The 288358-nt window shown below is 37.8% G+C and overlaps 1 protein-coding gene across 1 annotated transcript; it reads right to left on the reverse strand.

Moving 5' to 3' along the window:
* Positions 1-107722: 107722 nt before the first annotated feature.
* LOC149168013 (zinc finger CCCH domain-containing protein 19-like) lies at positions 107723-229623 on the reverse strand. The gene is made up of 11 exons (XM_089433294.1): positions 228778-229623; positions 228547-228626; positions 227243-227430; positions 222299-223238; positions 222037-222164; positions 160189-160248; positions 160049-160099; positions 159767-159837; positions 110362-110510; positions 108067-110253; positions 107723-108013 (listed from the first exon to the last, which is right to left on the reverse strand). The coding sequence occupies exons 1-10, from the start codon at positions 229185-229187 to the stop codon at positions 108080-108082; spliced, it is 4251 nt and encodes a 1416-aa protein (XP_089289420.1). The 5' UTR covers positions 229188-229623; the 3' UTR covers positions 107723-108013; positions 108067-108079.
* Between the last annotated feature and the right edge of the window lie 58735 nt (positions 229624-288358).

Consider the following 288358-nt stretch of genomic DNA (forward strand, 5'->3'; position numbering starts at 1 on the left):
AGATTTTTTATCAGAGGTAGAAGGCTGCACGGGAATGGTGGGAATGAAGGGAGTTTTGGTAGGAATTCCAGAGCTAGATGCAATCATGGAGGACCCAAGGGTTGCAGATGCAGACTCTAAGAAATCAGCGATGTTTGAAGCCACAATTGAAGTTTGGATTTGTTTCAAGATATAATCGTCAATTGATTTATTGGCCTTTTCAATTTCAAGATCTTTAACAAACTCTGGATTTAAGGCAGTAGAACCAACAACACTTTCAGATTTGGTTTCAAACAAAGACAACTCAAACTGTTCGTCAAACTCAAGATCTTCAAGATACTCAAAAACCACAAGACATGAACGAGATTTGAACAAGGGAATCATAGAACTTTCTCGTCCAAGGATTCTTGGAATAGGATTAGGATTTTCGTACACAGGAGGTGGATCAGGATCCGAATTTGCTCTGGTATATCTTCTAGACGCCAGTATGCTATTATTTCCAAGAAGTCAAATGGACATTATCAACTTGTTCAGCCTATCAAATTCTAAACTTATCATCCAAAAGCTTAGAATTCTCAGATGTACTGGGGCAATTTGCAAGTTAGATATTCCATTTATAAGACTAGACCAGAGATTTACTGAAGTAGCTTTTATCTACTTGCGCTAATGCAAAGCAAAAGCGTTTCGAAGGCTACCGGGCTAATCTTCAAACTCCGTCTGTAGTTTATAAAATGAAGAACATAAACAAATAAACAATTTCTTCCCCAGTATGGTTGCCACTATGTTAGGGCCTAAATCTACCTCAGGCTGAGAAAGGTAGGATCTAGGGTAACATCAAACCATGCTTAACCTGGTAGCTAGCCTTATCAAGTCGGGAGAGGGCTCTCTCCTTGTCACTCTCAACAAAATACAATCAATGAGGGCTTAAGATGACTGATATGAATACTAATATTAGGCTAGGTATTTATGCAAAAAATCTTGATTGAATATAATGATGTTTTGTTGGCTCAAATGGAAAGTCAAATTTTGGGTCTTGGGAATGAGGCTCAGTTTTGCAGAGGTCTCAATGGGGCAAGGTAGGAAAGTGATTTGATACTTCAAATTGAATGAAATGGAGAGATTTAGTTAGGTGAGGAGTTGAATAGGGCAAGAAAACCTCAGGGGTCCTCTTCAAACAACTGAAAACATCAATAACTAAGCAAACCCTAGGTAGAGCACTGCAATTTTAATGGATTCTACCTTTATCCTTGTTTGTTTTAGTTAAGAAGAAGCAAGAGAGATAATGGCATACATAAAACACATATAAACCTACAATTACAAAAGGAAGCACAATATCAAATCAATATGCCACATGAATCCCATAGAGTGCTACAAACTGTGGTTTATTCCTTAGCCAAAACTACTGAGAAATGTATACAATGAAGCTCCAAGCTTTCTCAAAATTCCAACCATGCTAATGACTGAAAAATCACAAGATATAGGCAAACAACAACTCATCCTAGCCTCTAGGGGTCGAGCTCATGAGTTTAGGAGTTGTTCCAACTAATTCTAAACTGAGAACTACAAATTAGGCAGTGGAACAGCTTGCCTCTAGAAACTAGGGAACTGATTCATTCAATTGCAAACTACTTTTGATAGATGAATCTACCTCCATGAGTGAAAATTTGAAATAATTACATCAAGATCCATCAATTTACAGTAAATTACATCATAAGTTTGACATTAAGAAGGAGAAAAGTCAAACTGTCAAGAAACTAGGCAAAAAACAGAGTATACTTGGTCAAACTGGGCAAAATTCCCCAATGCGTCGTGCTGATTTCTCTATGCATAACGCCTGTTTGCAGCCACTTTTGGACACCTTCCCGTGTCCAAATTTTATCCAAGTGTGCTTGTTGGAGTTCCACCTGTCCACTTTCCAGAACAAGTGGAACTTTTGAATTTGGCCTCCATATGCTCCTCCAAAACTGAGTTCTCCCAACACTGCTTCCTGTGTGTCAAAATAGGGTCAGTAAGGTCATTTTTTGGGTGTTTTTGACCTTTTTGGGGGCTCAAAACCTGTCAAAATTTCTTGGCCATTGGTAGGCATGCATATTTTTCCAATAAAAATCTAAAGATGCTTAGTTTTCGTCATTTAGAGGCCTCCATCAAAAGCGAGCGCCAAGTGGCATGGCGCATTGGACAGAAAATTCTGTGTTTTAGCCCAAAAATTTCAAAAATGAAAAAAGTGCCCCAAATTTTTTGAAATTTGGGTTGAGTGTTCTCCATCAAGTGCTGTTTTGGGCCAAGGAAGCCTCAGCCAAGATCTGAAGTTTATCTTGCGCTTTTTGCCTCCTCGATCTCTTCTTCAACTTGGCCTTCAAGTTCCTGATTCTAGCTTGGCACACCATATTCCTTGAAAAATAGTGATATGCCATGTTTCTCAACATATTTTTCTCATTGATGGCCTTCTCCAGCATCCTCTCCAAGTGGATATTAGTCCTCTCCAACCAGGACTCACGATCAGCATTGATTTCTTGCTCAAGTGTTGTGAACTTGAATTTCCTCCATTTAGCAGCTTGTCGATTTTCTTGTATGTTTCTTAGCTCCATTATGGTTTGCTAATCCTCTAGTTACTTGTTTCTTTGATCCAGGTACTTTATTATCCACTTGTCTCTTTCCAAGTTGAGGGAAAAAGCATTGATGTGTGCCTGTTGCTCTTGGATGACCTCCTTGAGCTTTGAGCTTTGTGGGCCCAAATCAGTGTCATCATCTTGAATGAGAATGAAATCAGTCTCCTACTCACCTGAAGGCCCCTCATCATGTAATGGCCTCTTTCCCTTATCCAGAACCTGCTGTGTTGAAGAAAGAAGCGAGACCCCTTCCACCCCGGGTGGAGATAATACTCGCTTTGTTGCTGCAAACAACCGTCTAGTGCCCTTTTGATAGGTGAAAAACACCGTCACACTAGCGATCTGTGTCTCATGACCCTCCTGCTGATGTGAAGGTTCACCTGTCTCATGAAAAGTATCTGTAGGTACCTGAGGAGCTATGAAGAACTCATGAGAAATGAAATCCTCCCATGTGATACCCTGCAAACCAAGCTAATGCATGACCACAATTTTGATGAGTGAAAAATGATATATATTGTTAAAATGTTGTTTAGGAGTCTTCTATTGTACTAAGGTTGTCATCTTCTCAATATTTTGGCACATGAAGTAGGGGAGATTCATCATTCTCACCCTGGTAAAGTGAATCAACAATCTGATATGATAAGCATATAGGTGAGAAAACCAACCCTCACAGCTGAAATATTTCATTATGAGTTTCATCAAGGGAGCATATGAGTCTTTCAAGTACCGAAAGGGAAAAACTCTGCTGAGTTGTCTCAAATAATAGGGCTTGATGTATGGTTCATAATGTTCCCTGTCAATCTGCTGCCTTTTATTCCACTGCTCTCCAACATTAGGAATGCCAGAAACTGACTCTGGTGTCAAGGTGAATGCCACACCAGCTAGAGTGGCTTGGCCATTATGTAGATGAAGCACAAACAACCGGGCTAACTCATGATGATACTGGACTCTAGCAACCATCTCACAGAACTGATAACAGGATTGGTGTTGGAAGCATGTGATAGCAAGAGGGTAGGCCTGCAGCTCAGTAAGTGAAGTAGGCTCCTCTCGTATATGTTTGCCACCCTTGTTTGGTCTCCTTGGTGCATGCATTCTGAGGAGGTCATCGTTATGAAGGAGAGTCCTGTTCAAGATGATGTGAGAATGATGAAGATCTGGAGATGATGATGAGAGACTTAGTGATTTTCTCAGGAGAAGAGAATGAGTGTAGGAGAGGGAGAGGATATGAGGGGATTTTAGAATAATGATGGGTTGGGATTAGGGAATTATGGGATATGATTTGGGAATATTGGGAATAATATGTAAGCTTAGGGACAACAATTAGGGTTTGGGGATTTTGTAGTTAGGATTTGGGAAAATGGGAATTGGGGATAGGGGTGAATGATTTGTTTTTTAGGAATATGAGAGTTAGGGAATGAATGGATGAACTAGGAAAATAAATGGAGTCAAAGAGTAAGGGAAAGGTAGGGTGGACTTGGCAGCAAAAGGACAAATGCAAACCCTAGGCAATCATTTTTTGAGAAATTGCAAGGAAGTAGGGTTTGATTTTTTTCACACAACCACCATAAATGTTTAAGAAAAACTCTTTCGCTAGCAAGGAAAATGGCTTGACTTACTTGCACACTAGAAGATTTGAGCAATTTTGGCAATTCGAGGGAGTTTATGATGAAATCGGGCTTGGCAGCTCTATGTCCCGCACCACAAACCCAATGCGCCACACCTCCTGCATGCGTCGCGCCACTATAAGTTTAACATTGTGGAGGGCGGCCCAATGCGCCGCGCCACTTGTATGCGCCGTGCCTCCCACCCAATGTGCCGCGCCTCCAAAAATGGAACTCTTTGCTACGATTTTGCTTCCCTTCTCCAACACGACCTTCACTTTGCTCAATATTTCTTCTTTAAGTGCCAATGAGCTTTTTGAATGGTAAAGATGACTTATATACAAGAGATTTTGATTTTTCCTTCATAAAACCCACTTTTATAATGTTTGCAATGTGACTTACTTTTTCAACTCTGTTTTTGGGCAGTTTATTTTATTTGTGCCTTTGATGAACTGAATGACTTGATTTTTTGTTTGCCTTACAGGGGATGGAGCTATTGAAGCTTGGAAAGGTGACCAGGGTTTCCACTAAAGTGATTTACATATAAGAGAACTGAAATTACATGAATTTATACAACAAAAACCTAAAATACTCTGTTTTTCCTCAAAACAGGGTTTTGAGGAAAAATACATTTCTGAGCATGAGATTATGAAATTTATTGGTACTGGAACTTTATTCAACCTCCTCATGCACCTGCTGACCGTTATTGGAAATTTTGAAGACCATTTTGATGAAACCCTAGACCTAATGAAACTGAAACCCTAGAAATGACTCTTGCAAATTTAAAGACAAAAGGTGACTGCAGATAATTTTGATGAATAGAAATGGGCCAGCAGGTAAAGGACATGAGGGAAAATGTACAACAAGCCACTACCGTCAGATGATCCATGCTCCTAATGGAATGCAGCTGACTAAGTGAGACACCTAATATGCAATGCAACAAGAGAATTTGATCTCTTACGGAGGGATGAAGATACCGACACTAACAGGAGGAGTGGTGGTTCTTGAAGGAGACCTAAATTTATTTCTTCGTGTCTCAAATATCAGATCTAGCAACACAATTGGATAACATTTCGAAATTATCCATTAGGAATTTGAAATAAGATAAATTATGAGATATTGAGCCAACCAAGCCTACCCCATCCTGGAAAAAACATAAGATAGGGGAGACAAAAATAACTAAATGTTTAGATCATTTTTAAGTATAAGAGGTTTTCTCAAAGGAGGTCCTTAGGATTCTTCAATGGGTTTCAATAGATGGAGAATCTAACCAATATCTAGTGCTTTAGGAGTGATCCATGCTACGAGAAAACCACCAATCTCCTTAAAATTGGATCCTAAATGCCTCCAAGAATAGGATTTATTTCAATTATTAAATGAATCTAAGACCCCCCTAATAGTTTTCTCAATGAATCAATGGTCATTCACTTCCCACAAAAACCTAAAATATTTCACACACTTTATGACCCAATGATATAAAGAGAAAAGGGAAAAGGATGGAAATCTTCTTTAAGGAGTGGAAAAGGCCCTAGACTCTAGGTTCTCATAGAAATGCATTGGTTTTTTATTATAATCCCAAAAGGATTAGATCATTCCTCTAGAAACCAAAAGAAGAAACATCCTCCTATACAAGGAAAAATAATGCCATATGAAGAGCAAGGTAATGTGGCTTAAGGTTGGAGATGAATGCCAAATTATTCAACTATTTCACCACCTATAGGAAAAATATCAATTCTGTTTAGAAAAATTCCAAAGAAGATTATACCTGGGCCAAGAAATTTATTAATATAGCCATATAGGGAATTCTTCTTTAGTGAGATTCCACAATAGTTCCAGGTAATACTTTTTCACGCCCACCTCTCCTATCATTTCCTATAGTCAAATGTTTTTTTGGACCTAAAAGGTAGGTGTAGGGCATGATTTTTGGAAAAATCAAAGATATTTTATATGGGTTATTAAAATGAAAAATTATCCTCCTACATCCTTGTGGGAGGCCTATAAGAGGTCCTCTCCATGGATTTCAAGCCTTGAAACCCTCCTCTCTCTTGACTAGAGAAGGTGTTGACGCATATTTCTCTTGGAGATTACATCTCATCCTATACTTCTAAAAATAATCTCAAGCCTCATGATGGAGAGAAGGAATTTTTTGAAGGAGGCAATGAAAGAGGACTTTATCAATTGAATGGAAAAAAACCCCAAGGAAGGCTAGCAAGATAGAAATGCCTACCTTTCCATAACTGAGGAACAATCTAATTCATAATTTAGAAATATTTGGTACAATCATTGATTGGGACCCTTAGAGCATCTGATCCAGGTGGCTCCAGACATGCTCAGAATTCAGCAGTGGCTTGAAAATAGCTAAACAAATCAAAGTCCTTGGATTTAGATGAAACTAGGACCAAATCATAGTCCTCATCACCCTTATTCCAATGTTGTTAATGGCACTCAAATTCGAGTTCATATGCTCCAAATATTCGTGGTCAAATTTCAATTCTAACTTGGCCCAATGGCAGGATTAAGGAGGCAACAAATTGGCAGAGACTCGGCATGGAATCTGGCCATCGGAACATGCAAATTTGTCGAATGGTTAAAATTCTCAATGACCCTTATTTTCGGCAAAATGGAAAAAATACCAATATGGTTTAAAAAAACAAAAATATAATTAAAATAGGTGGGTGGGTTAGGCCCGTCGGACCCAGCCGCCCCACTGGTCACATTGTATTAAAAACAAATATTAAATGTGGTTGGTTGCTGAGCGGTCAAAACCCGCCAACCCCAAACCATAACTATCATATTATATATGGCATTGTTGTATTATAAAGAAGTAATGTGGCAGGACATCGGTCAAACAATATATAATATGACCCCAAGCCGTGTGCCAATACCACCAGGGCAAGTGGGGGATGAACCCGCCTGGCCCACGTGGGTCGCCCCCCAATGGGCAACCCCACATACGATGTGCCAACCGTTAAATATGAAACTGCCCACAAGGTATGTATTAACATTACCGAGTATTATTGTTAAACAAAACCGTTTCCATATTAACTGTCGGTAGATCACAAACTGTCATTGTTAAACGAATATTCCAACGCATAAAAAATAAATCATCACACCATTTTGGGTTGGGCGAGGATTCGAACCCTTGACCCAAAATTTCACCAACACGCCAACAACCTACATTGTTTAACCTGCCAAGAAAATTACTTAAGTGCCTCTCACACTATTCGACGGGACGACGGAGAGCAGACCAGGGCGGAACCATGAGCGAATCTGGGGTGTGGAACTATGAGCCAAGGAATATTAAGATGTTGAAAATATTCCCTTAGAGGGCCAGAGAAGCCAGTGACAGAATTTGTCAAGCTTATACTCATTTTTACATGCTTTCTCGCTAAGAGACCAACCGTGCAGTCAGAATATTCATCTGAGCAGTAGTAATTCAGGTGTCCAGCAACAAGGAATCTTTAGAGAATCTTGTGGAATCTAAAAGATTCCCTTGGAGGGAGATTTTGACTGAGACAGAATGATTCTGACTTTATAGTAATTTTTCACATACTTTCGTAGGTAGTGCAATGGTGTGCTCAAAATCTTCATCCGAGTAGCAAATTTTTCAGCCATCTTTAGGAAGAAATCTTTGGGGGAATCTTCAAGATGCCCAAGGGTCCAGAATTTGACTGTGTCAGAAAGGGGAAAAAATTATTTTTGTTTGACACAATTTTGCGCCACGAATTCAGCAGTGATGTCCATTTCAGCAGCTGAGCTTTGCATTTTTCGACCATCCATCAAAGTGGAGGTATATGATGCAGTTATGTCATGTTTTCTATTGATTTGTTGAGATGATGTTTTTATTGGTTAGATCCATGATTACCATTATGTTGAGGGATACTTGTATGCCACATCATCTAAGATTTTATTAGCTTGTCATGCTAAAGGAATGCCCATTTGAAGGAGAGTTCCTATAGGGAGAATGTTTCGTAAAGATACATGCCACTCTTGTTGAGGGAATTTTCCCATATGAGTGAGATTTCCTAAGAACATCTTGTGGAGAGACATGCCACTCTGGTTGAGGGTATTCATCCTTGTAATGACAAATAAATTACCATGTACACCATCATAATTTGCAAAATTTAATCAAGCGGCCTCCACTCTTGACACCAGGGCCCAGAGACGTAACCCACACTTGGTGAACTCCGTTATTAATGTGTTTGTTTCCATTGATTTGATGGCTATTGTTATGTTTTATCTTCCTTAAAAAAATGCACATGTGGTTGTTCAATATTCTTTCATATGTAATTCTGCTAACATCACATAAGTAAAATATCTTGGATAATTCTGTTAGTTGAAGAGATCCAAATTAGCATCTACCCCTAAGTGGGGTGCAAAGTAATTTTTCAAACCTTAAATTGTAAAGTTATGGCCAATCCCTCGAAGAAAAAGACCTTGAAGCAGTTGATTGAAACATACAATCTCTCTGTCATTTTCCTCCAAAAACTAATAATGAATGGAAAAAAAATAATCCATGGTATCTCCAAGATTTTAAAACATTGGTCATTTAGTTTCATTAATTCCATAGGATGGCTTGAATGGTTAAGTACAGATTGGAAAACTATCCGCTCTACACTTTCTAACTCGAGCTACTTTTCTTTAGGTTTGGGGAACTCCCTATTATTTCTTGAACTTGGGAAAACCCGCACCTACTTTAACCTCCACAAGCCCTATTCCAACAGACTAATTTTCTAGGAATAATATTTAATAGTTCTTGGCTAAAGGGAGAAATGGTTTTCCTTGGAGAAGACTTAAAGTTCTTTTTTGGTGCCTCTCAAATATTGGAGCTAGTGGAACAATTGGATAAACTTTTGAAATTCTTCATTAGGAATTTGAAATAAGCTAAAGCATGAGATATTAATCCAACCAAGCTTGGCCCATATTGGAAAAAATAATATTATAGGGGAGACCAAAATAACTAAATGTTTAAATAATTTTTCATTCTAATAGGTTTTCTCAAAGGAGGTGCTTAGGATTCATCAATAGGTTTTAGTAGATGGATAATATAATCATTATATAGTGCTTTAAGAGTAATCCATGTTATGGGAAATCCACCAAACCCCTTCATATTGAATCATAAATGCCTCCAAGAAGAGGATTTTTTTCAATTATAAAACAAATACTAGACCCCCTTCAATAGATTTCTCAATGAATCAATGGTGATTCACTTCCTACAAAACCGAAAAAATGTCAAACATTGTACGACCCAAACGGTCTAAAGAGAAAAGGGGAAAGGATGACAAACTTCTTCAAGGAGTGGAAAAGGTCCTAGACTCTAGGTTCTCATCGAAATGCATTGGTGTTTTATTAGAATCAAAAAAGGATGATACAAGTCATTTAAAAGCCAAATTAGAGAAGATCCTTCTATATAAGGAAAAATAATGCCATATGATGGGCAAGGGAATGTGGCTTAAGGTTGGAGATGAACACCAAATTCTTCCAAAATTTCATCAACTATAGGAAAAACAATAATTATATTTGGAAATTTTCCAGAGAATATGATACTTGGGCCAAGAACTTTATTAATATATCCATTTCCTATAGTCGAATGATTATTAAGACCTAGGAGGTAGGTCTGGGGCATGTTTTGGGGAACAATCAAATGGATTTTATATATATTTTATCTAGGTTCTTGAAACCTAAAAACTCCTCCCTCATCCCTATGGGAGGGTATGAGAGGCCCTCTTTGTGGATTCAAAGCATTCAAACCCTCCTCTCCCTTAACTAGAGAAGGTGCCTATGCCTATTTCTCTTCAAGACTATCCCTCATCCTAGACTTCTAAACACAATCTCAAACCTCATAATAGAGAACAAATTTTTTTTGAAGGAGGCAATGAAGGAGGACTTGATCAATTGAATGGAAAAAACTCCAAGTTTGGTCAGCAAGATAGAAATACCTACCTTCCCATAACTGAAGAAAAGAAAAAATCTAACTTAGAATTTAGAAGTAGTTGAAAACAATCATTGATTAGGGACCTTAGAGCATCTACCCCTAAGTGGGGTGAAAATTTATTTTTATAACCTTGAATTGTGGATTTATGGCCAATCCCTCGAAGAAAAATGCCTTGAAGCAGTTGATTGAAACACACAAGCCATTTGTCATCTACCTCCAAAAAATCATGACGAAAGGAAAAAGAGTAAATCATGGTATCTCCAACCTTTTAAAATGATGGGCCTTTAGTTTCATTAGTGCCATAGGATGGCTTGAAGAGTGAGTTATAGATTGGAAGACTAGCCTCTTTACACTTTCTAGCTCATGGTATTTTTCTTAGGACTTGCGGAACTCCCTCTTCTTTATTGAATTGAGGAAAATCCTTACCTACTTTAACCTCCACAAGCCCTATTCCAACAAAACAATTTTCTAGGAACAATACTTAATTGTTCTTGGATAAAGGGAGGAATGGTGGTTCTTATAGGAGACCTAAATCTATTTCTTAGTGTCTCTCAAATACCGGAGCTAGTGAAACAATTGGATGACCTTTCAGACTTCTTCATTAGGAATTTGAAATAAGATAAATAAAAATATATTGTGCCAAAAAAGCTCGCCTTATCCTCGAAAAATCATATGATAACAAAGGCCAAAATAACTAAATCTTTAGATCATTTTTTAGTCTAAGAGATATTCTAAAAGGTGGCCCTTGAATTTCCAAAGATGATGATATTGTGTCCAAAAACTTAGATTTTTCTTTAAAATGGGCCTCATAAGGAATATTATTAAATAATAGTGGAAATAATAAAATAAGATTACATTACATCATCAAATTTTAGAGGGAAAGAAGAAAAAACTACATTTTCATCTCATATTTTTAACTTATCTCCCTATAGTTTTACTCAAATTGCTAGCGGGAGCACTTGTTGGATGTAGAATTTAATTCCTCATCTAAGGAGTACCCATGTTACATAATTTTAATGGAACCTTCTACGCAAAAAATGAGAAATGTACATCAAAAAACATTATTGCAATCACATTTTTCATGTATTTCTCAGTTTTTGTGTAGCAAGGTCCATCGACAGTATGCAACATGGGTACTCCTTGGATGAGGAATTAACTTTTTCATCCAATGAGTGCTCCCACTCGAAATTTGAGTAAAATTGTATGGAGATAAGTTGAAAATATGAGTTGAAAAAGAATTTTTTTTTATCTTTTTACTTTTTTACTTCAAAAATGTTGAATCACCCCTCATGGTTGACACCATCATCTTGAATCATATTGTTTCTTATCACTTTGATTTTGGCTATACATTTTTTGTTTTGAGGTCCATTTTATACCTTAAAATTTCTCTAATGGGGAATTATTCATTAGTAAGATTCAACAATAGCTCTCAGTAATACTTTTTCACCCCCACCTCTACTATCATTTGCTATAGTCAAATGTTTATTGGGACCTAGGAGGGAGGTCCAGGGCATGCTTTCAGGGAACAATAAAATGGATTTTATATCTACTTATCTGGGTTCTTAAAACCACAAAACTCCTCCCTCTTTCCATTAGGAGGCCTATGAGAGGCCCTCTCCATGTATTCCAAGCCTTCAAACCCTCCTCTCGCTTGACTAGATAAGGTGCCTACGCTTATTTCTCTTGGAGACTACCCCTCATCCTAGACTTCTAAATACAATATCAAACCTCATAACGGAGAAAGAGGCAACGAAGGAGGACTTGATCAATTGATTGGAAAAAACCCCAAGGTAGGTCAGAAAGATAAAAATACCTACCTTTCCATAGATAAGAAACAATCTAATTCAGAATTTAGAAGTTATTAGAAAGAATCATTAGTTGGGTCCCTTAGAGAATCTACCCCTAAGTAGGGTGAAAAGTTAATTTTCTAACCTTTAATTCCAGAGTTATGGCCAATCCCTGAAAGAAAAATACCTTGAAATAGTTGATTGAAACGCACATTCCATCTATCATCTACCTCCAAAAACTCATGACGAATGGTAGAAGAGTAATGCATAGTTTCTCCAAGATTTTACAAGGTTTGGCCTTTAGTTTCATTGGTGCCATAGGATGGCTTGAAACTTTAGCTATATATTAGAAGACTAGCCTCTTTACACTTTCTAACTAGTGGTATTTTGCTTTAAGTTTGGTGAACTCTCTATTCTTTATTGAACTGGGGAAAACCCTCACCTACTTTAACCTCCGTGAGCCCTATTCCAATAAGCTGATTTTCTAGGAACAATATTTAATAGTTCTTAGCTAAAGGGAGGAATGGTGGTTCTTGGAGGAGACTTAAATTTCTTTCTTAGTGCCTCTTAAACATCGATTCTAGTGGCACATTTGGATAACGTTTAGAACTTCTTCATTAGGAATTTAAAATAAGCTAAATCATGAGATATTGAGCCAACCAAGCCTACCTCTTCCTATAAAAATCATATGTTATGGGAGACCAAAATAACTAAACGTTTAGATCATTTTTTAGTCTAAGAAGGTTTCTCAAAGAAGGCCCTTAGGATTCATTAATGGATTTTTTTATATGGAGAATATAACCTTTATCTAGTGCATTAGAAGTGATCCATGCTAGTGCAAAACCACCAAGCCCCTTCAAATTGAAGCCTAAATTCCTCCAAGAAGAGGATTTATTTCAATTATTAAACAACTCCTAGACCCCATCAATAGTTTTCTCAATAAATTAATGGCCATTCACTTCCTACAAAACCTTAAAAAGGTCAAAAACTATATGGCCCAATGGTCTAAAGAGAAAATGGAAAAGGATGAAAAAATTCTCCAAGGAGTGGAAAAGACCCTACACTCTAGGTTCTTGTCGAAATGCTTTGGTGTTTTATTATAGTCCAAAAAGGTTGATATATGTTATCTCGAAACCAAAAGAAAGAATATCATCCTAGACAAGGGAAAAAATGCCATATAATGAGCAAGGAAATGTGGCTTAAGGCTAGAGATGAACACTAAATTATTCCACCATTTTACCAACTATAGGAAAATATTATTAAGGAAGGGGTTGGAAAATAAAATTTACTCAAAGAACTTCAAATATTACAAAGGGATAAGAGCACTACATTTATGCACTCCCCATCACGTTCTCTCTCATTTGTTATGACTTCACTAGAAACAATTTCAAAATAGTGGTGGAGAAATCTAGAACAACTGGCAAGACTATGAAAGCCTTCAACTCCACCTTCATAGCCCTTATTCTAGAAACCAACAACCCAATTTCATATGATTTTTTTCAACCTATTTCACTTTACAATACTATCTATAAAATCATATAAAAATTCATCTCCTGAATACTAGAGTATATCTTGTGTCACCAAAATTTTCATTAAAATTTATGCTTCTTGGAATGCAAGGAAATGCATTCAACCTTTGTTTTGTGGTTGGGTAATGAGTTGCTTAAATTTAATATTGTTTGTAGTTTTAGTAAACAAAGTATCCTCACAGTTATCCAAGCCTAAAAGAGGAATTAGGAAGAATTCACATTATCCCAACTCCTCTTCCTACAAGTTTTTGAAGGGTTAATTAGAGCATTGAGAACAACTTTATCTAATGGCTCCTCCAAAGGTATTTTGATCAGCAACTCACCCTTTATTTCACATTTATTTTTTGTTGATAATATTATCATTTTCTATGATCGCTCTAATAGGATGGTGGGATACCTAAAAGATATCTTATATGCAACGACAAGCATGATGATAAACTCCTCCAAATATATGATTACCTGCTAGGATCTCTCATAGGGGAAAAAACAACACATAAATGACACCTTCCACTTCCTTGTAATAAATTTTGGCACAAGTTTCAAATACCTTTGGTTTCATCTACTGGTCGATCCATACCTTAAAGCTGATTAGCAATGACTCATTGGAAAAATAGATTAAAAAGTAAACACGTGTAATATGTGGCACTATCTATCCATATTATGCCATTAGCTTGTCTGATATTCACCTCAAAGATTGTTGGAAAGCTTTGATTGGAGTTCAAGGTCTAGAAATGGTTGAAGACAATGAATATTTGTCTGTGATAGTCCAAGCCTCATTCCAATTGACAAATACTATGCATCCTAAGTTAAGACAGCCAGTGTTAAAAGATTGTGTTGTTGTAGGAGTAAGCAATGCACAAATAGAAGGAGTTCATTATGACAAAGAAGCTTTGCCTAGTGACTGGTACATCCAATATAAGTCCTTGGCCGCTACAGATAGCTCAAATAGTATGCTCAAAATAATGTCTATATCAGATGGTTGTGTTAGAATTATTCCAAACAGACCAAGAATACCACGACCAATAGTTATGCCAGAAAAACATGTGTTACCAGCAGTCTCAGAAAATGAACCAACTTCTGTTAGTGGAAGAAGATACTTTTATCATCATGTTCCTATACCAGAGGAGCCTAGTTCTCGCACCAGTACACCACTGTCCACAAACCAGTTGTATATACCAGAGGAAAAATCGTTCTTTGCTAAAAATAAAATGTTTAGAACATATGTCAATACCACTCCACCTATAGAGGAATTTCAGTTTGCAAATCATAGATTTGTAAGAGGAGGAAAGTGGCCACCTAAAACAAAGTTTTGTACTTCTTCGTCCAATACCAGACAGCCAGCAACAAGAGCTGATTGCGCCCCATTATTAGAACAAAATTCACAGAATCCAAATGACATGGACCAAGTATACCAGATAGGCAACTACCTAACCACTTGGTGTGCCCATGCCGAAGATGTTCTAGATGATCTGGGCAAACAAGCTGATCTGATAAATGCAAATCTCAAATTTCTCTATGATGAGCAATAATCAGAGAAGCTGGAGAAATAAGAAAGGAGACAGAAGGAGACAGAAGAAGAAGGCCAAAGAAATTCCAAAGTTTCATATAGATATGAGTGCACCCAATTATTGGGATCTAGAGGAAGAAGAAGCAGTAACTGTAACTAGTGCAGAAGAGGGTACTTCTAAAGACACTGGAAAGCTAACCAGTGAAAGGGAGACATAAAAAACTGATAAACCTTTTGAGTCAAAGAAAGACGTCATAACCCTTGAACAAGCTGCCTCTAAATTCCCTTATTTCATTTTGCCATCTATAAATAATCAGAATAAGGCACACATCTTGAAAGAAGTCAGTAAATACCCTCGTGTTGAAGAAGACCTGTATGCAACCAATACTAGTGGCTATATCTTAGATATAAATAATTCTTCAAACCCTGGAGAATCAATCCAGATTTGGATAGCAGCTTTGTATCAAATGCAGGTTACTACAAAATTGGATAATGTATCCATCATGGTCCTAGCAGAAAAACGCATGACTGGTATAGTCTATGATTGGTGGATGGGACCATCCGAAGCAGAAAGAAGAGCCATTATGGAAGCCGGACTGACCACATTGGAATTGTTGCTAAAGACACAGTTCGTGTTAGAACGAGTTGATGAGAAGAAGCAACTAATAACAGATCTTAGTCAAATGGAATTGAAAGATCTGAAATACCTTGATCAATTCAGTAAAGATTTCATGGCTAAGGTATTTAAAGCTAATCTCTCAAATGATGTGGCTCAAAAAATTTCATTTTGTCAAAATTACCAGGCAATCTAGGAGACCTCGTGATGAAAGATCTAGATGTACAGGACAAAAGACTAGATCAAATTTATTGGGTTGACCTTCTTTTTAGAGTTACAGAGAAAGTTAAATACTTATGCTGGCAGAAGAAGGTGCATGACATCACACCGAGTTCTGATGTCTGCAAAATCATGCTACCATGGACACCTTTCAGAAAGAAGAAGAAAGCAAAAAGGTATGGCAGATTTAAACCCAAGAGAATCTCAAATCCAAGAAAGAATTTTCGTAGATATAAATTTTTGAAGAAAAGATCAAGACCCAGAAACAACAATTGTTGTTTCATTTGTAAAAAAGAAGGACATTTTGCACGAAAGTGCCCGCAGAATTCATCTAGTAAATTCAAAGCCTGTATAGATATAGAAGAATTTCAAGATGATTGGTCAGTAGTAGAGTCAGAAGATGATATTTCATATGTATATATTCTAACTGAAATATCAGATGCAGAGGAAGAAGAAAATGTTCAAAAAATGAATATTTGTCCATCATGTTCTGACAATGAGTTTTCAGAAGAAAACCATTACAGTGAAGAAGAAAGTGACACTGAAATCACTAGTGAAACACTAGATGATTCAGATGATGAATCTGTAACTTCACAATCAAATCAGTCAGAGAAGTTGATACAAAAAGGTAAGCAGCCTATGTTACCTTTTCCTGAAGTAAATGCTTTTTTCCCATTTGAGAAAAGAACAACAGCATCAACCAATCTTCCACAACCAGAGATTAAGAGAACAGAAGAAAATACATTGTTAAAAAAGATCGTCAAGACTAATAGCCTTATTTATATCCCGGTTCAAGTTCAAGTAAAAAATGAGTGGATATCTGTAGATGCATTCATTGATACCGGTGGATCTAATAATTTGGCTAGACCATCTTTATTTAAATCTCTGTGGAAACCACTGCAAAATATACTAGTTTAAGAAACCATTGGCGGATCTGTCAGTTTAACTCATTATGTAGACAATATTTCTTTAAAAGTTGGGGGGAGTATTGTTAAGATCTCTGCAATATGGCATTTTGATCCCTCGGCTAGTTTAATGTTGGGAATGCCATTTTTAAATTTTTTGCTTCCAGTGACAATCAACCAAGACAAGCTGATTATCAATTTGAAAAAGAAAGCTATTTTTTTCCCTAGGTTGTTTATTGCAAACTCAGAAGCAAGACATGAAAATAGCCAGAAAAGAGTAGGAGCCAGAAAGCCATTAAAAGATTCTGATGATTGGCAGGAAGTACTACAGTTCTATGAAGCAAGAGCAAAATCTAAAATAGAACAATTGGCATGCATAGATCCCAATTGGTCTATAGAACAAGATGATATCCAAAAAAGACTTCTAAAAAGTTGCTTGAAAAACCCACAACAGTTTTGGGAAACAGAAAGTCCTATGCAAGAAATCATAGCCTTGCATGACAATGGAGTCAAGGGAAAGTTGATTCCCTGCACTCCCTCAAATGAGCATGAAATAAAGAAACGGATAAAAGAATTGCTACAGATGCAGCTCATTGAGCCAAGCGAGTCCCATTACGCTTGCTCAGCATTTCTGGTAAGGAATCATTGTGAGATAGTTAGGGGAAAGCCTAGAATGGTGATAAATTATAAACCCCTCAATTCCATCACTCAGAGCTTTAACTATCCATTGCCAACGCCAAAAACCATAATGCAAAAAAAAATCAGCACAGCAAGGTATTCAGTAAATTTGACATGAAGTCTGGGTATTATCAAATTTAGATCAGCCAAAAGACTGGCATAAAACTGCTTTTATTTGTCCAGCCGGATTTTACCAATGGAAGGTTGTCCTGTTCGGTTTGAAAAATGCCCCTGCATTCTTCCAGAGAAGAATGGATTTTATTTTGCTAAATATGATTTCATTGTTACATATATAGACGACATCCTCATTCATAGTCCAGATGTAAAAACCCATTTAGAGAATTTAGAAATTTTTCTAAAAGAAGTCCAGCAGCATGGAATAGTTTTCTCAGAAAGAAAGATGTCTTTATTTCAAGACAGTATAGATTTTCTGGGAATTTATCTTGACAATGGTGCGATTCAAATGCAACCCCATGTATTAACAAAATCGTCACAGTTTCCAGATGAACTGAAGGATACCAAGACAATTCAAAGATTCTTAGGAGTTCTGAATTATCTTCACAAGTATATCCCAAACCTGACAAAAAAAACAGCGTCGATCAAGAAACATCTCAAACAGGGATGGTCACAAGAAGCAACAGTAGCAGTTAAACAATTGAAGGAAGAATGCCAACAACTGCCAAAGCTCCAGCCACCAAGTGATGGCTTGCTTATACTCCAAACTGATGCTTCTCTAGATTTTTGGGCAGCCATTCTTTTAGAACGAAGGGAGAAAGGTGAAGAAAAACTTTGTGCTTATGCTTCGGGTGAATTTACACCCAGTCAAAAGAACTACTTCATAGCCGAAAAATAAACATTGGCTATATTCAACGGGATACAACGATTTGAGTTATATCTTACTCCCGTAAAATTCTTGATCATAACAGACTCCAAGAATTTCAAATATTTTCTATCTACCAAAATATCAAGACAGATTGCAAAGGGAAGAATTCTTGCTTCGCACATTTGGTTCCAACAGTTTGATTTTGAAGTTGAGTGGATCCCAGGTAATTCAAATTTTCTAACAAATTCATTAACCAGGGATATGAATAAAGCATTCATGACATGTACAGGTTCGTGTTTTACCATTCCAGGTAAAAGTCCACAGGACGACGGCTTTGCTACATTTGTTGATAGATTCAGAATTTTTGAAGGACATGCAAACCAGCTTGCAGAAGAAATAAAAAAGGTTGTAGGAATGAGACTGAGAAGAAATACTTGGATACGAAAATGCCAAGCATGGCAGTGCAAGAATATAGGTGTTTCTCTGGGCCTAGACGATACACTGGTAAATGTATATCCCTTGCCAAATATGAAGGTGAAATTCTTTTTCAGAAGTTTATCTGATCTATGGTCTAGTGAATACACTGACAAAATGATCTAGACCCTCAAAGTTTTAAATTTTTATCAGCTCATTGGAGGAATTTATTTTGCTCTCAGCATTTTTACAGGAGAAAAACTACTAGATATTGAAGAAATTCCTATCAAGCCTGATTTAGAAAAATTTATTTTGTCTTTAAAAATCCACGACATTTTTGAGGAATTAGAAGCCTCTTTCTTGCAGAGATTTGATGAAAATTATGCAGCAAGCGACACTTTCCCTCAGTATGAGATATTTGAAGGATTTTTTGATTGGGAAATCAAGGACGGCTTATGCAGAAAAAAGCCAACTACCAGGATATCTCAGTGCATTCAACGGACAATGCAATATCTCAGAACTTTCTCATCCCCTTGGGATTTTCACAGTCTCAGACTAAGAGAAAGTATAGATCCTAATCCGTTTGCACAGGTCTTCAGTCATCAGAGGAATGGAGAGATAGAGACCAGTAACAATGAAGAAATGATTAAAAAGCATGCTGGTTGGTTCCATGAATTTGGAAATTTAAAGCTGGGAGAAAAACTACAGATTCTGCAAAAAATGGATGATTTACAGGGAGAACCCAAAGTCTTAAAATTTGTGGTTAATCAAAAAGCTTTGGTAACTATCAGCATTATCTCCCCTAATTGGAATAACAATGTCATTTATATAATAAGTTTGATGATTTCAAAAAGAATCTGTACATCTATGATTTTCAAGTTAGGATGGCAGCATAAAGATTTTATGAGTGATAATTACAGATCACGGGTTCAACATGCTATAGAAAGTTCCACAAATATGTTTCAAATTTTTAAATGGGAACTCTTAAACGGCATCGAGTTGGCAGTCCAGAGGTCACCCACAGTAAGAAATGTCTTTAAAGATTCCTTTCTAGACATCGAGATCAGTGCTTTACCTTTTCTTAACAAGTGGGAAAAACAGGAAGCCATGCACACACCTCAGCAACCGGGCCTCCATAGGATAAAGACAAATACGGAAAAGGAAGAATCTTCAAAAGCAGCATCCAGGAGGACAATAATTTTAGATGAAGATTCCAAAGTAAAAGCAACCGCATCTACTTTACTAGAAGAATTGACAGATGCTCAAGACCCAACAACAGATATCGATGAAGAATACAACTAGCTGATGGAATGCCACTACAAGAAGATACTCAATGAATACGAGCCAACACATGATTCTTCTAATTATGATTATGACTATGATTCGGATAGGAGTCCAATGGGACCCTGGTAGGATAGGATAGAATATTTGTACCAAAAAAGTTGAGTAGACACCATCGGCGGAAAATATGCCGATAGGACCCTCAATTATTTTTGTTTTGTCATTTTATTTTTACAGTAGAAGTTAGGAAGTCTACATAAGGAAGGGTCTGTAGAAGTTCAAGATCATCGCTTGACGGAGAACTCTGAGATCTCATATTTAATAAGATTTTGTATTCCGCTTTTTTTTATTAATATTGAAGCCTACTGGGCCGCCTGTCTGAGGACAGTTTCTGCAATCCAAAAGAACTTTGAACTGTAAGGTGAATGCGTTGAAGAAGGCGCCAGGAGAGGTCGTAGTTCCGCGGGCATGTTCGGTTGAGGAAAAGTCACCCCGTTCCATGGACACAATACACTCTATAGACAGAGCCTGAAGTTAGCCAGGTAGCCTTTGAAAAGCATCTTGTTTTACGAGTGCTAAGTAAATAAAAGCTGCTTCAGTCTTTCTCTGGAATAGATTGTAAGAGTTCAACATGGCCAATTTCTTGAGATCCTTTTCAACCATTGAAAGACTATCTGTATATGAAGTAGATAGTAGATCCCTTGAATCTGATTTAGCAGAACATGGAAAGGTAGAAGACCCAGAAAGTTGGAATCCACCCGTGTTGAGTTCTAAAGAAATTTATCCAGTACCAATGTTGTTCAAATTGTCCAGAAAAGTATATCTTAAAGAAGTTGAAGTAAAAATCAGGATAAAAGGTCCATCTGTACAAATTGTAGGTCTGAATTTGTTTTCTGAAGATGAAATCAGAAAGTTTAGAAAATATGTTGCTGAAAAATGGTTTAATTATTTTCACTTTGGGGGTATTAGAATTGGATTAGCTCCATTGTTCCGTCATGGCCTTAATACTCCCTGTATAGCCGAGCTTTTCGATACCAGGCACAATGTATATGGACATGCCCGAATTGGAACCATACTTGGAAACCTATCCTCGGGATGTCAACATGGCACTATCTATCCAGATTATGACATTAGCTTGTCTGATATTCACCTCAAATATTGTTGGAAAGCTTTGATTGGAGTTCAAGGTCTAGAAATGGTTGAAGACAGTGAATATTTTTCTGTGATAGTCCAAGCCTCATTCCAATTGAAAAATACTGTGCATCCTAAGTTAAGACAGCCAGTGTTAAAAGATTGTGTTGCTGTAGGAGTAAGCAATGCACAAATAGAAGGAGTTCATTATGACAAAGAAGCTTCGCCTAGTGACTGGTACATCCAATATAAGTCCCTGGCCGCTACAGATAGCTCAAATAGTATGCTCAAAATAATGTCTGTATCAGATGGTTGTGTTAGAATTATTCCAAACAGACCAAGAATACCACGACCAATAGTTATGCCAGAAAAACATGTGTTACCAGCAGTCTCAGAAAATGAACCAACTTCTGTTAGTGGAAGAAGATCCTTTTATCATCATGTTCCTATACCAGAGGAGCCTAGTTCTCCCACCAGTACACCACTGTCCACAAACCAGTTGTATATACCAGAGGAAAAATCGTTCTTTGCTAAAAATAAAATGTTTAGAACATATGTCAATACCACTCCACCTGTAGAGGAATTTCAGTTTGCAAATCATAGATTTGTAAGAGGAGGAAAGGGGCCACCTAAAACAAAGTTTTGTACTTCTTCGTCTAATACCAGACAACCAGCAACAAGAGCTGACTGAGCCCCATTATTAGAACAAAATTCGCAGAATCCAAATGACATGGACCAAGTATACCAGATAGGCAACTACCTAACCACTTGGTGTGCCCATGCCGAAGATGTTCTAGATGATCTGGGCAAACAAGCTGATCTGATAAATGCAAATCTCAAATTTCTCTATGATGAGCAATAATCAGAGAAGCTGGAGAAATAAGAAAGGAGAAGAAGGAGACAGAAGAAGAAGGCCAAAGAAATTCCAAAGTTTCATATAGATATGAGTGCACCCAATTATTGGGATCTAGAGGAAGAAGAAGCAGTAACTGTAACTAGTGCAGAAGAGGGTACTTCTAAAGACACTGGAAAGCTAACCAGTGAAAGGGAGACATACAAAACTGATAAACCTTTTGAGTCAAAGAAAGAAGTCATAACCCTTGAACAAGCTGCCTCTAAATTCCCTTCTTTCATTTTGCCATCTATAAATAATCAGAATAAGGCACACATTTTGAAAGAAGTCAATAAATACCCTCGTGTTGAAGAAGACCTGTATGCAACCAATACTAGTGGCTATATCTTAGATATAGATAATTCTTCAAACCCTGGAGAATCAATCCAGATTTGGATAGCAGCTTTGTATCAAATGCAGGTTACTACAAAATTGGATAATTTATCCATCATGGTCCTAGCAGAAAAACGCATGACTGGTATAGTCTATGATTGGTGGATGGGACCATCCGAAACAGAAAGAAGAGTCGTTATGGAAGCCGGACTGACCACATTGGAATTGTTGCTAAAGACACAGTTCGTGCCAGAACCAGTTGATGAGAAGAAGCAACTAATAACAGATCTTAGTCGAATGGAATTGAAAGATCTGAAATACCTTGATCAATTCAGTAAATATTTCATGGCTAAGGTATTTAAAGCTAATATCTCAAATGATGTGGCTCAAAAAATTTCATTTTTGTCAAGATTACCAGGCAATATAGGAGACCTCGTGATGAAAGATCTAGAGGTACAGAACAAAAGACTAAATCAGATTTATTGGGTTGACCTTCTTTTTAGAGTTACAGAGAAAGTTAAATACTTATGTTGGCAGAAGAAGGCGCATGACATCACACCGAGTTCTGATGTCTGCAAAATCATGCTACCATGGACACCTTTCAGAAAGAAGAAGAAAGCAAAAAGGTATGGTAGATTTAAACCCAAGAGAATCTCAAATCCAAGAAATCCTTTTCGTAGATATAAATTTTTAAAGACAAGATCAAGACCCAGAAACAACAACTGTTGTTTCATTTGTAAAAAAGGACATTTTGCACGAAAGTGCTTGTGGAATTCATCTAGTAAACTCAAATCCTGTATAGATATAGAAGAATTTCAAGATGATTGGTCAGTGGTAGAGTCAAAAGATGATATTTCAGATGTATATATTCTAACTGAAATATCAGATGCAGAGGAAGAAGAAAATGTTCAAAAAATGAATATTTGTCCATCATGTTCTGACAATGAGTTTTCAGAAGAAAACCATTACAGTGAAGAAGAAAGTGACACTCAAATCACTAGTGAAACATTAGATGATTCAGATGATGAATCTATAACTTCACAGTCAGAGCAGTCAGAGAAGTTGATACAAAAAGGTAAGCAGCCTCTGTTACCTTTTCCTGAAGTAAATGCTTTTTGCCCATTTGAGAAAAGAAAAATAGCGTCAACCAGTCTTCCACAACGAGAGATTAAGAGAACAGAAGAAAATACATTGTTAAAAAAGATCGTCAAGACTAATAGCCTTATTTATATCCAGGTTCAAGTTCAAGTAAAAATTGAGTGGATATCTGTAGATGCATTCACTGATACCGGTGGATCTAATAATTTGGCTAGACCATGTTTATTTAAATCTCTATGGAAACCACTACAAAATATACTGGTTTCAGAAACCATTGGCGGATCTATCAGTTTAACTCATTATGTAGACAATATTTCTTAAAAAGTTGGGGGGAGTATTGTTAAGATCTCTACAATACAGCATTTTGATCCCTCAGCTAGTTTAATGTTGGGAATGCCATTTTTAAATTCTGTGCTTCCAGTGACGATCAGCCAAGACAAGCTGATTATCAATTTGAAAAAGAAAGCTAATTTTGTCCCTAGGTTGTTTATTGCAAACTCAGAATCAAGACATGAAAATAGCCAGAAAAGAGTAGGAGCCAGAAAGCCATTAAAATATTCTGATGATTGGCAGGAAGTCTTGCAGTTCTATGAAGCAAGAGCAGAATCTAAAACAAAACGATTGGCATGCATAGATCCCAATTGGTCTACAGAACAAGATGATATCCAAAAAAGACTTCTAAAAAGTTGCTCGGAAAACCCACAACAGTTTTGGGAAACAAAAAGTCCGATGCAAGAAATCATAACCTTGCATGACAATGGAGTCAAGGGAAAGCTAATTCTCTGCACTCACTCAGATGAACAGGAAATAAAGAAATAGATAAAAGAATTGCTACAGAAGCAGCTCATTGAGCCAAGCGATTCCCATTACGCTTGCTCAGCGTTTCTGGTAAGGAATCATTCTGAGATAGTTATGGGAAAGCGTAGAATGGTGATAAATTATAAACCCCTAAATGCCATCACTCAGAGCTTTAACTATCCATTGCCAAGCCCAGAAACCATAATGCAAAAAATTCAGCATAGCAAGGTATTCAGTAAATTTGACATGAAGTTTGGGTATTATCAGATTCAAATCCAGCCAAAAGACCGGCATAAAACTGCTTTTATTTGTCCAGCCGGATTTTACCAATGGAAGGTTGTCCCCTTCGGTTTGAAAAACGCCCCTGCATTCTTCCAAAGAAGAATGGATTTTATTTTAGCTAAATATGATTTCATTGTTACATATATAGATGACATCCTCATTCATAGTCTAGAAGTAAAACCCCATTTAGAGCATTTAGAATTTTTCTAAAAGAAGTCCAGCAGCATGGAATAGTTTTGTCAGAAAGAAAGATGTCTTTATTTCAAGACAGTAAAGATTTTTGAGGAATTAATGTTGTCAATGGTGCGATTAAAATGCAACCCCATGTATTAACAAAATCGACACAGTTTCCAAATGAACTGAAGGATACCAAGACAATTCAAAGATTCTTAGGAGTTTTGAATTATCTTCACAAGTATATCCCAAACCTGACAGAAAAAACAACGCCGATTAGGAAACATCTCAAACAAGGATGGTCACAAGAAGCAACAGTAGCAATTAAACAATTGAAGGAAGAATGCCAACAATTGCCAAAGCTCTAGCCACTAGGTGATGGTTTGATTATACTCCAAACTGATGCTTCTCTAGATTTTTGGGCAGCCGTTCTTTTAGAACGAAGCGAGAAAGGTGATGAAAACTTTGTGCTTATGCTTCGGCTGAATTTACACCCAGTCAAAAGAACTACTTCATAGCCGAAAAAGAAACATTGGCTATATTCAACAAGATACAACGATTTGAGTTATATCTTACTCCCGTAAAATTCTTGATCAGAACAGACTCCAAGAATTTCAAATATTTTCTATCTACCAAAATATCAAGACAGATTGCAAAGGGAAGAATTCTTTCTTGGCAGATTTGGTTCCAACAGTTTGATTTTGAAGTTGAGTGGATCCCAGGTAATTCAAATTTTCTAAGAGATTCATTAACCAGGGATATGAATAAAGCATTCATGACATGTACAGGTTCGTGTTTTACCATTCCAAGTAAAAGTCTACAGGACGACAGCTTTGCTACAATTGTTGATATATTCAGAATTTTTGAAGGACATGCAAACCATCTTGCAGAAGAAATAAAAAAGGTTGTAGGAATGAGACTGAGAAGAAATACTCGGATACGAAAATGCCAAGCATGGCAGTCCAAGAATATAGGTGTTTCTCTGGGCCTAGACGATACACTCGTAAATGTATATCCCTTGCCAAATATGAAGGTGAAATTCTTTTTCAGAATTTTATCTGATCTATGGTCCAGTGAATACACTGACAAAATGATCTGGACCCTCAAAGTTTTAAATTTTTATCAGCTCATTGGAGGAATTGATTTTTCTCTCAGCATTTTTACAGGAGAAAAACTACTAGATCTTGAAGAAATTCCTATCAAGCCTGATTTAGAAAAATTTATTTTGTCTTTAAAAGTCCCTGACATTTTTGAGGAATTAGAAGCCTCTTTCTTGCAGAGGTTTGATGAAAATTATGCAGCAAGCGACACTTTCCCTCAGTATGAGATATTTGAAGGATTTGCTGATTGGGAAATCATGGATAGCTTATGCAGAAAAAAACCAACTACCAGGATATCTCAGTGCATTCAACGGACGATGCAATATCTCATAACTTTCTCATCCCCTTGGGATTTTCACAGTCTCAGATTAAGAGAAAGTATAGATCCTAATTTGTTTGCACAGGTCTTCAGTCATCAGAGGATTGGAGAGATAGAGACCAGCATCAATGAAGAAATGATTAAACAGCATGCTGGTTGGTTCCATGAATTTGGAAATTTAAAGCTGGGAGAAAAACTACAGATTCTGCAAAAGATGGATGATTTATAGGGAGAACCCAAAGTCCTAAAATTTTTGGTTAATCAAAAAGCTTTGGTAACTATCAGCGTTATCTCCCCTAATTGAAATAACAATGTCATCTATATAATAATTTTGATGATTTCAAAAAGAATCTGTACATCTATGATTTTCGAGTTAGGCTGGAAGCATAAAGATTTTATGAGTGATAATTGCAGATCATGTGTTCAACATGTTATAGAAAGTTCCACAAATATGTTTCAAATTTTTAAATGGGAACTCTTAAACGGCATCGATTTGGCAGTCCAGAGGTCACCCACAGTAAGAAATGTCTTTAAAGATTCCTTTCTAGACATTGAGATCAGTGCTTTACCTTTTCTTAACAAGTGGGAAAAATAGGAAGCCATGTACACACCTCAGCAACCGAGCCTCCACAGGATAAAAACAAATACGGAAAAGGGAGAATCTTCAAAAGCAGCATCCAGGAGGACAATAATTTTAGATGAAGATGCCAAAGGAAAATCAACTGCATCTACTTTACCAGAAGAATTGACAGATGCTCAGGACCCAGCAGCAGATATCAATGAAGAATACAACTGGCTGATGGAACGCCACTACAAGAAGATACTCGATGAATACGAGCCAGCACATGATTCTTCTGATTATGATTATGACTATGATTCAGATAGGATTCCAATGGGACCCTGGTAGGATAGGATAGAATATTTGTACCAGAAAAGTTGAGTAGACACCATCGGCGGAAAATATGCCGATAGGACCCTCAATTATTTCTGTTTTGTCATTTTATTTTAACAGTAGAAGTTAGGAAGTCTACATAATGAAGGGTCTGCAGAAGTTCAAGATCATCGCTTGACGGACAACTTTGAGATCTCATATTGTAATAAGCTTTTGTATTCCGCTTGTTTTTATTAATATCGAAGCCTACTGGGCTGCCTGTCTGAGGACAGTTTCTGCAATCCAAAAGAACTTTGAACTGTAAGACGAATGCGTTGAAGAAGGCGCCAGGAGAGGTCATAGTTCCATGGGCATGTTCGGTTGAGGAAAAGTCACCCTGTTCCTTGGACACAATACACTCTATAGACAGAGCCTGAAGTTAGCCAGGTAGCCTTTGAAAAGCATCTTGTTTTACGAGTGCTGAGTAAATAAAAGCTACTTCCGTCAATCTCTGGAATAGATTGTAAGAGTTCAACATGGCCAATTTCTTGAGATCCTTTTCAACCATTGAAAGAAGATCTGTATCTGAAGTAGATAGTAGATCCCTTGAATCTGATTTAGCAGAACATGAAAAGGTAGAAGACCCAGAAAGTTGGAATCCACCTGTGTTGAGTTCTAAAGAAATTTATCCAGTACCAATGTTGTTCAAATTGTCCAGAAAAGTCTATCTTAAAGAAGTCGAACTAAAAATCAGGATAAAAGGTCCATCTGTACAAATTGTAGGTTTGAATTTGTTTTCTGAAGATGAAATCAGAAAGTTTAGAAAATATGTTGCTAAAAAAAGGTTTTATTATTTGCACTTTGCGGGAATTAGAATTGGATTAGCTCCATTGTTCCGTCATGGCCTTAATGCTCCCTGTATAGCTGAGCTTTTCGATACCAGGCACAATGTATATGAACTTGCCCAAATTGGAACCATACTTGGAAACCTATCCTCAGGATGTCAACATGGCACTATCTATCCAGATTATGCCATTAGCTTGTCTGATATTCACCTAAAATATTGTTGGAAAGCTTTGATTGGAGTTCAAGGTCTAGAAATGGTTGAAGACAGTGAATATTTGTCTGTGATAGTCCAGGCCTCATTCCAATTGACAAATACTGTGCATCCTAATTTAAGACATCCAGTGTTAAAAGATTGTGTTGCTGTAGGAGTAAGCAATGCACAAATAGAAAGAGTTCATTATGACAAAGAAGCTTTGCCTAGTGACTGGTACATCCAATATAAGTCCCTGGCCGCTACAGATAGCTTGAATAGTATGCTCAAAAGAATGTCTGTATTAGATGGTTGTGTTAGAATTATTCCAAACAGACCAAGAATACCATGACCAATAGTTATGCCAGAGAAATATGTGTTACCAGCAATCTCAGAAAATGAAACTTCTATCAGTGGAAGAAGATCCTTTTATCGTCATGTTCCTATACCAGAGGAGCCTATTTCTTCCACCAGTACACCATTTCCAACAAACCAGATGTATATACCATAGGAAAAACTGTTCTTTGCTGTAAATAAAATGTTTAGAACATATGTCAATACTACTCCACCTATAAAGGAATTTCAGTTTGCAAATCATAGATTTGTAAGAGGAGGAAAGTATCCACCTAAAACAAAGTTTTGTACTTCTTCGTCCAATACCAGACAACTAGCAACAAGAGCTGACTGCGCCCCATTATTAGAACACAATTCATAGAATCCAAATGACATGGACCAAGTATACCAGATAGGCAACTACCTAACCACTTGGTGTGCCCATGTCGAAGATTTTCTAGATGATCTGGGCAAACAAGCTGATATGATCAATGCAAATCTCAAATTGCTCTATGATGAGCAACAATCAGAGAAGCTGGAGAAAGAAGAAAGGAGAAGAAGGAGACAGAAGAAGAAGGCCAAAGAAATTCCAAAGTTTCATATAGATATGAGTGCACCCAATTATTGGGATCTAGAGGAAGAAGAAGCAGTAACTGTAACTAGTGCAGAAGAGGGTACTTCCAAAGACACTGGAAAGCTAACTAGTGAAAGAGAGACATACAAAATTGATAAACCTTTTGAGTCAAAGAAAGAGGTCATAACCCTTGAACGAGCTGCCTCTAAATTCCCTTCCTTCACTTCGCCATCTATAAATTATCAAAATAAGGCACACAGCTTGAAAGAAGTCAGTAAATACCCTCATGTTGAAGAATACCTGTATGCAGCCAATACTAGTGGCTATATCTTAGATCTAGATAATTCTTCAAACCCTGGAGAATAAATCCGGATTTGGATAGCAACTTTGTATCAAATGTAGGTTACTACAAAATTGGATAATGTATCCATCATGGTCCTGGCAAAAAAACGCATGACTGGTATAGTCTATGATTGGTGGATGGGACCATCCGAAGCAGAAAGAAGAGTCGTTATGGAAGCCGGACTGACCACATTGGAATTGTTGCTAAAAACACAGTTCGTGCTAGAACCAGTTGATGAGAAGAAGCAACTAATAATATATCTTAGTCGAATGGAATTGAAAGATCTGAAATAACTTGATCAATTCAGTAAAGATTTCATGGCTAAGGTATTTAAAGCTAATCTCTCAAATGATGTGGCTCCAAAAATTTCATTTTTGTCAAAATTACTAGGCAATCTAGGAGACCTCGTGACGAAAGATCTAGATGTACAGAACAAAAGACTAGATAAAATTTATTGGGTTGACCTTCTTTTTAGAGTTACGGAGAAATTTAAATACTTATGCTGGCAGAAGAAGGCACATGACATCACACCGAGTTCTGATGTCTACAAAATCATGCTACCATGGACACCTTTCAGAAAGAAGAAGAAAGCAAAAAGGTATGGTAGATTTAAACCCAAGAGAATCTCAAATCCAAGAAAGCCTTTTCGTAGATATAAATTTTTGAAGAAAATATCAAGACCCAGAAACAACAACTGTTGTTTCATTTGTAAAAAAGAAGGACATTTTTCACAAAAGTGCCTGCAGAATTCATCTAGTAAACTCAAATCTTGTATAGATATAGAAGAATTTCAAGATGATTGGTCAGTAGTAGAGTCAGAAGATGATATTTCAGATGTATCATATCAGATGCAGAGGAAGAAGAAAATGTTCAAAAAATGAATATTTTTCCATCATGTTCTGACGATGAGTTTTCAGAAGGAAACCATTACAGTGAAGAAGAAAGTGACACTGAAATCACTAGTGAAACATTAGATGATTCAGATGATGAATCTGTAACTTCACAATCAGAGCAGCCAGAGAAGTTGATACAAAAAGGTAAGCAGCCTCGGTTACCTTTTCCTGAAGTAAATGCTTTTTGCCCATTTGAGAAAAGAACAACAGTGTCAACCAATCTTCCACAACCAGAGATTAAGAGAACAGAAGAAAATACATTGTTAAAAAAGATCGTCAAGACTAATAGCCTTATTTATATCCCGGTTCAAGTTCAAGTAAAAAATGAGTGGATATCTGTAGATGCATTCATTGATACCGGTGGATCTAATAATTTGGCTAGACCATCTTTATTTAAATCTCTGTGGAAACCACTGCAAAATATACTAGTTTAAGAAACCATTGGCGGATCTGTCAGTTTAACTCATTATGTAGACAATATTTCTTTAAAAGTTGGGGGGAGTATTGTTAAGATCTCTGCAATATGGCATTTTGATCCCTTGGCTAGTTTAATGTTGGGAATGCCATTTTTAAATTTTTTGCTTCCAGTGACAATCAACCAAGACAAGCTGATTATCAATTTGAAAAAGAAAGCTATTTTTTTCCCTAGGTTGTTTATTGCAAACTCAGTATCAAGACATGAAAATAGCCAGAAAAGAGTAGGGGCCAAAAAGCCATTAAAAGATTCTGATGATTGGCAGGAAGTCCTACAGTTATATGAAGCAAGAGCAGAATCTAAAACAAAACAATTGGCATGCATAGATCCCAATTGGTCTACAAAACAAGATGATATCCAAAAAATATTTCTAAAAGGTTGCTCGGAAAACCCACAACAGTTTTGGGAAACAGAAAGTCCGATGCAAGAAATCATAACCTTGCATGACAATGGTGTCAAGGGAAAGCTGATTCCCTACAGTCACTCAGATGAGCATAAATAAAGAAACAGATAAAAGAATTGCTACAGATGCAGCTCATTGAGCCAAGCCAGTCCCATTACACTTGCTCAGCGTTTCTGGTAAGGAATCATTCTGAGATAGTTAGGGGAAAGCCTAGAATGGTGATAAATTATAAACCCCTCAATTCCATCACTCAGAGCTTTAACTATCCATTGCCAAGCCCAAAAACCATAATGCAAAAAATTCAGCACAGCAAGGTATTCAGTAAATTTGACATGAAGTCTGGGTATTATCAGATTCAGATCCAGCCAGAAGACCGGCATAAAACTGCTTTTATTTGTCCAGCCGGATTTTACCAATGGAAGGTTGTCCCCTTCGGTTTGAAAAACGCCCCTGCATTCTTCCAAAGAAGAATGGATTTTATTTTTGCTAAATATGATTTCATTGTTACATATATAGACGACATCCTCATTCATAGTCCAGATGTAAAAACCCATTTAGAGCATTTAGAAATTTTTCTAAAAGAAGTCCAGCAGCATGGTATAGTTTTGTCAGAAAGAAAGATGTCTTTATTTCAAGACAGTATATATTTTCTGGGAATTAATGTTGTCAATGGTGCAATTCAAATGCAACCCCATGTATTAACAAAATTGACACAGTTTCCAGATGAACTAAAGGATACCAAGACAATTCAAAGATTCTTAGGAGTTCTAAATCATCTTCACAAGTATATCCCAAACCTGACAAAAAAAACAGCGCCAATCAGGAAACATCTCAAACAGGGATGGTCACAAGAAGCAACAGTAGCAGTTAAATAATTGAAGGAAGAATGCCAACAACTGCCAAAGCTCCAACCACCAGGTGATGGTTTTCTTATACTCCAAACTGATGCTTCTCTAGATTTTTGGGCAGCCGTTCTTTTAGAACGAAGGGAGAAAGGTGAAGAAAAACTTTGTGCTTATGCTTTGGGTGAATTTACACCTAGTCAAAAGAACTACTTCATAGCCGAAAAAGAAACAATGGTTATATTCAACGAGATACAAAGATTTGAGTTATATCTTACTCCCGTAAAATTCTTGATCAAAATAGACTCCAAGAATTTCAAATATTTTCTATCTGCCAAAATATCAAGACCGATTGCAAAGGGAAGAATTCTTGCTTGGCAGATTTGGTTCCAACAGTTTGATTTTGAAGTTGAGTGGATCCCAGGTAATTCAAATTTTCTAACAGATTCATTAACCAGGGATATGAATAAAGCATTCATGACTTGTACAGGTTCGTGTTTTACCATTCCAGGTAAAAGTCCATAGAATGACAGCTTTGCTACATTTGTTGATAGATTCAGAATTTTTGAAGGACATGCAAACCAACTTGCAGAAGAAATAAAAAAGGTTGTAGGAATGAGACTAAGAAGAAATACTCGGATACAAAAATGCCAAGCATGGCAGTCCAAGAATATAGGTGTTTCTCTGGGCCTAGACGATACACTGGTAAAGGTATATCCTTTGCCAAATATGAAGGTGAAATTCTTTTTCAGAAGTTTATCTGATCTATGGTCTAGTGAATACATTGACAAAATGATCTAGACCCTCAAAGTTTTAAATTTTTATCAGCTCATTGGAGGAATTGATTTTGCTCTCAGCATTTTTACAGGAGCAAAACTACTGGATCTTGAAGAAATTCCTATCAAGCCTGATTTAGAAAAATTTATTTTGTCTTTAAAAATCCCCGACATTTTTGAGGAATTAGAAGCCTCTTTCTTGCAGAGGTTTGATGAAAATTATGCAGCAAGTGACACTTTCCCTCAGTATGAGATATTTGAAGGATTTGCTAATTGGGAAATCATGGACGACTTATGCAGAAAAAAGCCAACTACAAGGATATCTCAGTGCATTCAACGGACGATGCAATATGGGATTTTCACAGTCTCAGATTAAGAGAAAGTATAGATCCTAATCTGTTTGCACAGGTCTTCAGTCATCAGAGGATTGGAGAGATAGAGACCAACAACAATGAAGAAATGATTAAACAGCATGATGGTTGGTTCCATGAATTTAGAAATTGAAAGTTGGGAGAAAAACTACAGATTCTACAAAAAATGGATGATTTACAGGGAGAACCCAAAGTCTTAAAATTTGTGGTTAATCAAACAGGTTTGGTAACTATCAGCGTTATCTCCCATAATTGGAATAACAATGTCATCTATATAATAAGTTTAATGATTTCAAAAAGATTATGTACATCTATGATTTTCGAGTTAGGCTGGCAGCATAAAGATTTTATGAGTGATAATTGCAGATCATGGGTTCAACATGCTATAGAAAGTTCCACAAATATGTTTCAAATTTTTAAATGGGAACTCTTAAACAGCATCGAGTTGGCAGTCCAGAGGTCACCCACAGTAAGAAATGTCTTTAAAGATTCCTTTCTAGACATCGAGATCAGTGCTATACCTTTTCTTAACAAGTGGGAAAAACAGGAAGCCATGTACACACCTCAGCAACCGAGCCTCCACAAGATAAAGACAAATACGGAAAAGGGAGAATCTTCAAAATCAGCATCCAGGAGGACAATAATTTTAGATGAAGATGCCAAAGGAAAAGCAACCACATCTACTTTACCAGAAGCATTGACAGATGCTCAGGACCCAGCAGCAGATATCGATGAAGAATACAATCGGCTGATGGAACACCCCTACAAGAAGATACTCGATGAATACGAGCCAGCACATGATTCTTATGATTATGATTATGACTATGATTTGGATAGGAGTCCAATGGGACCCTAGTAGGATAGGATAGAATATTTGTACCAGAAAAGTTGAGTAGACACCATCGGCGAAAAATATGCCGATAGGACCCTCAATTATTTCTGTTTTGTCATTTTATTTTAACAGTAGAAGTTAGGAAGTCTACATAAGGAAGGGTCTGCAGAAGTTCAAGATCATCGCTTGACAGAGAACTTTGAGATCTCATATTGTAATAAGCTTTTGTATTCCTCTTGTTTTTATTAATATCGAAGCCTACTGGGCCGCCTGTCTGAGGAAAGTTTCTGCAATCCAAAAGAACTTTGAACTGTAAGGCGAATGCGTTGAAGAAGGCGGCAAGAGAGGTCATAGTTCCGCGCACATGTTCGGTTGAGGAAAAGTCACCTACCTCAAATCTGTTGTTTAGAAATCTTCGAGCTTAATCAGAAGTAAGTTCGAATGCACCAAAGCTTTATTCTATTGTCTGCTCATTTTAATTATTAGTCTCTGTTGATCGATAGGGGTGACCGATATAGGAGTGATCGATCAACAGAGACTAATAATTAAAATGAGCAGACAATAGAATAAAGCTTTAGTGCATTCGAACTTACTTCTGATTAAGCTCGAAGATTTCTAAACAGCAGATCTGAGGTAGGTGACTTTTCCTCAACCGAACATGCGCGCGAAACTACGACCTGTCCTGGCGCCTTCTTCAACGCATTCGCCTTATAGTTCAAAGTTCTTTTGGATTGCAGAAACTGTCCTCAAACAGGTGGCCCAGTAGGCTTCGATATTAATGAAAACAAGCGAATACAAAATCTTATTACAATATGAGATCTCAGAGTTCTCCTTCAAGTGATGATCTTGAACTTCTGCAGACCCTTCCTTATGTAGACTTCCTAACTTCTACTGTTAAAATAAAATGACAAAACAGAAATAATTGAGGGTCCTATCGGCATATTTTCCGTCGATGGTGTCTACTCAACTTTTCTGGTACAAATATTCTATCCTATCCTACCAGGGTCCCATTGGACTCATATCCGAATCATAGTCATAATCATAATCATAAGAATCATGTGTTGGCTCGTATTCATCGAGTATCTTCTTGTAGTGGCGTTCTATCAGCTGGTTGTATTCTTCATCGATATCTGCTACTGGGTCCTGAGCATCTGTCAATTCTTCTGGTAAAGTAGATGCGGTTGCTTTTCCTTTGGCATCTTCATCTAAAATTATTGTCCTCCTGGATGCTGCTTTTGAAGATTCTCCCTTTTCCGTATTTGTCTTTATCCTGTGGAGGCCCCATGATGGATATGTTGAAGAATGTAACTAGGCTTGGTCTTCATAATTGTACTTGAAAATGTAATATATTTGTCAAAAGAAAGAAAAAATATTTTTATTATTAATTGAATTATTAAAGCATGGGTTTCATGCTTGAGTCAATTGTCATAGGTCAAGCCTCCATTGTAGGATTTAAGATTGTTTCTTTGAGTCAAAGTATATCTTGTCATGTTAAATATCCTCCTCCATCAAAGTCTCCTTGATGTCAGCCTCAAAAGAAGTCATCATTAAGTCATCTTCCCTCAACAAACACAAGTCGGCCTATAGACACTTCTCTTCATTTAAATCATGTCAGCTCATTTCAAAGGGACACAACTATATATAGCACTATCACCCTCACTAAAATTACAGTGCAGCAATTCGATGATCTCAAAGATAGAGTTTGGTCCTATTATAGTGCACAAGTTCAAATAAATCACAGTATATTTTCGACATATAGTTTTGAGATACAAATGTTGGATTACAGTGGAGAATAAAGACATAATTTCAATGATATGTCATAGTGAATGGTTTGATGTTATTTCAGTGGAAATATTTCGATGCTAGTGCAAACACAGTGATGAAGTCTTAGTGCAAACACAGTGATAAGGATTCAGTGCAAGCACGGTGATGAGGTTTTGGTGCTATCACAATGGGCAAGTTTTGGTGATATCACAATGGACAAATTTTGGTGTTATCACAGTAAAGATGGTTCGGTGATAAGTGCTATCTCAAGATACAAGTTCAATTCCATTGCAAAGACTGAAGTGTGAATAAGGATGACTGCTACAGGAGCGAAGAATGATATAACTGAAGAATGACATGACAAGGTTGACTTGATGGATGGAGGTAGTTTTGATTCTATGTTATGAGGGTCTTGGTCGTCTCATATTGAATCTACTAAAGGAATAATGTTGACCGAATTTTCCCCTAGAGAGGGGTTTTACCCTGGTTGCGTGCTTACATTTTGTGTTATCTTCTATTTGTTTCTTGGAATTAGTCTTGATGATAAGAAAAGATAATTTGAAAGAACAAATATTAGTAATGAAAAACATCATAAGATAATGTCATAATAAGAGAAATCATTTAATTTCCTCGCTTTGGATTTCTCAACATGGTGTTAGAGCTATGGTCATGCTCAAAGGCAGTTTGAAGACCACTTATACATCTTTGAAGTATTCTCAGTGAAAGGTTATGTTATCATTTGTCTTAAAGAACACATCATCTAAATCAAGATCCCAGCTTAAGAATTACATTTATGGGCTAATAGAACTAAGATTACAGTGAGCTATTTCAGTCTTTATTCACCATATCAAGACACCTTAAAGAAGAAGGAGGATTTCGATATACCACAGTAAAGGAATTCGGATCAATCTTTAGAGAATAAGGATCGGTGAATTCACAGTCTAGAAGAGATATAACTTGCTCAAATTACATAGAAAGTTTTCGGTGGAATCAAGTGACACAGTTTCAGTATACCACAGTGAACTAGTTCAGATTAAATTTAGAGTGATGAACTCGTGAGCTCTCAGAAGACAAGTGCGGAAATCACAGTGAATGAGATTGTAGAAATCAGTAAAGTCACAATAACCTCGCTATATATTACAGTGAAGACTATAACGAAGACAGGATGACACTATATGGATATTATTACAAATACATAACTTTGTCATAAGTTATCGAATAGAACCAAAGTATGAAGCATATGATTGAACTGTGTCATCACATAAAGAATCCAAAGTTTGTCCTATGGAAAATGAAATTCAAACCTTGAGGATCTAAATTGATAGTCTTAGTACAAGGTACAAGCTCAAGGAAATCAAGTAAGTATTGGCACTTAATAAGATGCACATGCAACAAGTCTAATAAGCTATCAAATTAGAGGTATGTAAACACAAGGTACGTATATTCATAAGTTTCTTCAATGTATCTAATCGTTCATATCATCCTTAATAATAGCTAGTCTAGGATAACAATTGTAATCCTTAGATAACATATGAAAATCTCATATTCTATGGTTTACAAGTAATCTAGGATATCAAGTAAAAGTCCTAATTTTGATTAAAATAACAAATAACTTAATCTTTGATATCATAGGATTCCATCCTCCATGATCACATAGAAGATATAACTTAAGAAATTAAATAATGTTCTTGGTATCACATGTTTTTGCTTGAAAATATGCATTACAGGTATAAAAGATTATGGCTTAATACAAAGAGAACGCTTCAAGTAATTCTTACAAGGTTTGTCAAGAAACATCTCTAGGTATGTCTTAGACTATACACCTTATAAAATTCTCTTAATATAAAAAGTGTGTTCATCTTATTTTTAAATTTGTATTACTAACATATTTGTGTCTATCCTTGAATCTTAAAGATTCTTGATTGGGTGATTCATCATTAGATAAATATGCCCTCCTCATATCTCTGATTTCTCTTATAGAACCCTAGAAAGGTTCATTGTAAAAAACCCCAACTTAAGGGTATGTCGATGATTATGTGTGAAACCCTAATCTGCTTAGGGTTATTGTTGAAATAAATTATCTTATGTTTTGATGAAGTAACTGAAGGATGCTTGTATGATGTCTTGTTTGGGGTTTTGGTATTATTATGGAAACCCTAACGTGTTAGCGTTGAATGATAATGTCTAACATCCTGAACCTTGAAGTATTGGTAATTTAGGGTTTTCTATGTTTTGTATTGAAACCCTAGATAATTAGGGTTTGGTAGAGTGTATAAGAAAGACCCTTATAATGTCTTAGAAATGGAATCCTTGGCATGTGTGTGTTTGTACAATCAAACCCTACTCTGATCAAGCTTGTTATATGTCTAAATCTTATTGATATTTGTAAAATGGGTTTGACTAACACATGATATGAAATGCCTATACATGATGATGAATTCCTAGATGTATGTTGACTTGTTTATAGTCATGAGTCCTAGGGTATGGAACTAAACCCTAGTCGAAGTTTGTTTCTCTAGAATGATAATATTTGTGAATTCTAGGGTTTTTAGAGTTAAACCTTAGTAGAAGTGAAAAAAAATTGATGTATGATGATAATGTGATAATTTGAGATTTGTGTAAATCTAAGTTTTAGTTATGATTGATGAGAAAATATAGGGTTTGAAACAAACCCTAGTGGAAGCTAGTCATGTTGTTGATTGAGCTGTGATTGGTTTTGATTGTTAAATATCATGTATGAAATTTAGGGTTTGTATGGAACCCTAGTTAGAAGTCTAACATATGAATTTTGATAGTTGTTATATACTTTGTAGATCTATATTTGTTTGAATTGTTTCTAGGGTTTGTTATATGTTGTAGTAGGGTATGTCATACCTTTGGAAGAAACATTGAAACCCTAGATGTAATGAAAGTTGTTATGAAATAAGCCTTGATGAAGTAGTCTAGGGTTTATGACAAAGTCCCTAGCAAGATGTTGAAGAGTATGTGTCTAATATATAAATTTGAATGCTTGCATGATTTTTATATGGTTAACTTCATGCTTCTATATATTTGGTTGTACTTGTTATCTAAGTTGTGCAGGTACGTGATCTTCAAGATAGTGAAGATGTTTGTAAATAAAAGTTGATGTGATAAGCATGATGTGAATGGTGATGGTAATGATAACTCTAATGAGAAGGATGGAAGCCACAAAATATTCTTCGATGTCATAAAGAAGAAGTAGAACTCCCTAAGTTATGAGGGAGCTTGATTGAAATAAATCTCCCTAGATTGAGAGGGAGCACAGATTAAAGGAATCTCCCTAGTTGAGAGGGGGCTCATATCATAGTCATGATGGACACCTTGATAGAAGAAATTGGAGAATGAATTTTTGAAGGGCTGCTGAGTTAAGCAAAGTTGGGTCGATCTATGAAATATGTTGTTGCATGAGAAGTAGGAAAGAAAGTTGCATGGTTGAGGAATCTTCTACCAAGATGTAGATTTTTACTGTAGATTCAGCAACTTATGTGATATCCTAAAACAAAAGACAAGAATCTACTCTACTCTTCAGTGGAAACCAAAATTGATCGATAAAAACAATAAGTAGAAAAGGAAGAATACCAATCGCACATAACACAATAGTTCTATGGGGAAATCAATTGCTAAAAAACCTGACTATCTATATTTCATTAACCAGAAGATTTGAGAAGAAAATACAATGCGTGTTCGTCCAGAACAATTCATGCACTAGTACAATCTAACTCTCTTCTTCACAAGCCAACACTTAGCCAATTCTATTGTCTTCCAAGCCCCTAATTCCTTGCGCAATCCTCAAGGGAATTATCCCATATTTAATTGGGAAAACCTCTCCATAACTGTACAATCCATCCATAGGTATTTTATTGATTGCATGCACCATTTGTACAACTTGGAAAATTATACAATTGATAGTACAATGTCCCTAAACTCTAATATCGATCGGGTCTTCCTCAGAACTGACATGCATGAGTTATTTAGGAAGAAATATTCAGTTAACTAGTGTTTTAATAGTCTTGCATTGGTGCACTACTCCACTACTAGGCCTCTACTAGTTCCTCCAATAGTTAGAACTAGTTTAACTGACTATAACTCAGTTTGACTGAGTTATCTAATTACAACTCAAAAGAACTCAACTACTCCACTACTAGACCTCTACTAGTTCCTCCAACAGTTAGAACTAGTTTAACTGACTATAACTCAGTTTGACTGAGTTATCTAATTACAACTCAAAAGAACTCAACCTGGGCCCCTAAAATTTAGGGATCACTCTACATGACTCTAGATAGAATTCCAACTCAAATTTCCTAAGTCAATTAAGTCAATTTAGTTTAATTAATTATTACAAATTGCTATGAGAATAGAATTTTGATTTAATTCAAGGACAAATTAAAATGGAATTTATTGTTGCTATTTTTAACATAAGATTTATTGAGAAACCTTTGTCCTACTATGGAAAGTTGAGAAGCAACATCAAGTTGCCTGGAATACCCTGGAGGTTTGTATATGTTTGAAATTTTGTCACTTATTAGGGTTGTGTTTGTATAGGTAAATATCTCGAAGTTTTGATAGCATGCTAGTTACCGATCAGTTTGGTTGGGAGAGATATGTTGAGGCTTTGTGAGTGGAGGATTGCATAAGAGTACATCTGGTCGACACCTTGTGTTGATGTCTAGGCCCCGAAGTAGGGATAGCGATGTTGGTCATAGAGCTCTAACCTCAGATATGCACCTGGATCCCTAAGTTGATGGTTAGCAAGTAAACCTGATGGTACCTAGAGAGGCTAAAAGATTTAGTCCATCTTAGTCCCACTCAGATAGATTTTCCTGGTCAAGAATTTAGTCTGTGGCATTGTGATGCCTAAATTGTTGAGAGACCTTGGATAGATTTCCTTGGTCAAGAATCTAGTCCATGGCATTGTGGTGCCTAAACTTCTTCATAGATTATGATTTTTAGATCTTCCATGTACTTCTATAGTTATATGTAAATATGAATACCTCCCTAGTTAAGAGGGTGTTACACAACATTTTGTCATTGTCCCATTACTCCTTGTCCCTTGATCTTGAAGGGCCTCTACAATGAACCCCATATGCTTTCCCATCATGAAGACCATTCCTTTACGTCCCTCTTCATCTGCACAATACTTCCCTCTAACATCATTTCCCAAGAATCTTCCTTCAAACCCAGTTTTCAAGACCAACACTAGTTCTCAGTTCCTTCCCCGTGCCGATTTGCAGAGTTTGAAACCAGGCCTAGCACCGAATAGTGCAAGTGAGCCATTCATCACTTGTGCCGACCCTCTTCTGGCAAGTTTTTAAACATGGAGTCGAAACTTCCAGGTCTAGAAGCATTGTGAACGAAAGTCTGGTAAATAGTTGGGTTGGATAGAGTCGAGAGAGTCTATTTGGGCTCTTTTCCCCTATTAAAACGGAACAAACCCAAGAGATAAGGCCTCTCCCATCATAAGAGGATCCATCTCACCTCTATAAAAGCTATATAAACTCCTCCTTTTCCAAGTTGAACTAGTCTTTTTGGAGCTTGAATAACCAGAAAGATGTCAATTGATAGTACAATGTCCCTGAACTCTAATATCAACCGGGTCTTCCTTGGAACTGACATGCATGACTTATTTAGGAAGAATCATTCAGTTAACTGGTGTTGTAATAGTGTTGCATTGGTGCACTACTCCACTACTAGACCTCTACTAGTTCCTCCAACAGTTACAACTAGTTTAACTGACTATAATTCAGTTTGACTAAGTTATCTAATTACAACTCAAAAGAACTCAACCTGGGCCCCTAAAATTTAGGGATCACTCTACATGACTCTAGATAGAATTCCAACTCAAATTTTGTAAGCCAATGAAGTCAATTTAGCTTAATTAATTATTACAAATTGCTATGAGAATATAATTTCGATTTAATTCACAATTTTATTCAAGGACAAATTAAATTGGAATTTATTGTTGCTATTTTTAACATAAGATTTATTGAGAAACCTTTGTCCTACTATGGAAAGTTGAGAAGAAACATCAAGTTTCCTGGAATACCCTGGAGGTTTGTATATGTTTGAAAGTTTGTTACTTATTAGGGTTGTGTTTGTATAGGTAAATATCTCAAACTTTTGATAGCATTCTAGTTACCGATCAGTTTGGTTGGGAGAGATATGTTGAGGCTTTGTGAGTGAAGAATTGCATAGGAGTACATCTAGTCGGCACCTTGTGTTGATGTCTAGGCCCCGAAGTAGGGATAGTGGTGTTGGTCATAGAGCTCTAACCTCAGATATGCACTTGGATCCCTAGGTTAATGGTTAGCAAGTAAGCCTGATGGTACCTAGAGAGGCTGAAAGAGTTAGTCCATCTTAGTCCCACTCAGATAGATTTTCTTGGTCAAGAATCTAGTCTGTGGCATTGTGGTGCCTAAATTGTTGAGAGACCTTGGATAGATTTCCTTGGTCAGGAATCTAGTCCATGGCATTGTGGTGCCTAGAATTCTTCATATATTATGTTTTTGTGATCTTCCATGTACCTCTACGGTTATATGTAAATATGAATACCTCCCTAGTTAAGAGGGTGTTACACAACATTTTGTCATTGTCCCAGTACTCCCCGTTCCTCGATCCTGGAGGACCTCTACAATGAACCCCATATGCTTTCCCATCATGAATATCATTCCTTTACATCCCTCTTCATCTGCACAACACTTCCCTCTAACATCATTTCCCAAGAATCTTCCTTCAAACCCAGTTTTCAAGACCAACACTAGTTCTCGGTTCCTTCCCCGCGCCGATTTGCAGAGTTTGAAACCAGGCCTAGCACCGAATGGCGCAAGTGAGCCATTCATCACTTGCACTGACCCTCTTTTGGCAAGTTTTTAAAAATCGAGTTGAAGCTTCCAGGTCTAGAAGCATTGTGAACAAAACTCTGGTAAATGGTTGGGTTGGATAGAGTCGAGAGAGTCTATTTGGGCTCCTTTCCCCTATTAAAATGGAACAAACCCAAGAGATAAGGCCTCTCCCATCATAAGAGGATCCATCTCACCTCTATCAAAGCTATATAAACTCCTCCTTTTCCAAGTTGAACTAGTCTTTTTGGAGCTTGAATAACCAGAAAGATTTCAATATCTTTAGCCTTCTAGCTTATGCTTGTAGAGGGAGAATAGGTGTGTATTGTGCTTGGTTTGGAACTAAAGGGGGGAAGCTTTAAACTTCCATTGTTGAGGCTAACCATGAAATGTTAACAGTGGTTTTGGAACCCGGATACGTCGGAGGAGACATAAAACATCAAGGCTTTGATTATATTTCCTTCTGAAGTTTATATTAATACAACTAATGGTTTATTTTTTACATTGAGTGTCATATTGCATTTGATGGCTTAAGCCTCCTTGACTTTTTAAGTAGATTGAATGCGATTGTATGCTATCACGTTTGTTGTTTTCTCTTGTGTATTTGTTTCAGGTATTTGAATGGAAAGCACGAAAGGAAGTTGGAGCAAAGAAGCGAGATCACCATCAAGAGGATTAGTATTCTAAGAGGTAGGCCCTCTTATTCGATTCTAATCTAAGGAAGTTTGCATTAGATTCTAATCTAAGGAATTTCACTGTAGAGGTCCTCTAGGATCGAGGAACAAGGAGTATAGGGATAGTGACAAAATGTTTTGTAACAGATACCCCCTAAAGCGTGAAGGCCGAAGTAGAGTGAGGGGTGAAATGATTTACAAGTAGATGCGTGGAACCGAAGACTGCCGTCAGAAATCTTGCAAGCAAGCATTGATACATATACATCAGTGAAATATCTGATAAATGATGCATGAATCATGGTATGGACGCGACCATCCAAAAAAATATCTGTAAATGCATTCAATGTATGGGCGTAGCCATCCAATAGGGAGGATCATATCGAACCCAAGGTATAGTAACATCCATCCAATAATGAGAAGGATCACATATAACAACTCATGGTATGGTCGCAGCCATCCATCCGAAAGAGACATGTATATCAGAATGATCATGTCACATTGCCTTGCAACATGGACTTTAGTAATCTTAGCCCAAGGTCTTGTGCTCCAACACGACCCGATCAAAGTATAAATTCTAACATGTGAATAGATGTGTCAAAGACGAACATGCTAGAAAGTCACTTGATAATCGTTCAATGATGTGAATCGTTAACAAGTGTGAGAGAAGCCACCAATAATGACAATGGCTCTCAAGGTACCAACAGCACAATCCACAGAATATAAATAAGGGACTGAAGTCGAATACCTGTTAAATCACATGATGGAAAGCCAATGATGTTAACTTGTCATCGAGTGCGAAGAACTTACCATTAGGGCATGCAAGCTCTAAGGTACTAGAAAGGAGTCTCTTGGCCAAATTCATGAATAATGAGCTGAATTCGACAGGAAGTGACCTTGTCGAAGGAGGGCCATGATGTATCCCACGTCATCGATGTGATAAAAAGGGATGAAATGATTATGGATGATACAGAAAATCAGGAATGAGTGTAATTACAGAAGGATAACTCTTGAACTAGAAGGCTAAACTATTCTCCCTCTACAAGCATAAACTAGAAGGCTAAAGATATTGATATCTCCATAGGCAAAAAATTCTTTTAAAACCCTAAAACATTTTTTACCATTTACCTCTTTTTACCTCATTCGGAACAATTTTAACCCACTTTTTCCCTAGATCTTCAGGAGCGGATTGCAGCAGATCTAGGAGGTCGATCGATGAACCGTCAATTGCGGGTAAGAGTTGAGGCCCTAATATTTGTTTTCATACCTGTTTTGCTTGCTTTTAACCAGTTTTTCATATTTTTGAGGGGATTCTTGCAAAAAAAATTCACCCTCGGTCAGCGCGAGATCCAAGCATGGGATCGCACCAATCGAGGGTTAATACAATAGGCACTTGGGCCGTCAACGCTGTTGTTTTTAAAACAGTCACGCCGATGCATAGGATTGAAAAATTTTCAATTTCACCCAATTTAACTTCTTTAAATATGCATTTCTTCTGTGAAGGACTGATGTTAACTTGAATGTATGGTATTTGCAGGCAAATTATAGTGAAAAATGGTTGATTGGAAAGAACGTGAGCACGAAGCAATTGATTCATTGGCATTGGCAGATCAAAACTGTCTAGATGCTCTGAGGAACTGCGGGCTCCTCAAATTATTCCTTACATCGAGAATTTGAGCTCAACCCAAGCTGCTACAATACTTGATCAGTCCGTGGGACGTTGGATGAGAATTTTTTGTGATCTATGACCAAGAGCTGGAGCTACAGACTTCAGACATCTACTTCATCACCGAACTATCCCAAATAGGGGAACCAATCCAATTGTATGGGGCCAGGCCCATTGGGGCAAGTGTGAACATGTTTCTTGCATAACATTGTCCAGAAGTGTTGAAATCAAAAAGTGGCAAGATTGATATCATGACTATTAATGACCTTGTACTGAAAGTGCTTCTCTTTACCATTAACATAGTTTTCAGGGCTCAAGCATTGCACAAGTCCAACATTTCCAAATTCCAGTATGCCATACACTGCACGACGCCCATTGTTCCACTATCAGCTGGCAGAGGTAAGTCCCCCAATGCCACGAGATCCATGGATGGTCCGATGGAGTGAAATAATGCCTAGAATTAGAGGAGGCCAGCACATGTCATACAAGCCTTCTTTATTTGCATGGCTGAGGTGTCAGCTGATTGTGGTAGAGGATTGGCCATATAGCGGTATTGACTTCCGCGACGATCCTGACATGCCGCTCCCAGAAGGGGAGGATTTTGATGATGGAGGTAAGCAAACAATTTTGATTTTTGATTTTTTATTGTTTTTGAAATATATGTATTCATGACACTTTGATTTTGTAATTGCAGATGTAGGACCAGAGCGACCAGCCAGGATGTCCCCGATCACTAGACACGTTGCTCGACAGTTTGAGATCACTCCTTATCAGGAAGGAGTCGATAATGAGGAAGAAATTGCGCAGAATCTCAATAACCTAACTAGAGGCATCCCAGAGTGTGCTCGGATGGCAAACATCCCACGCCAATATCAGCGGCACAAAGTGGGGGTGTCAAATTAGATTTGTCGATCACTGACTCGCGTAGTACGAGCAATGACGTGCTATCATGAAAACAATGTTGAGTAGTCCATAGTTTTAGCATTTATAGTTTTGAGGTCTGTGAGCCATAGATGCACTAAACACATATATTATTTTTGGGTTTTGATGTATGAAACTCAAACATTATCGACATATATATATGTTATATTTCTTGTTTACTATGATACAATGTTTTGTTTTTTCACATATTTCGTAAATGTTTGTCTAACACATAATTAGCGTTTATAGTTTTGAGTTCTGCGAGCCACGGATGTACTGAACACATATATTATTTTTGGGTTTTGATGTATGAAACTCAAACATTATAAACATATATATATGTTATATTTCTTGTTTACTATGATACAATGTTTTGTTTTTTCACATATTTCGTAGATGTTTGTCTAACACATAATTAGCTAATGCATCTGTTAATGTATTCATATGTCTAGGAATGTGATGATATGTGATATAATCAAAATTTATCTCCAAAACACAAATACGCAAATACATTCTCAATATGTGAGGGTTTTTGACAGAATATTGCCCATTGAGCTAAAGAAGAACAAGTTGTGAATCAAGGTTAACAACCATATCCCGAATGTCAAGAGCAATAGCTTCTGACAAGAGTTTGATAATGCTGCTATATTCAGCAATAATATTAGTTGTTTGACCCAAAAAAATACCTTGAATATCAATAAACTCACCATTAGGGGCATAAATAGCCCATGCCACAGAGGATAGATTTCGGGTACTATGGCAAGCACCATTAGCGAAACTGACGTAAGGAGTCACAGACATCTACAAAGCGGGTGAAGACATAATAAGTAGGAAAGATGCTTGAAAAACACACCAAACCAAACTGAACAAAAATAAATAACACACTTATGTAAAAAAGTAACCATGCGAGATAACTTAGGCATAGTACTTTTTGACGGAGTCCATTGCCGAACTCGGGTAATCAATCAACAGCGAGGAAAATCGGATTTTTACCATTGGCATGACGTGTAAGCATCAACTCAGCCAAATAATAGAGTAAAACTCATAAAAGTTTGCGCCCTCATGCCCCCCAGGCGAGTGAGGGTTACAAGTCGTAAGATGAAAACCCCATTTCAATAATGGGTCAACGGTAGAAACTCAAGGAGATGAGGCAAACCTGAACTCATGATGAGAAAAAGGTGCCCCCAGTTGAAATATCTTGACAATATCATGATTAAAATGAAATGTCAATAGCCAGCATTGCGGTAATATTACCCATGTTCCCTTCTAATCATACTTCATAGGTCATCATAGGCATCTGAAGTGGTTGGGTCGGGAAATGAGAAGAGAACTTGTCAAGACATGTAGACATGACCGTCAGGCCAGGCAAGAACGAGGAACAATGATGAGCATCATTCCATGGTGCTTCCTCCAGAGACATAATTTCCATGATACTTTCATCAGTAGGAAATGTCTCAGTTAAGGGATCGGGAGAATCTGAAGAACCAAGCCACGGGGATTGAGAATACCCATCAAGAGACACACTTGAAACAGTATGATCAGTGGACACCGAAGCTAAAGCCGAAACAATCTTCACATAATTAATCTTGGCAGGACTTAACGGCATGACATCACCCCATGTATCAACAAGATCAGGAGAGGGAATGACCAAGGGATCAGACTTGACCAAGATCATGTTGACTGAGGCAACATGTCGATGTGGGAGAGGAAAAATACCCATCAATGTGGGATATTTAAAAAGTACTGCCCCCACACTCTCATAAGGAGCACCGGTATGCTTCACGTAAGGAACGTTACCATCCAAGGAAGAAGAGGAAAAGAAAGAAAATTGGTTGACCATGACGATCTTCCCTTGATGGGGAAAACAGAGCACGCAGAATAGAGAGGAGGCTACAACTTGCATAGTCCGAGTAGAAGATTATAGTTAAGATTTGCATCCACAATTTCTACTTCGATATGTATTATCTTTCCTTTCAAGGTAATGGCAAGATTATGAAGGACACCGAATGGTCAAGAATCGCATCCATCGAAGGCTTCTAAAGTGTTAGGTGATTGGTTCAGGGTAGGAGAACCAACTTCCTTCCAACAAGAGACAGAAATGATGCAGGTAGAAGAACCTTCATCGATGATGGTCCTATGAATGGTTTTCTCATTGATGATCACCTGAATGAGAAAGGAAATCTGATTAGGTAAGCACGGAACATGGTTTTCCAGATCAAAACAAATGAGATTGGAATCAATACCTCCAATAGCTAACAATAATGCTTTATCTGATTAGGTAAGCACGGAACATGGCTTTCCAGATCAAAACAAATGAGATTGGAATCAATACCTCCAATAGCTAACAGTAATGCTTTCCACTGAGAAGGACAGCTTTGAAGGAACTCGAGATCATACATAGTTGATGGCGCTTGAGCCAAATCCTCAAAAATGTTATAATGTTGAGCAGCTCGAGTGTTTGGATTATACGATGACTTTCACAGCACAACCCAAAAGGGTTGTCGAATAGCGGAAATGATTAGGACGCTCTATATCGAGAGGACTAGAGGTGGATGGGATAGAGGAGGAAGGGGTACCTTCTTTCTCTTTCCCTACCATCGGATTAGGTGTTTGATAATCTTTTAATATGGTAGCCACATTTATAGGTGTATTCATGATAAACACTAGGGAACCTGTGGAAGCGGAAGACTGAGGTTGGTCTACCATTTGGGACTGTTGGGACAGAAAAGTTTCTTTCAGGACTAATGGAGTCCCTTTGAGCAAGATACTAACTTCATATCCTCAGAGACAATCTTTAGTGTAGTGATCCTCCTCACATGAGGCACAGATACTTGGGCTTCCTTTGAGAAGTGTCGCCAGCAAACGACTTAGGAGGGTGCTATTTTGGGGCATCATCTTTGGCCTTGCCTTTGTCCTTCTTTTTACCTTTAGAGGATTTTTACGTTGTGGTAGACTGGACAGCATGAACCTCAGAGGTTTTACCAGGACCAGGTGAATTTCGAGAGGGATCATTGGAACCAGTGTTTGAGACTGCCTTCTGCTTGGAAGAAGATTTCGCGGGGGTCTGAGACATGGAACCAATCACTCCATCAACATGTGGGGTAGCCAGAGACTTAGATGTTGATAGATCTAATGATGGTCTTGGCACATCATGTAAAATATCATATAACATGTCAGATTGTGAGTGGACAAGGTCTAAATACTGGGCACAAGTAATGGCTTGCTCCTCAATGACACACCCACCCATAGTTATGTCCTCAACAATTTTTCTAATGAATGATTTGGTGAACCACTCTATCAATAATTGATCAACAATTTCAAACTTGATCAGGTGACGTTGATGCCTCCATTCATGGATGTGATCGAAGATATGGGTCGCAGTGTCTTTCTTAAGTGATGTAAGCATATGGTTGCCAATTTCATAGCGAACTGGTAGCTAGAAATGTGTGAGAAAATCCATAGCGAGAGTGTTAAAGTCATTGTAGGTACTTCGAGGCAATTCGATGTACCATTTCACTGCAACACCTATGAGGGTTCATTGAAAAATTCGAAGATGAATGGAATCATCAATGTACAAGTTAAAGGAGCACTATAGGTGATATGTCATCACCTGGGCTTGTGGATCCTCTTTCGCTTTTCCCTCAAACTTCAGAAAATCGCTCAGAATCTTGGACAGAACTGGAGGCCAGTATGGCGAATGCAGAATGGGATCATTCGTGAGTCTTGAAACATCTGCCAGCTCCAATGTGGCCAAGAATGAAAATTGTGTATTAAAAGGCATTTGGGGCCTTTGAGAGGGCCCGGACTGCAGAACCCATCCCTGTTGGTAAGGATTTTCCCTCCATAGTGGAGGATTTTGTCCATAGGGCATCTAATTTTGCCCCCACTATAGATTACCTTCCCCGTAGGGAGGATTATGGCCTAGGTAGCCTTGATACTCTCCAGCCATAGGCTGTTGATAAGAAACATATGGGTTAAAAGGTTGTTGAGCCTGTTGATCTTAGACATACGGATTTTGTACATGTTGCCCCTGTACATAAGGGTTTTGAACCTGCTACCCTTGGACATAAGGATTTTGCACCTGTTGCCCCTGGACATAAGGATTCTGAGCCTGTTGCCCTTAGACATAAGGATTTTGAACCTACTACTACAGGACTTGACCTTGACCTTGAAAAGGTGGACCTTGTTGATATCAGTACAAGGGTTGTTGTTGCCCGGTCTGACCTTGTTGCTGCAAGGGTTGACCTTGCTACTGTAAAGGTTGTCCTTGCAGCTGCAGAGGTTGATCTTGCGAGGAAATAGGTTGGGAAGATTGGTGAAAAAACTGCGTTTGAAACTACAAATTTTGTTGCGACTGTTGCAAGGGTTTCCCCTACGGTTGTTGTAGTTGTCCTTGTTGTTGCACTATCTTCCCTTGCTGCTGCAAGGACAGCCCTTGCTACTGTGAAGGTTTCCCTTGTTGTTGCAAGGATTTACCTTGCTACTACAAAATATTTCATTGTTGTTGCAAGGGTACTTGGACAGTTCTCGGGGTGACACATTGAGGGTACTGAAAGTTCCCGAATTGAATATGGCCATACCCACCAAGCATGGTAGATGAGCCAAGCGGAACATATGGTCCAACTTGAGGGATGTAAGGCGGATTTAGCATCGCTTGTGAACCATATGGAACATAAGGAGGTTGGTATTGAACCTGAGCCACACATGATTGCTGGTATTGGATGTTACTTGACCCAGATGGACCAACAGGGTTCAGCTACTAGTATTGGACATTACTTGATCCAGCTAGACCAGCAAGGTTCAGAATGGCACTATAAGAGGGCTGGTTTGTTCCAACCATGTGAGTTTGTGAGCCACTCACATTGGTTGCACCATACATCATGGAAATATTCGAGCTTCCCCCCCAGGCTATGGCACAGTCTATCCACTTACTGGAGGGGTCGAAGAACTTACCGAGACTTGACTTGAGACCGTCGTTTTAACTGGAAGAGTCGGTTGAAACAATGAAACAAGTGGATTTGGAATGGTAGGTTGCATCAGAACTGAAGTGACTGTAGTATACACAATTAGTTGAGAGGTCGAGTTCAGGGAAAATTTTAAGAACCCCCCTTAAATTTACATGTATAATAAATGGGTGAATCTCCATGGTATATAGGAAAAATGGAAGGCGATTTTATCGATAATATGATATGTATATATAATTTTTTGGTGAATCTCTCACCAGGAATGGCAAATATTTTACTCAATTATAAAATCTTGTGTTTATTGAATACACAAATGAAATCATTGCATTTCTTTAAAATATCTTTTGAAATCAAAATTACCGAAATTACATATCGATAACCTAGTGGGTGTAGGATAAAATTCACCCATGCCATTCACATAAAGCATGAGAAAAAACCTAATACTATATATAAAACCAAGAAAATTCAAATTCATCACTTCTAGGGACCTCGTAACCACCCTGCCAATACACAAGTATGTTCCTGTTTGCAATTAGAAAAATTACCCAAATTACAATCTGTTTACTCCAGCATATGTTAGAAAGTTATAGAAGGATGACTAGTGCAATCAATCCATTCCTTTTAGACCTGGATTTGTTTCAGTTTAAAGCAGAAGTATACAAATATACTTGTCCAATGTCTATGCTTTAACCATTCACCTTAAGATGTTTTTACAATATAATTTCCTAAGTCTATTTAATATCTTCATTATCATAAAAGCCAACCTATATCCATCTTAACTCCACATCTACCACTCTTAGGGGGATGAAATCTCTTTATCCCTCTGAGCACTTGGTAGACCCAGAATTAAGATGGATCTAAGATGATAGAATTTCCCCTTTAAATAGTTTATGCTCACATGAATACCATGGTATTACCATGGGTTATCATAAACCTGGAGTTAAAAATTACTATTAGTAATTTATAAAAATTAATAAAATTAATAGTTGATTTTTATTTTATTTTTTATTTTAACCAAGCTAAAATGTTTAACATACATTAAATTACAACATCCATTTTTACTCTTGATCGGATCAAGTATTTTTTCACTCTATGCTAGTTTTCATATCACGATATTTGATACCTCTCGGGGGGTTAGTAGATCCAAAGTAAATATGGATCTATGCTGGTTTAATTCCCCAATTTAAATAGGCTACATTCCAGGTGAATACCATGGGTCAATACCATGTGCCATTTTGGTGAATACCATGGTCAATACCATGTGCCATTTTTATTTTTATTAATACTAATATTAGGGTTAATAATGTTTTCTTGCATGGTATTAATAATAATCTAGTCCATGGTATTTGTCCCATAGTATTTTTCCCATAGGTTTCACCTAAATATAATGCATTTTTTGAGTGTTCTTAAATATAAGGTGACTTATGGAGTAAATATAAAAAAATGGTTTATTTGTTTACCATACCTCTCATTTATTTGTATTTTTATTAATTTGCCATACCTCTTTTACAAATATGGTATTTGGCCCATAGGATTCACTTAAATAAAACCTCTTTCTTGAGCCTTCATAAATAGAACGAGGGTTATGGACTAAATATAAAAAACGGTTTTATTTATTTACCATGCATCTAGTTTATTTATATTTTTATTTATTTACCATACCTTTTGAGCAAGTATAAAAAGACATTTTATTTATTTACCATACCTCCACTTTACTTATATTTTTATTTGTTTACACCCTTGCATGTATATAAGGTGACTTATGGAGTAAATATAAAAAATGTTTTATTTATTTACCATACCTCTCATTTATTTATATTTTTATTAATTTACCATACCTCTTTTATAAATATGGTATTTGGGCCTTTGGCCCACAGGATTCACTTAAATAAAACCTATTCTTGAAAATGGGGAAATGGATTCACTTAAATAAAACCTATTCTTGAAAATGGGCGAATGGAAGGTTGTAACTCCTAATTTCGAGGGCTAAATTTATCTTTTTTACCCTCTCCCTTAAAACAAGGTGGGCTATTTGAGGTGATTTGTAAAAATGTACTATGATACAAAATATTCGCCCATTAAAAATTTAAAACCGCTTAATTTCGCCAAAGGGCGAACATTCGCCCCTAAAAGTTTCTATGGTTGAGTTCTAAATGAGGGGACTTGAGGTAGGCATAGCGTCAAACGACCAGATAGGGTTGTGATATAATGACAAGGCACTAGGATTGCCTAAAACCAACTAAGCTAGAGAGGTATAACCATGTGGCAATGAAGGCTCGCTATACTCAGGGTAAACGCTAGTCGGAATGCTTCCTGTATAAGGGAAACCTTCATGAGGGAATGGATATCCATGTTCGTCAACTATGTGAGGAGTTTGTGTAGCAGAAACCTCCAAGTGACCTGGAGAGGAGAGTGGGATCTCGCCTTCTGATTCCATGGGTGGAAACAAACAATGACGGACAACCAAAGATATTCGAGGGGATAATTCCAGAGTAATACCTGGTCGATCGTATAGACTATACAGATGTTGCAGTGATATCACAATAGGATCGAAGAAAGGAATCGGAGGGTAAACAACTAATCCCTGCTGGCCTTCAGGATTCGGCGGACTCTCGAGAGTCTGGATAGGATTATCCAGAGATTCTGGGCTAGATTCGTAAGGTGACCCAGTATCTGATGGAGGAGGATAATATGACAAAGTTTGAATACTCATAACAATTCCAAATTCAAGGCCTTGATCCTCGAGTGACTGCGAGAGTTCAGGGAGAGGCTCCTTAAATGATCTTTCAGATGGAGGAGTGGAAGAGAAACTAGGCGAACCTGATGGTTCAGCCAGGATGAATTTGTCTCATACAACAAGAGAAGAGATTAATTTCAGGGATTCTTTAAAACATATTAAAGGTATACTCATGATGTGGTCCAGAACAAGACTATCAGGAATGTAATGTGATCGTGGGTAATAGTTTTTTAACATTTTGAAACAGATTGATGCCTTTTCATGTTTTAAGAGTCAAGAAAAGGGCAAACGTGACTCTAGTCACTTTCGGTTTGAACGAGCTTGAAAGGAAAAGTGCTCGATGATATTTTAAATTTAAAGAGTCAAAAAGACCAAAATGATTGCTCAGGGTAATCTAGGCAAAAGGATTACCAGGTAACCATGAACTGCAGAATACCTCCTAGAAAACCAAGAAGTACGGGTAGGAAATCTCCCCGAATGTTGTGTTCAGTGTATCACGTTTACAAGGCAACAAACTTGGCTTCCTACGGATAAAGGATTTCAAACTAGTGGGGTCTCCCTTTATATATGTGGCGGTACGGGGAGCACAAGTCCATACTAGCGTTGTCTAGTGCCAAGGCGAACGACAACTGCTAGGTTTAAAGACGTCGGAACACGTATCTATCCTAGACCTTTAGATATGAATGTTAAGTTTCAAATGTGCCTTAGGTTAATTGAATACATTTTAAAGTTTATCTTGAAATTATGTCTCAGTTTTCAGGCCCTATCGATGTGACTCGAAAAACTCCTCTATGCAACTATATGAGATAAAACCCTTTCAATTCAATGAATGTTTACACTAATTGAGAGTAGAGAAAACAATTAATGCAACAATCAAGATGACTCTTCACCACTTCACTTTTAAAAACAAAATAATGAAAATTCTTTTCACTTACTATTCTTCCTATCAAATGCACTTCAACTAGAACTTTTAACAGTAAAAGAAGTTCATTTATTTCAAATGCTTATAATGATGCAATTCTAGCTTTCAATCATGCTACTTAATGCAACATATCGATTCAGCGAACTAGAATGATGTACTTTTCAATGGAATGATAAAATGGATTTCTCACATAAACATTTCCCAAAAAATTACAAAACAATCAACATCAATCAAATGAAAAGCATGATAAAGAGAACTCCTTTCAAACCAAGCATGCAAAGACTCAATCGAAACAAAACAAGCAATGTGATCTATGCTTGAAAAGAGACATGCAATCAAGAGAAGAGTAGACGAAACTTTTACTTGTTCAATTGAAACAAAGTAATACAAGGACTAAAACACAAAATGCATAAGGTAGCTAACCAACAACTTGACTTAATGAGTATAAAATTAGCTAAATGGAAAATGACCTAGATGCCCTAGGGACACAAACCATCCAAAAACTCAAAAAATCAAGTACGGAAAACTCAAACCAGTCAAGCAAACAAATCAAGCTAATGAAGTTTTCTAGCCATGGAGAACAAAGGAAAACAAGCTAAGAGACAAAACCTATGAGGAGAAGACACACTGGTGATGATTTAGGAGAAACCCTGATTTTCACCCACAGGAATTGACGCGATTTCCTAACTGACAACAAGTGCCAGAAGGGGGTATGACGCAACTATTTAAGAGAAAATCGCGATGCTCAGCGTGATTGTCAGAAAATAAAATGCACTGATCGAGGGAATAACAGAAAAAATAAAAAAATTCATAGACCAAAACCAGGCCTGTCACCCTAAATTTTAGAATCCAAGCAGTAAACTAGGCAAAGCACATAAAACCAAAAGGAAAGATTGATACGACAGAAGTCCATTCAAACCATGAAATGAAAAACAATCAAAAGATAGGGATGGCTCTACAGCGGAGTCGCCAATTTGTGGTGTAGGTAAATTCTCAATGCGGACAAAGACAATCCCTCTAGCCCAAGAGAGAGGGTCTAGCCACAAACAAACAATCTAATGTAAACTTCCTTAGATTAGAATTGAATAAGAGGGCCTACCTCTTAGAACACTAATCTCCTTGATGGTGATCTCACTTCTTTGCTCCATCTTCCTTTCATTCTTTCCATTCAAATACCTGAAACAAACACACAAGAGACAACAAAAAATGTGATAGCATACAATCGCATTCAATCTACTTAAAAATTCAAGGAGTCTTAAGCCATCAAATGTAATATGACACTCAATGTAGGAAATAAACCATTAGTTGTATTAATATAAACTTCAGAAGGAAATACAACCGAAGCCTTGACGTTGTAGGTCTCCTCCGACGTATCTGGTTCCAAAACCACTGCTAACATCTCATGGTTAGCCTCAACAATGAAATTTTAAGGCTTCCTCCCTTTATTTCGAAACCAAACGCACTACACACCTATTCTCCCTTTACAAACATAAACTAGAAGGCCAAATCTATTGATATCTTCTTGGTTATTCAAGCTCCAAAAAGACTAGTTCAACTTGGAAAAGGAGGAGTTTATATGGCTTTGATAGAGGTGAGATGGATCCTCTTATGATGGGAGAGGCATTTTCTCTTGGGTTTGTTCCATTTTAATAGGGCGAAAGGAGCCCAAACAGACTCTCTCGGCTCTATCCAGCGCAACCATTTACCAGACTTCCGTTCATGAAGCTTCTAGACCTGGAAGCTTCGACTCCATTTTTTAAAAACTTTCCAAAAGTGGTTCGACGCGAGTGATGAATGTCTCACTTTCACCGTTCAGTGCTAGGCCTGGTTTCAAACTCTGCAAAGCGGTGCGGGGAAGGAACTGAGCACTAGCGTCGGTCTTGAAAACTAGGTTTGAAGGAAAATTATTTTGGAAATTATGCAAGAGGGAAATGTTGTGCAGATTAAGAGGGATGTAAAGGCATGCTCTTCATGATGGGAAAGCATATGGTGTTCACTGTATAGGTCGTTTAGGATCAAGGAACGGGGAGTACAGGAACATTGACAAAATGTTGTGTAACGTAACATCTAGTACTAGCAACCATATGTGGCTCAAGTTCAATACCAACCTCCTTATGTTCCATATGGTTTACAAGCGATGGTAAATATTCATTACATCCCTCAAACTAGACCCTATGTTCTGCCTAGCCCATCTGGCGTGCCTGGTGGATATGGCCAGATTCAATTCGGGAACTTTCAGCACCCTCAAGGTGTCACCCTGGGAATTGTCCAAGTACCCTTGTAGCAACAAGGATAGCTTTTGCAGCAGCAAGGGAAATCCTTGTAACAGTAAGGGAAAGCTTCGTAGCAGCAAGGAAAAACAGTGCAGTAGCAAGGACAACTGCAAAAACCGCATGGGAAACCCTTGCAACAGTCGCAACAAACTTTGCAGCCAAAAACACAGTTTGTTCGCCAATCCTCCCAATATATGTCCTCGCAAGGTCAGCCTCTACAGCCGTAGGGACAACCTTTACAGCAACATGGTCAGTCGGGGCAGTAGCAACCCTTGTAATCATATCAATAGGGTCCACCTTTGCAAAGGTCAAGGTCAAGTCCTGCAACAGTAGGTTTAAAATCCTTATGTCCAAGGGCAACAGGTTTAGAATCCTTATGTCCAAGGGAAGCAGGTGAAAAATCCTTATGTCCAAGGGCAGTAGGTTCAAAACCCTTATGTCCAAGGGCAACAGGTACAAAATCTGTATATCTGAGGTCAACAGGCTTAACAGCCTTTTAACTCGTATGTTTTTTATCAACACCCTATGGCTAGACAGTATCAAGGCTACCCAAGCCAGAATCCTCCCTATGGGTAAGGTAACCTATAGTGGGGGAAAAATCAGATGCCATATGGACAAAATCCTCTACTCTGGGGGAAAAATCCTTACCAATAAGGATGGGTTCTACAGTCCAAGCCCGCTCAAAGGCCCCAAACTCCTTTTAATACGCAATTGCCATTCTTGGCCAAATTGGAGCTGTCGAATGTTTCAAGACTCACGAATGATCCCATTCTTCATTCACCATACTGGCCTCCAATTTCGTCCAAGATTCTGAGAGATTGTACGAAGTTTGAGGGAAAAGCGAAAGAGGATCCACAAGCCCAAGTGATGAAATATCACCTCTGGTGCTCCTCTAACTCATACGTTGATTATTACATTCGTCTTTGACGTTTTTTCAATGAACCCTCACAGGTGTTGTAGTGAAGTGGTACATCGAATTGCCTCGAATTACCTACAATTACTTTAACGCTCTCGCTATGGCTTTTCTCACACATTTTTAGCTGCCAGTTCACTATGAAACTGGAACCCATCTTCTTACATCACTCAAGCAAGACACTGCGACCCATATCGTCGATCACATCCATGAATGGAGGCGTTGGCGTCACCTGATCAAGTTTGAAATTGTTGATCAGTTGTTGATGGAGTGGTTCACCAAATCCTTCGTCGGCAAAATTTTTGAGGACATAGATATGGGTGGGTGTGTGACTAAGGAGCATGCCATCGCTCATGCCTAGTATTTAGACCTCGTTTACTCGCAATCCACACCTTATATGATATGTTACCCGATGCACCAAGACTATCATCAAATCTAGCAGCATCAAATTCTCTGGCTACCCCGCCTATTGATGGAGTGATTGGTTTCGTGTCTCAGATCCTCGTGAAATCTTCTTCCAAGTAGAAGGCGATCTCAAACACTGGTTCCAATTATCGCTCTCAAAATTCACCTGGTCCTGGTAAAACCTCTGAGGTTCACATTGTTCAGTCTACCACAGCGGAAAAATCCTCTAAAGGTAAAAATAAGGGCAAAGGCAAGGCCAAAGATGATGCCCCAAAATAGGGCCCTCCTAAGTCATTTGCTAGCGACACTTTTCAAAGGAAGCCCAAGTATCTGTGCCTCATCTGTGAGGAGGATCACTATACTAAATATTGTCCACGATGATCTAAAGTTAGTCGCTTCCTCAAAGGGACCCCAGTTGTCCTGAAAGATCCCTTTCCATCCCAGCAGGCCCAAATGGTAGACCAGGCTCAGTCTTCCGCTTCCACAGGTTCCCAAGTGTTTATTATGAATACACCTATAAATGTGGCTACCAGACCAAAATATTATCAAACACCTAATCTGATGGCAGGGAAAGACAAAGAAGGTACCCCTTCCTCCTCTATCCCATCCACCTCTAGTCCTTTCCATATAGAGTGACCTAATCTTGATTCCGCTATTCGACCACCCTCTAAGGGTGTGTTGTGAAAGTCCTCGTATAATCCAAACACTCGAGTCGTTCAACATGATAACATTTTTTAGGGTTTGGCTCAAGTGCCATCGGTTATGTCTACTCTCGAGGTCCTTCAAAGTTGTCCTTCTTAGAGAAAAGTATTTCTATCGACTATTAGAGGTATTGATCCGACTTATTCCAATTTCATTTGTCTTGATCTGGAAAACCATGTTTTGTGCTTACCTCATCAGATTACCTTTCTCATTCAAGTGATCATCAATGAGAAAACCATTCACAGGACCCTCATCGATGAAGGTGCTTCTACCTACATCATTTATGTCCCTTGTTGGAAGTTAATTGGTTCTCCTACCCTAAACCAATCACCTAACACTTTAGAAGCCTTCAATGGACGCGATTCTCAACCATTCGGTGTCCTTCCTAATCTTTCCAATACCTTGGAAGGCAAGACAATACATGTTTAAGTAGAAATTGTGGATTCAAATCTTAACTATAATCTTCTACTCGGATGGAGTTGGACCCATGCTATGCATATTGTAGCCTCCTCTCTATTCTGTGTGCTTTGTTTTCCCCATCAAGGGAAGATCGTCAAGGTCGACTAGTTGTCTTTCTTTGCCTCTTCTTCCTCGAATGGCAACATTCCTTACATGAAGCATATCGGTGCTCCTTATGAGAGTGTGGGGGCAATACCTTCTAAAGATCCCACCTTGATGGTTATTTTTCCTCTCCCACCTCCACATGTTGCCTCAGTCAACATGATCTCGGTCAAGATTGATCCTTGGTTCATTCCCTCTCTTGATCTTGTTGATACATGGGGTGATTTCATGCCATTAAGTCTTGTCGAGATAAATTATGTGGAAATTGTTTCGGCTTTAGCTTCAGTGTCCACTAATCATATTGTTTCGAGTATGTCTCTTGACGCATATTCTCAACCCATGTGGCTTGGTATTTCATATTCTCTTGATCCCTTAACTGAGACATTTCCTACTGATGAAAGTATCATGGAAATTATGTCTCTGGAGGAAGCACCATGGAATGATACTAATCATCGCTCCTCGTTCTTGCCTGGCACGACGGTCATTTCTACCTATCTTGAGAGGTTCTCTTCTCATTTCCCGACCCAACCAATTTAGACGCCTATCATGACCTATGAAGTCTGGTTGGAAGGGAAAATGGGTAATATTACCCCAACGATGCCTATTGACATTTCAATTTATCCTGACATTGTCAAGATCTTTCAACTGGGGGCACCTTTTTCTCATCATGAGTTCAAGTTTGCCTCGTCTCCTTGAGTTTCTACCATTGACCCATTATCAAAATGGGGTTTTCATATTACGACTCGTAACCCTCACTCGCCCAGGGGGAATGGTGGCACAACATTTTATGATTTTTACTCTATTATTTAGGTGATTCGATGCTTACACGTCATGTCAATGGTAAAACTTTGGTTTTCCTCGCTGTTGATTGATTACCCAAGTCCGGAAATGGACTCCATCAAAAAGTATTATGCCTAAGTCATCTCTTATGGTTACTTTTGTACATAAGTGTGTTATTCATTTTTGTGCAATTTGGTTTGGTGTGTTTTTCAAGCAGCATTCCTGCTTATTATGTCTTCACCTACTTTGCAGATGTCTGTGACTCCGTACGTCGGGTTTGCTGATGGTCCTTTCCATAGTACCCAGAATCTATCCTCTGTGGAATGGGCTATTTACGCCCCTAATGGTGAGTTCATTGATCTTCAAGGTATTTGTTTGGGTCAAACATCTAATAACATTATTGAATATAGCATCGTTATCGAACTCTTGTCAGAATCCATTTCTCTTGACATTCGGGAAATGGTTGTTAACCTTGATTCGCAGCTTGTTGTTGTTATGAAACCAGCTCAAGAAGAGATAGAAAAGATAGATCAACGCCTTAGAATTCAGCCTCTTTGAGGGGGCAACCTCCTTTACATTACATAAATGAAAAATTATTGGATGATTCAAATGACAAAACCTCCTTTCTATATATAGGAGTCTAAGGAGTCACAATATAATCCAGCCGACCTAACAATAATAATATAAAGCCACAAAAATAACAATAGAGGGATTCTATGGGGCACAGAAATAACAATATGGGGGTAATAGGGGCACAACAATATAAATAAGGGGTATAACTACAATAGTAATGGGATAATCACTAGTATTATAGGGACCCAACATGCCCCTCTCCTTCAAAAAAGTGTTGTCCTCAACGCTTGAGTAGTTCTGGATACTTCTGCATAAAATTCTCATCCTCCCATGTGGAATCTTCAGCGGATAAGTTCTTCCACTTGATAAGATACTCTGAAATTGATTGATTTCATAGCTGTCGAGTTCTTGTTTCTGTGACTGCGTCCGGTTCCAATATAATTTTTCTTTCCTCGTCAAGTTCTGGCAATATTGTTTGAATTGGGAGCTTCTCGCCTATAACCTTCTTTAAACATGAAACATGGAAAACTGGGTGCAATCGAGAAGCTGCAGGAAGCTCCAATTTGTATCCCATAGTACCAATCTTTTGCAACACCTTGTACGAACCATAATACTTTGGTGATAATTTATTATCCTTCTTAGATTGCTTTAGGGACATTTGCTTATATGGTTGTAGCCGTAGGAATACCCAATCACCTACATCAAAACTTCTTTCACTGCGATGTTGATCTGCCTATTGTTTCATTCTATTTTGTGCCAACACGAGGTTATCCTTTAAGAGTTGGAGGACTTGTTGTTGATGTTCGATGTGATGTTTCACTGCCTGAACCTTAGAATTTTCTCTTAAATATGATGTGATGGATGGTGGTTGATACCCATAAAGTGCCATAAATGGGGTCATTTTTGTTGTTGTATGGAAGGAAGTGTTATACCACCATTCAGCCAGAGGCAACCATTTGACCCATTGTGTCTGTTTATCAGATACAAAGCAACAAAGATATCCTTCCAAACATTTGTTTACTATCTCAGTTTGCCCATTAGATTGAGCATGATAAGATGAGCTATGAGCTAACTGAGTACCAAGACAAGAAAATAATTCCGTCCAAAAATTTCCAGTGAAAATGGGACCTCTGTCACTTACAATATTCTTTGGGTTTCCATGTAGCTTTTGAACTGTTTCCATAAATGCAGTAGAAATTGTACTGGCTTTAAATGGATGTGATAATGCACAAAAGTGTGCATACTTGGTAAGTCTGTCAACTACCACCATGATGACACTCTTTCCCTCAGACTTGGGTAAACCTGTGATAAAATCCATTGAAACCTCCTCCCAACGTTGGCTTGGAATGGATAAAGGTTGTAATAGACCCGGTGTCTTAATTGTTTCAAATTTATTTTGTTGGCAAACCAAACATTCCGCCACAAACTTTTGAATATTTGATTTAAGGTCATCTCAAAAAAATTCCTTCTTAACCCTGTGGTAAGTTTTTAAAAATCCTGAGTGCCCTCCTAAGGGAGAAGTGTGCAATTCCATAAGAATATTTTGTTTTAGCTGGGAATTCTTACAGAGGTATAAGAGATCTTTGTACCATAATGAATCATTTTGCCAGCTAAATGTATTAGAAGTACTGGAATCTTGTTGTAGCTTTTGAATAAGTGCCCACACTTCTTCGTCATTCTTCCATTCCTCCCTTGCTTCGTTTATCCATTCTGGTTGGATAATAGAAATGGCACACAACAATGCTTCCACATCCTCATCCTTTCTTGAGAGTGCATATGCCACCACATTTTGCTTCCCTTTTTTGTAGATGATTTCAAAGTCATAACCCAACATCTTTGTGACCCACTTTTGTTGCTCTCCAGAGGATAATCTTTGTTCTAAAAAGTATTTAAGGCTATCATGATCCGTTTTTACCTTGAAGTGTCTTCCCATTAGGTAGGGTCGCCATTTCTTAAGTGCATGGAGTATTGCCAACATTTCCTTCTCATAAATAGCTTTGCTTAAAAACTTTCCCTTGATTGGACGACTTTCAAAAGCAATGGGTCTTTCATCTTGCATTAGAACAGCACCAATTCCATTTCCTGAAGCATCACATTCCACAATAAAGGTTTTTTTGAAGTCCGGTGTAGCTAAGACCGGTGCTTGGCACATTGCCTCTATAAGATGTTCAAAGGCCTTTGTTGCTTCCGGAGTCCATGAAAATGAATCTTTCTTCAATAATGTTGTTAGAGGTGCTGCTATTCTCTCATAATTCTTAAAAAACTTGCGATAATACCCTGTCAACCCAAGAAATCCTCGCAGATGCTTTATGGATGTGGGGATTTTCCATTCCTTAATGGCTTTAATTTTGCTAGGGTCTACCTTAACTCCTTCATGAGATACAATATGACCCAAATATTCCACCTCCTGGACTCCAAAGAAACATTTGGATCTTTTTGCATATAATTGTTTCTCCTCCAATAGTTGTAGCACCCTGTCAACATGTTCAACATGATCCTTCCAAGACTTGCTGTAGATTAGTATATCATCAAAAAATACTAACACAAATTTTCTAAGGAATGGTTTGAAAATTGAATTCATCAAACCTTGAAATGTTGAAGGTGCATTGGTAAGGCCAAAAGGCATGACCAAAAATTCATAATGACCCTCATGAGTTCTAAATGTCGTTTTCGGAATGTCTTCAATCTTCATTCTGATTTGATGATATCCCGAACGAATATCCAACTTGGTGAAGTAAATTGATCCATGCAATTCATCCAGTAATTCATCAATGACAGGAATGGGGAACTTATCTTTAATAGTGATCTTGTTGAGCTCCCTATAATCCAGACACATGTGCCATGATCCATCCTTCTTGTGCACCAATACTACTGGAGCTGAGAAAGAACTTTGACTCGGTTGAATTATACTGGCCTCTAGCATTTCTGCAACCATACGTTCAATTTCACTTTTTTGGACATAGGGATATCTGTATGGCCTGATGTTTGGAGGAACACTTCCTGGAATCAGATGAATAGCATGATCATGATCATGCATAGGTGGGAGACCTTTGGGAGTCTCAAATACCTTGGAATGATTATCCAGGACTTTTTGGAGATCTGGAGAAATAGATGATTCCAATGTGGAAACATCTAGCGAACATAATTGCGCAATTACACCTCTTTTCTCCTTTTTTAGAAGCTTTGTCATGCCATTAGAGCTGATTATCTTTCCTGGTTTCCCTGCAATACCCCTTAATTCAACTTCCTTTCCTTCCATAGAAAATTTGATGAAAATTTCTTGAAAATTAAAAGCTGTTGTACCCAAGGATTGTAGCCATTGGACTCCTAGTACAACATCAGCACCTCCCATTGGAATGGAAAGCATTGGGATAGTCAATACATATTCTCCCATGGATAGATTGATATTATGGCACTTTCCAGAGCAATTTATTGTTCCTCCATTTGCAATCATCACTTGACACTCTGGTGCTGGATATAGGAAGCAATTCAATTCTGTTGCAACCCTACAATGAATAAAATTGTGGGTGTTTCCTGAATCAATCAACACTATTACCTTTTTCTTCTTGATTTGTCCTTTTATATTGATGGTTTGAGGAGTGGTAATTCCCTCCAATGCATTACAAGATATGGTCGGATTTATTTGTCTTCATCTAGGCTTTGTTCCTGGAGTATATCCTCTTCTTTTGACCTTTCTTGCTCCTTTTCTTCTTCCTCTTCACAATCTATGTAGAATAATTTCTTCTCAGCACACTTATGACCTTTTGTGTATTTGCTATCACAACTGTAACAAAGCCCTTTTGCTCTTTTTTCTTCCAATTTTTGTGGTGTCAACCTTGTAGGTTGTGGAAGACTAGGGGCAACAACACTTCCTTCTTTATAGTTGTGAGTGGTATGCTTCCTAGTTGCCAAAATTTTGCTTTCCATTTTTCTTGCTAACATGAATGCCTTCTCTAATGAATCAGGTTCCCAAAGGCGAACATCATGTTGGATATTATCTTTTAAAGACCCTATGAGCACATCAATCCTATGCTCCTCTGGAATATCTTTTACCCTTATGTTCAATTTTTGGAACTCCTCAATGTGCTCCATTATTGAACCCTTTTGTTTGAGACTTATCAATTGGCTAAAAAAAGTGTTGCTTTTTGTATCCTCATAATGTGCTATTAATTCTTCCCTAAAAATTGCCCAAGTGATAAATTGTTTACGAGAACAAAGCCATTGATACCATACAAACTGATTTGGTTCCAAATATACAGTTGCCATACGTACCTTTTGTGCGTTTTGCACATTATTGAGATCGAAGAATTGCTCCATCTGTAATATCCATGTGGCGGGATCCTTGCCATCAAACTTCCTCATATCGATTTTTGGAATATGGTAATTCTTCGATCCAACTTTAGCGTCTATGGAATCATGATCAACATTTATTTTGTTCTCATCATGAGTTTCCTTTACTACCTTTTCACCATTAGTAAGTATTTCTTGTAGAAAATTTGTCAAATCTGTCTTCAAATCTGCCATGCCTGTCTTCAAATTTGTGTTCAAATCTATCTTCAAATTATCCATCTTAGCTTCCATGCCATTCATCTTAGCTTCCACACCATTTATCTTAGCTTCTGTTAACTTTTGTGAGTGTGACATTTGTTGCACTTGTTCTTGTAATTTTGATATATCATGTAGCATTTCTTCCTCTTCTTCATGAGTCATGCTAGAGCTTTCAAGTTCCTTACTAGGTGTTTGAATTTTCTTTCCTCGGGGCATCAGTTACTGATAATAATGCTCTACTATGCCCTTTGAATTCCTTCAAAATAAATTTTCAAACCAAGCTTAAGCAAAAATTTAAAAAAATCTACACACCTTTTTTCACTTTGTAGGAGCTCGATATTGCCTCTGATGTATCTTTGTACTTTCCAATCATCTAGTTCTGAATTTGTGATCTGTAGTAGCTCTCTGTGTCCTCTTTCCAATGCCACCAGTCTGATCCAAATTGGATTCTCCAAGAATGAGTTATGCACAATCTCCCAAGATGACCTGATTAAAGACCTTTCCAGAAGAGCGAACTTGTATGAAGTGCCACGTGTACAATTTTTGATCTTTGGTTCTGAAAAACATATACAAGAAACTACCGTCTGTCCTCTTTTTGTACCTTCTTACGAAATTTCAATCTGATTCACAGAGAAAACGTTATGACAATTTTCCCCAGGTCACCTGTTTTGAATGTAATTCAGGAGTCTGCAAAAAGACCAACTTCTTGAGATCATATATCCGCAAATATCGCGCGAAAAGCTCTGAAATTCGGACCCAAGGTTCAGCACCATTTCTTCTCAAATGGGTTTTTTTGTGACTTCTGAAACGTCACAGAAATAATTTATAGCAAAAATGCCACGATGACCTGTTTGGAGCAGCGAAACCCAAGAATCCAAAGCTCTGATACCAAATGTTATGAAACCAGCTCAAGAAAAGATAGAAAAGATAGATCAACGCCTTAGAATTCAGCCTCTTCGAGGGGGAACCTCCTTTACATTACATAAATGAACAATTATTGGATGATTCAAATGACAAAACCTCCTTTCTATATATAGGAGTCTAAGGAGTCACAATATAATCCAGCCGACCTAACAATAATAATATAAAGCCACAAAAATAACAATAGAGGGATTATATGGGGCACAGAAATAACAATATTGGGGTAATAGGGGCACAACAATATAAATAAGGGGTATAACTACAATAGTAATGGGGTAATCACTAGTATTATAGGGACCCAACAGTTGTTCTTCAGCTCAATGGGCAATATTCCATCAGAAACCCTCACATATTGAGAATGTATTTGCGTAATCATCTTTTGGAGAGAATTTTTTATTATATCACATATCATCACATTCCTAGACATATGAATACATCAACAGATGCATTAGCAAATTATCTGTTAGACAGAAATTTACGCAATATGTGAAAAAACAAAACATTGTATCACAGTAAGTAGGAAATATAGAATATATATATGTCTATAATGTTTGAGTGTCATACATCAAAACCCAAAAAAATAATATATGTGTTCAAGTACATCCGTGGCTCGCAGGCCTCAAAGCTGTAAATGCTAAGACTATGGACTACTTGGCATTCTGCTCATGATAGCACGATATTGCTCGTACTATGTGAGTCAGTAAACGGCGAATCTGGTCTGACACTCCCATTGTGTTCCACTGATATTGGCATGGAATGTCCACCATCTGGGCATACTCTGGGATGTCTCTGGTTAGGTTATCGATATTTTGTGCAATTTCTTCCTCATTATCGACTCCTTCCTGATAAGGAGCGATCTCAAACTGTTGAGAAACGTGTCTAGCGATCGGGGACATCCCAGCTGGTCGCTCTGGTCCTACATTTTCAATTACAAAATCAAAGTGTCATGAATACATATATTTCAAAAAAAAATAAAAAATCAAAAATCAAAATTGTTTGCTTACCTCTATCATCAAAATCTTCCCCTTCTGGGAGCAGCATGTCAGGATCGTAGTGGAATTTAGTACCGTTATATGGCCAATCCTCTACCACAATCATCTGATGCCTCATCCACGCAAAGAAAGTAGGCTTTTATGACATGTGTTGGCCTCCTCCAGTTCTTGGCATCAGTTCACTCCATCAGACCATCTGTGGATCTCGTGACATTGGGGGACTTATCTCTACCAGCTGATAGTGGAACAGTGGGATCTGTTCCAAGAAGAAAGTCAGTAGAACGGAACCATATCCAAACTTCCTCAGTTTTCCTACCTTGAATTTGGATAATTTGCATTTCATATTCACTTTCATGGCTTTCGCCTAGTTGAAGACAGTGGGCGTCGTGCAGTCTATGGCATACTGGAATTTGGACTTGTTCGACTCGTGCAATGCTTGAGCCCCGACAACTCTATTAGTGGTCAAGAGAAGCACTTTGAGTACAAGGTCATTAACATTGATGATATCAACCTTGCCGCTTTTTTATTTCAGCGCTTCTAGCAACAGGTGATGTGATTGTTGATGATGGTGTTGGAGTCGTGTTTAAGCTCTTTTCTCAACTCGTAAAAAACTTAAATGAAAAGATTGTCTAGTGTTTTTCCCTTTTTGACTCGTTAAAGAGAATAAAAATGGGGGATTATTTTAGCTCTTTTCTGACTCTTAAAACATGAAAATATTATATATCTCTTGTCATTTTGAACTCGTTAAAGGTTGTGAAACGTCATTTACCCAGTATACGTTTACCCCTTTTTCGAGCTGGGATAAACTATTTACGAAAAAGGTACTCCTTGGCTGACATGGTCAAGCGGTTCTCTCAAGTATTATTTTCTACCTTTTTGGGCTCAAGAGACACAAATGTACGAAAAGGGACCTTTTGGAGTTTTCTTTTTCGTGTCTTTCTCAAACTCTTTAAACATGAAAACCATGTCGAGTTACACCTTTTTTGGACTCGTTAAAAGATTAAACGACATCGGATTCGTCGCCATGACAGACATGAGCTTATTCTTCCTAGGGCTCATTAATCTTACTAGGTTGGATTCATCTGAAGGATGGACTTACAATGAAAGCACATGCTATCCCCTTCAAGCTTGCGATAAAAAATAATTGGGGTACCTGCCAGAAATGGTGGGGGGAAATGGGAAATTCTATCAGTTGTGTCAGCAACTCACTCTTGAACATGACACTTTTTGCTTCATGTCGAGTTGGGATATCCTCACCTTTATTGTTGACCTTCCTGGGTTTGGGTCATTCATTTTTGCCTTTCCATTTGATATCTGCCACATCATCATGACCTCCGATCCTATGGATCCAAAAGTTGCCAAACTCAGAGTCATGTCACCGATATGTTCAAGATTTATCCTTCTGCAGTTACACTCATTCCTAATTCTTTGTATCATCCATAATCATTGCATCCCTTTGTCTCGTGTCGATGATGTGGGATACATCATGGCCCTCCTTCGACAAGGTCACTTCTTGTCAACTTCAGTTCATTATCCAGGAAATTGACCAAGAGATTCCCTTCTAGTACCTTAGAAATTACATGCCCTAATGGCAAGTTCTTCGCACTTGACAACAATTTAACATCATTGGCTTTTGATCAGGTGATTTCACGGGTGTTCGACTTCAATCCATTATTCACATTTTGTGGATTTTGTTGTTGGTACCTTGAGAGCCAATGTTATTATTAGTGGTTTCTCTCGCACTTGTTAACGGTTCACATTATTGACCAATAATCAAGCGACTTTCTAGCAAGTTCAACTTCAACACATCTATTCACATGTTAGAATTTGTACTTTGATTGGGTCGTGTTGGAGCACATGACCCTGGGCTCAGATTACTAAAGTCCAGGTTGCAAGGCGATTTGACATGATCATGTTGATATACATGTCTCTTTCAGATGGAGGGTTGCGACCATACCATGAGTTGTTATAAGTGATCCTTCTCATTATTGGATGGCTGCGACCATACCTTGGGTTCGATATGATCCTCCCTATTGGATGGTTGCGCCCATACCTTCGATCCATTTACATGATATTTTTCTAGATGTTTGCATCCATACCACGATTCATGTATCATTTATAAGATATTTCAGTGATGTATATGTATCTATGCTTGCTTTCAGGATTTCCGACAGCAGTCTCTGGTTCCACGCATCTACTTGTAAAGAATTTCACCCCTCACTCTAGTTCAGCCTTCACGCTTTAGGGGGCATCTGTTACACAACATTTTGTCATTGTCCTTGTACTCCCCGTTCCTCGATCCTGGAGGACCTATACATTGAACCCCATATGTGTTCCCATCACTAAGAGCATGCCTTTACATCCCTCTTCATCTGCACAACATTTCCCTCTTGCATCATTTCCCAAGAATCTTCCTTTAAACCCAGTTTTCAAGACCAGCGCTAGTGCTTAGTTCCTTCCCCGTGTCAATTTGCAGATTTTGAAACCAGGCCTAGCGCCGAACGACGCAAGTGAGCCATTCATCACTTGCATATACCCTCTTTTGGCAAGTTTTAAAAAATGGAATCAAAGCTTCCAGGTCTAGAAGCTTCGTGAACAGACTTCTGGCAAATGGTTGGGTTGGATAGAGCCGAAAGAGTCTATTTGGGCTCCTTTCCACTATTAAAATGGAACAAGCCCAAGAGATAAGGCCTCTCCCATCATAAGAGGATCCATCTCACCTCTATAAAAGCTATATAAACTCTTCCTTTTACAAGTTGAACTAGTCTTTTTGGAGCTTGAATAACCAGCAAGATATCAATAGCTTTAGCCTTCTAGTTTATGCTTGTAAAGGGAGAATAGGTGTGTAGTGTGTTTGGTTTGGAACTAAAGGGAGGAAGCCTTAAACTTCCATTGTTGAGGCTAACCATGAAATTCTAGCAGTGGTGTTGGAACCCGGATACGTCGGAGGAGAACTACAACATCAAGGCTTTGGTTTTATTTCCTTCTGAAGTTTATATTAATACAACTAATGGTTTATTTACTAGATTGAGTGTCATATTACATTTGATGGCTTAAGACTCCTTGAATTTTTAAGTAGATTGAATGTGATTGTATTCTATCATGTTTGTTGTTGTCTCTTGTGTGTTTGTTTCAGGTGTTTGAACGGAAAGAACGAAAGGAATTTGGAGCAAAGAAGCGAGATCACCATCAAGTGGATTAGTGTTCTAAGAGGTAGGCCCTCTTATTTGATTCTAATATAAGGAAGTTTACATTAGATTGTTTGTTTGTGGCTAGACCCACTCTCTTGAGCTAGAGGGATTGTCTTTGTCCGCATTGAGAATTTACCTACACAACCGAGGGAGTGTTCAAGAATGTAACTAGGCTCGGTCTTTATAACTGTACTTGAGTCAAAATGCAATATATTTGTCAAAAGAAAGAAAGAAAGAAAGAAAATGGTATTATTAATTGACTTATTAAAGCATGGGTTTCATTCTTGGGTAAATTTTCATAGGTAAAGCCTCCATTGTAGGCTTTAGGATTGTTTGTTTGAGTCAAAGTCTATCTTGTCATGCTAGTCTCCTCCTCCATCAATGTCTCCTTGATGTCGGTCTCAAAAGAAATCATCATCAAGTTGGATTCCCTCACAAACTCAAGTTGGCCTATAGAAACTTCTCTTCATTGAACTCATGTCAAATCATTTGAAAGGGAAACAATTGTATATAGGATTATCACCTTTGCTCAAATTACAGTGTAGCAATTTGATGATCTCAGAGATAAAGTTCGGTCCTATTACAGTGCACAAGTTCGGAATAGTGATATTTTCAGCATACCTTTCTGAGATACAAATGTGGATTACAGTGGCGAATAAAGACAGAATTTCAGTGATATTTCACGGTGAATGGTTTGATGTTATTTTAGTGGAGATATTTCAGCGCTAGTGCAAACACAGTGATGAAATCTCGGTTGCAAACACAGTGATAAGGATTCGGTGCAAGCACAATGATGAGGTTTCGGTGCTATCAAAATGGACAAGTTTCAATGCTATCATAGTGGAAAATTTTTGGTTTTATCTCAGTGAGTAAATTTAGTGTTATCACAGTAAAGATGGTTCAATGTTAGGTGTTATCCCAAGATACAAGTTTAGTGCCATTGCAAAGACTGAAGTGTGAAGAATGATGACTGCTACAGGAGCGAAGAATGATAGAACTGAAGAATGGCATGATAAGGTTGACTTGATGGATGGAGGTAGTTTTGATTCTATGTTGTGAGGATCATGGTAGAACAATGTAAACTTTGAAACGGGAACTATAAACTCAAAACGGGAACTCTGGCCCAAAAACCCCAAAAAAACCACAAAAACAGTGCTCAAAACGAAAAGTGTGTATACTGGAACGATGTTTTTTTTTTTTAGTTGTCAATTTTGCGGCTGTTTTAAAAATGCCGGTGAAAACCAATTTTTTGCGCAAAAATTATCCAAAAAACACTCTCAAAATGAAAAAGGTTGATTCTGGAAGACTTTTTTTTCAAAACCTAAATTTCAACATCTCGAAATAATGGCATGAATTAAAAAAAAAAAAAAAAAAATTATCATGACCCCGAAAAAATATTAAATTTAAAAAAAAAAAAAAAAAAACAATGAAAAAACAGAAAAAAAAAAAAAAATAAAAATAAATAAATAAATAAATAAATAAAAACAAAACATAGATTAAAATATCTATTAAAAGAAAAATATAAAACAAAAATAAAAAATCAATCATAAAATGTAAAAAGAACGAAATTAATGATAAGAACTATAAAAAAAAAAATTATAAACAATTAAATAGTAAAAAAAATATTTTAAAAAAATGGGGAAAAAATGAGTAATCTTGTAAACCAAAAAAATTGGCAAAATAAAATATATATGAGATAATAAAAAAAAAAAAAAAAAAAAAAAAAAACATTTAAAAGAAACAAAAAATTTAGTGGTTGAAAATAGAAAATAAAAAATAAAAACAAAAAAATTAAAATTAAAAACAAACTAAATTTCAAAAAAAAATAGAAAATTAAAAAAAAAAAAATATAAGCTACTAAAATTAAGATTAAAATGTTAATTACTTAAAAAACAAATATAAAAATATATATAAAAGACAAAAAAAAAAAAAAAAAAAAAAAAAAAAAAAATGTTAAAAAAATTATCTCACAACCCATAAAAGGATTTGGAAAACAAAAAAAAAAACACGAAATTAAAATATATATATTAAGTAAGTAAAAATAGAGAAATAAAAAAAAAACATTAGAAAAAACCCGGAAAAAAAATAATAATAATAATAATTAAAAACAAACTAGTTAAAAAAAAAAAAAAAAAAAAATTAATGAAAATAATTTAAAAACTAATAAAATTAATATTAAAAAAGAACAAAAAAAATTTCAAATTTAAAAAAAAAAAAAAAAAAAAAATGTATTTTTTATTTAAAAAAAATGTAATTAATTTTTACTAAAAATAGATATTTTGTTTAAAAAAAAACGTTTTTTATTATTAAAAACAAATTTTAGTTTTATTTCTACTTTTTATTTAAAAATAAAACTATTCAGCAGATATTTTATATTTAAAATATATATATATATATATATAATATATATAAAATAAATATCGTATTTTTTTTTATATTATAAATTTTAAAATTTAAAATCTTTAAAATTAAATTTTTTTTTTTTTATTAATTAAATAAAAAAAAAAAAAAATTGGGTCGCCGCCCTGCGCCGCGCCGCCCGGCGGCCGGTCGTCGATTCCCACAGGCCCTCCGCCCCGGGTCGCGCCGCCGCCGTGCAGGCCCTCCGCCCCGGGCCACGCCGCCGCGAGCCGCCCTGCGGCCGGTCGTCGATTCCCGGAATCGACGCCCGGCCGCAGGGCGGCCCGCGGCGGCGCGGCCCGGGAATCGACACCCGGCCGCCGGGCGGCCCGCGGCGGCGCGGCCCGAGGCGGGGACCCAAATTTTTTTTTTTTAATTAATAAAAAAAAAATTAATTTAAAAAAAAAAAAAAAAACGATATTTTTTTTTTAAATTTTAATTTTTTAAATTTTATTTAATTTTTTAAATTTTGAATTTTTAAAATGTTTAATTTAAAAAATAAAAAATAAAAAAACACGATTTCATTTTTAAATTTTTAATTTTTTTTAATACTTTTTAAAATTAAAAAAATAAATAAATAAAAATAAAATGGGTTAAAAAAAAAAAAAACCATTCTTAATTATAACCAAAAAAAAAATGTTTAAAAATTTTAAAAACATTGTTTAAAAAAAATATTTAAAGTAATTTTTTTTTTAAATATAAAATATAGGTTTATTTTTTTTTTTTAAATATAAAAGATCTGTTGAATAGTTTTATTTTTAAATACAAAGTAGAAATAAAAGTAAAATTTGTTTTTAAATAATAAAAAAAAACCTTTTTTTTTTTTTTTAATTAAATTTTGATTTTTTTTAAAACAAAATATCTATTTTTAATAAAAATTAATTACATTTTTTTTTATATATAAAAAATACACTTTTTTGGGGTTTTTTTTTTTATAATTTGAAATTTTTTTTGTTCTTTTTTAATATTAATTTTATTAATTTTTAAATTTTTTTCATTAATTTCTATTTTTTTTTTTAAACTAGTTTGTTTTTAATTTATTTTTTTCCCGGTTTTTTCTAATGTTTTTTTTTTTTTTTTTTTTTCTCTATTTTTACTTACTTAATATATATATATATATATATATATATATATTTTAATTTTGTATTTTTTTTGTTTTTCAAATCCTTTTATGGTTTGTGAGATAATTTTTTTAACATTTTTTTTTAAATATTAATTTTACTATTTTTTAAATTTTTTTCATTAATTTTTTTTTTTTTAATTAGTTTGTTTTTTTAATTTTTTTCCCTTGTTTTTGTTCATGTTTCTTTTTCTCTCAATTTTTACTGACTTATATATATCTATATTAATTTTGTTTTTTATTTCCAAATTGTTTTATGGTTTATAAAAATTTTTTTTTAACATTTTTTATTTTTTATTTTTGTCTTTTTTTATATATAATTTTTTATTTGTTTTTTAGAGAGAATTATTTCATTTGGATTGAAAATTTAATTAACGATGTATAAATATGTAAAATATCAAAAATGAAAAATATCAACCTTCTTCTTTAAATATGCAAATCAATAAAAACCTCACTACAAAAAAAAAAAAAAACTATGAAGAGGAAGACCACTTCCAAAATTATTAAATTTACAAAATAATTGTTTACATTTCATACATTAGAAAAGTTAAAGTCAAGAAAACAGGCTTTTTAAAAAAAGGGTCTGATGCAGAATAACCACTTTTTTAAATCGGCATGAAAATCACTACCATTCTAAAACGCAATGTACATAACAAGAATTTAAAAAAATTAAAGTTCCAAAAACCATGTTCTAAAAAAAACATGTGTATTCTGCATCACCACTTTTGAAAATCGGGTCATTTTTTTGCCACCTCTACGAAACGGGTAACAGTATCAGTGCCCGTTTCAAAGTTTACATTGTTGTAGTCTCATCTTCAATCTACTGAAGGAATAATTTTGACCGGGTTTTCCACTAGAGAGGGGCTTTTCCCTAGAAGTGTGCCTACATTTTGTGTTACCTTCTATTTGTTTCTTGCCATTGGTTTTGATGATAATAAAATATAATTCAAAATAACAAATAATAATAATAAAAAACATCACAAGATAATTTCATAATAAGAGAAATCATTTAACTGCCACGCTTTGAATTTATCAACGGGATACTTATTCCTAGTAATATCCATCCATGAGACCATCCTAATCTATTGGATGTCCCTTTCCTAGATCTCAAAAGGAATCCTTGAATGTATAAGGAAACTTTTCTTTTGTTTCATTTGGTCATGGATGTGGAAAATAAAGGTATGGCACTAATATTGTTGATGCCTAATCCTTATGGATTGGGGAAATATTGTAAATATTCTAAATATGCAAATAAGAAGATGAACAGACAATGGAATATGAATTCCAAGGGTATCTCTCTCTAATGTATATATTAATGACTCTTATTAAGATAAATTCAATTATTTGTGGATTTACCAAACCTAACCTAACATGATATAAGATCACAAGTCTTAATTTAACATTTTTCTACTTAGTAACTCCTCTGCTCTCTGCTCTCCCTTGAAAAAAACTTTCCATAATTTTCTTGATTCCTTGAAGTTATGCTCCTAATAATCCAAAGACTTTGTGTTCCTGCAGACATTGAACACTTTCCAGACCCATTGGAAGATATAGAATGCAATCTAGACTCGTCAAAAGTAGTACAGAACCGAGGAGAGACCTCCTTTTATGACTAGTATGCTTGCTCTATTTGTGACCTCTCTGTGACTATTATTTTATATTAGAGTTGGTGATACACACAGTGAAAGTGTGGAGTCTACCCATGCTTAAGCTCAAGTTGAAGCTCAATATGTGTGTGTGTTTTTGTTCATTCTATGCAGTTAATTCATCATGTTTCGTGCATTGGTGAATCCCATCGTTTACAACAACAATCTACGTGCATTTAATAATCTCTCATTATTTGTGTTGATATTTAAAGTACATGCATTGAAGTTGAAGTATATGACTAGTTCATGTTGGTTCAAATATGCCTCTGCATTTTCCTTGAATAGAGTTGTTTCTTATATATTATATGTGTTGGTATTTGATGTGAATTATATGGTTTCACTTGCATGTGTTGAATGGTGAAGTTCATTTATATGTTAGTTCATATATTATGGTATAAATTATATGCATTGGTATTTGATGTGAATTATATGTTTGCACCTACATGTGTTTAACGGTGAAGTTCATTTGTACATTTGTTCATATATGATGGTAAATATTATATGTGTTGGTATTTGATGTGAATCATATGGTTGCACCTACATGTGTTGAACAGTGAAGTTCATTTATACATTGGTTCACATATGATGGTATATATTATATGTGTTGGTTCATATTTAAGGCATGTGTTGGTTCATATTTGAGGTATATGTTGGTTCATATTTGAGGCATGCATTGGTTCATATGTGATGGTATATATTATATGTGTTGGTTCATATGTGATTGTATATGCAAGTTGGTCTATATTAATATAATGTATCATTGTTTGGGTTAGTTTGGAGACAAATTTGTATGGTGAATCTCTATTGTCTGCGGAGATATATATTATATTTTTTACCAGGGATTAAAATTTGAATATTTAGGGCCTAATTCAAAATTATATTTAATAATGCATTAACTCATCTCAATTGTTGGGGTAATTCTCACTGGCAAAGACAACTACCATGAATGGTCTAGAAAGATCAAGCATACCTTCATTTTCAATGAACTATGGAAAGGTATTTGTGAAGGAGAAAATGGGAATCCACTGGAAAATCCCTTATCTAACAAAGAGCTTGCCATATGGGAGAATAATAACAAGGAGGCATATGCCTTGATTGTTGCATCAATACATGAAGAGGTGAATTGTCACATTGCACCATTTACCAATGCCTTTAGTGCTTTAAATACACTGAAAGATTTATATGACTCACACTTAGATCTTGAAGTATTCCAGCTAATGATTAAACTCTTCAATATTCAATTGAAAGATGATGATCCCCTTGCCCTAGCCTCTTAAATCAAAGCTATTATGCATGATGTAGAATCCGCTGGTGTTAAAATGGATGTTCCTCCCACATATTTCGTTAAGGCACTATATCCTACATATTCCCAATATATTGAATCATTAAAATCCAGTGAAAAACATAAAGAGATTACTCTTGACTCTCTTGTGAAGTTTACATAAAAAGAGAAAGCTTTTGGAAAGAGGAAGACAATTGCTCAGCCTTCTGAATAAGTTGTGTGTCTTGAAAATAAAGAGAAGAATCGGGAAAATATTCTTCTAAATGAAGAGGTGGAAAAAAAGGACGTTGAAAGAGGAATAACAGAGGTAGGGGGGAACATTACCAAGGAGGAATATCCCATCTTCATTAAAAAAATACACTGCAACATAAATGGACATGATGCTTCCACATGCAATCTCTCTTGGTAGAATAAAATAAGAAAAAATCAAGAGAAAGGTAAATCACCTAATCTAGGGAAAGGTAAAGCACCTGAATCTACTCATTATATTGTGCAAATTGCAATATTGGAATAATTGAAGACATGTTTAATACTTCACTTGATTCATGGAAAGATGCATGGTTGCTTGATACAGGAGAAACCTACCACATGACCTTTCGGAAATACTTCTTTAAAGATTCCAATGACAATGTATATGGAACAATCTACTTTGTAGAAAAATAAAAACTCAAGCCATTTTTACTTGGCACCATCAGGCTCAAACTTCCTGGTCTCCTTGACTTTATTTTGTGTGGTGTTCTCTACCTCCCAAAGTTGCAGAGAAACTTGTTGTCCTTGGTTCACAACTACCAGCAAGGACAATCCATTCACATGTTTGATGGAAAAGTTGAGGTGAGAAAAGCATCAAAAAACTCACTTGTCATGATGAGAATAGAAGAAGAAATATTCTTGAAGCTTCAAGGAACCTATACTCATCCATAGAATTATGCACACAATTCTCAATATGACGAAGGTACACTTCCATCCAGTCTCTTATAGCATGCTAGATTTGGACATCTGGACTATGAAAATATTATTTTATTGAAGATAAATGGTGTTACATTTTTACTAACCATTCCTAGGAAACTTAAGAAATGTGATTCTTGTATCATAGGAAAACATAGCAAACAATAATTTCATGATTCTCTTTCCATAGCACATAGAAATCTTGAACTGGTTCATTTTGACTTCTGTGGCCCTATGCATGTACTTTCTGCAAATGGAAATAAATACATGATGACTTTTTTTATGACTACACCAGAATGTGTTGGGTGTATCTATTGAAAAACAAATTTGAATCTTTTGAAACTTTCACAAACTTTCATGCATGGATTGAAAACAACACAAAGTCTCATATTGGCTTTATTCGTACTGATAATGGAAAATAATATAATTCAAATGAATTTAAAAAATATCTTTGCCAACATGGGATGCAACGTCAAACAACAATGCCTTATAATCCTCAACATAATGGTGTAGTTGAAACAATGAACAAGACAATATTAAATATCTTATGTTCAATGATGTTTTTCAAAAATGTAAGGTTGATGTTATGGGATGATGCAATTCTGTGTGCAATTTATAATAAAAAATATGTCCATCTTATGCTCACAAAAACAAGACTCCTTATGAAATGTGGTATGGCCATATTCCTTCGATGAGGCATCTTAGGGTTTTTGTTTCCACCTGCTATGCCTTGATTCCTAAGGAATAAAGAAAAAATTGAGTTCAAGGAGTCCAAAGTGTATCTTCTTGGGGCACTCGGATATCTTCAAAGCATATTGTCTCTACTATGAGGTAAATAAGAATTTTATACTATTTTTGATGGTGTTGGACCTTCCAACATTCAGGGGATCTCCCGGATATGAAGTCCCAATCAGACCTCACACCATTTGGTGTAATAGTCCAATCTGGTATAAAGGATCAGTTGCCAAATCCTTAATTATTTTCCTTGGCTCTAGCTGTCAGCACAAGAGAGTGATGAAATGGTGTCTTTGAAAAGAAAGGGAGATGTGTCTGGTGAGTGTGCAGTTGTAACTATGTCAAGGTTCTTCTATTGCAAAGGGGGGAGAGAAGTGAGCCTCTAAGTGAGAGGTAATAGTACCACCCAGGAAGAGACACACATGAACCAGAAGGATATGTCTAACATCCAACGGAATAGTCCATAACGGAAGTGACAGTCATTACAACCAACAAATGGGGAAGATATCTCTAATATCCTGTGGAATAGTCCACATCAATGGGATAGCAATAACAACCTTTACAGCACATTCTCAATAAAATAAGCACTAAACTAACCGAAATAGTTCAACTATATTAGTACATGTGAAAGCAAACATGAACTAAAAACATGCACAAAATAGTCTTTTAAATATTCATAGTCCATGCATGAAGAATGTGTTGGCCTTAAAGGCTTTTGTTATTAAGAAAAAGTTCCAAGACACATGTTTACAATGTACATCACTAGCCCCAATAGTGGGACATTTGAGCCACTCCTTTCTCCTCAAAGAACTAGTTGATCTCTCTAATGCCTTGCGGGAGGAGCCAAGGTGAAAATTCATTTGCTCATACAATGAGGGGGTACATATAACTAATGAGTGATACTTCCCATTTGTGTCTCTTTGACTACCCTCATGACTGTTCAACTTCCTATGACTTTTCAACTTATGTGACTCTCCATATTCATGTGTATCCATTGGATTTCCACTTTACAATACATTTGAATAAAATATACATGGTCCACAATAGTGATGTGGCATATGACCACTCATAACATGACACTGTTGACATGGACTGCTTGGTGATGTGGCAATGTCAAGTTACTATTGTTGCTGAGTGTTGGATGCATTCTTGGATATGCTTTCTCTTCACCTGTTCATGGCTTGATGATGCGAAATCTTCAATGATCTTTAGTCTTGGATAGTTGTTGTAAACTTGTGTCCCTTTGCTTCCTCTTGATTGATCCACTTGTAAGTTTAGCTACAAAAGAGCCCTTAGGAATGCGTCCATCCTTCTTCTCCTTCTTCATCATCTCGCCATGACTTGATAGTGTACATGTTCCTGCAATTCACTCATGACAAGATGACATCAATCTGCAAACGCCCTAGTCTAAGATGATGCATCCTTATCCATGAACTGAGCCCTGGACAAGTCACGGATTGGGGAGAGGGGCATAGTGACTGCACATTGCGTAATTCCAGCACTCAAGGGGAGAGCTTGGGCTATGAGACTGCACAATGCGCAGATCAGGGAGTCTTAAAGGACAGAACTACACAGTTTCTGGAGGCAGTGAGATCCGGTTGAGGAAAGGACACTAGGAGAAGCATCTGCACAGTTTTGGGTGCCAAGGGAGGTTGGGCTCTGCGCATTGCACATTTCCAGTAAACAAGGGAAAATCTTGAGGGTTGCATATGTGAAGTGCATGGTTCAAGGCAAACTGGGAGGCACAACTGCGCAATTCTAGAGGTCAAGATCGGGAGCTGGGCTTAGGAATTGTGCAGAGCAGCAACCTTGGAGGACGGGGACTCCACACTACACAGTTCCAAGAAGAAATGTCACAGCTTAGACGGTTGAGACTGCGCAATGCACATTTCAGTCGGGTCCTGGTGAAGTTAGGTTGCTCGATCGGAAAGATTTTCCGAAAATGGTTGTGTGGGATGAGTGATGAACTGTGGTGAACCTTGACTGTGATCACACACCTAGCATACTTTGAAAACACAAAAACATAGATCATCAGAACATGTAAACAAATAATTTCCCTCTATTTGACTTCCTCGCAGCAAGATAAAACAAGTGCGACATTTAAGATAGACTTTAGGACGACCGTGACAACACTTGTGCGAGAATGCTCAAGACTTTGTGTATGGATGCAACAAATGTTTACATGGTTGGGACAACTCATATATACAAAATTTTGGAGGGTGTTGTAGCAGCTACAACACTCGGTGACACACTAGTTGAACTCCAACTTCTCTTTTTTAGTTAAATTTTTCTGTGTAGGGCCTTGGTTCTTCATGGAGTATTGATTCATTGTTCAGATTACTTTGGCCTTCCACTTACCCCACAAATAGACACAGTCCCCTCTATACCTTCTCAGTTGAACACAACATAAGATTAAGCATAATCACAATGTTTCGAGTTGGGAAGGGTAGTGTAGCTAGTGAGCTTAATATTTTTAGAGTATAACTTTTATCATTGGTGTTGCTCCGCTGCTAGCAGACCTGGACAGTACCCCGGCAGAGTCACGCAGGAACACAAACATTGCTCCACTACCAGCGAGCCTCAAAAGTACCCCGGTGGAGTTTCTTGCTTCACCTCTCTACGTAGGAAGCCTTTCTCTTCTTACGCCTTTATTTATTTATTTAAAGAGAAATGTACATTTGCACTTATTTATTTTGAGTCAAAAGAGGGACCCTAAGTTATTAAGAGCAGAATAGGTTGTTTCTTTAATTGTAGCAAATTTTACTATTTTTGGCAATTTTTCAGGTCCTGAACTTCCAGAGCCGTTTTTAGGCCCTAAACGACGATTGTTTCGGAAAATGGGAACACATGAGTTTTTAATTTATGTTTGCATTTGAAATTTGTAGTCCTCACATATATGTTTCTAATGAGGTATTGTGTGCGTCAAACGGAGATCGTATGCCAAAGTTACGACCCCAGGAAGTTGATGTACCAATTTACCCAAATGGGGCTCATAGTTTTGTTGCCTCATCTCCTAGGGTTAGGTTTTTGGATGTTTAGGGTTTTATATTGTTTCTCAATAATAAATAGGCCTTCGAGCTTCATTGTAACAGAGTTCAGAGGCTTGTAGCCTCCATATCTCTTCTTAGAGATAAGCTACGATCACCCGAGCTCGTTTATTTCCATTTTGTATGTAAGCATATTTCAGTTCTTTGATATTATTGAAATGAAGTTTTATTACTGTTGCATCTTTGTATTTATGTTTATATCTATATTTTTTTGTCTTCCTGCATAAGTCTAGATCAGTGGTATCAGAGCGGTATGCTCTTTCTCTGTTTTTCTTTGCATGTACCCAACGAGGTCAGGGTATAAGGAGTTAGGGCTTGAACTAGTTGAACCTTTGCAAGACCAACCTCGTAAACCCCGATGGCCTCCCATGGTGGACGAAAAGAAATACAAGGGAGCAGGAGATCCCTTCAAAATATTGCTTTAAGAATCCCTCGAGTGACAGAGGAACTCGATGATGGACAACGTTGCCCAAATCCTTCGGCAGATGCCCACAGGCAATGCATCTTCATCCGAGAGCCACTCTAGAGGCACCACTCCCTTCAAGGTACAATTCAACTTTGGTATTCCCATATTTCAAGGCCAGATAGATGCAGCGTCATAACCTATTGGAAGGGCATTTTTCGGTTCATTGTTTTTCCAATAGGGAAAATATTACCTTTGCACTCCTCAAAGTTGCCCTCCACGTCAAGGACTAGTGAGAAACATATTGTGAGCAGAAGGAAGAGAGGGAAGCCTCATTGTTTTCAGACGCACCCACTTGGAACACTTTTTTTAACGTACCTCAAGTGTTTGCAGATGTAGGTAAAAGTTGTCCAAATGGTCTTCAGCCTTCACTATCTTATCAGGGTCATACTTTGTTAACAACTTCTCTGAATGCCTTGGCATCTTATGGAGGACACCCGAAAGTGTGAGTGGGCCCTGAGTCATCCAGTCCATATTTTGGTTTGCCATGTCTTCTTCTTCGTTGTCCTCCTCTTATTTACCGGAATTCGATGGCTCTTCTTCCTCTTCTTCTTCTCCACTTGTCCCGCCCAAAAATGTGTCCGAGAGTAGAATGTTGTCTCTGTCACCATCATAGAAGAGTGGAGGCTCTTCTTGTTTTTCCCCAACATCCACTAATACTTCAAGAGTGGCGAGAACTACTTCTTTGAGAGTCGAAACTAATATCCCTGTGGAGGTGGTCTTGTTCTTCTTTGGAGAATATGGAAGACTAATTACTCCCGGAATCAATCTAAAAACTTTTGCAAATTGACGGGTTATAGGGAAGATAGCCTCAAGTTGATCACACAAAATTTCACGTTCAAGCCTGGGTTCAGAAGAGTCGCCAACTTCGGAAACACGAGTAATGGAGGTGAAATTACCATTGCTTCCTTGACCAGAAGATGCAATGACGGAGTCAGAGGGTTTATCAACCATAAAATACTAACGACACTCCTTCTAGCACCATAAATGTTGACAATGTTGGACCCACCAACATTCAGGGGATCTCTCAGGTATGAATTCCCAATCATACCTCACACTATTTGGTGTAGGAGTCCCATCTAGTATAAAGGCATGTTTCCAAATCCTTAAAGATTTTCCTTGGCTCTAGCTGTCAGCACAAGAGGTTGATGCAAAGGTGTCTTCGAAAATCAAGGGAGGTGTTCCTGGTGAGCGTGCAGTTGCAACTGTGTCAAGGTTCTTCTACTGCAAAGGGGGGAGAGAAGTGAGCCTCTAAGTGAGAGGTAATAGTACCACCCATGAAGAGACACACATGAACTAGAAGGATCCGTCTAACATCCAGCGGAATAGTCCACAGTGGATGCGAAAGTCATTACAATTAACAAGTTTAATATCCTTTGGAATATTCCACATGGATGGGACAGCAATAATAACCATCACATCAAATTCCCAGTAATATAAGCACTAAAATAACTGAAATATTTCAACGATCTTAGTACATGTGAAAACAAACATGAAATACAAACGTCCACAGAATAATCTTACAAACAATCATAGTCCATGCATGAAGAATGTGTTGGCCTTAAAGGCTTTTGTTATTAAGAAAAAGTTTCAAGACACGTGTTTACAATGTACATCACTAGTCCAAATATTGGGACATTGGAGCCACTCCTTGCTCCTTAAAGAACTATTTGATCTCTCTAATGCCTTGCGGGAGGAGGCAAGGTGAAAAGTCCTTTGATCATACAATGAGGGGGTATATATAACCAAGGGGTGATGCTTCCCCTTTGTGACTATTTGACTACCCTCATGATTTTTCAACTTACATGATTATCCATATTCATGTGTGTCCTTTGGACATCCACTTTACAATACATTTGAATACAATAGACATATGTGGCATATGACCACTCACGACATGACACTACTGACATGGATTACTTGGTGATGTGGCAATGTTAAGTCATTGTTGTTGTTAAGTGTTGGATGACTTCTTGGATATGCTTTCTCTTCACTTCCAAATGGCTTGATGATGTGGAGTCTTCAATGATCTTTAGTCTTGGATGGTTGCTGCAAAATTGTGTCCCTTTGATTCCTCTTCATTGATCCATTTGTGATTTCAACTACAAAACATTATTTAGGTATGCTTCCCTCCTTCTTATCCTTCTTCATCATCTCGCCATGACTTGATAGTGTACATGTTCCTACAATTCACTCATGAAGGGATGACATCAATCCATAAACCCCTTAGTCTAAGATGATGCATTCTTATCCATGAACTGAGCCCGGGACAAGTCACAGACTGGGGAGAGGGGCTCAGTGACTATGCATTCCACAGTTGCATCAGTCAAGGGGGAGAGCTTAGTCTTTGAGACTGTGCAACACACAGATTATGGAGTCTTCAAGGACATAACTGCGCAATTTTTGGAGGCAATTAGGTCCAGCTAAGGAAAAGGACATCGGGAGAAGCATCTTGCCAGTTTTTGGTACCAAAGGAGGCTGGGCTTCTACGCATTGCACAATTCTAGCAGAAAATGGAAAATATTGAGGGTTGAATATGCGAAGTGCACAGTTCAAGGTAGACTAGGAGGCACAACTGCACAATTTTGGAGGTCAATATCGCTAGTTGGGCTCAGGAATTGCACAGAGCAGCAACCTTGCAGGACAGGGACTACGCACTGCGTAGTTCCAAGCAACAAGGTCACAGCTTAGAGGGTTGATACTGTGTGGTGTGCAATTCAGTCGAGGCCCAGTGAAGCTAGGTTGCTCGGTCAAGAATATTTTCCGAAAATGGCTAAGTGTGGGATGAGTGAGGAACTATGATGAACCTATTGACGTGGCAAATGTTCGCTATGCCAACAAGGGGAACTAACCCGATTACAGACCCCAATCATATCTGCTTGCATTTGGAATGGCTAGCTCCGACGAGTTTTAGAGGATCCCGTAAATTGTTATATGTGTTGAAAGATTGCTTCTTGGAGTAAGACTTCAATTAAATCAACAAACGAAACATCTAATCTATATGTATCAAATCCTATCTACACTAATTCTAACTACTTATGCTAGTCCTGACTATTCTAATCTATCCTACAAGAGCATAACAAAAGGAAGTTAAACATCATATATCAATTCCAAGTCCTAATGAATCAATTACTGGTTCACAGATGAACAAGGTTGCATCAAATCTTAATTGCAATCTAATTACTTATGCAGGAATACACATTCCTTTCCATACAAATAAAACTTGCAATTGATGTTTAACAAGGTCTCGAATCAGCAATCGCTCATGAATTAACCATGGTAACGAATCATATTTGAATAACCAAGGATAGTCACGAACTCTCTGTTATCAATATGCACAAAACAAATCACATTTATATTTATGCCAGCAATGACATCCTGATTCTAAACACATGAAAGGAGAGGCAAATGAATCTGAAAAAAGGCTCTTTCTCAACCCAACAGTCTTCTTTATTCATAATAAATCAAAAGTTGTTACCTCAAAAAAAATGTCCTCCCCTCATCTTTAGAGGTTATACTTATGCAGAAGGAATTAACCCTCGGTCATCCCCTGACTTTTCACCTCCCTCCTCTTTTCAATATACAAATTAAAATATGCAGGCGTCGAATCGATCGGTGAAACGGCTAACACATAAAGGCCACATCTGCTGGAGCATTTCATTTCCTGGGGAAAAGAATAGATGTTGATTGAAAGGAGGAGGTATGTGTGTCATTTCTTCATGATAAGGCCCGAGACCGCATAACCTTCGAAACAAATAGGTAACACATGGAAACATGACCGCCAACGCCTAAAGCCAGATCTTAAATTAAAACACATCCGCATATATAAACTCTTCGGATCGCTGATGCGTCTTTTATCCGGAGCCATACTTGATGCTTATGCATCCGTTCTTTGAGCTCACTTGCCTTCTCTCGGTCCTCGCCTGCAGAGATAACCAACATCATCTATGCTTATGAAAATATGATAGAAATGCTTAAAACACAAATCTTGCCTTCATTAAAACGTTTATAACATCAAAAGGAACAAGTGTGAAAGAATCAACCCCTGGTTTTTAATTCATGCATTGATTAAGTCCCGCAAGCGTAAACCCGGTTTACATTGAAAATCGTCGCATAACACAGAACTGGATCCAAAATCCGAACTTGAAATATTATAGACGGGAACCCATACTCTATCGGGTCTGTGAAACACTATCGCATCGCATCGTTTCAGTGGAGAGGAATCGGGCTTATTGAACTACTAAACTCCGATATTGCGATGGCGGAAGCAAACCCAAAATCATATTATGTTGCGCTTAATAATCTCGATGGGTCTGTCAGATTACAGAGCGCCTTGTGTATGGGCCTTGGGTTCCACCGATTGCGATATGCGATAGGCTGTCCCCGAAAATATATATGTTGCAGTTAATAGTCCCGGCGGGTCTGCCATATCGCATATCGCCTTTTATATAAGCCTTGAACTCTTCTGATTGCGATTTTTGATTGGGAAGTAGACCCAATAAATGTATGTGTTGTGTTTAATAATCGCGGTGGGGCCACCATATCGCATCGTGCTTTATGTATATGCCATGGACTCCGCCGATTGCGATAAGTGATGTAGGGGCGGACCCGATAGATATATGGATGCGAATAATTGTATTTGGAGTCTGGAAAGTCATCGCATATCGGATGCAAGAGGGGAATGCGTAGTGTGACTGTGGAAATTGCGATATTGCGATAGCGATAAAGGCATGCATAGGGAAATGTGTAAAGACTGAAAAGGCGCGGAAAGGGTAAGTTAAGAATGTTTGCAGAGTCTTTCTATTGCAAAAGCGTTGAGATAGAAATAAGGATGCAATAGAAGGTTTTGTGGGTTAGATCCCAAAACAACCATAGTAGAGAGTGGGGGTTTGGTGAAGGTTTATGAGGATTGAAAAGGTCCCGATGAAGGATATGAATGAAGGGCTAGAAAGGGTTATAGATGAATCATGCATCAGAGATTTGTTAAGGGGGGCCTAACTATTAAGAATTGAAGATTTGACTCAGCAAAAAGCTAGAAACCCTGAGATAAAAACAGATCATTCAGAGAAGTGAAAGATCAAACTTCTAGGGGGGCCATTCAAATTTGCTACCAGATCATGTTTTAATAGGGTGGTGGTTGTGGCCACAACAAATGGTGAACCACTAGGCGAACCAGTTATCTCTGTTTCCAAATAAACCTTGGATCAATAGAACATCAGGGTGTTAAGATAAACTTGAAATGCAAACTGTATAGATGGACAGGCAAGGGTTCCACTTCAACATTAAATGCTTCAGGTGGGATAAAGACAAATAGCTTCAACTTACTGATAAGGTTTTGACAGGCATTCTCCAATGGTAGTATTATGGGGTTTATTGATCCTCCTTTACCTGTTTTCTACTTTCAAAAATCATTTCGAGGCCATCACCGGTCTGCCAATACCTGTTTAGGTGTGTACCTCAGCTCTTTATTGCTCATCAATCTTGAAGTAGATATATTTATCTACACTTTATGTAAGAATTTTAGTGTTATACTTTCGTGTGATTGAATGGGGCACAGTCATGGATTGTGCCATATTTTTAAACAACTTAAACAAGGTTGGGCTTGTTGTGTCAGCTAGTACTCTAAGTCCAGCAAAAGTCCCTACTCTAACCAGCATCCCAAACAACCTGTCCTTCCAAATTGGCACAAGGACTCAACGTTTCATTTTCTTTTAAATAAGTCCTTCCAGTTTCAGGCACAAGGACTAGAGCACGATTGGATTCGCCACAGGATATATGACATTAATCTTAGCCCATGAAAGGAGGTTTACTTGTAGATGACAAGTATTGGAAAACTTAGTGTGGTGGATGGGACCAATGGAGAATAATTGCACACCTTACATGCAAGTATAGGCTAGGTCTGAGTGGGATTTTTTTTTAAATGTAGCGTTCTGCCATTCCAATCTAGTTGTGGTTACACATTTCTTGTTTTATAAAGATGCCTCTACATGCTCCAGGTATCCAAGTTATCAACAGATCCTACCTAGTTCCCATCAGATGCTAATGAGTGGCTTCAATTTAAATTCCACCGTTGATTTTCCAGTTCTCATAGGCTCATTGAAGTTTGCTTGATTTGCAAGGTAAAAGCTGAAGGTGGAGAATGAGGGCAATCTGAAGAGAGTCATAAAAGGTGAAAATGAGACCAGAGGACCAAAATCAATTAGCTAAAAGGACTAAAATTCAAAACAAAAAGAAACTAAACTTTGTGGAAAAACAAGAACGGAAGGGACGAAAATATAACTAAGCTAACAAAAAAATAAAATAAATTCTAACCTACTCATGAGGTAACCACCATGTGGTGGCTACTGGAAGTATCTCTTAAGATGTTGGCCATTAACAGGGAGTTTTTCAGTTTCTCCCTATAAATTTTTCAATTTGTAAGTTCCTTGACCAATTTTTTCCACAACTTGGAATGGGCCCAGCCATAAGTGTTGGAATTTAGTGTGTTTACCTTTTGGCTCATTCAACTTGTCCCATTTCAGGACTAGCTCTCCTACTTGGTAGTCTTTATCTCCTTCCAAATGGAGATCAAACCATCTCTTCACAATCATTTGGTGATTTCTGAATTTATTTCTGGCTTTATCTCTCAATTCCTCCAACCTCACCAGTTGGTTGATCCTTTTTTGAAGTAAGGTTGAATGGGTCCCTCTTGAGGCTTGGGAGAGCTGTAAAGAGGGAAGGGTAATGTTGGTAGGCAGGATGGCTTCTTGTCCATAGATGAGGAAGTATGGGGAGTTTCCTAATGCTACTTTTGGGGTGACCCTATCGGCCCAAAGGGCGTTTGTTAGAGCGTTGTGCCAATTCCTCTGGTTGTCGGCGACAGATTTACGAATTATGCGGATGAGGTTTTTATTTGAGGACTCTGCAACTCCATTTCCCTGGGGGTAATAGTTTGATGCATACCTTATGTGAATTGATTTATCAATAGCAAATCCAGTCAATTTCAGTGATGAAAAGTAAGAAGTGTTTTCAAATATGAGAGTGTCAGGGATGCCAAACCTGTTGATAATAAATTTCTCAATAAATGATATTACCTCGTCTTCATTTACCTTCCGAAGCGGGATGGCTTCGGTCCATTTGATGAAGTAGTCGGTCACCGTGAGTATATGCTTATGCTGCTTTGAAGAGTTCAGAGTGATCTCCCCTATGACATCTAGGCCCCATTGCTGGAATGGGCGATAAATCATAACGAGACTGAGGGGAACGGCTGGCTTTCTTTCTCGTCCTGCGACAGTTTGACATACCTTGCATTTCCGAGAATAGGCATGAGAGTCTCTGAACATTGTGGGCCAATAATATCCAGCTCTTAATATTTTGTGAGCAGTGGTCTCTCCGCCATAGTGACCACCTACTGGGCCATCATGCATTTCTTTCAAGACATGATTAGCATCATATTTTTCCAAACACCTCAACCAAATTCCATCATAATTTTTTCTGTATAATGTGTCATTGGCTAAGTGATACTGATTATATTTCAATCTGAGTGCTCTCCTTCGTGATGCATCCATGTGTTCAGGACATGCTCCCCATGTTAGATAAAAGCATATGTCATAATACCACGACTCAGGATCCACAAGGGCTTCTGACGTTTCGCACTCATACATCAGCGTCTCATTAATCCATAGGGGCTCCTCCCTGAATTCTACTTGTGAATTTTGCATGCTCTGCGCTTCTGGTTCTTCGGACGCCCCTTCTTTATCTGCCAAGGCTTCTACTGCTAGCCTACACAATCCCTGCCCTCGAACTATCTTCGCCGCTTAATCTCAAGGTCGAATTCTTGAAGTGCGGTTATCCAATTCCCTCTCCATTCACCCATTTCTTTCTGCATGAAGAGGGCTCTTATAGCAGGATGGGGAACGATTACTTTAGTCCTGGCCTTTAATAAATAAGGGCGGAAGTGTTTTATGGCTTTAAAAACCATAAAGCCTTGTTTCTCCACGTCTAGGTAGTTCAGTTCTGCTCCCTGAAGATTAAAGCTTATATAAGAGATAGAGACTTCATTGCCATCATCATTTTTTTGGGTGAGGATTGCGGCATACGAAACATCAGAGCTGAAAGTGTACAATAAGAATTCTGTGTCAAAATTGGGGCTGACCAATGCAGGAGCTTCTGCGATGGCCTCCTTAATTCGCTGAAATGATTTCTTAGCTTCATCGCTCCACCTATGCACAACGTTCTTATTCATCATTAGCTGCATGGGATGCACTATTTCTGCGAAACCTGAGACGAATTTCCTAACGAAATTAATCTTCCTGAAGAAAGATTGCATTTCCTTTTTATTTGCAGGGGGTTGTATTCTCATGATGGTCTCTATTCTTTCAGGATCAATAACAATCCCTTCTTTAGAGAGGATATGACCCAGTAGTTTCCCTTCTGTAACTACGAAAACGCTCTTCTTGGGATTCAACGATATTCCATACCTTCGGCATCTTTCGAAAATTTGTTTCAGGTGATAGATATGATCCCTTTTGTGATACAAATACACAATAATGTCATCCATGTACACTACTACTGATCTGTTAATCAATCCTCGGAAAGTTATGTCCATAGCTCTCTGGAATGTGGCACCCACATTAATAAGTCCAAAAGGAATTTTACGATATGCGTAAGTGCCCCATTTAGTATTGAAGGTTTTCTTGAGCTGATCTCCATTTGCCACCAACACTTGATTATATCCAAAAACCATCCAATAGGGACAACATTTCATACCCAGAAACGCACTAAAGAATGTGTTCCATAGAAGGGACAGGATAGTTATCTTTCTGCGATGCGTTGTTCAGGTTTCTGAAATCGATACACAACCTGATGTCTCCATTTTTTTTTCTTACTGGCACGAGATTGGCTACCCAGCGGGTGTGCCTGACAGGAAAAATGATTTTGGCATCCATCATTTTGTTTAATTCTTTCTTCACCAACGGTTCCAGGCTTGGATGTATCTTGCGAAGCTTTCGTTGGTATGGCCTAACATCCTTCTCCAACGGAATCACGTGCTACATAACGCTGGTATCAAAGGTTTTGAAGTCGCCATATGTCCATGCAAATACATCCTTGTACCCTTTAAACAGCTTAACAAACGCAGCCCTTTCTTATGAAGAGCATCCTAAAGCCCAAATTAACAATTTTTGGGTCTTCTTTGGTTCCAAGGTTGACCGATTCATACTTCATGGATGAACTATACGTTTTGTAGTTAGTCGGCTTCTTGAATTTATCATGCAAGTCATACAAGTGCTCCATCTTGACAACTGACTTGGGAATTATATTGCACTGATCCTTTTCCTCATCTTCCCTCTCATTCATAAGCCTGACATGCTCTTTTTCATCAATGATTGCATTTTTGAATGTCTTCTCGCAGTGCAGGAACTCAAGGATTTTCTCGTCATCTTCGAACACCTGCTAATTTGAGATGTTATCAGGCATGGATGGTATGAAAATCAATTCAACATAATATTTATTCTTGTTTAATCTAAGATCAGGAAAAAGTTTTGAAGCCATACTAGCCATCAGATCGGCATCTCGGTTTTTCCCTCGAGGTATGTATGTGATATTAAAAGAATCAAAATTGTCAATTAAACTCCATACCTCATGTTGGTATCTTACCAAGTGTGGTGAATTGCAATGTATCCTTTTCCTTACCTGGTCGACAATTATCTGTGAGTCACCAAAAGCTTTAAGATTTTTCACCTTCATATCAATGGCTTTCTTCAGGCCCTGCAGCAAGCCTTCATATCCTGTCGTGCTGTTGGTGCACGCGAACTCCAACTAGCTGGCCATCAGATGTTGATTCCCTTGCGGGTCAATGAGAATGCTTCTAGGACCTGCACCTTCAAGGCAGTTAGAGCCATCAAAATAGAGTGTCAAAAATATAGAATCTAATGTTACATCAATTGAACTGATTTCTACGAAATTCGTCCTATCATCTACTATAATACAAGATAATCCATCAGTTGGATTGCAGGGGAGAGCTTCCAACTGTGTGTTTGTCACAATTTCTTCAACTATCTCTGCATGGAATTCTCCAAAACAAGTTTCCGTGGCACAAACGTCAAAGCTATAATTCCCAAGGATAGAGTTGTAAACATTGCAGGTTCATTGGGGCCATTTAGTTCCGTCACCACATACTTCATGTATCTTTCTCAATCAACCCTCAGCATATCACATTTTCCCTTCTGAGGCACCAAGAGATGGGACCAATCAGTTGAGAAATATCCATTCATTTTTGCTGACTAGTCCCTACTAAGCAGCATTCCATAAGCCTCGGTTATGTCGACTACTACTATGTCAATGACTTGCGTGTACTGTGGTTTGGTAGCCATCCGAACCAACACATCTTTCAATTCCCCAATTACTTTCACATTCGTTCTATCCAATTGCGTAATTCGAGTTCCAATTTTCTCGGGTATCGCGCGAATTCTTTTAGCAATAGCATAAGGCATAACAGTGGACGAGGCACTAGAATCTACCAAGCAATTGTGTAAGTTCATGTTGAAGGTTTCAAATGTGATAAGGAAAGGTGCAGTTATGGATTTTGATTTCCTTCCTATCATGGTTGCACTGACATCTTGGGGCGCTCGATTTATTTTTAACAGGGTGGCTTCCATGGTTGGTGGCTTTTGGGATGTACTGGAGGTACTAACGGGTCTGGACACCGATGTTTTGGTTTGACTACTTGGATTGGTGGGAGATTTTCAATTCTGTTCATTCATAGCTTTCAAAAATGGATCTCTTTGTTGCGTTAATTTTATCAAATCGAAGTATGTGATATTAGCTTGAGGATTTCTTAAGATCATCCACAATATTGTAATCAATGTTATAAACAGGGTAGGGCAAAGTGAACATACTTGTTTTTCCATTCTTAGGTGGGAGTTTACCATTTTGAGTCGCCTTCGTTGCAGTCAGAGATGTATTATCTTCCTATGGACAATTCACAACTGGAGTACTCTTGGAATCACCACTAGGTCTACCCTTCTCAACAGGAACTTTGGGAGCGCATGCCTTCAAAGGGCGAACATCTTTCTTTGTCTGGTCTACAGGCTTCATCACGCCCGCAAGTGGCCCCTTCATGTGTGGATTTCATTAGTGTGGATTTCTACCATACTATCTCCTTCATCATCATCATCATTCTCATTTGTATAGAAATCCCACAGTACATTGATTTGAGATTCTTCATCGAAGGGCTCTTCTACTTGGTACTCTTCCTCATTTTCTTGTTCTAGCTCCAGCTCCACTATAGGTTCTTCATTGTAAGGAGTGATCCGATAAGAGCCAGCTCTTCCATATTTAAATTCCCTTGATTGGGTGGAGCAGGTAGTGCAATTTGATCATGACCACCTTCTGTCTTCTTATGATAGAAAGGTTTGAAAGGTTTTCTGTTGTTATAATATTCTCCATTCCCGCTTGTACTCTCTCCGGAATTCCTTTTCATATCGATGACTGTGTTTGTCAATTTCTTAATGATCCGATGCAAACCTTCCACATCTGTGGTATCCTTTTCTTTGATTGCAGCCCCTTTGTTATCAGTCCCATTATTCTTCTTGTAGGATTGAGGGGCTTTCTTTCCTTCGGTTGTATGATGACATGTTGTGAGACTGATCATTTCATTCTCGACTTTTACTACTTCATCGATAGCACCCTGTAAAGTTTGTGGATTACTCCTTTTGACCCACATCGCAGTAGGGATAGGGAGAGCAGTGATGTAGAATTCCATGAGCACCTCCTCACTAGGTCTAGCATTAGTCGGGATTTTGTTAAACAAAGTGTTGAACTGGATGTTAAAATCCTTGACCTTTTCTTTGGTTTCCATTTTCAAACAGATAGTTCTAAAACTAAGGCCATAGGTGTTTTGTCATCGCCATACTTGTCTAAAAGTGCCTGTTGAAAGGCATCCCACAAGGTGATCAATCCTGTTCTCAAGCTAAAGTACCAAGTGGAGGCCACACCAATCAGAGTAAAATGGAATAGGCGACATACTATATCTTCATCGGCTACCCACAACATGCGCACGGCTAGGAAGAAAGAGTGAATATTGTTATCAATGGTGTCTCCCCACTTAGGGTCGAATTTAGGCAGTTCTCTTTTTGCATTCTTAGGTAAGGGATGATGCTGCCCAGGTACCGCTATGGCGTCCTAAACGAGCCAGGGAGGGAGCGCTCCCGGAGGAGGTGGGAGTTGGTTCCCACCCAATTGAAGATAATTCCCACCTGGAAGAGGAACGTTAGCCATATTATGGATAGGGAGGTTCTGGTTGAAGGTTTCTTCGAGGTGTTCTTTATTATGATTTCCTAAATCGGGCCAGGGATTACCTCCAGAGAGTGGATCTTCAGGAATTTCTTCCTAGGGAGTGTCAATACTTTGCAAGGACTCTAGCACAATATCTTCAAGAGACAGGGTTGCAGATGTCTCTTTGTTTATGGAACAGATCCTTGGCTTTCTTTTAGTTGTAGGAGGTAAAGAGTGAAAGATGGGGAGCTGAGAGAGGGAATGAGCGTAAGCCCAAGTAAGTACTCTAACTAGTTGTTCCTGAGTAACAGGATACTTCCACAGTGTCTCTTCTTCAGGTGACCCAAGCACGGGACTTAGAGGGATCTAGGGATCTATGTTTCTTCGAAATGAGGCTTTTCCAAATGGGAAGAAGGACCTTTTCAACCTTTACGATCCATGCATTAATCTTTTCGAGTCCATGCGTAACATTTATAGATGAAATCATAAAAATTTGAGGATGGCGGTTCAGCCCCTCCTTCTAGCGCCAATTCGTTGACACAGCAAATGTTCTCTATGCCAACAAGGGGAACTAACCCGATTGCAGACCCCAATCAAATCTACTTTCTTTTGGAATGGATAGTTCCGACGGGTTTTAGAAGATCCCGTAAACTGTTATATGTGTTGACAGATTGCTTCCTGGAGGAAGACTTCAATAAATCAACAAACGAAATAGCTAACCTATATGTATCAAATCCTATCTACACTAATTCTAACTACTTATGCTAGTCCTAACTATTCTAATCTATCGTGCAAGAGAATAACAAAAGGAAGTTAAACATCATATATAAATTCCAAGTCCTAATGAACCAATTACTGGTTCACACATGAACAAGGTTGTATTAAATCTTAATTGCAATATAATTACTTATACATGAATACACATTCCTTTCCATACAAAACTTGCAACTGATGTTTAACAAGGTCTTGAATCAGCAATCACTCATGAACTAACCATGGTAACAAATAATATTTGAATAACCAAGGCTAGTCACAAACTGTCTGTTATCAATATGCACAAAACAAGTCACATTTATATTTAAGCCAGCAATGACATCCTGATTCTAAACACATGAAAGAAGAGGCAAATGAATTTGAAAAAAGGCTCTTTCTCAACCCAACAATCTTCTTTATTCACAATAAATCAAAAGTTGTTCCCTCAAAAAAAATTCCTCCCCTCATCTTCGGAGGTAATACTCATGCATAAGGAACTAACCCTCGGTCTTCCCCTGACCTTTCACCTCCCTCCTCTTTTCAATATACAAATTAAAATATACAGGCATCAAATCGATCGATGAAATTGCTGACATGCAAAGGCCACATCTGCTGGAGCGTTTCATTTCCTAGGGAAAACAGTGTGTCATTTCTTCATGATAAGGCCCGAGACCGCATAACCTTCAAAACGCCCAGGTAACACATGGAAACATGACCGCCAACACCTAAAGCCGGATCTTTAAATTAAACACATCCGCATATATAAACTCTTCGAATTGCTCATGCATCTTTTATCCAAGCCATACTTGATGCTTATCCATCTGTTATTCGACCTCGCTTGCCTTCTCTCGGTCCTCGCCTACAGAGATAACCAACATCAGCTTTGATTATGAAAATATGATAGAAATGCTTAAAACACAAATCTTGCCTTCATTAAAACATTTATAACATCAAAAGGAACAAGTGTGAAAGAATCGGCCCCTGGTTTTTAATTCATGCATTGATTAAGTCCCGCAAGCGTAAACCCGGTTTACATTGAAAATCGTCACATAACACAGAACCGGATCTGAAATCTGGACTTGAAATATTATAGACGGGAACCCATACCCTATTGGGTCTGCAAAACAATATCGCATCACATCGTTTTAGTGAAGAGGAATCGGGCTTCTTGAACTGTCGAACTCCGATATTGCGATGGCGGAAGCGGACCCAAAATCATATTATGTTGCACTTAATAATCTCACCGGGTCCGTCAGATTACAGAATGCCTTGTGTATGGGCCTTGGGTTCCGCCGATTGTGATATGCGATATGTTGTGGTTAATAGTCCTGGTGGGTCCGCCATATCGCATATCGCCTTATGTATAAGCCCTGAACTCTTCCTATTGCGATTTGCGATTGGGGAAGCGGACCTGATAAATATATTTGTTTTGTTTAATAATCATGGCAGGTCCGCCATATCGCATCATGCTTTATGTATATGCCATGGACTCCGCCGATTGCAATAAGCGATGTAGCGGCGGACCCGATATATATATATGGATGCGATTAATTGTATTTGGAGTCTGAAAAGTCGTCGCATATCGGATGCAAGAGGGGAATGCGTAGTGTGACTGTGGAAATTGCAATACTGCGATAGCGATAAAGGCACGCATAGGGAAATGTGTAAAGACTGAAAAGGCGCAGAAAGGGTAAGTTAAGGATGTTTGCAGAGTATTTTCATTGCAGAAGCGTTGAGATAGAAATAAGGATGCGATAGAAGGTTTTGCAGGTTGGATCCCAAAACAACCATAGTAGAGAGTGGGGGTTTGGTGAAGGTTTATGAGGATTGAAAATGTCCCAATGAAGGATATGAATGAAGGGCTAGAAAGGTTATAGATTAATCATGTGTCAGAGATTTGTTAATGGGGCCTAACCATTAAGAATTGAAGATTTGACTTGGCAAAGAGTTAGAATCCCTGAGATAAAAACAGATCATTCGGAGAAGTGAAAGATCAAACTTCTAGGGGGCCCATTCAAATTTGCTACCAGAGCATGTTTTAATAGGGTGGTGGTTGTGGCCACAGCAGAACCTTAATTGTGATCACATACTTAGCATACCTTGACAACACAACAACATAGATTATCAGAACATGTAAAAAAAGCATTTCCCTCTGTGTGATTGCCTCACGGCAAGATACGACAAGTGCCACATTTAAGACAGGCTTTAGGACGACCATGACAACACTTGTGTGATAGTGCTCAAGACTTTGTGTATGGATGCGACAGATGTTTACATGGTTGGGACAACTCATATACATAAATACCAACCTTCGAAACCATCAAAAAAGGCTCGCAAACATTGTATGACAGTCAAACATGCCAAAAGACTACAGTTAACCCAACATGCAAAAGGGACCAAAAAACCGCGAGAAATCTCATGAAATGAGCTCTAGTGTTTGCAATAACATTGTAAAAGACCAAGGAAGGCTCTGAAACTTGAGTGTAAGCCAAAATTTTGGAGGGTGTTGTAGCAGCTACAACAATTGTCTAGAGATGTTATTTTTCTTGAATCTTCCAAATTGACAATATTGTTGAGCGGCATCTTGATCGCTTGGACAGATTCGAGAAGGAAAAATATTTTCAGGAACTTTTTAATTCTATTTCACATATTGAATGGGGGGTCCCTATCCTGGATCAATTTGTGGAATCTCATTCTGAAACACTCTCTCCCCCTCATGAAGCTCTAGCCACTAATCATGAAGACACTTTGAGTGATGTGATTGAGAGAATTTGAAGGATAAATCTTGATCCAACCCCATCTTAGTCAACTAAACAGCCTGGGTCATCTCAAAAAGGTCCTCCAAAATGGCTCACTAAGACACTTGAAAGTGTTCATCATGATAAGGTTGGAAAAACAGGAACAAGAAGTTCTACTAGACATAATGTAGGTGATATAGATGATTCTTATTTAGCTATTGATATGGATGTTTCTAATGATTGTGAATTAAATTTTTGTATTGATTTTGGACCAAATCCTTTAAATATGTTGTTGCTCATGATGAATGGAAAGAATCAATGCATAAAGAGTATGACGCTATGATAAAGAATGGAACGTGAAAGTTGGCAGACCAAACTGATTGGTTGCAAGTGGGTCTTCAAGAACAAGTATAACCAGATAGTTCACTTGATAAGCATAAAGAACGGAGCACGGAAAAAGGTTTTGTACAGAAATAAGGGGTCAATTATGAGGAGAATTTTCCCCCACAGCAAAATGGGCTACCATCTGGACTCTGTTTTCCTTGGCAGCACAAAATGGATGAATGGATGTAAGAACTTCTTTCTTGAATGGAGATCTGAAAGAAAATGTTTTTATGTCTCAACCAAAAGCATTTTATGTGAAGGGATGGGAGCAAAAACAATGCAAGCTTATCAAATCCTTGTATGGCCTCAAACAAGCATCGCGATCCTGGTATGAGAAATTGACTGAGCATTTCTGAAACTAAATTCCAAACACTATGATCTTGATGATGTGACTTTATTTGTTAAGAAAGTTGGAAAAATTGTTGTTTATCTTGTGGTGTATGTAGATGATCTACCGATGACAGGGAAAAATGAAAATTACAATGCATCCATAAAAGAAAGAATTGAGGAAAGGATTTGAGATGACAAATTTGGGATACGTTCATTACTATCTAGGTATTGAAGTAATCCAACATTATAAGTTTATATTCCTCTCTCAAAATAAGTACATTGAATATTTGTTGAACAAATTTGGCACATCCGAATGCAATCCTTTGACCACTCCAATGGAACAAATTTTAAAGCTTACATCCAAAGAAGGAAATGAATTTGAGGATGTAAATAACTACAAACAGCTCGTAGGAAGTCTCAACTACCTAACTAATACTAGACCATATATTTCATTTGATTTTGGAATTCTCTCCATATTTATGCAAAACCCTTGTGAGGGTCATTGGTCTTATGTAAAAAGAGTTCTAAGGTACTTGAAGGGAACTCAACACTTTAGACTCAAGTATACACAGGTGGATGACTTATCTTGATTGGATACTAAGATTCAAACTTTGATGGAGATAAGGAAAACAGAGTATCTACTTCAAGTTATGTTATGAGTCTTGGATCAAGAGTTATCTCCTAGAGGTCACATAAACAATCAGTTCCGGTAGATTCCACAGTAGAGGCAAAATATGTGGCAACTATAGAAGCAACCAAGGAGATTGTGTGGCTCAGGAAAATTCTTAAAGATTTTCAAGAGAAACAAGTGCATTTTACTCCTTTTTTATTGACAATACTTATGCAATAAAATTGGCCAATAATCCAAAGTTCTATGATCAAACCAAGCATATCAATACAAAGTATCATTTGATTCAACATCATGTTGAGGCCAAGACTATTCACCTACGCCATTGTTCCACAAATGAGCAGGTAACAAACATCTTCACCAAAGCACTTGGAAGAGAAAAGTTTGAAATATTCAAACTGATGCTTGGGCTTACAAACATCCCTTCAGATTAAGGGAGTGAATGTTGGCACCTAATCCTTAGGGATTGGGAAAATATTGTAAATATAAAAATAAGAATATGAAGAAACATAGGAATATTAATTCCAAGGGTCTCCCTCTCCAATGTATATATTAGTGACTCTTCTTAATAGAAATTCAAATATTCGTGGAGTTACCAAACCTGACATGACAAGTAAATTGGAAAAAACTTGTTACCTTGAAACGCCAAGGTGGTTAGGAGATATAAAAATGGTATGTCTTCTTAAAATCCCTCACAACTAAGAATGTAAGGAGACTCTTACAAGAAAAAGGTATCTAGGTTAAAACCATAAAAGATAAATGCTTTTCCTCCATCTCCTTGAAGAATTGAATTTAAACCCTTCTAAAAAATTCCAAACTCCTCGATAATTTAGAAAGCCATTGTCTCATCATTTTCATTGATTGAAGTATTTGATATAGGTAGTTGGAAAACAAGATAAGTTCTATATCATTTTAAATCCATGGGTTGGGAAGGAGTCACATAAGCTACTAGCACCACTCGTCCAAGACATAATATCCAAAGGGGTATACCTAAGCCATATTGATATGGGCCTAGCGGTGAACAATCATCATCAACATTGGTTCTCATGGAGAGACCTAGAACTCAACAAGGATTTTAAGAAAAGATAGTGTTTTTGCTTAAAATGTATGTTTTAATAAAGGAAAAAGAAATGCTCTCTTTTTTGTATGAAGACCACTAGAGACATTGAAATACCTATCAATGTTAGTACAGATGATCTTTAATAAAATTATTAGATTTTTTCCTAAGGAAAAGGAAAAAAAAGAGCAACGATTCTTAGTTATTGATTTTAATTTTTCAAATATGTAGATAACATTTATTTGTTGATTTTATTTACTTTTGATGGTGTAAAAAAATGTAGTTCATTAATTTTTATATTAGGTATTGAAATGCCATGATGAAATAAGATGGATTTTTTTTTCTCGTGTGATAGTATAATGAACTCTTCAATTAAATTTATGAGTTTTCTTTAATGAAAAATAATTCATAATCTAGGGGAGGCAAGTGTGAGAATGATTTTCTATAATATTTATGGAAATTAGGAATTTAATTATGCTTGAGGACATGTCAATGCAACAAATAATGTCGCTGAGGCAATGGAAATTTATCAAGGACTAGTGTTGCTCAAGGACCACAAGATAAGCTATGTAATAGTGGTAAGGTATTCCATTATCATCATTTGACACTTGCGTTGTCAATATTCTCCACGGTTCTTTCACCTTGCTCAAATTATTCACAAAGTTGATCCATTAGTAAAGGAATTTCAAAAAAATATGCTCTTTCAAGTTCTAAGAACCTATAACTCTAGCTCTCCCATTTACTTTTAGAATTGCATCACTTAACTCAAGAGCCAATATGGGGATTGAGTTAAGTGATGGAATTCTAAAAGTAAATGGGATAGCTTAATGTACATGATCCTCGATTTATTTTACATCATTTATACTATGCCACTTTTATCCATGTGTTGTTTCATGCATGCAATATATGGGGAGTTAAAGCTCCCACAAAGCTCATTAATCTGATACTCCTCATCAACATTGGGTGTTATCTATAGTACAATGATGAGGTAGTGTGTATTTTAATTGGTTTGTTCTTCTATAACACTATAGTTTAGCACTCTACTTCTAGATCCTTTAGCATTGTAATGGCAAGTCTAGAGCCTTGTAGTAACAATTTAAGGGTTGTGGATTGGTTGTTTGGTGGTTTTGGTGGTGGTTCAACTAATTGTCTATGCAATCTCTTGGACTGTGTTTATGAGGGATTGATTTGACATTGCAACACTCTTGTGGTAGACATGGCTCATTGTCACCATTAAAATGGACATTGTGTGTTGTGTGATTTAGAAGAGGTTAAGTGTGGTATCAATAGATGTGAGTGAGCATATTCGTAAGTATAATATTCTCTAACAAAATCCTCTCACAAATGGACTTTATGGAAAGAGATTTGAGGACACAAGGCCACTATGGAAAACAAAGTTAGGCATCAATGTGCAATTGTATATTGTCACACAATGATTGACTCTTGCACAAATGGAGTAAGAATTCACAACACTTGCGTATATGCACAATGGAAAATACTTGGATTTGAGAACAAAATTGAGCTCTTTACATTCATTGGTCTCATGCATTGTAGTGCATCTCTAGCCCCTAAAAACAGTAATGTTTCCCCCTTCCACACACCACCCCCTTCGTTAATTTCTCTCTCTATGGGATTCTTCCCAAAATCGTTCCTCACAAGTTGAGGATGAGACCTCAGAGACAAAACATACTTCCCAATGGAAAATGGAGGATGTTGTATGTGAGGTTAGCATAGTGGAACTAAGGTTAGCATATTGGAACTAGCAAGACGAGGATATGCACCTAATGTTACACACTTTAGAGACCCATGTTGGCATGAATGTTGTAGCCCTTAGTGAGCCAATTTTTGGTCAATTATTGTGTTAGTTATGCTTTATCAAGTTGCATTTTTTGTATGTTAGTGTTTATCACAATATGCTTGTGAAGTTTATAAGCATAGGTTATGGTTAAGGCCAATTACAGGAGTTTTAAATGAAGAACTCGTTTTCTTCAATCTTTATGGTTAGCAAGTTGCAATTATTTTCACAATGTCTTGTATTTAATTATAATTTATTTATTTTTATTTTTTCTAGTTAAAGGTTCAACCGTTATAATTGGTTTGGTCTACATGGAAGTGATCAATAACCCCTCGGTTGCTACTTAGGGGTTGATGCCTTTCAGTGAATGCAAGGTCCTCCTTCTACATTTGGGCTTGGTCACCTCGTTGACGTAACCTAGTGAGAGCATCTAAACATGTCTACTAGAACTTGGACTTGAACTTAAGACCTCCTACAGCTCCTAAGAGCCAAAATAGAGTAGCTTTGTTAATCCACCTAGAAACCTAAGCCCAGCATCTTGTACTATTTAACTATCTAGTTCATTTACAACCCACTTTTTTAATACAAAAGTTACACATAATTATTAAAAAATAATATAATAATAATTCATGCCCAAATATCCTTAATATTTTAGTCAAATTGATTAATTTGACTAAATATTAATTGAGTCTCCAAGTTTTTGATATGATTAATATAACTTGTATAAGTTTCTAAATATTTTAATTAAAAACATTGTTTCCATTTTATTTAAGATTATCAAATTTAACCCTTCAATATCTCCTTATATCCTATCAAATAAACAAGTATTTATTATTCTTTACTCCAAAATTGTTTATGTTTAGATTTTCCTTTCTAAACAAAAATGTTTTAAACCTAACCAAATAAATACACAACATTTTGAACTTGCATATCTTCTTGCAAATAACAAAGAATGCTACTATTACTATGGCAACAATGTCTTCATAGAACACATTATTATAAAAACATTAATCACCTAAAAACAAAAGTTTTCATTCAATGTGTTTAAAAGAGAAAAAATAAGAATATTTAAAGGTTTTTCTCCACAAGTTGATAATATATTTTCATGTTTTTCTTTCCAATCTCTTAGCATTTTGGCAAATGCATAATTAATTTTGATATTTTCCTTTTTGATCATTGATTACATTTCACAGATGCATAATATATTTCGATGTTTTTTTCCAATTTCTTATTACATTTGATACATGGTTGGAAGTTAAGCATTATATTGTATCAAAGTCTATCATACCATCTCTACATGTCATTGGAACAAGTAAGTTTCTTCATATTAATGTATTAATATCTTTCTTAAATACCTATGTCTTTACAATCCAAAAATCATATCGACATATACTAAAAATAAGTTGGTTATTGTCACGCATGCATTAACATAATTTTTCAATCCTTTTTTATCTTATATATGTCACAATGCACAAATCATATTGTGATATACTTGAGATAAGTTGGCTATTGAGGCATCGAACCGTGTTTATAGTGTATCGTAATTTGTTTATTTATAGTCAATTTTAAATCCACTTTCTACGTTACTCATGTCATAGTGCTATAGTAATCGCTACTTTTATTAGCATGTTTATAAAAAACATGCAATCAATATATACACCTATACCTAGCAAATGCTTCACCTTCAAATGGAAAATCCCTAGCATTGATATCTAAAATGAAGCTTTATAAGCTAAATATACCATATTCATAATCGAATGGTCTAGCTCAAGTAGTAGAGTGCTTTGAGCTTCACACAGAAAATCTGAGAGTTAAATCCACAGACACACCACCTCTATTATGTGTCTCAATGTATTTAGAGGGTTGGGTATCATAATCAACTTGGACTTATTTACACTACACAAAAGGCATGCCTCACTTAATGTATTTGGACGATTGAGTGCCATAATCAGTTCTGACTACTTTCTAACAAGATTTTCTTTAAAAACAAGTCTGATATTCATTTTAAAGTCATTTTATTCGCATTTTTATTTCACAATATATTCAACTTTTAATCTCTAAGCTTATCCACTATTATGATTTTATTGTATATCTACTTCAACTATCTAATTTCGCATAAGTCAACCAATTAAAAAATTATGTTTCATCTCCTTTAGTATCTTCAAAAATGTAGTTCATGAAATGTATAATTTGTTATGAATTATTCACATAATGTTGTTGAATGCTAATAATTTTTTCAAAAAATGTAAATTGGCAAAACCTAAATTCAATATACCAATATCTAAGCATAATTGTTAAAAGAAGAGCCTTTGAAAATATATATTATAAATAAACTAAATATTCTCAACTATATAAAATAAACAATATGCATAATTCAGTCAAATCACCTCTGTTAGCACAATCTCTAGTGTCAATGTACATGTTGTCAACTATATAAAATAAACAATATACATAATTCAGTGTAATCACTCTCTACTAATTCAGTGAAATCACCTATATCAACATATTCTTTGGTGGCAATGCACATTTGCTCTATATGTCTAAAATGAGGTAGTCTAACGAAGCGTCAAAGTTGCTCAAAAAACCATGAAAATTTGGGCATAATTTTTTATAAAAATCCAACAAAAAACTATAAATCCAAGATACAATTGTCGAGCTTCAAAATTTTTGGTACCCCAGTTGTTTTTTGATGGTTCTGAATCCATTTACACTATCAAAAACACGATTTAAACACTCCTGTCAAATTTTTTTGAAAAAATATTACTAGATTCCAGTGACTTTTTGTCGTCCATACAAATTTGACATCTTGGTTACTGATGTCTTTCCAAAATCAATCTAAAACACTATATAACATATTATTATTATCCAATTTTAAGGTCAAGACCAAGCTAGACACCAAATTGGTGTATCAGACCCCTTGTTCGTGGAACATGGGACCCACCTCCACGCAGCAATTTCACTGCTAAGTCTTGGAAGGCATACATACTCTACCCCTCGGGTCGTGAACCTATAACCTCTTAGAAGGAGACACATGATCTTAACCATTAAGCTTAAACAAATAAATTTTAAAAATCAATCTTAAACCACCATAGTAATAATATGAATATTTAAAAAAAACACTGTTAACTAGCCGGAGATAGCCGGAGAAGAAGACATGGTAATAATATGAATATTTTTTAAAAAATACTATTAACTAGCCGGAGAAGACATGGTAATAATATGAATATTTTTTAAAAAAATACTATTAACTAGCCGGAGAAGACAAAAGGTAGGTAGACAAGAAAAAAAGGTAGTTTGGTATAAGAATATAATATTTTCCATAACGTAGGATTGGTTGTCAATAACCCTTTTTAACATGCTCAGTGCATAGATGTTTTATACCCCTTCCAGACCATGCAATTTTTGCAATGAATTCTTTGTTACTTTATTAGTCGTGGCATAGTGTGAAGTTAGCGTCAAGGAAGCAATTTCAATATACTCGCATACTTTAATATAGAGAATGAATGCTCAGTGCAATGCTTGAGATTGCCAAGTCTCAAAGACCACCCTTCTCTATTTTTCAAAATTTCAAATACACCATCACCTATTGGACATATTGTTCTCGTCCTCCTTCGAGCACATTGCTATTAAATTCCTAGATCCATTGATGCGCGGAGATTTTGTAAATGCCCGTAATTGCATGTCCTCCATTTGAATATTATTAAAAATATAAAATATCATTAACTTTGGAAAGACTAAGAAAACCTATGTTGTACGAGTTTTTGGTAAGTTGGTACTTCGGGTATTGGGAACAAGTATCTGGCACGATAAGTTGGTACTTCGGTTATTGGGAACAAGCATCTGGCACGATTAGAAGTTTTGTCTAAATTTACTGGAAATGTCAAGTTGGGAGTAGCAATAATATATTATATTAAAATTTAATATGAATTAAAAGCAAAAATAAAATCATTAATTTATTTCAATCCAAAATTTGTTAATCAAATTCCATCTTGCAAAAAAATATGTAAAAGATTGAACTTTGAAACAGTGCCAAAAAAAATCAAAATATTAATCTATCAATGATTTTCCAATCAAATTACTTCCCAGCAAAGAAACATGAGGAACTCCCAAACCGAAACAAAAAAAAAAAAAAAATTGTTATTTCTCGATTATTATGTGATTTTATGCAATGCTATATTATATTCAACTTCGAAATTCAAGTTTGGAAAGTTATAAAATGAAATTAACACATTATTCTCTCTCTGACCATCATTATAATTCGTTGAATCTTATCATTAAAGTTTCAAGATAGGCTTTTCAAGAGAGTAGACTTATATGCAATTGTTGAAATTCAAAATTTGCAACAGACCCTGCCAAGGAATGACCGACAATTGTCTATATTTTGTTGAAACCTTTGCTACATATCCACCTTTGCTACATCTCCACGTCTTTGTTGTTTTACAGAGTTCATGTAGTGCAACCCCCTGACTTGGCATGTATCACTTGGAAAATAAACAAATAGTACCTTCCCTGCCTAAAATAGGTACCCGAAACATCAAAATTTGCTCAAAATAAGTAGGCGAAATGTCAAAATTTGTTGTAGTGAAGTTCCCGAAAAGCTCAAAAGTACCCATTGAAGCTCTTGGCGATTTTGGAGCGTTTCCTACAAGCACCCAAGCTCCCAGCAGCAAGGGTGCGTGGAGTACGTGCTCTCCAATGCCTGGGAGCGGTACCCATGTAACTATGAAGAAAACCCTCTTTGGTATATTAGTGGTATCAGTTATCTTCTATGGTTGCAAAATATGGGGGAGCAACATGCCAAACCACAAATGACGACAAATAGAAAGAATTCAAAAGCAGCTTACCACAAGTAGTCTCAAAGTCAAATCAGCGGTCCCATATGATATCCTTTTCGCTGAGGCTGGTATGTTTCCAATTGAGGTGTCAGTGATCATTCATTTGCTAAGTTATCTGAAGAAGGTTGAAAATATGGATAAGCACCGGTGGCCTAAATTGTTTGTTGAAGAACAGCTAAACCACCGAAAAAGAACATGGATGAAACAAAACAGAAAGTGGTTAGGCAAACGGGACATAAATCTGCATGATTGCCCTTACACTAAAGAGGAAATAAAAAAGTGGGTGTTAGAAAAATTTAGGACTGCCATGTGGACAAAACAAAGAGGCAAAAAGAAAGCATATTATTTCAAAGAATTTAATCCAACGTGAAAACATGATGATAAAGAGTATTGGAGTTCTTCAATGAAGGGAACAGCTAAAATTTGTTCCACTGAGGACTAAATCCCATCATCTAAGATGTGAAACTGGTAGATAGGCAATCCCTAAAGAACATTGGGAAGAACGAACTAGCATTTTTTGCAACAAAGGGGTGGCAGAAACAGAATGGCATTTTATCAAAGAGTGTGCAGTATATGAAGTTATCCGTCGTCAGTTTGATAGCAGCCTAAAGGTGAACAGTCTCAGTGAACTTTTTGAGGAAACAAGGCTTCACAAAACAGCGAATTTATTATTCAAGCTCCATAACCGCAGAATCAGCCTAGAAAAAAATCTGAATATGGATTACGTGATAGTGGGTGGTCCCTTAGACCGTGAAGTCATCAGTTTGATAGCAGCCTAAAGGTGAACAGTCTCAGTGAACTTTTCGAGGAAACAAGGCTTCACAAAACAGCGAATTTCTTATTCGAGATCCATAACAGCAGAATCAGCCTACAAAAAAATCTGAATATGGATTAAGCGATTGATTGTGGGTGGTCCCTTAGACCGTGAAGTCTCGTGGACATCACTAAAAGCAATTTCATTGTCCGCTAGGTCACTTTAGCCCAAGGATACAAACAATTAGATGCAAGGTTTAATAAATCCTTTGAAGTGGCCAACCCTAGTAAAGGTATTATTTACATCTTCTTCAGGTAGCTGTTTTATAGTGCAAACCCAACCGTCATTAAAATTGGTAGTGTCGAGAGTGAAACAGCACCTGGAGATTTTGTGATGTTATTTTGCATTCGCCTGTACGTCAACCCAGTGAATCTGTGTCTACAAAGTTGTTTAAATATGTTTAATAGATTTGAAAATACAGTTCAGTTTTTCTATGAAAATCCCAAGGATATTTTAAGTAGCCTAATATTAAAATGTGAATATAATGCATTACGGACCAGCTAAAAGGTCAAGCAGACAAGCGCCTTATTTGACAATATCATTAACCATTTTAGTAATAAAACTTTTACAGAAGTGCTAACACCGACATACAACTGTCGCAGATGAAGCTGTTTCTCCTTGAAAGAGACCGATCTAGGACGTTAACAATAATAACTCAACGATTGCCTACCAAACAGATTTAACCATGGCGGAATTAACAATAATAACTCAACGATTGCCTACCAAACAGATTTAACCATGGCGGAATTCACAGTTCGACCCCTTTCTACAAAAACCTCTTTCATGAAACCTACAAGGAGTATCTTTCTTTGAATTTCTAGAAGGCCGAAAACCATCATTGGGAGGTCTATTATGAAACTTTCCAGCAGAACCTGAATCATGACAACTTGTTTGAGTACTCCAAGGTCTCATCCCTGCAACTTTTCCCATTTCACTATTTTCAGTTCTCCCAGATGCTTGATCCCAACCTCCACTACCTCCCCATCCTTCAGTTGAACCACTACCCCAACCTTCACTTCTAGTTTTGCAAGCTTCACCAGTTGACTGGGTTGTCCATGATTTCTCCGAACTTTGAGGTGCACCCCAGCATTCATTTGTAGATTTACAAGCCTCAACTGCTGAAACTGTAGCACACAAGTTTTCCGAACTTGAAGGTGCACCCCAACTGTCTGTTGTAGAGCTTGGAGCTGGAGCAGAAAACAGATTTTCAGAGCTTCGGGGATCACCCCAATTTTCCTTTGGGCATTTGGGAGTATCGACAATAACACTTGCAGATGTTTTCCACGGGTTGTCGGAACATTGGGTTGTCGTTGCAACCCAACCTTCAGTTGGACCTCCACTCCAATCTTGACTTGTAGATTTAGGAACTTCAACAGTTTGAGAAGACAGCACAATTTCAGAATTTTGGGATGCACCCCAACCATCATCTGGACCTCTATCCCAACTTTTATTTGAAGATATTGGAGCTTCAGAATTTTGGGATGTACCCCAACGTTGGTTGGTAGACTTGAGGACTTCAACTAAATTGGTTGATGAGTCTTTCCAGGTATTTTCACTAGGTTGCAGTGTACCCATTCCTTCAACATGGCCACCAACCCATCCTCCCTTCACAGAATTAGATGTTTCAGGTGTCTTCAAGCTTGACCACATACTTACAGAACTTTTCGGCACACCCCAACCTTCACTAGAACTTCCACCCCAACTTTCCTTGGGACCTCCAAGCCAACTTCCATCCGAAGACTTGGGAGCTTCAACAGTTGACGGAACTGACAACATACCTCTGGAACTTTTGGGTGTAGCCCAGACTTCATTAGTACCTCCACCCCAACCAGCATCTGCAGATTTGGGGGGTTCAATAGCAGAAGGGGCTGCCCATGATTTTTGAGAACTAATAAATGGGCCACTCAAACCCTCATTCGAAGACGGAGGAGCTTCGGCACTTGATGGGGCAGTCCATGTATTTCCAGAACTTTGGGTTGCACCCCATCCATCATTTTCTGATTTTCCAAGTTTTTGAACGCCGTTGCTGTTATCCCACCCAAAAGATTGATGATCGGTAGTCGTTGTCAACTCACCATCATTGGCAGAAGATCCACAACCAGTATCCATCTGCCAAGTTGACCGAGGAGAGATGTTGTTCCTTTCTGAACCCATCCATGTGGATACACCATTCCCTCTCCAACCAGCGTTAGGATTTTTCCCACCCACAGCTACTTTATTCACCATGGAAGTTTGATTCAAGTGACTTTTAGCTTCCCAAGCATTGGAATCCCTCCCAAACTTACCGGTAAGTGCATCGGTTAACAATATTGAATCATCTTCCTTCTCATGTGTTTTCCAGATTCTCAAATCTATAGGGAAAAACCCAGTTGTGTTCCATTTCCGAAGTTGGAACATAGAAAAGGGTCCTTGAATTTTGCCAGTAGGGTCCTTATAGTGCCACACCTTTTCTGTTTCACTGACCTCCTCCTTCAGATCAGGCCTGGTTGAGAATTCATCCACAATGGTTGATGATGTGTGTATCTGACTCTCATTTTGCTCTTGCTGCAAATTTGAGCTTGGATCCAGGATAGCAGTTCCAGCATATGACCCAGACCAACCAGTGTTGCTATCATCACTTTTTTTTACAGAAACCGTTTGGGACTCCCAACCACTAAATTTACGTTCATTTCCAGCTTTCTCTGTCCCCCAGTTCCAACTTGTACTTTTGTTGTTTTGATTATTATTTTCATTGTCATTATGAGACCAACCATGACTCTCTGCAATGCCAGGCCCCCTCTCCCCTGCAGACTGCCCCCATGAGGATGTATTTCTTTTACTATTATCCAAAGTCTTTGTTGAGATTTGATGGCCACCATCCCACCCCTTCTTTGATGATCCTTTGTCCCATTGATTAGAATGTGCACCTGTATAATAAGGAGCAATGTCAGCAAATAAAACGGTTCGGCATACTAGTCGCTAACAGAAACATCCACTAAAAAATTCAGAATGTCTAACCCAAAAAAGAATCAAACCTTGGTTGTTATCTGCAGTCTTCTCCTCATCTGAATCATAACCCGGATCTACATTTGGATCAGCAATCACATCTGGTGTTTCTTGTAATTTTCGAGCACGCTCATCAGGGCTGCTTAGCAGCTGCAACTTCTCTACACATTCTCTTAGCGTGGAGCAGAACACAAATGTTAAGGAATGACAATAATTAATAACAATACACAACCACACCAATAATTTACAAAGCAACATCTTTAAATATATGGATTATCAAGTATGCTTCCTTTGTGTCATCTGTTTCCATCGTTTTGGGCAGAACATAATATCTTGGGAAACAGATGCAATGTTTAAGTTGTGAAGGAGATATGAATTGACAACATAAAATATTTGTAAACTTGAATATAAATTCCTAGTCATAGATTCAGAAGATATTGGATGTCCGAATCTACAAAACTGTTCTGGAAGCTAATAGGAGATAGATATATACTCTATATTTTCTATGGAAAATAAATAATAATTGTGTTATATTGAAAATAAATAAAATGTGTTTAATATCTACGAATCATGATATAATTATCATGTATAATTATTTACTGTTTGTCCATTCTATTCAAAAGGGCAACAGATTACGTAGTTAACTAAGCGTTCTAATATTGTGCCAAAAAGTATTGGAATCTGACCAAGGGAAAAGGATGGGGTTTTGGCCCTCAGCCAGTCACTTTTAAATTTGTAAAGTGTAATCACTTTTGACATTAATCATATTCACTGTTGCCAATCGAGGCTTCACATTTTGTCTTTATGATGGATTGATTGATGTGGTTCATGCAACAATGCAGTTACTGGAAGAACTGGGATAAATGGGCGTATACTGATGACATATGGCCATGGATCCATTTGTCCCTAGGTTGCAAACATTGACTGTAGATATCTCATAACAAAATTTGGAATTCATTCACGTTACACTTTGTGACTTTAAGTTACTGGTTCAATTTCCATAGTGACTTGAACCTGTGCAAAGAGCCAGTTGGTTTGTCAGATTGTCTGTGGTTCAAATTGGAGATCAACATAATGGTGACGCATCACCAGTGTCATTCATATGGATGCCTGTTAATTTAAAACTTTTTCCATCTCAATTCAATCATTTAAGTCCAATTTAGACATAAAAGCCTACAGAATACGGTGAAAGACTACAAACTTCCCTGCTGATAATAGTTATCCCATGCCTAACCGAGCCTTCTTCCTTCTTTTGCAAGAGTCGAAATAAAATAAATATTCGCATATGAACTGGGAAAACATAAATTTGACAAAACTACAATAAAAAGAACTCCGACCACCAAAGGTCTGACAAAGGCATACTGAATCGTTGATCATTTTTGTAGGGCAAACAGTTTGATTAGAATTGTTCAACTAACTTAAATTCTTAGCCATGTTGTCAAATTGCCTTTTTATTACAATCAGGTTGGTTATAAACTAGCCTTGACGACATCTTTGCATAAGAAATAAATTCAATTGAGATTCTTTAGCATTCATGGTCAAGATTCACCATAATATAGGAAAAGATACAAGTGCAGTTCAAGAAAAATGGTAGGATCTGAGTTTATAAAGAATTATGAATAAGGTGAAGCTTGTGGCCTACTGTCCCCACTTTCACCATCAAGTCATCTAAGGCCGCTTTATTCCAAAAGCGTTGTAATATTTTAAGTCCATGTCATTTAAGAAGATAATATTCGCTCAATATCAGGCAGCGGCTCATGGATAGTTATACCTTAAAAACTTCAATCGAAATGCATGCAAAAGAAGCATGCCTTCTTTGAAAAAAAAAGGTGGTTGAATGTTTCAATTCGTAAATGGCACATGAAAAGAGGTTTCATTGCCTTCACCATTCTGCCATATGCCATTTCTAATTGGGAATTTACATGCAGTCTGCCAAAAGGCACCAGCATTATTGGCTGTGCAATGATAAAGGCAATTTTCCTTCGGCCATAATGAAGCTTTTGGTCAAAGCAAACCTTTTTAAAGGTTGATTTTGTTGAGATGATCAACAAGCTTGAAAATTAGGAAGAGAAAATGGCTCGAAAGAAAATAAGGTTACAGGCTTTCTTAATAAAAATAACAACTATAATGGTTCTCAAATGTCTCGAAAACATCAAAAAAATAAATACCCACAGTAGAAATTTTCTAAGGCATCAAAATCTCAATAGCGTCCAAAATCTGCCAGCCTATTTCCATCATATACCAATTTTATTAATGCTAGAGCTTGACTGCATAATGCATAATCTCATTGGAAGCAAGATCAAGTGTCGAGGTGCACTATATACAGATGGGTGTCAAAAGTTATAACTAAGCAGGCAGGGTATGATCATGTGTGATTGAAGGCATGAGACAACAAAAAATTACACTGCATTGAAGAGTACAGAGAAGCCAGAGTTCCGGATTATAAACCATGTAGTAGCTGTTTACCACAGTTCTGAATTATAAACCGGACTTTTTACCCTTTTGTTGCTGTTGACATACATTGTATGGAAAATATATATATATATATATATATATATAATGCTGTAACGAATAAAAAATATATAAATAATAAAGATAAATTTTAATAATGATTAGTTAACTAGTAATTAGGTTGAAGAGGCATGTCTAAATGAGACATGACTCTTCATGAAGAGACGCTTGGTATATAAGCAAGCCTCTCGTTCTCATTTGTAAATCATTCTTATCCTCATGGATATCTTTATATTCCAAGTCTTCTGAAGTAATTAATTTATAGAAGGAACTTTGTACGCTTCATTTGGTTTCAGAGGAGTTCGGTCCTCTAGGTTGCTTAACCGGTGCACATAGCTCGTTCTTCGATCCAAGTCTTTGGCTATCGACTCTTTGTCAAATTTATTGCTGTTACAGTTCAAGCGTTTGGCTAAATATTTGGGAGTTTCTCCTTTTCTCCATTTTTCTAGGCCTTTGGCCATATATAAAACAAAAAGAGAAAAGAATTAAAATATATATATATTAGATATAGATATATATATATAAGTAAACAACAAAAAAAAAAGTAAAAGAAAAAACAAAACAGGATACAAAATCTCATACCAAGTATATTTAAAACTTTTTACGTAGAGAAGCCCGTGGTTTTAAAAACAACCCATGTACATTTTATTTTTTACGTGGAGAACATTAGAACATTTTAACGGAGCTTTTAAAAACAACCCATGGTAATAGCCTGTGGTTTTAAAAACAACCCATGTACATTTTACTTTTCACGTGGAGAACATTTTAACGGAGGTTTTAAAAACAACCCATGGTAATAGCCCATGGTATTTTAACATCGTGACCGTGTCATATGAAAAGACGTGACCTTTATATTTATCAAGTGGGGTGACATTAAAAATTTATCAAGGAAGTAATTAAGTATATAAAAAAGGGGACCAATTTATTATTTAAAAAAAGAAGTGAAACTATTATTATTATAAGATAATAAAGTTTTTTTGAAAAGGGGTCTTAATATAAAGAAATACATACATATATAGAGGGCAACAATATAAATGAATATTTTTTTAATAAAAGGGTATTCAAGTTTTAACAATCCACATTAAAGGAGAATATTTGGAAAATATATATAGAAGAAATAAGTGATATTTTATAATAAAAATAGCTCCAGTTGACATATTGTTTACGTAAAAACATCAAGGCAAAAATGGAGACTAGTAATGAAAAGTTTCCTGAAACCCGTATTACATGTGTTTACACACTATTTAAAATCAAAGGATCACTCGCAGGAAGAGACATCATAATCTCTATCAGTCCTACTAAAAGAAGTAATTATGTTAGTCCTAAATGTGCTAATCAATTGGTGATTCATGAATCAAATATAGTTGAAACAAATATTTTTGGCAAACAATACGATATAAGCAATCTACACATAAATATTGGAGATTATACTTTTACCTCACAATTCACCGTGCAAACCTTATCTTTTAATGATAGTGACATTGTTTTGGGATCACCATGGATGAAAACTCTAGGTTCCTTTATTCTAAATACTAAGAAAAAGTTTTTAACATTTTCTTAGAAGAAGAAGAAAATAACACTCCAAGATGTTATACTGAAACCTAATTTAGTAACGCCAGAAGATATATTGGATATTTCAAAAGTAATTTCTCAAGAAGGTAAAAAAGTATTACAAAATATGCAAAATGAAATTGACAAAATCACTATTGACAAAAATGAAGAAGTTTCTCGACTTAAAAACCATAGTGAAAAATTATTGACGCAAATTAAGAAACTTAAGAAGGATAAGAAGTCATTAGAAAACAAGGTACAACAATTTATCGAGAAAGAAGTATCAAATGTAGGAATTCAAGTTGATGACAAAACAACAAATACCGATCCAGTGAATATGACAACTCAAGAAGACAAGTCAGTTGAAGAAACGACACACGTAGATGTTGCAGTTCAGACAATGAACATCCCAAGTGAATGTTCCATAACCATCTCAACAACATCTTTGCCAGAAGAAAATATAAAAATTGGCACATGCCCAGTAAGGAGAAATCAAACCAAAAAAGTTCCATATCGGCATCCGAATCATGAGAACAGACGAATCAACCATGCTACATATTTGAACCAGTCAGAACCGAAACAACAAACTGATGTTCTGGATAATAGTGATGTAATCTCAATCCCGTCTTATGCTAACAAGTCGTTACAAAATTCCAGTGATCAAAATACCATACAGAAGATTAATCTCGGATGGTCTGATCCCTTCTCAGTGCGACAATTTTGTTTGTCACTAAGAAGATCATATCAACTTGTATCGACGAGGATGACTATTCCGAGACAGAAAGACTTTCAAAGCCGAAAAAGAGATCAAGCCTTTTTTCATCGACAAGCTTTGAGGACAAAGCTCTTTGAGGAAGGAGGCAATGTAACGAATAAAATACATATAAATAATATAAATATAAATAATAAAGATAAATTGTAATAATGATTAGTTAACTAGTAATTAGGTTGAAGAGGCATGTCTAAATGAGACATGACTCTTCATGAAGAGACACTTGCTTGGTATATAAGCAAGCCTCTCGTTCTCATTTGTAAATCATTCTTATTCTTATTCACACATTTAATATATAATATTTGTATCCTCATGGATATCTTTATATTCCAAGTCTTCTGGAGTAATTAATTTATAGAAGGAACTTTGTTCGCTTCAAATGCTTATGATATGAATAGTGTGTATAATTATTTATTGTGTCGTCTATTCTACACAAAAGGCAACAGATTGAGTAGTTCCCCAACTGATTTAAAATTGTACCAAAGAAATGTATCAGAATTTAGAATCTCATGGAGGAGCGAGTTTCAGCCTTCGTGTAACAAATAAAATATATAAATAATATAAATATAACGTAAAAGATAATAATCATAAATAATAGTTAGTTAAGCTAGTAATTAAGGTTGAAGAGGCATGTCTAATAGGACATGACTCTTCATGAAGAGACACTTGCTTGGTATATAAGCAAGCCTCTCGTTCTCATTTGTAAATCATCATCATTCATTCTCATTCATATTTAATATAATATTTATATATCTATTTCTGCGTATCAGAAGTTTTATACCAAATGAAGCGAACAAAGTTCCTTCTACAGATTAATTGCTCCAAAAGACTTGTAATGTCAAGTTATCCATTGAGGATATAATTATTATATTAAATATGAATGAGAATGAATGATGATGATTTACAAATGAGAACGAGAGGTTTGCTTATATACCATGCAAGTGTCTCTTCATGAAGAGTCATGTCCTATTAGACATGCCTCTTCAACCTTAATTACTAGCTTAACTAACTATTATTTATGATTATTATCTTTTACATTATATTTAAATTATTTATATATTCTATTCATTACACTTCGGCCAGCTGCCAGCCACTTCTGATATGTACAAACATTTTTGGTATTATTAATATTGTCTTGTGCCAATTGAAATTTCCAAATTTGTCTTTATGATGGACTGATTAGCATAGTTTGTTCAGCAATGCAGTTACGGGGTGGATTGGGATTACTGGGCAAATAAAGGTGACTTTTGGCCTTATAGGTCCTTTTTCCCCTAGGCTGCAATTGTTGAAAGGAGGTATCTCTTATCGACATTTGCAATGTATTTACATTCCACTTACAGTCTATTGTCTTAAGTTACTAGTTCAATTCAATATTCATTTGGACCTAGGCAAAGGGACAATTTGCTTGAAAGATCACAATACCGGAAGTGTGGAACCCATAAAACAATACACCTTAAGGCAACTTACTGACTTTGTGTCCAGATGTCTATATAATGAAAAATATGCAAGTAAATATTATTTCTGTGGCCAGGGCTTAATCAAGATGTAAAACTCTTGGAGAAAATCAGCTTGCAGGCTTTCTTAAATAAACCTAATAACTATGATGGCTCTCAGATATCTTGAACACATGAATTATATAAATATCCCACACTAGAAATTCTCAAAGGCGTCAGAATCTCAATAGAGTTTCTGAAAGCTGCCAGCCTACTTCCATCATATACCAATTTTATTAAATGCTAGAGTTAGACTGCACAATGCATAATCTCAATGGATGCAAGATCACATTTCGAGGTGCATTATATACAGATGGATGTCAAAAGTTATAACTACGCATGCTGGGTATTATAATCTGTGTGATTGCTGGCACGGAACAATAAAGCATTACACTGCATTGAAGAAGACACAGAAACCGGAATTCTGGATTATAAACTCTCTGGTAGCTGTTTACCGAAGTTCTGAATTATAAACTGGACCTTTTACCATCTGGTAGCTGTTGACAAATTTTACTTGGAAAATAAATAATACCATGTTTAATGTTTACGTGTCGAGGTGCATTATATACAGATGGGTGTCAAAAGTTATAACTACGCATGCAGGGTATTATAATCTGTGTGATTGCAGGCAGGAGACAATAAAGCATTACACTGGATTGAAGAATACAGATAAACCAGAGTTCCGGATTATAAACCCTCTGGTGGCTGTTTACAGGAGTTCTGAATTATAAACCGGACTTTTTATGCTCTGGTAGTTGTTGACATATTTTATAGGGAAAATAATTAATAATTTGTTATAATGATTAGATATGATGACCCGTAAAATTATTTGTTGCCTCGTCTATTCTACAGAAAAGGTAACAGATTAAGTACTTCCCCAGCTGATCTAAAATTGTACCAAAGAAAATGTATCATAAATTAGAATCTCATTAGGAGGGGAAAAAGTTTCAGCCTTCAGCCAGCCACCTTTAATATGGAAAAACATTTTTGGTATTAATTATATTGTCTTGTGCCGATTGACATTTTCCAAATTTATCTTTATTATGGATTGATTAGCATAGTTCACGAAACAATGCAGTTACAGGGAGGATTGGGATTACTGGGCAAATAATGGTGACGTTTGGCCCTCGGTCCTTCTGCCCCTAGGCTGCAATTGTTGAAACGAGGCATCTCATATCGACATTTGAATTTGCATTCCACATACAGTCTATTTTCTTAGTTCAATTCAATATTGATTTGGACCTAGGCGAAGGGGCAGTTCGCTTGTAAGATCACAATACTGGAAGTGTGGAACCCAAAAAACAATTCACCTCAAGGCAACTTATTGACTTTATGTTTGGATGTCTATATAATGAAACAAATGTGGAAGTAAATAGCATTTCCGTGACCATGGGTTAATCATGATTACATGATAGACGTAAAACTCTTGGAGGTATATAATATTGGCATGCCCCTATATCCAATTTACCAAAACTACATAAAAGTGACAAGAAGAAAGTTTGCCCGTGGTGGTAACCACAGTGCTTATTGTAAATAGGTTTCATCATTCTATTAAATAAAAGCTTAGTACTAATGGCATATTCCCTAAAAAGAAAAAAATAGACAGCATATAAGCTCTCGCCACAGTGCACTGCAGATGAAGTGCAAGCAAAACTGTGCCCCAAATCAAAAGCCAGAGGCATAAGAAGCCTAAAACCACATAGACTCAAACCAAGTCCATTACTTTACAAAACAAGTCATCATAGAATGGAGCAGCATGACTCTGGCAGAGAAACCAAACATTACACCATCCATTTATTATTTCAGGCAACAAGCAAGGGGACAGCATGCAAATGGGCCAGAAAACCATGTATTCACACCCCAAAGGCAGAGAGGCATAAGAAGCGTAAAACCACAGACTCAAACCAAAGTCCATTACTTTACAAAACAAGTTAATGAGTCATCATACAATGGAGCAGCATGACTCTGGGAGAGAAACCAAACATTACACCATCCATTTACGATTTCTCAGGCAACAAGGAAGGGGACAGCATGCAAATGGGCCAGAAAACCATGTATCCATACCCCAAAAGCTCAGAGAATGATGCATAGGGAAAACAATCACATTCCAAAAACACAACAAAATGGAGATTACCAAAACCCTAAGCCTTATAAGAAAGAAGCATGAGACTGGCAAAAAAACTAAATAAAAACCATCCGTCTACAATTTTACAGGAAACATGAAAGGGAGAATGTGTGAAACAGTAAGAAAAGCAAATATTTGTTCATGGCAGAATGGTCTCCTTCCTGCGTCTTTTTATTTATGGTCTTTGAGGGTTCAAGCTTGCAAATCCCAGCAATATTTCGCCTGGGACCGACAGGAATCCAACGGTAATGACCCCAGAATAACACAGGAACCCACGAATGGTTTCTATGGTTTATTCCAGTCCTGTGGGGGACGCGACAGCCAAGCCCAACAGGGCTGTCTTTTGGTCCCCCCATCACCTATATTTCGTACCACGAATGCATGCAGATTTGTGTGCCTTGAGGTCTGTAGGGGCTCTGTCTCCTGTTCAAAAATGGCTCGTTCCTCCTCAAATTGAAGGATCTCGGATTAAAAATCCGGATTTGGAGGAGGATTTTCAGATTTTCATTAAGACCATAAGCGGGAAATCGATCCTTCAATGAGTATATGGATCTGATCTTGTGGTGGATGTAAAACAGATGATAGAGCACTAGCATCCCTGTTACTCCGCAGCACCTATTATACGAAAGGAAGCAGTTAATGGATTTCTCTTATTTGCACGGATATGGTATTTCAAGAAACTCCGCCGTAGTCACGCTTGTGAGGATGTGCATTGGAGATACAGGCATCAGGCAACAAGGTGTCTCAGTATCTTACAAGGAAGTTGTTGCTCCAGAAATCCCAGTGGATCTGTCTCTTTCAAGGATGCAGTGCAAGGGAAGACGCACATCCCATCAGATCAGGTCCAAAACAACCCAGGACCATACATCGTAGAACAAATGAAAAAAGCACCAGCCATGGAAGTTAATCTACAAGAGGTAAATTCTCTTTTTCCTGTTCTACAATCCAGGGCAGTTATATGCAGATTCAATACTTTCTGGCCCAAATCTGACACATTACACCAGTGGATTTTCCCACTTTGACCCCCCACCTGTGATATCTATTTATGCTCCAAAAGTTTCTTTATTGTACAATTTGATACACAGAAAAATCTGGATTATGTCCTAAATGACTGGCCATGGTTTTGGGGCAGAGCTGGGCTCTTAATTATTCCATGGTTCCCAGATTTTGATGCTAAAAATATGCTGGCTTTAGCAATGTCATTATGGGTAAGACTACCCAATCTTCCTCTTCCCTTCTGGCACCATCAGGTCCTAGAGGATATTGGAAATACTCTGGGAAAATTCAAAAAGATGGATTATGGCAAAACAGAAAAAGCTAAGTTGCACGAAACGTCTGGAAATTTCCAAAACGGGTACGGTTGAAAAGTGACCCTTGGAAAATGGAAAAGTCGGCCAAAACGTCATATATATCTATATATATGTATGTAGATAAAATTTAGTGGTAGATTAAATCTTTTTTGGCCATAAAAGGGCCCCAAATCCTTCTTAGGTACCTGAGTGAGCCCCCAGAAGCACAAAAGTCATGGAGACAGAGCGCATTTTGACAGAAACAGGGCAGTTTTGTGTGACAACACCACCAAAACGTTTCAGCGGCAATTCCAAATCAGGAAATGCCACCCAGGCATTTTGGCCAAATTTCAGTCACGTTTCAGCATCATTTTGGCGTTTCGGGTAACGGTACAGCACGAAACGGTGGGTTCCTAGACATTCCGTGCAACATAGTGAAAAAGGTATCTTCACTTTTGCCAAAATATGTGTAGAGATTGACCTCAGCAAAGGTCTACCTAATCAAATCCAACTGAAACATAAAAACTTTCAGCAGACCCAAGTATTAGATTACAAGAACACAGCATTCAGATGTCGAATTTGTTTTCAGACAGGACACTTGTAGAACACATGCACCCTCGTGCAAAAAAGATCCCTAAAAAGAAAAAGAGGCAGGACCACAAGCCAAAGGCAGGTATCCGATCCTCATTTTTCTGAAGAAGAGGAATAAGAAACCTTAGAGAACCAATAAAATATGGATGCACAAGCTCAACATGATAATCAATCAAGATAGAGGTGATGAGGATCAGTCTGGAGCCACAACCCACTTCCAGAAGGGCACCGAATTAGTAAAGATCTGAGCATTAGCGCAGAAGTAGGAACCACAAAATGAAAAGGGAACGGGGGATATAAAATGAACCCATGTCTCTGAAAGTTCAGAATCGGACAAAGAGGTCCCCTTGCAGACTACTGGAAATGAATTGGCTATGATAACAGTTGAGCCCAACCATGGGGTTTGGAAAAAGGTTTAGAAAAATAAAGGCAAAAAGGAGAAGTTAAGTGATTTTTATCACACTTAACTTCGGCATAATTTATGTAAATTTTACAGTTTTATTTTTATTTTTAATCAGCCGAAAGGCTTATATGACCAAATGCTTTCAACATCTACAGAATGTAATTTTGTTCCTTGTTTCAAATTGAATAAAATTACGATTTTTTTCTGAGGAAACAAGACCTTGAAAGAAAATACAAAGAAAATATTCCCTTTGTGGCACAATAATCTCAAGCAACTGCTTTCTGAGGTAGCCAAAAAAAACATTAAGAAAGCTACTCTTGCATTTGTGAACGAGGATAAAGAACACATCATAACAAGTTCTTGTGTGCAGCATCTTTCACAACAGAATAACTGAACATTAGTTTTGGAAGGCTTGCAGTGTAAAACACAGAAAGTACCGCCAATTATGTAAAAATCAGATATATGTAAGTATAATTGTAACCATATATAGGACATCTACTTCTTTCATCTATCTTTTGGTATTACTTTAAGACATTTTAGGTGGCTACACATATGCGTATGTTTTAGGACCTATAGCATTTAGTGGCTAGCTTCAACCAGAAATTGGGCCCTTAATTCCTCTGTGAGTCTGCAACTGTTACAATTCTGTTAGAACTGTGAAAGTCATTCATTCACAAGCTATCAAAGTTACATAGCTTAAATGATATTTCTTACTAATGATAGAAATTACTAATCTAATAAGTAATAAGCAATTACAATATAAATTTGCGCAAAACCCCACCATGAAAAGATAAAGACTCGAGTTTAGTCAGATGCATGAACCACAAGGGCCAAAATGGAGTATTGATAACATGTAACCATGAAATTACATGTACGCAATTCCATCTAAAATCTGATATTACACTGGAACAGGAAGATCAAGCAGCTCTAAACTCCTACAGTTACAGAATTTGCAACTTGAAAGCATTTGTACTTCAATTTACCAAGCATAGTCCTCAGGTTCAAGAAATAGAGTGATGTTTTATATGCACACATCATACAACCTGCCATTTATAGGTACCCATACCAGCCTACAATTGAATCTCCTGAAATGGTCATCCACAATGGCACCAAGCACCAATGTTACCAGAACCAGACCGGTCATCAAACTGGTCAACCCCAAAAATGTGAACAAGACAGGAACCAGAAGGTAACAAATACAACAGAAAACCGGTCAACCAATATATATATATATATATAGAGAGAGAGAGAGAGAGAGAGAGAGATTCAAATTTTGAAAAAAAAAATCATGTATATTATGTGCATTGTGCACCTATATTGAATCCAAACCAGTAAACAAATATATGCAAAGTTTCTCATATACATAACAAGGTTGCATATATCCAAAATAGCAATCCATCTCTGAACCAAAAATACAAAGAGGCTCTAAATGGCCTCTAAAGTCCAAAAAAATCATGCTACAACAAATAACTACATAACATCAAAATCATTGCCTATATTGAAATCCTCAGCATCAATATCAACCTCTAGGCATTAAAATAAGAAAGAAAAAACTTAAGATGTCAAATCAAGATTTTGTTGGAGTGATGGTACATTTTTACTGGGACATGACAGGAATTCAACAATCAATGTCACCGACATCAAGGCATATAGAGTGCTTGATACTATTTATTAAATGCTAATTCCATACCCTCATATATGACAGAATCCAATGAAAATTTTGTAATGCCCCCAATTCTGAAATACTGAAAACTGTTAAGTCTGCTAGATTTTGAATGGGATCTATAATTCTACTTTCTCCATATGAAATCCAACAATGTTGGAACTTGGAACCACTATGAAACATCCTGAAACATCGTAGGATAATGTCACTTTTGTCATCCTTTTACTTTTAGAATTTTAAATTACCATTAATTACATAGCATTAGTAGGGCCCTAGAGTTGAGTATTAGGCTGCCCCAATCAAAAAATATTGTATGTTTTTTTCCTTCCCATTTTTTTTGAGTTCTGAGGATCATCAGCCACATCGTACAAAACCAGCCTGTTCCATACAGGAACTGGCCATTACCAAACAGGCCCTGTCCACTTCCGGTTCAGGCAACCAGTTGGACCAGTTTTGCCTCCAAATTGGTCGAACCAGTCAGTTCCACCACTTCCGATAACTCTACCAAGCACTTCCCTCATTCTGGTGGGTCACATTTTCCTTTTGTTGGAGGTGCTAGTATAGTTAATTATGTTTTCACTGATCAGTGATGAATCCTGTGATCTGAACATTTTTTTATCTTGAGCTGTTCACTACCCCCCCCCCCCTTGACCAATCACACTATTATCACTTTTTTGAGCCATATGTTCCAATCCCATGTCAGTCGATTGCTAATAGCTTCACCATTCATATGATAAAATTTACACAATCAACTGTAAAACCACAATTCTAAGCAGTTACAAAACCCAAAACCCTATGGAAAGAGATCATTGTTGGTCAGATTCCTTAGTTGCATTCCCCCAATTGACATGCATTTCATGTCCCCACATTTCACATGATTACTACCGTTGAAACTTGTGGTGTCATACAGATTGCAAGAGCCTCCATATATGAACCAAATATATGCTTGTGAGTCTCAAAAGCTAAGCTAACCAAAAATCTATCATGGCCTTTATAGGTGAATTGAGATCCCTCATCAACTTAGTCTCAACCCGGAGTCCTTTTGGAGATAATTTATATCAAAACAAAAAATTATGCTTGCTCTATCTCCAACCCTAACACCTGGTTTCACTATGCTACATCGCTTTATGACATCTCCAATCATTGTTAATCTCTGGTCTTCTACTTGTCATTTCGTTACTAACCACATGATCATACAACATATATAAAAAACTTCAATCAAACACTGTTGAATATCCTCAAAACTTGAAAGCCAAATTCTTCAAGCTTAAGCCCAACCATTTTAGCAGTCCATTTTACAGATCTCTTCGATTACATTGTCCCCCATGGCTTTCCACCCCCTTCGACCTCACATATCCATCCTATTTACAATCTTGGAGATCAAAATGAAGCAAGTGATTATCAAGCAACTGTGATTGGGCATACATTTGAGAAACTCTTCACTGCACCCACGAATGACTACATTTCAAAAACAAGGGCAAAGAAGTTACGAGCCAAAGGCCAACCAAGTTTTACAAGGAACCAACACACTATTGATGATTTCTTTACTCATGCAACCATCATTGAAGTTGAAAAGCAAGCAAAAGCAAGCCCTTGTAAACTTTTGCAAAGCCTTTGGCACAATGCTCACTCTCACATACTCTTTCTGCCAATATATTGATTAACTGAAGAACCTTATTTCAATATTCATAGTTGAAAGGGGTGGTTTCCTTTTTGGGGGGGACCTCCAGTGCGATTTAATTTGGAAATGGCATTGTTCTTCCATCCCACATAGTTGCAAGCCTCCTAAAATAGTAGGAACTTGGCACTCATTCAGTCATAATCATGGCCTTTAGGTCAACCTTCATAAGACTAAGACTATGGCCTTTAAAACGTCTAAAAGAGAGACATTCAACATTGCTCTGACTACAAAGAATAAGTGTGAGAGGTTGTGAAATCATACACCTATCTGAGTGTGGTAATCATTGGACCATCCCCCAGCCTAGCTTCAACCAATGTTTTAAACTCGAGCTCAGACAAGGAATCTATCAAGGGACAACTCAAACTCAAACATGGCCCGAACCAATCTGATTTTAATAACTCTATTTACGAAAAAATACATAAAATATCTAAATTTTAATGAAAAATATATATTTTAAAGATTCCAAACCATTAGAGACAAAATATACAAAGTCTACTCATGTATATACCATGTAAGGGTGAATATATCAAAATGGCACCAACTGCAATACATATCAGCAACAAAATACAGAACCAATGAAGCTTTGAATGGCCTCCAAAGTCCAAAATGCATGTTACAAGACACTGGCCTACTACATAGTACATAGTACAATTCACTGATCAACATTATCAATCATCAAACTCATTGCCACTACAGTAGTTGTATTGGCAAAAGCATGAACTATACAACTAATGCTTGCATGTGCCATGCCTAGTGCTATGCTTACTTTATCTCCTACTAGTGGATCTGAACCCAAACCAATCCCCTCAAGTCATCAATATCAAACTCAATTGTGCAAGACTCCACCCATTTTGAATTAGTTTTTTTTCATGAAAAATGTATCACAATGGGGCTTTGGCCAACTCAACCAATAAAGGTACAGACTCGACTAACTAGGTATGATCTCAACAAAGTTGGACCAATTTGGTACAAAACTAAACAAGTCATCCTTGACTTGATCAAGTTCAGTACCACCAAACCAGTCCCCCAAACCAAGTAAAGGGGCAAGTTGAATGTTAGGTCCCTATACTGCTAGTGTAGCCCCTTATTGTTATTAGTGCAACCCCTTTTTTGATTGTTGTGCCCATGTAGTCCCGATATTGTTCTTATTGTGCCCCATAGAAACCCACTATTGTTATGGTTGTGTCCTTACATTATTATTGTTATGTTATTATTGTTATGCCAGCTTTGATTATATTGTGACCCCTTAGACTCCTATATATAGAAAGGAGGTCTTGTCATTTGTATCATCCAAGAATTGTTCATTTGTGTAATGTAAAGGTGGTTGCCCCCTCGAAGAGGCTTATTTTGAAGTCGTTGATCTATCTTTTCTATCTTTTTGTAAGCTGGTTGCATAACATTTGGTATCAGAGCTTTGGATTCTAGGGTTTCGTTCCTTTAAACAGGTCATCGTGGAGTTTTCGCTATAACTTTTTTCTATGAAGCTTCAAAAGCTGAAATTGAAACCCATTTGAGCCAAAATCTAGATGAACCTCGAGATCGAATTTTAGATCTTGTCTCACTATATTTTCGGACATATGAACTGAGGGAGTTAGGGTTTTGCAGGGTCTAGAATTCGATCTCAAACAGGTGACCTTGGGAAAATCGTCAAAACTTTATCTCTGAGCATCGGATTAAAATTTCGTAAGAAGTGACAGAAAGAGGACAGATTGTAGTTTGTTGGGTATCGTTTTTAGGGCCAAAGGTCGAAAAAGTGACACGTGGCACTTCGTACAATTTCACTCTACAAAACCAGTCTATAATCAGGTCATCGTGGGAGATTGGGCATAACTATTTCTTGAAGAATCCAATCTCGATCAGACTTCTAATGTTGGAAAGAGAACTCGGAGGGCTACCACAGGACGAAATTTCATAACTTAGAGATATGAGGAAGTTTGATGGCAATAAGGGGCTATACTAGTAGTATAGGGACCTAACATTAAATCAATCAAAAGGTCAACTCAAATAACTTGGCTAATAAGCCCGAGGTTTTGTGGACCAATTTTTAAAACTATGGTTCCAACAATAAAAGCAAGGTTGGGTAATGGGCGTGCAACACTTACAACCTTTTTGGAAAAGCAATGCTTCCAACTTCAATTTTAAGATCTCCAAAATCAAGATTTACCTCTCCCACACTTAGGTTGAATGTCCTCTCCTTTATGGTTGTAACATTTGTAAACCAAATATCAGGGCAACAAGTCAAAGCCATGTCAAAAGGATTCTTGTTGCACTAATAACAATAAGGGGCTATACTAGTAGTATAGGGACCTAACATTGAATCAATCAAAGGGTCAACTCAAATAACTTGGCTAATAAGCCCGAGGTTTTATGGACTGATTTTTAAAACTATGGTTCCAACAATAAAAGCAAGGTTGAGTAAGGGGCGTGCAACACTTGCAACCTTTTTGGAAAAGCAATGCTTCCAACTTCAATTTCAAGATTTCCAGAATCAAGATTTACCTCTCCCACACTTAGATTGAATGTCCTCTCATTTATCGTTGTAACATTTGTAAACCAAATATCAGGCCAACAAGTCAAAGCTGTGTCAAAAGGATTCTTATATCGATCCTCACAAGAGCCTCCCATATCTCTTTTGCTGACTTACACTCTGCAGCTGATGTAATGCGGCATAAGTCAGGTGGATTGTTTGCTGACTTACACTCTGCACCCACTGTAATACGGGATAGCTCAGGAAGATTGTCAACAAGATGTGGCTCCATGCACATATTTTAGATATCAACAATGTCCCTGTTGAACCCCCACACAATAGCTCAGGAAGATTGTCAACAAGATGTGGCTCCATGCACATATTCTAGATATCAACAATGTCCCTGTTGAACCTCCACACAATATGATCTGTTGTCAACAACAGATCATGATCAACCAGACTCTAGCTAACTGCAGCAACCAGAGTCACTGCCACCAAGCCTCTGAGTAATAGGACTCCATGAGACCTTATATCTAGTAGTTTTGATTGCAATCAAGCTCCAATACAAATTGTTGGATTGAAGAATGGCTTTCCCCTCTTAGTTTGGACAACAAGGGGAAACTCAGAATATAGCCACATGTTGCAATTCTAGAGTCCAAATTGCAAAGATTAGTGCCAAAAGAAGAAACACATTTAGCACACAAATAACACAGGATCCACAGTGCATCTCATTTTAACATGGAAAAGTAGAGATAAAAAGAAAGATACACATTTCATTCATTCACATACATACGTGATTTTCTAGATATAATACTACATACCCTTGCAATTATAACATTAAGCTCATAGTAATAGAGATAACTACAATCCTGAAACAAGAAATGCATGTAACAACAGTGATTAGTGGAAATACTCTTTTCAGCACCTCCCACTGCACACTCTAGAGGAAATATCCCACGATTAAGTACAACCAGCATGTGAACAGCAACATGATAATATTCCGTACATATCTCACACCAATCAAAATATCCAGCACAAGTGAAACCATCATAATGCAATCTAGTGAAACCATCAGAAATGCAATCAAGCATCTACCTACAGACTAAATTTAGTTATATGTTAACATCAATCCACTGCTTGTAAGTTAGTTCTGAGTCCTGACACAATACTTGTCATCCCTTCTACTGATGTCAATGTCAGCTCTTGCTGCTAATGCTGACATACTCCATTGATGTCAGCTCCTGCTGTTAATGCTGACATACTCCATCGATGTTAGCTCCTGCTACCAATCTTGATGTGCTCCATCCATCTTTTTAGAAACATCATAATTTAATGACATCTTTATAGCTGGTGGCCTTCAGGTTGATCAAAGTTGCCAAACAGGAGGAAGGTTTTTGTGCAGGCTCAGAGATTGCCTTTCAACATCTATAATTCTCAAGCACAACTTAGTCACACAGTCAATTTTGCGAAGCATTAACAATAGTGCAATGGGTTATGTTTGAATCAGCGGTGGTACTAGCATAATATACTGGCAGCCAGACAGAGTTGGAGATAAAAGATTTTAAATACAAATTTAGGGGCATATTTACATATCTGCCTCTTGCGAAATCGGGGATTTCCAGTGGCCAGAATTGTGCATACAAGATTTGTATATTTTTCCACACTGGTAGGCAGTGGCACTACATACAAAATTATTTGCAGGAGGTATGTAGGTCATGTGGCCCATTATGTTACCAGATCTGCGGGGGTCAAGAGAAGGAAACACGAATCCCCGCATCCGAACCAGATGCAGACCCGGATCTGCCTGGATCTGTGTATAATCCGCCAAGGTGGCGTTTCAGCATCAAATGGAACCTCGCCCTGTGTTTAGGAGACGATTTAACTGGTTTGGTGGCAGATTCAGTGGTTTTGGAGACGGAATGGGCATTGACAGCGCACTGCAGGAGGTTGCCTAGTCGAGTACCGTGAGACGCCGCGTGGTTGGGGTGGCTACACATGGCAGGAGGTTGTGTGGTCAGGGTGTTAGCAGCATGTCACATCGTCAGCGACACAATGGTCGCTTGGTCGGGGTCGTGGGCAGCACAACGACAGTGACGCCAGCTGGAGGGATGTTAGGCATTGGCGGCAAGTTGTTTTATTACGTTTTTTTATTTATATTAATATTTGTGCATGCAATTTTAATTAATTTTTTATTATATTCAATATATATTATTATTAATATTTCATACGGCAAGTTGTTTTATTATGTTTTTTTAAATTTATATTAATATTTGTGCATGCAATTTTAATTAATTTTTTATTATATTCAATATATAGTATTATTAATATTTCATTTACATTAATTTATAATGTTAATTATAAATCAATATAATATTAAATATTAAATATTAACAATATGATTTAATTTAATATTAAATATTGATATATTTAATCTATATTTATAACATTAATTTATATTATAAATTAAATATTATTAATATTTAATTTATACATGTTTAATTTGTTAATGTGTAATTTACAATTTTAAAAACATATATTTAATTTATATATAGTTTTATTAATATTTAATTTATATTAATGTTTAATTTATAGTTTTATATATTAATTAATTAATGTTTAATTTTAGATTAAAAAACATATATTGCTACTTGTGTATGGTTTTAATTTATATCTAATTATAAAGACCCATCACGACATGAGCAGAGTGAAGGAACAAATATCAATAAAGACTCAAAATCTCCTTTGTGGTAGTATGTGGAAATTCTTGGCAAAAATGTTGGGATGGTTCATACAAATGGAGATGTAGTGAATGCAATAGCATTCCAAATGGCTCATACACTAGGGTGAAGGCCCATCTCACTGGGCAAACTAAAATAGGTGTGTTGGTATGCACCTACTTTATATTATCATATTAGTAGAGTGACCACTCATGAGGCACTCATTTTTGTATTACTACTATCATTTTTGTATGAGGCAACATGCATCATTTCAGTGTTTAGATTCATAAATTATCTAATGATTTAATTCTAATGTTGTGACTTAGTAATGGTTTTGATTTAGAATTATGGTTTCAAAATATAAAAAATATTATTATATTTTTTTGTACTTGCCGTATCCTCACTGTAATCCAAATCCTGGCTTTTCGAAAAACCAACAGATCCGTATCCGGATCCAAATCAGGATCCGGATCCGGATCTTGGTAACTTAGCCCTTAACCTGCACATTTATTGATGATTTATATACACCAATATTTTCTCTTTACCACTCCAATTTATTGGATGTCCCCAAAGAGACATTATATACACTGACATTTTATTAAAGAAAGGATAAAAGGCATCCCAGCATATTTGCCAATTTTTATTGGTCCCTTGTTGGATTTGGTTCAATGCATGTCATCAGAACCAGACCAATCAACGAACCAGTTGACCCCAGAAACCAAAATTGGACAAAAACTGAAACTGAAACCAGACCACAAAACCAGTCAACCCAAAGATAAATAAAACATTCAATTTTGATTTTTTTTTTTAAATTATATATATATATATATATACAACCTTGTGAAACCAAACCATTATACACAAATATGCAAAGTTTCTACGTATATAGCAAGGGAAGGCACACATAACAAAAATAGCACTGAGTGCAATCCATATATGAAACAAAATACATCAACAAAGAGGCTCGAAATGACCTCTAGAGTCCAAAAATAAGCATAGCAATACTAAATAACTATAGTCTAGACTCTAGACCCTACAATCTAATCATATGAGAGAATCATCTGAATTCTCTTCATCTCCATCCTCAATATGACTAACTCAAAAATGGGATAGGGAACTTCAATGAGCTCTAAACTACCTGATACTAAATGCATAAGCAGTTGTCTGGTGGTAGTACCTGTTACTTGGTTGAGCTTAATACAGGAGGATGAGACCAAAGTGGCAAAGAGTAAGACCTGTGGTTGTTTTCTTAGCATTATGCTTTAGGGGAGGGCCTTATCATCCTCATGCAGGCTTCTTATAATATCATTCACCTTAAAATTGAAAAATGCCAATTGTTTTTACTTGTATTTGGACTAAGAACGGAAAACCTATGTGTTCATCCTTTCCTATGAGCTTTGGGAAAGGGCATTTTTCTTTGTATCCGACACAGAACCAGTGATTACTCAATATAAATGTAACTAATTTCTAATTTTTAAAAGCCATTCTGAGATACTTCACATCATAGACATGCTTGTTGCATAACCTTTTTCATCTTTATAAACCACAAATTATGCACTTGTGAGGCATGTTTTATGGTGTCGGCTATGTAAATCCCATACGGTGATCTATTTTAATACTGCAACGCATCCTCAGAGATATCACTAGTCTCACCAAGAGAAGCAAGGTACTCTTATAGACGGGTGGAAGAAATTTAAGTATCATTTCACATCATGTCACATGTCTATCACTAATAAAATAGAATGAAATAAATGGCTTCAAACATCAAATGTCAAAAAAAAAATTAAAACAAGTATACCTTTTGTTTCTTTTAAACTCTAGCATATATCCATATTAATCCCAGATTTTTTAACTTTTAAGCAGCCAGGGCTTTGCACCTGGGCATTTTCTTATCCCTCTTTGTGCTTAATAGATCTGGGGTTAAGATGGATCTATGCTATAGTGGTAACCATACCTGCAGCATAGACACTTTAATATTCACTATAGGCTAAATCAGATAAGGGTATTGAAAATGTAACTAGTATCAGTCTTCATAATTGCTGTCTAGCTAATTACATGATGTAATTCATTTGTATTTGTGAAAAGAAGAAAAGAGAAATTATTGTAAAAATCAAAGAAAAATATTTTTATAAAGCATGGGTTAATTACTAAGTTGCACAAAACGCCAAAATGTCTAGAAGTTTTCCGAAACGGGGACGACCCGAAACGCAACCCCCCTGGAAAATGGAAACGACCGAAACATCATATATATATAACTATATATATATATATATATATATATATATATATAACACATTATTTTGCAAGAAATGAAAGAATGAAACATATAAATGACATTTTAGAAGGAAATCCAAATTTATATTAACTCCAATAGATAATTACATGATGCAAATATCCAAAATTAGCCTTTATAGATGAAGCTATATATCCAAGACTCCAAAATCAACCTTTACATGTGAGGCTATATGTGCTAAAACTGAAATAAAACATGAACTAAAGACAAGCATGGCTACATTAACATATCATTACTAATAAAACTCCTCATCCTCATTAGCAAAGATAGAACAAGATGCTTGTTCAGCAAAAGAGGCAACTCTATTAGTGCTTCCAGTTGCACTTGCATCACCACTGGCACAAATACCAAGAGCAAAAAGAGAGAGATCTAAATTTTGACATTTTGCATCCACATCCCACTCTTTATGAGGTCCACTTGTATATTCTTCACCCCTACGAGACACAAGGCGTAGCTTTGAATGCACATATACAAGGTCCTCTGCCTTCTGCGATCCCAACCTGTCGCGCTTCACACTATGAATGAAACTGTAGATGCTCCAATTTCGTTCTACTGATGAAGAGCTTGCCACTTGTGATAGAATAAGAGTGGCAAGACTTTGCAAATGAACACCACTTGCCCCATGACAAGTCCATCACTTAACTAGGTCCATCGTCCTCCTCTCATCCAAAGTTGATATGTCTGCAAAATCCTCTAAATCCAACAACAAAACATGCTAATTCTTGCATTACATTAGTTTGTAAAGAAGTTGGAAATATCCTCTGAAAGGCTTTCTTCACTCCATTGGCCACCTCCTTGTCCTTATGCGGAGCCTTCCTCTTCCCATTGCTTTCAGCAATGAATTCTTCATCATAAAATTTTGGATTCAGAGCATGTGCCAAAGTATGCAATGGAGTGTTGAAGTTATTCCACTTGGTAACAATAATGGACCTCACTTGTTCAGCAAAATCAAAATCCACAAAAAGAAGAGTGGGAGCCTCCAATGTAATAATTTCCACAATTTTTTCAACCATGTTATCCATGCCATCATAAACCTCTCCTAGGAAAGGTTTCCCTATGTCTGCAGCTCGGAGAAGATCAAATGCAGGGAATGTGAACTTGAGCAAGAAATCAATCTTGCTCCACCAATCTTCATCAACCAACACTCTCCTCACCATACTTCCCTTCTTTGAATCTGCCTGTCTCCACTCAACCCAAGTTGGACCCACCACCATACTCATTAATGCATTTTTAACCTCAACAAGGCAACGCAACATGATGAAGTTTGAGGCCTACCTTGTCTCAACAAATTTCAACAACTCTAATTTGGAGTATTCTCGATATATTTCTTGAGATTGGTGGTGGTTGGTGATTAAATTATAATCTCCCTAGCCTGCCCTGTGACCTTAATCCATTCTATTTTTGCCTCAATCTCTTCTAAAAGCATATTCAAATTGTGGACAATGCAAGGATTCCAAAATATGTGATTGTATCTACTCTCAACAATCAACCCTGTAACTTTGCAAACAGGTGCATTATCTATGATAACTTGCACCACATTTTCTGGCCTGACTTGTTCTAAAAGCATATTCAAATTGTGGACAATGCAAGGAGTCCAAAATATGTGATTGTATCTACTCTCAATAATCAAGCCCGCAACTTTGCAAACAAGTGCATTATCTATGATAACTTGCACCACATTTTCTGGCCCTACTTGTTCAATAGCAGAAATTAAAATATCAACAATGAGTTTACTATCCTTTATCTCACCCAAACAATCTTCTGCTCTGATGAACATGGCTCCTTTCGGTGATGATGTAATAACATTAATCAAAGGCCCGCGTCTTGTATTGGTCCAACCATTTGAGATAATAGAAAGCCCTGTACTACCCCATGAGCTACGAATTGGTTTCAAAACATCATCAAGAAGTTGCCTCTCTCTCTTCAACAAAATTGTTGTGACTTTTTCATAGTTTGGGCCCTTGTAACCTTGAGGAGCTTTGTTAATCGCTCTCACCAAATCCTGCCAACATGGGGATCGAACCACATTAAAGGGGATGCCACAAGCAAAGATGGCCCTTGCCACTCTTGAGTCAGCTTCTTCTCTCCCTTGACTATCAAGCATTTTCAACAATTTGCAGCCTTGAATTGGAGTTGATGGCTTTGGTAACTTTGCTTCTACTTCTAGTGCCCTCCACTTTCTTGCTTCTTGAACAATCCTTGGCTCAACGCTATCAGACATGCGATGATTGGTAGTACCCATGCCGATTTTGCTTCTTTGATCCTTCAACCTTTGAGCATCATCGCTCTCTTTCTTGAAGTTAGCACTCACCTATGCATTTTTGGTATGTGCACACACATCAATACCCTTTATCTCTTATGCAAAATGTGAGCCTTCACTCTTGTGTAAGAGCCCTTGAAGGTCTTTTTATTTTTGCATAAATTGCACTTCCATTCCCATGTACCACCGAAACCATTTGCTTCACTTTGGTAACATACTTCCATAGAGGATAATATTCTTGATGCCTGCTTGCTTGAGTGGATTTAGGCACGCTTGAAACACAACTTTGAGAAGCCATGAATGCTGCAAAATTACAATAATACAAAATGAAAAAACTCACCCAATTTAGGGTCACTTGAAACACAACTTTGAGAAGCCATGAATGACGCGAAATTAGGAAATGAAAACTCACCCAACTAGTTGTTGTCCATGCTCTTTCGCTTCCTACCCACGCCCTTCCTCTTGCTTCCCACGCTCCAAAACACAAATAAACTCTTTGTTGTTGCTATAGGAAGCTCTTCTTGCAAAACAATGTGTGAGAAATGAGTGAATGAAGTGCCTTTTTAATTAAAAGAAGAGGCTCATAGGTTTTGTAGAGAATTCTATTATTCTCATCTTCTAGAAAATTCCATTTGTAATTTTTTTTATTAAATTTAACTAACGGCCACATAAAAATTGGTTTATTAGTATGTTTTGGTGTTAGATGAGGCCCACACCCTCTTTCCATTCCTTGAGATGGCCGAAAAAGTACCAAGAAATTTTATTTTTCGCTTTTTAGCCGCCGAAACGATGTCGGTCATACGATACGGTGTTTTGAAATCGTCGACGTTTCAAAATCGCAAAACGTCGTACAGTATGGCCAGTGGCATTTCGGCCCCGTTTCAAGCCCGTTTCAGGTCGATCCCGGCACTGGTACGCCACTAATTTGGGTGTTTCTTGCAACATAGTTCTATTATGCTTATAGGTCAAAGTACCCATTATGTGCTTCTAGGGTTGAGTCATGAGTCATTGTCATTGTCATCATGTCCTAGACCCTTATTGGGCATTTTGTATCAAAGAAGAAAAAATATTTTCATGTAATTTGGTCATGTAAACCTCCTCCACCAAGTCGACCTCATTAGGGAGCTTCAACCACTATATATAGCAGTGCATTCGACCTATTGTGATACATTCAAGCAAGAAGTTCGATCTGCAATCCAAGGAAGTGCGAAGGCAAGAAAAGGAGAAGAAAAAGGCTTGAAGAAGGAAGATAAACCCTAGCGAAGGAAAGAAGATCATTTTTCTCTTGTTTCTAGTCCACACGTGCAAAGATTTTGAAGTTGCAGAAGGGCCGAAAATTGCAAGTCTGCAGTGTAGGTCGAAATCTGTGATTGATGCAAGATTGAAGAGGGTTGACTTTTGTTGACTAGAGGTTGATTTTTGTCAACTTGAAAGGAATTTCTTAGGACACTGACATGGTGGATTAGAGGAGGTCTTTGTCTTGGTCAAAGGGTCTTGGTTGTCTCTTTTGATTTGTTTCTATAAAATTGGGTTTTCCCTTAAGAGAGGGGTTTTGGCCTGGCTGAGAGCCTACATCCTATGTCCTTGTTTAGATCTTCATACATTTATGTTTTGGTAGTTGCATGATAATAAGAAGATACAAAAGAAGATAATGAGAATACAAAGAAATCACGAGTAATTATCAAGAAAAGAAAATCTTTCTGCCTTTCTAATTTTCTAACAAAGGGAACACATTGATTGGTGAAAATCTTCAAGGCCATCTATATGGTGTAAGTCTTGGATGATCTGTTGGAACAGACGACCAATCGACTACCTGCAATATCTAATCAGAAGGAAAATAACAAATCAATTAGAGTGCTAGAAGCTGCAATATTCCTTTTTAAATTTATTTTAATTTCCTAGAAATTATTCTATGAAATTTCTTCCAAAAAAGCACATAATAGTTCTTGCCGAGAATTTGACCAAATTAAAATCAATAATTGCAAAATTTCCAGAAAAAAACCCATCGTAAAACCCCAGCTATCTATTTATTTATTATTAAGAGAAAAATTACATAAAATTTTCATAGAATTGGACAAATAGATAAGCTAAAGAAATCGTTCCTGGTTGGATTCCCCGATTTGCAATAGTGCGCTGCTTCCAACCAATGTTCCAAAATCTCGATCTTTCTAAGCACCAATGAGGAATCTGATTTGATCCCTCCTCTTTGAGTGCCTTGGGTATATCTCTCAATACTGAAAACCCTCTTGATTGGATAAGCTAGGGTGGATCACTTCCCACCAAAACTAACCCTCTATATAATATGGGCTATCACCTATACAAGCTCCAAGATCTCAACTCAACGATAACAAACAATAATCCCAAATGCATCCTAAGGAGTGAGCTCTCATCTCTTTCAATAGTCATGGACTATCGGAATACCATGGGTCATCCAAATACCACAGGCCTTCTTCTTTTATTAAAGTTACTCTTAATGTCTTTTTCTTTAGTCACATTTAATTAATTAATTCTCTCATAGCCTGTAATTAATTTTACTTTGTAGTTAGGCTTGAGGTATCTTTTCCCAATGTTCGAAAAAAGGGACATTACAATCCTCCCTTCCTGAAATTACTTGTCCTCAAGCAATTCATACACCTATACAAGGGTCCCAAACAAGTCTGAAGAATCCATGTTCTATTACTGAGATAGAATCCATAATTTGTATGCCAGGACCAAATCCTGGATCCCAAGTAAATCTGAAGGAGGCTCCCCTATACTCCTGCTACATCTATAGGATATTATCGATCCTTGTGCCTCCTACCTCCCAGTTATACTCCCCTACTTGGTCAGGCATTATCATACGAGGGGATAATCCACCTTGATCCCACTGCCAAACAGAGAATCTATCATCCCCAATGCCCGAACACTCTAACTGCAGTACATCCCTGGCTAGAATTAATCTCCCATAAGTCTCCCATTTGATAGGGTACCAATTCACAATCTCCCTCCAATCTAACTATTTGGGACCTCTGTCATAATAGATGTCCACTACCACCATAGCACCTCTGAAGTCCCTAACTTACCAAAGAGTGTCTCTCCCTCCAGTGATCAACAATCCCTAAAACAGACCACCATGATTATACCTAAGATGTCATTATGCTATAGCTCCTGTTTTTGCATCTCGATATACTTGTTATCCTGCTCAAACATCCTGCAAGCTTGTATCACTGCTTCCTCGTACCATCCATCCATCGTCTTCTTTCTATGTGGTATGAGTAATAATGTCCAAGGTTGCTTGTTACTTGTACTTCTACTCTCCTACAATTGTGAACTCAATGTGGTGCAAGCCTTGCTTATACACTTTTGAAGTCAGCTGCTGTACATCTCACCCTTTCCTCTTGCTAAAAGCAACTAAAGTGCATGCTTCTGTTGTTTCCCTCCCTGATGTTTTAACTGCTCTTCAATACTAAAAAATTTGGCAATTGACCATGCATTCCTGATCCTCCAATCTTCAAGCTCACTACCCTTCTTCAATAACGTGTCCTTTTTCCTCTTAAGTTTTTCCTTTATTTCTAAGAGCCCTCCTATAAGCTCCTACAAATCTGCAACTTCTTCATACCTTTTCAAATCACCCACCCGATCTTGGGTGTCACTGCTTCCGTCATCCCCCTGGGTTATGGTCTCTATAAATGATGAGGGTTGTGCTTCACCAACTCTTTCTTCTTCTACCAATTCTAGAACGAACAAAGTTCGTTCTTCAAGTTAAATACTCCAGAAGACTTGGAATATGTAGATCTCCATTGAGATACAAGAATATATATTAAAAATGTATGAATGAGAATGATGTTACAATTGAAAATGAGGGTCTGCTTATATACCCTAAGAACGTGTCCCTTTATGAACGGTCATGTCTCCTTAGACATGCCTCTTTGTTTAACTAATTATTATTTAATTACATATTATTATGATTATTATTTATTATCTATATTTATTACTTTTACATAAATTATATTTATTATTAATATCTATATTTATTATTATCCCTTTCAAAAAACTTTGTCCTCAAAGCTTATTGATGAAAACGCTTGATCTCTTTTTCTGTTTCGAACATCTTCTCGTCTCGGCACTGTCATTTTTGTTGATACAAGTTGATATGATCCTCTAAGTCATAAACAAAAATGCCGCACTAAGAAGGGACCGGACCATCCTAAATTAATCTTTTGTGGAATACTACGATGACTGAAAACTTGTGATGAATTGTTATCACATGAATGGATTGCACAGACATTCGTATTCTTCGTAACATCCATTTGTTGTTTCTGTTTTGAATGGTACAGATACGTAGCTTGATTGAATTGTCTACTCTCGTGATTCGAATGTCGATATGGAATTCTTTTGGTTTGACTTTCCCTTATTAGGTGTGTGGCAATTTTTTTATTTTCTTCTGGTACCGTGGTTGTTGAGTTAGGTACAAAATCTTCGTTTGTAATTTTCATCATCTGAATTGCAACATGTGAGTGTATTTTTCCTTTAACTGACTTATCATCTTCTTGAGTTGTATTGATTGGTTCGATATTCGTTCCTTTACCTTCAACTGGAGTTGTTACGACTGTCGGCTTCGATACTTCCTCTTGAAAATAATGTTCTAACTTGTCTTTTAACAACTTCTTATCCTTTTTAAGCTTCTTAATTTGTATTAGTAGTTTTTCACCATAGTCTTTAAGCCAAGAAACTTCATTTTTTCAGTAGTGATCTTGTCAACTTCTCTTTGCACATTTTGTAGTACTTTTTTACCTTCTTGAAAAATTACTTTTGAGATATCTAATATGTCCTCTGGTATTACTGAATGCGGCTTCACTGTAACATCTTGTAGAGTTATTTTTTTCTTTTTGTAAGAAAATGTCAAAAACTTCTTATTTGTATTCAGGATGAAGGAACCTAGGGTTTCCATCCACATTGAACCTAAAATAATGTCACCTTAATCGCTCCATAGGTTTTGACCTGAGAATGGTGATATGAATGTATAATCTCCAATGTTTAATTGTAAATTGGTTATTTCATATTTTTTGTTGTTATAACAGTGTAATTTTTCAATTATATTTGACTCGGGAATCACTAATTGGTTAGCGATTTTAGATTTTATGTAATTTTTATCTTCGGCTAGCGAGATAGCGATAGTAACATCTTTTCCCACAATAGAACCTTTAATTCTAAATAGCACTGAGGCATAGTTATATGAAGTTTCTGGAAATCTTCCTTCCTTCAATTCTGAATTAGGCTCCATTTTGTATTTGTTGATAGAACCATACCTTACTTGAGGAATTTAGAGTGACCCACTTCTTCAAATATAATTAAGTCCCCTTATAACTTTGAATTGGAACCTTTTAAATTTCCTTTTCCTTGAATATTTAATTACTTAGACTTTGCTTTTCTTTTACTTAATTATTTTCCTCTTCTTTTTCCAATTATTATAATATATTTAACCACAATTTTCTTTAGATTATTATTATATTAATAATCTATTTGGTTAAGTTCATGAATCCCCAAAACTCCTTAACATTCCTCCTCCTTACTTCGAGTTAGCCTCCTTCATATCTAAGGAGCATAAATACTCTTTTAATTAACTTAAGAGTTCTATTTTAATAACTTCAAATATCTCCACTTAAAATTATTAACCTTGCTACTATATTAATAGCCTTTCTTATCCACTAATATATTAGACTTCAATTCTTAGTATCGTTGCTTTGACAACACTTGTTTTTTTTCCAATGAATGAAAATCTATCTCACAAACATTAAAAAATTGAGGAGATGTGACTCCCTGCACTGGTCATGTTCCACTCTAACCATTGGGATAATTGTCCACGACAGTGAAAGATAATGCAACGATTTTTTTCTTCATCCTCACATTCCACTCTAACAATTGGGATAACTATCCACGATGGTCAAAGATAATGCAGCGATTTTTTTCTTACCTTGGTGGCAAAGGCAGATTGATAATGGCGGTAGCGTATTTGTTCAGGCTCAATGGTAATGAAAGTGAACCGCAAATAGAACGTCAATGATGGTTGACAAAGGTGTGGATGGTGTGTTGACCGGTAGTGACGGTTGGTCAGGACAAGTGAACTAATGGCGCAAACAATAGCGGTTGATAGTTGCGCACGATGCAGAAGTGACAGGCGGAAATTGGGATGTCGAATACATGGTTTTAGTCGCTGACAACAGCAGCCACTCCAAACGGCAGACACAGTTAAGGCTGAAATATCGGTGGCAGAAATGAAGATGCAAGAGAAGAAGAATGTGGAGAGGATTACTACCTCAGCGAACAGGGCAGCGGCAACTGGACACGGGTAGGGTCAACAACGACAAGGACAATGTGAAATAAGCGGGGAATATGCAAGAGGGTCGAGGAAGAGGTACGACAAAGGACAGAGGATAGTGTTGCTAGTCTAGGCCGTTGGCGACTGTGCAAATGTGGCGGTGGCAGTTGATGGAAGCAGCGACTCATCCGAGCAGCGAAAAGTGTTATATCGGGGCAATCGTGGTGTCTGGAGCGGCTCAAGAACATTGGATGGTGGCTGCAAAGGTTGTGAGACTGTGGTTGCAAGTTGGCTCCGACGGCTATTGTGTTTTGAACAGTGGCGGTACGTCGAGCATTCGACCACAGGTATGCTGTTTTTTTGGCCATTTTTTTTTAATTTTTAAATCAATTTAAATTTCATTTTTTTACATTTTTTTAATTTTATTTTTACTTTTTTATTTTTAATGTTGATTTTTTTATTTTATTTTTTTTCCTACTATATGATCTATTTTCCCTATGTTTTAGTTTTTCTTTTATTCTTCTATATATATTATATATATATATAGATATATATATATATTAAATGGCCAAGGGCCTAATAGCGAAAATGGAGACCCTCCCAAAGCTTGTAGCAAAATGCTCCAATGGCAACAAGGTTGAAGAATTTCAACATGCAAGGACCAGATCAAACTGGCTTTGTGCAGCGACTGAACAGCCAAAGGATCGAACAGCTTTGATACCAAATGGAACAAACAAAGTTCGTTCTTCAAGTTAAATACTCCAGAAGACTTGGAATATGTATATCTCCATTGAGATACAAGAATATATATTAAAAATGTATGAATGAGAATGATGTTACAATTGAAATTGAGGGCCTTCTTATATACCCTAAGCAGGTGTCCCTTTATGAACAGTTGTGTCCCCTTATACATGCCTCTTTGTTTAACTAATTTTTATTTAATTACATTATTATGATTAATATTTATTATCTATATTTGTTACTTTTACATAAATTATATTCATAACAAGTTCCTTATCAGCTGAGAAGTTCTCTTCTACAGTTCTACTCTTTTGTTTTTAGCACCATTTGACAGCAAGAAATATTTTCCTCTACCAATTCCACCCTAGTGACAAGTTATTTGCCTTCCCCGTTGTGATGGACAAATTCGCTTCATTTATGGTTGTTACTCTTGTTGGCATTGTTGTCACACGGAATGTCTAGGCACCGCGACAACGGCTCAAATCGGGGGTTGTCACCCTGATTCCCCAATCTCTTCATTTAAGTTGTCTCCCAATAGCAGACTAAGGGGGGTAGACCCTACAGAAATGGAACGAAAGAGAACGAGTGGAAACCAACCAGTTCGGGAGACACAATTAAGCAACCAATACTTGTTTTAGATTTAGCAAAACTTACAGGATTCGATTAGATTTAAACAATTGACACCAGTGCCTTGTGGAATCAACTATCTTGCTAAGAAATTTAGGACCAAGTACAGGATGGACAATTGTTGCTAAGGAAAATGTTATTATGATGAAAAGAGATACAAGATGCGATTAGCAAAGGGATGAGTGAGTAGTCTTGAGGTAAGATTGTTTAAGGCTCAAGTACTTAGTATTGATTAACTTTATGACAAGAATACTTAATGAAATAAAGAGACAATCTTAACTTTATGACAAGAGTACTTAATGAAATAAAGAGACAATCTTATACAAGACAAAGTGTCAAATATTTCAATTGCCAATAAGATACATAAGACGACCACAAGATATATGTTCTCAAAGAAAGATCACTAATATGCCAAAAATTTATAATAACCACAAACCAATAATGATATTAATGTCAACAAAGAGAACTAGAGCATTTATCCATTTTATGCTTCAACGAAAATTCTTCAATAAGATTATCAACGCTCCATTTAGACAATTAGGATTCTTCCAAGATAATGCCTATGACAATTAGATTCAAACCATTCAATTATCTTCAAATAACTCAATATTATGCAAATTGAGTAAATCACCTTCAATGCTACTTAGCTCAAAGAGAACTATATTTCAATGCAATTACCATTCACAAGTCAAGCCATGAGAAATGCTTTAGAAGGATAAATATCAACTATTCCCAACTTAAATGTTCTTGAGGGCAGCAAGTTTATACATGTGATTTTGAAGTAGGAAATCAAAAGGCAATAGACACTTAGACTCGAAATCCAAAATCCAAAAAAACCACTAGAGTTTGTTGATGTAATCTATGTAAACAGTTGCCCTTACAAATGAAACAAAAGCACTTGTTTTCAGAGGTGTTATCTATGACAGTGGTTATGTTTTCAAAGACAATAAGAGCACCAAAAAGGAAAAAGGTTTATGACGGCAAAGAAAAGCTTGCTGCAAACAAATATGTCAATCCTCTAAAAACTTGTGACAATCACCTTCACAATGATGTTAAAGCACTTAATTTTCAAAAATTGTTTTTTAAGAAAGCTATAAGAAAATATTTAGGACAACAACAAACAAATGTTATAACAGCATCAATCTGACAATGAAAACAATAAGCTATCAATGCTATCTTTATGCCAAAAATTTACCGAAATTTTTCCAAACTTGCCCACATGAATTATCAAGAATTTTCAGTCTGTTATGATGTGATTTCCAGAATTATATCAGATCTAATATACTTATTACAGTCAGCAATTAAAATATGAAATAGGCTAAATGATGGACGTCTAACTCAAGAAATTAATTCCTTAATGTATTACACAACTTAGGAATTGATTTTAGGCTAACCCACATGAAAATTTGTCACTATTATATTTCAGACTTCAGAAACAGAATTATTTGGAGATAACAGTCACCCAAAAATGTAGATCTAGGCCAATTTTTTTATACCCATCAAACATAAGTGACTTATTAATGTATTTAGCAATTTTTTTAGTTAATTTCAAACCACTTAGATGTGTTTTTCACCCCTATTAGAAAGGTATATTACTGTTGTAGCAAACAATGAGGAAAAAGAGGTTTTAGAGATCAAACCCTTACGTATTAGGCCTGAAGATCATTTTCCCAAGTTGCCAAAAAAAAATAAAAAATTCAATACCTAAAACACAAATTTTTACCAATTTTTCTACAAACAACCACCAATGATCGCTTCAGAAAATTTAAATATTCAAATCAGAAATGGAGCAAGGGAAATCTAGGGCCAATGAGGCCTATCACTAGGCCCAATAGGGTTAGCGTTGGGCTAGGAAAAGGCAGATATGGGTTTAGGAGCCCCAAAACTTGAAAAACTTGTTTTGAAAAAGTTATTTTGCTTCGGAACTTCAGATTTGTTGCAAAATCTTCAATGGTTGGTTGTGCAAAACTTTTGCAAACTAAATCTTGCCCTACAAGGCTTATTTCTATCTTCAAAGCCAAAATTTTCCTCAAAAAATCTCAAATCTGAAGGCTTTAATGAAAGATCTTATCTTTTCTTCCCTGCAAACAAAATTTTGAAGCTAGATCTTTCCCTCCAGGGTCTATATCTAGCTCAGATCTGAAGATCTCCTCGGCTGATTTCTCAAATCTATTCCTACAAACAATCTTTGAGCCTAAATCTTACCCTCTAGGATCTAGATCTAGCTCAAATCTAAAGATTTCCTCGGCTGATTTCTCAGATCTATTTCTGCATAAGTGAAAAGAGAAAAACACAATACCCAATATGTACAAAAATGGAGAAAATCCCAAAAACCCAAGTGTTAAAATTCAAAATTAAGTTACAAAATTTCAAATCTACACAAGTAAATAACAGATCTATACAAATAATTTACAGATCTATATAAATAATTTACAGATCCATCAGATCTGAGGAGTATGAGTCCAACTCCACTCCCAGATCTGTAGATCTAAGGCTCTTTCTAGCCAGATCTAGTTATTTAGCACAGTTTTTTGAAGATAAATATTTTTTAAAATTTTAGGTACTAGCCCAGAAAACCCTGCAAAATATATTTCATTAGATAATCCCAGAGTTTTAATCTGGAAGGCTCACCAAATATTAAATTTTGCCAGTCGGCTGGTCCAACTGGGGACTTCCGCGAATGCCCAAAATCTTTGAATAAAAATGACTTCTACACACTTAAAATATAAGCCGTCAAATTAATAGAGGTATAAAATAACGATTAAATCTGCAAAGATTGGAGATACCTGCCAATCGAATAAAAATCTTAATGTTATCTTAAAACCCAACAATTTAAGCAAGATACCTGTGCAATAAATTGATCTACAAGAGCTATTAACCAGCATCTTATAAATAAGATCAGCAAAAAATTAAACACACGTTACCATAAGATACCAGAGAGGAACACTACCATCAAGTAAAACCCCAAAGACTTTGCGTTGTATTATTCCATAAAAGTTTACAAGAGCTTCAAGAGCTAGTACACGATCAAAAGATCAGATGATTTCAAATGACAAATGACCTCTAATTTTTATATTAGTTCTCCAACGGCTAGTTGGCTTGATCCTCGTCAAAGTAATCTCGACCATTAAAAAATATTTAATTATCTTTTAATCTCGTTTGTCAAAATTATTTTATTTTTTGAGGAGATTCGAATTTTTCATTTAATTGGATTTTAATCAACTCAAAATCAATTATTTTGAGTTGATTTCCTCAAAAAATTGACTTTGACTTAACTATCAAGGCCCAAGGGTCCAAAATCGCTTGAAATTTTCAATATTCCCTTAGTCGGGGACCTCCAAAAATTAATTTCTCTAGGACCCACGAATTTTTTTATTTGGAGTTAATTTTTCCTGAGACACAAAATTAATTAAATTTTTGGGTTAGGATTTTAATTTATTTTTGCCAGAAAATTTAATTAATTAAGTTAATTTGACTCTAATTAATTAAATTCCCAACCCTCAAATAATTTAGCCATGTCTAAATATGAGTGACCATGCACTAAAATATTTTTTTACATGAAGATTTTACATTTTAATACATGAAGGGGGAAAACCCGTTCGTTATAGACCCTCAACATTTACCCATTTCTGCAATACAAAAAATATAATCTAGTAAACCAAGTGACTTGTAATAAAATAATTTAGCCAATTATTCCCAAGTCACTTTTACAAAGACTCGATCTAAAATACTAAGACTCGCCTAAGATCTTGACAACAAAATTCACCCTAGCTTTGGAGTAAGGGTGGAAGAAAAAACTCTGCCAATTATTTGTCTAGAGACAGATGAATCAGTGAGACAAAAAACCTCCTAGAATGGAAATCGTCACTTAGGTTGTTACATACAGATGTGGTCATACTAGAATTATTTACATTATACATATGCAGAATGGGTTGACATCTTTACAAAACTGTCGACTAATGATGAAATCTGAAAGGCGCAAACACTCGAACACGACAGATCCCTTTTGCGAAAAAAGGGGGGTGTACTGCTATGGGGTTGTTGACACAGAGTGGTCAATAGGCATAACATACAACCCGCAACCCCAATGAATTTAGCTCTCATTCAGTCAGTTGTAGTTTGAACCATTTAAGGTTAAGCTCAGCCAATCTTTCTGGGAGTTCATGAGTAGCCAATGAAAAAACTTGCGCTTTCCTCCAAATAGCCAACACCTTTGATTGTAGTTGCTTGCAAATGGCATCATCATCACCTAAAATCAAAGACATTACTTTGCATGTTGGTTTTTATAATGCAAAGATGATATTCTCTGATGTTCGTGAGGAAATAGGGGAATATTAGAAAAATCAAATTACTACAGTCTAGATTGAACATAATGGCACACATCTTGGTTCTAGCCACCATATCCAAGATCTTGAGTTTCTTACCAAAGGTAAGGTCCTCGATATCCTGCAATCCTTGGAAGCTCTCCACGATCAATTGTAACACCCTTCTTAAAATGTATTCATTATAAGGGGGAATAAGAGCAATGATCCTTATGATCTCAAAGAGGAAAGAAACAATTGCAAGTCTTACCTCCTTACAAGGATGTTCCATGAACTTGTGTTGGATCAAGGCAAGCATTGATGGCTTCACTACCCAACTACAATTGTCTACTGGTGATGAAATTTGAAAGGCGCAAACACTCGAACACAATAGATCCCTTTTGCGAAAAAAGGGGGTGTATTGTTATGGGGTTGTTGACACAGAGTGGTCAACAGGCATAACATGCAACCCACAACCCCAATGAATTTAGCTCTCATTCAGTCAGTTGTAGTTTGAACCATTTAAGGTTAAGCTCAGCGAATGAAAAAACTTGCGCTTTCCTCCAAATAGCCAACACCTTTGATTGCAATTGCTCGCAAATGGCACCATCATCACCTAAAATCAAAGACAATACTTTGCACGCTGGTTTTTATAATGCCAGGATGATATTCTCTGATGTTGGTGAGGAAATAGGGGAATATTTGAAAAATCAAATTACTACAGTCTAGATTGAACATAATGGCACACATCCTGGTTCTGGCCACCATATCCAAGATCTTGAGTTTCTTACCAAAGGTAAGGTCCTCGATACCCTGCAATCCTTGGAAGCTCTCCACGATCAATTGTAACACCCTTCTTAAAATGTATTCATTATAGGGGAAATAAGAGCAGTGGTCCTTGTGATCTCATAGAGGAAAGAAACAATTGCAAGTCTTACCTCCTTACAAGGATGTTCCATGAAGTTGTGTTGGATCAAGGCAAGCATTGATGGCTTCACTACCCAACTTAACATCCTCCAATCAAATTGTGCCACTTTGGACAAGCATGTGTCTAACTCCTCCAATTTAGAGAGGACATCCCCTGTCTTCATAAACTTCAAATCTAATCCAAGTACAAACAGCCAATTTCCTACTTCCTCCTCTTTCTATAGATCTCTCGACTACTTTTGCTTAAGAGTAATATGGACTACTTTAGACCCCTTTGGAGAAGTGTTTGTTGACATGCCCTGTTCTTGGCTCCATCAGAACGCCACTACCTAAAAATGTATTGTTGAACTGTTGCAGCCTTTTTACCAAGTTATTTATGGCACTTGTGAGGCCTTCTAAGGCCTAATTCTATTGTCCATGAGCCAATAAACTTGTAAATTTTCAAATTCCGCTTTAGTAATTTCAAGGGATCGTAGGGAAACTATGGTTTCCCCTTTCTATAAAAACCATTTAAAAGCTCTCCCAAACTTCAAAGGTTTGTTACAGACAAAAAAAATTGTGCACAAATTTTTCTTGAAAGAAAACACTAGAATTTATACAATGGAAAATCACCAGCAAAAAAATATGCAAACCCAGAAAATGTTTCAATATCCAACATCAATTTATTGAAGGAGTTCTCCGAGGAATTTTTACAACATTTTTTTAAATGGAACCAGGGAATTGAACTTCAGAAAGATGCTTGCTTGGCCCAAAAACTTGGATTATTTGTTGTAACCCGAAAGAAATAACTCATCCTTAATCCAGCGTCCTTGACCTAGCAATTTGCTCACCAATTTGCTCAAAAAACCGACCCTCCAATCAGTCTGGTAATGCAGCCCCTTAGAAAGATAAATGTGCCTTTGAGAAATGATGAAATTTAGCCCCTAGAATCGCAAATTCAGCCCAGCTATTAATCAACTCAACGTCTGGTAATTTATTGGCCCTTTAGCACTGCTTGATTGCACCAGAATTTGGTGATTCGGCCCAACAATGGTGTGGAACTTGGCCCCAGTGAAAACCCCACAAATCCAGCCTTGCAAAAATTACAAATTCAACCCAGCAAAATGTTGAACTCAGCCTCAGTGAAAACCCAACAAATTTGGTCTGCAAAATAAGACAAATTCGGCCCAAAATAATGTGGAACTTGGCGTCAACATAAACCCTACAAATTCGGCCTAGAATAATGTGGAACTCGGCCTCAACATAAACCCTACAAATTTGGCCTAAAAAATGTGGAACTCAGCCTCAGCAGCAACCCTACAAATTCAGCTTGAGAAATTTCTAAACTCGAACCCAATAAAACTGTGAATTCGTCCTCAACAATGGTGTCATCGGCCCCAACTAAATATCCCACGAACACGTCTTAGATAAATTGCAAACTCTGTTGGAAAAAGTGTCATTGATGTCAAAGGGTGAATGTGCTAGCATTTGTTTGACGTTTTGCGTGCACAAATCAACAAATTTGGGTAAGAGGACCCTCTATATTTATAGCCCTTGTAAAATCATTTCGTTTGATAGGTGGCACATCTTGTGGGTCCTCCTGGTTGGAGAGAGATTACTTTTTTGAAGTCTAACGCCCCAAAGATGTGGTTTCGCACCAACGAGTGTTACTTGGGAACGGGAGCGAAAGCGGGGAGCAGGAGCGAAAACGGGAGCGGGAGCGACATTTTCACAAGCTCCCAATTTGGGAGTGAATCCCGGAGCGTTATATATGTCAACAAAAACATGTAGAATAATGAATTAGATATTAAAAACATAAAAAAAAAACATAGATTGAACCATATAACAACAATCATCTAGAAGTTATAATCTTCATCAACCACTTCCACAAGTTAGTAACATAATAACATACAACATATTGAGTCTCATGATTCATCAATCTTAAAGTTTCAAGCTTTCAAAATTCAATATATAACATTTATCATCATTGATCACCAAAGTTGTACTTGTAAGCTAAGTGTAACCATTACAACAAATAATAACTAACATGAAATGAAATGTTATAAAATGAAATGAAATGAAACAACTTTCAACTTTTATGAAGTATCATATTCATAATTCATTACTAATGAGTTATAATTGCCAACTTCAAACTTAAATTGTCATATATTGTTTAAAAAAATATCATAATAAATATGAAAGAGTCAATAGTTATAAAAGCTACTAGAAGCTAGAAAAGAGAAGTAAATCTATTATCTATTTCTTATGCTTGGGCCTCTTGCCACCTCGAGAAATGTCTAATTTTTTAGTCTTGTTGGAAAATCAAGATCTTTGTCATTAATATCACCCTCTAAGCATTAATATCCAAAGGTATCTTTGTCATTACCTCTGTATCTATATAAGGATCTTTGTCATTAATATCACCCTCTAAGCATTAACATAAGATAGAAAAAGCATAGCATGTAAAGTCAAGATTTTGTTTGAGTGATGCGTACAGTTTTAGGAGGGTCATGATAGAGGAGTTCGACAACCAATGTCACTAACATCAAGGTACATAGAGGGATTGGTGCTCTTGATTAAATACGAGTTCCATACCCTAATACATGACAAAATTCAATGGAAACATTGCAATCCCCCAATCCTAAAATCCTGAAAAACTGATAACTCTGCTGGATTTTGAATGAAACCTAAAATTCTACTTTGTCCATATGAAATCCAATGAGGTCGGAACCAATGTTGCACGAAGCGCCCCCCCCCCCCCGGTTCCAAGCCCGAAAGCACGTCCCGTGCGAAAGCACCTAGGAAGCTTCGCCGGAAGCGCGCTTCCGACTTTTTTTGCCGCTTCCTGGACTTTTCGGAAGCGCGCTTCGTACGGCGCTTCGAAGGAGGAAGCATACGCTTCCGTATGCTTCCAGAAAAGCGTTTAGAAAATCGTTTTTTTTTCAATTTCTTTTTAAATTTTAGGTGAGTTTGCTTGTTGGGGGTGGGTCCACCTTGGGTTAGGGTGAGGAATGAAGGCAAAAAAATATAAATATAGCAAATGCTCCCTCATGGTAATGTTAAATTCTTAAAGTAAAAGTGACATTCTCCTTTATTTTTCATTTTCATTCTTTTACTTAAATTTTTAACATTACCATGAAATGACTCAGGATGTTTAAGAGTGGTTCTAGCCTCATTGGACTTCATATGGAGAAAATAGAATTTCATATCCTATTCAAAATTCAACAGACTTAACAGTTTTCAAGAATTCAGGATCAATGGGATTGTGGCATTTCATTAGATTATATCAAGTATGAAGGTATGCGATTAGCATTTAATCAAGAGCACCAAGCCCTATATGTACCCTAGTGTTGGTGGTGTTAATTGTTGAACTCCTTTGTCACGTGGCACGCCCTTAGCAAAAAGTTACCTTTCAATCAAGTCAAAATCATCGATCAAGCATGTTAAGCTTTTTCTACCATATTTTAATTCTTGAATTAGGTAGTTTGATCAAAATTAGGCAATGTTGACTAATATCCCTAGACAATCGAGGTAGAGGCAAAGGCTAGACAAGAGGAGAAGAATCTAGATTCTAGATGGTTGATGCATCTAAATGGTTGATGCTCGAATAATTAATCATTAATGTACAATGGATGTTATATCTATCTTGATTTATGCAAAAATATGCATGTTTTCATGTCTTCTACAACTAATTTGGTATTTGGGATGTTTGTTTTGAGTATAAATGCAAAAAAATATAAATATATATATATATATAGCAGACGCTTCGCTTCCTAGATTTTTGGAAAATGACGCTTTGACGTCCCCACTTCCAAAAAGCGTCCCCGCTTCGTGCAACATTGGTCGGAACCACTCTCAAACATCCTGAGTCATTTCATGGTAATGTCAAAAATTTAAGTAAAAGGATGAAAATGAAGATTAAAGATAATGTCACTTTTACTTTAAGAATTTAACATTACCATGATTCTTAACATTACAATGAATAGCATATCAATACTAGGGCCTAGACTTGATCATTAAGCTGCCCCACTCAAAAATTATTTGTTTCTTTAAAAAAAATGCATTTCGAACATTACTACAAAAAAAAATTTGCAAAGAAAGCAAAACGCTCCCAAAAAGGCAAGGAGCTAAAAAATTTTTAGGAAGCATGCTCCCGACCCGCTCCCGAGTTGCTCCCGCTCGGAGCGCGGATTGGGAGTGGGATCGGGGGGTGAGGCGCTCCCCCGCAACACTGGCACCAACACATTTGTCCCAAGGTTTTTGGCCTTATCATTCATTACTGCCGTCAGATTTTATAAATTAAGAAGCCTAAATTCATTGGTTCAAATCTACCTTGAGAAGAGATTGTAAGAAAGGCAAATTTTGATTTTTAAGTGTCCTAAAGCCTCCTTATATAGGTTGGCTTGATAAGATTTTAGGATGGCTCCAAGAAAAGTCATGTCCATTCATAAGTCGGACCAGTTTGTGTCACTACACAAGTATAAATATATGAGCTCTCTCCCCCAATTGACATCCAACACAGTCGAGGAGACAAAAAAAAACTAGGACCTATGAAGAAGAAGAGTAAGGGTTCATATCTTATGAATCTAAAGGCTAATTAAAGGAGCGCTATTTGAAGAAAATTTTTGTTTTGGTTAAGGCTTTTTGGAGCATTGACTGATCTATTTTGAAGTATCTTTGGAGCTATTCTCTGTTTGGAATTCGACCTTCTTTCTAACACAAGAACTCGACCCCTTAACTCTGATTTCAGCTTACATCTGTGGGGAATCTCTGCCCTAAGGTAAAGTAGATTCTCCACCCTGAGGCAAGGAAGATTCTCGACCTAGTCTCGACTTGTGGAAAAAGGAGACTTCGACCTCTAGGAGGACCAAATTCTAGCCTCAAATTCAGCATGAGGAAAGGTGCAGATTCAGCCCTTCAACTCGGCCATCCTGTGACAAATTTCAGTCCTGTAAAAGGGACAAACTTGGCCCTGTATTTCGACTTCTCTTGTGCATATATTCGAACCCTAACCTCAGTTTGATTTGGAGTAGATGACAAGAGGATTTCTTGATAAAATTTTGAGTGGATTTGATGCAAACCTTGGAAACTCTTTGGAGTGTCTCAGCCTTTAAAAGCATACGTTGGACCAATCCCTAAAGCAATCTTTGAAGTATTTAGAGCAAACGTTGGAAATCATTTTGAAGTAAAGTTGGAGCAAACATGAAGTCAGCCTCTTTGAAGCAGTCTTGGAGCAGACTTGGAGGAGATCTTGAAGACCCCTTGAGCGCAGAGTTGAAGCAGGCCTATGATGATCTAGATATAAAAGCAGTATTTGATATAGACTTTGATGTTTGCAACAGACCTCTTCTGGAGCAAACTTTGTCACTTGTTTTGAAGCAAATCTTTGGAGCAATCTTTGAAGTCTTACGTAACCCTTGTTAAAGCAAAGAATGGTGGATGTCTTGGTAAGCCTTGAAGCTGACCCCTAGTGAGGTTGTGGAGCAGGATTTTCGAAGGCAGAGTAAGGGCACTTGCATTAATGATTTGAGGGTCTAAATGGTATTGTGATTGGGTCATCGTCGCTAGTACAAGAACCCGAGAAGTTTTATTTTATCCTCCTATGTTATAGGGTGGTAGGATCGTGCTAGGGAAAGAAGTTGTAGCTTCCTTTAGGAGGTTGTCATCTCCTTCCAGTGGGAGCTAGTAAATCTTGGGGTTGTAGCCCTTCAAGTTGTAGTTGGTAGATTTTTCAGAGGCAGAGTAAGGGCACTTGCCTTAATGATTTGAGGGACTAAATGATATTGTAATTGGGTCATCGTCCGTAATACAGGAACCCAAGAAGTTTTATTTTATCCTCTTATGTTATAGGGTGGTAGGATGGTGCTAGGGAAAAAAATTGTAGCTTCCTTCAGGAGGTTGTCATCTCCTTCCAGTGGGAGCTAGTAAATCTTAGGGTTGTAGCCCTTCGAATTGTAGTTGGTATACCGGATGTTGTACTTCCCTTTTAATATATATAAATTGCTTATATATATCTTGTGTTCCTTTGATGTGATGTTATTGGTTAATCATTTTGATACTTAAATTGTTGAAATTTACGAAATATCGAGTCACCCCCCTTCTCAGTGTTTTAAACAATTGGTTTCAAAGTATGTTACCCTCTAACAATCTAATCACTGGAGGGAATATCGTGGGCAGACATGGAAATGGAGGCATCTCTTCAAGAACAATTCCAGTGTTTGATGGAAATGATTATCCACTATGGAGGAATTGGATGGAAACCTACTTGAAGGCTTCAGGACTAGATGTTTGGTTCTCCATCATAAATGACTACAAAGTTCCTACAATCAATCCCGATGAGAAGAAGTTGTTTACCTGCAATTCAAAAGCTCCAGAAGTTGTAGCTTCCTTTGTAATATAAATAAATTGTTTGCATATATCTTGGGTTTCTTTGATGTGATGTTATTAGTCAATCGTTTTGATACTTAAATTGTTGAAATTAAGGAAATATTGGTTTCAGAGCAAAATATCCTCTAATGGTCTAATCACTGGAGGGAAGATCATGAGTAGATATGGAAATGAAAGGCATCTCTTCAAGAACAATTCTGGTGTTTTATGGAAATGATTATCCACTATGGAGCAGTTGCATCGAAACCTACTTTAAGGCTTTAGGGGTGGATGTTTGGCTCTCCATCATAGATGGCTACAAAGTTCCTAAAAATCCTCCAACCGATACCAATCAGCAGAAATCGTTTAGTTGCAATTCAAAAGTTCTTCATACCATCATGGGTTGTTTGTCAAGAACCATCAAGTCCAACGTGATGTCCTACACCACAACCAAAGTAGTTTGGGATAAAATTGGAACCATGTATGAAGGTGATGATAAAGTCAAGCAAGTCAAACTTCAGAAGTAGAGAGCTCATTTTCAATATCTGAAAATGGATGAAAAGGAAGATATTGTGACTCACTTGCTCATAGTAGATGAAGTTGCCAATTCCATCGGAGAATTAGGAGAAAAAATTGAAATGCCTAATCGTAAAAGGTCTTCAGATTGTTTCCCTTGAAATACAATGCTGAGGAATCTGCAATAGCAAAAACCAAGGACTTGACCAAGATGATAATGGAAGAATTACATAGCACTCTTACAACATAAGAAATGAGAATAGATAACAAAAAACATACCGTCACCCAGAGAAGCAGCTTGTAAAGCCACAGGGAAGACAACAAACAAAGAACTCAACGTCAAACGAACTCTAGACGATGATTCAGATATAAAAGAAGCAAAATTCATAATGAAGCTAGAAAGGGGAACCGGAAAACACAAAGGTAAGTTACCTTTTAAATGTTTCGAGCGTGAAAGAATAGGTCATTATGCCATGAGATGTCCCTTTAAGGAAAAGAAAAGCTTTCAAAAGAAAAATCTTTATTCTAAAGAGGACAACAGCTCTTTAGAAGAAAGTGATACAGAAGAACCCGATGCAAGAAAAGTTCTCTTCATAACCCAAGAAAATCAAGATAATGACCATGATGACGAAGAGGTCAATGATTCAGATGATGAAGAACCAAATATGAAAATAGACTCTTTCTAGGGACTCAAAAAAGATTCAGAGACCAAATAGGAAGACGAAGATCTTCAAGAAACATTGAAGAATAGTGAAAATGAAAATGCCTTGCTTGGAAATAAAGACAAAGAATTAAAAAACCTTTGTGAAAAGCTTGATGAAGAAATTTTGTCTTTAAAGGTTCATCTTGAAGAACCAAAAGGAATTGAGGAAGTGATGAAGATCCAGATGAAGAAGAATGAAGAAAAGTGTAAGAAGCTTGAAGAGGAAGTTGTAACATTGAAGGTTGAAGTTGATAAGCTTAATAAGAACTTGAATAACTCACTAGTGTTGGATAACATTCTTAGTTGTCAAAGATCTCCAGGTGATAAAACAAGTCTTGGTTATGAAGGCACATCTTCAAGCAAGGAAGGCACAAGCTCCAAGCCTTTGAAGGAGGAAATTAAAGGGGAATTTAGAAATGTTGCTACTTCAAGAAGTTTTGTTGATGTTCCCAAGAACATCCAAGATCAGCAATACATTGAACCGCCTTCAAGACAAAACAACTTCAGAAGACCATCCTACTCTGTTATGTATGAAAATACTTTTCTTCGTCATTTTTACTCTTGCGGCAATTTTGGGCATAAAGAAATTCATTGTAAAATCAATACAAGATACAATTATGCAAGAAGCAGAAATGATTATGGAAGGAACAAATCAAGAAATGTTCATGGATCTACCAATAGAAACTACAATCCATTTGAACCACTAATGAATCAAAATATTGTGTGCTACAAATGCAATAATCTTGGTCACAAGGCACAAGATTGTAGGCTTGAAAATGCTCCAATCATAAAGACAGAAAAGCCAACTATGAAATGGGAAAGGAAAAAGAAGGAAGATTGCAACTTAGCATTGATCGTTGAAGATAAAGAAGATGAATGGTACATAGACAGTGGATGCTCAACACATATGACTGGAGATCAAAACAAATTTGTCAGCTTAAAAGAAAAGAGCGCAATGTTGCATTTGGAGATAACTCTTCTATCAAGATACTTGGAAAAGGTGTAGCAAGTCTTGGAAGCGAACATATGAAGGCACAAAATGTTTTGCTAGTTAAGGATTTGAAGCAAAATCTTCTTAGTGTTGGCAAGATGTGTGATCAAGGGTATAATCTCTTGTCTAACTCTTGGAAGTGTGAAATTAAGGAAAAAGACTCAGGAAGATTGGTTGAAATAGCCATAAGAAGACCAAACAACATATACGTTCTAGACCAATCAAAGCGGAAGAAAATTGTAGCCAAGCAAAAGAATCATAAGAATGACAAACAAGGGAAGGATAAGAAGATAGAGGTCATGTTGAGTGCCATATGTTCAGGGAGAGCAGCCCCAAAGACATGAGTCACCCTTTGACATTGATGTCAAAGGAGGAGAGAAAAGGAAGGGCAACATGGAGACAGGGGGAGCATGATCACAGTGGAGCATGTGTGTTGACATCAATGACAAACGGGGAGATTGTTGGAAAAAGTGTCATTGATGTCAAACGGTGAAAGTGCAAGCATTTGTTTGATGTTTAACACGCATAAATCAAAAAAAGATTGGGTACAAGGACCCTCTAGATTTATATCCCTTGTCAAACCATTTCATTTGAAAGGTGGCACATCTTGTGAGTCCTCCTAGTTGGAGAGATATTACCTTTTGAAGTCTAATGCACCAAACATGGGTTTCGCACCAACACATTTGTCCCAAGGTTTTTGGCCTTAACATTCATTGTTGCCCTAAAAGGAAGGTCAAATTTTATAAATTAAGAAACCTAAATTCATCGATTCAAATCTGCCTTGAGAAGAAATTATAAGGAAGGCAAAATTTGATTTTTAAGTGTCTTAAAGGCTAAAGCCTCCTTGTGTAGGTCAGCTTGATAAGAGTTCAAGTCGACTCCAAGAAAAGTTATGTCCATTCATAAGTCAGCCCAGTTTCTGTGACTAAACAAGTATAAATATACGATCTCTCTCCCCAAATTGACATCCATCTCGGTCAAGGAGACAAGAACTCAAACCTTTGGAGAAGAAGAGTAAGGGTTCATATCTCATGAATCTAAAGGCTAACTTCAGGCACACTATTTGAAGAAAAAATCTATTTTTGTTAAGGCGTTTTGGAGGATTGACTAATCTATTTTGAAGTATCTTTGGCGATATTCTTTGTTTCGAATTCGGCCTTCTTTCTAGCACAAGAACTTGGCCCCCTTAAGTCTAGTTTTGGCCTACATATGTGGGGGATCTCTGCCCTAAGGTAAGGCATATTCTTGGTCGAGGCAAGGCAGATTCTCAACCTAGTCTCAACCTGTGGAAAAAAGGAGACTTCGGCTTGTGGGACGACCTCTAACCTTAGATTCGACTTCAGGACAACTGCAGATTCATCCCTGGAACTCAGCCATCCTGTGACAAATTTCAGTGTTGTGTAAGGGACAGACTTGACCCTATATTTCGGCTTCTCTTGTGCACAGAATCGGACCCTGAACTCATTCTGATTTGGAGCATATCTTGAGTGGATTTCTTGATAAATTTTTGAGTGGATTTTGGTGCAGACCTTGGAAACTCTTTGGAGTGTCTAATCCTTTCAAAGTAAACTTTAAACCAGTCAATGAAGCAGTCTTTGAAGTATTTAGAGCAAACATTGGAAAGCATTTTTGAAGTAAGGTTGGAGCAAACTTGAAGTCAACCTCTTTGAAGCAGTATTGGAGCAGAGTTGGAGGAGATCTTTAAGACCCCTTGAGAGAAGATTTGAAGGGAGACTATGATCATCTAAAGTAGGATACGATATATACTTTGATGGTTGCAGCAGACCTCTTATGGAGCAGGGTTAGTCACTTGTTTTGAGGTAGATCTTTCGAGCACTCTTTGAAGTCTTACGTAACCCTTGTTAAAGTAGAGATTGGTTGATGTCTTGATAAGCTTTGAAGCGGAACCATAGTGAAGTTGTGGAGAAAATTTTTCAAAGGTAGAGTAAGGATGTTTGCATTAATGATTTGAGGGTTTGAATGGTACTGTAATTGGGCCATTATCCATGGTACGAGAACCCAAGAAGTTTCAGTTTATCCTTTTATTCTATAGGGTGGTTGGGTGGTGCTAGGGAAGGAATTTGTAGCTTCCTTCAAGAGGTTGTCGCCTACTCCCAGTGGGAGCTAGTAAATCTTAGGGTTGTAGCCCTTCCAGTTGTAGTTGGTAAACCAAAAGTTGTAGCTTCCTTTGTAATATAAATAAATTGTTTATATATATCTTGTGTTCCTTTAATGTGATGTTATTGATTAATCGTTTTGATACTTAAACTGTTAAAATTTACAAAATATTCATTCACCCCCTTCCCAATATTTCCAACAAACTCGTCCCTGGTTATTGCAACAAATTCGGCCCTCACGAGTTAGGATTTCCAACCTGTAGATATGACGGTCTGAGTCCTGACCCACGAATATGGCTCTCATGACTCTAGGATTTTGGCTCCAAAAGAGATTAACTCCACCACTGCACGAACAAATTCGATTTGGCACTCACAACTAAAGGAATTTGGCTCTAAGTAGAGATTAACTCAATCGTTGCAAGGATAAATTCTACTTCATTGAACGAGTGAATTTCGCTCCAAGAAAACCCTCGAGTTTGGTCTCACGAGTTGTATGATTTGGCCTCCATAATTTCAACAATTTTACGGCCTATCAGTCCAATAGTTATCCTTCTTGCAATTGCTAAATCTGGGCCGACAAAATTGACAAGAAAACCTTCAACTTGACAAGAAAACCAACTCTGATACCACTATAATAATCCTTTTTAAATTTATCTTCATTTCTCAAAAAAAATCCATGCAATTTCTTTCGGGAAAGCACATAATAATTCTTGCCGAGAATTCACCGATTTAAAATCAATAATTGCATAAGTTTCTAGAAAAATTCCATAGTAAAACCCTTGATATTTATTTATTTATTATTAAGAACGAAACTACATCAAAATTTTATAGAACTTGACAAATAGATAAGTTGGAGAAATCTTATCTAGCTGGATACCCTGATCTGCAATAGAGCGTTGCTTCAGCCTTCCAACCAATGTTCCAAAGTCTCGATCTTGCTAAGCACCAATGAGGACTCTGATTTTATCCCTCCACTTTAAGTGGCTAGGGATCTCTCAATACCGAAACCCCTCTTGATTGGATAAGCTAGGGTGGAACACTTTCCACCGAAACTAACCCTCAACATAAAATGGGCTCCCACTCAAACAAGCTCCAAGAGCTCAACTCAACAACAACAAAACAATAATCCCAAATGCATCATAAGGAGTGAGCTCTCATCTCTTTTAATAGACATGGGCTATCGAAATACCATGGGTCTTTTTCTACTTTTATTAAAGTGACTTGTAATATTTATTTTTCTCTACTCACTTTTAATAAATTAATTCTCTTATAGACTGTAATTAATTTTAATTTGTAGCCTAGGCTACTGAGATGTTCTCCTTTCCCAATGTTCGGAAAAAGGGACATTACAGAAGCAAGAGGTTGGTTCATAGACCAAAACAATACATCAAACAATTGTAGTCAACATCTCCCATTGAAGTTGGCTCGGAAGACACTCTACTTTGTATATTTCTGGTACTTAGAACTACTTTCCACGGTTACACACTCAATATTACTTAGAAAGGAAAATGCTGCCACAAAAAGCAAGGCATCATGCATGTAATTCCTGCACTTATACATCCCCCAAATTGTAGGAATCCTTTCCTATGGAAAATATTAAATTCCAAATACTTCAATGATTATTCTTACCAAAATCTCCAGTTATAGTGGAACATACTTCACATAGAGTCAAAACACATTTGCAAGTAAATTTCAAAGTGTAATACTCCCCTATTTCGAACCCTACGTGATTGATTTCCTATTAGTCTACATTTAACCTCTAGTGGCGTTGACTTTCAGGTCTTCAATCTCCAAAATTTTCAATAACACCCTCTTTCAGCTTTAATTTTCTAACAAATAGATCTGCCTCAAACTCACTTTCTTAGATCAAAAAGTATCATATACAAAAGCGGGGTTCACATTCAAGCTTTAGAGAGATTATTGCAAAACATGCTTTTAGCGATTTCTTGAATATCTTTTAGCATTTTATTAAACGTGCACAACTATAAAAAACTTCATGGCATCAGCATGTCGACTGACTTAGAACAGGGAAATTAGGGGAAAAAAGGATATTCTTTCCTGAGACCCTTTTCACTTGCCCGATCCCTCAGGTGGCTAAGCCTTAGCAACTCTGTTTCAAACCACTGCATTATAAACAAGAAGATTATTTCAGACTCCAGTTAGAGTGAAATTAATTATCAAGTGAAATCAATTCTCTACTAATATTTAAAGAATCAAATGTTAAAGCATGCTTCAACTTTTTTAAATTTATAGATAAGGAAAAAAAATCAAACAAACATTTGACACAATCAGACCCAGGCTCTCATAGGGAGCACTGCCTCAATAGACACTCACATCATTGAGTTTAACTTCATGCAGAGCCTTAGCTTTTTCCTGAAGCTCACTCTGCAAAAGTAACACCAGTTTTAACTTGTAATCAAAGCAGAAAATTCTGATATAATAGAGTTGGAAAAATAAAAGATAAACAAGATTACCACAGTTGGTCGATGAACAAGTCCACATCTTACACTCTGCCGCAGGCGCTTACACTCCTCCTGCAAATAATTAATGTAATCAGCTAATTATCCAATGTAAAGCACTGACATTGGAAATTAGTTAACTTTAATTATTTATGGTAATTTGAAATCAAACAAATATGGACATATTTATTATAAATTATTTAGAGTACCTTTGTAATCATCTTCAAGAACTACTAACATACCTCCATGCGTATATGAAGCAATTCAGTCATAAGTTGGAAATAATGCAACATATATACCTTTTATAGTGCCAATATCAAGTAGTTTGAAGATGTCACTATTGAGTCCTGGTCAGGAAGCCCAATTAGCTGGGCAAATAGAAGTGCTACGCAGTCATCAAGTTTGGAATCCCTATGTGTATAAAAAGGCGCCCATTTTGATTAAAATTAATGTCAAAAGGGGAGTCATGTTTATTGTAGATCATGTTTCACCACTTTCTGTTGATCGCATTTACACATTCTATAGACTATGAGTTGAATTACGCACTTCACAATAATTTATGTGCTCTGTGAATCATGTGGTGATTATTTCTTACCTTCATTTAGTCATGTCAGTCATGTGCACACATTATTCTTGATACTTCTGTTTCATTGCCATTCGAAACTCATAGCCTTGGATTCATTGAACTAGTAACATTTAGCATCAGGGAACCACTCTTTGGTTGGTAACACCACTCTTGATAATCTTGCCTCCTGGTGGGGGGGATCTTAGCCCAGTTGGTACCCTGTAACATTCGTTGGGTGCAATGATTGATATTTAGCAGAATGATGTAGCAACATAGTCAAGAAGAGCAAGGGGTTGGTGCTCCAATATGCTCTAGTAATTAGAGCACAAGGGATTAAACTCATACCACATATACATGATTCAAAAGCTACCACCTTTGCAGGTTCCAGATAACAGGATTAACCCCCTGGCAGTGAAGCTCAGTCCATTGGCTTCCCATGTTTTAAGTTTCATCCCAAATGGCCTCTGTATATAAAAATAGCAACATTGTCCCATTTTGCCAATGTGTTATACAGCAACATTGTACAGCTTGAGTGGGCTTAATGATTAAGAACAGAACACATGTTCAAATCCAGAAGGGGGTAGAGTATGTACACCTCCGTCCCTTTAGCAGTCAAAGAGCTGAGTGGAAGGGGGGTCCCTTGTCCCAAAAACAAGGGGCCTCATACACCAATTTGGTGTCTGGTTAGCTGTGACCTTAAAATTAGATGAATGGCTTGGCTGTGGCCTTAAAATTAGATGACTGGCTTGGCTGTGGCCTTAAAATTAGATGACTGGCTTGGCTGTGACCTTAAAATTAGATCACGATGATTATTATTATTATTATACATGAGATTTGAAGTGGGGCATATTAACATTAGAAAGGAAGAAAATATTTTAATAACAAAAAATCCATCATATTATTGGGGAAAAAAGGTGAAAGATATTTTTCCAACTTAATGTGCAATCAAAAGAAAAAAAGGAATTAGTGGAATGTAAACCTAGGCCTAACCTTCTAAAATTCTATATAGCATTCCACTAGCCAGCACCCCCAAATTGGTACCTCATGAAATCATCAGGTACTTGATATCTTTGCAAGTGCTTACAGCATGTAGAGGAGTTAAATGGGGCAAAGAGCAAAGAAATTGAGTGGGATTTGAACATGGGCATGGTGGTTTAAATATTAAACCTTAAAGTCTGTAACAAACAAGGTTCCATTGAATATACAAAAATATATAATATATATTAAAATGTATGAATGAGAATGATGTTACATATGAAAGTGAGGGTCTGCTTATCTACCCTAGGCAGGTGTCCCTTTATGAACAGTCGTGTCCTTAGGGACAGACCTCTTCATTAACTAATTAATCATATTTATCATGTGTTCTTAATATTTATATTTACATTATTTATATGTATATTTTATTCATAATATTGTCTTTCCTCCTCAAAAAGCTTTGTCCTCAAAGCTTACTGATGAAAAGGCTTGATCTATTTTTCTGTTTTGAATGTCTTCTTGTCTCGGAACTGTCATCTTCGTTGATACAAGATTATATGATCCTCTCAGAGATAAACAGAATTGTCACACTAAGAAAGGATCTGACCATCATAAATTAATCTTCTGTGGAATCTTTCAATTACTGGAAATTTGTAATGAATTGTAATCATCGGATTGGAGTGTGCAAACAGCAATATTCTTTGGAACATAAGTTTGTTGTTTATGTTCCGAGTGATATAGATTCGTAGATTGATTGAAGTGTCTATTCTTGTGATTCGGATGTAGATAAGGAGCTCTTGTGATCTGATTTCCCCTTAACGTTGTTGTGTCGAATTCTTGATTAACTTTAAGTATCTGATTTCCGTTAGGTATGGAAGTCGTTTGGTTAAACCCTGGATCTTCACTTCAAATTACCGTTGCTTGAACTGCAACTTCTAAGTACATCTTTGCTTCAATTGGTTCATCATTTTCTTGAGTTGTGATATTGATTGGATCGGTATTCGTTCCGTTATCTTCAACTTGGACTGTTACGACTGAAGACCTCAACACTTCTTAAGTAAGTTGTTCTAACTTGTCCTTTAGAGATTTTTGTCACTTTTAGGCTTCTTTATTTGTGTAAGAAGGTTTTGATTATGAATCTTTAAACGTGAAAGTTCTTTGTTTTCTGAACTAATGACTTTATCCTTAGTATCCTTCTTTTCATCTTTTAAACTTTTGATTTGTTCATCAAGCACTCCACTAGCCAATGCTCCTAATTTGTCCAAGTTGAATCATAACAAAAATCATGCCTCTCAAAGATATTAGAATATCAAGGGTGTTTGAAGGACACAGGAAATCAAGCTTATGGGGGTTGAACCTGAGCATCACAATGTAAATATATATCATTTTATGCAGCAACGTAACTATATCAAAAATATTACATATCAAAGCTTCTAAAAACTGTGGCAAAAAAACGAACAGCTTGAAAACATGTTTTACACACATGCCATCCATCAGAGATGTATTGCAGAGATTTGACAAAAGTATGAGCAGCCTTCATCACGCAACTATCAGCAGAAATATGAATGGTAGGAATGGTATTCCAGCCATCCACTATTCTCCAGCAAGAGGGTGTTATCAACAAACATGTTCAATAACAATGTAAATATCCAAACCAAATAGGAAAAGGGAAACAAATCCATATAGGATAAAGCATATATCTGTAATCATGAATGAAGACCTATCATGACATTAGAAATATCACTGACTGGTCATGGGGATGAAACGTTATAACCTTTGGTGATTAATTATTTTATGTAATGCATTAGTATATTTTTCTACATTACAAGTCATACCCCATATAAGACGTTTGCTCTCAAAGCATAGTTACGGGAAGGGTACATCTTCGGGTCAAATTGAACATTCTTCCCTTATGTTCTGCAGGTTGAGGTAACAAGATAGTAAGATCTTCAAAGCTATGAACGATACTGTCACAGTAAAAAGGGGTTAATCCACCCTAAGTTGATCTTCCTTGCTATTGTACAATGAGAAACTGATGGGGAATTCTTCGATTTCACTTAGTATATCTTTGGGAATAAGTCAACTTAGCATCATTATATTTAAGAATGTAAAAAGAGTTTTGTTTCAGATAATGTTAATATGTTGACTTTTGCATGTGACAGTTTTCCTGATTAGGCCCTAGGGCGACAACAGGGTATATAGTTGAGCTTATTTCTGATATACAGAAAACGGAATTTGATTCTTCGGTATACACTGATTTGTCAATACTTTTAGGCTGATATACAATTTCATCAGCAGTTGCAAATGGATCTTCAACTGAATCTATAAGTGTTGCTTTGTCGATCGATGGCTTGACTTCTTCAACAATAGACAATTTTTCATATCAGTGACACTTAGCTTTTAAACTCCAATTTCTTATGTGATATTTTCCGTCTTTATAGATTGTACGTTGACTTCGGCAAGTAATGTTAATTCCACTAAATCTGTTAACATTTCTTTGTCAAACATTGGAATATGTATGTCCTTGCCATTCAATTATTTAACTTCATTAAGCAAAATTTGTCTAAGAATTCTTAGAAAGTCGATTTCCTTGTCCTTGCTTGATATGACTTTGTCCAATTTTTTCTTCAGGTCTTGATTTTTTTTGTTGCTTCTTGCTTGCTTTGTTGAATTTTACTATTTTTTTGTTGCTTCATTTCGTTAGCAAGAGTGCATTTCTCAATTTGTCATTCTAAATTATCCCCAACCATACTATTTTATGGTTTATGCTATTCACTTCGTTAGCAAGAGCCCATTTCTCAGTTTGCAATTCTAAATTATCACCAAGTTGTTTCAAAGATACCAATCTAAGTTTTGCTACTTCTTCCTTCAGTTGTGCCATTTCATATTTTGATATTAATGCCAAATAGTTCTCAAATACTGCAATTTTGATCCGATATGTTTGCGCCATGGTTTTGACATTATTATTTTCTTAAGATTTTTACTTGACAACATTCAAATTAAGTGGGGAAATGAAGTGCAATGATCTCACAGAAAAGCCATTCTATGACCTCAAACTGGGTTTTAAATTTAGCTCGAAATGATATCCCTTCTTAAGTTGGTCCTCCTAACAATTGTAAGAGGGATTAAATGGTGACTTTAGAAACTTTACTTAATATCCCTCTTCATGTTTGCTTTCCACATTCTATTTCTATAATATTATCTACAGTCACAGTTATCATTCAAAACCAACAGAGTTATTGGTCTTTTTTGAAATATTCCAATGGATTTTTAACCCATTCTACTTGTTTTCTATAAAATTCATTGATTCAAGACCACAAAAAGGGTTCATTCTATTGATTAAACCAATAAAATGGTTCTACAACCGCAATTTTCCCTGCTCAACCTCATTCCACTAATATAACTTGTGCATCATTGTTTCCATCTTGAAAGCAGCATAAACATTTTATTTGGACATGTACTATGGCTTAAACCAATTCTTCCAAAGACTGTCAACTCCCAAGGTCCCAAAATTATTCAACACTTGGCAAGTAGGGAGTTTAAAAAAAACTACATATGGAAACCCTAACATGGCAACAACAAGAAGCCGAATTGAAGCAACACTTGTTTCAAACGAAAACGATGGAAGACACAATGGCCATGATTCCAAACCTTACAGTAGACTCTCCAACAAGTACAAATCCACAATGAAGATATTTTCACCCCTTTAGACATTATTTTGCCCCTCCTCTTGCAACAATGTCCACACATACTGCACATGTACAGGCTCACCATTATGCTACAACATCCTCCATCATGCCTAGCTAGCTTGTTGTAGAGGCCGGCCCACATGAAGAATCTCAAGAGCCAAGTCAACATCCACTATAGTCCAATCATGTGCCTAATATTTTCAAGAAACATACTTCATTACTAGTCTTTCAAGTTTCCCAAATAGGTTAGATCATAGATGTATCAAAATAATCCAACTCCACTACTTGGCAAGCCTATGGTGCTAAAGAACCATCAAGAATTCATCTCCATGTCATCCTCTTATGTCCTCCTCTTATGTCCTCCCACCCTTCACGGGCATTATTACCACAAAATCTAGAACCCTAGTGCAAAGACTCACTAGGAACTCTAGGTTTAAATGCAACACTGCAATCAACCACCATTGTCATCTTAGTAGTTGTTCCCCCACTCTTTTGTGGATGGAGGTTATCCCCGCAAGGGAGGCTTCCCCAACATGGAAACCCTAACATGGCAACAACAAGAAGTTGCATTGCAGCAACACTAGTTTCAAATCAAAACAATGGAATACATAATGGCCATGGTTCCAAACCTTACAACAAACTCTCCAACAAGTACAAATCTACAATCAAGAGATTTTCACCCCTTTTAGACATTATTTTCCTCGCATACAACAATGTCCACACCTCTTGCACTTGTACACACTCAGCATCATGCACCAACGTCTTCCATCATGCCTAACAAGCTTCTTGTAGAGGCCAGCACACATGAAGAATATCAAGAGCCAAGTCAACATCCACTATAGTCAAATCATGTGCCTAATATTTTTCAGAAACATACTTCACTACCAGCCTTTCCAGTTTCCCAAATCGCTTAGGCGCATCAAAGCACTCCAACTCCATTACTTGGCAAGCCTGTGGTACTAGAGCATCATCAATAATTCATCTCCATGTCATCCTCTTATGTCCTTCTACCCTTAACAGACATTATTACCACAAAATCTACCACCCTAGTGCAAAGCCTCACTAGGAACTCTAGGTTAAAGACAAAACTGGGATCAACCACCACTATCATCTTAGTAGTTGTTCCCCCACTCTTCTGTGGATGGGGATGTTATCTCCGGAAGGGAAGCTTCGCCAACATATCTCAAAGATTAACCCAAGAATTTCTCAAACTAAATACCCTCCAAGGATTCTACTAAAGATCACCCAAGAACAATATTCAATAAGGGAAGGCTCCGAGTGGGATCAAGGAACAAATTCAAAGAACCTATGGCTAGGGTCTAGAGGGTCAAGATGATCCTAAAGATGCTCAAATAGATTCCAAACACATACTACCTTTAATTTTATGATTCTCGGTATACATTAGGGTTTGTAATAAGCACAAATTACAACACGCAAAATTTAAGACAGCAATGGCAAAGCAGGATATAATTGATAAATAACAATAAATAAGCAGCGTTATTTAAATGAGTAAACACAGGAAAATATTACAGCAATTTCTCAATGATCAAAAATGCATAAAACAATTGCTAAACCCTAGATGTCAGCCCCAAAAAGGTGGTTTAAAATCACACAATAAAATGATATTTTGATTTTTCAATACAATGCAATCTAACTAATCTAACTAATCGATGATTTCCCCTTTTTGGCCAGTATGTGGTGATAGAAGTTTTCACAAGATCGTGATTTTTTGTTGTTTAAAAGGTGTTTTTGAATGCATAAATGAATTATGTGCCATGAAAAACCACCGAGTCACTCGGATTGTGCAGATTATAGAGCTCCCTACTAGATTTCAGGGAAAAACGACCAGAAAATATAGACAAAAAAGTTCAAAAATGTCAATTAGTTATACTATGTTTTTCAACACAATAGATGCAAAGCCTAACCCTAGGAGCATGAAATCTAAGATGCTTTATGCAATTAAATGCATATTTTCCATAACTTAACACTAGTTGACATTAAAATAAAAAATAAAAATAAGATGAAAAAGATTTTATTTTTGAAAGCCTGGCACACAAAGACTAGTGCCTTTATCAATCTTGGGTATATGGGATCAAAAAGGGTGAGGTCAATGGTAGAAGACCTTGAATGCAACAAGTTAAGAGAGAGAAGACCTCTCAATCTAAACCCTAGCATCTCAATCAAATGGAGCTTTAAGGGCAAGGAATGTTATACTAAGTTTCCTTGATAGATGCCTCGTGACAAATTTTGCGAGGGAGATGATATAACCATAAAGATTCAATATATCAAAATGAAAACTTTGTATAAATCCCAACTCTACAACAATTGTGAAATGGAAGAATATACTCAATAAAATAGCACAATTCACCATGGAAACACTTCAACAATCCAGGAGAAAGTTCCTCCAACAATAATATCCTCCCTAAGACGATTCACTACCATAGTGCTCCATTATGTCCAAGAGAAAAGAAGACTAGTGCTCGCACTCTCTAGATGAGAAAATGAGTGTGACAAGAATCCTCCAAATTGACTTTCCTATGTTCTTAGGAGGGAATCCAACCCGATTTAGGTGAATAATTGACTAAAAGCCCTAAAAATAAGAATAACTTAAGCAATTAAAAGTTAAGTAGATCACAAGTCGACCTAAAAGATAGCTATCTCAATCCTAAAACATAACAAAAAGCCTCCTTTTAGCCCATGTTTGAGTATAAGGTCCTCCAAGAGTGACATCATCATGCAAAGGTGAAGATCTCCATAAAAAGTGTCATGGATGGGTCACAAGAGTGCTCCTCACTCAAAGGTCATCTCCTCATCAACAAGTGTGCAATCAAGCAAAACAGTCCTCATCAATGTGTCATCATCAATCCAGCCCATGTCATTACTCCAAGCCTCATGAGGGTGATGTCACAAGGCTAGGGCATGACATCATCATCCAAAAGTTTGTACCATCCCTTCCAAAGGGATCTCAAGTCATCATCATCTTCAAACTGGTCTAGAGACTGGGCAACATCCATCAAGAAGGTACAATGCAAGTTGGGGGCATTCTTTGGTCTCTAGGGCACATCTTCTGGTGGGAAACATCTTAGTTGCAATTTGCAGTATTCCTGGCTCTAAATGGAGTGGTGAAGGTCATCATTAGTGCTAGAAACATCCCAATGTCAATGCTCTTCATAAATTGGTCAGTGTCATGGCTATGTTGCCCTAAAAGGTCATCTAGTGGGGTTGGATGTCCTCTCTAAAGTGATGGAGAAGTTTGCATTGATCCCTAAAGGGATGGAAGTTGTACTTGGGATCATCATCATAAGTAAAATAACCACAAGAGTATCAAAGTGGGCCATATCTAGTGCAAAAGGCACCAAAGTACTTCATACAAGCATCATTTTCCAAAGGTCTTCCTAACATAGTGTTTGTAAACGAGTTGTCATGCTTAAATATGGGAGGGTTATACAAAGGCCCTATTAGGTGTTTCCAACCCTGAGGGGAGGAACAATTCCTAGGCTAGCCCATCAAACAGTAGGTGCAAGTGATCAATGGCACGCTAGGGTTTTACTTCATCGAGGATGCCAATATCTTTATACCAACTACCAAATTCCACGATTGTTAAGCATTGTAATGTGAATAGAGAGCAGTCGTGTTGTTGGAAGAATTCTTGTTATTGATGTCAAAGGAGACACCATCTTGAGAAAATTTTTCCACAGACTTGTAGAGGACTTCAAGCCCTTTCTAATGAGCATTTACTCGCCATCTAACTCCTAGTCATTGATGAGATATTTAACTTTGAAGTTAAACACCATATTCTATCAAGCCTACATAAGTCTGCCTACATGAGCCTACATAAACTCAAGTTGGCCCCTTCTCAAGAGACGCATCTATTCATCATAACGAACAAGTATAAATAAGAAGCTAGACTTCGCATTCAGCCATCCAACTCGAGCAAGCAAGCAAAAAGGAGCTTGGACCTGCAAGAACACAAAGAATGATTCACATCTTGTGAACCTAAGGAGCAAATATGAAAAAAGAAGATGTGGATATGGTTTTCTGGTCTTACATTTGATTGGTTCCTGGTAGTCTTTTGTTTAAGATTTTTCTTGTTGAATTCAATACAAAAGATTCGGTCTCTTGAGCAGCGTCAGCCTCCCTTCTTAAGTAGGCCCTCAAACTTGCAACTCTCCCACTGTTTTTGGCTCTGTAACCCCTTTTTCGACCTGCAACTAGAAATTTTCAACCCTATAGTCAGACCACATTTGGGGTCTATGGAGGATGCAGAGCTCTACAATTTGAGTTTATTTTGGACCTGTAATTAGGGCTTATTTGATACAGACTTCGGCCCTCTTACGGGCAATGTTTTAAAAACCTGAATCGGTGACCGAACCGGTCCACCTAATGAACCGGGTTTCGAACCGGAACCAATCGAACCAGGACTGTTCAGGTCTAAAAGAAATGGTTTAAAAAAATACATTAAATAGTTAATTTTTAATGAAAAAAATATTTTTAAGATTTAAAACCATGATTCCAAGCCAATATAGGCAAAATATGCAAGATTGCTCATTTACATACCATGTAAAGGTGAATATATCAAAATGGCACCAATTGTAATACATATAATGGACAAAATACATAAGCAATGAGGCTCTAAATGGCCTCTAGAGTGCAAAACCAAAGCCTACAAACCATGGGGCCATTGGTCTACTACAAGTCTACATATATGATAATAGTGATCAAAATTATCACTTGAAACTTCTCATGAGTCATCATCATCAAACTCATTTGGTTGAGTCTCGACTCCCAAACTTTGCAACTGCTTGAGTCACAACCATCAAACTCATTTGGTTGAGTCTCGACTCCCAAACTTTGCAACTGCTTGAGTCACAAACTTCTCTATTGGTTCAGTGACTTGAGTCTCAAACTTCTGAAGGTATTCTGCCATAATATGCCCTATTGAGTCATTTGGTGCTTCACATGGCTTTACATGGCCTCCTATCCCAGCCAAGTGTTGCTTGAACCTATTAATACCCCCTGCAATAGATTTTTGGCAATATTTGCAAATCATTTTGCCATCAATCATATCACAATGAGCCCATGCAGTATCCTTTGCTTTTGGAGGCATGATGACTACTACTTAGCTTAAACTCTTTGTTGTTCCACTACTCCAGCAAAAACTCAACACTCTCCAAGCTCTCAATCAAACTCACAAAAACTCCAAATGAGATGTGTGAGGCAAACGACGGATTGAGCTCCTTTTAAAGGCTTGGAGAGGGTGTTTTTGGAGGTAAAGAACGCTTATTTTTCCTCCAAAACACCCTACAAACTTGGAAAAGCGTTGCATGGGTCCTTCGTGGCCTTAGCAGCTAACCGGTCGATTTAGGACAGAACCAGTCCGTTTCGTCCTAAACCACCAGTTTTTCCCTTTTTTGGGCGAAATGAAGGGTCAAACCAGTTTTTCTGTCGATTTGACCCAGTGGGCTAGCTAACTAGCCAGTTTGACCGGTTACGGTTCAAACCCGCTGGTTTTTAAAACACTGCTTACGGGCAAGCTTCAGGTTGTTATTAAGGCATATAATTTCAGCCCTAAGTTGCAGACTTAAGCCTAATCTTGAAGCAACACTTATGTATCCATTAGGGCAGACTTTTAGAGTTTTGATCAATCTATTGAGTAGATATTGATGAGCCTTGGAACAAACCTATTGAAGCAACCTTGGAAGCATTTCTTGGAGAAGACTTATAGCAAACTATTGAGGGCACTATTGAGCTAGTATCTTGAGGGCTCTTTAAAGTGGAGTTGAGACATACTTTGAAAGCATATTTGGAGTAGCATTGTTGAAGCCTATTGAAGACATCCTTTGGAGCAGGCAATCTTGAAGTATTTGTTGAAGACATTTTGGAACCCTTTTTGAAGTAAGTATTATGTGTAAAAATTCAATTTGACCAAGTTGGAGCTTGGAGTTGAAAGGATTGGAGTCTTGATTTTTTGACAAGGTTGGAGCTTGGAAATTGTTGAGAGGAATGGAGTCCTCATTTTGACCAAGAATGAGCTTGGATCTTTTCAAGGTTGGAGCCTTGAAAATGTCAAAGATATTGTTATACACATTGGAGCCGGATTTGTTGTACAAGAGGATTGGAGTCCTCACCATTTGGATCAACAAAATTATTTTTGTTCTATATCTTGTGTTCTGGTTTATTTTGTGATAAAAATCTTAACTAGCACAGAATAACAATTGAAAGAAATATTGATTTACCCCCACCAAACCCCGAAGTATTGCCAACAATTGGTAACAGAGCCAGCTTCTTCAAAGAACATCCCAGCAGTTGGAAGAAGGATTTTTGAATCACAATGGCCAGTAAGGATCCTAGGGTCCCCTAATTTGACAGAACAAATTTTACCTTTCGGAAAGTTGGAATCAAATTATATTTAATGTCTCTTGGAGTCAAAATTTGGCAATCAGTGACAGATGGATACAAGATCCCATCTCCTCTTCCAACAGATCCTTATGAGAAGAAAGCATATGTGGCAAATGCAGAGGCTTTGAATTCTATAACAAGTGGTCTGTCAGATTCAGAATTCACTAAAGTGATGCAAATTAAAATAGCTAAAGAGATGTGGGACAAGCTCATTAGCATCTATGAAGGAGACGATAAAGTCAAAAAGGAAAAGCTTCAAACTTTTAGAAGGCAGTTTGAAAGTCTCGAAATGAATGAAGAAGAAGAAAGTTCGCTTATCTTCTCTACGTATATGAAGTTGCCAATCCTCTCAAAGGACTCAGAAAGACATCAAGGAGAAGGCAATTGTCCAAACCTTTTTGATGCCAAAGTCAGTGACATAGAAGAATTGAAAGACTGGACGACTTGAAAATATATGAGCTTCATGGAATTCTTATTGCATATGAAATGTAAACAAAAAACTCAACACATAAAGAAGTTTCTTTAAAAGCATCAAAAATATCAATGAAGGGGAATTTGCAAAAACATGTCAAAATAATTTGAAATGTCGATGATTGGTGAGTTATCTTACTTTCTTGGACTTCAAGTAACTCAAATCGAGCAGGTATGTTCATATCACAAGCAAAATATCTCAAGGTTATGCTCAAGCGATGTCAGAAGAAAGAATGTGCTATTGTAACCACACCTATGATCACAGGTTGCAAGCTATGTAAGGATGACGAATCTCCTATGGTGGATGCTACTCTTTACAGATCAATGATTGGAGGTCTTTTATATCTGACAACTTCACGATCAGACATCATGCAAGCAGTAGGAATGGTTGCAAGATTCCAATCAGCCCCTACGGAATCTCATATGCAACTATCAAGAGAATACTCCTTGATTTTGTTTTATGGTACCCTGTTGTGGTATTCAACAACCCCCCATTTATCAATGATAGTAGTTAATATTACGTCAATAAATGGGGACCCTTCAAAATATCTATCCAAAAAACAAAACTTACCATTTAGGCATTTATTTTATGTTTTGGAATAAAGCAAAGATAACAATCAAAACATCTTTTTAGAAAAACCACTAGAAACTAACCTTCACACATATAGCATGATTTAAACCCACCAAAAGACCTTTCTAAACCCTCCAAAATCAAGAAAATTGATTAAGTAAGGACTCTATGCTCGAAACTATCATAAGATCCGACATAAATTAAGTCCTTAAGCTTTTTAGGCTTAAGTCTCACATCACATATCACCATTCATAAAGGGCCCGCTTTAAAAAGGTCATTGCGAAACATGCGAGATGCGAAACTGCGATGGCATTGTAACTCTTATCGCATCGCATTTTGGGCATTTAAACGAACACCATGTACTTACCACCAGCCAATATTGCGAAATGTGATTAAGACCTGGACCCACTCCTTAAATATCATAAGCAAATGTTTTAGGTCTGCCACTCAGTAAAAAGGGTCTTTTACATAGGATAGACCTGGAAATTAGCTATGTTTTGGAACAACTAACGAGCGGCTCGCATCTTGCATCTCGCAAGAACATAGCGGGAGGTAAGAAAGGCGAAAAGGCATATTGCGATATTGCGATCTGCGATATTGCTTCACAAATCGCACAATCGCTATCATCGCAGTTCAAAGGCTCGTCACCCTAGAAGCTTTCTTCCTGTTTTACGATGCAAACATTTATGAGCATTAAAGCTAAGGGATAACGAACCATTAGTGGGCATTTAGTAAGAGATAACTGCATTTATGTGTGAAAATCCATTTAGTGTGATATGATATCTTCTTACGTGCGTTCAAATAAAACCCCTTTTATCACCTTTACAAGCTATCTGCGTTATTCCGTTTTACATTCATCTTTGTGTATCCAATAGTTGTTGTTCTTCACTTTCAGGGAAAGTCCACAGAGCAAAGCGTTGAGAACAATGGTGAAGAAAGGCAAGGTAGTCGCTTCTGAGAAGTCAGAAATGACTCCTCTGTTTACGGATACTACATGCAACAGAGAGGGAGGAACCTCTACATGGGAGGCTATGTGTAACATATTAGAGGAGGAGCACTCGAGCATTATGGAAACAAAAATTACAGTTGACGGACGTGATTCCTTAGACGCTTCCATGCTAGAGACGGCTTGCTCATTTTTGAACCGCATAGCCGCACGGCCGAAGATAATCCTTTATACCGACATGGCTAAATGGGTTATTGATGAAGCTGACATATCAGACAGAGAATTCAGGACAACAAGCCAAGGGGTTATGGAATCCTTTACCCCAGACAAACTACGACTTATGTACCACCTACCAGAACCACAAGTCATCTACAACAGGCAGTTAATGGAGAAGTTGGCTAAAGAGAATGATGACCCAGCAGACTGCACCCGGACCTAGTCGAATAATGAGGAAAAAATCAAGAAAGACAAAAACAGTATATACACTACTTCGTCTGTTTGTCCCCCTCATAGTTTTGCAGCGGCTATGTTATGTAGACTATTTGGCAGACCCGATAGTACTAAGTTCTCCCCAGAATGATTGTCATTAATAGATGAAGTTGTTAACCCAACTGTAATGAATTGGGCACAAATTTTGTCTGACAATTTAGCAAAAACAATTATCGAGTATAGAAGGAAATGAGCGCCTATGTCATGGACGCAATTTGTTTTAATTTGAAATTCCCTATCATGGGATGGAAATGGACTGTTCAAAATCCACTTCCCATTCACATATACCACAAGGACATGTGGGAATCCAATTTTCAACCACATTTTTTCAAGATTTGTCATGGAGTTATGCTCCCTATTCATAAGCAGCTTTATAATCGATACGCCCTAGGTTTTCCCAAGAAGCTAAAGTTGACATCCTCTCGGTGGCCAGATGGTTCGAGGAGGAATCATTATATATATCAGAGTTTTTGGCAGCATCACCTCCCCCCATGTCCTCCCATACTATGTTCCAGATAAATTGATGGCTAGAGAGATAGCCTATCAAACAGCTAGTGAGGGAGGAATGAGCAAGACATTGAAGGATTCAAAGAAGGCCATATGGCCTACATTCCCTGTACAGTGTGGAGCATTTGCATTACACGACCTAGGGCATGCATTCAAAGAAGCAAAGAACATGTTATCTTTGCGATTACCTAATTCCCTACAAGGAAATATGTCCCGTTCGACACTGTCGAAAATTTCACCACTCTGGTGAAAATAAAAGTATTCAGCAATGAGGCGGATGCCTTGATGATATCTTTTTGCAGAAAATTAAAAAAAAAAAAAAAAAAAAAACCTGCACAGAAGTGAAGCATATGGCACAACTACTTTTTGACCGTGAAGATCTGGAAAATTTTTACAATTACGGAGAAAGGAGGTTAGAAAAGGTTCCATTGGACCAATTATTGATTGAACCAATAAGGGAGCCTACTCCCAGTGTGACTATAGAAGGTGACTCCAAAGAAAATTCCAAGACCGATTTTGGAGCAGAATCTCAAGAGAAATCTACTAGGTAATCACAACAATCATCGCAAAATGGAAAAGCAGAAGCATGGAGTCAGTAAAGGATACATCCCAATCTACACAGAAGATAGCTGAAGAAACTTCAGCTAGCAAGCAGGCTGAAATCCCTACTACCTCCGCACAGCCAATAAAACCCCTGGTAATCGATTTAGAGGAAGAGTGGGATAATTTTAATAAAAGTCTCAACACAGAGGAACAGGCGACAGAGTTGCAAACTCCACAACAGAAAACAACTTTGGAAATTACAGTGGAAGAGACTACAAATACACAAGAGATAGAGCACATCCCTGCTACCCCCACTTCCGAAATAATTTTGAGAATTGAAGAAATTCCCCCTCTAGATGTGTTCTATAGCCCACAGCATAAGGCCGTGGTGAAAAGACAAAGAAAGAAAAGGAAATTGGACTCTACAGCTACTACTACCCCTGAAAATGAACCAATGGATGTTCTATGGAAAGACTCACCCGTTGACCCATCCGCCAACCTTACTAGACTCTCGCAGTTTGCAGGTGCTTACGCTACAGCGACCATGGACAAAGCAACAAAAATACAAATGTTGCTTAGAGAAAAGGAAGATAAAATAATGTCGCTTGAGCAACAATTACAGCAAGTAAAATCCGACCAGCAGGCAGAGATACAGTTGGCCAAGCTTCAACAGGTATTTGAACAGATGCAAATAGAACATCGAACCAGCTTAGCCGAGAAGGAAGCACAAATGCAGGCAATAACTGATCTACACAAAGACGATCCAAAAATTGATCAATTTGTTACCAAAGCACTTGGTCTTAACTCCCAGCTAATGCACCAGAAAGAATTATTCTACCAAAAGATTTCACATTGGAAATCTTATTGCGAAACAAGCCATAAATTGACAAGTCCAGTTGTGGAAATGAGACTTGAATAAGGTGAGATCTTTAAAAAGATCTCTGATTTTATCCCCTGGCAAAATACAGAAGATGGGAGAAAGGTCGACCTACCCAAGCTAGAAGAATCGCATAAGGAAATCCTATTTGCGAGCTGGGATTCTCGGCTTAAAGAAGCAGAAAAGGCAACAACAGACGCGGCGACAGCAGCAAACAGTGTCATAGAAAACATCAATGAGAATTTACATAGTGCCAACCTTGTGGCAAAGTCCATTCTGGGTTTCCTTCCTAATTCGAAACAGCTTGAACAACAATGGAAACAGGCAACGGCAGAAAAAGCAAAAGTGATAAGGCAAACGACCAGGTTAAACTGGGAGGCATATTGGCAACATTTGGTAAAGCCTCACAGCCAATGGATGACCCTACGATGCCTAACCACTTCTACGGAGAAAATGGCGCCAGCACTGACCGATGCCGTATTCGCTGGACAATTGAAAGCTAAAGTCGGCCAACCAACACAGCTCAAGCCCATGATGGATATTTGCAATCTGAAGGATCAAATGCAGGATAGTTAGTCACCTTGTTTATTTCCATTTTGATTTTATTTTTGCACAAATTGAGGTAGGTTGTTTAAACCTCCTCAACTATTTTTGTAATAATCTATTTTTAGTTTTATAGTTTAGTATTTAAACCCCTCTCATGCATTTAGAGAGGGGTCCAAAATTTTATCAGAAACAGTCTTCGAAACATGCACTTTTGTCCCTTTGAGGAAGTTCTGGTGAAATTAATGGAACAAGATTTATTTTCTATCTGATTTAGCATCTTCTACTGAAATTGCACTTTTGTACTCTTAGATGGTGTTGAATGGACTAAAGATAGATCAATATTGTTGAAACACATGAGTAGGACGTATTATAAATGGTACTTTTATCTCGTAATCCTTTTTACTTATGTATTAAGCAATGATTTCTTCTCGAATTGTTTATGTATGAAAGTCTGAATCTTGATTACCATTATTGCACTTCTGTATGATGATAATCTATATTTTATGCTGAATATATGAATAATTCCTTATGTGATATATCTTTCACAATCGTTTCGGCTAACTTTTTATACGAAACGATTATTGTTAAAACGGATTCACTTCTCATCACAATTGAATGATCTTTATTACCAATTGCTTTCAGATATTATTGTAGATCGCATACATCAATTTAAATCCCACATATATTTATAATTAGATAGTGCTTATATTAGTATAAAATGCATGTGATTGTTAGTTAAGATTAGATTACTTTTCACTTAAACATTACTTTAAAACCTCACATATCACCCCATTAGCACAAGCATTTAATAGATTGGGAAACTAGTCCCATTATCCCCAGTCGGATCCACTTCTCCAAACGGAAAAGGAGCTGCCAACCAAGGTCCGGACCGGGTGGTTTCCCCCCATGTTGAAGCAACGATTTCCGAGGCATCAACATCTTAGCGCTAGAAGGAGGGCATGACTATGAATGGCAAGTAAGTCTAAATTAACAGGCCATTCTAAGAGTAAAACTCCCTTGCCCTCACCTCCAACTTCTCGAAAGTCTTCTAAATCCCCTGATCCTAAGCGAGAAGTTGCACAGAATATTATACAACCTGTTGTTGAAATCCCAAACCAGCCAGATCATTCTTCTTTTACTGAAACCCCTGAAGTTCAATCTTTGATTCACAAATTACAGGGGATTTCGCTATCTCAAGAAGAATCTGAGTTATCCCAGGATAGTGTTACCTCTCAGTTCACTCCATCTCAACGGTTGACTAGAGCACAGAGCGAAAAGTTCAGAATTCCTTTGTTCGAATTTCCTCTGCCAAGCCGAAAGAGAGCTAAGAAAACACCATCCGAATCTCACAGCAAGGTTCTATCATCGTCTTCATTCATTCCATCTATACCATCACAAGATCAATCATCCACCTCACCACTCCAGATCGTGATTCACACAGGTACAAAAGCTACATCTTCTTCTACCCAATCACCTTCGAACACTACTGCTACACCTTCCCCTACCCACATACCAGCAATGGCACAGAATCCTCCAAGGCCATGGACAAATCCAGGGGCTGTTAGGATGGTTGGACCTTTACATCAATTACCAGCACACTGAGAGAAATGGTTGCCCAAATTCAATAATGATAATGGCCTATTAGCTAAGGAACATATAAATAATTTTATGTTGTCCATTAACTTGAATGAAGTAGAGGAAGAAGACGCAGTTGTAAGATTATTCCCATATACTTTACAGGGAGCAGCGGGATCATGGTACTTTTCATTACCATCAAGTTCTATTAATAGTTGGGATGCTTTTCAAGAGCAATTTTTAACTAAATTTGGAGATGATATATCCACAACTACCCTAATCAATGATCTCTCCAATTTGAAAGTTGAACCGAAGGAACCCATTAAAGATTTCAACTCTCGCTTCAATAAATTATTGAATAAGATACCAACGGCATCTAAGCCTAGCGATGAGGTCCAAAACGAGTGGTACATCTTTGCTCTACCATCAAACACAACTATCTTTGTTGATAGAGCTGCCAAACCAACTTTGGCAAAAAATATGAACGATGCAGTCGCTGTGGAAAAATGCATTCTAACTGTGGAAAAGAAAAACGCATTAGAAGAACAGAGATCTAAGAAAGTAACCTTCAGAGATGACTCTAAGAAGAAACCACCAAAAAATCCTTTTGATCTTGAAGGGTTACGGAAAGTCCTCTAGACCATCTCTAACAAAATGGTTGATATTAAAAAACAAGTAGCAGAGACTTCCTCTAAGAAACCTTTTAGACCATTTAAAAGGAATTCCTCTACTGATCCTAAACCCCCAAATGCCATATCAAATGTTGACTCAGATGGAGAGGAGGACGAAGTTTCAACAAACGAAGAACAAACAGACGATGAGGAAGTAGCAGAGTTACAAGGGATGTGGGATTTTATACTTCCCAATGAAGAAACTCAAGAAGCATTACCTGTCACTACCCGAAGTAAAAATCCTGTTGAATTGTCACAAACAAATCCAAAACAGAAGGCTTCAATGCCACCCCCTAGGGATAAAGCAATAGGTAAGAAATCTGTACCAAAATCCACTCAAACTACACCTACCCAGTTGGATCCTTCTCCTTCATCTAAAACTTTGATAGTTTCTGATGAAATGGAATATAATATTATTGATGATATGAAGAAGACTAGGGCAAACATCACATTTCATGAGCTTAGTAAATTGAAACATCAGCAGAAGTTACTTCTCAAAGAACTCAAAGCAGTACCTACTGTGCCACTTCCTGTTGTCGTGATCTCACAAGCTGCCCAAGAAATGGGAAGACCCCCTAGTGCTTCTTTGAATAAAATTGATCCAAATGATATAGCTTTAATTGGGGGAAGATCAAAATTCCACACCCCGCCATTTCTCCTTACTTTTGAAGTCTTTAACAAAAACTTACACAACTGTTTGGTTGATTCTGGAGCTTCATCTAACATCTTACCCAGAACGGTTTGTGAAAAGTTGAATGTTTAGCCTCAAAAATCTGTTGTACGAATAGTTCAGTTCGATCGCTCTCAAGGCAGAGTTGTTGGGGAACTTAACCAAGTAACCATCAGAGTTTCATCAAACCCTAAAGTTTTCCAAGTCATTGACATACTTGTAGCTGAAATTCCTAAGTTTTATGGCTTAATCCTTAGTAGGGACTGGTCAAAAAAACTTCATGGTTATTTCGCAACTGACTGGTCTCACCTGTGGCTTCCCTATAACGGCAAACCAAATCAAATAAGGGTTGACCGCAAGAAGCATCAAAAGTTCATAATGACAAAATTAGAAGGACAAAACGAACCAATCGTGTATAGCAACACTATCATCAGAAATTATTCTGTAGAATCATTGCTAGGAAATTTCAATGCTCATACTTCACCTTTCTTAGAAAACTCTGTTGTCTCTCAAGTTGAAAATTTTTCTCAAACAGACACTTCTAAATGTGTAAATTTTGTAGATAAACCTGTAGTTAGATCTTTATTTTGGAAATTATTTTTTGATGGATCTAAATCCAATGATGGAGCAGGAGCAGGTTGCATCTTAGTCAGCCCAGAGGGGGGAAAAACTATGCTAGCATGCAGACTTGAATTCGATTGCACAAACAACACCGCTGAATATGAGGCACTAGTTCAAGGTTTGTATAAGGCAATTGGCCTTAACGTTAAATACCTCCAAGTATTTGGAGATTCAGAGATTGTCATAAAACAGGTGAGAAATACTATACATTGTTTGTCAGGACATTTGAAACATTATTAGTCATTAGTCCAAGACCTGACTCTCCACTTTACAGCGTTTAATATTTCCCCTATTCCAAGACTCTAGAATGCTAGTGCCGATCTTCTAGCCAATGTCGCTTCCAAGCTTATCCCACCAAAATATTACAGCCCAGATCGATTTTCCATTGAATTAATTTTTAGGCCTTCTATTCCTGACAATATCACCAACTGGAGAGTCTTTAATAACGATCCAGATATCATAAGCTTCTTGACCTCAAAAGGTTCTTACGATGACCAAATAGTTGATGAGGACCAACATGATAACCAACTTAAACAAGAAACAGTCATTAATGCTATACCAAAATCTGTAGTTAAGTTGGAAGATTTATATGACCTTAAAGACAGATTTAAACGATCCACCAATTCAAAACTTCAGAGTTCAACTCTGAGGTTTGAATTGATCAATCTTGGGACTGATTTAAAACCTCAAAATATTAACTTAGGTCTCGGTCTTTCATCAGATGAAAAAGCAGCTTTTATAGGTTTGTTGAAAAGATACAAGAATGTCTTTGCATGGAACTATGAAGATCTCAAGACATACGACACCTCTATTATTCAACATACTATTCCCATGATATTTGACAAAAGACCTATTCAACAGAAATTGAGGAAGATCCATCCTAATTTAGAAAGTCAAATTAAATCTGAGTTGAATAAATTGTTGAAAGCCAAAATTATTTTTCCTGTCAGACACTCACGATGGGTTTCCAATCTTGTCCCAGTCAGGAAAAAGAACGGAGATATTCGGATATGTATAGATTTCTACAACCTCAATAAATCTTGCCAAAAGGAAAATTTCCCATTACCCCCTATGGAACAGATTTTGCAATCAGTAGTAGGCTCAGAATTAATGTCTTTCTTGGATGGATTCTCAGGTTATAATCAAATCTTAGTACACCCAGATGACCAGTTGAAAACTACATTCAGGACAAAGTGGGGCACTTATGCTTATCAGAAGATGCCATTTGGACTGATCAATGTCGGTGCCACTTTCCAGAGAGCTATGGATATAGCCTTCAAGGGTTTAGTAAACAAATCAGTAGTGATCTACTTGGATGATATAACAGTATACTCCAAAAAATGCAGTAATCATCTAAGAGATTTAAAACAAATCTTTGAACGTTGCCAAAGGTATGGAATTTCTATGAACCCCAAGAAGTCTTTTTTCGCATTAAGTGAAGGAAAGCTCCTTGGATTCACTGTGTCCAAAGCAGGAACTCATATCAACCCTGACAGGATTAGAGAAATTTCTAAAATACCTTTACCCCATAACAAAAAATCAATGCAATCTTTCCAGGGTCAAATAAATTTTGTTAAAAGATTTGTCCCTTACTTCTCGAGAATTGTTTTACCTCTTCAATCTATGATAAAGAAAAATTCTCTATGTAAATGGGGACATTTAGAACATGAAGCTTTTAGCTTAATAAAACAAGCAATTATAAACACCCCATCTTTAGCACCCCTGAATTTTTCCAATCATTTCATTCTATATACTTTCGCTTCCGAGAAATCATATGCGGCCATATTGACACAAGATAAAGTTGAAGCCCCAATCTCTTTCTTTAGCTCCAATTTGCACGGCGCTGAATTAAATTACTCAGATGTTGAAAAACAACCTTTTGCTATTTTCAAATCTATAAAACACTTCAGACCTTTTCTCCTCAAAACCCACACTAAAGTCATAGTACCATTCTCAGTAGTGAGAAATCTTTTAATACAAAGGGACGTAGGAGAAAAGAGAGCAAATTGGGTGACAGCCCTACAAGAATATGACATAGAAATTAAACCAGCTAAAATTGTTAAAGGTCAAGGTTTTTGCAGAATGTTGGCAGGAGCATCGAATCTATCAGAATTGCAGCATTCAGGTGACGATGTACAAATCTATGAGGTAAGCCTCAACAACACAGAATCAAGGTATGTTGATATCATATTTTACTTGAAAAACGGATATGCACCAACCCAATTAAATTATACAAAGAAAAGAACCTTGAGATTAAAAGCTAGGCAATATCAAATTGTCGACGATGTGCTTTTTAGAATAAATTATGATTCTGTTTTACTTAGATGTCTTGAAAAATTTGAGGCAGAGAAGGTGTTGCAGGAACTTCACAATGGACCAGCTGGTGGTCACTTTGGAGGTGATACTATAGCACATAAAATCCTGCATGCTGGCTAGTATTGTCGACGATTTGCTTTTTAGAATAAATTATGATTCTGTTTTACTTAGATGTCTTGAAAAATTTGAGGAAGAGAAGGTGTTGCAGGGACTTCACAATGGACCAGTTGGTGGTCACTTTGGAGGTGATACTATAGCACATAAAATCCTGCATGTTGGCTATTACTAGCCAACATTGTTCAAAGATGCACACAGTTATGTAAGGAAATGCAAGATTTGTCAAACAACTGCTAGAAGACAACGAAAACCCGTGCTACCATTACAGCCCGTCAACATTGACCAACCATTTGAACAATGGGGATTGGACGTAATAGGTGAGATCGTTCCTCATTCTTCTAAACAGCATAGATACATCCTTACAGCCATTGATTATTTCACCAAATGGGTAGAAGCAATTCCACTCAAGGTAGCCAATTCAGAAAATATTATTGAATTTATAGATCAATTTATCATCACCAGGTTTGGCTTACCATATGCTTTGATGTTTGATAATGCATCTTATTTTCAAGCAATGCTATGATAGAATTTGCTCTTAAAAGAGGTTTTAAGCTTAAGTATTCGGCCAATTACTATCCGCAAGGAAATGGATTAGCCGAATCCACAAACAAAAATCTCATCAGGATTATTAAATGAACTGTTGACCAAGGTCAAAATAATTGGCATAAGTCTTTAGTGTTTGCTCTATGGGTAGATCGAATAACTCAGAAAGCCTCCATTGGCACTTCTCCTTTTAATTTTGTCTATGGGAAACAAGCAGTGTTACCAACAAACATAGTTATTCCCTCCTTAGCCTTAATTCAATTCATTGGAGAAACTCCTTCCTCATCTATGAAGGCTAGACAATTACAAATTCTTAAGCTTGAAGAGGAAAGGGAAAAAGCCAGGACCATGCATGCACATCATGAGCAGTTAGTCACAGCCTCCTTTGATTCAAATTTTGTAACTTCAAAGTCTTTTCAACTCGGAGACCTAGTACTCAAATGGGGCAAAGCCCATGAAGAGAAAGGTAAGCATACCCAGTTCAAACAAATGTGGCTAGGCCCATTTCAGATTGTGGAACAATTAGGCCCATCAACTTTTCTGCTACAAGATTTATCAGGTAAGAGAGAATCTCTACCTGTTAATGGACAGGTTCTAAAGAAATACTTTCCATAAAAGATGATCTCTTCTGTCCACTGTATATTATTGCCTTTAGTTAAAATTTTCCTTTAGAAATAATAATACCAATTCAAAAGCATTTAATTTTGGTTTTACAAAGGATAGTCTCTTTTTAATTTTGACTTTTCGCTTGTATAAGTAAAGATTATTATGAAAGTAATCTTCACATATGAAATATATAGTTATGTTTGATTGCTCTTAAGTTCCCTGTCTTCTACCTTGATTATTTGATTTTGATGAAACTTAGCTTTAAGAAAGAAACTTCTCCTTTACATCAGTCTAGAAAAGTATATATAACAAAGCAAAGTCCCTCTCCATAAAGGCATCTTCAAAACTCTACAATTGTCGTCCAGAAGCTCTTAGGGAGCCAATGATCCTCCCCACTTAATCAGCGTTCATTTTTAGAGTGTAATTCTAAAATATACTTAAACTTAAAGGATAAGAGGTCTCATCAAGAGTCGGTTTACCATGATCATAAGATTATAACTAACTGACATTACAAACACTGCATATCAAAACAAGGTAATGGCTTAAAATTATCTTAATCAAAAGACAAAGGGTCTCATAACGAGCTAGCTTGTTTAGTTAAGTTACAATTCAAGTGAATGGCATTGTCAATATTGGTCACCAAACCAAGACATTGTCCTTTAAGAAACAAAAGATAAAGACTAAAGCAAAAATGAATTACTTCATAAAAGAAAGAAAGCAATAAGTACACTTACGAGCTTATCTTTAAAATTGCATTTTGATTTAAGTGGGATACTGGATCATTGTCGCTTAAAAGGTAACCCTGTCGAGGCTATGAACGTCTGCTGGCAGCAGAAGCTCTACCTACGACAACTGAGTATACCAAAAACTAATCTAAATAGAGACTTCTTGGTTTTATCTTGAAAAAACCAAGTAAGGACTGATGTAGACAAAGTAACTTTCCATGAGAAAAGCATAATCAAAAGAACGATAGTTAAGTAGATGTTGTTTTATTAATAAAGAGCAGTATTTCTTACCTTATATTCCATGTAACTATCTTATTTTCAAAACTATATTTATTTTGGAAGTTTTAGAAATTTCAAAAAACTCTCAGAGATAACTGGTTCTTCCAAGTGAATCGCCAATTGTTGTGGTATTCAACAACCCCCCATTTATTAATAATAGTAGTTAATATTACGTTAATAAATGGGGACATTTAGGCATTTCTTTTATTTTTTGGAATAAAGCAAAAATAACAATCAAAACCCCTTTTTAGAAAAACTACTAGAAACTAACCTTCACACTTACAGCATGATTTAAACCCACCAAAAGACCTTTCTAAACCCTCCAAAATCAAGAAAATTGATTAAGGACTGTATGCTCGAAACTATCATAAGATCCGACATAAATTAAATCCTTAAGCTTTTTGGGCTTAAGCCTCGCATCGCATATCACCATTCATAAAGGGCTCGCTTTAAAAAATTCATTGCGAAACTGCGATGGCATTGTAACTCTTATCGCATCGTATTTCGGGCGTTTAAACGAACACCGTGTACTTAACACTAGCCGATATTGTGAAATGTGATTAAGACCTGGACCCACTCCTTAAATATCATAAGCAAATGTTTTAGGTCTGCCACTTAGTGAAAAGTATCTTTTACATAGGATAGACCTGGCAATTAGCTACGTTTTGGAACAACTAACGAGCAGTGCGCATCTCGCATCTCGCAGGAACACAGCGGGAGGTAAGAAAGGCAAAAAGGCATATTGCGATATTGAGACGCAAATCGCACAATCGCTATCATCGCAGTTCAAAGGCTCGTCACCCTAGAAGCTTTCTTCCCGTTTTACGATGCAAACATTTATGAGCATTAAAGCTAAGGGATAATGAATCATTAGTGGGCATTTAGTAAGAGATAACTGCATTTATGTGTGAAAAGCCATTTAGCGTGATATGATATCTTCTTACGTGCATTCAAATAAAACTCCTTTTATCACCTTTACAAGCTATCTGCATTATTTCGTTTTACGTTCATCTTTGTGTATCCGATAGTTGTTGTTCTTCACTTTCAAGAAAAGAACGCAAAGCAAAGCGTTGAGAACAATGGTGAAGAAAGACAAGGCAGTCACTTTTGAGAAGTCGGAAATGAATCCTCCATTTTTTGAGCACCTATGTCATGGACGCAATTTGTTTTAGTTCGAAATTCCCTATCATGGGATGGAAATGGACTGTTCGAAATCCACTTCCCATTCACATATACCACAAGGACATGTGGGAATCCAATTTTCAACCACATTTTTTCAAGATTTGTCATGGAGTTATGCTCCCTATTCACAAGCGGCTTTATAATCGAGACGCCCCCAGGTTTTCCCAAGAAGCTAAAGTTGACATCCTCCCGATGGCCAGATGGTTCGGGGAGGAAACATTTACATATATCAAGGTTTTTGGCAGCATCACCTCCCCCCATGTCCTCCCATACTATGTTCCAGATAAATTGATGGCTAGAGAGATAGCCTATCAAATAGCTAGTGAGGGAGGAATGAGCAAGACATTGAAGGATTCAAAGAAGGCCATCTGGCCTACATTCCCTGTACAGTGTGGAGCATTTGCATTACACAACCTAGGGCATGCATTCAAAGAAGCAGAGAACATGCTATCTTTGCGATTACTTAAATTCCATGGAAGGCAATATGACCCGTTCGGCATTGTTGAAATTTCACCTCTGGTGAAAATAGAAGTATTCAGCAATGAGGTGGATGCCTTTGATGATATTTTTTTGCAGAAAAACACCTTCACAGAAGTGAAGCATATGGCACAACTACTTTTTGACTGTGAAGATCTGGAAAAATTTTACAGTTACAGAGAAAGGAGGTTAGCAAAGGTCCCATTGGAACAATTATCGATTGAACCAATAAGAGAGCCTACTCCCAGTGTGACTATAGAAGGTGACTCCAAAGAAAATTCCAAGACCGATTCTAGAGCAGAATCTCAAGAGAAATCTACCAGGGAATCACAAGAGTCATCGCAAAATGGAAAAAGCAGAAGCATGGAGTCAGTAAAGGATATAGCGCAATCTACACAAAAGATAGTTGAGAAACTTCAACTAGCAAGCAGGCTGAAATCCCTACTACCTCCGCACAGCCAATAAAACCCCTGATAATCGATTTAGAGGAAGAGTGGGATAATTTTAATAGAAGTCTCAACGCAAAGGAACAAGCGGCAGAGTTGCAAACTCCACAACAGAAAACAACTCTGGAAATTACAGTGGAAGAGACTAAAAATACACAAGAGATAGAGCACATCCTTGCTACCTCCACTTCCGAAATAATTTTGAGAATTGAAGAAATTCCCCCTCCACATGTGTTCTATAGCCCACAACATAAGGTCGTGGTGAAAAGATTGTCAAGTCTTCTAATTTCACCGTTTGTTGTGTTAAAAAAAGGTTTCATTGATTGCTTGAATTCATCAAGACTCAAAATCCATTTTCATGGGAGTTGAATCATTTCAAGATGGCATCCCGTTAGAACTCTCAGCACAACTTTTTTTTCCTATGATACATTGTTCTCTAGCTTTTAAGACTTTATATCAGTTTCCTTTACCCTTTTCACCTTAATTGTCTTTATAGTAAAAAGATGGGATATATTTTAACCATAGTGATCCCTTTTAATTCTTTGAGTTCAAAGGGAACTAATATTCTAGTTTAAATTTTTCCCTTTTACTAAGGTTATAACTATAAATTGTTGATTCTAGTGTCTCATAACAATATCAATGATCTGTAAACTACCGTGGATATTCCATTGGACAATTCGTCACAACAGATCTGACAAATCTATATTAAAGATCCGAAAATCTACACTATTAGGGTTTATTCCTCTTTATATTTCTGAATCTGTAGATTACTATTTATTGTGTATGCATGTAAATTAAAATTTATGCAGAAAATAGAGAACAGCGAAATAAAACTCACAAAACCACATTTGACACAAGATATATCTTTGGTAACCCTTTCGGGGGAAAACCCAGCTGGAAGGTGAGGTTGCTTTGCTCTCTTTCTTTGAATAGAAAATAGTTGTGAGTACAAAAAAGTATGGCATGTCGCCTATGGGCTACCACAGTGCACAAATCCTCTTTGTGTGCTCTCTCCCTATCCCTCTCGACTATTTTGCTCATCCATGGAACAAACGTACTCAAAAAGAACAAAACCCCTTTCCCTCCTAGTGGCCTGGTTATAATACAGCCCGATAGCCTACTAGTGGTTAGGTTTGACTACCTCAACTCTTAACCAGAGTTACAATCTGGAATCTTTTAAACTTTGATTAGGGCGATTTTGCACCTTTGGAAAGGGGTCTCTTTGTGTAGAAAATATGAAAAAAAAGGTTTCGCACTAAAGCAGCAAAGTTTTACCCTCGAAAAACGTCATTTGATGCCTCAAAATGTTCCCAGAATGATTTCAAACCCCAATTTTCCAAATTGGATCTCGTCGATAAAATGGCATTGTGAATTGATTCCTCCACTTTTTCCACTCTAAAAGCATCGAGATGTGTGACAGACAATATATTGATCCAATTTGAATGAAACAATCATGATTACACCATGATAGCAACGACAAGATGTTTCAGCAATACGAGCCTTATCACTTGAGAACATTCTTTATTTAATATTAGTCTATTCAAGCATACCTTATAGATGTCATGATAATATGCCCCTAATTATACTTTGGCAATGACAAGATGTTCTGCTCAACAACACCTATGTTTCATGGAAACAACAGGTTCTTTTTGCAATGTCAAGCTCCCTGAAAATGGATCGGGTCAACAATCATGAGACAAATATAGTGGTGACAATTATGAACTTCATGTTTAGTTACAGTCTTAGACTACTACATATATACTACATTTTTTTCCTTTTTTTATTAATGATGATTCCTCTAATGTCAGCAACATACCTTCATAATGGTGTTTTTTGAAATGTTCGAGAATGATTCCTTTTGATATCTCTTGCTCATCAGTTTCCTTATTTAGCATTTACTTCGTTTATGCTTCCAAAATCCAAAAACTTCGTTTATGCTTCCAAAATCCAAACTACATTAGCTTATGGGAAGAAGACTAGCTTTCATAGTACTCATTAGAATCCAAAAATTAACAAAATATAAGTGTTTATTGATTTATAGGATCCTGAATTATGGATGACACTATCCAACAATACAATATTTATATATATGAAGAGAGGGTGGACGATGAGCAGTTGTGACTCTTTATTAATTAGATAAATACTTATTTAGGTATATTACAATCAACAAGTTTCCATTTGTTCATGGAGGACATCCAAAGACAATATCACCAAAGGTTGTGAATGGGAATTCCTGAAGATGTCCACAAATAGAAGTAGCAAAGAGAGATACAAAGACAATGACAAATTGATCTTGAGGAGGCATTCCACAAGAACAAAAGTGATCAAGTCCAAGTCATAGTTAATTTTTAAAATAGTGTTTCACTACCATTCAAAACTTATAACCTCTAGCAAAATAAACTCTTCAACATTAGGCAATCTCATTGAAAATAGCTAGTATGATGGTTATACCAACAATTATCCTTGGAGTTTATGAGGCTTGCATTACATTCTAGCTATTTGTCTTCTCTATATAAATGAAGTAATTTCAAGGTGAACAAAAATTGATCCATAACAATCCTAAATAAACCATTTCCATATAAAACCTCCATGGATGAAGAAACACAAGATCACACTCATGTTAAAGTTCCATAGTCCCCTAGTCCAGGATTGTGGTTGAACTCAACAACAGCAAAATTTAGCAAAGGTTAATTGATGCCAATAAATGACTTAGTTTGCCATTAAGTCAAGCAAGGAGAATTAAATATGCACAATTAAATGATATATTCATGGAAAATAAATTCATAAATAAAAGCGAAATAAAATTTTATTCAAACCTTAGCCCATCAAGGGTAGACCGAGTGGTTGGAATTAACAATGTTAATGCTACCCACCTAGGTTATCCTAGTTAATCTCAGCACTTGATTCTACGTTTAAAAAATGAGGTTTATGGTGGCAATCCGAGGTGGGTTAGATTCTACCGAATTATTGATTTCTCCAACCAATTAATACCCCCAAATAAAATTAAACGGTTATTAAGAAAATATCAAACCTTTTAAGTATTATCCATATTCTAATGTATGAAATTATACTTTAAATATAAGAGAATTATTTTATCAAATTTAAATGGCGATAGGAGAAAAATGGATTTCACACAAGTAACTAGGGTTTTCTCAATCAATGTATGTTACCCAAACGTCATCGCCAAACAGGGGTGCGCTTTCACCTTCAAGGATGTGTCGAGTTACAAAGATGAAGCCTCTTACTTTATCTTAGGAGCCGATAGATGGGGGCATTGTTTTAGAACTGCGGTAGAATGGCCCCTCCTCTGTTGCAGTAAGAGTTTGATTACTATGAGCTCTACATGTCAACGCATAGTTGGCTTTTCACAAGCCCTCTCTATTTTATGTATATAGACAAGGCCTGAAGTCTATCTAAGATTTCAATTGTTGTCTGCTTGGGATGGGCTTCGTTTTACCTGAGCTCGATGCGATGGGTGCGCTCTTCGGGGATTTATTTTGAGTCCTTTGTTCCCTCTACCACGACTTCTATAACATGTCCTCTCTCAAGAGCAGTGGGGTCGGTGACGGCTTAATTCCCTGTTCACAAAAGGGTGTTTTCCCCTCAAAGAGTCCCTATCCACCCCACGTGGTCTGAGCAGTATGCCCCTCTGGCTGAGAAGGATCAAAGCACCTTTTAGATTTGTATCAAGAATATTAGTGGGAAGCCTTCTACTCTTTGGACAAGGAGCTCTAACTTTGTCACTTTTCTAAAGTAGACCATAAAGGATAAATGGGGCATGCCTACAAAATTCCAAAGTCTGCAATATGAAGGGAAGTTGCTCCATGATTCTTCCCAGATCAAAGACTACAGCATCAAAAGGAACTCAACCTTAGTCCTGAACTCAAGGTTGCGTGGAGGAGCTCCAAGTCCTAGGATACCAAATGGAACATCTACCTCTATCAAGGATGCAATGAAGGGAAAATCTTCTATCCAAGCAGAAAAGCCTCAAGATATTCCAAGACCCTACATTATAGATCAAATGGAACGAGTACCAGCCATGGAAGTCAATCTTCCAAAGATAACATCCCTCTTCTCTACCATCCATTCCAAGGTTGTTATTTGCAGGTTTAATGGCTTCTTGCCAAAACCTGAAGCTTTACACCAATGGGTTTTCTCTTCTTAAACACCCAACTGTGACACTTATTTATGTTCCAAAGGTTTCTTCATTGTCCAATTTGATATGCAGAAGGATTTGGAGTATGTTCTAAACAAAGGGCCGCGGTTTTCCCTAAGCTTGATGCCACAACTATGGTGGTCTCAACTATGTCGATATGGGTGAGACTTCCAAACCTCCCTCTTCCTTTTTGGCATCATAAGGTCCTTGAAGATATTGGAAATACTCTAAGCAAATTCAAAAAAATGGACCTAGAAAGAACAGAGAAAGGTCTTTTGACTTTTGCCAAAATATGTGTGGAGATAGACCTTAGTAAAGGACTTCTAGATCACATAATGTTGAAACACAAAAACTTTCAATGGTCCCAAATGTTAGATTAAGAGAACACAGCATTTCGATGTCGAATATGTTTCCAAACTAGACATTTGCATAACACATGTCCTCGGGCTAAAAAGAATCCAAAAAGGAAAAAGAGGCAGGCCAATACGCCAAAAGGATGGCACTTTTTTTATCCTCACCTCTCTAAAGAAGAAGATAAAGATACTATGGAAAGCTATCCTATCCAAACAGAAGTGGATGCACTGGCTCAACATGGAAACCGATCGGTTGGGGATGTAGAAGCACAGTTAGGAATCATCACCCATAATCAGAAGGGTCTTGAATCTGATGTTTTTCAAGCATTTGATGGGAAGTGAGGCACAAAAAGAACTCATGCATCATAGAGCTCACACTTGGGCAAAGAAGCTTCACAAATGGAATCAGGAAGAGAATTGGCAATGGTTCTTGTTGAACCAAACTTGAATTGTTGGCAGAAAGTGCAAAAAAATAAAGGCAAAAAAAAAGAAGTGAGAACCTTTCACACTTTTTCTTGTTGTAAGTTTTTTTATAGTTATTTTTTCCTCTTTACCTCAAACTCGTGAAGTGTATTTCTAGAAGCTTACAACGTATGCAAAATGTAATTTTATTTTTCTTTCAAGATGAATAAAATTACGAGTGCCTTTTCTTCAGAGAAAAAAAATCACATTTAAATTCTCTTATATTAGAAGTTCGCATATGAATCAAATTCAAAACAATCAAATTTGTCATATGTGAATAATTTAACTACCATTGCTTGAGAGTTATCAAATTTCAATTTTAAACAAAAAATCGTCAAATGTGATGACTAAGCTCAAACTCCAAGACAAAAGCTTTGAAACCCATAGGCCACCAAATATAAGTTACAAGCCATAGACCCTCGCTAGCCAACATGTTTCATGATATTATAATGAGATGTGTACCTCCCACAAATCACATTGATTTGCTCCCTAAGGGGATGCTATCCATCCACGTTCATGGGTGACCTAGGAGAAAAAAATTCTCCTAAGATGCAACTTGTCAGCCAGCAGCCAATACAATAATCCATAGATAGCCAAACTCAAATGCATCTCAACCACTCTCCCAATTAGTACATTCATTAGTCTAGCTTACTCATCAGATGAATTTGGGTCATCTATTGTTAAGTACAATAACCATTCTTGCATTCAAGTGCTTCTATTTAATGTTTGAGGCGTTCTAGTACGGATCACAAGTCGATATTGGATTATAAAAATATATTGGTTGAGTACTTGTTCCCTTACTTCACCTGGGTAGTTATCATTGCCCCTAGTCTAGTGTGACCTTCCTTCAAGTCTTGCTTTCAATGTCTAGGACGAGCACAAATAGGAGGCTCTAATGATGGTAGTGTTCCATGTTATTCATACTTAACACTTGTCATCATCCCCCTGATATTCATTATCCCATATTTTGATTGATTGTTGTCGATCAGCCATACTAGTACCCCGTTGGCCTTGTCCTATGAGAAGGGGTTGGAAATACCCGAAGTTGATGTAGTTGTAAGAAAGAAAAAGCATGAGCCAAATATCAAAATGCAAAGAATGCCAAGGGATGTAAAGCAATCAAAAGCCAATTATAGCTCAAGCTCTACCCTCTCGTATACAACCACTCGTCCTTAAAAGTATCCATGCATATCACGCCTATCAAAGTAAAAGGAACTCTCGATGAACATCTCAACCCCAATGAAGTGATACATAGCCAAGCATCCAAGGGGGATTATATCATGATTAAAACAAGCCATATCAAAGGAAGAAAAAGACAAATATGTGGGCTTGGCAAAACAAAGGCAAGGGAAGGTAACTAAAGTAGCTAAGTGCTCCCTCTACAAAGGTGCTCATGGGCAATGGTTTTACATAACCTAGTATAAGATTAGGGCGCATTTCATAAAGTAAACCCCAAGCCATAACATCTATCACTTGTACCTATTATTTGAAAGGGTTGAACTAGGAATTGTTCCTCCGCTTATGGTTGGAAGCACCTAACAATGTCATGTGATAACCCTCTCGTAAATTGGTTGTGATAGTTTCTATGGTCCAACTTGATGCTCTTGTGGTTCTTGCACCCATGATGTTGATTTCGCTTGATTCTTTGAGTATGTGTTAGATGATTCCTAGGTGCAGCAAAAATCCCTCAAGGGATGATATAATGCTTCTCCAACTCTTCATAGATGATGTCCAGAATCCAGCCACTTTGATGATGACACACAACAATTTGACAAAGGTATTTGAGAACCTTTTGAGGGACATGAACCTTAGGGTCACTTTGCACAATTGATGAGACCCTCTCTCAAACTCAGAACCTTGGACGTTGGTGATCTAGGTTAGAATGTTGCTTGGAGTTTAAAAGATAATAGGACATCCCAGGGTTGGCATTGTACCTTCTTGATCGCTATTACTCTTCTCTTGGTGATGATTGAGGATGATGATGACCTAGTATCCCTCTGGAGGGGATTTTACACCTACCCTAATAATGCCATGCCATAGCATGATAACGTAACCCTTTTGATGCATTGGATAATGACATGGGCTTTCTAGAGTATGATGTTGGTATTGAGAGGGTTTTCTTTGGTGATGAGGCACCATTGTAATGAGGAGAAATAAATTTTGGGATGATGAAGCAAACCCCTTGTGTCATCCCTTGCACCTTTTCATGGACAAACATGCATTTTGGGAGATGACATCACTATTGGAGACTTTTATACTCACAGTTAGGTTAATTAAGGCTTATTTTCATGTTATTTTATTAGTTCGGCTATCTTTGGGGGTCAGCTTGATCACCTATACAACTTGTGTCATGGATTTAGTATTTTTGTAGGGCCTTTAACCTAATATGAGGACAAATTGACGTGGGTGTTCTCATTTAAATAGAGGTTCGATTTACCTCTTGGACTCATTGTCATACTTGGATCATAACGGCTCTTGATTAGTGATTCTTCTCTCTTGTGCGTTATGAAGCCTTGGTTGAGCAACTTTCTTTAGGGGATTTGTGATGTGATGTGATCACTTTTCATGATTCCTTATGATGGATCTTGGATGTTGCATGGTGAAGCAAGTTAGTTTATTTGTTTCTAAGTTGCACAAACCGCCGAAACGTCTAGATTGAGACATATAAATGACATTTTAGAAGGAAATCCAAATTTATATTAACTCCAACAGATGATTACATTATGCAAATATCCAAAATTAGCCTTTATAGATGAGGCTTTACAACCAAGACTCCAAAATCAGCATTTATATGTGAGGCTGTATGTGCTAAAACTGAAATAAAACATGAACTAAAGACAATCATGGCTACATAAACATATCATTACTGATAAAAATCCTCATCCTCATCAGCAAAGATAGAACAAGATGCTTGTTCAGCAGAAGAGGCAACTCTACTAGTGCTTCCAGTTGCACTTGCATCACCATTGGCACAAATATCAAGAGCAGAAAGAGAGAGATCTGAACACCACTTGCCCCATGACAAGTCCACCGCATAACTGGGTTGTTAATTTTAGGTATGTTATATGCTTAGAGCAATTTATTTCAATTTTCACAGTTAGCTCAATATCTTTTCCAGATTAGCACTCACATCAGCATTAAAGTAAATTGCAGATAGAACATAAACATAAATCGCAGAAGACAAGCCAAGACAAGAGGACACAAGATGTGGTGCTAGCCAAGTACAAACCCCAATGTGGGGAAACCCTTGATCAATTCTTCTTATATGTTCTTCAATAGTTCAGCAGAGAGAGAGAGAGAGAGATAGTACATTTACAATAGAAGTCAACACTTTGATTTATCTTAAATAAGAACATAGATCATCTCTAAGTAGATGATACATGAGGTAGCTGAACTCAATTGAAGACATGTTGCTTCAACTAATTCTCCCAGGTGACTCCATCACCCATCATAGTGTTGCACCTTGTCATCATGCTGCATGAATCATATTGTTGCACCATGATTGCTTGCTGTCCTATGCAAGCACCATGTCCTTGTTGTCCCATCGTTTAACATTGTTATGCCATGTCATAGCTTGTTGTCCCAAGTACCAAGCTCCAACAAGCACCATGTCCCGTTGTACCACTTACCATGTTGTTGTCCCATTGTTTAGCATTGCTACAACTGTCACAATGTGCTTTTGCTGCCACATGTCATCCGTGCTATTATGCTGCCCATGCATCTTGTTGTATTATCACATTAGTATGCATTCAAACTTCATGGGTCACTTTGTTGTTGCGGCTGTCCCGTTATGCCATCATTGCATTATGCCATTGTTGTTGTCCCACTGTCATTGCTATTCCATGTTTGCCATACTACTTTCATATAATTCCATGTATTCTGGGCAGCCTTTATCATCAACAGTCTTCACACTTTGGCATGTTGCTCCAACCCTGTTTGTTAGTGCATATTGCAATAACCTTAATGTTCTCCAATCTGCCCCAAACAAACCCTAAAAGACTATGGCTTGCTGAAGGTGAACTCCTTCCTTGCTAGCTTGCTGCCATAGGGTATATGACAGCTTTTAACAGCTCAACGCAAGCCCAGTTGTGGTGCTATGGCTTGAGGCCTAGCACAACAGCAATTGGCTTTTGGTTATGCTCAACACAACAACGTTTAGCCCTCAACACTTCAACCTTCTAACCATAGTTCGGATATCCTTCAATGAGCCCTAGAACAGTCCTTAAACTGCCTTGCTGTTAGATGTGTCTAAGGGCTGCATTATACCTTCTATTCTCTGCGGCTAGGGCATGTTTTACTCCAGCTATGGTTCCTCCAAAAGTTGCGGTTATAACCCTTCTTGTAAGACTTCGTTTAGGGCAGCATTATCTCTTCTTTGATTGTGGATAAGTGCATGGCTTGGACAGCAGTTTCACCTCCTAGTCGAGAGTGTGGTTAGGGCTTCATACTTATATTAAGGGCAGTGTATATCCTCTTCTTGACTATGGCTAGGTTACCCTTGAGACAGCGTGGAGGATTAGGGCATCTCTTCATGACTGCGTCCTCTAGGTTAGGACAGTGTATATCTTCTTCTTGACTGCGGCTAGGGTTGTGCTAGGGCTGCGGCTAGGGCAGATTGTAACCTGCCTTTCCTCCTGTGTCTTAGGGCTACTTCCTCCTAGATTTCTCTCACACTAAAACCCAAAACAAGTGGAGAGAAATCAAGAATGAAGTGTGTGTTAAATGACTCTCAAGTCATCTCCTTTTACACTAAAACGTTGAGCACATGTGTGGGTTATTTGGTTGTTGGCCGACCTTGACGAATTGTCTTATAACACAAATAAATTCATATCTCCATGAATACTTATCAGAATCGGATGATCTTTAGATCAATCCTACACCTCTCGATGAGTGGGATCCAAGAAAAATATCAACTGCCATAAATAAGATGACCCACATGGAGTTTGTCCCTAGTTGCCAAATTTAACACTCCCTCTCAACTAGGGAGAACTCCATCCGCTGATCCATATGTCCAACTGTACTATCTCTGCCATCAGTGCCCTGCACTGCTCAACTCTGCTGAACCATGAAGAAGAAGAATTGATCGAAAATGTCTCATACCATTCTCTACTGATCCGAAGTCAGTTTTATTGATCCTAGATCAATATCACAAGAGAGTTTCTCAAATCACTCATATTGATCCCAGATCAATGGAGGTCATCCTAGCATAGGGAGTACGGTAGATACAACAATGCGTCCATCGATAGTACTACTATGGTCCCTAACCCCGTTTCCCTGCTCAATGATTAGATGAGAGGTACTTCCCATGGGTCCCAGACTGCATGGGTAGGATGCCTCGACAAGAGAACTAATCATCCTGTCTATAGGAGAACGAATCATCCTGTACCACAGTTGCAATGAGAGAACTAATCATCCCGGCCCATAGGAGAACTAATCATCCTGTTTCACAGTTTCCACGAGAGAACTAATCATCCTGGCCCACAAGAGAACTTATCATCCTGTTTCACAGTCGCCACGGGGTATCACAGGGGAAGGTTGAACCTGTCACCCTGTACATAGCGCACCACCAGGGGAGGGTGAGTCGCCCTGTGGTCGTATGTCGCTCCAATAAGTACCCCAAGCCCCCCAGAGCTCCCAAAGCTCAATGCATACAACATGCAGGACCATTTTACAAAGGTCTCTCAACGACTCCAAGTCGTTCGGGAAAATCACAGATTTGATCTTTCCCCAGGGCTTTGACAAAGTGTATGCGACCTGTACATCAGTCTCAATGCGATGGAGCCTCCTCGCTCATCGACTTACCATATCCCAAATAAGGTAGTATCTGATGTATATCTGCTGAAGCAATCATCGAATACGGGATTCCTCAACAATCGAATCCCCCCTGGTTGTCACAAAGAATCACAGTGGTATTCATCATGTGTACAAACAGCTCACTGATGAGCTTCCACAACCAGGCAACTTCACACGAGATTATACTCGTAGTTATGTATTCGGTCTCAACGGTGCTTATAGCAACCGACTTTTGCTTCCTGCTCATCCATGATACCGAAGCAGAACCCAAATACAACCAGCACTAAGAAGAGCTCTAGTGATCCTCCACATTGCCTACCTAGTCAGCATTCGAATAATCATGCAACTTCATATTTCCGACAGTGTATCTCAATCCATGAGATTGTGCCCCGAAGATATCTCAGAAGATTCTTGGCACCAATCGAGTGAGGCTGAACCAAATATGAGCTCACCATGCTAACTGCAAAACATATGTCCGAACGAAAGTTCACCAAGAACATCAATGCAAATGAGTTTATGAAACTTAGAGGCATTTCCCAAATCTGGTCCGGCATCACCACCATATAACTTGTAAAAGTTAAGATCCTCGAGGTAGTCACGAGCTTGCAGTTTACCATTCCATATCTGGAATCCAACTCCCTCTTACTTCTTCAAGTGAGAGGGTATGCACCTGTCAAAAATAGGTCGTTTCTCATAAGGTGTCGGTATGAGAGGTCTATCATCCACAACCTTCAAACAATGGTTTGGATCGGCTTCACTTTTAGTGAATCTCAGCTTCATCAGACAATTATCAATCCTATCATATTAGGCTCGGGGTGTCTTGCTTCAAGCCATAGAGGGCTTTCTTCCACGTGCATACATGAGATTCCTGATCATGAATCTCAAACCCCTCAGGTTGTTCCAAATCAGTAGACCCTCTACATGAGGGGAATGACCCCCTTGTAAGATTTTCATTTGATACATCTCGGACATGTACCTTCATGCTCTTCTTGAATCCAAGCATCCCTGTCACCATTTGACTCACATCGGGTAGGGTCCCATAATAAGTAGACCTCCAGTGCTATAGATGAGATATGTCGATTGACATGATCCCCAATGGGCCATCCTGTTACTTGATACAAATTGCTAACCCTGAACCCATGAGAAAAAGTATCTTTGAAAATTCTATTTTCAAACACGTACCTTTCCATCGATGAGTGCCACCCTGTAACCTTTGACTTCCATTGCCGAAATGGACACCAGGTTCTTCTTGCAATCAGGTACATAAAAGAGATTCTGTAAATGAATCGAATTACCCTCATTTAATTGAGTGGTAACATTCCCTACACCCTTTCCGAGATATGGTGGCATCGGCTCCAAGTATAATCCCACGATTGTTTCCATCTCTACCAAATTAGAGAGTGCACCCTTCTATCCGATGAAGTGCCTTGAAGCACTACAGTCAATAAGCCAGATTCCCAAAGAACTAAAGGAGAGGGCCAATACAAGATAATGCTTCTTTATCTTATAAAAACAACATTTTATTCTTCAGACCTGGGGTTCCTTGCTTTATTTGAAGAGTCGGCCATTTCCTTGATGACCTGCATTACCTGTCATTCTTTTGATCATTGAATATGTCCCTAGAATGATTGTTAACTTCATCAAGAGATGTGTCTCTACCATTCGGACACTCCTTCGCATAATCGCCAAACTTATTGCAACCAAGGCATCTGCCTTTCCTTCCACCCTTAGATCCGGACTTCCCAATGAAGTGATCTTTAGGTAGGCCATTAGAAACTTCCACTGCGCCATTTTGATAATATTCTCTGCTTCTACTTCACCCTTAGTGAATTTGAAGAGGGATGAGGAACACATTGATCCTTTTGTCCTTTCCTAATTGTCTTCGGTGATTGCTCTTTCACTCTAGCTTGGGCATTGTCTCCATCTCAGCTCCGATACCATGTTAATTTTAGGTATGTTCAATGCTTAGAGAAATTTATTTCAATTTTCACAATTAGCTCAATATCTTTTCGAGATTAGCACTCACATCAGCATTAAGGTAAACTACAGATAGAACATAAACATAAATCGCAAAAGACAAGCCAAGACAAGAGGACACAAGATGTGGCACTAGCCAGGGACAAACCCCAATGTGGGGAAACCCTTGATCAATTCTTCCTATATGTTCTTCAATAGCTCAGCAGAGAGAGAGAGAGAGAGAGAGATAGTACATTTACAACAGAAGTCAACACTTTGACTTATCTTAAATAAGAGCATAGATCATCTCTAAGTAGATGATACATGAGGTAGCTGAACTCAGTTGAAGACATGCCGCTTCAACTGATTCTCCCAGGTGACTCCATCACCCATCATAGTGCTGCACCTTGTCATCATGTTGCATGCATCATATTGTTGCACCATGATTGCTTGCTGTCCTATGCAAGCACCATGTCCTTGTTGTGCCATGTCATAGCTTGTTGTCCCAAGTGTGATAGTGATTCTCTAGTGGGGAGTTTATTTCTGAGGATACACCAAAATAACAGTCTTGTTCTTGGTGGCGATACAGGCTTCCAGATACTCTTCCACCATACTACTGTTTGCTCCAGTTGTTTGTGTGAAATCAGGTTGAGGTATCCGACCTTTGGGGAATAAATGCCATTCTCAGCAAGTCTCCAAACAAGTTCATCTGGTCCTTCCTTAATCTTGATGTGTGATTCACACAGTTCATTTATGTAATCATGCCATTCCTGATGCCACTTAGGAGGAGTTGTTGGGCAGATTTCCATCCCTGTGAGAAGATGTTGGTATTCAATGGTTCCGCTATGTGTGCCATTAGCTTTATCTCGTGAGAATTAAGGTGTTGGATGAGTTCTCTTGATAGCTGGAATCTACCTCCTCCCCCAGTCCAGGGGTCCAATCCAATGCGAGCTTTTGATCCATCATTTATTCTCCAGACAAGATTGTTGCTAGGCAGGGAGTGTAGAAGAGCCTTCCATACTGAAGATATACCTGTTCTAGGCCAGCTTGGCATGCGAACCCAATCCATAATTTGATGTGGCCAAATGTACTTGTGATATGAAATTGTAGTCCATAGATTCTGCCCGGTCAATAATGTCCAACCCATTTTTGCAGCCAGGGCTTGTGCAAAAAGGGATAGGTCTTTTAGCCCCCATCCTCCCCATTTTTTGGTCAAGGCGATCTTGTTCCCAGCTGACCCAGGCAAATATCTTTTTGTCTTGATGGCCATTCCAGAGATATTTGCTACAAAGCTATTTTAGTCGGGCCAAAATGTTCCTGGGTATCCATGCTAATGCCATCTAGAAAACAGGGGTGGCCTCAAGAACAGATTTGATGAGCACTAATCTGCCAGCTCTGGATAAGTATCTATGACTCCAATTAGAAAGGCTTTTTTCCAACTTGGTGACAAGCCAGACCCAATCTGCTATTTTCTGGCTGAGAGGCTTTATCCAAAATCCCAGATATTTGAAACCCCTGTCAAGGGGGATGATGCAATAAGGGAAGTGCTGCTGAGCAAGTTGTGACTCCTGGATGGAAGTGAGGGCTAAGGTAATGGTGGATTTCCCTTGATTAGCTTGCATACCAGTAGCCATCGAGAAGAGGGAGAGGATTTTGGAGAAAGTGAGTGTGTCTCGGATGCTCCCATCAAGGAAAATGAGAACATCATCCACAAAAAGGAGATGAGTGAGGTAGCAGGATTCAGATATCTTGAGGCCACATAGGCTGCCATCTCTTTTAGCTTTAGCTAGTAGACGGCTAAGCCCATCCATAACAATTAAAAAGAGTAAGGGGGAGAGGGGGCAGCCTTGCCTGAGACCATGCTCAGCATGAAAGAAGTGGGAGGCAGATCCATTGATGAGAACACTGTAGGTAGTGGTGGTGATGCAAGCCATAATCCAAGTAATGAAATCATGAGAAAAGCCCAGGTGTATAAGGAGCATCTTGATGTAGAGCCAATTTTGGACACCTTGTGCTGCACATTGTATTGATTTGATGTTGGAGGACATAGGAAAAATTTCCTTTATCAAAGATATTGTTGACTCTTCAAAAAGAATTACAAAATTTATATATAATCATACATCTGTGCGTAGCTTGACGAGAAAATTCACCAACAACAAAGAGTTGGTGCGCCCCGCCATTACACGGTTTGCAACTAGTTTCATATCTCTTCAAACCTCTTGAATTCTATGTGGGATGTGAAGAGAATGTTTCTTTCAGAGGAGTGGCATGCTTTGACAATGAGCCGCAAACCAGAGGGAGAGGCCATATGCAGATTAGTTTCATACCAGGAAGACTTCTAGGCGGGAATACAGAAGGTGTGCACCGTTATTGAACCTTTGGTAAAGGTTCTTCGATTAGTTGATGGTGAGAAGCCTGCAATGGGCTATTTGTATGAGGCCATGGACAAGGCCAAAGAATCCATTCGGGCCTACTATGATGATAAGGGAGATGAGGGGTTTCAGAAACAACTCCTATGGGAAGTGATTGATGAACGATGGAACAACACACTCCATTGTCCCATTCATGCTGCAGGGATCTACCTGAACCCCGCATTTTCTTACCCATGTGGGTTCGTATTTGATGCTGAGATCTTGGATGGATTCTTAACCTCTGTTTAGAGAATGGTGCGATCTCCAGCAAAACGTACAGAAATCTCCAAAGAAATGGAGACATACAGGATGGCAGGTGGCACATTTGGATTTGAGATGGTTGTGACTGATAGGATGATTAAAATGCCAGGTATTTTTTAGTTTGTTTCAAATTTTATTGTCTCTTCAAGTTCATAACTTCGTACTTTGCTTCAACTTTCAAATTTCATTTTTTTCTTATGTTTATTTAAATTTTATTTGTAATTTTGTTGTAGATGCATGGTGGAGAATGTATGGTGCCAGGGTACCCCATCTGCAAAAGCTTGCCATTCGAATCCTCATCCAAACATGTAGCTCCTCAGGATGCGAGCACAACTGGAGTGTATTTGAAAAAATACACAACAAGAAGCACAACAGGTTAAATTTAAAACTTAAAATATTGCAAATTTCCAATTAATTTTTTGAATTCATTAAACAATATTTTTTTTTTATAATTATTATTTCATGATCTTTGTACAGGTTGGAGTCCCAACGAATTAATGACATGGTCTACGGTTACTATAATTTTCGATTGTGGGCGAGGCAACTTGAGAGGATACCTGATATGGAGGCCATCTCATTGGATGGGATTGACACCACTGCTGCATGGAGGGTTGAGGTTGAGAGGCAATGATTGGTTAGAGCAGGAGGTAGTGGAAGGCGTAGAGGGGGAGGAGGAGGAGGAGGAGGTGACACCACCTACCCAGGCTACCCTTGCCACCGGTAGAGGACGTGGTCTACCTCCTGTAGCTCCTAGTTTTTCAGCTTCTAGAGCACAACAGAGTCTACTGCCAACTCCACGGGCATCTACATCTAGAGGGAAAGGGAAAGCTATTGCATTTTCTCGCAAGAGGGGCAGAGGAAATCAGTAGTATTAGACTTTAGTTATTTGGTTCATTTCATTATATATGACATTATGACTCATGATATGAGATACATTATTATATTTTTTGTTGATATTTTGACGCTGAGTTGGGACTCAGGAGTTGGGACTTACTATTCAGGATATGATTCACTGTTATGTGTGATGTAGCACTAGAAATGATATTACAGATCTTATATATTAGTTCTTTTATCATATTTATGTGTCAATGTATTTATTTTATGTTGTAGATTCTTTAGATATTAAAAAAATTGGAAAAAATGATTATTTTTGTATTTTACGATTTTTTCCCGATTATTACGATTTTTTTCGATTTTTTCCCCATTTTTTCCCTTGTCGATAATATCCTGATAACGATAACTGCAACATTGAGAAAGACACGACCAAGGGAAGTAGTATGAATTGGGATAAAAGAAACCTCAAGCAAAGCAATTACTAGAAGAAACAATATCTTTGTGAAATTGAAATATCGAAGAAGAAGAAGACTTAGGAAGTCTGCTAGGAGTGAAGACACAGTTGAGGATGCTTGGAATAAGAAGAAGAGTCCATGCCAAAAGTTTCTTTGGCTATAAATCCTATGGTGAAGGGTTATGTTAAGAAAGTTAATGTGATAGTGTTAGCAAATTTCAAAAGTATTCACAAATTCATTGATATTGGCCTTGCTAGGAGATTAAACCTTGTTGTCAATTAGGTTAAAAGTTTCCAAATAATGGTTGCTATTAAAATACTCTTCCTTCTATGGGAATATGCAACAAGGTGAAGTTATTTATACAAGCTTTCACCATGAAGTCCTTACCTTTGGAAATTGATGTGGATATTTGGGTATAATGGATGGAGAAGTTCAATGTCTTCACTATGAGTTTCATAATTCAATTATTGAGTTCAATTGGTAAGGTCAAAAGTACAAGCTCAATAGTTTTTCCCTTCCATTCCAATTGGTGTCCTGACATCTCATTGAAAAATGATGTGCAAAGAAGTTTTAGCCTCCTTAACAAAATGTTATCATGTCAAAACATCATCACCAAAATCTTTAGCTTTTGAAATTCAAGAGATGAATTAAATTATCAAAAACGTTGATAATTTATTTGAACATCCCATTAATAGGACTACAGTTTGATCGTGGAATGAGGCTTGCTAGTAAAAATTTAACTTTCTTTAAGGTCTTTCTTTGATATGATATTAGAGTCTAAGTTGCGAAGAATGATCTTGAAAATTCACAAAAATCGTTTTCATTTTGATGACAAACTTCTTGAACTTGAAGACTTCTATTGACACTTGAAATCTTCGAGATCTAGACAATACCTCATCAAATGAAGGACATGCATGCTAAAGAATATTTCAAGAGCAAATACGAACATATAAAATAAATACCCCCCTCTTACATTCTTTGGGTACAAAGCATTTTAAGGTGGAGGGGGTTGTGTTACACTAACTCATATAACCATATCTTAGTAGTGCATATTTAGCATCAACACATAAATGGTTCTACCAAGAGAGAACACAATAGTAGTAATAACCATGATCACAAGAATGACGAGATATGTTGTTGGTTTACTTGTGCTATAATGTTCATTAAGCATAAGTGAGATCATCATTGCAATGGATGATGATCCCCACAATATGATCTCATAATGGGCATTGATATAAGGCTAGAGCCTTGTCAATATAGTATGGGACCACATTCTGTAATTGTGCACATAAGTAAGGGTTTTACATGCTTGAAGTGGAACTAGTTAGTGCTAATGGTCTTTCAATCTTATTTTTGATCTCCAAGTTATGTTTAAGGGGTGATTTCGAATCTTGTAATGGTTGGTAAACTGAACTTGTAGTAGACGTAGGCATGTCGTGTGGATTATTGTGATGCTTAGTTGTGTAATGTCCCCAATTGACTAATTGCCCACAGGAGGATGAAGTAGCATATCCAACCCTGTAGGCCATAGTCTTGATAGAGTGGGAAAACCAATTATCCAATGGTTGGGCAACATTGGGTAATTTTTTGGGTTGGCCGGGGCAAAAAGCCCAAATTGGGGATGTCACTTGCAACCCCTCACATTTGAGAAAATCCCATGAGGAAACATATAAATAAAAGAGAGTTGGAATCACTTTTTATCGTGGATTTGGATTTGATATCTCTGTTTTCTTGAGCTGAGGCTCTGAGGGCTTAATACCCTTATTCTTGATTGGCTGGCTTCGGTGGAGGTGATCCCACCCTATCTAATCCTTTTGTCTAGTTCCGGTGGAGCTGATCCCACCCTACCTAGACACCTTTTTCCTTGTTCTGACACAACTTTTTTCTTGGAACAGATCAGGACTGTTTTGGCACATTGAGAAGTTCTCTCTTCAATTGGAAGACTTGATCTGTGGGTGTTTAAGGACAGTAAGATCTGTGGCTCACTTGGAGGACAAATCCGAGGTTATTAAGGACAACACAAGCATTTCTCGCGGTAGTGGCAGGGACACAGGGCCTCAGGCCTAAGATCTGGCAGCGTAATGTTTTGAGGCAAATTTTTAATTTGTTTTGGTGAGAAAAGGAATAGATTCATGGCTGTTGAACTACAACTTCTATGGCACATAGTGAAGTGGATTGGTCAATATTAGCCAAATTAGAAGACAAGTTGTTGTCAATTAGTTAGCTGTTCATTAATCTGGTAGCATAGAACTAAAATAGTTTGGTCAACAACCAAGCTGTTGAGTATTGACTGAATAATTTGGTGGATTTTGATTAGATACAGTTACTGTTTTGGGACAGTTAACCCCACTCCTACTGTGGTTTTGTTTAAACAATTATCTTGTTGTGGAACTCTATCATTGTTGCACTGCTACTATTGTGTTGTTAAAAGAATCATATCACTGTTACAGTGGAGATGTTGTGCTATTTCAATGCTGCCTATTGTTGAATAAATGAATTTTGTTGTAGTATAACCTTGTGGATTTAGTGTAACCCTAACAAACAGAGAAGCCTTGGGCCAAAAATTACCCTAGGACATTACAGTGGTATCAGAGCTGGTTCTCCTGCTAGCCTGCAGGGTTGTTTAAAGATGGAGCAACTGGAATCAGTTTTAGGGAAGGAATATGGAGAGACTTGGTGGAAGCTTGAAGAGCTTCACAAGAACTTAGCAAGGGAAGCTGATGCATGGGCAAAGGCACACCTGAAAGATTGGTCATGGCTATATCCTCTGGAAAAGAATGAAAAACCTGTTCGAAGAAGGACAACATCTCTAAGGGCACAAACACTTATGACATCATCAATAGCAGGTTCAATTAATGGCCCGTAAGACTTTTAAAGTGGGGGATAATGTCCATTCACTTAATTATATCAATAATCATCCAAAAGGTGAAGTGCAAGATATTGTAGGAGACATGGATTATGAGGCCCAAGAGCTACAGAAAGAAGAAGAAGACCTTAAAATCACTAGAAGATGAATGAATAGAAGGGCCATGTGAAAGAGAAAGGAATACCAGACACCACTGTGATTACAATGCAAAATATAGATGTTTTACCCGATGCTTTGACTTGAACATCTGCAGCCTTGCAAACAGATGTACTTGTATTAGAATCAGGTTCCTCTAGGAAAATAGATCAACACTATCAGCCCGGGTTTCCAAAGCGAACCAGGATTTGTCAAGAGACAAAGAAATGGTATATTGCAGAGCAAAAATCTTTAAGTGCCCAACCATCAACCTTGAAGAAAATTGGGTAGCTTGTTACACCAAGCAGTGGAAATTCTGTGAAATTGGGCATTTCTGCCGTTCCAATTTCTACTAGTGACATTTGTGATGCTTATAAGAAAGATGGTGAACCTGTTTTTTATTCAGGAAAAATGATGGATGGGAAAACTGATGATGGCTCTCAATATCAGGATGAAAACACCAAGACCACAATTCTTGTCACTGGGATGCCTTAAGCTCTTTGGGAGCTCGGGTTGGGGAACTTATTGGCATCGAAGATACAGTTGGTGAGAAGATGGTGAACGATGGTGTGACTGTCACTGAAGGCCAAGTGGTTGAGGCTTCAGAAATTCAGTGCTGAAGACTGTCAGGATAGAGAGGAAGAAATGTTAGGTGACTTATAAAACAATGTAGAAGGAAATCTGGATGTCCAGGACTTTGACCTTTCTTTTAAGGTGGTATCAAACATTTTGTAGGTCGCTGGTTTTGCAAATTTTGAAATCCAAGACCTTGAGGCTTCAAACAAAGTTGAGGATGGTGGAGCCTGTAGAGGCACACAAGAAGGAAAATTGCACACCCTAACACGTTTGCATGAGGAAACGAAGGATGTCGCAACAGAAGAATCCATTGGCTTAGGCATCATAAATCAAGATCAAGGGGCCTGTAATGATACAGTGAGAAAAAATTGCTATAGCAATTCAAAAGCGTGGAACTTCAAATGACGATAGAAAAGCTATTGATAGAAGTAACAATGGGAAACTAGATGTTTTTCATGAAAATTCATCAAGCATAAACAATTGTGTTATATTGCTTTGTGCCAAGGAAGAGACAAACATGTAGAATCAAATACCACCAGCTCCAGGCATTATTGACCATCTGGAATCAGATACAATGGCTACTACAAGATCAATTGAATTTGGGAATGAAGGGAGAAAGCTTGAAAAGGAACTTAGACAAATAACAAAAGAATGGAATGATGTTGTTCAAAGCCAGTGCTTTGAAAAAGAGATGGAGTTGAAGGTACAAATTGTTGAGAAGGCTAAAGAAAAATCAAAAGTCGAGAGTGAGGCATGCGATGAGGATCTACCAAGCTCCAACAAGCACCATGTCCTGTTGTACCACTTACCATGTCGTTGTCCCTTGCAGCACCATGTTGTTGTCCCACTATGTAGCATTGCTACAACTATCCCAATGTGCTTTTGCTGCCACATGTCATCAGTGCTATTACGCTGCCCATGCATCTTGTTGTACTATCACATTAGTATGCATTCAAACTTCATGGTTTGTTGTTGCGGCTGTCTCGTTGTGCCATCATTGCACTATGCCATTGTTGTTGTCCTACTGTCATTGCTATTCCATGTTTGCCATACTGCTGTCATACTATTCCATGTATTTTGGGCAGCCTTTATCATCAACAGTCTTCACACTTTGGCATGCTGCTCCAACCCTGTTTGTTAGTGCATATTGCAGTAACCTTAATGTTCTCCAATCTGCCCCAAACAAACCTTAAAAGACTGTGGCTTGCTGAAGGTGAACTCCTTCCTTGCTAGGTTGCTGCCATAGGGTATATGACAGCTCTTAACAGCTCAACGCAAGCCCAACTATGGTGCTATGGCCTGAGGCCTAGCACAACAGCGATTGGCTTTTGGTTATGCTCAACACAACAACGTTTAGCCCTTAACAGTTCAGCGTTCTAACCATAGTTTGGATATCCTTCAATGAGCCCTAGAACGGTCCTTAAACTGCCTTGTTGTTAGTTGTGTCTAAGGGTTTCATTATACCGTCTATTCTCTGCGGCTAGGGCATGTTTTACTCCAGCTATGGTTCCTCCAAAAGCTGCGGTTATAACCCTTCTTGTAAGACTTCGTTTAGGGCAGCATTAGCTCTTCTTTGATTGTGGATAAGTGCATGGCTTGGACAGCAGTTTCACCTCCTAGTCTAGACTGCGGTTAGGGCATCATATTTATATTAAGGACAACGTATATCCTCTTCTTGACTATGGCTAGGTTACCCTTGAGACAGCGTGGAGGATTAGGGCATCTCTTCATGACTGCATCCTCTAGGTTAGGACAACGTATATCTTCTTCTTGAATGCGGCTAAGGCTCTGCTAGGACTACGGCTAGGGCAAATTGTAACCCTCCTTTCCTCCTACGTCTTAAAGCTACTTCCTCCTAGATTTCTCTCACACTAAAACCCAAAACAAGTGGAGAGAAATCAAGAGTGAAGTGTGTGAAATGACTCTCAAGTCATCTCCTTTTATACTAAAACGTTGAGCACATGTTTGGGTTATTTGGTCGCTGGCCGACCTTGACGAATTGTCTTATAACACAAATAAATTCATATCTCCATGAATACTTATCGGAATCAGATGATCTTTATATCAATCCTACACCTCTCGATGAGAGGGATCCAAGAAAAATATCAGCTGCCATAAATAAGATGACCCACATGGAGTTTGTCCCTAGTTTCCAAATTTAACATGGGTCCATGGTCCTCCTCTCATCCAAAGTTGATATGTCTGCAAAATCCTCTAATCCAGCAGCAAAATAGGCAAATTATTGCCTTACATCAGTTTGTAAAGAAGTTGGAAATATCCTCTGAAAGGCTTTCTTCACTCCATTGGCCACCTCCTTGTCCTTATGTGGAGCCTTCCTCTTCCCATTGCTTTCAGCAATGAATTCTTCATCATAAAATTTTGGATTCAGAGCATGTGCCAAAGTGTGCAATGGAGTGTTGAAGCTATTCCACCTAATAACAATAATGGACCTCACTTGTTAGCAAAATCAAAATCCACAAAAAGAAGAGTGGGAGCCTCCTGTGTAATAATTTCCACAGTTTTTCAAACATGGTATCCATGCCATCATAAACCTCTCCTAGGAAAGGTATCTCTATGTTTGCAGCTCGGAGAAGATCAAATGCAGGTGATGTGAACTTGAGCAAGAGATCAATCTTACTCTACCAATCTTCATCAACCAACACCATCCTCACCATATTCATTAATGCATTTTTAACTTCAACAAGGTGACGCAACATGATGAAGTTTGAGGCATATCTTGTCTCAGCAACTTTCAACAACTCCAATTTGGAGTATTCTCGATATATTGCTTGAGATTGGTGGTGGTTGGTGATGAATTTTATAATCTCCCTAGCCTGCCCTATGACCTCCTTAATCCATTATGTTTTTGCCTCAATCTCTTCTAAAATCATATTCAAATTGTGGAGAATGCAAGGAGTCCAAAATATGTGATTATATCTACTCTCAACAATCAAGCCTGCAGCTTTGCAAACAGGCGCATTATCTGTGATAACTTGCACCACATTTTTTGGACCTACTTGTTCAATAGCAGAAATTAAAATATCAACAATGAACTTACTATCCTTTATCTCACCCGAACAATCTTTTGCTTTGATGAACATGGCTCCTTTTGGTGATGATGTAATGACATTAATCAAAGGCTTGTGTCTTGTATCAGTCCAGCCATAAGAGATAATAGAAAGCCATAAACAACCCCATGAGCTATGAATTGGTTTCAAAACATCATCAAGAAGTGGCCTCTCTTTCTTCAGCAAAATTGTTCTGACTTTTCCATAGTTTGGGCCCTTGTAACATTGAGGAGCTTTGTTAATCGCTCTCACCAAATCCTACCAATATGGGTATCGAACCATATTAAAGGGGATGCCACAAGCAAAGATGGCCCTTGCCACTCTTGAGTCAACTTCTTCTCTCCCTTGGTTATCAAGCATTTTCAACAATCTGTTGTCTTGAATTGGAGTTGATGGCTAACTCTAATTCTACTTCTAGTGCCCTCCTCTTTCTTGCTTCATGAACAATCCTTGGCTCAACATTATCAGACATGCGAGGATTGGTAGTGCACATGCCGATTTTGCTTCTTTGATCCTTCAACCTTTGAGCATCATCGATCTCTTTCTTGAATTTAGCCCTCGCCTCTGCATTTTTGGTATGTGCACACACATCAATACCCTTTATCTCTTCATGCAAAATGTGAGCCTTCACTCTTGAGTCTTGTGTAAGAACCCATGAAGGTCTTTTCATTTTTGCATAAATTGCACTTCCATTCCCATGTACCATCGGAACCCATCTGCTTCACTTTGGTAACATACTTCCATAGTGGATAATATTTTTGCTGCCTACTTGCAAAATTACAATAATACAAAATAAAAAACTCACCCAATTTAGGGGCACTTGAAACATAACTTTGAGAAGCCATGAATGATGCAAAATTAAGAAATGAAAAACTGTTAAATTGGCAACTAGGGCCAAACTCCATGTGGATCAGCTTATTTATGACAGCTGATATTTTTATTGGATCCCTCTCGTCGAGAGGTGTAGGATTGATCCAAAGATCATCCGATTCCGATAAGTATTTATAGAGATATGTATTTATTTTGTTTATATAATTATTACCAAGCCGACCAGCAACTTGAGTAGGCTCAGAAGCCCAATAGACGTGTCTATTCATCATCTACGTTCTAGTATAAATTGGTGAGGATTTGAAGTCATTTTAACACACATTCTTGGTGTGTTCTCCTCTCCACGTCTTGGGTTTTTGGAGAAGGAGGGACACCTAAAATATACATTTGCTGATGCCCTAGCCGCAGTAGCTGATGCCCTAGCCGCAGTAGCTGATGCCCTAGCCACAGTACAGTTGTGCCCTAGCCGCAGTGCAGATGATGCCCTAGCCGCAGGCTTATAAGAAGATCTAAATGCAGATAAGAGGAGACTTATGTGCAGCATGAATAAGCCCCTATACGCTGTCTCAAGAGGCTCAATCTGCAGATGAAAGGAGGGCTAATATAGACCCTAAATGAAGGCCTGAATCCGCTGTCTATTGACCCTATGCACAGCTCCTTATCCACAGTCAAAATCTGCCTTATCCGCAGTCAAAGAAGGAGGTTCCAGTCACCGAAAATGGAGGCCTCAAGCAGCTGTAAAACTGTGCCTTAAACCGCAGTCCAAACAAGGAGTTTAAGCTGCAGTGCAGGTGTGCCCTAATCCGCTGTCAAAGTAGGGCTAGTGCTGCCCTAGTCACAGTCCTAAAGGAGGTCATAATCAGCAGCAAATAAAGGAGGAAGGCTGTAGTTAAAGGAGACCTTATCACAGTATGAAAGGACCCTTAGACGCAGCAGGAAAGTGAATCTAAAACGCAGCAAGGTAACTATATTACAGCATGAAGGATCAATGATAATGTCACATTGCTGTAGGTGACAGCAAGGCTGTTTGAGCATGTTAGTATTGCTCCTAAGCTCGATTTAAAGGGAAGGAGAATCCGTTATAAAGAGGAGATTGAGGCTGCTATGTAAGGGCTGTTTGAATCACTGTTTGAAGGAACGTAGTTGCAGTCCAACTGTCCACTGCTGGGCTAGGCCGCAGGCCATAGCCAGCAGTTGGAGGCCTTTATCTAGTAGCTGCGTTCAGAAGGTAAGCAGCCCTATAAGGCAGCGTATCATTGGAGGATTGTATGAAAGCTAGCTGCAGTAATCAGGTGAACTGTGGGGCATGGTTAAGGTGTTGTGGCTCTCAGAGGGTGCCCTAACAAATGACCAGGTCTGCCATGCACCAGTCCTTATGAAAGGTACCAGATTAGCAGCCTTGACATGATCAGTGAAGCAGCAAAGGAAGGAGAGTCTCATGGAAGGAAAGCTTCAGTAATATGGGTAACTGACTGAGCTGTTCATCTGCTACATATCTTCAGTCCTTGGGATCAGATCTGCAACCTCATTGTGTCATCTTCAAGGTGAAGATCTCTGATGTCTGATCTCCTATTTGGCAAGTCAAGTATTGACTTAAAATCATTGTACTCTATCTCTCTCTCTCTGCTGAACTTTGAAGATAAAAGAAGATTTGATCAAAGGGTTTCCCCACACATTGTGGGGTTTGTCCCTGGCTTGCGCCATATCTTGTGTCCTCTTGTCTTGGCTTGTCTTCTGCGTTTTATATTTATGTTCTATCTGCAGTTTATCATAATGCTGATGTGATTGCCAATTGTGAAAATTTAAATAAATTGCTCTAGCATAGAACATACCAAAAATTAACAAAAACTCACCCAACTAGTTGTTGCCCATGCCCTTCCTCTAGTTGCCCCTGCTCCAAAACACATATAAACTCCTTGCTACTGGTATAGGAAACTCTTCTTGCAAAACAATGTGTGAGAAATGAGTGAATGAAGTGCCTTTTTAAACAAAAGAAGAGGCTCATAGCGTTTCTAGAGAATTCTATTCTACTCATCTTCTAGAGAATTCCATTTGTAATTTTTTTTATTAAATTTAGCTAACAACCACATAAAATTTGGTTTATTAGTGTGTTTTGGTGTTAGATGGGGCCCACGCCCTCTTTCTATTCCTTGAGATGGCCCAAAAAGGCCCATTCCTTGAGATGGCCCAAAAAAAATATTTTTTGCTTTACGGCCGCCAAACTCAACCTGTTGCAATTGAAACGCCACGGGTTGTACCATCCAGCGTTCCGAAATCACGAAACGTGGCCATACAATCTGGCATTTCGAAATCACAAAACGTTGTACGGTACGACCGGCGGCATTTCAGCCCCATTTCAGCGTTTCGGGCCATCCCAATACCGATACGCCACTAATTTGGGCGTTTCCTGCAACATAGATTTGTTTCATCTTGGTGTTATGTTCCACAAGATTAATGCCATTGTGCTAAGTCAATTTATTTGGTATTTGCTTCATTGTCCCTTGTTGAACTAAACCCTTCCTCCAAGTATTTGAGAATTAAAGATAGGTTTTTCTTTCCCTTAATCATCCAAAAAATTGAGAACTTAAATCTCAAACCCTAGGTTCAGTTACAGTTTGTTTGGATTTAGAATCACTTCAAATAAACCCTAAAATTGTTTGTATCCTAGACTCCATATGACCTAGATTGAGAAGGCAGTAGTCTATCTCACTTATGGCAATCTTTTGAAATACAAAAATCATATTTTTTTTATATGATGAAATAAAATAAAATTACAGCATAATCTTATATTTTCAGCATTTAAAGTCTTTAAGTATTGAGGGGTTTTCATTGGGATTGATTGTGGGGAAAACTCCACAGTTAAGCGCGCTTGAGCCAGAAGCAATCTTGGATGGGTGACCTCCCGGGAAGTCCTGGTTACCAGGTGCAAGCCTGGGAAGTGATGATTGATGCAATGTGATTCATTTCACTAGTTTCAATCCCACTTCTTCACCCCTGTGAGCATAACCCGATGCAATGAGTGCTCAGTGGACTATTCAAAAATCATGAGAAATTAGTGAATACTTTACCTATTGTCATTTAACCGCGCACGCTGCCTCTCTGCTGCAAACTAGGTCTGCCGACTCTGCTCTGCGTGCCCCCTCTAGCTGTTGCGCATAGCAGCTCTTGAGCCCCTCGGCTCTCCAATGGACTCCAGCGGGGGTCCGCCTCCCCCCTCTTCCCCCAGAGGTTATGGCTTTCAAAACGATGATAGCAGCTTGCATTAAGAGAACCACTTCCGCCATGCAACAGAAATTTGTGAAGAAAATGGACAGCATACCCTCTGTTGCACTCCTGGAAGGAGAAACATGCAGCGCAGCTCTGAATCTTCGTTCACTAGCCTCTGGCCTTCACCAAAATCTGTTGAAGAGTGGGTTCAGAGAAACTGGATCCCCTTAACCAAAGAAGCCATAAAAAGCTACTTTGTGGGCATGGGCTACTTCATTTTCGTCTTCGAAAGTGCAGAGGGCAGAAGCTTAATCTTCAGGAACGGACCATATTTTATGGGTCCACAAGGATTATATTTGAACAAATGGTCACTCGATTTTGACCCTGCTCAAGATGTTCCATCAGTTGTTCCCGTCTGGGTGCATTTGCCCCATCTTCCCCTCCACTGCTGGAACCAAAAGTCTCTTCAGCTAATCGGCAACGCTCTAGGAAAATACATAGACCAAGCAGTCAAAAAAGATCAGTATTCGTGTGCCCGCATATGTGTCGAAGTCGATCTGGAGGAGGGACTGCCAGAAGCAATCAAGCTAACGGTCGCCAGATGGACGCATGTTCAAGAATTGGATTACGAACAGCTCCCTTTTAAATGTAGACACTGCCATGGTCACGGCCATTTCGCAAAACACTGCAAGAAAAAGGCAGAGGAACAAGCAAAGATTCACAATGGCAAGCAATGGACCCTAGTCCAGAAAGCATCGCAGCAAAAAAAAGGTAGGGGGAAAGTCACTCAAAAGGAGGCCCCCAACAGCTCCAAACCCACCGAAGAAAATGGTCCAAACCCAAATGATAAAGAAAGCAGTCAAACCCAACCCTCATAAATAATCCCAGAAAACGTAAACCAGGAAGGAACATCCAACTCCAACAAAGAAGACGAAGAAGCAGGCCACCCAGAGGCTTCCAAAGGCAGCCCCTCCAAGCCCTCATACGCAGAAGTCACAAGGAAAAAGCCAGCAAATAGCTCAGGATCATCGAAAGACGATATCTACGAGCGTCCATCAAAAAGAGCCGGAAGGAAATCCCATAAAGAAGCAAGGGAGGAGGGCGCTGAAAGACTTAAAACTCAAGGCAGCCAGCCCATGATAGAGATGTCGATTGGGAGAAATACCAGAACAAGGCCTCCTAAGGGAGGATCCCTGCCCCCATCTAGTAAATAATGCATCTTGTCTCTTGGAACTGTAGAGGTCTGGGGACGCACATGAAAATAGAAGCAGTCAAGGATCTACTAAAAATCAAACCACCAGATATTCTCATGCTCCAAGAGACAAAAATCGAAGGGCAAGCCCTCCTCGACATCAGTACAAGTGGAAGAAAAACGCAGGCAAAGCAATAAGCTCAAGGGGCCCTTCAGGGGGGCTGGTTACCCTATGGACAAAAGATCTCTTCCACCTGAACAACTCCTTCGAAACTCAACACTGGATCTTCACAGAATTAAAGCATTGTGCAAGTAAGTTGACTATCTCACTCTTCAATCTTTATGTTCCAGTTCTTTACTCTGAAAAAAGAGAATGTTGGAATTCCCTCCTAGCATTCTTAGAGCAGCATAACCCCAATAACATAATCCTTGCTAGAGATCTAAACATAGTTCTGAAGCCCAAAGAAAAGAGAGGGGGCAACAGCAGTAGAGACCATTTGCTTCCTTTTGTGGAAGATCTCATCCAGCAATGGGACCTCCTTGATTTTAGCCCAATAAGAGGTCTTTATACATGGACAAATAACAGGACAGGGGAGGAACACATATCTGCTCGTCTGGACAGATTCTTAGTTCAAAGCTCGCTGATGATGAACAACAAGATAATCAATACAAAAATCCTCCCCAAATTAACTTCAGACCATAAGCCCATTCAGCTGCTCTTGGAGGATGAAGAAGACTTGGGTCCTCTTCCTTTTCGCTTCAGCCCCCTCTGGATTGAAAGGGATGGTTTCATGGAAACAGTGAAAGAAGCTTGGGCCAAACCAATCTCAGGATCACCATGTTATGTTTGGGAGCAAAAGCTCAAGGCAGCAAAACAAGCCTTAAAAGAATGGATAAAAAACATGCTCCAAATCCAACCAGCGAAAGGAAAGAAATAGTGCAGACTTTGGAGGACATACAAGTTGAAATGGAACACAAGGATATCACCTTAGAGATGATAGGCAAAGAGGTAGAAGCCCAACGCTCTTCCCTCCGATCCTTTAGAATGGAAGAAGGTTGGGGATCGAAACACCTCTTTCTTTCATCGCCAATATAGAGCTAGACTCTCACGGAATCATATTTCGGAAATCATAATTGAAGAAGGGCAGATCTGCAAAGGGTTTGCACAAATAAAAGAGGCAGCAGAAAGTCACTTCAAAAAGCTTTTTGCTGCAGGGACACAAGGCAGCAAGGAAGACTCAGCGGAGCTCCTCTCAAACATCCCTTTCCTTGTCAGCTCAGAAGAAAACCATGCTCTCATCAAACCCTTCACGAAGGAAGAAATAATTAATGTTATTTGGTCTATGGAACCTGATAAGGCTCCTAGGCCCGACAAATTCACCATCCACTTCTACAAGATTTGTTGGGATACCATTAAATATGACCTCCAGAAAATGATAAGAGGGTTCCAAAAGAAAGCTAAGATAGGAGGAGGAACCAATTCCACCTACCTCGCACTAATTCCAAAAGAGGCCAACCCAGAAACCTTTGCCAGATTCAGACCCATATCTCTATGTAACGCCTCCTACAAAATTTTGGCCAAGCTGCTAGCAAACAAAATTAAACCATTACTCAAAAGGCTCATCTCCTCCTCCCAAGGAGGATTTGTTGAAGGTAGACACATCTTGGATAATGTCATCCAAGTGCAGGAGACAATTCACTCAAGTAAACAGCAAAAAGAAAAAGGAATGTTGATAAAACTAGACATGGTGAATGCTTTTGATAGGGTTAATCACACCTTCCTCATCAAAGTCTTACGCTCCTTTGGGTTCTCGAACCAGTTTGTGAATCTTATAAAAGCCTGTATTGACAATCCCTAGATTGCCCCCCTGGTTAATGGGCGCCCTACTGGCTTCTTTCATGCCCAGAGAGGCCTTAGGCAGGGCTGCCCCCTCTCTCCTTTTCTATACATTATGTTGGCTGAATCTCTGAGCAGAAAGCTCACTACTGAGAGAGACACTGGGTCACTACCTGGCCTCAGAATTTCCCATGGCATAGATCCCTTAAACCATGCCCTGTTTGCGGATGACTCTATTCTTCTCAGAGGAGCCTCTCTCAGAATTGCAATGGCGTTTGACTCAGTCCTCAAATGCTATTGCAGGGTAACAGGAGCCTTAGTAAGTGAAAGAAAGAGTGAAATTTATGGTTGGAATATGGAACAACAAGAGCTCATGAGCATATCTCAAATCCTGGGCTTTAAAGCCTATGCAAAATGGGACAAGATCAAATACTTGGGTTTGCCCATTACAAATGGAATTAACAAAAGGGATCTGTGGAGCGACATTATCAGCAAAATCAAAACAAAAATCTCATCTTGGGGAGGCTACTGGTTAACAAAAGGAGGAAAAGTATTTCTTAGTAAAACTTTGTTGTCTGCGTTGCCAATTTACCAAGTTGCTTTTCTTCTTGCTCCTAAAAATGTGATGGATCAAATATCTAAACTCCTGAGGGATTTTCTATGGCAAGGGGGGAAAGGGAATCAGGAAAAAATTCACCTGATCAACTGGGACACAGTCAAAAGAGACATCATAGAGGGCGGTTTACAGATTCGCGATCCTGCGATGGTTAACCTTGTGCTTGGTGGCAAAATCCTATGGAAATTGCATTGTGATCCACAGCACCCGGTCAGTCAATCACTCTTGCACAAGTACGCAGATGGTCCTGCGCTACAGAATCTGCAAGCCTGCATCTCAGTTAACTGCTCCCAAACCTGGAATTTATGCCGAAAAAAGTCTACACTTCTTCAGAGAGAAGGTGTATCACGTGCCCGGAAATGGAAAGAAAACCTCTCTGTGGGACGATCGCATTATGGATCGTGCTCCGCTATCTGAGTCTGAAGACATCGCAGATATAAAGGAGTGGCTCCAACGCACTGGCATCAATAGCGTCTACGATCTTTCTAGGTGGGACAGCAAAGGCAATTGGTGCTGTTGGGACTTCCACGGCGTCCCTGTTAGACTCTTGCAGCAACAAAATCGGCTCATCGAATTGCTTGAAGAGGCAGCACCAGTTCATCGAAGCATGAAGGACACATGGGGATGGGGACACTCAGGAAGGTATACCACAGCTGCTGGTTACAACGCCTTCACCCAACAAAAATCAACAATCATCCGCCCAGTTTCTGGAAAAAAGTATGGGATCCTGGAGGTCTTCCCAAAGTCAATTTTTTTTCTGGATTTTGGTGCATAACAGAGTCCTAACAGGAGAAAATCTAGCCAAGAGAAGCTACGCAGGACCGCATAGATGTGCCCTCTGCAGAAGCAATACTGAAACAACTAAACACCTCTTTATTGACTGCTATTTTGCTAAAGAAGTATGGGGCTACATTCTCCATGAACTCCAGATTGCCCCCCCGGGCCATGATTTTGTAGCAGAGTTATTTGCCTCATGGAGCCACCTATATCCCCACAATATTCCCACTAAATCTCTATGGAATAGAATTTGGATCGCCATCCCCAAATACGTATGTTGGCAAATTTGGTTGACCCGGAATGAATAGATTTTCAAAGAAATCTCTTATACTCCCTTGAAAGTAGCAACCAAAGAAAAATCCCTCCTTTTAGAAGCAGTCCAGCAATCTTACTTTAAAGAAGACCTCACTCTCCTTCCTGAAGAAAAGAGATGGTTGGATTCTCTTTCCCCTTTGCCTCGAAAGCTCCCCCTGGTCCCCCCCATTGCAAACCCTGAATGGCGAAAAAGAGATTCTGACATCACTTTCCAAGATTGGTGGAGGCAACAACATCTAACCTCGATTTTCTTTGATGGGGCTTCCAAAGGGAACCCCGATGTTGCTGGAGCAGGGGGTATTATGTACTCTCTGGATGGCTCAAGAAGGGATTGCTTTTGCTGGGGTATTGGGCAAAAAACCAACAATCAAGCAGAGATTCTAGCTCTCCTCAAAGCATGCCAAATTGCAAGGGAAAGAGGCATCAAAGACTTTCAAGCATTTGGAGACTCATAAATACTAATCAAAAAACTCAACATGGAGGAACTGTTCAATAATGCAAGCCTCAACAAAATTCTCAGCGCATTAAAGAGAACCCTCCTTGAATTCGACACCTACAAATTCTACCACATTCTAAGGAATTCGAACAGTGAAGCAGACCTCATGGCAAATAAAGGGTGCGCTCTTCAGAAGGGACAGCTCAACATTAATGACGAGATATCATACCAATCTTGCTTCTCTTGACAGAATTGTAATCCATCCTAGCATAAGAAAGAGGATAAGGAGAACTGTACTCTTGGTTGTTTAGGCTTTGGCCCAACCATCTACCTTCAAATAAATAAAAAACATACCCGTTTCAGTTAAAAAAATAAAAATCATGAAAAATTAGTCAATTACGACTACCTCTCATGGAAATGGTCATAGATGAATGACTTACTTAACGCAATTGAATCCAAAAAAATGATTTCTAACTTAAATTCTTGTTGTTATATGCCCTAGGGTTAGGCATTGTTTTAAAGTACATTAGAGAAGCAAAATTTAAGTTTTTCGTGCATTTTTCAACCACTTTCTAGAGCCGACGTCAAGGTTTTATTTGTTGTTATAAACCTTATTAACCATCAAAATTTATTGTAACTTTGTCCTTAGTTTACTCTTTAATTTAGCCTTCATTTAGAGCTTGCACAATTTTAACGGCTGAATTTTTTGTTGTTATAAACTATTGTTTTGTTGCAATTTGTAGGTCTAAAACCCTGGTTTATAGCATCCTTGAGTATTTTCATTATTTGGTGTGTTTGGGAAACCTATTTGAGACTCTTTACGTCAACCATAACCTTTATAAAGACCCATCACTCCCTTGAACCCAAATCTTAAATTTACTACTCTATCCACCTCAAACCCTAATTTGCTATACCTACATTAGGTGGATTTACATAGTAGGATCCTTAGGGGGCATTTAGCTTAAGATCCTTGGGTTGCCTGATCCCTAAGCCCTACCAAGGAAGCTTCCATTGTGTTGAATTGTATCCTTCACTAAAGAGGGGAGTAGTTGCTGAGATGATAGTGGTAAGACTCCCATTTGTTGCACATTGTCTAAATCACTTAGTGAGGATTTGACTAGGTGTTGGATTTTGTTGTAACAAGGTCAGCCCATACCCCCGCCTCCCTTGTGTTGAATTGTATCCTTCACTAAAGAGGGGTGTAGTGCTGAGATGATAGTGGTAAGACTCCCATTTGTTGCACATTGTCTAAGTCGCTTAGTGACGATTTGCACTGGGTGTCGGATTTTGTTGTAACAAAGCAAGCCCATACCCCCTTGTTAAATGTAGCATTGTAGCTCCTACTCCCTTTATACAGCCTCCTAGCTTGAGTGTGAAAGAAACACAACTCTAAAGTTTTGGGCAATAGAAGAGGGACATAGAGGTGCAATCATTAGGGCTAGTACAGTAAGGGAATGCAATTACCCTTTTTGGAGGTTCAAAACTTCACAGCCTAGACCTAGAAAGACGCCTCCAGAATGACAAAAGGAATTGAACCAAACAAACGTGAGATTGATTTCTCATTTAAGGAAAACATGGAGAATATCACTCAGAATGTTGGAAACTGCCAGCATGAAGAAGGAATGTTCATGCTTACACCCATGCTCAAGTGTTATGCAAAAGATAGGTGGGTCCAGGTACAAGTTCCAAGCAGCTTTGGCACAAGAGAATTCCCCAACTCATGGCCTCTTAGCCGAAAAGTGACTTCTTTATTGTGGCAAGAGGTTTCTGTCCATTGAAGATCAAAAATAGAGTAGTTACTGCTTGATCGTGTTGATCAGAAGCACTCAGTTAAAAAAAATCGAAGGAAGCTATAATGTATCTATTGACAAATTCTCAAAAACATATGTATTAATATATTGACATTAAGAAACCAAGTTCATGTGTCTTCCTCTTTGAAGATTCAAGATAAAAACAAGATATAGAAAAGGTCAGGGTTGAAGAAAGGAAAAATTGAACCCCACAAGCTAGGGGTCTTAACTCAAACTTCCATCTGCTGTACACCCACATAAAGGAACAGTCAGAAAATTGGGAAAATCATTTTGATAAGTTCCTTATCTATAATGATGTTAAAAATATTTATTGGAGGGGACCAACTAGAGGGAATGCTTATCTGTTTTACAGGACCTCTACAAAATAGGATATGAGAATCAAGTTCTCTAACAACAATCTCAGAGAGAGAGAGTTTTCATCAGACAGAAGTAGCTATACAATCTGAAGATTAAGATAGATGGAAATCCTGTCAAGCATGCTGAGCTACTGTGCTAAGTATCATAAAACTGTGCATTTTTAATGATAAAAAGTAAGAATAAAATAAACCATGACCACACAGAAGATGAAACCTTTGAATAAAGTGCAATGTAATTCAAGGTAACCAATACATAGAAAATTGATTTGACATCTTCTGAAAAATATGACAATTCCTAACTTTATCTTCTGTATTCAATATTCAATGCAGGTTATTAAAATCCAGCTTGTAATTACCTCGGTAAAGTCCTGATTAGACACTGCATCGATGGATACATCCTCCTTTTTTGTCAAATTCAAGATTTCAAGAATAATATCTGTTATCTTTCTCCCTGTATTATAAGCATCCACAACCTTCTTTGTACCTATAAAATGTATTAAATAAATTAGACATGTTATACAATATCAAGAAGTGAAATCCAACTGCTAGCTAAGCTCAACATAACAGATGAATAACTGCAAAAATTTACAGGAATTTAACCAAAAATGTTCACATTACCGACAACTTGAACAAGCCGGTAATACACCTCTTGCCGATTCCCTCCATATATTCTTATCCGCACGAAAGAACCAACAATTTTGGCATTGAAGCTCGTAAGATCTTCCAGCAAATCTTCAATTAAAGTACGCCGCATGTAAATTAACCCAATATTATGTACATTTATTGCAGCAAAATCATTTGGATTAGATCTTGGTACTTTATCATCCATCTTTTTGCGTGACTTGCGCCTTTTATCAGTCACACTCTTGCCAACTTTCTCCCTACTGTCATCAAGTTCAATATTGTAATCATTATCAGTTGGAGACCCTTGACTTAAATGTGTTGAGTTTCCTTCCACAAAGCATGACTGCTTTGAAGGAAGGTGTGACTCAAGAAGCTTTAACATCTCAAACTGTCCCACAGTAGGTTTTCCAAATAAGTTGCGCAATCTCTCATCACAAATAATCAGACTTCTCTTGCGAGGATCCTGAAGTCTATTCTCTTTTATATATGTTAGCAAGAGTTGCTGAACCTCAAAAAGAGAAATAGCCTTTTCAGCATCTTCTTTCAAATATCCAATAAACTCTAAAAGTTCCTTTGAAGCCCAACTGCTGAACTCTCTAGTCGAAGATATTTCTTTCCTCCTTGTCTCTTGCTCCAATCCTATATTATGCTGCTCCCCAGGCACAAACTTTCTAGACCTTCTCCTTCTCTTCCTTCCAATGTTATACTGCTCCTCAACAAACTGATTCATTTCACTGTCCGAACTAGAGACTGATGCATCAATTCCATCAAATGTCTCATCTGATTCTGCATCTTCAGCAAAATCAGCATCCTTGAAAGGATGTGTAGCCTTCAGAATCTCTTCTAATGTCAAGGATAGTTTTTCCTTTAGCTCAATCCAGTAATCTTTGAACAAATACTCCCATGTCTCCTTGTCACCAAAATCTACTTTCACCTGATGAGCACATACACCATGCTGATGTTACAAGCTGTCAAAAATAATGGGAGCTAACAAACAGAAAAGACATTTCATTAATCTATATGATGTCTAACAAAACACTATGTTCATTACAAAACATGTAGTGGCAGGCATTTCATCCATGACCCGCTTGGTATGTTAAACACGCCCAATCTGAAGCTATTTCTAAATCCCAAAAGTTAAAAATTAACTTTCAAAAATATCCTTCCTATTATTTGTTTATAATTACTGGGAAACCAGCAACAGATGGCTGTAATTAACAAACAGTTCAAATTTTGGTGTACCAGTTTCCGATATGCAGAATCATGTTCCTGGAATAGGTAAAAACCAGTAACAGATAGCTGTGTATTCAGAAACAGCTAAAAATGCACAGCTATCGTGATTTCTGGAAACATCTACAAAACAGTCACCCACATCCTCAACTAATACACAACAATAAGGATAAACATACAACTCTAATATCAAATTCTTAGCCCCAACTCAAGGGTGGCAATCTCTTCAGTGGGACCATTGTCTTCAATGTAATAGGCAATTTTATGGTTCATAAACTCTTTCAAGATTCACGCAATTAGCTTAAAATTGGGTTACAGCATCATTCACTATCAACCTCAAAATATTAATGATGTAATATGCTCATTTTGGGAGTGGCCTACTCAGTTATAACTTAAAATGTAGAAGTAGAGATAAGATGATATATGGTAGACAGTTTAGGGAGAAGACTAGTCTAATGTAGCATGAGCTATACTTTGGCCAATTTTGAAACAAATTTTGTACTATAAAGGTGTGTTCCTATGCAATACAAAAATCATCAGAGTTTAGTGCAAAATCTCCCATGTTTTCATGTCCATGTGGCTTAGAAAAACAACTTGTTGTCAGCGCAATAACATTATAACAGTGACCATAAGCCTCTGAGATGATTACAGATTGAAGTGGAAAGCACCAAATCTGGAAAAAGGGAGACATCAGTTTAAAAATAGAATGATGCCCAATTGAAGAAACTGACTCTGCTCAGTTCAGTCTTCTCTCGATCCTGACACTTCTGCACATAAAAGAGAGCCAAAAAGTCTACTGTTTAACTCAAAACAGCCCCCTATTAGAGAGAGATGGCTGCTATTTATAACCTCCAACATGCCAAGAGAGCAAAGAAGTCTATTGTTTAACTCAAGGTCATTCGCTAGTTGAGAGAGATAGCTGCCATTTACGACACTCAACATGCCACTGCCTGCAATAAACGTTCCTGCTTGGAGAATAGAACATTGTAAATGCAATTCAATGGCACTCAAGTGGAAATCGGAGTGGTGAGAAGAGGATAGAAAAATCCTTAGCCTTTTTCAATTTATTAAAGGAAGACTATCCAGAAGTTTAACCTGAATTTGAATAAAGTCCAGACTCATATCTAAAGTTAAAAGGTGTTCAAACCGGGTCACTTAATATTTCAGTAGAAGATTCTTATATTAAAGGTTAGTAGGCAATTTCTGGAGGAGATTTTTCTCTGTTCTTTTCAAAATACATTTTGCAATTGTTGCAAGTAGGCAAAGGAATTTCTGTTGGACCATAGATCAGGTTAACGGCAAAAAATTAAGCCACCTAGAAATTTAAAATCAAAAAAATATTCTAGGGGTCAGATAACTGTCGGACATTATAAGCAAAAAAGAATTAAGACCCACAAGGCACAAAGGAAAGAAAAGACAAGCACTGAAAATCATTGGTATGTCAAGTTGCCAACATCAGATGAAGTTATCTTACACAGCTAAGATGCAAACAGATGAAGAGATTCATGGAACATATTGAACTCCTTGAACAACACTTCCAACCCAACCAGGGTCCTCTACTTGAGAAATCACTTGTACAGTTTGACAATGAACGAGGGTAAACCAATCACACCTAAGCAGAATAAGGGGCTGGTTTTGAAAAGAGGACCTTGTTTCATGCAACACAGATTGCAGTTAAAAAAAAAGGCATGCAAATAACTGTATTGAAGTACAGAAGGGTTGCACAGTGATGAAGGAGGTAACGAGTATAAATTTTAAAATCATTGTTACTTCCCAAAAGAACAAGATTGCATTGGGAGTTGCATGGCAGGTAGATTCAGGTACCACCAGTCATAGTGGTTTGTAACTTTGTCACATAAGATGACAATAAAAATCAGGAGTAAATGTTACATCGGGAGTTGACATTATACATGGTCAAAGGTCAAGGAAAGGCACCTATAAAAATACCGGACAGGAAAATTAAGAAGGTGCATTCTGTGCCATATATAGCAATACTGGCAAATAATTTGCTTTGTGTGAGTCCGATCACAAAACAACACTTCAAAGTGAAGTTTGTTCAAGGAGGGTGGCTCATAAAGGATAAACAATAACCATTTCAAAGCAGTGCCTCTAGGTGCAGAAGAAGGTGGCTTGTACAAGATTTCAACTGTGCTATCAGGTTCCCAAACCTTACGGTTAAAAAAATTGCAAAAAGTCACCTTTGGCATCAGAACTACGGCAATCTTAACCACCAAAACCTGATAGTTTTGAAAAGGTTGAACGTGGTCCACAGTTTGCTGCTTGTTCAACGGGAAAAGAGGAGTGTGAAGCTTTTTGTATTAGGCAAGCAGCATGCAAAACAAGGTCAAAAAAGGCACATGGAGAGCAAACAAGCAGTTCGAAATAGTGCACATAGATCTCTGTGGTCCTATGAGAACAGCATCCTGGGCAAGTGGCAAAATAGTAGGAGATCTGTTGATTTCTCTAGGAAACTCTGTTTGTACTTTCTCAAGAACAAGTCAGAGGCACTACAAGTATTCAAAAACTCAGTCATACAGTGGAAAAGCATAGCGGAAATACGATCAAAGTTCTCAACAGCGAGAATGAAGGGGGGGGGCTAGAGATCTAAAAGCTTTTACAAGTTCTGAAAAACTCATGGCATCTGCAAACAATTAACTTGCTCTTATATTCACTAAAATGGTGTTGCACAGAAGAAGAAAGGAACAAATCTTGGATGGCATGAAGCATGCTTACGCTTAAAAACTGACATATGAGTTCTTGGTTGAAGTAGTGCATACAGCAGTGTATCTACTAAACACGTCCAACAAAAGCAATCAAAAAAGCACACATGGATATGCATCAGATGGAAAAGGAATAGATGAGTCATCTCAAAGCCATGTTCCAAAAGAAAAGAGAACATCAATCTGATGTTCATGTTTCAAAAGCAAGAGAACATGAGATGGACGATAAGGAAAGATGTATACCTCCTTAGGTTGCAGTGAAGAGTCTGAGGCATGTTAGCTAGTCTAAGGCACGTTAGCTCTTCGATTGGGATAAGAAAGATGTAGTTTTCAGCAGCGACATGGCATCTGACAAAAATCATGGCCAGGGATATCAAATATGAAGATCATATTTGATGACAAGTTCTTATTTGTCCTTCATGTAGAAACTGAAGATAACAACCAATTTAGTTCCCACTCATGGAGTGGTAGGGATGTACCATATATTAAACAGGAAGACTATTACAAGCAGAAAGCAAAAACTTTCCTTGCATCTATTTTGTAAAGGCCTTGGAACTCCCTTGAGATTCCGCCACACATGATACAATTGACCACATTTTGGTCATCCATGGGGATTAATATAATTTTCAGTCTTTCTTCCTTCTTCTTTCCGGGGTTGGTAGACAACCCCTTTGAATATGCAACAGTTAGCCTGATGGCTTTTATGTTTTGAACATTTGAACAATGCCTCATACCATTTTAAGTGAGTGTCTTCATTGAATGTTTTGACTCGTGTAACACGCAACGCCACATACTGGGAAAATTTGAGGTCATGCTACTAACATTTAATATTTGACAAGAACTGTATATATATTGGATATTAAGGCTGAATACATGCAAGTAGCATCAATCAATGTGTGAATGATGAGCTTTAAAAAACTTCACTGGCAGATGGTTTGATAAGATAAATCAAAGAAACGTTCTAACAGCACGGATGAAAGTTGCATACCCCATCTGAATTAACTTCTTTGTTTTCCTCTATCATGAGAACAAGTGGCATGCAGTTTTCACAAAAGCCCCTGTTTTTTCTGACACGAAGGAACTCGGAATCTTTGACGCAGACTTCACAAACTGAAAATGTACAAGTGTGGCACAGGAACTTCGCCGGTTTTTCGCATACAGTACATAAATGCCAGCCTGAGATTCATCCATCATATAATAAGAACCTAATGTGTATATATAAAGATATTAACACTTAAAGGCTTCTATAAAACAAACAATACATCCTTGTGGGAAGAAGAATAAATTACCTAGGATAATGTTCTATTATGTCAACCTACCTAGTTCTAGCATAAATGTAATTAATATAAGTCAATATACTGTCTACCCTTCATGTTATTGAAAGTCGAGGAATGAAAAATAGTCCCTTCAAAGCCAGTAGATACATCTATCTTCATATTAATATTATGTTCTAAAACATGGACTCAACTTTAATCCCAGTAGCAAACCACTTCACATGAAGATTGAAACCCCTGTAACATTCACATTCACCTTATATGCAAAAGTTGTTGAACATTAGAATGCGTGTTCAAGTGCGACATTCATTCTATTAATCCATGCAGGAGTAACAATTAAAAAAGATCAACTGAGCAAAGTTGCAGTGTTTGCGTTCCTTTTAGCATTTGATTAGCTAAAAGTCACCTGGAAATTAACTCGTAAGAACCAGAGCCAGTTGTTTGTTTTGAAAAACATTAACAATAAGCAAACTGAAAATGAGTAGGTGGGGGAGAAACTAGAATCGTGCAATTTCTCGGACCTGAATATTACAATATAATATTGTCCTTTTCGTTTTTAATTTCTCTGGGCGAACATGCAACGAATGTTCGGTTTCACAGATAGTTCGTCGCTGGCAGTTCCCTGCCGATATTACAGTTTCACATCCCACGGAAAGTTGTAGTCTTTGAAACAGAACACACAGCCCTAAAGCCCGAACTGGGTGCGACAAAGACATAAAACCTGGTGCTTCTGCCTATGTCTTACTGTGTCTAGTTCAACGGATAGGTGGAGATGAGTATCTAAACGACATGCATGAATGGCCCATTGCTACCAATTAAAACCCTCGAAGACACCCACTGGCATTTCCTTCCTGAACCTCACACTTCTCCCACCAAAATGAAACCCCCGCAGTATTCACACTGCTCAGAAAGAACCTAACTTGGTTAGCCCGCACCCCCACCCCCCCTCCCCCCCTTAAAACCCTTGATAGGAAAAGCCCGAGATAGAAAGAGAGAAACAAATAATAGCATTGCATACCACAGGTCCAGGGGCCCTTTGTTTGAAAGAAAGCCTGGTCTCGTCCAACACAGGTTGGGTGGTAAGCCTTGGTACATGACCTGCACAGAAGCATAATTCCATCAATAATTAAGTGCCCGTTTACGAATTAAGATTAGTTCATAAAGGGTTTCACGCACATTCTCGTAATATTAGGATAGAACCCCTACAATTAACATACAGACGTAGAGCGGGAGAGAAAAAAATAAATACTTGCGATCGCATAGAACTAAATCTCCTCCGTCATAGCAAATAAAGCAAACATCTTCGCCTTCCTCCGTTTTTTGCTCCGCTTTCTTTCGGAGTCGAGATGAAGACGGGGAGAGCGAAGAGGAGGGGGAGGAGGAGGAAGATTGAATTTGTAACGGAGCCTGCATTTGGGATTTGGGTTTTCTGCCTCGTTTTTTCTTGCCTTGATTGTTCTCTGCAGGGGGCCTCTTGTCTGGTTGTTCTTGTATTGCCTCTTCTTCTACTTCTTGGTGTTTGTCGGGGCGAATTGCAGAGAGGAAGTGGGTGTCCTCGTGCCTCTCGGAGGCCTCGAAGAGTTCCAATTCCCTCTGCAACTCAGTCATCTTGTCGATTCCGCATTCATTTCTGCGAACACCATCGGTTGCAGTTTCCATTGGAAAATTAACAAGAAATGAGAATTGCAGACTATTCTTCTCCTACTACTTGATGGAACTCAACCCAGCTCTACATGACAACGTTGTAGCATGGAAATGTCGATAATTTATCTACAAAAACACCATCTTTCCTCATTCTCACTGGACGACCAGCTTTTACATTTGCAGATGGATACAGGGCTGCCTTGCTTTGTTTAGTGTGGGTTTTCACTCGGTCACATGCAGTTCTTAAATGCGAACACCTTTCCATTGAGGTTGCAAAATAATTATTATAGTTTCATGAATCGGTAATGGGGGAATTGTGAGGCTGCCGAATTCATGACGAATCGGGGTGGAATTTCACACGCTTGAGGTTTTGGGGCGTCCAAATGCGCTCCTTACCCTTCAAATTTGGAGGGCTATTCCAACTTCTTTTCTTCCAATAAGAAAAAACAACTTTTCCAACTGAGAAACAATGTATTCAAACAAGTTTATAATGCCATTTGGATTCATATGAGCACCCAGCCGGCTCATACTTTTGAAATTATTACAATGGTCCATAGCGTTGAGCTTTAAAAGTATTATAATGGTCAAAGCGTTGAGCATTTCAAAGCAAGCTATGGTATCTCTTATTTTTGCATATGCCAAAGTTGGTCATACATAACGTTGAGGAGGAGGAAAGGTTGTAGAGAACAAGTCGGTCATACATAACGTTGAAATGGAAATGTGGTCTTTTTTTGGTAGAGAAACCTACATTCTTTGTAAATTTGGTATTTCCAAAGTGTAATGTTTCTTTGTAAATTTGGTATTTCCAAAGTGTAATGTTTCTTTGTAAATTTGGTATTTTGTAATGTTGTTTTAGTGAGTTAGAATGAGTTCCATTTAAGTTAAAGAGTAAATGGAAAATGGTAATATGTTTTTTTTATTGTGATTTTCATTTATTTTTAATTTTAATTAATTATATTATATTATAGGAATCAATACACATGGATCTTAATTATATTATAAAAAATGATACAAATATATACTTATAAACGAATTAGTTAGAATATTAAGTGGTAAAGAGAATTAGAATTATACGAAAATGTAAAATGGGTAGACAAACATTTTCTCTTTATTATTTATTTCAACAAACATATTGAAGAGCAATGGCGATAGTAATATATAAATTAAAACAAGTAAAGAAGAAATTATTTATAAAAAAAAAAAAAAAACAATTAAGACAAAAAAACCTCAGATAGTAAACCCAAATTTCAATCAAAAGAGTTTAAATTTAGATATCATTGTCCCAACTTCTAGCCTATTTCAAGAAATTACAAGAGAAATGTGTAGGTGTAATGTAAGATTCTAAGTCAACATTTTTTTAAATGTCCTTAAAAATATATTAAAAATGTGTCGCATTCATATGTTTTAATTAATATTCAAATTAAAGCATTTATAAATATAAAATGTAAACCAACTTTAAATTTCCACATTATCTATTTAAAGAAAATTTAACTAACACAAATTAATACACTGGATATATATAAAGTAGAAAACCATGGGAAAAACTAATAGATTAAATAAATATAAAGTACAAAACCATTGGCTATAACTAAATCAATGGTTTAGTAAATTATAAACTCAAATGATATTTACATATAATATTTAATTTTATAGAAATTAAAAATAAAATAAAAAAGAACACAATTTAATTATATTTTTAAAATCAAATAAAATTAATAAAAATTAACCAATATCAATGTAGGATAGTTAAATTTCACCATCAAAATTTAACATAATAATAAATTATTATTATAAAAATTATGTGCAAGGTCCATTAAAATAATTAATATAAAATATAATTCTATATATATTAATGATTTAATAAATGTGAATACAAATACATCGAATATGAGAGGCCCATTAAACACTTTAACAATAATTATAGATAAATAATTTATATGAAAATGTACATCTCAATTTATGTGTCAAATCCAAAAATTATAAAGAAATTAAGAAAAAAATGATATTCCCTTGATATTAATCTTCCTTTCTCCTTTTTTATTATGTTGAGGATTATTGGTATTACTAATTTATACATTATCTACGGGTATTACTAATTTATACATTATCTATCTTGATTTCATTTTCACTGTCTTTTATTTAACCTATAATAGGTTGGCCCTCTCTTCTATTTTATTTATTTATTATTTAATTTATTAAATTGTCTTTCATTAATTAATTGTTTCTCTTCTTTCAAAATTAAGCTTATTTTCCTAGTGGTTCGAACTAGCAAATTAGTTTTGATGTGATTACTACCAAAAAAAATCTTTAATCATAAATGAATTAAATATTAAACACTATAATTTATAAATGGATTGATAATTAGAAGTTATGAAAAATTTTATTAAGGTTATGAATGACTTTGGGTAGTCTAATTAATAGTTTATATTCAAAATTCAGTGCAAATTTTTAAAAACCGTATGTTTAAGTTACTTAATTTGCAAATATCAAATGTCTCAAGGTTTTGAAGTGCAAAATCTATTTATGCATTCAAAAGTGTATTTTAAAGAATAGGAAATCACAATCTTGCTAAAAATTATATTGATTTCAACTAGAAAGTCATTTTGTATTATGTCAAACTAAGTTTAAACTAATAATTATTTTTTATCAATTCACAATTTAAATTTCAACAATCAAAAAATATTAATTTTAAAAATAATAAACAAATATTTATTATATTTTGTTTTCAAGAATTCCAACATTAATTACTATTAATATATTATAATTTATATTAATTTATAAAAATAATATTTAGTAAACAAAACAATAATACTTAAGTATATTTGAGACATGAAATAGAAACTATAAATTATATTATTTTTAAAATCGGTCTAGATTCATCTTTAGATATGAATCTACAAGTGTTGAGAGAGATCAAATCTCTTGAAATACAAACATCTTTTAATGTGAAAAGAGATTTGATCTCTCTCAAATCTCTTGAAATACAAACATCTTTTAATGTGAAAAGAGATTTGATCTCTCTCAGGTGTTTGTTGGGTCAAAAAGTGCTCTACAACTCATTATAGATGAGATGTGTAAGTGTAATGTAAGATTGCATTTAAATCTTTTTTAAGAGGAAAATATATTAAAGAAAAACAAAAATGTTAATTCCACCTAATAATGATCTATCTGGCTCATCTTAATTTATAAAAACAAAAAACAAAAATTAATAAATTGGATAAATATAAAGTACACAAATATGGGGTATAACAAAATTATGGGCAAAAACTAATAGATTAAATAAATATAAAGTACACAACTATCGGTTATAACCAAACCATGGGCCATAACACCTTTCTCAAAAACTACTTTAACACAATCAAATCCAGTATGTTATAGAATCAAGTGAATAGTTTAGTAAGTTATAGACTCAAGTGATATTTATATGTGAAAAATTTTGTGGTGAAATCTTGATTTGTGTTGTTTTACTGCATATATGGATTCAACATCCTCAAAAACCCCTAGGCTCGCGTGTCAAACTTGTGATTTCAATGAATGTGTCAAATTTGTGATTTCAATGAATGTGTCAAATTTGTGATTTCAATAAATGAAATCTTGATTTGTGTTGTTTTATTCCATATATGGGTTCAAGGCCCTCAAAAACCCCTCTTCGTGTCAAACTTGTGATTTCAATGAATCTATGTCAAATTTGTGATTTCAATGAATGAAATCTTGATTTTGTGTTGTTTTATTCCATATATGGATTCAAGGCCCTCAAAAACCCCTATTCGTGTCAAACTTCTGTTTGCAATGAATCTGTGTCAAATTTGTGATTTCAATAAATGAAATCTTGATTTGTGTTGTTTTATTCCATATATGGATGCAAGGCCCTCAAAAACCCCTCAGCGCATCAAACTTGTGATTTCAATGAATGTAACAAATTTGTGATTCAATAAATGAAATCTTGATTTGTGTTGTTTTATTCCATATATGGATTCAAGGCCCTCAAAAACCCCTCGTGGTGTCAAACTTGTGATTTCAATAAACGAAATCTTGATTTGTGTTGTTTTATTCCATATATGGATTCAAGGCCCTCAAAAACCCCTCCTCGTGTCAAACTTCTATTTGCAATGAATCCGTGTCAAATTTGTGATTTCAATGAATGAAATCTTGATTTGTGTTGTTTCACTGCATATATGGATTCAACACCCTCAAAAACTCCTCAAGGTGTCAAACTTGTGATTTCAATGAATTTGTGTCAAACTTGTGATTTCAATAAATTCTTGTCAGATTCTAGACATATTAGATTGAAAATAAACTGGAAATTTTTCAAAAAAAAATCACTTATAGACAACGCCTATTTAATTTTAATAGAAATTAAAAATTTCGTGATTTAATAATTTTTTTTAAAATCAGTTAAAATTAATATAAAAAAATTAACTAATATCAAGCTGGGTAGTTAAATTTGACCATCAAAATTTAACATAGTAATAAATTTATTATACAAATTACGTATGTGGTCCATTAAAACAAAAACACAAATATATATATATATATTATAAATGCGAATACAAATCAATGTATATGAGAGACTCATTAATCACTTTAATGATAATTATATTAAATAATATATATGAAAATGTTTATAAGTGAAATTCAAAACTTATATTATTATCCAATTTTAAGGTCACAGCGAAGCCATACACCAAATTGGTGTGTGAGACCCCCTTAAAACAATATCTATATTATATATATATATATATCCAATTTTAAGGTCATAGCCAAGCCAGACACCAAATTAGTGTGTGAGACTCCCTTGTTTGTGGGACTAACTGCTAAGTCTACGAAGGCATACATACTCTACCTCCTCTGGCTTTGAACATGTGACCTCTTAGGAGGAAACACTTGGTGTTAACCATTAGGTCCACTCAAGATGTATAATTTGCATAAAATAAATAAATAAACCAAGAATTAAATACTATATTTTGCATATCTACAAAATGTAATTTTTGTACTCTTAATAAAAATTAGGGTTTTTTTCTCAAAAAAAAATTGTAATTTATAAATGGATTGATAATTAAAGATAATGAAATTTTTTATCAAGATTATGAATTAAGTTTGGGTAGAGCATTTTTTTGGTCTTTTTTATTCAAAATCAAGTTCAAGCTTTTAAAAATCATATGTTTAAGTTGTTTAATTTGCAAAGATTAAAAATATATATTTTAAAGAACAAGAAATACATTAAAAATCATTTAGTTTATTAGTTAGAATACACCAAATTAAATTTAAGATAATAATTAATTTTTATTAATTCACAAATTTAAATTTCAACAATAAAAAAATTAAAATTTTAAAAAGTAATGAATAAATATTTATTATTTATTTTTCAAAATTTTCACCATAAATTACTGTTAATATATTATAATTTCTATTAATTTATAAAAGTAATATTTAGTAAACAAAACACTAAAGTATATTTGAGATATGAAATAAAAACTATAAATTATATTACTTTTAAAATTAGTGTAGATCCCTCTTAACTTCTCCCAATCCTCAAGAGGGATCAAAACTCTTGATATACAAACATTTTTTAAAGTGAAAAGAGAATTAAGAAAGACACCGATTTTTGTTAATTTACAAGTTTAAATTTCAACAATTAAAAATTAATCATTTAAAAAAAAAAAGTATTTACTATAATTTTTTTCCAAAGTTTTCTACATAAATTACTATTATATATTATAATTCATATTAATTTATACAAATAATATTTAGCAAACAAAATACTAAGACTTAAGTGTATTTTAGACATGAAATATAAACTATAATTTGTATTTCTTTTAAAACCAACCTAGATCCATCTAAATTCTATAACTTTGATCTACCAAGTGTCCATAGGGATCAAATCTCTTGAGATATGATCATCTTTTAAAGTGAAAAGAGATTTGATCCTTCTTAATAGATCCAAAATTAAGATAAATATAAATTAATATTAATTATGAATATATATATATATATATATATATATATATATATATAACTCTTTATGCTTACAAATATTTATTTTCTCCTTTTTTCATGTTAATTATATACTCTGCATTCCATGAAAATGTTTATAAAACCTTTTATCAACCCATATTAATTTTTTTGCCATAGGTATTTATTTATTGAATTGTGCTTTAAAGTCATGTCCTCACCACCAAACTTATACTAAACAAGGGAGGCTGTGAAGCAGCAAGTCCCTACTGCTGACTAAAGAGAAAACAGAAGCAATTGAAATAGAAGCAACCCTTTTTGACTCAAGAGAAAACAGAAGCAATCGAAACAGAAGCAGCCTTTTCCGCGGATTGACACATCAGCCTATTTGTTTCACGTAAGTGTTGTATAGACAGGCTTAGTTACACGTAAGCGCTGTATAGAGCTCTTGAACTAGTTGTCTGTGCTAATTTATTGGATTAGTTTGTGATTAATATAGAGAGATACTTATCTTACGAAATGAATAAGCTCGTGGTAGTATGGTGAATCAGTAGGTGTTGCACACATGACTAATAACACGACGAAGCTGATTTGGCTCGTGATAGTATGGTGAATCAGTAGGTGTTTCACATCCATAAACTATCGCTCATGATAAGAATTATGATGCAGTGACTAAATAAATCGTGTCCTATCACTAGCATGAATTAGTACTAACAAGCAGGTATATTATTATTGATGAGCTAATTAGCACCACTAGCATGTTTATAGTTAGACAATCAATTTCAATTGTTATTTTGGAAACTACATTTCATTGTTTAATGTCGCTGCTCTTTCTGAACCCCAATAAGACTCGTCAGTGCTGTTAATGATAATTGAGCAGGATACCTCTTCAAAATAGGTGCTTGAATCAGATTTCACCCATTTATTTTCCAATAATTACAGATAGAATAATACTAGTCAAAGAAATAAGTATAATTGGCGATATAAGTATTCATAATGAATAGTACCTAAAAAGTAATACATGCAGACCAAAGAAGGATGCTTCCAAAGACCATGATGGAGCCTAGTATAAAATTAGACTTAGAATTAAATGTCATTTGATGAGTTTTTACATCCGGTGATAAAACCCTAGGAGCAGGGCCATTGTATAATGTCATGACCATTGCGCCAGTGACACAAATAACTGTGCCCAGAACCTTTGCTTGTCCTCCCGAAGTTCTGATATTAACTTTCTCAAATCTAGCCAAAACAAAGTTGAATAAGCAGAATGTGCATTCGAAAGGTTAGGATTGATTTTCCATGTTTTCTCAAAGAGGATAATTAATTTCCTGGGCGAAATTTTAGAAATACCCAAATTTTTCTATACACTAATACTAATATATAAAAAAATTAGAAATCTAAATATTAAAAACAAAGGCAAAATTTTAACATATATCATCAAATATTTTACAACATGGTTTTTAAACTTTAAGATGAATTCTCCTTTCTCCATAATCAATAGATTCCAGATAGATAAAAAACAACAAGATTGTCATTTCCAGATAGGTAATACCTAATCCAAAAAAAATTCTAACATGACATGGTAAAATTGATATCCCAACTTCTACCTTAGGATTGTGGCGATTGCAAATGTGAAAACCAGTACTAGATTAAATGTTGTTGAACTAAACATAGAGGAAGTGTAGTACAATCCTGGAAGGACACAATTCTGAATGATCGCAATTCTGTAACATCACATTAATAAAATTGGCTTTATACAAGAATATTGCGACGTCAATTTCACAATATGACCTAGTAGATTATAACAAAGGTAGTATATGTAGACGATGCTTACCCACTTCCAAGCAAGAAAATTTGAAATACGACAGGCCATGTTAAAGGTGGGTGTTCCTTTCTGGAATGATGGATAAAAAGATTAAACCATGTCTATCTAGCCACTATCATATCTCAGATGGTGTTCACTGTCCTTCCAGTTGGAGAGTTCCCTGTTTATCTATTAAGCAATTGCTCAATAACATTGAAAAAATGAAATCTAGATCGAAACATAAAGATAATAATGAGTGCACTACCTCTCTAAAATGAAAGCGAAAGGAGCCATAATTAATGATCCAATACCCATTCTGTAGGTCACGAAAACAAAGTGATTCATTCCAGCTATTAAGGCGGCTCTCACGATGATATACGTCCCCGCTAATGTTACCTGATATAAAATCTGTGAAAGATGGGGTTTGAATTTCTCAATTCGCTGCTGGGAAACCATTATAATAATACCAATCGACCTAGCAGTGTCCCGGATGAGTAACTTTCTTAACCACTGAAGACTGGTATAGAAAGCCTTCTTATATTGACTGAAATTAAGGTTCCAGTACTGAAACGATTAGATTTTACCAAAACATAGTTCCAAGCAGTTAGTCGAATAAACTTTATAGAATGTACTTGATAGAATAATGGATGGCCCGTGACCCTTTAAATTGACACTTGCAATGCATGTGCCATGCTCGATCCACATGTAATACATGCGTGGAGACAAGTGGAGTACTGCATGTTTAAACATGTGTCATTTATTTCGTAAACCCTCGGCGCCTTTGCAAACATGAAAATAAATATTCTCTTAAAACGCAAACATAAAATGTCAACGAATTAATGTCAGCATTACTTACTTGAAACTTAAATTCTTGATATCATTGGACATTTAACCTAAGTTTCATAACATTTTGCCTCAATATGAGGCCAAATAAGACCTTCAAATTTCCTAGTCACTGAAATAACAGTGAGAAATTTTTTTATTCGTTGAAAAAAAATGTTTATAAAATATTAAATTAAAACTTTAGCTTAATAAGCTTTGCCTCTCACTTGGTTTATGTGCAAACGTTTGAAGCTCGACAAAATCGATTACAATAGTCCCTGCAGCCCCGGAGGGCAAGGACTAAAAAGGCAAAACTTTCTTTCAAACAAAGGGACCTCAGATTTGTGATACATTATTCTTTATTTCTTTGAGATATTACCTATTAAGAATTTGAAAAAAAAATTAGTTGAGAAAATATCTTACTAGACAATCTAAATGGGCAAGTATTTCAATTTATGAGGTGTGAATACTTTATATGAGAATTGGTAATTGATCTTTTCAAGAGCTTTAACTAATAACTAATAACTAATAGTGATGGGTTTTTCATATATGAATGGTGTTTGGACATTCCTCTCTAATGTATTCATCTCACCCATGAAATTAAACATAACAATACCTACTTAATGGCTTCAAGTTTTAAATTTTTATCATAACCTTAACCCTTTTAAACATCAAATGTGCAAGTATTTCAATTTGTGAGGAGTGAATACTTTATATGAGAATTGTTAATTGATCTTTTCAAGGGCTTTAACTAATAGTGATGGGTTTTTCATATATGCGTGGTGTTAATACATACTTTAATGGCTTCAAGTTTTAAATTTTTATCATAACCTTAACCCTTTTAAAACATCAAATGTACAAGTATTTCACTTTATGAGGAGTGAATATTTTATATGAGAATTGTTCAGTAAATAATTTATATGAAAATTGTTAATTGATCTTTTCAAGGGATTTAATTAATAGTGATGGGTTTTTTCATGCATGGGGTTTAGACATTTATCTATGATGTATGCATCTCACCCATGAAATTAAACATAACAATACATACTTAATGGCTTCAAGTTTTTGTCCGCATGGGGTAGCTCAAGTGGCAATGGCCGTGGAAATGAAGTCTCACCGAACGGAGATCTTGGGTTCGATTCTTGTGCTACCCTCCCTGGAAATGGGGTGAATAACGGACATGTAAAAACTCGAAAATGAGAAGGTCCCACCTAAGCTTACAAAAAAAAAAAATGGCTTCAAGTTTTAAATTTTTGTCATAACCTTAACCTTTTTAAACATCAAGGTGTCATGGGTGCTATGATATGTTTCAAATACTAAAATTTTAAGGGATATGAAAATGCTTTGTCAGTAAGTAATTGCCATAATGGTCCTTTTGTATATTCAACAAAATAAACATTAAAAATATATATAAATAATTTAAGTTGTAATATTTGAATTTTTTACATTGCATTATTCTTATTATATTTTTAAAGATTTTGTTTAAAGGACTGAAAATTTTCCTAATAATTAACGAAAAAGTTCTGAAATTTTTCTTAATAATTAATGAAGAAGTTTTCAATATAGTTATGAAACACCCAAAATGACATCCATTTCTCAAATACCTAAACCACCAAATTTATTCTTTGAAGTAATAATATGTGACTATAAATTCTACATCAAAAATTACGACTTTAAATTAAACATATTCATAACCAGAAACGTTAATAGGGAAGTAATTAGAATTTCCAAATATAAGGTTAATCATTTTAATTGATTTTTTATTTCAAATGTTGAATGTAATGATAAGATCAACATTAACAAAATTCTATTTCGAAAATATAACTTTAAATTAAATATATTTATGATCATAAATGTTAATAAGAAAGTAATTAGAAATTTCCAAATATAAGGTTAATTTTTTAATTGATTTTTTATTTCAAATGTTGAATGTAATGATATGATCAACATTAACTAGGACCTTTGTTGTTTAATAATATAAAAAAATTACAAATTTGTGTATCAAAATGATTAAATATAATTATGAGCAAGGAATATTAAGTGTTACCGATGAATTAACTTTCTTTCACATTGTAATCATATAATTGTTCATACACATTAATGTTAGCAAGTTTAGATTTTATGTCACCCTTATGTGTATGTTCAACCATATAAAGTTTTAATAAGTGTCCAAACATGATCTTTAGACAAAGATGGAGACCATTGATGTAATGTCCCCATTTTTATTTTTCCTCTATAGTACAATCAGGGTAGATTTATAGGGTATGAGATGGCCAAGTCACGGGAGTAAGGTTATGTTATTAGTGGTCTGGGGGAGATTTGAGGAGTTTTACGGGGTCTGACGGTGTTCGGTTGGCATTTTCTACCATCAGTAGCAGTTCAGTACATTTGATTTTGGTTCCATTGCTTTATGGTGATTCCCATTATTATTGAGCATAACTTAATTAATTATGCTTAAGGTGGCATTCTGGAAGGAATATATGATGGAACACCTTGGTGTAATAGCTCGTTGGAATCATAATGAAAAGACTTATTGGATGGGATGTCGAGGAGTTGCTTTCAGTGGCCAAACAATGTATGGTGGGTGATTCACCATTTTCCCAAATTAAAAGTGACCTTAATTAGTCACTTAATTAATTAAAATAAAAAGGGAGAAATGACTAATTGGGGAAAAAGGCTAAAAGTGACTTGAGTAAATTAAAATTAAAAAGTCACTTGGATGGAGCCAAGGGAGAACTTCTAGAATGATAATAAAATAATAAAATAATGCACTTCTAGAAGTTTAGAGATCTATCTATTAGATCTTTAAAAGGAGAAGGAGGAGATCATTTGGGACACCTTGGTCTTGAGTATTTGTCTTTGGTGTGGATTGGAGAATTTAGTTTTCTACCATAGTAACCCCACGACGAAACCCTCTGATGATTCAGTGAGAGTGGGTGAGAACCCATCTCTCCCCTTGGTGAATTCATTCAAAATTCACAAGTCATATTCAGCAGTACAACTATTTTTGGAGGCCTGAAATAGTTGTTGTAGTCTTGTAGATTTCTTGGGAGACCATCGCTTCAGCCACTTCCATTCCATTGTACTAGCTTGTGATATTTGTTGCATATTTATAAAAATAAGGTTGAATTCTTCTACACATTTATATTGTTTACTCTTTAGTTGCAAATTCTATTTCTAGTTTTTACTGTTAATTTTGTGGTTTAATTTATGTAAATTATTTATGGAGTGGACAACTAAATTTTCTAAAGAAATTTCCTACTAAAATTATACTTGGAATATTATAGTGGTATCAAAGCCTTGATATTGGATCGTTGTGGGTTAATTTGAAAAATCCAGTCAAGATTTTTATTTTGAAGGTGTCAAATTATATTTGTCAGAGCTAATTTTTATTGCAGAAAATATATCTTTGTCAAAGAAGAAATATTGTTGTTGAAGAACACTTTTAGAAAGGTATATATACTCCCATCCTACTAATTAAGTTTATTCCTTTACCAAATTGTCCCATCTTTAATAAATGATCGACAAAATGGCATGTACTTGTGCGAAAAATTAAAGAATCAAGATTATCATTTTAGAAGGCCAAGAGCGAAGTTTGATAAAAGCGACTAAATGTTACTTGGTCGAATTAATAATTGAGGTCCAATTATTGACTTAAACTAAAATGATTTACAAGGTTGAGATCATATTTGCAAAAGATAAGGGTGAATGTGATGGGGAGACTGGGTCGCCATTATCATAGAGGTAAGGTTGTGAATCCAACCCCGTATTTGCAAAAGAATCAAGGCAAAGCCCACAACGATTGAATGTGAATTTATGGTAGAAGATAGTTGCGACAACAATCCTGGGGGGAGGGGGTCAAGACCCTCATTGTTGAGCTATTTCAGTGTTTTTCTGTGATTGAAATTGTCTCAAGCCAAGAGCGAGCTACAAGTTTAGGAGGTTGAAGTGGGAGATAAATATTAAGAGAATGATGGAATTGACATTGAAGATCAAATTGACTAGATCAAGTATCCATTGAAATAGTTTCTACACCTTGAGGCCGTATTTCATTCTCAAGGGGTTCGAGGGCCACAAAATCTCTACAATTCAACCCATTTGCTAGGATCTAGATCTGAGTTTGTAACATGAAAGGTCGAGTTCGCCCTTCAGTAGGACAAGTTTCATATTGGCCACAGTCATTACCACTAATGTACGTGGATTCTATTTCTACTTGTGTGTATTCTAGACACAAGATAACCACATTTGGGTTACTTCCTCAAATTTTGGCAACATATCCTTCCTGTGGTCGAATTTGCCACATTTGGGCTATCTTAGGTTCATTTTTTCCTATGGAAGAGGGATTAAGCATCACATTATCATTTATGGAGAAGTTTTGTTGTTGAAGCTTCGAGCTGCATCAATTAAAGAATCGAAGTCTCTGATAGACTATTGTTGAGTGTATTCCTTTACAGTGGATCATTTTTTGGCATGCTAAAGTCTATCTTTCTGCCATCATAGAATGAGTTTACACATACATTGGAATCAGAATATTGTCTTGTGTGTGTGGCTGAGTTTATTCATTATAAAGGAACGATGTCTGCAGCATATTGTGGACAACGTTGGGTGCCAGTGTATTTTGTGCTTGAAGTTTGAATTACTAACTCACATTTGGGTAGCGTATCTCCAAACCAAGTGCTGAAATATTATTTCAAGAGGGTTGTGTTATTTATATGCTTTCGCTGGCAAAATCTGAACCTAGGTTCTGTTATCACCCCAAGAAACTCTCCTAGGTTGTATATCAGAGATGCTCAGGAACATTACAAACGCAACAAAAATGTTGGAAAATGTGGATGAATGGAAGAAATGATGCATATTCAAGCCAGATAACCACTTATACTATGCTTAACCCCAGACATGGGTGAACACCCCCAGACTACAAGGTTTTAGACCACCAATTACTCACAATTTAAGGAAAATGTGATGATGGAGAATGTTGATCACACCAGCAGATGCACAGGACCCTGTGATGGCCAGTTGCAACTAGTTAAAAGGTCTGTAAATCTATTTCCTAATGCATAGACAGGATAACAGCTTCTGGCATTAAAACAACAGAAACCTGCATACACATTCAATAATACTAACTAGATTCTAACATAGAGGTGGGATGACAGCCCCTCTAATGCTAAACATCAAGAGCACATGAAAAATGCATAACAGGCACAGCTTGGAACAAAGAAGAAGTGGAAAGTGAGCAATTAACAACAAAAGAAGCTTGCATTAGCTGAAAATGAAGACTAGAAGCTGCAGGTATCGCAGTAGTTACAGTCTCCAGAAGTTGAACTTTACATCAGAATAACATTCATCAACCATCAACCCCTATTACATTCTCTCTTCTGGATATATATAGAGGTAGATTACAAAAACACTTTGCTATGCTATGCGTGGAGGGGTCATAATGGACCACCAACCACATTTACAATCTAATATGGGTCTCTGCTGCAAAACTGTGCATTTTAATGAACAAAATGACATTCTCTGGTGTTTTGCAGTCCTTCTCTGAGCAGGTGGAGTGCTGCATGAGTGAAACTCCATAAACTGGTAAGTGCCATTAACTACGCGGACTCTGCATTTTCCTCTTCGGCCATGCTTTCCTTTAAATGCAGTTGTTGAAGATTTACTATGCAGGGTACAGGTAGCTGGCCTCCTTCCCTCCTCGGGTACATTGGACAGGCTAAGGACACCGGCAATACGGCGGAGGCATGACGGGGAAAGATCAACCGTTGATATGCGTGAATTAATGGCGAAGAGCGTTTGCTACAGAGTATCGGGAGGTACGAAATGATCAGAACATCGGGAGGCGAGGCGGAAGAAAGCTCTGAGTCGTCGAATCATGAAATTGAACGGTGGAGATTAGATTATGGAGGTTATCGGGAGGTGATGCGGAGACAATCGTGAACCATCGAATCACATACACGGATGGCCAAGATCATTTGATAGGGAGTATCGGGAGGACATGTGGTCGGACAAACGAGGGCCGTCGGATCATGGGCGGGCAGATCCGACGGCTGACGGGCGTCTAACAAGTGCGGGCGATAGCGCGCGGGAATCGTACAGGATAGCGGTAAGCGATTTCCCCGCACCGCTTATTAGAGGCGAGCGGTATTCGTACGTGACCGCTCGATCAAATACAACAGCGACACATGGCAAATGTGATGGGCGCGAAACCGCCGCGATTGCGCATTAACAAGCGGGCAGGTCATGCGAGCGGGGCTTGCGATTACCGTCCAATCGCACGACGGACGGTCGGATGGAGAGGAAAGTGCGCGGGGTTTAATCATGCAGTAAACATAGCGGAAACCGTCAGGTCGTGATGCGATTGATGGTGGAGATTAAGGCGGAGGGTTAATTACACAGGTTTCCCACTGTTATGACAGGGAAACGGTTAATTCGAGGATCGAATTAAGGCACGGGGCTACATGGGCACGGAGTCAAAAGGTGGCTAAAGCTCAATGCTCGAGGTTAGAGGGAACAAGCGGTTTCGAAGAGTTTTGTAGGAGAATGGAGGAAAGCGGGGAATGAAGATTTTCATAGAGGAAACAGAGACAACGGAGGTTAAGATGGTGTGAGGAAACCAAAGGAGAAGAAGATGAATGACTGTTGAGAGCACCTTTCTTGGCACAAACCAACCACCAGACCAAAATTTGACCTTTAAACACTGAAGTTTATAGCAGAGCTAACACTGGCTCCTTCTGGGATGAGATCCTCCCTGTGAGGTCTCAAGAACTGCAGACCATTGCCTTCATACAAAACCCACTTTTAAAATATTGCCTAGTATCCATTGGGCATTGAGTTAAACTAAGTCAACAGTAAAACATGTAAAAGAATACGATTACAATCATTAAGGCCTGAGAACATAAGTCTTCAAAAATTGGCCGGCTGCTGGGCCATTAAAACTATTTCTCCTTCTCTCAACCAGTTCATCATAGATCAGCAAAACTGGATTTATTTGATCCTCTACCTCAAAAAGTTTAGGACATTTGACCTTGTCTGGTAGATATGGATCAAATTTCATTTCCCTTCTGTGTGCTCTCCTTCTTGGATGTTCTTCATGGGAGCCTTTGTACAATTGCTGAATAATCATGGCTGCTGTGTACTTGTCTTTGTCACCTGTGGCCTGCACAATAAATATGAATGGTGTACCAATATGTTCATGTGTAGGGGACACAGAAACATTATCTGCTCCTAAATCTTTCTTTGAACAATCCTCATCCAAGGAGGAGTCCCACAATTGTACATCCTCTTCCTCTGTCATCTGATAAGCTACCCTTTTATTCTGTGTGGAGGCCATCTGAGCAGGTTTTAGAAAATCAAAACTGAGGTGATCAATCTCAGCCTTAAGAATGGAGTTATTTCCTGCCTCAATGCCTAGTGAGCAACTTAGAGGGATTATCACTTGAGTAGACAGAGAAACATAAGATGATGGGGAGCTTTCCTCTCCCTCTTTGATTACTGGGCCGGGGATGATAACAGGCTGGCTAATTTGCAGATCTGCATAGCCATGTGAAGATGAGTTGGCTTTGGGCACAAATTCTTGGAGGATGAAGGGGTCAGCTATTGATAAGCTTGTTGTTCTGCAGGTACAACAAACTGACAAGCAGTGCCTCTGGATAATGCTTCTTCATATGCAGCTCTGGTTAGGAAAGGGGCACTGCCCTTATCTTCCAAACCATGGACCTCCTCCTCTTCTTCAAACAGCTCTTCTTCCATGACTAAATTCTGACAAAGGGTCTTCTCCCTTTGATCTTCATTTGCACCATTGTTTCTTTGCAAAACTTGCAACTGCTCCTGTGTTCCTCTATATGGATTTGGCTTTGAAAGAGTAAAGGAACAAGGAACTCCTGCTTCGTCAGAATACTACTCATCCTTTAATTTCGAAACTTCAGAGGCCAAGAACTCAATCATCCTAGCTAATTCATCGATCTCAGGCTCTGAGGATAATGAGGATTCACCTTCCTGTCTTCTCCTTTCAGCATCACCTTCGAGTCTTTTTGCGGCAATGATATTTGCTTCTACTTCAAAGGTTGCATCTTGCATATCAGCCAAAGAAGTACATCTTCTTTCTCTTAAGAGCAAGCAGAATTGAGAATCAAAGGCATTGGCATAAGTGAGCATGGCAGAAGCAGGGGTAGGTCTTACTTCAGCTGGCATTCTACTGTACATATTATTGAATCTGATGTTGAAATTAGACAGCAGCTCTCCATCTTCTCTTTGCAAGTTCCCAAATTCAGTATGATAAAAGAGCAGATCTTTATTATTCCCCCAGTGCTTTAGGAACACATCATCTAGGGCCTCAATGTCTACAATAGACCTAGGGGGTAATTCTCTAAACCATTTTCTAGCTTCCCCATCTAGGCTTTGGACAAAAACCCTCATCCAGACATCCTCTTCATTGATATCTAGGTTATCAGCATAGCTATAAAAGGCCTCTAAATGCTCTTCAGCTATTACTCCTTCTATACCAGTAAACTTTGGCATAAATTCTTGATAATCTCCTGCAGGCATGGCATTCAATGGGGTAGGCAAGACTAAGGGTCCATACCTAGCAGCAACTATTCTTTCTATCTTTGTGGGGGCTTGCTGGCTTGCCATGACTCAGGAATATGAAAGGATACTGGTAGACTGAGTGGTATGAATCAATGAAAAGAATGACAGAGACAGAGGAATATGATGGACAGCATGGATGCTTCTTTGAACTGAGGTCTGAAAGGGAAATGAATGACTCAGGAGCTAAATGAATTTCTGAAGGTAACATTCACTAACAGAGATACATGGAACTTTTAAGGCTTACCTGATCCTGGTGCTCCTTCCTACGAACTTTTCTTCTACTTAATGATCTTCTCAGGGTCAGGCACTGATTCAACTGATGGTTTCTAAGGATTTCTCCGAGCATGCCTCATTAGCTGCGCCAGAACTTCAATGTGGAGTCGCCAAAGGTTGGTCTTCCTCTAGTGGAGTCGCCAAATAGATGATTACAATCAGATTATGTGTCCAAACCTTGTCTATCATCAAAGCTTGGAATTGTGTCGTTCTCCCAGGGAGGCTGAGCTTCAATCTCCTCTCCCTGGCAACGATGCCAATTAATGTTATCACCCCAAGAAACTCTCCTAAGTTGTATATCAGAGATGCTCAGGAACATTACAAACTCAACAAAAATGTTGGAAAATGGTGGATTAATAGAATAAATGATGCATATTCAAGCTAGATAACCACTTATACTATGCTTAACCCCAGACATGGATGAACACCGCCAGACTACAAGGCTTTAGACCACCAATTACTCACAGTTTAAGGAAAATGTGATGATGGAGAATACTGATCACACCAGCAGATGCACAGGACCCTGTGATGGCCAACTGCAACCAGTTAAAAGGTCTGTAAATCTATTTCCTAATGCACAGACAGGATGACAGTTCTCTGGCATTAAAACAACAGAAACCTGCATACACATTCAATAATACTAACTAGATTCTAACACAGAGGTGGGATGATAGCCCCTTTAATTCTAAACATCAAGAGCACATGAAAAATGCATAACAGGCATAGCCTGGAACAAAGAAGAAGTGGAAACTGAGCAATTAACAGCAAAAGAAGCTTGCATTAGCTGAAAATGAAGACCAGAAGTTGCAGGTATCATAGTAGTTACAGTCTCCAGAAGTTGAACTTTACATCAGAACAACATTCATCAACCATCAACCCCTATTACATTCTCTCTTTTTGATATATATAGAGGTCGATTACAAAAACACTCTGCTATGCTATGCATGGAGGGGTCATAATGGACCACCAACCACATTTACAATCTAATATGGGTCTCTGCTGCAAAACTGTGCGTTTTAATGAACAAAATGACATTCTCTGGTGTTCTGCAGTCCTTCTCTGAGCAGGTGGAGTGCTGCATGAGTGAAACTCCATAAATTGGTAAATGTCGTTGACTGCTCGAACTCTGCATTTTCCTCTTCGGCCATGCTTTCCTTTAAATGCAGTTGTTGAAGATTTACTATGCAGGGTACATGTAGCTGGCCTCCTTCCCTCCTCGGGTACACTGGACAGGCTAAGGACACGGGCAATACGGCGGAGGCATGACGAGGAAAGATCAACCATTGATATGCGTGAATCAACGGCGGAGAGCGTTTGCTACAGAGTATCGGGAGGACACGTGGTCGGACAAACGAGGGCCGTCGGATCATGGGCAGGTAGATCCAACGGCTGACGGGAGGCTAACAAGCGCGGGGGAATAGTACAGGACAGCGGTAAGTGGTTTCCTCGCACCGCTTATCGGAGGCAGGCGGTATTCGTACGCGACCGCGCGATCAAATACAACAACGACATGTGGCAGATGTGATGGGCGTGAAACCACCGTGATCGCGCGTTAACAAGCGGGCAGGACGTGCGAGCGGGGCTTGCGACTACCATCCGATCGCACGACGGACGGTTGGATGGTGAGGAAAGTGCGCGGGGTTTAATCGTGTGGTAAACATAGCGGAGACCGTTGGATCGTGATGCGATCGACGGTGGAGATCAAGGCGGAGGGTTAATTACATAGGTTTCCCACTGTTATGATAGGGAAATGGTTAATTCGAGGATCGAATTAAGGCACAGGGCTACATGGGTGCGAAGTCAAAAGGTGGCTAATCTTAACGCTCGGGGTTAGAGGGAACACGGGGTTTCAAAGAGTTTTGTAGGAGAATGGAGGAAAGCGGGGAATGAATATTTTCATAGAAGAAACAGAGACAGCGGAGGTTAAGAGGGTGTGAGGAAACCGAAGGAGAAGAAGGTGAATGACCGCTGCGAGCACCTTTCTCGGCACAAACCAACCACCAGACCTGAATTTGACCTTTAAACACTGAAGTTTATAGCAGAGCTAATAGGTTCCATCACCTTATTTGCTCACTGTTTATTCACTTTCAAATGTCGATAAGGATAGTCTATGCTTATATTGTCTCAATATTGTAATATATCAATTGAATGTTATTTTATGAGTGAGATACAAATGGGATGAAACTATTTTGAAGTATGTTGGGCATGTTTGGATATTAGAAATTGTAGCAAGAAAGGCTCAATTTGACTTGTGCCTTAGTCAAATTCAGTAATTCGATTTTCCACATCACCACGATGACTTGGATTGCAGTTAGCTTGAGTGACATGGCCTCGTCACTTAGTTAGATCAACAAATTTGAGTTTGTAGGCTTGGATAGAGTTGTGCATGTGGTGATTTCTAAAATTTAGTAATATAGTTTAGTTATTTTCAGTTGAACTCGATTAACTGAGCTCAAGTCATCAGTTGAGCCAGTTAAAGCTTAGTTGAGTAGTAGAATTGTTTTTTAACTCATTGATCTCTCAGTTAAACTAGTCAATCAGCTAAAGATAACCCATACATGCATGGAATTCGAATTGCCTAGATGGAGTGGAGGAAAATTGACATTGTAATGTTCAATTGTATACTAGCTGAGTGTACAGACTTGGCATTAATGCAGGTGATCAATTCCTTGGGATTTGTGCAAGGAAATAGGGAATTCCCCTATTATTTAAGAGCCTAATTTCTCCTGAATTGTGCAAGGAAATAAGAGGAATTTGGGGCCTTGAATTGGCTAAGTGTTGGCCAGAGCATGACAGTCAACAAGAGAACATGTTTACAGTGCAGGGTGTGCTTCAGGATTGAAGTAAGACATTGTAATAGTTTCTCATTCTCATCTAATTAATGAAAAGCAACAAAGGGTTTTTTCCCAATTGGGTTACCCTGTAAATCATTGTGTTCTTGTGGTTTTGATGGTGGAATGTGTTTCATTGTTGCAATTTTCATTTCGCAGAATAATAGAGGAAATTTGTGATCTCTTGTTTTCAGTTTGAATTAATCAATAGTATAAAATTTCTTTCTACATGGTATCAAAGTGGAAATCACACTAGGAACCAATCAATAGAGCTTCTCCTTCAGATATTTTGATTTACAGATTTAGCGAAGCAATTTTGTTTCGTGCGATAAAATTTATTTCAATAGATTGAGATTGGAGTATGCCCTGGAGGGAACCTCGAATTTCATAGCTTGGAAGGACAGGATGGAAGTTGTACTCGATGATAATGGAGTGTTGGAGTACACCAAAATTGACATTCCAAAACTAGCAGCATCGGATGCGCAACAGTTAGCATAGTGGGAGAAGGATACCGCAAAAGCCATGAGGATCATCCTATAGGGTGTGAGAGACCACATAGTCTTGAATTTACATGGAAAATAAACTCCATTTGTTATGTGGAAGACCCTAACTAGGTTATCAGAAAATAACAATGATGTCAGGAAATTGGAATTGAGGGACAAGCTCAGAAACATTCACTTGCAGGAAAATGAAACCATTCCACATTACCTCTCCAAATTCTCTTAGGTTCGAGATGACCTTGGAGGAGTAGGAGAAAATGTTTCCTCTTCTGAACTAGTGAGCCTATATCCCCTAGGCATTTCAAAATCTTGGCACAACTACTAGGACCTTGTAAATGGAATGGACAAATTTCCAAATTGGGAGAAACTTTGGTCTGATTTGTTGCAGGAAGAAACTCGAAGGAACACTAGAGATGGAGTAATATCCAAAGCTGAGAAGGAGGAGAAATTTTCCTTGGTTGGGAAGGGAAATATAGATAAGCGAAAGAAGGCCTAAAGCAAGCCAGAGTCCAACCAAAATAATGCCAAGAAGAAGGACATAAAAAAGATAAAATGTTTTCACTGCCATGAATATGGGCAATATGCAACAAAGTGTCAGCACAAGAAGTCTAACAAGAAGCCTTCGGGAGGAGCAGGAGGTGAAGAACTTGCCTCACAATTCAAATTAAACCATAGCCTAATTTCATACATAGCCAACACTGTAATGGGGAGTGTGTGGTATCTAGATTCAGGTGCCTCATTCCATATGACAAGATGCAAAGACTTCTTTAGTAGCCTATAGGAGAAGGATCTCCATATGCACATAGAACTTGGGGATGATGGGCGGTATAGTACCAAAGGAATTGGAATTCTAACCTTTAAGAGGGAGCCAATCACCCATCTTCATCTAAAAGATGTTATGTATGTACCTGGGCTAAAAAATAATTTGATCTTTGTAGGTGTATTTGAGAATAGAGGTTATGATGTTGTTTTGAGTAAGGGGAAATCCTTTATGAGACATGTAGCTACTGTGAAAGTGAAACAAATTGGAGTTAGAGTGAAAAATCTCTGCAAACTTGAGGTGGAGGCTTGTGTTGTACTAAGTAGCAAGGAAGAAAAGGTGCAGATTCGAGATGTTGGAGAACTATAGCACGGGCACATGGGACACTTAAACCATGGGGCCTTAAAAATCACGCAGTAGATTACCACCGGTCTCTCGAAATGCACTCTTGACCAACATGATGTTTGTAAGGTGTTGTCCTCGGAGGTAATTCTAGGTTTATTAACTGTGCCAGAGCATCTAAAATATTTTGGTGTTTTAAAAGCTTTTGGATGACCAATGTTATGAGCAGATAAGGCAAGTGCTTAAAACCTTAATAATGTTGAAAATTAAGAAAGGGTTGATTCTTTACCTCTGAACAGTAATTTGAATTAAAAATGTGTGGAAAGGCATAAATATAAGAGAGTATGATTTACTGAATATTCAGTCTGAATTTTTAGTTAATCATAAGAAAGCATGCAAGTAAACAATGTTTACAACCCAACAAAATATATTTAACCTTATGAAGATGGTTGACAATTTATAAATGTATAGGATCTTATAAAGACAAAGAGTCCAATAAACTAATATCTAAAATAGATTATAACTTCAGAGGGGGTTTAAGATAGATTGGCATTCAGTTTTATCTTACCCAATTATCTTCATAAAACTTAAATACATGCAGAATAACAAATTGAAGTGAAAACATAAGACAAACTCACTGTTGGGAATGGGTTCCCCCAAGAGCCAGTTTTCGGGCTAAAAACCCATGTTTGGGGCAGAAGGCCCAAATTTTGTAATAGATATGTAAAGTCTTCACATTTTGTGGTCGCGGAGTGCGAAGAGGTCAAAGGGTTTTGTGAAGTATCATGTCAGTTGTAAAGATCTACCCATGGTCTGCGGACCATGGGATTGTATAAAAAGGGAGTCTTAGAAGAATTTAAGAGAGGAGTAGTAACAATAAGAAGGATTCTGGGTAATAAGTTCTAAGTGTTCTTGAGTCTTAGCATAGGTAGAGGCTCTGCAGCTGAGTGCACAAAGGCCTAGGGTGGAAGTCCGCAGCTGAGTGCACGGACCCCTGCAGCTGTGTGCGCAGGGCGGATAGAGTCTGTACTGAACTTGAGATATCAATAAAGAGAAGTATTTTGCAACCACTGTGTATTTTGTCTCTATTTAATGCATCTGATTATATTATGTTATGATTTGGGTTTACATTATAATGCTTATTTGATGCGCAAATGTATTTGATTATATATGTTAATTGAACACAAGCAAGATTAAAGGTTTACGCGAAGGTAACTGTAAATGCATGGTAGATTAGGGAAACACTTAAGATAACTTGGGAAGTTATACAGTAATGCAGTCATAGAGGCGCGTAAGTGCCTAGACCTTAGGTTAGGGCTACACGAAGATCAGTCGAGTGCCTTCGTGGAGGTACTGAAGGATGAAAGAGAAGGAATATTGATAAGCCCTAAAGGCTTGTAGATCTGCATGAAGGCAGGATCAGGAAGTATATACCAACATCACGACCATCTTAGGGTGCGGAAACTTGGTTCCTGCATCTCCCCATACTGCTTCGGGTGAGACTTCGGTCTGTGCTCCACGGGTTGATGTCGAGAGGGCCAGTAGTGCAGGGATTTGCTTGGTTGACTAACGTTGAACCTGGGTCAAGGCCCACCAAGCCAACAATTAGTTATGTGGTCAGGATTGGGATTTGCATAACGAGATGTGTGATATCGTATCATTGGAAGAAATTAAAACCTGGTGGGATAGAAAGATCTGCGAATTAGCGACGCAAGAAAACAAGAACCCGTAATTGACGAAAGAACAGTGGTTGGATAGATACATGTACATAGAAATACACAAAATCTTCTTCCTTTCCTTCCCGGTTGAGTTATACGAGTGGATCGTAAATTTGGCAGACGGTCAAGGAAGGTGGAGGCTTGACAAGCCGATTGTTTGGACACCGGAGCTAGTAAGGAGGTTAGAAGCTTCTGAAGATAAGATCGTGCGCACTATTGACCATTGGCTCGACCGCATCATAGGAGGATTTGTGACCGAGTTCACGATTGATACCTCTGTTAGTTACAACGAAGTAGAGCATCGCTTCTTCAAAGGACCGCAAGGTAAGTATTTAAAATCATTAAATACTTGGATTAAGATGCTCTTGTGTGAATAATGGGTTATGCAGTTACCTTGATGTTTGGAGCTACGCAAAGCGGAAAACCTTTCAGGGATGGAGGAAGAAAGGGTCCTAAGTATAGCCCACTGATTGGACTCCCTTTAAGTGACGACAAAGGGACACCGCAGATTTCTCCCCTGAGCGCTAGTCAGTTGATAAGACGAGGGTTCCTGTGAATACCTACACCGCCTCCACCCTCATCACATCCATCCACACCACCTCCATCCTTGCCTCCACTGCTCACCCCATCACCCACACCACTGCCACCTCCACTGTTCAATATGGCGAACTTCGTAAAACTACTTGTATTCAAGGGCATAGGGAATAAGGACCTGGACCAATTTTGGTTCGTCATAAAGGTTGTATGGGAAGCTCAGGGCGTTGCAGATGATCACATGAAGAAGGTGATGTTGGTTAGTGCTTTGCAGGATCGCGCGCTAACCTGGTACATCAAGTACTCTAATGACAACCAGGTAGCTACGTTGGCAGAGATCCAGACCGCGCTGAATAAAGAATTCCGTTGCCTTAAGTCTGAAGCGCAGTCGATTGTGGGCTTCAAGGAAATCGCGATGAAACTAGGTGAGACTCCTTGGGAGTTAGATCAGAGTTTGAAGTGTAAAATCTGCCAAGCTAATATGAATTTGACAGACGGGCAGCACCGTAAGTGGTTCGTGGCTTCACTCCTACCTCACCTAAGGGTTGCGCTGTCACAACATAAGATTACGACTTGAGCAGAAGCCTTGGATATTTCAATGAGACTACATGAAACACTGATGCAAGATCTAAATCTGGGGGTTCAGCAGATTCATGCACAGTTGCAAAACCTTTGTCTCGAAATGCAAAGTTTGAAGTAGGACAGAACTGCTTGGCCGTAGGCACGCGAAGAGGTTTGGTGCATAAAATGCAAGGGTCAGGGGCATGACAAGGATCACTGCCTAGTGTTTGCAAACTACGTTGTAGCAGGAGGACCAATGCCTCTATGAACGGAGGCCACAACAGGGCCAAGTGCAGGGCCTGCGCTATGGTGTGTTATATGTCAGGTAGCAGGGAAACACATGACTGATAATTGCCATTTGCTACAGAAATTTATACAAACACCGCAACAATTGTTCTGCAATTTCTGTCAATTAGTAGGCCATGACGAGCGCAATTGTTGAAGTTACAAACTGATGATGGATAGGACACCCGCATACAGAATGCAGACAGAAACGTGGCCTCTAGACCAAGGCGTTGGGGGAACGCGAGGTGAATATTAGGGGCGCGGCCGAGGCCGAGGTGGAGGAGGGCCTGGGAGAGGCCGAGGACAACTGATTTTTTACAATTGCGGAGGCCCAGGACACTACGTGAGGGACTGTCTGAATCCGATGCGATTGTCATGCCGCTACTGTACTCAGTTTGACCATGCAACTGAGGATTGCCTAATATTGTTGGCTAAGATTTGCGAAAAGGGGGCACAACCTCCGTAGCTGACACAAAACCTCCACGTGATGAGGAATGAGCCTCGCAAGGAAGACCCTAAGGTAAACCTTATGCTATGGAGCAGAACCACGACTGGGGAGGATAAAGGGAAGCATCCTGCAGAAGGTGCATGGGTCTGCAAAGCACCAGCAAATGAGACTGGGTTTGATTTGAAGCGCGCAAAAGAAACATTTATGGAAGCAAAGAAAACCTTCGCTAAGGCCTCTACCTCCGAAGTCAGGAGAAACCAATTGAAGAAATGGACCCGTCCATGCTTACCACATTCTTGGAGACCTGCATGAAGTTGCTCTGTGACAGTAAGGCTGTGAAGGGCCTGCAGGAATTGATCAATCGGTGCGATGCTAAGGATAGCGCTACTAGTGAACTGCGCATGGTCAGGAAGCTTAGCAAGCACAAAGCAAGGACTGGACGAGAGATGAGACTCACCACGTAGATAGGGGAATACGAGATGGACCAAGTTATCCTGGATCTGGGGTCCGACGCGAATGTTTTGCCAAAACAGACCTGGGAGAGAATGGGGAGACCTGCACTCCAGTGGTCTCCGATACAATTAAGAATAGCGAATTAACATAAAAGTATCCCATTGGGGAGGCTACAAGGGGTCACAATTGACATTGAGGGTGCAAGTGCGCTGGCGGATTTTGAGGTAATAGAGATTGTGGATGATAGCAATCCCTACCCTGCGCTCCTTGGAATCGATTGGACCACTAACAAGAATGGGCTAATCGACTTGAAGAAGCGGAAGATGATATTTGAAAACAAGTCGCTTTGCATAATGGTGCCACTGGATCCCGTGGAGGGATCGTGCTATACAAACCAATCCGAGATTACGAAAGTGATGACGATCTACACCAAATTTACAAGATAACGACACGAGACTAGGATTGGGTGAATCCGACAGTGAATGGACACATTACATGGGATCGCGAAAGCTCCTAGGTTTCAAATTTAGATGAAGAATTGGAGCATTGGCAGAACCAACTACATGAAGTCTCGACGTTGCGTTGTAATATGATGACCAAATCGTTGCGCTGTGTGTCATCCAAAGTCAATAATTTGCCTCATTATGATGGGCTAACTAATGTTGATTGATTTTTCAATGCATTTGAAAGAGAAGTACTGGAGAAACATCGCTTCCAGGCCTTAGACTAGGTACTACGCGCTACACATGCAAGATGGTGGGGTACGCACAAGGATAGTTTTAGTGATTGGCACTAATATGGGAGGATGATGAGAATATGTTTTGGGTAGCCAAAAGTACAGATGATAGATAAGTATGACGGACGAGATGACCCGTGCGATCACCTGGCTAAATGGAATAAGGCTTATGGCATGGAGCCCTAGCCTGAATGGGTGCATCTGTTTTGTCATACCCTCGGTGTCATACCAATGAATTGATTCTTGGAAACCGATCTCCACCATGGCACAGAGGAATGGGACATCCTGCCCCAGGGATTTTTAATGATGTTCAGCTTTGAGGATGGGTTTGACTATATTGACGCGACGCTACAAGAGGTTAAAGCAACGATCTTTAGGATACCACAAGATCCTTTGGACCTAATCCAACCTGATTGGACTACCCAGTTGAGTCATGCACTAGAATGCTATAACATGACCGTTGAAAAAGACGACGATGATCCCCGAAAAGTTAATATTTAGAAAACTAAAGGTCACCACGAGGTTGAAGGTCCACAGATAGAGGATCCTGACATAACTGCGCCGCTGAAAACCAGGCAGGTCAACATTGGCACAGAGGCAGAACCAAAATTTGCAAAAATTGGGGACTATTGGGATGATGCGATAGTAGATAAGGTCGCTGAGCTCCTTCGCGAATATCAGGATTTGTTCCCCACAAAGTTCTCTAATCTAAAAGGGATAATAGGAGACCTGGGTGTCATGAAGATCACCCTGAAACTGGACGCGAAGCTTGTAAAACAAAGACCTTACCGCCTTAATCCTAAGTATAAGGAAAGGGTTTGCGCTGAGTTGGATAAGATGCTCGCGACAGGAATTATTGAACCAGTCAAAGAGTCCGATTGGGTAAGCCCAATGGTGGTTCAAGAAAAGAAACATAAGGAAGAAATAAGGATATGTGTGGATCTCTGGAAGCTGCATGATGCTTGCGTGCATGACCCCTTCCCCACCCCATTCATTGATGAAGTCCTAGATAATGTAGGCGGCCAAGAAGCATACTCTTTCACTAATGGGTTCTTTGGGTATCATCAGATCAAAATCACGCCTGAAGATAGAATCAAGATGACCTTTGTGACCGAATGGGGATGTTTTCAGTATTTTGTAATGCCTTTTGGGCTGAAGAATGTGCCAGCAATATTTTCGTGCGTAGTCATTGTGACATTCAAAGACTTCATTCATAAGTTCCTGGAAGTGTACTTTAACGATTGGACAGTGTTTGGATTGGTCAAACGTCATGTGGCAAGTCTGCGCTTACTATTAGATACATGTTGAAGATACCAGATCGCGCTTAATTTGAAGAAGTGTCAGTTTTTTCTCCCTTTTGGGATCTTGCTAGGGCATGTGGTGTGCATACAAGGATTGATGGTAGACCCTACGAAGATCACAGTGATAATAAACTTGGAGGTGCCAAGGAATGTGAAACAACTGCGTGTGACCCTGGGGCATACTGGATACTATAGGAAGTTCATCAAGAGCTATGCCCAGATCACCGCGCCCATGGAGAAGTTGTTGAAAAAGGATGCTATGTTTTGTTGGAGTGATGAATGCCAGAAGAGCTTGGACGTGCTGAAAGAGAAAATGGTCACCGCGTCGATCCTAGTCTTTCCAGACTCGAAGAAGGAATTTCATATGCACCTGGACGCCTAATGTATCATGTTAGGGACCATGCTAACACAGGCGGGTGAGGGGGAATTGGACCATCCTATAGCATTCGCGAGCATGAAGTTGTCCAAGGCTAAGAAGTACTATTCCACTACAGAGCGCAAAGGACTAGCCATGGTACACATGCTCCAAAAGTTCAGGCACTATTTGCTGGGTGGACATTTTAAGATGTATACGGATCATTCTTCGTTAAAATACATGGTTAATAAGCTTATGTTGGGGGGGAGGATCTGCAAGTGGTTTCTATTATTTCACGAATATGATTTTGAAGTTATTGTGAAGCCTGGACAATTGAATGGGGACCTATCATCTATTGCGTATCGAAACGGGAGAGGATCCCACTAATTTGGAGGAAGGGCTCCCTGACACGTAGCTCTTTGTGGTATATATCACCAACAATCAATTTGAGGATATCATACAATTCCTAACAACAGGGACTGCTCTAGAAGGGTATACAAGCCAACGAAGAAGGAGTTAGTAGTGCGCACAACAGACTTTTCCGTCATTGCAGGACATCTGTACAAAATGGGGTCTGATGAAATATTGCGACGCTATGTACCTGACTTTGAGCAGAGCAGCATCCTCACGGAGGCTCATGGAGGAGTTGCAGGAGGACATTATGCAGGAAAAGCGACATCGTAGAAGGTTTTGCGTGCTGGATTGTGGTGGCCAACTCTGCATAAGGATGCGAAAGCTTATTGTAGGGCCTATGATGCATGTCAGAGGACTGGCAAGCCATCGCAAAGGGATGAACTGCCATTGACACCGCAAGTGACATTACAACCATTCGAGAAATGGGCGATTGACTTTGTGGGACTAATTCAACCTCCGGGGAAGAAAACAGTTGCACGATACATCATCACCGCGATAGAGTGCTTGACTAGATGGGAAGAGGCATAGCCTGTGAAGGACTGTACCGGTGCAACAGTAGTGAAGTTTATTTTTGAATATGTGTTGATAAGATTTGGCTGTCCAAAGATCTTGATGAGCGATCATGGTACACACTTTCTTAATGAAATAATCAGCGCGTTGATAGAATAATTTTAGGTGTATCATCAGAAAAGTACTCCTTATCATCTGCAGGCTAATGGGACGGTGAAAGCATTCAATAAGATACTGGAAAGCGCACTAAAAAAGGTCTGTAATGCTCAGAGAAATGACTGGGATGTGCGCATACTCGCGGTGCTATGGGCCTACAGAACGACTTGCAAGAAGTTGACTGGGCAAACGCCTTTCAGACTCATGTATGGCGCAGAAGTTGCGATTATAATGGAATACATTTTACCTAGTCTGCGCATAACGGCACTCACAGGAATGGTGAATCGCGGAGCCCTGGAAGAGAGGCTCGCGCAGCTAGCAGAGCTTGAAGAGGACTGATTTCTAGCTGCATTTCATCAACAAGTTCAAAAGGAGCGCAAAAAGGCATGGCATGATTGGCACATTAAACTGCGCACCTTCTAAGTAAATGATCTGGTTTTGCTATATGACATAAAGTTTGATGAATTTCCAGGAAAATTTAGGATGCACTAGCTGGGGCCCTATGTCATCAAAGAGATTACCGATGGTGGAGCAGTTTAGTTGGTTAAGTTAAATGGGGAGCCCTTCCCAAGAAAGGTGAGTGGTAGCCGATTGAAGCCATACACTGGTGATATGACTAGATGACTATATGAAGGAAGCATAGTCTTAGCACTCCAGATAGCTAAAAGGAGGCGTGGGACTATAAACTACACTGCCCAGGTCGAGGAACTGCGTGGAATGAGGAGATGTCACAGAGACCACACGAGCGTGCAGAAGGTTGTGCTACCTGGGATGAAACCACGCAGGTCAGGTGGAAAGTGACTGTTAAAGTCACTGTTCATGATTTGACGACAAAAAACAGCCAAATGGAGCAGGGGTCGGCATTTAAGATGAAATTTATGGGCGAGATCCTTGAAAATCACCGCCAATCTAGTATTAATGAACCGATTTTGGGGAAACGGTTTGATTTGAATTCAAAATGGTCTATAAATTACATTTGGCTGCCCAACGAAGAACACTTGGCATTTTTAGCATTGAGTTGTTGAGCTCTCAGACATGTATGAACCGTGAATTCTTTGAGGCTCTGATAGTGAGTTCGGCGTTTGAGCAATTACCAAAGGAGACCCAAGAACTGTTGGATAACGTCATGTCGACACCAGCAGAAACCGTGGATATTTGGGAAGCAATGACAAACGAAGGGTCTATGCCAGAGGTTGCTATGGAAGCAGAAGGAACTGCTCCGGAGGTTGCATAGATACCCAAGTCACCACGATCGCCTAGACCAAGGCCTACCCAGACCCAGGAAGGTGCGAAAGGCAAGAAAGGAAAGTAGGCTACGACACTACCAGTGTGCGCGTCACCTAGGAGAACCCCGCCAAAGGACAAGCCCACCGCTCAGGGAAAGGGAAAAACCATTGAACTGGAACCAGAGGAAGAAGAAATTGGGGATATCCTAATGGATGATGAGGATCTTGGGATCGACACGGAGGACATTGAAGTTGAGGGGTCTGAACCCATTACTAAATTGCCTGAGTACGTCCCTCTGCATAGGGGCAAGGCCAAGGTGCCTAAGGACATTGACGAGAGCAAGGTCACCTTGTACACACCTCTGCTGTCGGACAAGATTGTTTTTGAAGGACCGCGCTTGGCGTGGATTCCAATGTTGAAATTAGAGGACTGGGACTTAGCTGCTACCGAGCGATTCCCTCACTTGGTAATAGACTAGTTGATGCACCACGTCCTCCATAAGACCACCAGGGTGATCGCGTTGGAACTGTGGAAGTGGTTCAAAGGAGTGGATAAGGCAAGCATGCTCAACCTGCTATGGGTGTCGCACTACAATCGCACACCCATTACCTTGTTGGTAATCAAGCAGCTGTTGTGCTTGGTACATGATGGGTGTCTCTGGTTGGAGGAGCCAATACCCATCACTGATAGACTGATCCATAGAATCACGATGTTTCCATATTCAGGGGAGAATCCGGCTATGATGTTTGGTGGAAAGGTGGGCAAACTAGCCCTCATGGAGGCGATGAAGAGGAAGTTCGGAGTCGTAAATAAGCCGCGCGACTATGCGATTACAAGTATTTCCAACCGTGCGGTCAAAGTGGCCACACAAATATTGGCAGCGAAGGTCATGCAAAACTGTCGCTCCGACGAAGTACCGACGCTTGTCGTAGCTCTAGCAGCCCAATGCGCAGAGGGAATTTAGTTTAATTGGGCGCGCTACCTCTGCGGTGAGTTCCTTGCGAACTTTCACGAGGCGCAAGATCTCAGCAAGACCTTCCACTATGCGTGGCTCTTGCTGTCCATCGTGCTGGTAGCCTGGAAGCTACCCAAAGACAGTCAATTTCCCTCGGTCGCGCTAGACCTACCTAAGGCCATGAAGTACACTTTGCTATGGGTGATTAAGTATCCCTAGCGGATCAAGGACAACAAGGTTTTTTGGATCTTGATGGAGATGAATGTGCACATGGCCATCAATCGAAAGTTGTGGTTGTCACCTACTATCTTTGATAAATTACAGCTGTACGCGGAGTTTAAGGTTGATTTCCACCATGTATCCATCAGGGTGCGAAAGGACCCCAAGCAGAAGTGGCATGACTTGCCCTACTTAGCTACGAATGATGCGATTCAAGTAGTTATTGACAACTGGCAGGTAGAATGGCACATTGCCTCGGATTTAACGGCAAGATCAAGTAAGAGAGCCACACAGTGGAAGAAGGATGAAGCTAAGCTCAAGATGGAGCAATTGGCTGAGAAAAGGAGGAAGGAGGTTGAGGATAAGGCTAGGGTAGACTACGTTGCCACACAGGAGACAAGTGGATAGATAGGAGGAGAGGAGTGTGTCTCTGGCGAAGAGAAGTCGCCCTCCCTAGAAGAAGAGGAAGAAGAGGACGATCCGACAAATAGGGAGGAGCGGACCCACAGACACCTCCGTTCCATATAAAGCATCTAAGGAAACAAGAAAAAGTAGGGCCACGGAAGAATTCCAAGGTCAACAAGACGTCCGTGGACCTGATCACCCTAACAGAGTGGGATATGAACGACATTAGGGATACAATGCAGGATGCCATCGCGGAATTGATGCAGCAACAACAAGCTTTGGGGACCATTCAGGCGAATTTGCGGGAGCTACAGATTCGGGCAACACAGACCGGGGCGACATCCACCAGTTTGGCCATCGGCACTTCAGAAGCCGTCGGGATGCTGCGTGCGAAGGATTCCCAAGCCATAGTGTTGCCAGATGGAGCAATGACGAAAGAGACCGAAGTTAACAGGCCTGCTGTCAGCGCACTCAAGGGAGTAGGGTTGAACTTGGTAGTGCTTTCGAGCGAGGCACTCCACCTGCTGTAGGATGGGGTGATCGTGGAGCTAAGGGCCCGCGAACAGCATGCTTTGCAGGTGATTAGCGAGCAAAAGATCAACAATACTCAGATGGGCATGCAACGAGACTCCGCCCTCGCATCCATGATGGAACTCATTGACACGAATCAACGCATGATTAAGGCAGTGGAGGAAGCATGTTGAATGGTCCCAGAGTTGGCCATTCTTGCGGATGAGCTGGTAGATGTGCATGTTCGCAAACTCGCTACGGGGGTGCGCGATGCCTGCACAGAATTGGCAAAGGTTTAGCTGGAGCTGAACCTCCAAATTGCAGTTGAGAACCCAACCTTCCACTCCACTAGAAGTCAAGGAGTAGCGTGCGACTGCTATAACAGAGGCAATAACGACCATAGAAAGTGTAGTGGCGAACTGCACAACGCTTTTTAAACAGTCATTCAATGTACTAAACAGCCTACAAGAAGACCCTACTATGCAGAGTCTGGAAACAGAGGCGTGAGAGTTGTAGCAACACTAAGATGAGGTAACGGGGACAACGCGTATTGTTGCCCTCACACAGAGACTTGCGAAGCTGCAGGAGGCCAAGGCATTGAAGGAGTAGGTAGATGCAACTCAACAAAAAGAGGCAGTGTTGAAGGCACGCTTGAAGCCTTGTTTGGAAGAGGCCTCCTTGATCATAGCCGCCATTGAAGGCAAGTTGGCTAGTCTGTAGGAGACTCAGCAGAAGCTTCAGACTGACAGTGCAGGGCCAACAACAGAGCAGTTGGTTGAGGAAATAAAGTAGTCGGTTGTGCAGTGCACTGCCAAGGTAGCAATCATATAGGTCGAGCTGGGGGGTCTTTACGCCAAGAGCTTTGCACCCGTAGAGTGACTCAAGGGCGAGTCACCATTTTTGTGTTGGGGGCATGTTGGGAACGGGTTCCCCCAAGAGCCATTTTGGGGCTGAAAGCCCATGTTTGGGGCATAAGGCCCAAATTTTGTAATAAAGATGTAAAGTCTCTACATTTTGTGGTCGCGAAGCGCGAAGAGGTCAAAGGGTTGTCTGCCCTTGTTTTGTGAAGTATCATGTCAGTTGTAAAGATCTATCCATGGTTTGCGTACCGTGGGATTATATAAAAAGGGAGTCTTAGAAGAGTCTAAGAGAGGAGTAGTAATAATAAGAAGGATTTTGGGTAAGAAGTTCTAAGTGTTATTGAGTCTTAGCGTAGGTAGAGGCTTTACAACTGAGTGCGCAGAGGCCTAGGGTGGAAGTGCACAGCTGAGTGTGCAGACCCCTGTAGCTGTGTGCGCAGGGTGGATAGAGTCTATACTGAACTTGATATATCAATAAAGAGAAGTATTCTGCAACCACTGTGTATTTTGTCTTTGTTTAATGCATCTGATTATATTATGTTACGATCTAGGTTTACATTATAATGCTTATTTGATGCGCGAATGTATTTGATTATATCTGTTAATTGAACGCAAGTAAGAGTAAAGGTTTACACGAAGGTAACTGTAAATGCATGGTAGATTAGGGAAACACTTAAGATAACTTGGGAACTTATACAGTAACGTAGTCATAGAGGTGCGTAAGTGCCTGGACCTTAGGTTAGGGATGCGCGAAGATCGACCAAGTACCTTCGTGGAGGTACTCAAGGAAATAAGAGAAGTAACATCGATAAGCCCTAAAGGCTTGTCGATCTACAATCTACACGAAGGTAGGATCAGGAAGTATAGACCGACATCACGACCATCGCAAGGTGCAGATACTTGGTTCTTGCATACCCCCATACTGCTTCAGGTGAGACTTTGGTCCGCGCTCCATGGGCAAATGCCGAAAGGGCCAGTAGTGTAGGGATTTGCTTGGCTGACTAACGTTGAACCTAGGTTAGGGCCCATCAATCCAACACTCACAAAGTGACAAGTTGTTTGAAGCAAATCCAAAATCCTTTCATTAATGTGAAGCAATTTCAGTCTATTACAATTCTTCTTTGAAAAGCTCTATCAAGGGTTCAACCCTTAATACATCAAATCACTACTTATTTATACAAAAATATAAGGTTCTAGAAACATCTAAATAATTAAAAAAATGGTACAAAAATGTAGGGGTGTTTAAACTGCTGACTTTGCTTGCACTATCTTCAAGGAAATCATTGATGACTTGGCCCCAAAATGTTGTCTTGATGTCTTTTTGTTGGATTTAAAATGTTTTTACTCAATGGTATCACATAAATCATCCCGTCTTTCATCATTCGGTATAGAAATATTTATTAGCTTTCTATAGATTTCATCTACTTCAATGTACTTTTCGAAAGTTGGCTTGTTCATGAAGATATGCTTGATTTCATGTTTGATAGTTAAATCAAACTCTAATGCTTCAATAAATGTTTTTCCTATGACATGTCCCTTAATACCTGCAAATTTTGATGTATCTGTTGCAATGGTGTAAATCTTTTCACAGTAATATTCCAAGCTAATTAACTTGTTATTGGGTGCTACTAACCGTGGCAATCCTCTTTGATTCAACAAATTGAAATTAGTATGAAATCTTTGGACAACATTTTCCAGAGCTTGAATCTTAGTCTCCAACTAAGTCATTAAGTTCCTTTTCTGTAATACCTTTTTGATCTCTAGGATTTTCTCTATCCTATCAACAATCTGACTCTGTTCTAACTCTACTCTAGTATTTGAGTTCAACACATTGATCATAGATGTAGCCTCTGCAGGTTTTTGTCCCATTGTTGTTCTGACTTGTTTAATTGTTGTCTAGCACCTGTCAATTAACTCTTCCTACGCAAATATAATCTTAATGGATGGCTAAACCTTAGTTATAGCATGATTGATATCTACCCAAATTCTTTCCTTGGCTTGGGCCAAGGTTTGAGCCATCAATGACTGATTTTCCAATTGATCTATCTTCTTGGAAAGTTAGTGAGATTCCTGCATCTCTTCGACCAAGAGGGTATCCTTTTTATTTTTGTGCTTCTAAGTTATTTAGCTTATGTTTGAGCTTATCATTTTCTTGTGTCTGAAGAGACAGGTCCTACACAACCTTGTTCAATTCCTCTGGTGTTGATGTAGATTCCCCTGCTGTCCCTACAACTGTAATAGGTATGGTTGCTACTGGAGCTACAATTATTTGTGCATCCTCTTCTTTTTTATTTAGTAGCCTCACTATCTATTCCTCCATCTCTTTTATCTGAATATTTTTCTCAATGATCAATTTGAGCATATCTTCTTTATGTTGTTCACTTTCTTCTATCTCCTTTGTTAATGGATCTTCTGTAGAAGGCAATTTTAGTTGTTTTTGAGTGTTGCTATGTCTGCATTCTTTTTCTTGATGATCTCCTCCATTTCTTTGACATCATTGGGACCATATCCCAATTTGATCACCAAATTTTCTAATGTTTTGATTCTGGTGTCTTTGTCTAATGAAGAATTTTTCTCTAATTTTAATTGCACCTAGAAATTTGCAAGGGATGTCCTTAACTTTGATAGTTCAATAGCAGTATTTTTCATGATGGAGAAAATCATTTCTCCAGACTGTCTATGCATATCCATTTGATCAATGGGATGTATAAGCTTTGCATCAAATGAGAAGATAGTCTTCTTATAATTTGCAGGAGTTTTTGGAGATGGTACTTGGGCTTGTAAGAATACCATTTGCATCCTTCCTTTCTCACTATCAAATGTTATTAATAGCCTATGCTAGGAGGTGGAAGTCTACTTCTAGAATTGAGCATAGGTACTGGCTTTGAGTGTTTCATTCTTCTGCTTAATCTGCAAAAACTTACTAAAGATATTGGGATCATCATGTTCACCCAATTCTATTGATTATGATTTTTCTGAAGGATTTTGTGAGGCCGAGGAGGATGGGGTGTCAGGGAAATGTTCCTATGACCCTTTGGAAGGCTGTAAACCACTCATAAAAATGGTCTATTGTTCTTCTTCATTCTGAATAGTGACACCTTTAAGATTTTTTTATGCTTTTTCTGCTGAATGATGAATTCTTGAGCACTTATTTCTTTACAGGATGGTGATGAAGTTTCTTCTCTTTTCCTTTTCCCCTATTTATCTTGAGGTACTGGAGTGTGGAGGGTAGCTGTAGACAAAATATTCTCTTTTGCTTCCTGAAGTGTATTCTCCTCCCATTGGTCTTGATTCATAAATTTCTCATTTTCTGGCCTGGGGGTATGATTATAAGTGTGGTTTTGAGTTCCACCCTTAGAATATAAATAATGTTGAATGGATCATATGACTAGGTGAAACTAGGCTGAAAGTTGAATTGCTTGAGAATCGAATCTGCCTCATCACCTGCTGTTTTGGTATTGCATATAAATGGTCCTACTTGAGTCTTGATCTTGAATTGTGATTTCCTTTTACTTGATACATAATGGATTTCATCCATATTGATCATATGCCTTATATATTCCAGAGATAAAGTTCTCATTGGAACATACTTATGCAGCTTGTAGGGAGCCAACTCACATCCATATACTCTTATTTCTATGTAATTCTGGTATAAATACCAATCTCCAGTCTTTGTCTGCTCACTCAAGTGCAAAAACCCTTTTGATTTTTGAACAGATCCTTGGCTCACTCTAACTGCTAAGAAGCCTTGTAATTGTATGAACAAAATCGTCAATGAAGTCTACAAACTTAGACTCTATTGAGTTTCTCTTGACTAATGAATTCCACTGTATCACAGATTGATTGATGCCCCGATTGTCTTGCTTGTGTAAGTTTATTGGAAACTTATCTCCCTGCTGGAAAAGAAACATGTAGACTAGTACAGATGCATAATTAAATATGCCTTATGTAGTAATGTTCATCATTTGTTCATGCATATTATCAGCCAAAAATTGGCTAAAATTGTACATGAATGTTGGTTTGTGCTCATTGGAGAAAATTGATAAAAAACCTAGAATATGCTCTTCTACCCACTAATCTGATGGATACCCTAAAAGGCAAGAAACTAAGGCAATTATTTGTTTGGATTTCTCTGGGTACATAGAAGCTGGGTAAGGGGGATTTTTCTTAGGAAGTTGATAGTCTTCTGGGAGTAAAATCTCGAAAATTTGGGCTCTCTAAGGAAAGGTTAAGATATGATACAGGTCCATTTGAATAGCTGCAGAGAAATGGCTAAGGGAGTCATTTTGAGGAATCAACAACATCTGGTTTATGGTTTCAGGTGTAATTTAAATCAGAATGTCTCGATTCTAGGCCACAATGGTTTTGTGCAGTGGATTGTATCTTTCTTGACCCCAAATAACTAGATTAGGGAAATAATGCATTTGTGGAAAGATGAACATAGGTAACAAGGATTCCCATGTCATCTTTCTAGTTTAACTAGTGATGTAATTCGAACAGGTCGAATTCACACTCGGTGTCAGCAATCTTGAAGTATTGGTTAGCTAATGGCATGTGATCTAGGTCTAGGGTAACATAGGTCTTAGGGTTATCATCACTTTTTGTTTTGCTGCTAGAAGATTGGGTTTTTCCCTTTGGTGCCATGACTGAGGATTTTGAGAAAGAATGATATCAGAGGACAAAATTTGGCTTGAATAGGTACCTGGATAAGCAAATAAATCTCTGTCAAGGGTATCTGGGCTCTGAATTTCCGAAATTGATAAGTGTTGATCAGTAGGAGTGCGGAAACTTAAAACAGTACCTGCAATTTGAAAACAGTAATCAAAGTGGGTAGGGGAATCATGTGAAATGAGTCAATGTCATTTTATAGGCCTTGATCGATTACCGTTGTGTTGCAACCATTACCAGATGGGATTTAGGTGTATTAATGGGTAACGGGAACATGATAACAAATAAGCGTGTAACGAGCAAATGATAATGCGAATAGATGTGAGCAAATGATAGAAGGACAGATGGCGAGACGTGATTAGCGGAGGGAAATGCGGGGGAGGTGATGTAGTGACCGTTGGCGGGAGAAAAGGAGCGATAAGCAAATTTCGGAGGGGAGTGATGGTAAGCGGTTTAGGACGAGGGGGCGCAAATTCATGAGAGAGTGCCATGTTGCATGGGGCTCGAGAAAAACAATACCGCTTTTCGGACCCCCCCCGCCCCCCCGACATTAATGTGAAATGGGATGAGGGGTGTGAATTGGTTTTCCCGTCGTTGATCTGGGCAGGGAAAATCATGGTCGTTGAAACACGCCCTTTGGATATTATAAACGACAAAACATCAAATCACCTCTGACGTAAAAATAAAACTCAAGTTTAATGCTTATTACATGGCGCTAATCATGTTTAAATGACATGATTAGTTTATTATTTAACTAAAATAAATCAATCAAAGCATGATTAATAATTCTAAAGGTGCATTTGATCAAGCATGCCCTTTTTATTTCCTAAAGTAACTCTTAACCCTATTCTAGTGCATAAAATGCAATTGACCAAGATTAAATGCTTTGGTCATTTTTTCCTCTAATCTATCCTATCTTCTAATTTCAACCAAGATTAAACAGTTTGGTTGAATTATTTTCTAATCCTAAAACATAAATTTAAACATGTTTGATCATGATTATACTATATGATTCAAATAGGATTTATTTCAAGTGGAATTTGATCTTGCTCACTTATGCACTTATTTTTCTTTAGATGGGGTTTATTTTCATATTTTTTTCAACAATTCTCATATTTTCATTATTTTATTGTATTTTCTATTTTTTATACCCTCTTTTATAAAAATACAACTTATCAAAACTATTTATGTTACAATATTGACTCCAACTGGGGACAGCGTCCTCCTACAGGATGCAAAGAACTTACAGATCCATGTGCCTTCTCCTCTTGCTAATGGGGTCTCTGTTGAAAATAATCACACACTACATATAAAAATAAAAACAATCCAGTGATGTACAAATCATGAATGAATGAAGGAATCTCAATATTGGATATAATGCTTCAAATATTTCCCATTGACAGGCAATGAGGAATATTGTCCTTCCAAATTTTGCAAGATAAAAGTATTGTTGCCTTTAACCTCTACAATGCTAAAAGGTTTAAACAAGGTATTATCAAACTTTCCATGTTTTCCTTTATCTTCCCTTCTTGCATCCCATCTTAATACTAAATATCCTTCTTTAAAATCTCTTTCTCTAGCCTTTCTGTCAAACAAACTCTTCATTTTGTTCTGATATTTCCGAAGCTTATAATGAACTTCATCTCTGTTTTCATTAAGTTCTATAATTTGATTGATTCTCCTAGAAAAATCATCAGGTTCTTCATTTGCTTCTTGTAAAAACCTCATGACAGGAAAATCTAGATGTGTAGGAAATATGGCTTCCTTACCATAAACAAGTTGAAATGGAGATTTACCTGTTGACCTCTTTGGAGATATTCTGTTTGCCCAAACTACATATATGAGATGGTTGTCCCAACTCCTTTTATGGTCTTCTAGTGTTTTCTTAATGACTTTAACCAGGCTCTTGTTTGAAGACTCTACCAGTCCATTTCCTTATGGATAGTATGGGGTAGAATGATGCAACAAAATTTGGTATTTCTGATAAAATTCAATCATTTTGACATTGTTGAATGCTGTTGCATTGTTTGTAACTATCTGTTGGGGGCATCCAAACCTAGATAGTATATTCTCTTCAATAAATTTAATAACTACAATGTCAGTTGTGTTTCTAACTTGAATTGCCTCTACCCATTTAGTAAAGTAATCTGTGGCAATCAATATCCATCTATGTTGGTTGCTTGATACTCGATGAATTTCCCCAATGAAATCCAATCCCCATTGTAGGAAAGGTGCTTGGAGTAGTATTGGAACTAGAGGAAGTGTTGCTAATCTTTGTTTTCCAACAAACAACTGGCATTGGGTACAACTTCTAACCTTTGCTCCTACTTGTGCAAACAATGTGGGCCAATAAAATCCTGCTCTTAAAATTTTTTATGTTGTAGCTCTCCAAGCCTAGTGTCCTCCACAAATACCTACATGAAATCGATCAAAAAATCCTTATGTCTCACTTTCTATTAAGAAAAGTAAAAGGATGTTGAGTGGTTCCTTCCAATATAGATTTGCATTGATGATACAATATTTTATGGCCTTAAAGTTTAGTGTTTTGCATCGATTCTTTGTAAATTCAGATGGACACTCAAAATCTTTAAGAGAATGTACAATATTAGTGTACCATTCAGATAACAAAAAATTCTCATCAATATGGATAGGAGTTAATTGGATTGAAGATGAAGGTTCTTGTGGATTCTCCTATGTTGAAGATTGAGAAGGTTCTTGTCGATTCTTCTTCGTTGAACGCTGAGAAGGTTCTTGTGGATTCTTCTTTGCTGAAAATTCAAAAATAGAATTTATTCCCAAGACTTTACAATTTGACTCAGCTAAGAGTTTAGCCAAGCCTTGACCCTTAACCAACTTTGCAGTTTTGATAATGAGATAAAATTCTAATATATTAGTAATCCATCTTCCTCTTCTTCTATCGGTATCAAGTTGAGTTAACACAGTTTTAACAACACTATTGGGAACATAGGCAATAATGGAAGAATGAAGGACATAGACTCTAAAAGCTTTCAGTGCTTGAACTAAGGAATAGGCATGTTTTTCAATAATATCATATTTGAGTTCAGCATCTCTCATAACTTTATTGAAAAAGGCAATAGGTTGGTCATATCCATCCTCATTCTTTTGAAAAAGAACAACACCTAAGGTGGTTTCAGAGGCAAAGGAAAATATGCTAAATGGTTCACAATAGTTTGGAGTGGCCAGTATTAGGGCTTCTAAAATAGATTTTTTAATTTGGTCAAAAGAATATCTTGTTGGAATTATCCATTTAACTTCATGATCTTTCCTCAACATATCAGTGGTATCATTAACTATTTCAGCATAATTAGGTATAAATCTTCTTAAAAATTTGATTTTTCCAAGAAAAACTGAATTTCCTTCTTATTCTTTGGTAATGAAAGTGCTTGGATAGATGAAACTCTTCTGCGATCAATAACCACTCCTTCCTTAGAAATAATATGGCCAATCAATTTTCCTTCTTTGATTGCAAACATGGACCTTTTGGGATTAAGTGAGATCCCAAACTTCCTACACCTGTCAAAAACTTTCCTTAAGTGCTTTAAATGTTTTTATCAGAATTAGAAAATACAGTCAGATCATCAAGATAAATGACAATAAATTTATTTGTCTTACCCACAAATTCTAAGTCCATGGCTCTTTGAAAGGTAGCTCTAGCGTTGGTTAATATGAAAGGCATCCTTGCATACATAAATGTACCCCAAGGAGTTGTGAATGTTGTCTTTTCTCTATCTTTTGGGCTCACCATGATTTGATTGTATCTAGAAGAACCATCTAACATAGAAATTCTATTAGCACATGAAATTTTTTGAAGCAATAGGTCCATCTTGGGTAATGGATAATTATCTTTCAAAGATTATTTATTTAAGTTCCTAAAATCTACACACAATCTGATTTCACCATTTTTCTTTCTTACTAGAACTAAATTAGCTACTCAATCAGAATATTTCAATGGAACTATGATCTTGGCATCAAGTAGCTTTTTAAGTTCTTTCTCAATGGTAGGAAGAAGGACATGATTAATTCTCCTTAACTTTTGCTTAAAGGGTTTAAATTCTGGTTTTAAAGGGATTTTATGTTATATGAGTGTTGTATCATACGTCTTCAACTCACAATAAGACCAAGCAATGACATCTCTATAAGCTTTAAGGAGAGCTAAATATTTATCTTTCACTTCCTTTGGCAAAGATACAAAGATTTTAATATTTCTGATTTCTTCTAAGGTTCCAATATTACATTGTTTTATACCTTCTTCACGTGAATTTGATAATGGATTTTTAGGAACATCATTGTGGTCAAACAACTTTTCAAGAGGGACCAAGCCCTTAGGAATGAAATTGTTAGATAACTGAATGATACTATGATCAGCAATTCTTGAGTCAAATTGTGAAGTTTGATTTTCCTTATTCAACTCATTATTATCCAGTTGTTCTTCTTCAATTTGTAAGGCTAAAAATTCATCAATTACTTGCAAAAAGGATTTAAATTGCTCATCATCATCAAATATTTGCCAATGTTTAAGATTGTCAGGAATTGAAGGCCTATATTTAACTTGAATTCAATATTACACAAGCATTTGATCAGGAATTTTAAAATAACTAGCTGAAACAACTAAAGAGTCTGCATGAATATTTTCATCCCTTAGAATAATAGTGATTTTAAATGCTTGGAAGAAATTATCCACTGAGTCCCATACCTCATTTCTATAAGATCTAAGTATGGGATGTTTTTTTTTGACAAATATTCCTTGTTTAACAATGAGCTATGAGTCACTAAATACACTTAGATGTTGCACTTTAAGACTTTTGGCTAATTCCAATCCTAGAAGGAAGGCTTCATACTCAGCTACATTATTTGTCACATCAAATTCAAGCTTATAGGATTAAGTTATATTCTCTTTGTCTGGTGAAACTAGTACAATACCAGCTCCAACTCCTTCCTTTGAGCAACAACCATCGAAGTATAACCTCCAAATATCAGTCTTAATGGACTTTGGTTTTTCTACAATGTTTTCAATGTTAAGATGAGTATTTTGTAAGTTATTTGATGATAATTCGAAACATCCAAAGTCTTGATCTACTGCATAAATGGGATGATTTCTTTCTTGATTTGATTTGCAAACAATATTCATTAATCTCACTTCTCTGAATAGTATGAGATGCTCACCCCCATATACAAGAGTTGTAGCATAACACATGTCCATTTGAAGACTTCCTCCTAATTTGGCACAACATGATCTTGATAATAACATGCCAAATTTAGGAGGAATATCAGTAAATCAATGTCTAATACCAATCTTAGCAGGACTAAAGTCATATCCTAATCTTACTATATACCACCTCTTAGCAGCATGGATTTAGCAATAAAGTGCCCACTATCCTTTATACCTACTTTATCTAATTAAAACTTTATAATCAAAGTTAGGGAATAGAATCTATTGAATGTTTTTCCATGATTACTTTGCATCAGATTATGGGAGGCTCCAGAATCTAACATGCAATTATATAATAAGAAATCATGAATTTTAAGAGTAACATAGAAAGGTGGTACATTTTCATCAATCATATCTGAGTTGGGACCAAATACTACTGAAGGTTTTTCATCTTGTAAGCATATTACATCTCCTTCAACATCAACACTTGATGACTAGATCCATTTAGAAACTTGATTTTATTTCCTGGATTCTTTGAAAGTTTAGATCAATGAATGGGTATTTTGACTCTTTCTAATTCCTTTTCAACATTGAAAGTGGTCAAAACAGTTTTATCAATTGAAGTTGTTTCATTTGACTGATTCAATGGTTGGATTGTTGTTGTTTGAGATTCAATAGATTTAATTTGTGGTTCATTTACAATGGGATTTTTGGGAGGTCTACCAGGACTTGACCTTGGTCTTAAGTCATCTCTCCTGTTCATTTTTGCAATTAAAAAATAAGAAAAGGCTTGATATTTTGAAACTTGTGAGTCTTCTTGATCTTGCTGAGAAGACTGATTTAGAGGAAGAGAGACAATAACATTTTGTACAGATGAATGATCAAGATTATTTATATCCTCAGTAATCAAAGGGCTAGTGTCTTCAAGTTGTTGATCATCAATCATTAATGGTGGTTGAATTTGTTGATCAACATTTGGTATTTGCAAAATTTGGGGTTGGGAAGCTCTCCTAAATTGAGTTTGAGGTCTAGCAGCAGTTTTGTTGAATTGTTATAGGCTAAGCTTCTATTTTTGAAATTCTATTTGAAAGGTTTCTAAGAAATGAAGTGATTTAATCTATCTTTTGATCTTCATTTTTAGTTTTTGAGGAAGAACCTTCTTCCTTGGCTTTCATTTTTATTTTAGCTTTTTCTACCTTAGCTTTAAGTTTAGCTGATGCCGACCTATTGGCTTCAACTTCTGTGGCATTTGTTTGCATGTCTTCTAGGGTATGAGATGTCCTTTCCCTAAGCATAACTACAAAGTCATCTTCAAATGCTTTAGAAAATCTAACTTTGGCTACTGCCACTGGTGGTTTACAGTCAGGTAGAATTTTATAATAAAGTTTATTAAATCTCTTTATGAAATCAACCATTGGCTCACCATGGTTTCTTTTTAGTTCTTCAAATTCTGTGAGAAAGTAAACATGATCCTTCTTAACCCCCATTGATTCTTAAATATGGTAGTTAATTCATTCCAAGATCGGATAGAATTTGGTCTAAGTTGTCTAAACCAAATTATGACATTCCCTTCTAGTGATTGAACAAACAATCTCATATACACATTTTCATGTTCAATGTTCATGTTATCAGCAAAGTCCAAGAAGGTAACTAAATGGTATTCAACAGACAAACCAGTTTCTCCATTAAACCTAGGTAGGTGTTTTAAATACCCATCAGGAAAATTATTGAGTATATTAGGAAGTTGTAAAGTAGCATACCTAGCTTGAACAATAGGTTGAAAATCAACCATACTTGAAGATGAAGATGAACGAGTAGAAGATGGGGTAGAGGATGATTAAGCTGTAGGTGAAGATAGAGGTATAAAAGTAGGTGGAAGAGGAAAAAAGGGTGGAGGATTTCTCAAAGTTTTAAAAGGTGTTTCAATGACTAACTTCTGGACCTTCGTTTGAACTTCTTCCTTGTTTTCAAACAAAGGATTTGAATATACAAAAAAAGTTTCCTCAGGTTGGGTAGAAGTAGATGGAAAAGTATAATGATTGGGAGACATCAAATCAGTAGGTTTTAACTCAGGTAAATGTGCATCGAATTCTTCTTCTGACTTAGGTGAATCTGTAGGTATTTTAGGAATTTGAAATGGTTCGAGTGAATGGACTAAAAGAGTTAATTGTAGATCAACTCCTTTGGATAGTAGTTCTAAAACCCTAGGTGTTAAGTCAACCAAATTTAATGGAGATGGAACATACCTAAAGGGATCAGAGGCTGAAATATCCTCAGGTTGTAGTGGTACATAAAAAGAGGAAGAATCTTCAAGTCTTCTTCTTAAAGAGGCTTCTCTTACCAGTTTCTCTGGACCAGATAATGGAGAAACAATTTTAGAATCAGAATGAGACCTAGTGTGTCTTGAAGGAGTCAGTGTGGGTTTGTGAAGTTGCGAGGTGAAAGATTTTAACCTACTATTCCTTTATTCATCTTAAAGGAAAAGCTCTATCGTTGCCCCAGTGTTACATAGCATTTTGTCACTGTCCCTGTACTCCCTATTCCTTGATCCTGGAGGACCTCTACAGTGAACCTTACAAGCTTTCCCACCATGAAGAGACTACCCTTATGTCCCTCTTCATGGGCAGAACATTTCCCTTTTGCATTATTTCCCAAGAATCTTCCTTTTATCCCAGTTTACAAGACCGACGCTAGTTCTCAATTCCTTCCTCGCGCTGATTTGTAGGTTTTAAAGCCAGGCCTAGCACTGTACGATGCAAGTGAGCCCTTCATCACTTGCGCCGATCCTCTTTTGGCAAGTTTTTTAAATATGTAGTCGAAACTTCCAGGTCTAGAAGCTTTGTAACAGAAGTCTAGTAAATGGTTGGGTTGGATAGAGCTAAGGAATTCAATTTGGTCTCCTTTCCCCTATTAAGATGGAATAAACCCAAGAGATAAGGCCTCTCCCATAATAAGAGGAACCATCTCCCCTCGATCAAAGCTATATAAACTCCTCCTTTTCCAAGCTGAACTAGTCTTTTTTGGAGCTTGAATAACCAACAAGATATCTATAGCTTTTTTCCTTCTAGTTTATGTGTGCAAAGGGAGAATAGTGTGTTTGGTTTGGTTTGGAAATAAAGGGAAGAAGCCTTAAACTCCTATTTTTGAGGCTAACCATGAGATGTTAGAAGTGGTGTTGGAACCCGGATACGTCGGAGGAGACTTGCAACGTAAAGGCTTTGGTTGTATCTCTTTCTGAGCTTTATATCAATACAACTAATGATTTATATCCTACATTGAGTGTTATACTACATTTAATGGATTAAGATTCCTTGAATTTTTAAGTAAATTGAATGTGATTGTATTCTATTACATTTGTTTTTGTCTCTTGTGTATTTGTTTCAGGTAATTGAAGGAGAAGAACTCAAAAGAAGCTGGAGCAAAGGAGCGAGGTCATCATCAAGTAGAGTAGTGTTTTAAAAGGTAGGCCCTCTTATTCAATTCTAGTTTAAGGAAGTTTTCATTAGGTTGTTCTGTTTGCAGCTAGATCCACTCTAGGGCTAGAGGGATCACCTCTGTTTGCAGAGGAGATTTACCTACTCCACAAATTGGCGACTCCACTGAGAAGCCGTCCCTCTCTTTTTTTCATTTCATGGTTTGTGTGAACTTTTGTAGTATCACCCTTTCCCTTTGGTTTTCTCTACTTTGCCCGGTTTACTGATTTGAGTCTGAAATTTACAGTGGCAGGTCTGGTTTTGGCCTTTGAAAATTTTTATTTTGTTCTTGAAATCCTTGATCATCGCGTTTAATTTTTTGACAGTCGCGCTGACCCGCACGAATTTCTCTCAAACAGTCATGTCGTTCCCCCTAGTAGCACTTTTTGTAAGTTAGGCAATCGCGCTGATTCCTGTAGGTGAAGATTAAGGTTTCTCCTAAATCATAATCAATGTGTCTTGCCCTCTTAATTTTTGCCTCTTAGCTTGTTTTGCTTGTGTTCTCCCAGACTGGAAAGCTTCATTAGCTTGGTTTGTGTGCTTGTTTGGTTTGAGATTTCCCTACTTGATTTTTGAGTCTTTGGATGGTTTGTGACCCTAGGGCATCTACGTCATTGTCCATTCAGCTGTTTGTGTGCTCAGCAAGTCAAGTTGTTGGTTAGCTGCTCCATGAATTTCGTTTTTAGTCCCTTTATTGCTTTGATTTCAATTGAACAAGTTTGAAAAGAGTCGTTTGTTCTTCTCTTGATTAAGCGTCTCTTTTCGGGCATAGATTACATTGCTCGTCTTGTTTTGGTTGAGTCTTTGCATCATTGGTTTAGAAAGAATTCTCTCTTTGTGCTTGGCATTTGATTGATGTTGATTATTTTGAAATTTTTTTATTGAAATGTTTGTGTGAAAATTCATTTTATCATTCCATTGAAAAATATATCATTCTAGTTTGTTTAATCAATATATTACATTAGCTAGCATCATTGAAAACTGGAGTTGCATCATCATTTTCATTCGAAAAGAAATGAATTATCTTTACTGTTGAAAGGACTATTTGAAGTGCATTTGATAGGAAAGATAGGAAGTGGAAAGAACTTTCATTATTTTGTTTTCAAAAGCGAAGTAATGAAAAGGCCATCTTGCTTTCAGTTGCTTGTTTGTTGCATTGATTAGTTTCTTTACTCTCATTAGTGTAAACATTCATCGAATTGAAAGGGTTTTGTCTCATTTAGCTGCATATAGGTGTTTTTCGAGTCACATCGATAGGGCCTGAAAACTAAGACATAATTTCAAGATAAACTTTAAAATGTAATCAATTAATTGAAGGCGCATTTGAAACTTAACACTCACATATAGAATGTCTAGTCTAGAGACATGTTCCGGTGTCTTTAAACCTAGCAGCTGTCATTCGCTTTGGCACTAGACAACGCTAGTACAGACATGTGGTACTCGTACAGTTGTGTATACAAAGGGAGACCCCACTAGGTTTGTAATACTTTATCTATTGGAAGCCGAGTCTGTTGCCTTGTAAATGTGATACACCGAACACAACATTCAGAGAGATTGCCTGCCCGTACTTCTTGGTTCGTCGGGAGGTATTCTACATTTCACAGTTGCCCGGTAATCCCTTTTGCCTAGATTATCCTGAGCAGTCATTTTCATCTTTTTGACTCCCTAAATTTAAAAGATCACTGAGTGCTTATCCTTTCGAGCTCGTTTCAAACCGAAAGAGATAGAGTCATCTTTGCTTTTTTCTCGACTCTTAAAACATGAAAAAGCATCAGTCTATTTCAACGTCTTAAAAAATTGTTGTCCACGATCACATAACATTCCTCATAGTCTTATTCTGGACCACATTGTGAGTACCTTTAATACATTTTGTAAAAGCCCTGAAATTAATCTCTTTCTTCTTGTTATTTGAGACAAAGTCATCGTGGATGAACCATCAATTTCACCCAGTTCCTCTTCCTCTCCTCCGTCTGAAAGATCATTTGGGGAGCCTTTTCCTGAACTTCCGCAGTCACTCGAGGATTAGGGTGTTGAACTTAGAACTGTTTTGAGTATTCAACCTTTGTCATCTTGTCCTCCCCCATCAGTTATTGGGTCACCTTACTAATATGGCACGTAATCTCCGGATAATCCTATCCAGACTCGTGAGAGTCCACTAACCCCTGAAGGTCAGCAAGGTCTGGTTGTTTATCCTCCGAAAATCCTTTGTTCGATCCTGTTGTGATATCACCGCAACATCCGTATGATTGACCGAGTATTCCTTTGGAATTATCCCCTCGAACATCTTCGGCTGTCCGTCGTCATTTATTTCCACCCATGGAATCAGAAGGCAATATCCCAGTCTCCTCTCCGAGTCACTCAGAGGTTTCTGCTACACACACTCCTCACATTGTTGATGAACAAGGATATCAATTCCCTCCTGAAGGTTTCCCTTACACGGGAAGCATTTCGACCAACATTTACACTAAGCATAGCGAGCCTTCATTGCTGCATGGTTATACCTCTTTGGCTCAGTTGGTGTCAGGCACTCCTAGTGCTTCATCATTGTGTCACAACCCTATCTGGTCATCTGGTGCTATGCCTACTTCAGGTCTGTTCGTTCGGAACTCGACCTCTCAGTCGATTATGCATTCTGTAGTCACATCAGTTCTGATGCAACCCACCGTTCTGAATCCACTCATTTCGTCGTTTCAAGTTACTCTTCCAGTTCAACTGATGGTTTCAAGTCAAGTATCTGTAAGTTCTTCAACCACTCTAGTAAGTGGGCAGGTTGTCCCACTGCCTGGGGGGTAAAGCCCGAATATTTCCATGATGTCTAGTGCAACCAATGTGAGTGGCTCACAAACTCATATGGTTGGGATGAACCAGTCCTCTTCCGATGCTATTTCGAACCTTGCTGGTCCTTCTGGATCGAGTAATGTCCAATACCAGCAGTCGAACCCTGCTGGTCCGCTTGGGTTAAGTAACGTCCAGTACCAGAAGCCATATGTGGCTCAGGGTCCATTCCAACCTCCTTATGTTCCACATGGTTCACAAGCGATGGTAAATCTGCCTTATGTCCCTCAAGCTGGACAGCTTGGTGCATCCACCATGCCTAGTGGATATGGGCAAATTCAATTCGGGAATTTTCAAGTTATTGCTCTAGGAACTGTTCAAGTACCCTTGCCACAACAAGGGCAACCCTTGCAGCAACAAGGGAAACCCTTGCAACAATAAGGGAAACCTTCGTAGCTACAAGGGCCACCTTTGCAGTAGCAAGGGAAGACACTGCAGTGACAAGGACAATTGCCACAACCGTAGGGTCAACCCTTGCAACAACGACATCAAACTTTGTAGCCGTAGGCGCAGTTTGTTCACCAAGCTTCCCAACCTATGCCTTCACAAGGTCAACCTCTGTAGCTGTAGGGAAAACCTTTACAGTAGCAAGGCCAACCCTTGCAACAACAAGGTCAACCCGGGCAACAGAAACCCTTTTACTCATATCAACAGGGTCAACCTTTGCAAGGCCAAGGTCAAGTCCTGTAGAAGTAGGCTAAAAATCCCTACGTCCAGGGGCAACAGGTTTAGAATCCTTATGTCCAAGGGCAGTAGGTGCAAAATCCTTATGTCTAAGGGCAATAGGTTCAAAACCCTTATGTCTAGGGGTAGCAAGTGCAAAATCTGTTTATCAAAGGCCAACAGGCTCAACAAACTTTTAGCCCATATGTTGCTTATCGGCAGCCTATGGCCGGATAGTATCAAGGCTACCGAGGTCAGAATCCTCCCCACGGGCAAGGTAACCTATAGTGGGGAAAAATGAAATGCCATATGGACAAAATCCTCCACTATGGGGATAAAATCCTTATCAACAACTACAATCCAGGCTTGCTCAGAGGCCCCAAATGCCTTTTAATACACAATTGCCTTTCTTGGCCACATTGGAACTGCTAGATGTTTCTAGACTCACGAATGATCCCATTCTTCATTCGCCATACTGGCCTCTAGTTCCATCCAAGATTCTGAGCAATTGTCCAAATTTTTTGAGGGAAAAGTGAAAGAGGATCCATAAGCCCACGTGATGACATATCACCTTTGGTGCTCCTCTAATTCGTACGTTGATGATTCCATTCATCTTCAACTTTTTTAGCGAACCCTCACGGGTGCTACAACCAAGTGGTATATCTAATTGCCTCGAGGTACTTACAATGACTTTAACACTCTTGCTATGGATTTCCTCACACATTTTCAGCTGCCAATTCGCTATGAAACTGGCACCCATCTGCTTACGTCCCTTAAGCAAAAAACTGCGACCCATATCTCAGATCACATCCATGAATGGAGGTGTTAGTGTCGCTTGATCAAGTTTGAAATTGTTGATTAGTTGTTGACCGAATGGTTCACCAAGTCATTTGTTAGCAAAACTGCTGAGGACATAGCCATGGGTGGATGTGTCACTGAAGAACAAGCCATCGCATGTGCCCAGTATCTAGACCTCGTCTACTCGTAATCTGTCACGTTATATGATATGTTATCCAATGCGCCCAGACCATCATCTGATCTGGCAACATCGAAGTATCTGGCTACACCTCCTGTTGATGGAGTAATTGGTTCAGTGTCCCAGACCCTCGCAAAGTCTTCTTCCAAGAAGAAGTCGGTCTCAAACACCACTTCCCATGATCCCTCTTGAAATTCACCTGGTGTTGGTAAAACCTCGGAGGTTCACGCTGTCCATTCTATCACAGTAGGCAAATCCTTTAAAGGTAAAAAGAAGGGTAACAACAAGGGTAAAGCCGATACCCCGAAATAGGGCCCTCCTAAATCATCTGCTGTTGATGCTTCTCAACGGAAGCCCGAGTATCCATGCCTCATCTGTGAGGAGGATCACTACACTAAAGATTGTCCCTGACGATATGAAGTTAGTAGTTTTCTCAAAGGGACCCCAACTGTCCTGAAAGAGCCCTTTCCATCCCAGTAGACCCAAATAGTAGACTAGCCTCAGTCATTCGCTTCTTCAGGTTCCCAAGTGTTCATGATGAGTAGCTTATCAATGTTGCTACCAGATCAAAAGATTATCATACACCTACCTTGACAATGGGGAAAGAGAAAGAAGGTGCCCCTTCCTCCTTTATCCCGTCTTCCTCTGGTCCTCTCCATATAGAGTGACCTAATCCAGATTCCGCTATTTGACCACCCTCTCGGGGTGTGCTGCAAAAGTCCTCGTATAATCCAAACGCTTGATCCGCTTAAAATTATAACATTTTTGAGGATTTTGCTCAAGTGCCATCGACTATGTTTGCTCTCGAGGTCCTTCAAAGTTGTCTCTCTCAGCAGAAAGCATTGCTATCAGCTATTGGAGGTATTGATCCATCTGACTCTAATCTTATTTGTTTTGATCTAGAAAACCACATTCTGCGCTTACCTCATCAGGTTGCTTTTCTCATCTAGATTATCATTAATGAGAAGACAATTCACATGATCGTCATTGATGAAGGTGCTTCCACCTGCATCATGGTTGTCTCTTGTTGGAATGAAATTGGTTCTCTTACCTTGAACAAATCACTTAAGACTTTGGAAGCTTTTGATGGGCGTGATTCTCGAACATTCGGTGTCCTTCCGAATCTTGCTATTACCTTGGAAGGCAAGACAGTACACGTCGAAGTAGAAATTGTGGATGCAAATCTCAATTATAATTTTCTACTTGGATGGAGTTGGACCCATGCTATGCATGTTGTGGCCTATTCTCTATTCCGTGTTCTCCATTTTCCCCATCAAGGGAAAATTGTCACAGTTGACTAGTTGTCTTTCTTCACTTCTTCTTCCTCAGATGGCAATGTTCCCTATGTAAGGCACACCGATGCTCCTTATGAGAGTGTGGGGGCAGGACTTTTTAAAGACCCCACCTTGATGGGTATATTTCCGCTTCCACCTTCGCATGTTGCCTCCATCAACATGATCTCGATTAAGTCCGATCCTTGGGTCCTTCCCTCTCCTGATCTTGTTGATACATGGGGTGATGTTATGTTGTTAAGCTGAAATTAATTATGTGGAGATTTTTTTGGCTTCAGCTTCGGTATCTACGTGGTATCTACTGATCATTCTATTTCGAGTACATCTCTCGACGGGTATTCTCAATCCCTATGGCTTAGTGCTTCGGATTCTTCTAACCCCTTAACAAAGACCTTTCTTACTGATGAGAGTATTATGGAAGTCATGTCTCTGAAGGAAGTACCTTGGAGCGATACTCATCATCGTTCCTCATTCTTGCCTAGCCCAACAGTCATGTCTACTTGTCTTGAGAAGTTCTCTTCTCAGTTCCCGACCCAACCACTTCAGATGCCGATCATGACTCATGAAGTTTGGTCAGAAGGGAACATGGGTAATATTACCCAAACGATGCCTATTGATATTTCTGTCAAGCCTGGTGTCGTTGAAAATGTTCATATTGGGGTGACTTGTTCTCCTGATGAGATCAAGCTCTATACTCATCTTTTTCAAGAATTTCGAGACGTTTTTGCATGGTCATATGAAGAATACCCGGCATTGACCCAAGTATAGTCGTGCACGAGATTCCAACTTATCCTAACGCGAAGCCCGTTTGACAATGACTTTGTCCAGTGCACCATAGAAAAGCGGTTGCCATTAAGGGGGAAGTTGAAAAACTTCTCAAAGCTGGATTTATTTATCCAATCCCTCTGACAGATTGGGTATCGAATATTGTACCGTGACAAAGAAGCAAGGCACCATTCGGGTCTGTGTTGATTACCGTGACCTAAATCGTGCCTGTCCAAAGGATAATTACCCCACTCCTTTTATAGACCAGATCATTGATGAATGTGCTGGGAGTGAAATCTTTTCCTTTATGGACGGTTTTTCTAGTTACAACCAGATAAACATTGCGCCAGCTGATCAAGATAAGACTACCTTTATCTGTCCATGGGGGACTTTTGCGTATAAAAATCTCCCTTTTGGCCTTAAGAATGCTGGGGCAACTTTTCAAAGAGCGATGTCATATGCTTTCCATGATATTAAAAACATTGTTCAGCCTTATTTGGATGATCTTCCCACTCATTGATGTAAGCGCCATGACCATTATGACCATCTTAGACAATTTTTTCTTCGTCGTAGGAACTACAACATTCGGTTGAATCCGCATAAATGTGTCTTCTGCGTTGAATCTGGGTGCCTGCTCGGTTTTATTGTTTTGAAACATAGGATTCAACTTGATCCTCTTAAATTCGAGGCTATTGTCAATCTACCCCCTCCCTCTTCATTGCATCAACTACAGAGTTTGCAAGGGAAAGCAAATTTTCTTCGTCGTTTCGTGCCTAACTATGTTCAGCTAGCTTCAGGGTTCACCCAATTTCTTAAGCAAGGGATTCCATTCGTTTGGGATGAGGCTGCCCAAAAATCTTTCGATGACCTAAAAGCTGTCCTCATTAATGCTCCTTTGTTGCATCCTCCGAAATACCATCGCGATTATTTTCTCTATCTAGCTGCAACCTCTAGCACCATTGTTATGGTGTTAGTACAAGATGATGATGAAGGCCATGAACATGTTATTTACTACCTCAGCCACAATCTCCTCGACCCTGAGACACATTAAGCTCATGTTGAGAAGTTCGCTTTGGCTACCGTTCAGGCTGTTCAGCGCTTTCGGCATTATATTCTCCTCCACACTACAATGATGATTTCTGAGTGTAACCCCATGAATTACATTATGACTCGTCAGTTGCTGGGGGCAAGTATTCTAAGTGGATTGTAATCCTCCAAGAATTTGATTTGGTGTTCACTACTGCCAAATCCAAGAAATCATTTGTATTTTCCAAGTTGATTTGCTCTCTTCCCTCTGCTTCTCTTCATGCTGGTGTTGATGAGCAGCACCCGAACGAGTCTCTTTTTCTGATTAGCACCCTCGACTCTTGGTACAATGATATCATCGTGTATCTCCAAACCTCTACCTTACAGTATGTGTTGACCAAGGATGATGACCGACACATTTGGCATCAATCCCAACCTTACTGCATCATTGGAGATACTTTCTACCACGTTGGTGTTAATTTAATTCTTCGCCGATGTTTGACTCTCGAGGAAGTTGAAAGAGCCTTGAATGAATTTCATTTTGGCGCATGTGGCGGTCATCTGTCTGGCTATTCCACTACTCAAAAGATACTTTGTGCTCGTTACTTCTCGCCCTCCATATTTAAGGATTGCATCCTTGCTGTTCGCAAATGCCATGAGTGCCAGATTTATCAGTGCAAAATGCATGTCCCACCAGCTCTCCTTCACCCCATTATTACCATTGGTCCCTTTGCTAAATGGGGCATCGAATCTATGACATGTAACCCTCGTTCGGCCGGGGGGCATGGTTATATTATCATTGTTATGGATTATTTCACCAAATGGGCCGAAGCAATGCCTACATATTCAGCTGACGGTAAAACAACAACACAATTTCTATTCAATCATGTTGTTTCCAGGTTTGGAGTGCCTTAAGCCATTGTCACCGACCATGGCTCCCATTTTCGCGATTACATGATGGCTGAGATGACTTTTATGTTGGGATTGCATCATGATGGCTCAACCCCATATTATCCTTAGACCAACGATCAAGTTGAAGCTGTAAACAAGGTCTTAGTCATGATGCTTCAGCGCACCATTGGGATGCACAAGTCAAATTGGTATCTCATGCTTTTTTCAACTCTGTGAGCTTATCAAACCTTGACCAAAGATGCAACTGGATTCACACCTTTCCGTCTCGTCTATGGTCTCGAAGAAACTTTACCGATTGAGTGTGAAATTCCCTCATGTTGGCTGTTGAACTACTCCCTAAAACCTCACCTCAAGAAGAGCACCTGTTGTATTTAGAATGACTAGATGAAACTCATCGTCTTGCTGCTTTAGTAATTGAAGCACAGAAAAGAGAGTTAAGTCCCATTTTGATTAGTCGGTTTCTCCTTGTGCTTTTTCTGAGGGCAATTTGGTCCTTCTATATGACCAAGCAAATGATAAGAAGGGGGCAGGTAAATTCGAACCCATGTGGCATGGGCCTTATATTGTCAAACGCGTGTTACAAAAAGGGGCCTATGAGCTGATTTATTATGAGGAAAACCCCTTAGACAAGCCCCGTAATGAGCTATATCTCAAGAAGTACTATGCCTGAGTCATCTCGAATGGCTACTTTTGTACATAAGTGTGTTATTCATTTTTGTGCAAGTTGCTTTGGTTTGGTGTGTTTTTTCAAGCAGCTTTCCTGCTTATCATGTCTTCACCTGCTTTGTAGATGTTTGTGACTCCTTAGGTTGGTTTCGCTGATGGTGCTTGCCGTAGTACCCAGAATCTATCTTCTGCGGCATGGGCTATCTACACCCCTAATGGTGAGTTGATTGATCTTCAAGGTATTTGTTTAGGTCAAACAACTAATAACATTGTTGAGTATAGCGCTGTCATTGAACTCTTGTCAGAAGCCATTGCTCTTGACATTCAGGAAATGGTTGTTAACCTCGGTTCACATCTTGTTGTTCTTCAGCTCAATGGGCAATATTCTGTCAAAAACCTTCACATATTGAGAATGTATTTGCGTATTCATCTATTGGAAAGAAATTTTTATTACATCACATATCATCATATTACTAGGCATATGAATACATTGACAAATGCATTAGCTAATTATGTGTTAGACAGAAATTTACGCAACATGTGAAAAAAAAAAACATTTGTGTCATAGTAAGCAAGAAATATAACACATTTGTATATATGTTGATATTGTTTGAGTGTCATACATCAAAACCCCAAAAAATAATATATGTGTTCAGTACATCCATGGCTCGCAGGCCTCAAAATTGTAAATGATAAACTATGGACTACTCGGCATGGTGATCATGATAACATGTTATTGCTTGTACTACTCGAGTCAGTAAATGGTGGTTCCGATCAGACACCCCCACTGTGTTCCTTTGATACTGGCGTGGGATGTCACCCACCCGGGCATACTCTAGGATACCCCTGGTCAATCGCTCAAGGTTTCGTGCGATCTCCTCCTCGTTATTGATTCCTTCCTGATAAGGAGCAATATCAAACTGTCGAGAAACGCACCTAGCGATCAGGGACATCCTGGCTGGTCGCTCTGGTCCCACATCTGCATTTACAAAATCAAAATGTCACGAATGCATATTTTTCAAAAAACAACAAAAAATCATAAAATTAAAATTGTTTTTCTTACCTCCATCATCATAATCTTCTCCCTCTGGGAGCGGCATATCAGGATCGCCACAGAAGTCTGTATCGCTATAAGGCCAATCCTCGACCACGATCAGCTGATGCCTCAACCACGAAAAGAAGGTGGGCTTGTATGACATATGTTAGCCCCCACCAGTTCTGGGCATTAGTTCACTCCAATGAACCATCCGTGGGTCTCGTGGAAATGGGGGGTTCACCTCTGCAAGCTGATAGTGAAATAGTGGGATCCACTCCAAAAAGAAGGTCACTAGAATAGAACCATATCCGAACTACCTTAGGTTTCCTGCTCTAGCTTTGGATAACTGGCGCTTCATGTTTACCTTCATGGCTTCCGCCTAGTTGAAAATAGTCGGTGCCGTGTAGTCTATGGCATACTGGAATTTGGACTTATTGGACTCATGCAATGCCTGAGCCCCAACCACTCTGTTTATGGTCAAGAGCAGCACTTTCAGCACAAGGTCATTGACAGTCATGATGTCAACCTTTCCACTCTTTGATTTCAGTGCTTCTGGACAGTGTTCTGCGAGCAACATGTTCACAATTGCATCAACAGGCTTGGCCCCATACAGATTGACTGGTTCCCCTCTTCGGGACAGTCCGGTGCTTAAATAAATGTCTGAAGTTTCTAATTCCAGTTCTTGATCCCGGATCGCAAAAGCTTCCCTATTAATCTCCCAAAGACTGATCAAATATTGCAGCAGCTCAGGTTGAGCTTGAAGACCCGGTGTGAGGAAGAATTTGAGGAGCCCATAGTTCCTTAAGGAATTTAAACAGTTTGGGTTTGCCAATGCTTGTCAATCAATTGCCTCATGTTCACGTTCTTTCCAATCGACCATTTTTCATTGTAATTTTCCTACAATAACTATAGAATCAAGTCAACGTTCATCCTTGACTGAAGAAATTCGGATTCAAAGTAGAGAAATCAAGCAAAAAATCAATTTTTTCTTACTCGTGGCATCGACGCAACTGTTTTAAAAACAGTAGCATTGACGGTACAAGTGGTCATGTTAATGAACCTCGATTAGTGTGATCCTGAGCCTAGATCTCGTGTCAACCGAGGGCGAATTTTTCTTGCTAAGATCTCCTCCAGAAATCCAAAAAATGGTTAAAAACAGGAAAAACAAAGCATGAAAATATAGTTAAGGGTATTAGATATCATTTTTTGGGATTCAACTGCGTTAAGTAAGTCATTCAAACGTATGACCATTTCCATGAGAGGTAGTCGTAACTGACTAATTTCTCATGATTTTTGAATAGTTCACTTAGCACTCATTGCATCGGGTGATGCTCACAGGGGTGAAGAAGTGGGATTGAAACTAGTGAAATGTGGAGAACGAATCACATAGCATCAATCATCACTTCCGGGGCTTGCACCCGGTAACCAGGACTTCCCAGGAGGTCACCCATCCCAGAACTCCTCTGGCTCAAGCGCGCTTAACTGTGGAGTTTTTCCCACAATCAAGCCCACTTAGCTTGCTACCCCATTTGCAAAACCTTAGCAAGTATTGTGCCTCATGAACCATTCAAGAAGAGATCCCTTGACTCTTTTTTGAATTTAAGTATGGGGGATTTACGCAGTGCATTATATTAGATATCATTTTTTGGGATTCAACTGCGTTAAGTAAGTCATTCAAACGTATGACCATTTCCATGAGAGGTAGTCGTAACTGACTAATTTCTCATGATTTTTGAATAGTTCACTTAGCACTCATTGCATCGGGTGATGCTCACAGGGGTGAAGAAGTGGGATTGAAACTAGTGAAATGTGGAGAACGAATCACATAGCATCAATCATCACTTCCGGGGCTTGCACCCAGTAACCAGGACTTCCCAGGAGGTCACCCATCCCAGAACTCCTCTGGCTCAAGCGCGCTTAACTGTGGAGTTTTTCCCACAATCAAGCCCACTTAGCTTGCTACCCCATTTGCAAAACCTTAGCAAGTATTGTGCCTCATGAACCATTCAAGAAGAGATCCCTTGACTCTTTTTTGAATTTAAGTATGGGGGATTTACGCAGTGCATTATATTAGATATCATTTTTTGGGATTCAACTGCGTTAAGTAAGTCATTCAAACGTATGACCATTTCCATGAGAGGTAGTCGTAACTGACTAATTTCTCATGATTTTTGAATAGTTCACTTA

The sequence above is a fragment of the Pinus tabuliformis genome, chromosome 5_1 (assembly GCF_031772625.1).
Source record: "Pinus tabuliformis cultivar Carrire ecotype Pingquan chromosome 5_1, CPIR1, whole genome shotgun sequence".
NCBI classification, from domain to species: domain Eukaryota; kingdom Viridiplantae; phylum Streptophyta; class Pinopsida; order Pinales; family Pinaceae; genus Pinus; species Pinus tabuliformis.

What these genes read in the sequence shown, in the direction of transcription:
- LOC149168013 (XM_089433294.1), bottom strand. Translation starts at nt 229,187, where the DNA reads ATGGAAACTGCAACCGATGGTGTTCGCAGAAATGAATGCGGAATCGAC. An exon ending in CTAATCAGGACTTTACCGAG is followed by an intron (nt 160,249 to 222,036) that starts GTAATTACAAGC and finishes AATTATTTGCAG; the next exon opens with GAGGAGTGTAAGCGCCTGCG. An exon ending in GAAAAGGGTCTCAGGAAAGA is followed by an intron (nt 110,511 to 159,766) that starts ATATCCTTTTTT and finishes GTTCTGCTCCAC; the next exon opens with GCTAAGAGAATGTGTAGAGA.